General features: G+C 37.5%; 7 protein-coding genes and 1 long non-coding RNA gene across 26 annotated transcripts; 4 read left to right on the forward strand and 4 right to left on the reverse strand.

Annotated features, from left to right (window-relative positions):
- Nucleotides 1-21,288: 21,288 nt before the first annotated feature.
- On the forward strand, nt 21,289-22,797 carry rho (rhodopsin). Its single transcript, XM_028030735.1, has one exon. It carries the CDS (start codon nt 21,388-21,390, stop codon nt 22,450-22,452), a length of 1,065 nt encoding a protein of 354 aa, XP_027886536.1. The 5' UTR covers nt 21,289-21,387; the 3' UTR covers nt 22,453-22,797.
- A 1,087-nt stretch (nt 22,798-23,884) lies between these two features.
- On the reverse strand, nt 23,885-134,687 carry LOC114138381 (membrane-associated guanylate kinase, WW and PDZ domain-containing protein 1-like). 16 transcript variants are annotated; one of them, XM_028008733.1, is made up of 25 exons: nt 133,699-134,687; nt 104,554-104,670; nt 67,680-67,799; nt 65,283-65,471; nt 63,674-63,941; nt 63,333-63,380; nt 62,982-63,064; nt 62,388-62,426; nt 59,496-59,553; nt 59,187-59,299; nt 57,162-57,284; nt 56,452-56,637; nt 55,655-56,266; nt 46,042-46,076; nt 42,950-43,205; nt 39,336-39,427; nt 37,693-37,888; nt 37,250-37,552; nt 34,443-34,646; nt 31,870-31,954; nt 31,700-31,757; nt 30,137-30,280; nt 29,867-30,005; nt 28,668-28,759; nt 27,678-27,872 (listed from the first exon to the last, which is right to left on the reverse strand). In XM_028008733.1, the coding sequence occupies exons 1-25, from the start codon at nt 133,994-133,996 to the stop codon at nt 27,816-27,818; spliced, it is 3,915 nt and encodes a 1,304-aa protein (XP_027864534.1). In that variant the 5' UTR covers nt 133,997-134,687; the 3' UTR covers nt 27,678-27,815. The 16 variants fall into 16 exon arrangements, with proteins under 16 accessions (XP_027863765.1, XP_027863519.1, XP_027863686.1 ...); XM_028007964.1 differs by lacking the exon at nt 28,668-28,759 and having other exon boundaries at nt 23,885-27,872; nt 34,443-34,610; nt 133,699-134,681; XM_028007718.1 differs by lacking the exon at nt 28,668-28,759 and having other exon boundaries at nt 23,885-27,872; nt 62,388-62,423; nt 133,699-134,680.
- A 14,682-nt stretch (nt 134,688-149,369) lies between these two features.
- Nucleotides 149,370-158,060, forward strand: ren (renin). The gene is made up of 9 exons (XM_028017905.1): nt 149,370-149,549; nt 149,976-150,123; nt 150,543-150,666; nt 150,953-151,071; nt 151,169-151,365; nt 153,845-153,967; nt 154,068-154,209; nt 154,307-154,405; nt 155,228-158,060. The coding sequence occupies exons 1-9, from the start codon at nt 149,473-149,475 to the stop codon at nt 155,387-155,389; spliced, it is 1,191 nt and encodes a 396-aa protein (XP_027873706.1). The 5' UTR covers nt 149,370-149,472; the 3' UTR covers nt 155,390-158,060.
- Nucleotides 158,061-165,752: 7,692 nt separating this feature from the next.
- Nucleotides 165,753-177,917, forward strand: csf1b (colony stimulating factor 1b (macrophage)). Of its 2 annotated transcripts, none has more exons than XM_028021867.1 (9): nt 165,753-166,001; nt 167,337-167,450; nt 167,526-167,588; nt 167,703-167,873; nt 168,006-168,207; nt 168,297-168,433; nt 176,983-177,026; nt 177,114-177,151; nt 177,264-177,917. In XM_028021867.1, the coding sequence occupies exons 1-8, from the start codon at nt 165,960-165,962 to the stop codon at nt 177,148-177,150; spliced, it is 810 nt and encodes a 269-aa protein (XP_027877668.1). In that variant the 5' UTR covers nt 165,753-165,959; the 3' UTR covers nt 177,151; nt 177,264-177,917. The 2 variants fall into 2 exon arrangements, with proteins under 2 accessions (XP_027877668.1, XP_027877667.1); XM_028021866.1 differs by having other exon boundaries at nt 165,754-166,001; nt 167,331-167,450.
- A 10,172-nt stretch (nt 177,918-188,089) lies between these two features.
- On the reverse strand, nt 188,090-194,644 carry LOC114148127 (fibromodulin). The gene is given in 3 exon segments (XM_075410494.1): nt 188,090-188,970; nt 190,456-191,346; nt 191,420-194,644. Coding segments are annotated over 3 exon segments (1,185 nt in total). The 5' UTR covers nt 191,562-194,644; the 3' UTR covers nt 188,090-188,818.
- A 472-nt stretch (nt 194,645-195,116) lies between these two features.
- Nucleotides 195,117-201,328, reverse strand: eif2d (eukaryotic translation initiation factor 2D). 2 transcript variants are annotated; one of them, XM_028023112.1, is made up of 15 exons: nt 201,087-201,328; nt 200,581-200,771; nt 200,411-200,494; nt 200,241-200,331; nt 200,045-200,152; nt 199,525-199,808; nt 199,255-199,372; nt 199,126-199,171; nt 198,937-199,043; nt 198,672-198,824; nt 197,433-197,522; nt 196,890-196,985; nt 196,422-196,542; nt 195,878-196,052; nt 195,117-195,795 (listed from the first exon to the last, which is right to left on the reverse strand). In XM_028023112.1, exons 1-15 carry the CDS (start codon nt 201,140-201,142, stop codon nt 195,725-195,727), a joined length of 1,791 nt encoding a protein of 596 aa, XP_027878913.1. In that variant the 5' UTR covers nt 201,143-201,328; the 3' UTR covers nt 195,117-195,724. The 2 variants fall into 2 exon arrangements, with proteins under 2 accessions (XP_027878913.1, XP_027878902.1); XM_028023101.1 differs by having other exon boundaries at nt 199,522-199,808.
- Nucleotides 201,329-216,011: 14,683 nt separating this feature from the next.
- slc12a5b (solute carrier family 12 member 5b) lies at nt 216,012-252,246 on the forward strand. 2 transcript variants are annotated; one of them, XM_028021703.1, is made up of 26 exons: nt 216,012-216,344; nt 233,720-233,823; nt 233,904-234,044; nt 235,449-235,595; nt 236,086-236,140; nt 236,429-236,559; nt 237,377-237,624; nt 237,708-237,919; nt 237,998-238,165; nt 238,845-238,943; nt 239,064-239,121; nt 239,245-239,419; nt 239,545-239,663; nt 239,760-239,858; nt 240,796-240,915; nt 241,059-241,163; nt 241,296-241,464; nt 241,556-241,751; nt 241,954-242,123; nt 242,270-242,401; nt 242,551-242,658; nt 242,967-243,083; nt 243,317-243,516; nt 244,655-244,669; nt 244,775-244,908; nt 245,668-246,622. In XM_028021703.1, the coding sequence occupies exons 1-26, from the start codon at nt 216,290-216,292 to the stop codon at nt 245,757-245,759; spliced, it is 3,369 nt and encodes a 1,122-aa protein (XP_027877504.1). In that variant the 5' UTR covers nt 216,012-216,289; the 3' UTR covers nt 245,760-246,622. The 2 variants fall into 2 exon arrangements, with proteins under 2 accessions (XP_027877504.1, XP_027877511.1); XM_028021710.1 differs by lacking the exon at nt 245,668-246,622 and adding an exon at nt 250,666-252,246 and having other exon boundaries at nt 216,048-216,344; nt 244,775-244,892.
- Nucleotides 245,033-245,403, reverse strand: LOC114147235 (uncharacterized). The gene is made up of 2 exons (XR_003596045.1): nt 245,344-245,403; nt 245,033-245,137 (listed from the first exon to the last, which is right to left on the reverse strand). It is a non-coding gene; the product is annotated as an uncharacterized LOC114147235 (long non-coding RNA).
- Nucleotides 252,247-252,588: the final 342 nt, after the last annotated feature.

Below are 252,588 nucleotides of genomic sequence, written 5' to 3' on the forward strand. Positions count from 1 at the left end.
GCAGAAAGACAACTTGGTGACTGGCACATTTCCCAGTTGCATCCACTTGAATGCACAAATGTAGATGTTCTGCACATGATGTTAAAAAATAAGAATAATTGTTAACATCACTGGTTAGAATATCATGACTGAGACACATTTATTTTGAGTCAAATTTTTAGGGACTTTGGTATGCCTGTGAAGTCTACAGTAAATAACACAGTAACTGTAAGCTTATAACCATAATCCCCAAAAATAACTCTTCAACAATTGTAAACCCTATAAGCTGTGGTGGAATATTGTCAGGGACACATGTCTTCTGTCCAGCAGGAGAAACAATTTCAGCCTAAAGTGAGAGGGTGGGAACAAATATTAACAAGATCAATAACTGTGAACAGAACAGCAGGAAATGGAAAACATCAGAGGAGAAAAAACAGAGGCTGTTTGTCTCTCAGGAGAAAGCTACACTGTATCATTTTAAATAATTTCTCTGGTCACAGACTCAGAACGGCCTTGCAATCTTATGCAAATCATGATGTACATCAATTGTTGTTCAGCAAACCTATACACATGGTTGGAAAATGTATTTCCCCCCCCTCAGTTGATGCAGGCGGCAGAATGTTCTATTTGTCATAGTTGTTAGAGAGTCATTGCATGTTTATATTAACTTTGCAAAGATCCACGTCTGCTCCGTGCAATGGTTTGCAGAAACCAGGAGAAAATGGTAATGTCAGCTTTAAGGTAAAACTGAACACAGAAATCAAAACAAAATGTTTTTATTTATAATTATTCCATATTGCTTGATTCAAATTTAATCCGTTGTACAACCGCATCACTGCAGTCTGCAAGTGAACAAAAGTTTTGTGGTTCTGATTAGTTCCTTTCTAGATGCATTTATTTTCATCAGTGCAGAGACAATGTTTGCATTGTGTTGCATGAAATTAGCTATTGTTCCTATCAAGTCATTTCAGTAGAATACAGTGTAGAGTATGTGAATTTTGTCTAGTGTCTCAGAGATTTGGCATTATAATGCTTAAACATTTTTCATTATTTGAAAAAGGTTTGCGGCAGAATAGGAAATAATGTCAAACACATGATAAGGGAATGGTGGAATACTATTTATTTGAAACTCCATAGTCTAAAACACCTTTGCAATACTAGATATATGCACAAAAAGTAAGATGGTGCATACTGTTACATCTGAATGGTAGGGAACCAGAGTACTGTCATAAAATCTTTGTATGCAATGGGCAGTACAAGAGCAAAATACCGCATGTTGTCAGCCTGGTTTCTGTACAGCAGAGTGAATTCTTTAAACAAAACTCTACAAAGCATTGAAAATCGAAAAAAAAACATTTGCTGTTTAATCCTCATTTGCAAAATATAAATTATTTGAGTGTACATTAGAAAATATTTAGGAAGATCATTTCAATGAAAGTTAAAGAATGAGCAATACTGAACTAATGTAGAATTTATAAGGCTTAAGGTTAAAAAATATGCAGTGCAAGATATTAGCCTTGAAGTCTGCAAGAGGGCCCTGCTTATTCCACCACAACACAGGACCTTGTAAGTGCAGCTCTATCCAACAGATAGAGAAAGATGGCATGACAACCACATAATAAGTGTGCTTGACATTTACATCGGAGACTTGAAAATATCAGCCGAGATGTGAAGACATTAGTCATCCTTCCGGATTGCCTAATATTAATGGAGTATTGTTTCTCACATCTATGACATACAAAAACTTTTGTCAAGTAAATGTCTCAGAAAAATGTCAGGCAGCCTTAGATGTTCCAGATTTTTTTTTTAATTTGTAAGCAGAAAAAAAAAAGCATTACATAAGACAGAAATGTGTTTTAAAGCAGATCCTTGCGCCACTCTACATTAAAGCTAGAGGCACTCTTCTTCAAAAACGCTCTTATTCACAATGATGTCTCAATTAGTGGCAACTGAAAGCCCAAATTAGAACACTTGTGTCAATTACTTTGGCAGATTTATTAAATTATTAGCAGATTTGTTACTTAAAATTTTACTCTACAGGAACCTGACTTTAAAAAAAGAAAAAAAAACATACAAATGTGTGTGTGTGTGTGTGTTTCGAGGTTTTCAGTCCTCATGTGGGACTCCTGTCTCTTTGTCTCAGTTTTTCAACCAAAGAGGATATTTTTCTGTTTTTGCTCCCCTGAGGAACACCAAGGCTGATACCATCTTAAAAGGGGAAAAGCTCTGTCCTACATTACTGCTTTTTGCTTGTGAGGAATGACGGGGTGGCTCTGGAGGAGTGTGACACAAGGTTTTATCCCTTGTATCAGTGTGTGGTGACAGGAATGACATAGATGAAAGGAACAGACCCCCAGAAGGCTTTCCGTTTAAAGTGTGGGTGGGTTTGTAGGTGCCGGTGCCGGTGCCTGTCCCAGCAACATGTATGTGTGTACACCGTGTATGTTTCAGCTGCATTTGGAGTGAAATATTTGCATTTTAATGATCCATGTTGCTGGGTGAACATTGAGGTCATGAGGTCAATAGAGGAAGAATATAATGAGAATGATGGTGAAATGTTGCTACAGTGCATGTTATCCTGCTTCCTGTTTGATTTGCGCACACAGGTTTCTCAGTCTGATAAGTATGGTTCTCTAGACTCGGTGTCAGCATGGAAACAAGGTACGAAAACAAAACGTTCTCTAAATGAGAAGCAATACAGATGACAGACTAAATATTATCAAAAATTTTTAAAAATATGCAAGTGTACTGGAAATAAAACAAAAGTTTAGGAAAAAATGACAATGAACTTCCATTTTCTGGATAAGAAATACCTTTGCAGTAGTAAACTGCAACTTTATTTTTGTTTAAGTGATGGAGATGAAAACTATCTGAAGTACAGAGGAATACCGTAGCACAGAATGGGAAAGAATCCTGCCAGAGCAACACTTTAAAAGTAATTGGTGACATTGCAATCCGTGAACAGATCCTCTGTAACAGCAGCTTTTTAAACTATGTGGTTCTTAAATGTGAAAGAATGAAGTTTGTCTGTATTTGTCTGTAAGAGAATACCTTAGATAATAGAGGTGGCTGCTAGCCAGAGGAGAACAGCTGCAGATCCTGTCCTTTTCTGACCTTTGCTTTTAAAATGTTTTAATGTTGCATATTAGCAGGTAAGGTAGTAGCAACATCTTTCTAGCCATAATGTATTGCATTTTTGTTGATGATAGAAATCACTGTAGACATTAAAAACTGATTGCTTAAACACTATTTTTGGACATAATAAAATGACTGCCGGCAGGTAACATCATCCACATGCTTAGCTTCTCCTGAATGCACTTAAAAACTGGTTAGTTGTGACTCATAATTTTCACAACTTGCCTCATTGTTCATAGGTTAGACAACAAGATGAGTGATTAAACAAGTGAAGACTTTCTTTCTTATGAAGAGACACGAACAGACCCGAAAGAACCAGAAAACTGCCTTAAGTTTGAAAATGAAAGGAGACCCTTGATTATCCCAGCGGCTCATCACTGTTTCATGAACAAATACGGAGCAACATCTGTGCTCAAGCTCCTAGAACAACAAACACATGGTTTGGTATTAAGAATAATCACAATGTAAACAGCTGTTCGGTGTAAAAGTAGAAATGTGTAAAGATAAATGATACAGGGTTTGCCCAAAATGAAAATAAAAAACACAATTTAAATCTGACTTATTTTTCTTTCATATAGTTGCTAGAGTCAGCAGCCACTTTATGTTGTAACTACTTATGGATTTCATCAACCCTCACTGTAAAGGAAAAAATATATATACTTTCAAACCCTGTAAAAAATGCTTACTGCTGTACTTTTTAAATGAGGTAATCTAAACCCCTAGAATTTAAATAGTGTAGATCTTTTTCATCTACACTATAAAAAAGAATGTTTCTTTTTCTAAGGCAAGTTTACTTAGATGACAATCATGTAAGAAACATTTTCATTTGTTATATTACCTATGACAAAACCTGGTTTTATTACTAACTGGAAAAAAAAGATGAACAGTTTGTTGAAACTGTTATAATCATTCCTGGGTACCAAAATGAGGGCAAAAATAAACTAGCAAATAAATAAATAACATCCTTCCTCTATTCAGCTGAGACCAGCTGTAATTCACACTATGTTCAAAGGGTGAAAGGCCTGCCATCGCTATAGCAGAAAAATAAAACGAAAACACAGTACACATACAAAAATACTGGAAAAATACACATCTCCTTTGCTTAAAGCAGACACACTGTGCTCATCATGCGTTTGTTTGACTCTTCTTTTAATAGATGACCCTCAACATCACATAGTATGTTCCTGCCTGCTCTATTTTGCGGTGAGAAAGTGTGAAAATTTACAAACTAAAATGGACCTGTGTAAGTGGTGAAGTCCCAGTGTCCCTTTTCCAATTACCGAGCCAGTTTTCTATCCCATGATAATTTCTAGGTGTGTGGCCTGGTGTTTTCTTCATGCTAATAGCCAGAGGTGCATTTCTTCCCCAACAACTGCACAACTGTCAAACCACAGACAGATAAAGCAGTCTTTACATTTCCAATGCAGGATTTCACAAAAACACAATGTTTTTTAAAAAATGTAATGTGATCAAATCGTTTTTATAAATAGCCTTTAGGTATAAACACATGTCATGTGATGGACTGGGGCCCTGTCCAGGATGTACCTTGACTCTCAACCAATGACTGATGGAGATACAGTAGGTACCAGCTCTCCCACAACCCTGAATGGACAAGTGGGTACAGACAATGGACAGATGTTCATCCACAAATATTTTACATTGAGTGAACATGTTTTACTTTGTTCTCATAGTTTAGATTGTACTTTTTATAAAGCTCGGGCAACTTGTTAGAAATTGTTATCAGGTCACTGTGCTTGCAGAGATACCCCTTCGAGATTCATGCATTGCACAGTGTTAGAATTTTGCTTTCCTTTTACAAAGACCTAGCATAAGTGAAGGAGCTTGCGGGGTTAATTCTCTGTGATATCTATTGATGCTGAAGACCATTAGGACATGAACCATCAATCCCTGCAGGTTAAATGCACAACTGCAAAGCAACAATAAAAGACGAGACGAGTCACTAAGGCCAGATAATCTACTTTTATGGGCCCAAAAGAAACACAGAATGAAAACTTAAGGTGAATCAGATTTCTTTTTGCAGTAAAACAAAGAATGCATTTCCAATAATCAAAATAGTTATTACACAAATTTCTTTTTGCTCTATGAATATCATCAAGCAATCAACCAACTAAATTTTTATATGTATAGCACATTTCAGGAACAAGGATGTTCAAAGTGCTTTACATCATAAAAACACAATGTTGAGAATATCAACAATTGAAATATTATATCTTTCCAAGTGCCATCATTACACATCAAAATCTTGTTAGCAACTCTAAACAGGTGAGTGTTTAGATTTAAATCAACTCAGTGTTTCGACTGTTTTACAATTTTCTGGAAGTTTGTTCCATATTTGTGGTGCACAGAAGCTGAATGCTTCTTCTCCATGTTTGGTTCTGGTTCTGGAAATGTAGAGGATACTAGTAGCTTCTTCTTACTTATTGATGTCTGTCCATTGTTTTCATTCATTCCCATGTTCACATTCCCTTGAAAGCTCCTGACTACTGATACATGCTTTGTGCTACTCCAGGATATTTAGCTATCTAGTCTATATATGTCACACCAGTCTATATATGAGCACACTCTGAAAAATAGCGATTCGCTAACTTGAAATAAAAAGTGTGTAATAAAGCATATTCAGGATATTAAACAGGTTGTTTTCCACAGCTTGAAATTTTAAGAGTTATAGCTGTCTTCAGCAGAAAAAACATCAGGTAGAGATATATACTGTAATTCTGGGAAGCTACACTTGAAACAAATAGTGGTGTATAAACCTCCATGGTCTTTGTTTCTCTCAAAAGCTCTGGTTGTCTAATCTACCGCTATTTCATTCTGTAATTTAGACGTTTCAGTCTAACTATAACGGCAGATGAATGATATTTCCCATAACTACTGATTTTAAAAAAAAGAAACAGAAAAACACAATAGCTGAATTCTCAACATCGAACAGCCACACGTCATATGTTGTGTGTCCATAGACACCTTTAGAAAAACATTTGTGTGAGCACTCAGGAGACCCTCTGCATCTTTATTTTACTTTACTATGATTAAAAACAATGGCTTAAGACAATTGAAAACAGCATGGATTTCACAGATGAGAACCACATCTGACTTTACGCTAAAATATACTTGTATTTTAAAAAAGTGAACATTTTCAAAGGTTTTTTATGCCATAAATTGCCACAAGTGCTGGATTATTATATATCTAACAAAGACACAGGCAAAAGAAATATTCTGTACTTAAGCTGTAAATGTTTGAATTATTCTATAAGCTGTACAGCTCTATAAACATAATTTATATTTCTGTACAGTGCTGAATAACATCTTGCTGCAGCAGAGTGCTGTAATAGAAGGAGCCACATCTAAGAATTAGATTGCTTATTTTAAAATACAGCAATTTGGTTGTTAGCGAGGGCAATAAATCTTCTCTGATTGGTTCGCACATACAGAATGAGCTCCTAGACTGCAACTCAAAACCCTCCAATCCACTCGAGGCATGAATCTAAGTAGAAAGGCCAACAAAATATCTATAAACATTTGTGCATTGTGGAACTGAACCTGTCTGTAGTTATGTTTACAGACTTTTCTATGCTCATGTAATTGATAAATTGGCATAGTTTTAAGGATATTTTATAAGGAACAAATGAAGAAACCTTAACTAATTTACCTGTCCTTAATCATTAAAGGACTGGAACATTTTTAATTTATATGAAATTAATATTTTGTAAATGGCCAGTTAAGCTATGATATTACAAATTATATACTACTTATTAAATTTTACTACAAAGTAACTTTTTTCTATAGAAGAAAATTTAGGACCTATGTAATTAATAAATAATCATTTTATCATTAATTAAAATAGAATATTGTGTTTCTTATAGAGTATTGTATGTTCAGATATCAATATAATTAAAAACACCTCTGTTATGTACGATTTAAAAATACTAATAATCAGTCATAAGAAAAGGCACTGAACTCTGCCTCACATGTTTTAGATTTCATTAGATTTAACATTACTTTATCATTATCACTTTCAAAACATTTACTCAAGAGAGTGATAAGGTTAAGTGGATTATCGGTTTGTTCCCCAATTCATTTCTTTCTTTCTTTTTACATTTAATGTACCATAAATATTCATGAGCTACTTTTCATTAGAATTAGAATTTATTCAAGGATTAATTGAATAAATTAATTCAGTTAATAGGTAATTGTAAATTCTTTTTAGTCCCCGATTTGTCCACTTAATAAGTTTCTTATTTGTTCCCATATAACAAACCAAATTCTGTGGCTCTGTTGTAGTGATTCACACTCTTCTTTACAGTAGGAGGAAGAAAACTGTAATACCTGTATGCTATTTATCACATGTCTATGGCTGTCACAGATTAAAGCGCCAAGTTACTTTACAAGCAGACAGATCAGGTTACCCTAACCTTGTTAGAGCCATGATTCAGGGGTCATTTTATATGGAATATACAAGCCCATTTTCTTTTCAGTTGGGTTGTTTCATGGTCCCCATCTTGTTACCACCTCCTTTCCCCACAAAGAACAGAACATAGCTCATATCTGTCAAACCAAACACGTCCCATTTTGAGAATGACTTGAAAAAGAGCCTGAAATTACATATAGCATCATACAATCTGTCAGAGAGTATATCATTTCTTTTATCTTACAAGAACACTTCATATTTTTATATTTTTGTTTTTGACAAATACTGTTTAAATGTTTCTAAATGTCAGTACTCATGACGAGATGAGACGATCTAAAGCTGAAGACTTTGCCAAAAATTGAAGCGCAGATGTTGTATCAAGTTGCTGTTTGAGTTTAAAACTCCCTTTCTCATTTTATTTATTAAAGGGTCCATTATTATAATGTATTGTATAAAATAAATCTAACTCAGACTTCCAGTTCAGGCATTTAGAGATCCAAGTTGGCCGGTCAGGGTGGAACCAAGTTCAAACCTAAGAGAGTTTTACAATATTTAAAATCTAAAAATGTTGCATAAATTCTTGTAAGATTTATTTTAAATGTTTAAACCACTATCATGTTTATATAAAACAATTATGCAGAAGTCTGCAGTCTAACTGGAGGTACAATACTATCTTCTGATAATAAATTAACCGCACTACAGTTAATAAAAAAAATTGTGCCATCCCTTTGTCACTCCATTAAAGTTTATATTTTAATAACTGTATAATTACTTATACAATTCTCTTAGATAAGGCTGAACAGCTTATGTTGAAGAGAAAACAAAAATAGACCAGCTTTCATTTTTCTCTCTACCCCTTCTTTTCTTTTTTTTAATATTAACACAAGGAAAATATCATAATCATGTCAGTGTGTTTGAGATTTTTTACTAATGTGAACAAAGTCATAACCAAAGCAATAGCGAGCTGTTTTATATTATTTTCTTATATTATTATATTTTAGTGTTGAGCCGAACACATTTCAATTGCACACACAAACTCATCACAGATTGAACATAATGAATGAGCCCAGCGTTTGTAGTTGAAGGCCCATTGAAAGCCAGGATAAGGCACGAGTTGAGTCTGTGCTGCTGCCAAGAGCTTAGATGCTGGATTTTTGGAGTGTTTAACTGGGCAGAATGGCACATTGTAGGACCAAGAGATCAGCAGACATTAACGCACTACTTGCCCAAAAATCTGTGACACACACACAAACACACCCCCACCCCCACACACACCCACAGCAGACAGTGACTAGCTCCTTCTCCTAAATGATCAAAAGAACTTTGTGGAGATGTTGTGTCAGCTGGTTGTGAAAGAAGTGAGAAAAAGAAAAAAAAAAAACATTTAAGTACATTTAATGATTAATAGTGTGGTTGACCACTATGTTGGGAATCCCAATTTGAAGTTATGTATTTATTAATCATTATAATTAACAATTTATTATTAATGAAATTATTATTACAGTTCAAGTTTCTTTTGTTGAATCCAGGCACAATCCAGTATCTTTGGAGTCACAAGTCAAACTTGTCAGTCTCCCATGAGGAATGAACTAAGAATCATAGACAGAAGAAACTTTTGATATGACAAGCCAAAATCACTGACACACTTATTTCTAATTAAGTTTTTATGAACAAAAACTTAATTATGAACAAAATAGCCCAACTTTGCAGCTCATTTACTGTAAAAATAACCCATTTTCTCTCTAACTATTGACATGCAGCCAACTACTGATGGAAAAGACAAAAGGGATGCATAAAAATTTAATGATAAAATGGACTTCAACTCATTTTAACACACAAACTATGACAAAACAAAATGGTATACTGAAAAATAACTTCAAAACTCACTAATCAAAACCCAAAAACAAGGGAAAAATCGGATTACAAATCAACAAATGACTTAATTATTCAAAGACAAGCATGTTTGGTCAATTGGTTTTAACGATGTGCTATGCAATGGCTGCTGGAAAAGACAAATGTTTTGTCGTCGGCTGCAATAAATAACGTGCCCATGCACATTCACCCTCTCACGTAGAACAGAATTACTTGGCTCTCTTCTACTTTTCAAAAGCAATGTTCCAGTCACATAGACAAATAAATTGACCAATTTATTATCAATAAATTTCCTAAACCACAAAAAATTTGACAGCGCTAACCCCTTCCTCCTGGCTCTGATTGGTTGTTTCACACCAAGCTGTGTTTTTCTGCAGACAGCAGTAGGACCACATTGAGATCTAGATAAAATTTTAAACAACTTAATAGATCAAAACTGAACTAGGTCATGTCAAAGATTAAGTTCATGACATCTTCAATTTATTTGTGAAAATACAAAAAAAAAAAAAGTTAAAAATATTCACATTACAGCCACATTAAAATAGGACAATCAATGAATAAAATAAGGCAATTTATGAACTAGTCAAACATGAACAACAGCAGTAAACATTTATTAGATTTAACTTTAATCAGTTGTCACCCTCACAGAGGAGGCACTCTGCAAAGCAGCCTTGGCTTTCAAACCCATGTAAAGAGAACCTGGAAATGAAAGCTGCATGATATCCCAAAAAGCATCATCGGCTTTGTGGCGATGTGCTTCTGTATGTCACTAGTTTGTTTCACTAAAAATCTTCTGCTTCACTAATGCAGGTTTATGACCTCTGTTTTTATTGATAAATTTTAACCTTAACACATAGATAGGTTCACAGGATATTTGTGCTTTCCTACTCTGTCCTCTGTCAACACACTGTAGAAATGAATAATTTAGAAAGTCTTGCGTCAACACTGGACCATTTATAGCCATGAGTGTCTTTATGTTTGGACCTGGTGTCAGAGAGAAGCAAAGGTAACATAACAGCAGTCTCATGCTATTGACACATGGCAAGTACACAATGTACAAACTGAGAAATATTATTAGATGAGTGAGTTATCAGAAACTGAAATGGAGGAAAAGAGGTCAGAGAGGTGAAAGTGTGGTAAGTGTGGTAGAAAAACAGAGCTAGACGCAGGAGTTCTTATGACCAGCAAAGTGAGTTCTTCAGATTTTATACCTTTTAACTAAATCAGAATAAAGATAAGAAAATTAATGCTAATGATCAGAAGTGAAGATCAGGGTCTCATCTTTGCTTTTTGCAAGTGGAGGAAGAATAGGGTTTCAACCCTGAAGCCCAACTGGATTTAGTTATTGAAACTTTTGGCTATAAAATTAGTTAAAAAATGTGTAATCAGTGAATGCTTCTGCCATGTTTTCCATGATAACTTCTGAGCTTAGAGTCTAGTATGTAAATGAGAGCAGCTGTTTTAGGTAATTAGCCGTTATAAAATATTTTGGATGTCCAAAGATCATAGACAGACAGACAGAGAGAAAAATAAACTGTTAGAGTTAAATTTAATTAATTGGCACAGAGAACTGACACCTAATTTCCACAGATCTACATAAAAATGTTGGAAGAGATTTGATCTATAAATCAAGGTCATGTGAAGAGTTTTCTATAATATTCAAGGCTCCCAAGCAGATGGGGTGCAAAGCCCTCCTTGTCTATTCCTAGTTTCATCCCTCAGGAGCCTAATCCATCATCTTCTGCTCTGTCCTGGCCCCGCCTTCTCATTAGGAGGGACGTGTTTGAAACTCTACCCCCTCTTCACTTCTTGAAACTAGAAACAACACTTGACAAATGTAGAGAGTCAACTCCTCTGATGTGCTTTCTCGTTAAATGTTTGTATTTTCTCTTCCTCTCTGCTAATCATGTTGAATTATATCGACTTGATAATTAATGGCTTCAAAATGTACAAGTATGCCAGCTCATGAAAAAACAATTTTTGGTGTAAAATTGGACAGAATGGTGGCAAGCTGCTGAACAGAGCTGCATAAGTAATATTTTGCTGCATGTTTAAGGTTGTTGTGTTCATGAGTGTCAGCTTATGATCCTGTGTTCGGTTATGTTCAGACTTGCTTTGGTTCGTTTTACTTTCTTTCTTCTGCTTAGACCTGGTGTTAATTTAGTTGGAAGTTTCCAGTTTTTCTTTGTCACATCCTTGTTATTGTCGTCAGTTCTGCTCCTTCTGTTGTTATGTGTCGTTGTTTGAGGCTGGCATTGGATTTGTTTTATCAGTTTTTCCTGCCAAACTTCAAGTGGCCCAGTTATTTGCGTAGGTTCTGTTATAGCATCATTTCCATCACGACTAAGAAACATTTCGTCACGGAGGTCAGAAAAAATTGATGAGATTAATGGTTATCGGAAAAGCACCTGAGCGGATAGTCCAACTACGTAATAAACTATTTAAAAAAAAATAATTGGTTCAAGATTTTGAAAATAAGCACTTGAATAACTACAATAAAACTTAGAGGCTGTATGTTCTATGTGACTGTTGTATGTGCTTTATAACCAGAATGAAATTAAATAAATGTTTCATATAAAGGTTGTTATAGCTGTATTTTTATTATTTTATATCAGAAAGAAATGCTGTTTGACTTTTGTTTTTAAAAAATTGTCTTAGCAGCATGATACAGTAAAACTATAGTATTTTACTCAAGCGAATCATTCTTTTGAATTACATACTGGCTCCTCACTTTGGATAAATTAATATATGAATCTTAGTTTGGGTTTTGACCACCATTTCCATGACATCTACAGTACAGATCCCTGTTTGCTTTGGAGACACATTTGTTAAGAAATGTCACTTGGCTGAGATTGAATGGCAAAATAAAAACAAAAACAAAAAAAAGAGAGAAAATGTCTATGGCCGCTTAAGATCATGGAGTCAGGGCAAAATTAGAGTAAAGTCTAAACAAAATGACTATCTAACAAGTCTCAGTTTGCCTCAAAATCCATAGTTTAGCCTATGAAAGATGAGAAATCATAAAAGGAGTTTAGACAGGCCCAATGAATATGTGTGGCTTTGAAGTGGTTGTTGTGTGAACGTGTGCAGATGAGAACGTGGGAGGTGTCTTGTGTGTGGATCTGCGTGTGTGTATCTGAAAGTGTATGCTGATGAGGGGGACATTTGTGTGCTCAGTTTGAGGTTCATCCACCAGAATCTGGGATGGCTTTCTTGAAAAACCCTCCAACACTACCTGCCAGGATCAGCCTGGCAGTGTAGTTACATTCTCTCCACATGTGTAAAAATCGGTGTACGTGTGTGTGTGCATGTCAAACCGAAGCCATTACTCTTCACACTCTGCAGGATTTCAGTGCTCCGCACATGCACCCCGGATTCATCGCCTTAGCAACCAGTCGATTGAAAGATGATGAATCATGCCAAAGAGTGCTAATTTCTTTCCAGTTGTCAAACATGAACAATAGGTGGTATGAAGTAGCCACAGAAACGCCACTGTGTATCTGTGTGTGTGTGTGTTTCAGCTTTGTGGGTAACCACGAAGAAACAAAGGAGGAAAAAAGTCAAGGCAGGGTAAATCAAGGCTAATCAAGGAACATGGCAACAGAAAGGAGCGGGAGCAACCCAGTGAATGTGGTTTATGCAGCTGTTATACATGTGATTACACACAAAGGGTTCAGCTAGGATGTAAAAATAGGTCCAAGTGCCAAGAATAGTTTGACCATGGAGGTTTCATGTGAGATCAGATGCTGCTGATGCAGAATGATGTGATTTCCTGCACTAAAGGAAACATTAACAACACCTCTGACCTCATCTCATTTGTACTTAAGAAGACTAAAAGGTCCAACATGTCTTTTCTGGAGAAAGATCAGCCTTTTTTGATGAGGGGGAGTGCCCAAGGGATTCATTTAATACACGGTGTCACCATACAGTAATAGCAGTGGTGTGAAGGATACTGATTTAGAAACATAGACATGCATCAGATACAGCACATCCATGCTCAGCAGAGGCTCGGCATCCTTGACCATGTGAATAATGCATTAAAAAAGAGCCAGCTGGACAGCCACACGTAGCCTAGATGGGCTAGTACTAATTCAGCAACAAGATGCAAACATTGCCTCAGTTGATTCCTGTGGAATCGATAATGAAGCAGAATGTGAACAGAGAGTTGTAATGGGGAGTGCTGAAGGCAAACAGCGTCCACTGCTGGTATGTATTCAGAAGGTTGTGCAACAATGGATATGTTGATTTTCAAGACTTTATTTTTCAGATCTGAAGCAGAACAGGGACAGGCGCAACAATTTTCCAAACAGAGTTGGTTAGACTTAGAAATATATTCTGAAAAACAATAGATCATCAGTTTATACAGAATGTGGCTGTTCTTATTTTTCTTTTTTTGCCAGTTGTTTGTTGATTCTTGCGTTGTGTGTGAATTGTGAGACAGTTATTTTTTGTTTTTGGGCATGTGCACCGACTGATGGCACCCTTTGAATTTCGTTGTTCTTGTGACAATGACAATAAAGATTTACCTTATCTTATCTTATCATTAGTGAAGAGGAACCCTCTTAAACTCAGTTTGGTTCACCGATTTTGTGCCTCATCTACTATTTTTCCCTATTGGTTTTTTATAACCAGCCATAGCTTTGAAGTAGTCTTTTTTCTGGAAAATATGTTAATACGCACTTCAAAGTGTTTTATAACTGTAGTTTGTGACATATAAAACAAAATTCTAAGATATTTTTTATTAGTTTTTCTGTGTTATTTTAATACTAAAAATAAAATCCATCTTTTTTCGATACACAGGATCAGATATGCATGCCTCTTTTGAAGTAGCACTGTCACTCTGGTGTGTTTGTGAACACCAAATGCAGAGGAGGATGCAAAAATATGGAAAAAAAAAACAACAAAATAACTAAAACAAAACCCTAAATTCAAGGTCTAAAATTCTAAGCAAGTCCAGAAAAACAGAGGCAGATCCAAAGAACCATGGGCAGAATGATGGAAAACTGAATTAACCAGCAGGTTAGAGGATTTTTTCTGGTCACCATTACACACATTGTGTTTAATAAAGTCAGCTTATTACGTTCACTTTTGCAGCCCAGTGTGATGTCCTCCACCCAAATACACACCATGTCAAATTAGGCTTTTGGATTTTTTGCACAATTTTCAGAAAGTGTTGAACCTTTTCAAGATCCTTGAATGGAAATGCATACCTTATTATCTAGCTCTCTTTTTAGTATGACAATACAGATCCTTTTGTCTTGTAAAAGACAGCGCTCCTATGCCATTGATAAGTGTATAAAAATGTTGTTTATTCACTAGAACTTTTAAGGTACTTCTAATCAATTTAATTTAGCCTAAGCTCTGTGCTGTCCTTCAAGTTTTCCAAAACTCCTTCCTGATTCTGAGAAACTACTCCTAAGCTAAATAGAAGTTCAGCTCATTTCATTTCTCTACAGGCCGAAAGAAAATCTGATCTGAAAATTTGATCAATACTTCCTCAGGAGCAAGTGAAAAATCTTGTGGACGATTTGTTTATTTAAAAATTTACTGCATATAGCAGCTTTCATCAGTATTTTTTTCATCCCCCACAAATCAGGGGTCTCAAACTCCAGGCCTCGAGGGCCGCAGTCCTGCAGTTTTTAGATGTGCCACAGGTACAAAACACTGGAATGAAATGACTTAATTACCTCCTCCTTGTGTAGATCAGTTTTCCAGAGCCTTAATGACCTAATTATTCTGTTCAGGTGTGGTGCAGCAGAGGCACATCTAAAAGTTGCAGGACTGCGGCCCTCGAGGACTGGAGTTTGAGACCCCTGCGTCTAAATGAAGGCCCCGATCTCAACATGGCTGCCTTGCGCTTCAAACTAAGCAGCAGTAAAATCTGTCCATTGACACCTCTGATAAGTTATATTTCATGAAACCAATTAACTAAATGTTTGAAATTAAAAAACATTTGTAAAATCACAGGTGTGAGACTGTGATTTTACCACAGTTTGGAAACAATGGAATCAAATCATTTAGTCACTGATTAAAATACTTAATATAAATATTTAATAAAGTAGATCTGATTATTTTTGGGTCGCTGTGTAAATATTGTCTTTTTGTCTTTGCTTAAAAGAGTATTTAAACAAAGTTAGAATAAATTATTTAAATCATGACCAGTGCTGATGAAATCATATTTTCCTTCAGACATAAAACTGATCTCAAGATGCTGGACATCGTCTGATGTTACTTTTGCTCTTACGGGCCTGATGATGTCTAACTCCGCGGTGTGAACTGTATGTGGGGGCTGGAGGTGCAGAATGTGCCATGTCCTGGTCACAGTGTTCCCTCCTCTCTACCGGTCACTCAGCAAGAGAGTTCCTGTGGGCAGAGTGAGAGAGCTTCACACTCTGCCCACTCGTTTGTCCTCTAAAAACCACAGTCATCTTTAACAGCCAGCCAGCCTGCACCAACGTTTGTCAAAGTTTCTCTAGCAAAATATGGGTAAGATAAATTGTAGGTCTGAGTGAAGGGCAACCCTGAATTTTCTCCCAAATATGAAAAGAATGTGACACTGACATATCTGAGAACCTTATGATTTCTGCCAGCTACATTGTTGTCAGTATTTACACATCTTTCTTCTAGATCTTGTAATGTTTTCAATTGATCAGACTCAACTTTTGCAGTCTTCTCTCAATTTACAGGTAATAAAATTGCATGTTAAAGGATTTTTAGAGGGATCATAATCATCAATTAAAATTCTATTAATTGAAAACTTCACAATGTCAAAGAACAGATTAGTCCGCGGGAGATTAATCAATGCTCAAAAAAAAAAGAAAGACCATAATTAAAACGGGACAGAACAGGTTTTTAATATGACGTGATGTTAAAAAAATATATAATAATTCCCCTTACAGATTCTTTTCTGGTCATATATCACACTTCAAATGTTTCAAATTATTAAAAGAAATTCAAAACCTAACAAAAGTATCCAGAATAAATATTGAATTATACTAGCTTTTTATGGGGAAAAAAGTTTGTATTTGCTTGTTATCTCGAACTAACTGTAAATAACAATATACTTAAAAAACTAAGGTACATTTCCTTAATTACAACAGGCCTGATTATTTCTTGACCTGCCAAAACTAGAAATCACTTCAGACAACCGAACCTGTATCACAACATAAGGTGGGCTAAAATATTCCACAAAGCAACAAACCTTACCCTGATCAAAAGATATTCAAGAACATAATAAAACATTTTTTATATCTAATATGATCTCCAAAGCTTCAGGACTTTAGGATACCCTTGGGTATTCCATATTATTAACAAATGGAGAAAGCAGAAAAATGGTGAATGAAATAGATGTTCCATCAAAACTACTCTAAAAGCCTCATGACGCTTCATCCAGGAGGTCATAAAAGATAAACTATGGCATCCATTACAGAGTTCCGAGGTGAAAACTAAATAGCCCACAAAAGCCAGTCTTAACATTTGCCAGAAAGCATCTCAATGATCCCTGAAAGCCTTGAAAATATTCTGTGGACTGGCTAAAGATGAATTTTGGAAGGTGTGAGACACAAGAAAAAAGTAAATTAAGTTTTGTTCTTGTCAAAGTCCAGATAAACATCTAATTGAGAGGCAGTGCATGACCTTAACCAAGCTGTTCAAGCTGCAAACTTCTCTACTGTTGCTAAATGAAAACTATTTTGCAAAAACAGAAAATGTGTCAAAATTCCTCCACAAATTGAAAATACTTGTTTCCTGTCATCATACTAGCACAATTAGATTTAGACTAATATGTCCGTCGACATATGTTGACAGAGATAATGCCTGGTAATGAATTCTAAATCCTTGCAATTACTTTAACTTCCAGAGGGGGGCAGCAGAGCACCTCCTTCTCTGCATAACGTCTACGTTAATCTTCAAGGCTTTGTGGCTCTAAAACAATGACAAATGCCAACTGCAGCTCCCATTAACATTAATATTAACATATTAACATTTGTTTTATTTTCCTAACTAATTTCTATCACACTATAAAAGGGTTGTTTAAGTTCATATTAAGATATCAGTAATCCTCAACTCCAACCTTATTTTCATTTTGATAAAAACAGCATTATGTGGCATTTAGTCATTAAAAATGATTAATAGTTTGTTATTCCGAAGTGGAACAAAAGATTCTCAAGAGGAAAATATTCAAGTTGGCAAGTTTACCTTGGGATCTGACTATTCCCAAGGTAACTTTTCTTCAGTTCTGAGAAACGTTACACCTGAGAATCTTCCAGCCGCTTTCACAGTTTAAATAGATTGAACACTGATACTTAAGTTGTCCGACATGCATCTGGACCAACAATGTAAAGGCTTCCAGACCAAAGACATGATGAAAGTGGAGATGTTTGCTCACATTGTTACATATTTTGAATTTACATTTTGGCAGTAATGTTAAACAAAAAAACAGGATTTTAATTGTGAAAACAAGTTGTTTGTGTGTGACTTTAGTGTGTGAACACAATCCAAAGCCCTTGTTCGTAACATGCTTAGTGAAATATTTGTATTTGTGAAAGAGAAATCAGATTGACTAATATTTACCTTATGTCATATGTCCGTGTTGCTTTGACTGTGCATAATATTCAACAGCAGTTTTATTCTCCAAATTTCTTACAGAGTACTTTGGTCAAAGTGAATTGTTTTAGAAGTGCATCGTGAATTAATTTGAATTGAGTTATATGAAGACATGAGTTAAATTTGACTTGCTGTAGTCAAGCAAATAATGTTTTTGTAGAACTTGACAATAAAAAATAAGTTTCACTTAATATTCACCACAGAAGACATTTTTCATTTGGTCTCTTGTTTTGGTGCTCTTGTTCTTTTGGTGTTTTATTTTTAAAGACCAGCAGAGACATTAAACAATGTTCAACCTTGAGGGTAAAACAGCAAATTAAAAAAGGTAAATGCTTTATTTATGGTTTATCCTTTTATAAAAATAAGTTCACAAGCAGTTTTTATAACCTATTAACTTTCCCTTAAAGAAAGGAAACATTAAACAACCCAAGAAGAAAAACATGATAACAGGTGGTTTTCTGCCATTCTTCACATTTGCAAAAGCAATTGGAATACCTTTAGGGACAGAGACTGTTCAATGTCGCATATTTAATATAGCAATCATTGCATCTGAGTATAAAACATTAGAGTTTTTTCTACAATGACAGTTACAGCTGTCATTGATATCAAGTATCAAATGCTCATTACACTGTTTTAATATATTACCTGTTGTTGGTATTCAACGTCCTAGGACAGTCCTCAGTACATTTTCTTCACATTACCAATGAACAAGAGATATTAACGTTTCTTGACAATTAATTATCATAAACAATCACTTTCAAAATAAAAAAAATGGTTAACCCAGTGTGTAATCCAAGAATTACATTTTACAGTCAAAAGATCTTTTTAGAGACATTGAACAAATATTTTATTTTGTTTCTGAAAAACTAACACATAAAGAAGAACAAAGCAAATAAGGTATAACGTCTTGAGAAGCTTGCATCCTACAAAGCGAGAGTGACCCTTTGCACCATTAAATCCATTACAGGCTTGTGAAAGGAATACAGTCATAAGCTCCAAATCCCTTTAATACAACACCCATTAGGAAAGTGCTGAGCTCTTTACCAACAGCTAAGATGCTCCAGCACTCAGCAACACTCTGGCCTATGCTCTACATTCAGTGCAATACAGGAAACCTCTGATAAAAGTCAGTTTAGTTTAGCTGAGTTCAATAACAACATGAATATATTTTTAAATGGTACAGAAAACAAAATATAACTATTGTCTAAAGATGATGCTTAATGTTTTTAGATGGTCACAACAGAAGAAGCTGAAATATCTCCCATAATATGATGTTATATTGTTATGTTATTATTATGGTATAATAATATGATATAGGACAACATTGGGTTGGACACTGGTGCAGTTAGTAGCACTGCCTGCTTGCAGCAAGAAGGTCCTGGGTTCAAATCCCACCTTGGGTTATTTTTGCATGTTGTCCCTGTACATGCATGGGTTCTAAAATGTTCTTAGGTATGAGTGTGTATCTCACAGAGTGTTTTTTATAGTCTCTATTGATTAAGGTTGTTCCCTGATGCTGAAGACAGGCACAGCAACCTCCATATTTTTGTTAATCACCAACTACAATGCCCTCAGTTTATCCAAAATGTTAAAAAATCTCAAACATGATTGTTTAAGAAAGTGAAAGTGGGGCTCTGACTTCCTTAGGAGTATATAAGTACATAATTATTGGGCAACAGTTATACTTCAGAATTATTACACAACTAAATAAAAAAATACACATTTTCCCATCTTACTTTTATTATTTGTATATGTTTAAGGGAGAATTATGAACACACAACTTAAAACTTTCCTATAAACATGACAGACTTAAAAAATCAGTGACTAATGTAGCCATGGTTCTTTTCTTCCATTCATGGACTCTATGAGTTTATTGATCAGTTGATGATCAACTTTTTGTGCAGCAGCAATCACAGCCTCCCAGACACTGTTTAGAGAGGAGGACTGTTTGTTCACTAAAAGTCTCCCATTTGAAAACTACCCATTGCCATGTTTTTCATTTTTAACTCCTTTATTGGCTAGTCATGCACTTGAGTACTTCAATGCATGTATGGAACAAGTGCATGTATGGAACAAGTCTTTTTTAGAAAGATGCAGACTTGTTCCTGCATCTTGAAGAGTTGATTTTGAGCCCATATTCAACCTGAAAAGGTCCAAGCACCTCATATTTAGTAACACCAGCCCATACCAGGACCCCACCTCCACCTTGCTGGTGTCTGACTCAAAGTGGAGCTCTGTGCCTGTTACAGATCCAGCCACACAATCGTTAAGTCACTCTGTTTTCATCCATAAAACCTTTGAAGAATCTGTCTTCAGATATTTCTTGGCCCAGTCTAAACACTTCAACTGATGTGTCTTGTTCAAAAGTGGTCTTGCTTACCTTGGTCACGTCTTTGAACTCTGAACACCTTGTACTTCTGAGTACTCCAAGTAGGTTGCCATTCTGAAATATAACAGAACTGGAAGATAATGATTCCAGGTAGCTTCACACTTGATTTCAAATCCTTGGCAGGAAATGTGCATCTTTTTTGTCAACATGTTACAATCCCATGGACTATTTGTTACAAAATCACACCCAAATATCTTAGCAATTTCAAGTATATATATTATATTGGGTGTTGACCTTCTTAGCCCAGACACTCCCTCATTACACAGATACATATCACCTTAATACATTAAGTATTCAAATTTATCCAGCTAGTAGTTAGAAAATAGAGCTAAAAAGGATGATATGGTCAAAATTCTCACATATGCCACAATTCCCCACTCAAATCAAGACTCACTTCTGGGTCATTTCTTTGAAGCAAGTGCAGCATGAAAACAACCATTTGCAAATATTTGTATGTTTAAACTGTGTTTTTTTTTTTTGTTTGTTCATTTTTTTTCTTTACAAATCAACAAATCAGCAAATTATTTTACCAAACACATTAAAGATTTTTAGGAAATCTTCCAGTTGGTGCTTAGGATGTATAATTTACTTTCCAGGGACAGGATATCCAAAGTGACAATTTAAATCATCATGTCAACTCAAACTGGTTGTTTACCATTTATTTCTGAGGACAATATAACTGGTTGCAATCAAGGTTTGTAGTAGATATCTATTGAACAGCTCCAAGACAGGCATGAGCAGGTGTAATCTTAATATCTTGATGAGTGGTCAGTTATGTTTGCAGTGACGGCTGGATTAGATATTAACTGTGGCCTAAATCAATTTGTGCTGACAGATTTGGAAACTGATAATCCACGATGTGCCTTTTAAAAGCCCAGCTGAGGCCACCAGATCCATTTGTAGCAAGGTCCATCTCCATCGTAATCTCAAACAGCCAGAAGAAACACCACCGCGGGGCTGAGAGCAACCACAAACCGCAACCATGAACGGCACAGAGGGACCCTATTTTTATGTCCCTATGGTTAATACCACTGGTATTGTCCGGAGTCCTTATGAATATCCTCAGTACTACCTTGTCAGCCCAGCAGCCTACGCTTGTCTGGGTGCCTACATGTTTTTCCTCATTCTCGTCGGCTTCCCCGTCAACTTTCTCACCCTCTATGTCACCATGGAACACAAGAAGCTGCGAACCCCTCTAAACTACATCCTGCTCAACCTTGCTGTGGCTGACCTTTTCATGGTGTTTGGAGGATTCACCACAACGATGTACACCTCTATGCATGGCTACTTTGTCCTCGGGCGCCTTGGCTGCAATCTGGAAGGATACTTTGCTACCCTGGGTGGTGAAATCGGTCTCTGGTCACTGGTTGTTCTGGCTGTTGAAAGGTGGCTAGTTGTCTGCAAGCCCATCAGCAACTTCCGCTTCGGTGAGAATCATGCTATTATGGGTCTGGTCTTCACCTGGATCATGGCCAATGGCTGTGCTGCCCCCCCTCTTGTCGGCTGGTCTCGTTACATCCCAGAGGGCATGCAGTGCTCATGCGGAGTCGACTACTATACCCGTGCTGAGGGTTTCAACAATGAGTCTTTTGTTATCTACATGTTCATCTGCCACTTCTGCATTCCTCTTGCCGTTGTGTTCTTCTGCTATGGCCGTCTGCTCTGTGCCGTCAAGGAGGCTGCTGCCGCCCAGCAGGAGTCTGAGACCACCCAGAGAGCTGAGAGGGAAGTCACCCGCATGGTCGTTATCATGGTCATCGGCTTTCTGATTTGCTGGGTTCCTTACGCCAGTGTGGCCTGGTACATCTTCACACATCAAGGTTCTGAGTTTGGACCTCTCTTAATGACCATCCCAGCTTTCTTTGCCAAGTCATCCTCCGTCTACAACCCAATGATCTACATCTGCATGAACAAGCAGTTCCGCCACTGCATGATCACCACATTGTGCTGCGGAAAGAATCCCTTCGAAGAGGAGGAGGGAGCATCCACCACTGCCTCCAAAACCGAGGCCTCCTCTGTGTCCTCCAGCTCCGTGTCTCCTGCATAAATGGAGCAACAGGCACAGGCTTCATAATCCACTATCCAAGAAGAAGACTTCCACTCCCCCAGGGAAACGACTGAAGGCTAACGTCTACAGAAATAACTTCCTCTTTTTTATTTGTACAAACGACTTGGTTCAACCTAAAGACAGTTGCAGGGAAGGTCAGCCTATTACAGAGTTGTTCCTGTGTGTACAGAATATCCGACTTATCAGTCTATGAGTATTTATTTCCTCAGAATAAAGGGGAAAATCTTATTCTCTATCAGTTGGATCCTATATGATACTGGCTTATTTTTGAATGTAGAGGCATGTAATCAAGGCAACGTAAAATAAATCGCACTTTGCAAATGACTCATCCTGTTTATGTTTTAATTTTAACTTGGGTGGAAAAGTTCATATGACTGTAGTATATTTATTCAGATAAATAAATAAATGTCAATGACCTATTCAAAATGCATTTATGTCTGGAGTCAATTTCTACTTCTTCTGTTTTTAGCCTGCTTTGGTGATGTCTACCTCAGAAATATATCATATACAATTTTTATATAACATTTAAACTATTCTTTATGTGGTACCTGCAAAGCTAATATAATCTAATTTCAGTCTCAGGTCACCTCGGATTCAGATCTTAGCATTATAAAGGGATTAAGATATTAATCTTAACAAGGATACATATAAATATAAATGGACATGACACAACATGGTTTATCTGATTACAAACACTGCCTTAGAAATAAAAGGTTAATAAAGATTAAGGATTAATACTTATATTACCAAAAGAGACCTTCAAACAAAGGTTATGAATATGGAGAAGTATAATTGGTGCGCAGAAGAATATACTGATGTTATAACTAAAATAATTTACCAGAAAACTAAAGAGTAAAGAATGGATCTTAATTAACAGAGTTTTAGACGAGAATAAAACTGAAATCATTATTAAAACATGAGGTCATTGCTCTGGGATTACACATGCATAAATGATTTATTTATAGATTAATATTCTTTTTATTCCCTGCATGAATTTTGAACGAGAGGACTCAAAGTAAAACAGAACCTTCAAATCCAAAGAGTTATTGTGAGAATGACTCATTACTTATCATTTTACAGTACAATTCAAATGTGGGAACTGCATAGTTTCTCTTTAACAAAAAATTCTCTAACAGTTGGATTCTATATATGATAACTGTTGGATATGATACATCCATTTGAAAGTAATTGTGATGCTTTCAGCACCAAAAAAACAAACAAAAAAAAACTACAGAGATAGACGAAAAGGGTTTTCAATGTCGAAGTAATTTCTACTCAATGGGTTAGCTGCTCCAATAAGTCGAATGGCACATTTCATGTTGAAATTTAAAGTGTTTTTTTTTACTGAAAGAGACAAAGAAATTCAAAATGCTTCTCCTGGGACAACCAGCTGTGTAGAGAAGTGAAATCCTTTTGAATTTGTATGCAAAACTTTATTTGATAATAAAAATAGCATCCACAGACTTCTTTTGATAGCTACATATACATTGTAATCCATCTGAAGGAAAAGAAGCTGGATAAGTCCACATCTACTTTTACTTTGACTAATGTTATGTATAGCTTCATGGGTCAAATAAAGCTATGGACAATGTAGTATTTATATATGCATAGTTATATAAAAAAAAATTGGCCCATATACATGTACTGCTTTTATCAACATAGAGACAGCATTATGTCTGGAGCACACTGCAAGAAATAATGCTTGAAGAACACAGACTGCATACAAGTGCTTTATAATACAAAGGCAGGCTAACCATAGAGAGATTCAAACCATTTATCAGCTGTTGATTGACCAAATACAGTCTTTCATTTTTAAAATGTCTTTATATACCTGACCCAGAGTAAATCAACATATTTACCATAAATTGTCAGGTCCATTTCAGAGATATAAACACAATATCACATTCCTCACTGCAGAGGTTCTTCATAAATTTCTGTTTTGTGCAAGAAAAAGGCAACATTTTATTCCTTGACAAGTTCCTAGTAGTTACATTGGGAGAGAAAATCTCTTTACAGGTGATGACCAACCTCCTAACTGTGACTCTATCTCTCCCTCTCTCATTTTTTGTTTGGTTTTGTATTTTTATTGAATACAGTACCATAGTGACACCGGTGATGAAACAATGCATTTGTTGTGGTTCATCCAATATATAGTTCTAGTTTTCAAACAAAACATAAAACAGAGAATAATCACACAAAAACAAAAACATGAAAAAGCAGCAGTCAGACTTCAGTGGCGTGACAGTGTGGCTCAGAGTGGCAGAAATAGTTGTCTCATCTACCAGGACTCACTGTACGTTACCGTGCCAACAAACCTCATCAGCTCAACGTGTCAGGGCCCAGAGGATGGACAATGGGTGTAATAAATATGAGAGCTGGGCTAGAAATAAGTGTTGGGGATTACAGTGTTTCTTTAGGCCTAACAAGGTTGTTACACTACATTTTAACTTACACATGCATCTTGCACAGGGATAATTAATGATTTTTTTTTTTGGCATATCTGAATAAACGTACTTTATGGCAGCTTCAGCTGGCAGTATGGCAAAAATGCTGACTTTTCTAAATTACTACACAGGCTTCTTGAGAAATTTGGGAAACTCACTCTGTCATGAACAGATTCGGATGTAGTAGAAAGAGGCTGCTTCAGTGTAGAGAAGGGCAAAACTAGTCATTTGGTTTAAACAAAAAGTCTCAGGTCCCAGCTATACTACTCTAGATATTTTCAATGTTTTCGTCCTTTGTTAAAAATCTATCTGCACTCAGTAGCACAACTTTTAAATGTTGTAATAACTGTGCTTCGCCAGCAGGTGGTGATAATGCTAGCATTAATGACAATTTTAAAATAATATTAATCCTGGTTAAAGCGGTGCTAGGGTAAAGATTCTTTCAAAACAACTGGATCGTATTTCCTTTCACTGAGTTTATCCTTTGTCCTCAGATCTTCTTCAGCTTACTGGGAGGAGAGTCCGGACAAATCAAGAGCGATGTGGGAAAGAATAATTACCCCACTGTTGTTACAGTTTTTAGCATAGAAAGGAAGAGCAGACAATTACAAAGTCAGATTCTAAGTCACAATTTTGGTTAATCACCACATATCCAGAGTAAACACATTTATAGCACACAATGACTTTTTTTAAAATATTCTTCACTTTCTCTTACCAAAAACTCACCTTCTACTTACCAAAAACTCAAATCCAAGCTAAACCACTCTAGAAATATTAAAGACTGAATGGAAATGAATAAATCTACTGTGAGATATAAGGCTGAGCACATTTGAAAAGGAAAAGCTGTAAAAATTAGGAAATATGTTCTTTAACTTCCGCCTTCTTTTGAAGAAAAGATCAATTAAATTGGCTCTATTGATGCCGTGGTTTCTAGAAAAGAAATGTGTATCAAGTCTAAGAAAAGTGTTTCTCTAGGTCATTGTTTCCTATATAATCTCTGGACATTCAGTGGAGAGAACGTTTTTACAAATCTTTGCCTTATAGTGCTTTTTTTATATGTAGTTTTTAATTGGAAACTCTATGGATGGTAGGTGGAAGCACAGCAGAAAACATCTGTGTTATTGTAGAAAGGGCCTCAGAGTCACTGAAAATAATTTCTAATAGGAATAATATGGGCTGTCAAACAATGATGCAACATAAGTTGAAGTACAGCATGCTTACACTTCTACCTCAGCCCTTAAGGATTTAATTAAGCTCACTCAAGATGCGAGTGAAATTCTAAATAAATAGAGCAAAATTAGAAATTTCATATATTATTACTATTTATAATTTAATGCTCTAGTTTCACCATCCAATTTAAATGTAGAGCTTTGCTTTACTTCCACAGTTCTTGTGAACCATCAGTAGTTATAGTGTCAGTAATTCAGGAGCGAAAAGGACACCTAAAATAATTTCAAAAACAAGCTCAGGATTTAGGATTTACCACAAATGGAAGCATTATTCAGACCTTTGAAGGGAACAAATATTTAAAGTCAACAATGCCTACAAAAAGCAATATCACTGATTTCATATGCAGGCACATACAATACCTTTACTACAGTACAACAACCTCTGTTATGCTCAAAATAACAAGAACAATGACAACACAACCAGTATAAACTGATAGAGGGATTGTACTCCTGCTGTTTTTATAAATCTCTAGATGGGACCACAAGTAGTTTAGTCAATCAAATCAATTCATAAACAATTCAACCAAATAAAGAGTAAGAGTTAGTATTGTTACAAGTCCAATTCCAGTGTATGTTACGTAGTTTGTACGGACAGAGGAGAGAGCAGTGAGGGTACTCTCCTCCCTCTAGATACTGAGGTCTTTAGAATTTTCTTTGTACAGCCTTCTCTTGGGCTCAGGGATCTGGTTTGAGCTGCGGCCTCCGGCGTTATTGATGGGTCCTGTCTTGTTGTAGGTAGCATTGTTGTGTGCAGCGTTGTTCTTCATCATGCTGTAATAGTCCTTCAGTCTGGGCGCTGCTGCATAGTTCAGCTCATCCCGGCTATAGATGCTGTCAGGGGAAGAGTCCTGCTCCGATCTGTATCGCCTCTCCATTGTCCCGTTCATCCGGTGTCTCTCCTCCTTCCTCTCTGAGGAAGAGTCTCTCAGAAGATTGCCATTCTTAGTAGCTTTCTCATACGAACGGCCTCTGGGGAGAGAATCCCCTCTGTTGTTGACGCGGTCCGGGGTGGACGACTCGCTCACTCGTCCAGCTACCTGGGACTCCTTGAGGTGCTTCCGTTCGAAGAGTTTCCGCTCAGGGGTGACCGAGAGGAACCCTCCATCATCGTACTCCTTCTCAGGTGTGTGGTCCCGGTGCGCACGCTCTGCCCTGCGGTCCATGGATTTCGCCCGCCGACGATCTGGAGATGAGCTGCGCTTCCTGGTTGGTGAGCGATCGAGGGAGCCACGACGGTGCAACTGAAACCTTCTGTCCAGGGTAGAACTGCTGCTCGAGAGCTCTCGACCCCGCAGTTTTTCAGCAGCAGCAGCCTTCTTTCCCGAGTTGTCCTTCCTCAGAGTTTTCAGGAGCTTGGAGATACCACTCTCTGATTCAGACTTCTTGACTTTGCGGCCTCGGCTCTTCTTGTTGCCAGCACTGCTGTCATTGCTGTTGTCAGGAGACTGCTGTCGGAGGGTACTTTGACTGTGACTGTTATTCCAGGTGTGATGATGATGGGGATTAAACTGCCGGCCGTGGAAGTCCATCAGATCCGAGCCAGCCCAGTCCCTGTTTTTGTCCATACCTCGGCCACGTGCAGCCTCCTCCAGGCGTGATGGTTTGTGAAAGTCTGGTGGATAACTGGACTCCAATGAGGTGTGATATCGGCTTTTTGGTGGCAACGTTCTCACTTCCGGAGTGTTTTGTGCCCTGGGTGCGGGAGGGTGCCCGTCACTGCTGCCGTCTGCAGGAAAGGCAAAAGGGAGAGGGATTTGAAGAATGCAAATAGATTTGAGTTACATTTACCGTATGTTGCACAGATGACTTTTCTGTTGCATTATGTGATTGCTTGCACTGGCACAACACAAATCAATGCAGCTATGAATATCATGCAAAGATGTGTTCTTTTAATATGCTGCATGTTTTCCAAATAAACAAGCAGCCTTTTCTAAATTGATATGTCAGATTCAAATTTAAATCTTTGCAAAAATAATAATAAAAAAACCCCGTAAATATTCTCTGGGAGTTGAGTTTACGTTTTTAAACAGGTTACATCAGCAAAAGCAGGAGCAACACATCAGCAAGTGAAGGGCAGCGGTTATCAATGACACAGCAGGCACCTAGGAGGTCATTCCAAACAGTATGATAAAGGCACACCAAAACAAACCAAAACCAAATTTAAAATGTGCATTTGGCTGAATGTCTGCCAAATAACACAGGTTGCTATGGCAGCCGCATGTGATGAGAGGTGGCGTTAAGTTAGTTCCATTAAAAAAAAAAGAAGTTTTTTTTAAGTGGCAGAAGGGTACGGTTTATATGGACTGACAGAAGCCACATAAGTACAGTTTAATTCAAGCGTGATGAGACATAAAGTATGTCTACAGTGTAAACACATCCGCACACAAACACAAACAAAGTAGGATGCAGGTCAGGATGAGCTGGAAGGCTGTATAAAAACTCAAAGTGAGGAGAGGGGAGATGACAGGGAGAGTGAACTGGGACAGAGTTGTTGTTGTTTTTATTTTTTTTTACTACAAACCGTTGTCTGATTTTGGCCCATTAGGTAGAAACAGGGCTCTCCCATCTTGTCATTCCTCAATGTACCAACAGCGAGATGAGGAGCCATCATCGCTGGAGAGAGGAGGAAGAGCCCAGCAACAAGAGACGATCAGAGAGAAGGAAGGAGGAGGCGAGAGAAGAAGACAAATAGAACAGACAAGCTGTTTTACAGTACATCCGTTGAGAGAAGAAGGGGTTTGGCGTGAAAGACAAAAATATTCTTCACTTCAATTTTTAAAAATGATCCCCAACATAAATCTCTGGATTACTATGAGAAATAATACAACAGTAGAGAACAGAGCTCCGAAGAGCAAAGGCATTGTTAAACCTATGGAGTATCTTTACTGTACAGTTTCCTGTATAAATCCCACTATATAAGTTTCAGTCATTCTTTTGTCAATACAGATCTCCTCAGTTATTGGCATTAACTTAACGGTAAAAAGGTAGTGTATTAATCTTTCTGAAAATTCCAATCTTATCTTGAATACATTTATTCAGTAATAAGAAAAATGAGAATTCTAAAGAAATATGTATATGATTAGAAGGTACTTTGGTAAGATACAAAAAGTCTTCAACAGTTCAGGTGTGTCTACATTAATTAATTTGTGAAAAAGTACTAATGCCCTTTATTAAGCAAGGTGGAGAATCTGTGGTGCTGTGATTATATTTCATCTACGAAGGCTCAATGAGTGCATGGCAAAATAAACTCCTTGAAATACAAGAAGATCTTGATTTTAACATAAAATTACAATAGTCTCAGATCAACATTGTTTTTTGGGGTTTTTTTTAAATGTAATGATCTAGAAAACATACCAAATCAACACATAAAAACCTTGACAGAGACAAAATCCACCATCTTTCATGGTCATCTAAGTCCTCAAACCAAAAACTGAAGCTGAAGAGAAGAGTGCATAAATTGTAAATTGTATTTTTTTTTATTAGTAGCTTTGTCCCACTGAATAACTGTACTCATGTAAAAAGCTGGATTTTTCAAGTTTTCTGCATGGGGCCCTATAGAATAAAATATGCATTTATTATTCTAAAATATTGTTAAATATACAATAAAGATGTATCTGTTCAAGGAAATAAATTTTCTATTCTACTGAGTTTACTACATGAAAAAAAGATCCGACTTCTTTACTTGAAGGGAAGTAAAGCATCTGCTGCATGTTAACCTACCATATTCAGGTACTGATCCATCGCCTCTCTTCAGGACAAGCCGCGCCCTCCGACCTCCGTTCTTGATCAGTTCAATGGCTCGTGAATGCTTCATGTTCTTTGTGCTCTCACCGTTAATCTCCAGAATCTCATCTCCCACCTGCAATGGAGAAGGTAAGTAACTGGGACAGCCAAGTGATAAAGTGGCCTCATAAATAATGCGAAAAGAGGAAATTTAGCCTGACAAAATGTTCTTAGTAGAGAATCAGAGGGAACTTGTGAGTTTCATACCCTCATCTTGCCATTTCTGACAGCAGCCCCATCCTCGGCTAGTCTCAGCACGTAAAGGTCCATGTTGTATTCCCGTCCTCCTCTTAGGCTGAAGCCAAATCCTTTGCTGTCCCTCTCCAGGTCCACAGAATAGTACTCGGCGTCCTGTGGTGTAAGAAAAAGTATATATCTATACACAAGAAACACTAGGAAACAGTGACTTATTCATTGTGCTGAGGACAGCGACTGATAAGTCCAAACTTCAGAACTAATCAAGTCGTGTTCCACAAAAAACCCCTCAAAATGTCAATGGCAGTACAATACAGTGGAATACATGAATAATTAATGCAGAAGTACATGTGAGCAGGGTGCAGATCACCAAGCAAGGGCAGCACAAGGGCTGCACCCCAAAGTTTCCTCATCCAAAGTTTGCTTCAAACACAAGATTTCTATGTGAGAACATAATTAGACTAGTCAACAAAATGTTAGATAAAAGTTCATACCAATGTAGGTATATAAAAGGTCTGTCACACATCATACCCTAATCTCTAAACATAAGAAAACAGCTTTTTGTCTAAATATTGTATTAATTTGATATCACTATATTCCTTTCCACCATTTCTTTGATACATGCAAAACTCCTTCAGTACATTAATAAGGGAACCAAAAGAATGACTGAGTTGACTTCGAAATGCCATCACTGTGCAATGCAGTAACAAAGTCACACATATTTAATGTTTTTCTGCGACATCAGTTGTATTGGTGTGCAAAACAATGCACACCATGCAAACCGCTCTCACTTATCAGGCATTTTAACACATGTCAAATGTAAAAACTACAATCTATATTTTGTTTGCGAGTCCAAACAAATGAAAAAATTGTAGTTTAATTTATGTTGCTGCTAAATAATAAATAAATTGTGCCAGTTTCCCGTACAACTCACTACAAGTCATTGTGTGCACATTATGACTTTTTTTATAATGCTGCTAAAAATGAAATGAAGTGAAAGTTCAACTCATCCCGCGGTTTAATTTGCATTCTTAGTCTTCAACTTATCCCTTCTACGTCCGTCTCTTGGTGTGTTACTGCCCCCTACTGATTAGTAAAATATACTGCGGTTGAAAAGGTTTAAGAACATTTCTGTCTTCTTTTATCCAGTCCCTTTTTTTAATTACAGATGAAGTACACAAAAGTTATGCTCTTCTCAAGAGACTCGCTGTTGTTGTCATAAATCAGTTTGTGTTTCTTTAGAGAGGTGACAATTCACAAATTTCCTCACCACAAGAAATATAAACATTATTTGAGTGCTAGATTGGCAAAATATTGCAAAACAAAACAAATTTACACAAAAGCAATATAAAAATAGCACCCTTACAAACCAAATTAGACAGTTTATAACCAAAAATAGGTTATTTGGACTTAGATACACTTTAGTTTTGAATGTATTTTCCGAGAGCGCTTAAATGATTCAACACATTTGTTATAGTTTTAGGCAGAACGTAAACCATGACTTCATGTCTTAACATATACATGGCAATTGCAAGTAGAAAATCAGTTAACTGCATTGAAAATACTGACACTTACCTGCATTTGAGTTTGTGAAGGAGGTGGAGGAGGAGCACCTTTTGACTTTGAATGATTCCTTTCAAAAAGAAAACAAAGATTTCATGCTGGCAATATATTTTATGCCACATTAAGCTTTACTATTATTATTACATATGAAATTTGAAACTTAAAAATGTATCAGGACCTACCTTAACTCTGTGGTCTGAGGTGTGTGTGTGGTGGTTATGGTAGCTATTTTCTCTGCATTAGTCAGCAGAGAAGCATTGGAAGATTCTGAAAATAGAGGGACAAGAAGTTAAATAAAGTGGGTGTTTTTATTAAATGCCTCAGCCCAGAGCGAGGTCTCTAAAAGGCACTGTGGTGAACAAAATACCACTGTCCAAAAGAGTTTCTTAAATCACCCTTAGGCAGCTGTATTGATCTGATGCTAACTGTGTGTGATGCTGTCATCTGCTATTTTGCTCACTGACAACACTGGACCCTTTTGCATGGATCGGAAACAACACAAATGTAATGTGGAGCGAGAAAAATTAACAAAGTCCAAACCTTGTTAAAGAGAAAGAACAAAACACAGCTTTATTTCACATCTGCACAGATGGAGAGCTCAGAAGAGATCTAACTAGACAAAGGAATCACCTCTCTATATATACTGTATAACGTCCTTCTCCCACAGACAGAGTGTCATCACCAACATTCCCAAGGAGCTAATCAGATTAATACACACACAGAGAAAAATGCAACTTTCAGTTAAAAATGGGTTTCAGACAGAATCGCTGCGCCGTTGGTCTGGTCTTGTCACTCCGCAAGGTATGAAAACTATTTACTAATCGCCTGTTGCTAAGCTTCTGACACACTGAGGCAAACTGTGAAGGCTAAAAAGAGAAACAATGACTCTGTAAGACTGAGTGAGACATAATAAACTGATTAAACATTGTAAGATTAATATTAAATAAACTTCTAATAAAAGTAAACACACTGTAAATAATTATTTTATTCCACAGTAACAAAAGACTCTCTCTTATTGTTTTGATTAGTTTAAGATCAAAAACTTAAAAAAGGCTACTTTCAATTGGAAGGAGCAATTGGAAAGCTCTAGAATATCAGCCCGTTTCATTCTTCTTAGGCACCTTAGTCACTTTTCACTAATCTCCAAAAAAATATGACTTCCTCGCTGTCCTACAGAGATCAATCCAAGTCCCTCTTGGATTGTGTTTCTAGTATATGTATAGGTTTCACACCGATGGTGACTCTTGTCACCACTTTTGGCCCTAATCTTTGGAAAATTCATTTTTAAAATGTTCTGTGTCCGTTGAACCAGTATTTTTCTATCTGAAGATGATATACGGTGATTTGCAAAACTATTCAAACCCCACTAACCTTTTATATATTATGTCATGATGAAAATCCAAACTTCAGTCCATTTTGTTGGATTTTTGTCTGATAGACCAATACAATGTGATACATAATTTTGAAGTGAAAGGAAAAGAAAAAAAATAGTGACATAATTATATATTCAGGCCCTCTCTCCTTTATACACTTGCATAAAATCCAGTACAAGTTGGCTCTAGCTGTAATGTGCACTCAGTTTATGATCAGCTGTTTTACATTGGTTTGTTATAAACAATAGTGCACAAACAACATCCTGAAGACCAAGAACAACTTCAGATAATTCAGGGATGATGATTAAAGTAAGAGTTAGATTATAAACTTTAAAAAGTCAATGAAGGAGCCAGGACACCAATAGAGCTGCTCTAAACTAGTTACAGATATCAACTTCTCACGTAGGATAATATAGATAAAAGTATATTCCTGTGTTTCAATGGTCTAGTTAAAGTCCAGACCAAAATCCAATTAGAATATGAAACCAGACTACAGAATAACCCAGGGGTGGGCAATCCTGGTTCTCGAGGGCCGGTGTCCTGCAACTCTTAGATGTCTCCCTGGTCCAACACACTTGAATCCAGTAGCTGAATCACCTCCTAAGTGCAGTCAAGTTCTCCAGAGTCCTGCTAATGACCTCATTATTTGACTCAGGTGTGTTGAAGTAGAGATACATCTAAAAGTTATAGGAGACCGGCCCCTCGAGGCCTGGAGTTGCCCACCCCTGGAAAAACAGTTCTTACACTGGCCCTCCATCCAGTCTGACTGTATTTGAACTGTTTTTCAAAGAATAGTGGACAAAGTCATCAGTCGTCTCTCTATGTGTGAATCTGGTAGATACACACCTCAAAAGATCTGCAGCTGTAATTGCAGTGACCAGTGGTTCTAAAAGAATCGACTCAGGTGGTCATAATACAAATACAAAGCACATTTATCAAAAATATTCCTCCTACTCCATAATTTTGTGCCACTTTGTGATGATGTATCATATATTAAGTTTGTAGTTGTGCATTGACAAAATGTTATGTTTAACATCAAAACACCTGCAGGAAACATGCAGCTTTGGAAAGTAGACTGCCTGTGCTGAGATATTTATTATATTTAATAGTAAAAGTTAGTGAAATTAGCACCAGAAGAAAAAGTGTTTAATTTGTTCAATCCAGAAACTAAATGGACAAAAATCAAAGAAAACGGAGAATTTACTTTGCCTTACTCCTACCTAGTGATTTTGCTTCTTACAAAAGGCTCCACGCCCTGATAAAAAAATTTCTCATGTCTCTGAAAAGCATCGGTGCCCTTTGCCTCCCACTACAACTATGAATAAGTCACATCATGATGCATTATGAAACATCCGTGTGATGTCGAAAGATGAGAGCCTTACCATCGCCTGGAATGATCCTGAGTGAGACGGTGTTGCCAGCCTCCTTGATCAGGTTGACAATGTCCGAGTGCGACTTGTTCGTGATGGAGCAACCGTTAACGGCCAGAATCCGGTCCCCGACCTTCAGCTTCCCGCAGCGGTCCGCCGGGCTGCCCTCTATGATGCGGCCTATTTTGTGGGGCATCGCCACACAAGCATTTCCAGCTTTTTATGTTAGATGTGTTTGTGTTTATGTTGTTTTGTTTTTTTCATGTTAAAAACAATGTGCGGTATAGATTTGTTTGATTGAGATGATTATTTGTGTTAATTTGCATTTAATGTAAGTGGGAAACAAGGAGAAAACATAATAGAAGAAAGAAAAAGGAGGGCAGATTAATTATTCAAATCACCAAGTCCCAAAATCACCAAATGAAGGTGAAAAACTATTGGAGTTTGCACACAAATTACACATTTTATTGTAAAAAAAACAGAAAAGAGAAGTCAAGCTAAAATTGATGTACTCCTTAATAAAAATGCAAAGGATGTCCTTTTGTCCCCCAACTTGACATGTTAATTAAAGATCTGAGAATCTGATATATAATTGGATCAATGGGTATTTATACAATCAGGTACCTGAACTATGGTACCTTGGCTGAGATAATGATAAGAATTCAAAGAGAAAGTTCAGAAGTTTTTTAGGTGAGCTTGTGTTAAAATGTCATAAGCAATTCATATTTAACCCACCGTAACATCATAAGAAGTTAATTTCTAACACTGTAGTCTGAAGGACTTCTACTGTTTAAAAACAACTCTGATCTCATACATTTGCTTGGATAAGTCTGAACGTGACTATTTGTTGCTGCGGCTTTAATCAAGACGAAACTACACTTATGGTTTAAACAGGTGTTTGTTTTGCAAGTACCCAAAGTGAAAAAATGATTATTTCTGTGATCAAATGATTATTTTCCATCTGTTACCAACAGACAAGGAATCAAGAGAAATGTGACTAAGGAGTCTAAATTTAAAGCAACCACTGAAATCCCAACAGGTGTATTCTTTTGTCTTTGTAAACAAAAGGTCAGAGAGGAAAATCAGAGCTAATGTACTATCAGAGAAGAAATGTCCATCTAAAAAATACTATCCCTACTGCTGAAAACAGATAGATCAGATATAATTTCAGGTTTAAGAAATAGCAGGTTGTTGTGATTTGCGATCTTTCCATTGTTAACAACATTGATAAACCAAAGCAAGAACAATATACCACTTAAAAATTGCCAGTTCACAATAACATTAAATTTAAAAACAGCAAGTTAATAGTATCGTAAACCATATTCAATTTTCTCTCTGTTCTTCATCCTTATAAGTGGAGTTGATGAGTCAGTTAAATATTGGTATGTTAAATAACAATTTTATTATATTATCCAATTTTAGTTTTAAGTGCAAAAGTTGATATCCCCACATGTTTTAATCTGTATTTTGTACAAGACACATTATTTTTTTTTTAGGTATGATGGTCTGGACGTTGTAAACAACAATTTGGGTTATAGATAGATTGTAGATTTCTTGTGAGAAAGTTATATACTGCACATATGATACAAACTGCTTATAACCTTTTCACAGAACCTCACCATATTCTGAACTATCCCTTTAAGACTTTATGCGAGTCTAGGCAGGTGGTGACTGAAAACATGACAGGACATCGTTGAATCAAAATGAGTTTAGGATTCCTGATGGCAACTTAGGGAAAATCCCTGCTCTCGCCAGTTGTCCTTCTTCTCCTGTTTCACTTTTTTTTATCTCTCCTACAGCTTTCATTCAGAAATCTGTGCAGCATCCATATTAATTACATAACCTTTCTTCACATTCACCTCTGCTCTGCCTTGATTGAAAATGCACTTGTATGCTGTCACTTTATTTAAATAATGAGTTATGGGACATTACAGGGCTTGACAAGGATTTAACACCCAATCTGCTAAGCACAACACCAGCTCTGGGTCATGGAACGAGGGGATCAGCTGGGGGATGGGTTTTGATAGACTTAGGAAAAATGGTTTTTGTCCGACACTTATAGGGAACTCAATCAGACGAAACTGCTTTTATTTTTCGCAGAACTGACAGGCATTAAGAAATCTTGAAGGAACGCTCAGAGTAATGTCACTTGTTAAAAATGAATTCTTGATTTCAGCCTGTGTCCCACATGGTTACAACCCATTAGAGGAGTGAATACAGGGCACTATAGCAGACGTCTTAGTCATGCTTAGGAATAAAGGAGGAGCAAAAACACTAAAACACAAAGGGGAAGAAGGAAAAACAGAAACCTTTTAAGGCCTGAAGATCAGACAAGGTCATTTTCCAACACTGTCATTGTTAATAACACATTAATTCTAAAATTGCATTCTGGAAAGCAACACCATTAGCTCCTGGTATTAGTGGAACCTCCTCAGGACACTTAGTGTGACTAGAGTATCGTCCAGTCTCGTCTTTCACCTATGACACATCACATTACATTATCGTAACAGCTAAATACACAAGGGTCCTTGATATGACATCTGTGTTCATCACTTAGAGCTTCATACTGAATTTGTTCAAGGACAGCTTGTGCAATTTCTCCTCAAAGTCTGACCGACTTTACTGAATGCATGTCTGGTGTGTTGCTGCGATGCATAAAAGTTTAATATTGATATCAGTGGGATTGAGAATGTGATGGAAATATTGGTGAGGGCCAGGATGAGAAATACATCTTTTCATATGGGTGAGAGAGCAGCAGATTTTACAAAATTCTGGCTTCTCTACACAGTAAACAAATTTCACAGTCCTGCATCACCTACCGAATGTGGTGCCAGCATCAGGCCGGGAGACGGACGACACAATCACAAAACCGAATCCTTCGTTTTCTCCCCGCTGGATCTCCACGTCGTAAGGCTGCAGAGAGGCCGGAATCACAGCGCTCCCGCTGCCACCTCCACCACCACTGCCTATGCCGCTGGTAGATCCACTGCCAGAACTGACTGTGTTCAGTGAGTTCTGACTCCCCTGAGGGGTCCGCTTGCCTTCTGTTAGGCTGGGAGCCTGCGTGCTGCTGTGGTGTGAGGAGGCCGGCGATGGGGGAACGTCACCTTCTCCCTTTGACACTGGGGATAAAGAGGGTGAGAGCACAGTGGTCAAATAAATGAACTAAGAAGCAACTGGCAACAATATGTTTACATAACACAAATGTGACCGTGCATGACACATAGATAGATGTACATGTTTAACGAGAAACTTTCATCACCTCCGTATCCGGGGGTCTTGCGTCTGACCGTGAGGTTGACATGACCCTGTTTGGCAGCCTGCTGCATCAGCTGAACCACCAACTGGTGTGACTTTCCCACTACCGCTGTGCCATCCACACAGATGAGCTCATCACCAGACCGCAAACGGCCATCTTCATCTGCAGCCCCGTACTTCACTATGTGCCCAATGTAGATCTGGAAAAAGACAGAAATGTTTCACTCAAGATACCTTTAACAAATAAATAAGAAATTAAGAATTTGAATGTTCAGAAAGCCAAAAAACGGAGTTTAGATGAATTATTTCAGTGTGTTTATGAATGACAGGAGAATTTAAGGAGCAGTATAATGTATATTCTAGGAACATAATGACATAATAATGGCCGGCAGTACAATCAAGTAGCTATGCTACCTTCAATTGTTATATACATGTTAAGTTATGAAGTATAACTTAAGAGAAATATGACTTTATAATTTATAATTGGGTCTTTGTCTCTAAACTCCTGCTCTTTCTGAAACTCCACCTTCAGGATGTCATCACAACATCGTTCTTCTATTAACCATGTAAGGTTTTTACTAGCGTTGCACTGAGAAGTAGCTCATATAACGAGTTCAGAAGATGTACAGTTCCAACAGATGTTTACTAATTGCTGCTGGCTAGTCTGAAGGAGCTAAATGAGTTACTGCTCCCCTAAGGGTTGCACAGCTGAATGGCTGTCATGGGAAATGAAAGGATTTCTCAAACATGCATGACAGAATCAAGGCAACACTTCATGTATGTTTTTGATTAATAACATTATAGCATGATGTAAAGCACATAAAAAGTGACTTTTACATAATGCTGGCCCTTTCATCATGTTTGTTGGATAAACATTTGATGCTTTGGAGATTAGAAGAAGGTATACCAAAAACATCCAAAAAATGTAATCCCACAGGCCGACATTCAGATTTTGAAACAATTAAACTACAGTGGCTGTCAAAGAAATGTCTGCAATCTTTATTACCTTTTATAACTCTACAGTTAGAAACTTCAGCAGATTTTCTTTGGATTCACTATTCCAGAGCTTCCACTTATGCCCTCCCTGCAAAGTACTGTTTAACTCAACATGCTAACCTCCTCGGCCTACGATATACCAATCTAGCTGACTGAGCCCAGACTGCTCTGGTCTGGCCCATCATATCAAAGCAGACTTTCTGCTTGTGAATGCTTTTGGACCAATCAACAAACCAACTTCCTGTGAGGCAGGCTTGAAACTTTCTACCACTTTACTTTATCCAATTGCAAGCTTTCTGTCATTCTTCAACTTGCTTTCCCTTTCAAGACAAATATATGATGCACAACAGCACAAGGATCGGAGGATACGGCCTTTGCTTCTCCTAACAAGCTGTCTGTAAGGTTCTCTAGAGAGCAACAGCTCCAGATAGGGAGTGGGAGTAATTTGTTAAGACTTTGTGCTATTCTGGTATAAAGGCAGACAGAACTGAAAAGACAGGGGGGAGAAAAACTAATGAAGCAAGCAGCCTCAAACTGAGGAGCATTCAGAAAAGTATTGTTACTGTATGTAAGCATTTATATACACACTTATCTATTATTTTGTAAGCATTTACAGTAAATAATGAGATTTAAAGGTGACGAGACACTTACAGGTTCTCCAGCCTCATTTCCTCCCAAAATGCGGAAGCCAAAACCAGTATCCTTTCGCCACAGGAAAATGTCTTGCTCCTGGCAATCTGGCACTGAAACATACATGAAAAAAAAAATAAATCAGTGAGATGTCTCCTTATTGATCCATTACAAACCTAGAAGTTACTATTTTTATCAACTGCAAGCAGTGCTTTCTAATCACTAAACCAGTGCATCATTGTTCAGCGTGTCTTGTCATTTTTGCAAAGGCATTGTCACAAAAATATCCAAGATACATTTATGTTTTTTCCTTGTCTTACTTTTTTATAGAGAGTACACCAGGCCCAGTACTTTTGTGTTTAGTCCGTTGCTTCCTGGAGGAAGCCATTGAAAGAGTCTCAACTAACTCCCTTTAACCTTTTTTTTCTTTTTGCATAGAAAGTACATCTAGTTAAGAGCTTCTATATGTTTGTGTTGTGTCTACTTCTCAACATTTTCTCAACCAAAGAAGTGGTATCGTCAATTTCTTCAATTTTTTTTAATCATTACTAATATGAACATTATTTAAGTTTTAGGTTTTCTTTATGACTTTTATTTTATCTCTTCTATTCTCACTTGTAATTTAGAAAGTTTTTTGCAAATGAACCGCTGTTGGCCTTGTATTTTACACCAAACAAAATTTTTTTTGAAAGTCAAAACATACCTAAACCCATCTATTTAAGAACTCATTGGTCAGTTTAGTAACATTATGTTTTGTGGTTGGTTGCTTCTATCGTCTTGTGCATGTTCTGTTTAAGATGACCTCAATGAAAACCTAAAAACTCACCTAAAGGAGATATATTATTAATTTGTATTTACAACACAAATCTGAATTGCGCAGATTGATTTTTTTCTTCATTTTTCTGTCGGTTCTCTGCTTTACATCTTACTCAAACATGTGCAGTGTCCCACACATTCGCATCTTGCCACAGAGTAAGCAGACTGTGGAGGAGGACGCAGGCAGTTCAGTGTCAGTCTGTTCAACCCACAGGGCCAGCATGCACAGGAGGCACAAGGCCTCTTTTAATGCACCGCCTGCTGTCAGTACGGCTGCCTCTCGAGGCCGGCAGTGAACCCAAGTCCCTCGCCTTCATCTAATGTGTGGTTAGTTTGAAATAAAGTCACTACTAGGGTTCTAATTAACCCTCAGTTCACCTGGGGGGAGAAGTGATCAAAGCTCTGTGTATATATTTTAAGGAGAGAAGCAGCTGGACTTTCTCTTGCTTTCTTTAAGAGAAGCCATCTCTTTTCCATTTCCATGGGTCAGAACTAAGGCAGCTTCTTGGTTCAGAAGTGAAACATCTTCCAGAGTCAGAGGTTAAAACAAGAAATATGTCTTCCATCTATTTTACTTCTGCCCTCCACCAGAGCATTTCTGGAGAATTTGGTGGGAATGCTAGGACTCACCTGGATAAAGAGGACATGACGTAAAACCAGAGTGCAGAAATGACTCTGTTATTTTTAATATTATGTTGAGAAAGAGATAAGCCTCAATGATGCTTTGAAGTCAGTATCACTAGCACATTTATTTTAAATGTGTCCATATTATGTTTCCTTCCAAAACTGGTGGGATGCATACAAATTAGCAGACAAGAATAACACAGTCATTACTATCTGCTCACACTAGACAGGTTACTGTTATCAAGGGTACAGACATCTGTAAAAGTTGCTGCTTCAAAAGTGCACCACAAGCTCTTCCTATGGCTTAAAGTTCTTTCAATGGAGAGCCATCACTCCATCCCTTCACCCATCTCACAAACTTGACCTTACAAAGTCATGTGGGAGCTGATGCCAATCTCTCATTGGGCAAGAGATGGGGTATGCCTTGGACAGGTCACCAATCCATCACAGGACAGACAAAATACACAAAACAGGACAAACACTCAACAAAGGGCCACTAAGCGAGACCAATTAGCCTGGCAGCCAGGTCTTCGGATTAGAGGAGAAGGCTGGAGCGCCAGGAGGGAAAGCACTCTTACACAGGGAGAACAAGCAAACTCCATGAAGAAAGATCCCAGACTGAAGTTGACTGTGCAACCTTACGGAGAAAATAATTAATTAATCTTTTAGTATAGGAGCAGAAACAGATGTAAAATCCTGAGAGTTTGCTCTATTTGCTCTTGCAACTTTCCTCAGTTTTTGCTATTTTTGACACACATTAGTGTCTAAGATGCAACAGGACACTGATGGAAATCATAATAGCAGGTCCACCTCTATTTTCATCCAAAAAATAAACCTTGAAATGGTCTAGTCAAAGTTCATACTGTGATTGAAATGCTGTGACATAACCTTAAATTGGTTTTGACGCAAACAAACTGCACACTATGGCAGAATTAAAGCAATTCTGTAAAGAAGGGCCAACACATGTATCTGTTTATCCCTACTGACCGTGTCAATCATTTTCTTTTCATGAGAAACGTCAAAAAGAAGCCAACTGGCTTTCTTTTTCTGCTCTTAGGATTCACCCTTCCATCACACTCTCCTTCACTGCAACAGTGCTTTTCAAGCACATACGTTGGATGCACAAATGCATCTGCTGACGAACTCAAGCAGTGTTTGCAGGGATGGGGTGGTATGAACAGCATGAAAATGGAGGCAGGAAATCTAGGGCTGTTAGTAATTCTGTTTTCCCTCTTTCTTGTTTCATTGTGTCTCCTCTTGCTCCCCCGCTGAATCAAAAAAGGGGCTGTAGCTTCTTCAGAGGTTATCAAACATATACACCAATCATCTGCAGCTTAAAGCAACCCTCTCAGGACCCAGTTAATATTTAATTAGCAGCAGTCCTAGTTTCTTCTTGCTGACATTCTTATTAAGCAACTCTGCAACATGCGGCTGGTGCACAACTAGCGCATCTGGCCAAGAACAGTAATTCGACAAGCCAACAACAAACTTGCCGTGCACATCATCCCACTCTGATTACATAATGGCTTTTTGTTGCCACATGAAGCAGGATTTGAGAGTTTATAGCACTGCATACTTCTGCAGGTCTGAATGATTTAGATCACACAGACTCTCCTTCTCATCACATTTTCAGTGTTTCTCCATGAATATTGCAGGAACAAGCCATGGACTAGACGGGATATAAAAGAGCTTTATAGCTGCAATCTGAGGTATCAATTGTGGGTTTTTTTAAGTTTGCCATCTGAGTAAACTTTTCAATGCATGAGACGTTCTCTTTTGCTTCGTCTGATGAGATAATGTTTTATCTTTCAACATGAGGTGCATCCACTTTTGAATTTGTGACCTTTCATTTAAAAGATTTGTACGTCAGATTTTAAAGAGGAAGGTATTGTCAGCGTGTATACGTGGCAAATTAAAACACATTATAAGCCTTTTGATTAGCTTGTTCCCAAGGACACTTCTCCCTTGAGGCTGCTTTTGTCACAGAATCGGATGTGACGATGTGTAAAATCTTGAAGCAAGCACAAAAAAGCCTTAATATGCCACACACATGTGCCTCAAATCTTTCAGATAAGTTTTCTTGTAGATTTTTGACTCAAATTCTAACGAGGTGAAGCAATGTGTGGTTGCTTTTAAGAAGAAACCTTCCTGGAAGATTTATCATGCTTCCAACAGGACCAAAGAAATATACTCACGTCGACTTTCATACATGCTCCTGGACTGCGCCCAAATCTTGAAAGGGTCTGGCTTCTTCTGGAGGGTGAGAGTGCCATCTGCAGGGTCCTGCAGGGGCAAGACCGGCAGAGGCTGTGTGGGAGCTGCTGGAGTTGGGACCACTGCCTCACTGGGCATGGCAGAGGGTGGGTGGCTAGGAGAGTCGGTGTGGGCGCTGCGATGGCTGCACACACTGTGCTGGGAGCTGCTCTGACTGTCCTTTCTCTCCAACTGGTGCTGGATGGATGGGAAAAAAAGGGAGACGTCTTTGAGTGTAATGGAACCAGGGGGGCGGGTGTGAACTTATAGTCATAAGATGAAGAAATAGGGGAGAAAGAGGAGAAAAAAGTAACAAACAAATCGAAGACAGGAGTGAAAACAGAGAACAGAGAGAGAGAGAAAGACCGTTCAAGGTCGTCTTTTTTAGATATTGTTGTAGAACATTTCTCACTAAAAGTGTCTACTGAGGTAAAAGAAGGGATGACATGGTTTCCATGGATGCAGGACAAAGACAGGTTGAAATAAAGTGAAGGAGATGTTGATTTTTTTCTGAATTTCATTTCTCTTTATAGCCGAAGATTAAAATTTTCTTCCATCTCCAGTACATAAATGCAACCAAGATGCAGAATTCACTCAATTTCACTACTATGCTTCAAAGGTTTTTTTTTTGTTGTTGTTTTTTTTTACAAGCTCCCCCTTTTTTCATGTGTTTATCCTCCACAGAAACTGGAGTATGTACAGATTACTATGTTAATATTTGTTGACTCGGCCTAAAAAACACTTTCCAGACATAACAATAAGTCCTACTCAGAAAATGTGATTATGACAGTGAAATGGGGGCAGCTCTGACAACTGAATCACTCTTTATTTATTGTAACTAATAAGATGGGGCTTGAAATAGTGGAGAAGTTATTTCACTCATCACACTTTATGAGATGAAGGGTCATATTCCCATAATGCTTCATAATGAGGAGAACAGCCACACAAAATTGACTTTTCATTCAATCACAGGAGACTTGATAATGAGGTGGCGTAGCAGAGAGTCTCTCCTGCATATGGGAGTTTACTGCAAGCGTCTATGCAGATTCTAGACTGAAGGCAAAGAGGATGTTCTTGGCAAATGGAAAGTCACGTGCAGCGTGACATTTCACTGACATAACACAGGGGAGAAATCTGGCTTTTCCTTAGACGAACACTAATCTGGAGTGACACTCAGCCATGGCCACTGTTGGCACTCGACCCCCAAACAGAGTCTAACCCCCTTCTCAGAATGCAACACCATGTGACCTGAAAAGGTAACTTCCATATCCCTGATGGATACCAAACTAATCCTAATCCTAATATCCAGTCAAGTCAGATGGATGCTTTGAATGTCAGTTACAGGAGAGTGTTTCTTCTGCCTCCGTTGGAGAGAAATTAACTTGTCCCTGACATCTACTGCAGACACGGACAAAATCTGACACACACAAAAAATAAAGAATCAAACTTTCAGTCATTGTTTCTACCATTGCCATTGGTGACACAGTCATTGACACACTTGCTTTGCCTTGATCTATAATATTTCAGAAGGTTGGCACATAGACAAAGAGGCCTCTTTAAGCATTCCCATTTGCACAGTATCTTGTCTAGAGTTCTCCTCAGTTCAGCTTAGGACTGGGACAGACATGTAAGAAGGCTGGTTTTGAGTCAGAGCCACACTGACATTTATTTGACTAAATCTTTGGTCCATTCCATTGCTGACAGATCCATTAAACAAAACCACGTATGTTTCTGTTTAATGGTAATATGCACCAAACGTATTTCATTAATGCCCTGGTATTTTAAAGAGTTCATACCGTTCTGCACTTCAAAAAGCTTCCCATGATCTTAGGGAGAAAAACAGGCCCACAGTTTCATAGATTATCCACCATACCTGGGAATCAGATGGTCTTCAACATATTTATTGTTTGTGTGACAGAAACCACCTTACAGAGCTTTGTCTCGTGTCACCAAAGAAAATGATTTATTTTAAAGTCCCTCAGAGTTGAGGAAACGCCGCATGTTGACGTTTGTTATAGTAGAAAAGAAAAGATTTTTTGTGGCATCACTCCTATAACTTCACTTTTGGCTAATGCATATCACCAGAGAGTTGAAAAGAAGTCTTGGTTACTCCACTATACTTTCACTACATTCAGTTCTCCAACCTATTATATATTTTTAATCTCTTTTACCATCCTGGTCACTGTGTAGTTTCAAAATAACTACAGTTTCAAAGTAAATAAGACCCCTCGTGCGGTCTACTGGCCATGTGGCTTTATTCCATGTCTTATTTGTACTCCAGGAAAACAGAAATTTATAGATTGACAATTAGCTCCTAAAAACTCTGATCAACTTCAACATAATTCATTGCACAAATTCTTAAATTGTCACTATCACTTTACTTGTATCGTCACTGATTTTGTTTAAAATAAGTGTTTTTTGGTGGTCACATGGTAATGAAAGAAATGTTCTTAAATTAAAGGTGAAATTTACAATTGCCCTTGAAGAATTGCCTTGCTGATTCTTTCTCAGATTTTCTCTGCCGCCTTTTTTACAATCCACAATTTTTGAGCATGACATTGTTTCTCCTCTTTCTGTCAGTGTTCCCTCTGTAACTGTGGGTGATCTGGGTGACTCACAGCTGTGTTTCCCTTCCTTCCTCTCTTCCCTTTTTATCCCAATCTTCTCTTGTTTCCTCTTTCTCTGTGCTGTGGCTGTCTGCCCTCCTCAACAGCTGGTCACAGTTACACTACTCTGCCCAGGCTACGCTACGCTCAATCAGTCACAGAGTGGCAGCATTTCAGGAAGGGTGGGATGCTAAGACAAAGTAAAGAGGATATAAAACAAAGAAAAGTGACAGAAACAAGATCAGAGATTAAAAAATAAGGATCACACAAAGCTTGGCTGGTAATGAAGAAGAGGCGAAGATTTCTGAAGCTTAAGATCTCAGTCACATCTCACAAGTCTGTGCCTTCTGTTCTTAAAATAGCACTTGTTTCAGTGAGGAGTGTGCAGTGATATGCACACAAAGAGGAGAGTTGAAGACAGTACTCACCACCAGCTTTGGGCTTCTCTTGGCTGGCACCACGCCTGCAAAACACCGACACAAAGACAGGGAGAGCATTAATGACCTGCGGTGCTCTTCCTCAGTCCCCTCTGGTCAGATCCTCCTCAGGACGAATGGATGAACCTTCAGGTTCGTGCTGCAGACTAGAAGGCGACTGGCCTGCTCCTCCTCCTCGTTCTGCCTCCTCTCCTCTCTCTAACTGAGCAACACACTGCGCCGGGCTGATCGCTGATCTAAGTGTTCTCCGCCTCCTTTTTCTGTATCCCGCTCCACTCCGCGCTCTCAGCCGTGCTAACAGAGGAGCGTCATCAATCTGATTGCGTTACATAGACTGGCCGATGAGGCAGGAGCAGCTACAGGTCTCTTTCACACCACTTCTCCAGGTGGAGTCTCAACTCTTACTTGCACTGAACAAACAACATAAAAGGGAAACCTGTCTGTGTGCATCTTCTGAGTGACTCCAGAGCTGCTTCCTCCACTCCCAACTCCACTGCTTTGCTCAGGGCTGACATTGAGAAGCTGATCTTCTCGCTGCTCCCTCCCCCCTTCTCTTCTACTGTGCACCGTGCCTCGCTGTGCCCTTATCTCTCTCTCTCCATCTCGCTCCTACAACATACTGTAAAGAGTAACCAAGAAGATCAATCTCATTTGTGCCTATAAAATATTAATGCTCACAGCCAGATGTCAGGGGAGATGTCAAACAGCATATCATTGTAGGGAATAACACACATGCCATTTAACCTTTCCAAATATCTCTCATAATTTAAGGTAAAGCATCTTCTACCTCAAATATTAGGTCTACTGAAATACAACCTGGCTATTTATCCCACACAGGACTCTTTCATCTTTTCCCAAGGCGACCCTACATCAAGCTTTTTTTCTTGGCACAAAACATGGAGACAAAAATAGACAAATGAATGCATGAACGACATGAGACGGGATAGGGAAGAGGGCTTGACGTTTCCATGGTGATCAGGTAGTTTTGTTTTGTTGAGTGGGGGAAGGAGGTACAAAATAGAACATCATTTTAATATTAACTGTAGACCTTTCATATATTGCATCCTGCTTTGTCTTCATGTTTGCTATAAAGAAGTAGTTGCAGATTTTCTTTCCTCCGGGGAAAGAAAATCGAGTGTAGAGGGAATCTACCATTGACATCACGCAAACATCCATCCCAAGCTCCTTCTGCTGCATTGGCAAAAAAATCATTAAATGTTAAAACTCTCTGTTGCTGCAAAGCCCCTCTCCACTCAATTCATAATTTATTGCCATCTTTTTTTTCTGTTGCACGTTCTCTCCATCTCTCAGATTATGGTCTGCCTCTTACTGGACCAAATGGATCATCTCGCCCACTGAGCAGAGGCTTAAAGCTTTGCTTTATTTTTTTTTTTTCACAGGCCTAAATGATTGCAGATGTGCTTGTGGGTGCGGCTGACATAGGAAGGACGTCCATCACTGGGTCAAATGTCATGTCAATGTAATTGTTTCCTATAACACCGACTGGTTATGTGACCCATGCAATCTACACTTGGCAAAGTGGAAGGTCAAAGTAAAAGACACTCCTACAAGGCAAATATATTTTATAGGAAGAAAACCTAACGATCACAACTGTCAAGTCAAAAGAATAAGAAATAGCTCAAGCAGGAAGTCAACAGCCAGACCAGCAACGTGTTGTTTGTGAACATAAAGTTGAGAAAAAAGCTTTCTTTAGCAGCAGTTAGTTCTTCTGTATTTCCACAGATCACCTTATTAAATAAATCAATAACAACTGTAAACAAAAGTTCTTCCAGCATGTTTATCCACAATAATCAGCTGTAGCAGCATTAGTTTTTCTCTGTGATTGAGCTAAATAAGCCATGATATTGGTTTATAGAATCAGCTGACTAAATCATTCGTCAGCTGCTGAAGCTCAGAAAGATAAATCTAAGAACTGCATCATGCTGCTTCATTCAGCTCTGAAGAAGCTGCCATAAACTGATTTATGCAATAGATCTGTGACATCAGCAAGTCTTTTTTATGCATGAACAAATAACAGTGCAACAGTTCAATAAAAGTACAGTATTTGACAACGTTGCAGCTGCTCACATTAAGGGTGGAAAAAAAAAATCTTGTCAAAGATCTGGTTTTGTCAGAGACCAGGTAAGCAATCATGAAGCATTGATCAGTGGTGGAGCATAAAAAATTCCCACAGGAGAAATGGTTGGAGTCTTCTCCACACAAAAGTAGGATATTTGATAAACATCTTTTTTTTTATTTGATGAATTTCCACCAGTCAAATTTGGAGCCAGCAGCTCCAGGGAGGATCAGAATGAGTCAAAAATATTGTATATTGCATTAGCATATCAGCATTCCTCAATATAAGATTCACACATGATAATTTAAAGTAAAAATAATAGTTTTACTACATCATATGTACACCAAAAATATTAAACAAAAACATATATAATGTCTTTTAACTGCTTTTATTTAAAATATAGCAACAAATGATCTAACTCCTGTTAAAAATGATACTGTGTAAAAAAGATATTTTTGTTCAACATACAGCAAAGACCAGATATTGTCAGGTCTGGAGTTGGTTTGGGATGAATTCTAGTTTTGATCACTGTACTTTGATTTCCTTAGTCTCATTCTTTGATTAGATAAGCCTTATTTCCGTTTTACTCTCTTAACCACTCTAGTTTAATTATATTCCTTATACAGTATCTGCTCATTATATCTTAATATTAGATTCATTTTCCTAGTTCCCCTGTTTATTTTCCCTTGTCCCCTGTGTCATTTTATTTCTTTCTCTACTCAGCCTGCCTTCTGCTCTCTTCCCTCACACCTACAACCCGTTATCTATCAGCCTCAGTCTTTTGATCCAGCCTTCATCCCTCACTGTATTTAAAAAGTTTGTAATTTTGAAACTGTAAGGTTTTTAAACTTTGGTATGCCTTGACACTGGTGTGTACAGGAGCATTTACTGCAGATATGCCTTTTAAATGTGGTGTTTGTTTTTGTAGAGATAACTGTAGGGCTGTTTTAAACAACGCAATTGTCAAAATGATTGTTGCTACGTTATTCAACACAGCCTTTACTGACTACGGAGTACATTGTGGTGAAGTAAATATCAGTTTTATTGCCCATCTGTTTCCCAAAGAATTAAGATGATGTTCCACATTTTAACTTCCTGGGTTTCTAAAATTCAATATTGCAGAAGAGGTGCTGGGATTCTTAGACATGATCTAAATCTAACAGTGGTGAAGAAGCAGAGCAGGTTCGTGCGTTAGGGGCTGAATTTAATGTCAATCAAGCTGTAAATATAAGTATTGAATGTAGGTTCAGCTGTCACCCTCTTTGTTGCCTAGCTACAGAAACCTTGACATTTGATGTAGTTGTTATGGAAACTTAGTAGTAATCATAAGATGTCACAATTTAGAAAATTTGACTTGCTTTATGTTGCATATCTAGGTGTTTAAAGTCTTTTAATTATAGCTATGAAGTATTTTAGATAGTAGGTATAGATACCTGTCTGACTTACTAGAATAAAATGTGCCATTTTGAAGAGAGACCAAGTATATCATATTCTAATTCATCTTCCTTTGTCAATGCATATATTGATTATTATGGATAACTGATACAAAAATTTCTGGACACTGATAAACTGAAAAGTGAAAAACAAAAAAATCATTGCAAGACTACAACACTGAAATAAAATATTGCAGGTTTTTGCAGGTTTGCAAGGGGAGTTGAATAGTGTGGAGTGAACTGCACTTTGGAAATGCAGTTATAAACAAACACACCTTGCAATGTAAATATTTTTTGAGGAATATTGTGGATAATAACTGGAATTTAAACTATTGTGCAACTCATTCTGGTTCTACAAGAATGAGAAACGTAATGCCAAGCAGTTCTGCAGGCTAAGAAACTAAACAAAATACCAACAAAAAACGGAAAGCAGGACACTACATAAAGGCTTTTTACCCAAAGTAGTCAAAAACCTGACAAGGCAAATACGTGAAACGAAGATTGTTTAGAGACCAATGCTGTGCGGATCCATTTGTTGTAAAGGTGGGGAGAAAAATTACCAAAATATCTGCATTCATGCTGACGACAGAGGAGGATCCTCTTTATTTCACAGTATGAAAATTTTATTTTTCTAATGGTTAAAAAAGGTTTATTTTTATAATGTTTTTTCAGGAATTTATTACCATCTTTCAATTAATGTCAGAAAAAGATGAGATATAAGAGAGTGTACCAGTCTTGCACGCAAACAAGTTTTTTATTTTTATTCATAAGAAGCAGAAACATCAAATATTCAGGCCAAACAACACATAGATGTTGTTGAGTGGGCACAAACGATGTACGCAGGTTTATCATTCTTTCATCATTTTCAAAGTGAATCTGCAGCAGCTTGAATGGACCTTACTTCTCTGAGCTGCTGAGGATGTGGCCTTGGTGACTCCAAGCTGAGCCCACACGGATTGAGTGAATAGTCCTTCCTCCAGGTTTTCTATCAATTTTGTTAGAGAAAACAAAAAAAAACTGAGTAATGCTTTGGTTTATTAAATAAAGCCCGTCAACCTTTGTCCTTGCTCTCCATACAAGATTGTCCCAGTATCCTGCTGTCCTTTCCATTCATCTGCTCTCAATTATTTTGGTAATAGTTCATTCCTCCACATTCATTTCCTCTTGATTTTATTCCCCTTCCTTTTGTTTTTCATTTTCTCTCCTCTTTCTCCTTTTCTCTGGGGACAGAAGTACTCTGCAAGATTGTCATAGCAACAACGATGGAAAGAGAAGATGGAGGAGTCATAGCTGGCCTGCCCTCCTTTACAGGGAAGCGCCTAAGTGGGTGAGTACACTTGATGCAATCTTTAATGTTGTAGGTGATGAAACAATTATTTAATAAAAAGAAGTCACTTATATTTTATCATTCTATTTTTAATGGAGAAAATATAATTGGAATAAAAATTTATCCACTGGTGCATATTTGCATTTTCTATAATTAAATAATTTCTAAAGACATATTCAATAATATGATTTTTTTTTTTTAAATAGATCAGCATTTTGAAAACTGTTTATCTTTCAAAAGAAGACAGCTAAGCTATGCAAATTAGCCTAATTAGATGTCATTGATTTAATTAGGTGAAGTTAGAGTTTCTTTAAGAAATTTACAGGTAATACAGGAAAGTGCACATAACTCCTGGTGTCTAAAACTACTGTGTGAAAGATGTGAGAAAGAATTTATACACTGTGATTAATGCACAAAACAGAAACAAATAGTAGATTATCTATTTTTCTTGTAAGATAGGTGCCTTATTTTTTTTACAAATATCACCCTTGCATTATATAAAATGTATCCGTTCTCCTTTTGTGTTATGTTTTTCCTTTTTCTTTAAACCTAAACTCAGAGATAAAATGCTTTTTAGAATAACAACATATTCCCTATTGTAGCTATTCATTAAGAACTAGAAGTTGTCTTTTCAAAAGGATGTAGGATGTAGTTCTTGTGAGGAAGCCCCATCAGCAGCCAGCTGAAACTGTTCTACACACTATAAAATAAGATCGGTCGGCATTTCATTTCTATTTTTGATTTATATGGCTGAGTTCTTAGTACTTAACTTTTTAACTCACTGGCTGTTTTTTTTTTTTAAACACAGCTACCCAGCTGATGATTGCAAAACATTCAGGCATCCCTGTTCCATGCTCTATTTGTATAAAGTTAGGAAGTTCAGTTTAGAGTAATTCCGTCAAAGTGACAAGGACAGACAGAAATGTATGACAGAGGATGTTTTTAATCTGCTGTGCCGATCTATCAAGACAGAACACTTGATTTGAACCTTTGAATAAAATTCTTTAAATTAGGTGAAGTTCAGGTTTTAAGCATCTCCTCACCAAGTAGAGCTATAGTAGCATGTGTACCTCATATTTATTATAGAAGACTGTCACCAAAAAAAAACAACTTGCATTTTGTAGTCTTTACTCCTCTTAAAAGCTGAGTCTGCTCACTCTGAGTCAGACAGCAGAGATTGATGAATCGCTGATAAACAGATTAGGGCTTTTCCTTCTCTCGATGAAGCCTACCTTATTTCTCCTCCTCCTCCTCCTCCTGCTATCTGTCCTGTACATCTCCGAAACCAATCCTCTCATACACGCTTCCCTTTGGTGAACTTCCCGCTCTGCTCAGCAAATCTCACCCTCTCTCTTCTCTAATTCTCCACCTCCACTCTTTCGAAGCACGATCCCTGCTCCTCTTATTCCCATACACTCCTCTTACAACTCTTTTTTTAGCTATAGTTGACCAACACACTAGCTCTGGAGTGAGGATAAAGTCACAGATGCATCCTCAACCATAAAGTCAAACAGAAATCTCATTGGAAGGAGCTTTCAGTCAGTTTCAATAAATGCAGTAGCAGTTTCTTCAGTGATACATCTATTATTTACAATTTAATTTTCTGCTCATGCAGTTTACTGATACTACATATCTAAAGCTACTGTCTCATCATGTATGTTAGAGTATCTGAAAACACATTTTATGTACGTCTAAACATGAAGAAATAAAGTTTATTTTGTAATGCATTAAATTGGTTTCCTAAAGTTGTCAAGTTATTGTGAAGGGAATTAATATGAAAACATATCTGAGAGCCCCATCATGTACTTCCGGTATTCAGCATGACGAGGTGAGTGAATCTACAGACAAAGCATCTACATTACACAACGAGAGATCATTACTGTGACTGCTGAGTAACTTTTGCATTTGTTGTGCAAATGTTTCATGACATCTCTTAGATGCAACACTTGTGCCACATTACAAAAAAAAGAAAAGGCAGCCTGCTTTGGCTTCAGATCTATTCATAATAGAATAGAATAGAAGTACTTTATTCTTCCCAGCAGGGAAATTACTTAATCAGATATGGCACTAAGCGTTGCAGGAGTGTGAATTACTTTAAACTGAATAGTTCAGCACATTACTGAAATACAAAAGCATAAGCAAGGACACAATAGTGTAACAGGAATTATTCAGACTTACTATATTTGTAAAGTATTAAGCTAAGTGGAAAATGACATGTTTGAAAAAAAAGGATCCCAATGAAACTGAAAACTCTCCACTGTATTTTTTATTTAGTTCTTTATTATTGTGGACATTAGCTGAATTTTCGGCTGATAATTACAGCACCTTACCAACTGATAATCAACTGCTTTCATAATCTGTTTTGGTCTTTATGACTCTGCAGTCTTTCTGTCATTATTATTACACAGCACAGAATTGATGGAATTAGCATTAGCAATCCCATCAATTCAATCCTTCAATCCAATAACTTTGTCTACAAGTTAAAGTTTGATCTATAATTTATAGACAAAGTACACATGGATAGGTTGGAAATTAAACATTTCTGAAAAACTTACAAAAAATGTCACTGAAAATTTGTACAAAATGCCCTGCCAGATTAGTTGCTTATTTGTTGTACTTGAAATTGAAAGCATCCAAACAAACACTTGAAAATAGCAGCCCCGCTCCCACCTCCCGCTTACCCCCGGAAGGGTACTGTGTGTCCCTCATCACCTCGCCACTCACCTGAACACCCCGTTATTACAGGTTGGTGTTAAAGCCAGCAAACATGATCTACAAACCTGCCAGTCACCCTGCCAGCTCCTGTGACTTCTGAAGCCTCCTACCCATTTATCCTCTCATTTATTCCCTCTCTGTGCTTTGCCCTCGGAGCTTGCTTCTGTACTATTCATCTCCTCACACCTTCACACAAACCCACACACAGAGGTTCGTAATGATGCTGACATTTAACACAATACAGCAGTTATTCCAGCAGCAGTGCACAAGGTCAACTCATTAGATCTCATAATTGATGTGTGGTGCATATCCCAAGCTGCCGTCAATATAGCAATCACGTGGTTAGAAATTTTACGTAGAAGAATCTGAGGAACCTTGAATGCGTGGGTCTGTTTGAATACTAGCTCATGTTTTTTTCTTATTTGACATCTTGTATAGAAGAACAAGCGTACTGATTGAACAGGCAAGAAGTCCAGTTTATAGCAACTCTGAGTCTATTTATAAGCCTAAAAATGAAGGCCTTTCCGAAATCTCCATACGTTAAAGTACCTTACCTTTCACATTCTCACGTTAGGGGCACAACTTTAACACATTTTACTAGGATTCTATGGAACGCATGAACAAAAAATAATGCAGAATTGTTAAGTAAAAGAAAAAAATAGGAAGGCTTTTTTTGTTTGTTTTACAAATAAAAGTCTGAAAAGTCTGAAAAGTGGAGCATGCATCTTGTATTGATCCCTTGAGTCAATACTTTTTGCAGAACCACCTTTTGCTGTTATTGAAGCTGAAAATCTTTTGAGATATGGCTCAAAGCCTGAAGATTTTCTCTCATTTTTTGCAGAATATTTCAAACTGCGTTAGATTGGAAGGAGAGAATCTGTGGACATAAACTGATAAATCTTGCCACTCATTTTCAATTTGTTTGGACTTTGCTTAGGTCATTCTACCACATGAATACAGAATGCTTTTTTTGAAAATCATCCATGTTTGTTGAGTTCTCTTTGAGTTCACCTTAACTGCTGCCAGTTAAAGTGGATTGCCATGCACTCCAGTTTTGGAGGATGGACTAAGCAGTGCTCTGTGAAATGCTCTAAATGTGCAATATTGTTTTATAACAAAAACCTGCTTTGAATTTCTCTACAACTTTCTTCACAAAATGTTTACTGTATTCCTTCATTTTCGGACCTCTAAGGTCTCCACAGAATGACTTTATTAAATCTGTAGTAAGGGTTAGACACAGGTTGACTCTATTTACTTAAAAGGAGCTTTGTGAAAGCTTGTGTTTGGGTTTTATTTAAGATTATCAGATTAAAATGTACTAAGCACAAATGCACACCCCATTTTTAAGATTTTAAGAAAATGAAAACAATGTTTTGTTCTTTGGCTTCACAATTACAAAATGTGGTACTTTGTGTTGGCCTATCACATATAATGTCAGCAAGATGAATTGCAGTTTGTGGCTGTAACATGGGAAAATGGAAAAAAGCTCAAGTGGTGAGAATACTTTTGTAAGACACTATTATATGTGATTTCAATAGTGAATATAACATGAGCCATTATGTGGAAAGGACAACAATGAAGACAAAGCTTGATCGACTCTACTTCATTTCAGATGGTGATTAGGTGTGAAAACATGTGAAACACATCCAACTACTGCAGAGGCAGTTTAAGGTGACAAACATTTACCAGTGATCTACGAGCCTCTGACCTAATGTGCAGCAATTTTCTCCCCCTCATTCATCTATCTTGACTCTCTACCCATCCTCCCACTCTCTCACACTCCTGTACCCCCACCCTCATCTCATCCTGCTTTCTCTGTACCTTTCCTCCTTCCATCCTATCCAGTCTGAGCATTTTCATCCTGCAGCCCACTCTCTTTCTCTCTCTTCTCCATTTCATTGTGTCACTCTCTACTTGCCAACTATTCAGACAGTTGTCTATTCAGCAGATTAAACTATGTTCTCTTGTGCACTTCATCTCGCAGCATGTCATGTCAAAACTTCATTTCCTGCAGACATTCATCATCTTCATACTCTGAGATGTCACACATACCTCTTTGCACTAACATGGTGACTTCACTGCCTCTCGGACATTTGCTGAGCAGATCCACCACTTGGTTGTGGCTCATATTCTGGACATTTCTCTTGTTGACCTCCATTAGGATGTCCCCCTCTTTCAGGCCACGGCACCGTGGATAGTCCACTATCTGCTTGACCCTCTGTCCGCCTCCCGTCAGACTGTCAGCGATGGTGAACCCAAACCCTTTGTCTCCCTTCTCCATGTGGATGGTGATCAGCTCTGGCTGGGTGGCAATGGCTGAAGCCAGGGTGACCACATCACTGGAGTAGCCGTGTGAACCGTTGGAGGCTACCTCGGCCAGGGGGCTGTGCGGCCGTGGCTCTCGCATTCCATTGATGGGTCCGGCCTGATTGGTGGGTGCGTCAAAAGTCTCTTGTCCATTGACAATGATCGGCTCTTTATCCAAGATCGCCACAGATGTCACTAGGCTGGTGTTGGGGTCATCGGGGTCAAATGGCAGCGGATAGCCACGGCATAAGGATAGGTCCACCATTGAGCCGATAGGGATGGACTGGAAAATCTTCACCACCTGTGCATGAGTGTAGCCCAGCACGATGGTGTCATTCACACTGACGATTACGTCGCCTGCAAAAAGGAAGACGGTATCTTCAGCAATGTTTCTATTACCCAGTAAAAACTCTTGTAACTGTTTGTTACACCTCCTATTAGTTTCACAGTAGTGAGATTTTAAAGGTAAGTTGTTCAAAAACACCTTTGTGGGTTTCTGAATGAAAGCAGTGCCCTCTTTTGATGAAGGCTGTGTACTACACCTGTCTCCATTTTGCCATCCACAGCTGCAGGTCCGTCCAGCACCAGACTTTTGATCTGCAGGAACTCATCGGGCTCGTCACCTCCAACTACTGTGAAGCCGAATCCACGGCGGCTTTTCTTCAGCTTGGTATTGATGAAGGTTCCTTTCAGCTCTGCAGGATTTCTGGTGAAGAAAGGTTTCCCTCCTAGAGAAAGCAAACAACAACTCAAACTCGGGTCCAGAGAGCACAATGCTGCATATAGTCAACAACCCATTGTTTACTTTTAATAAATGACATGGGGAACACAAAGTATTTATGAAAGAAAATAGGAATTTACTACAATATGGAAGAAGAAGGAAGTTAAGATTAAATATGCGAGGAAAAACATAAATGTCTGGAAATGTGTAATAGTGATGTTGGTTTAAAGGACTGAAGAAAAGCTCAAGGTAGCCATAATATACACAGATCCTGATAAGAATGGTGAAATTAAGATAAATTAAGAAAAAAAGTGTAAATATAAATAAATATAATAAAACAGCAATAAAAGAAATAAGCATATACAATGATTTAAAATCAGATTAAAGAAAAAAATATATGTAAAATATTCTACTGCCAGGATATATAATTTCATTTGCTGGACAAAACTAAGTAGCACTACAAAAAGATAACCTCGGGCACACATGCCATGTTAGTTAAATGAAGTAGAAATATCTACAAGTGAGACTTACTCTTAACTCCAACCGGGCCAGGAGGAAGAGCAGGTGGGACTTGTGGGTCCCTGTAGGTCTCCAGGTGGTTTGGAGCATAGCTTGCCAGTGGAGCTGCTGCTGATGAGTGTTCCTCTATCCACTCTGCACACACATCGATCATTCCCACTTTAATCCCATACTTACCATACACGTGCTGAATTTATTTATATGTAACATGAACACACATAAAGAACACACAATAAACACAGAGCTTAAAGCAAACTCTGCATGTATCCATTTATTCAAGTAACTATTTAAAAAAGTGAAACTTGTATAGATTCATTACACATAGAAATATTTCAAGGGCTTAACTGATTCATTTTGATGATTATGGCTTAAAGCTCACATTTTTCTGCAAAATTTAAATATCACTCAAGACGATTAAGAAGAGATTTCTAATACAAGATGGTTTGGCCTACACAATCATGGGGAAGAACTGCTTGACATTCCCCCAAAAGTAGAGAAAGCCCCAAAAAAAGGTACTGCTGAAGAACCTTACGGTTCTCAGAATACATCATCGAAGCAAATGATTAGAAAGGCTAAAAAGAAAAGGTAGACAAAGGTGCACAAGCAACTGGGATAACTTCAGGCTTTTTAAGACTGTGAGGCAAAGACACTTTAAGAGTTTGTGGGAGTTTCAGAAGCCTAAGTCAGAGTGTCAGACAGCATCACACACTGACAGATCCAGGAGACAGGCTACAATCATTTTAGTCCTTTTGATAAGGTGCTGCTGCTGAATAAAGTCAATACAAGGACTATGTTACCTGGGAAAGGGACGAGGGAAAAGGTTTGACTTGTTGCTCAGGGTTCCAAAGTCCTCTTTTTAGATGAATGTAAATGTTGCATTTCATTACAAAATCAAGATCTCACAGTAACAGGGAATGTTTCAACAGCCAGCAATGCTTTGGGAATCATGGTACATGGTATTGTTGGGCCAACGTGTTTTAATAAAGCCGAAGTCAGCACAGCTGTTAACAGGAAATGTTAAACAACTTCATGCTGATTAATTTTCGCAGCAGGACGTGGAACCTGCTGAATCTTGACAAAAGTAAAAACTAAGTAGAGAGAAACTAAGTAGTATAATCCAGCAGCAGATGAAAGTCACCAGAATCCACAGTGCAGATGAGCTGAGTGCTGCTGTTAAAGCAACCTGAGCTTCTTCTACACCTCAGCAGAACCACAGGCTAATCGCCTCCATCCCACATCTCAATGATGCAGGAATTCATACACTAGGAGACCTGACAGAGTAATGAATGTACATCCTGTAGAGTAAATGGATATACTTTTCAGTAGGTGGCCACTTTTGAATTAAATGATTTTTTGTTCATATTTATTTTTTTAAAACGTCTTTGTGGCACTAGTGGCTTTATTGGCATTTACCAGACAGAACAAGTTCAAAGATCTCAGGTTGGGAATTGAACAAAGGGCGGCCACGTCCGCTACAACATCCAGTGCCCCGTTTTTGTTTATCCACATTTTTCACATTTCTTTCTATAAGCCATTATCATCAAAATAAGCAAAAACAAAAATCACAAATGTCTCTTTTTGAATCCAATTATTGAAATTAGTGACATTCTTGATAATATACAAGTTGCACATTCACTAAAATTATAAGTACAAGTAGTATTCAGTTCAAACATCACAGTTTTACAACAACAGAGATAAAGTGAACATCCCCCCTTTGTTTATAATGATGTGATACTGCAATGATCAAATACAAAATGGTAGTTATGGCTAAAAAACACATAAATTAAAACCTGAACTTTAAAGACAACACCAGGACTTGGGCCAGCTTAATTTTGGTAAAACCACAAGTAGAAAATTTGGAAAACCTTATTTTTTTTAACTGCAACATTATTTGGAGAGAACATGTTAAAAACAACAACAAAAACAGGATAATGAGGAATAATAAATTCTGGCCAAACTCCTGGCAAACACCAGACGAACAAGAAAGACATGACGCTGACAGACATGAAGAAAGAAAGAAATGGGCAGGAAACGAACCTCGGATATACCGCTCACCTTCTGGAGGCTGCGGCGGTTGCTGCTGTTCCAGGATTTTTTGACGCCGCGCCTCCAACACTGGGTTCTCATACTGGGTCTTCCTGTTTATATGGCTTTGAAAGACAAACATAGGGTAAAGAAAGAAATCACAGTGATATAAAACATAATTTTGCCTGTAATGTCAGAAAAAAAACCTTCACCAGTATGTTTTTATGGAAAAGAATGACCAGATTTGCAAGAAGACTTTAAAAGTGGCAGAACCCACGTTTGTCTTTGTGAAGTGATGCATCAATGAGGTGATTAACTTACTCAACATAATACACTCCATACACCGGGTCATCTATTCTCTCCCATCCTGGAGGCAGCTCTGGAATACAGAGAGCACACAGCATTAAACATAAACACTCTTATCTCAGTCATTAGCACAGATGAGATAAGACCAGTGGTGGGGGTACAGTGATCTTTATTTGTCTTTCTGCTTCCAGCGAATTTGTCAGAACATGTTATTTTATTTTATTTATTCCATTTTTTTCTCTGAAGAGTTTTTGCGGCGCTAGTGGCTCATATTTTTTCTACGGTAGGCAGACAGGAAGGAGGGTGAGGAGAGGGGGGAAGACATGCGGCAAAGGTTGTCGGGACCAGGAGTCGAACCCGCGACGTCCGCGTCGAGGACTAAGGCCTCCAAACGTGGGGCGTGCTAACCCCCTGCGCCACCACAGCACGCCCCCAGAGAATGCTATTTTATCAAAGTTGAACTAGTAAAAAATATGTCCTCAAAATTACAACCAACAACAACTTAGTTTACAACCATTTTACTACTGTATTTTATGAGATTATGGCAAGAACAGATTGGACGTCAAGAACAATTACAACTTTTAATGGATCCATGTTTCATTTTTATTAGTTTAGTGAAAGTACACTCCATTTGTTTAAGAACCATTATGCTCTTTATGGCTACAATAATTACTTTTGTTATAACTAAAATTTTACAAAAAATGGAGAGATAAAAAAGGTGGTTTTTTTACACAGTCATAAACATTGCAGAACAAATAAAGAGCTGGACTAATTATAGAAGATTTGCTTTCTTTTCAGTGTGAGCATCCTTCATTTTTGATGTGACATCTTAAACTATGCTTAGAAGTTGTGTGAAATGTTCAGCTGGAATTGTGCCAGTAGCTACACAGTAGGTTTAAAAATTGAGGTGCATCTTTCCAAGGAACATAAAACCAAAAATTAGGTAGGATGTAGGAAAATATTTGAGACCACTTGTACAATTTTTGAGATTCTGTGGTTTTGATCAAAACCAGAATGAGTTAAACATGTTTAAAACTAATTATATTTTTTTAACAACTTCAGTGTTGTGTTGTTTTAAGATTCTGCTGAAAGAATGTTTGTTCAAATCAGTCATCAAAAGTCTAAAGTCAATGTAACATTAATTCAAATTATAAACATAGGTAAACCCATTTTTTCCCTTAGTCTTTCTCGTTGGGGCACATTGTCCCGACTAGCTGTTCAAGTTTACCCCTGGTATAGACCATACTTATATCTATTGTATATGTGGCCACACCAGGTGATTCAAAATAATACATAAACTTAGGACACGAAGTAAGGAAATCTGTATTTGGTTGACTTTTTCTTGGTAGTAAATATGCTTCTTGATGTCAAATTATATACTGTTACAAGACATGTTTAATTGCTTCAAATGATGCCACAATAGAGAGAAATATCCCTTTGCACTTTAAGTAGCAGGTTTGAGAATGTGTGTTGCGTCCTTAAAAAAAAAAAATATATATATATATATATATATATATATATATATAAAAATTGTGAAATACTTTCTGTCAAAGCCACACAGCTTTTGGTTGAAGCAGTGTGATGTGTGGGGTGGAATCTCTTCCCCTTACAATAAGACAAGTTGTCAACGTTGAAAATTTAAATGCAGATAAATATCAAGATGAGATTCTGTAATCAGCGGCAATCACTGGCTTTATTATCAGTGACTGAACTAAATCTTTTAAGATCCCAATGGCTGTCCCTATAGATCAGTATTTATCGGAACGATCCTCCAGAATTTGGGAGTGGGGAGGATGGAACGATCTGCCTGCAGTCCTGATGAACTGCAGGACTGCAGGCACTCCTGCAGGAGCTGAACACTCCTGGGATCAGATTGAGCACGCTGTTTGTGCAAGACTAACCAACACAACCACATTGGATGACTTGTAACTTTCTACAGCTGGTATGATGTTCTCTTTAGCTGTAACACCATCCTGGAGGGAGCCATTGACTGAGACAATACTGCCAACAGCTAAATGTTCTCCCTCTCCTGCTAGTAACTTTTTACTTTTCATTAACATAAGTAGTCCTGTGGTAGTTTTTCTGTTTCTTTTTTGCACATTCTGCTTTGTCTTCTCAAACCACCAGTTGGTTGTAGCAGATGGCTGATCGTACTGAGCCAGGTTCTACTGGAAGTTTCTTTCTTTTAAAGTGGAATTTCTCCTCTCCACTGTCACTATATGCACGCACAGTATGAAGGATTACTTTAAAGTCCACGACAGTGCAAGCGATTGTATACTGTCATTACGTGGTTGTCCAGGAGGAGTGAATACTTCGCGTCAATGACTCGATGCAACCAGTTGGGTTCCCCTGAACTGGAAAATGTTTAGTTTTTTTTGACAAATTAAATTATAAACTAAACTTGAATGTGCAATGAGGACACTGTACATAACTGTTGTCTTCTAGTGATGCTAATACTTGTTAAATGCATAATCTAGTAATTTGTCAATGAGCTTTGTTTCTTCAAACACCCATATCCTAATCCAATAAACACCACCAAATAACAATCAGTAGCAGAATACGCAAAAATTTGCAATTTTTCCATAAGTGCAACTTCTAAACAGATGTTCAACATACAACTAATACATTTCCTTACAATTGTGGCACTATTCAAGGTGACTTAAGTAGTTTTTTCATTTATATGAAAAGGATTTATTACAACACACATTAATACAACAAAGAAATATTCAATTAAACACAAATGTACTTTTTGTGTGAAGTTTATATGTCAAAACAATGTCTCAAAGCAGATTACAAAAAAGACAAGAGTTTTGATGACTGCCTTTTTCTCTATTTTGTCTACCTGAATAAGAAAAAAAAATCCTGTGTAATATGTTACAGTTTAAACACAGAATCATAAAACCGTACCTATATCACTCTCCAGGTCTTCTGTATGTATCCCTTCTTCTCCAATATTGAAAGCAGGATGAAACACAGATGAAAAAAAATGAGGAATAGAAAAAAGTATGTATGACAGAAAAAAAGTTGGTTAGGAATGGAGGAATCGAGAGCAAATAAGAAATGAAGTGACAATCCAGAGAAAGAAAAGCAGGGGAATAGGAGACCCTTAGAAATGGGTTAATCTAAAATATTACAGCAGCCTTTTAGGAACCTGAAGTAGTGCAGTGTTTCCTTTTTATTTCACCACTTGATGGTGCAATTTCACAACACTGCACATAACTCAAGTGTCATTTGGATTTCATAAAGCACTACTTTATTACTATTAAGGAATATGTCAGTTCCAATGACAGTAGCCTCATGAGAAATCTATGACACATTCCCAACACATGAAATGTTGCAAAAGAAACCAAATCAAAGCTTGAAAACATTAGTGGAAATCAACAAAGGCATCACTCAAAACACAAGAGGAGACCTACGACTGAGAGCCCATAATGTCTTTAAACCACTACACAGAACTGTGCATATACAATGTAATGCTCTATATAATATTTGGAGACTTACCATCATCATCACACTCCTCCAGAGGCCGGGGGGCTTTGTCTCTACATCGAGGATCCAGCCAGGATGTGGTCTTTGTGTTGTGGCTGAGGAAATAAACAACACAACACAATAATTCAGCAGCAAGCAGACAATCTGTCATATCAAAGCACAGCAGGGGCACCTGAACACATCAATAAAAATTAGACAAAAAAGAAAATATGTCAGCAAGTTTGCAGAGGACAGACGCCGCCTGCTGCAAACACAGAAGAACATTGGGGACACAGGCAAGGAAACCATAAACAACCTGATTTTTTTGTCTCTACTGCTAGGTGAAAACAAATTGTAATTTGGTGATAGCAGAAATTAACATACAAGCTCTGAAAACACACAGCCATGTCCTGGTGGAGAGTCTTTGCCGTGCTGCAGAGGACAGAGAGGTGGAGGTAGTCAGGTAATCAGGATGTGATCTCCTTTTGAGCTTGGGACATGCAGGGATTAACAGGAAAGCGGTTGCGCCCAGGGGGCTGGGCAGGCCGACAAACCAAATCATTGTGAAAGACAGGCCAATTGGCCAACAAAAGCAGCAAAAGTGGAAATAAAACAGAGTGCAAACACATACAGCAGAGGCTAAAAAGAGAAAGACTTACTCAGGCACTGCCAAGGCTGTGTTCAATAGACACAACTTTTAAACAGTTCAAAATGTGGATACATACTCTATGAAGTACAGTTCCCCGTTCTCGGTGTAGGCCATCTCCCAGTTTTCGGGCAGCGGTCCCAGAGGGTCCTCTGGAGAGACTTGGGGCTCTGCAAGTGTCTGCTGCCCGCTCTCTGCAGTGGAAGTGGCTGCATTGTTCAGACCACAGGGTAGAGCATTATCACGCACGGGGTACGGCCGGAGGATGCCGCTGCGGCTCTCGTCCTGGTCGTTAGGGTTACCTGTGCACAACAAAGGAGAGGGGAACAGACTACGCACTAAGGATCCTGGGTGGCACAATGAGCATGACATGGAACAAGAGAAACAGGAGAAAAAAAAATCATAGTTTGTTTTGTGCATGCAAGATGGAAGAAACAGACATGCTCACTAATTTCATGCAACTTCAGTCACATCAAGCTCCCAGAAATTCCCTTCCCCCAGTTTACCTCTAGCTTATTGCTAGTGGAAGTAAAGGAGTAACAGGATATGTTAATTCCTACAGCAAAGGTCCCTAACTCAATTTGACCCCCACCCATTTTACCTCTCTAGCAGTAAGTGTTTTTCAATTTAGGCTAGACCAACCCCTATTCCCACTTGCTTCCCCCATTTTGGCTAGATAAACTCCAACACTTCTCCAGGCCTTTCACTGGCTGCTCAAATGCAAATGTGACGCAGGCAGCCCGGCAGGGGGATAAACTGAGTGAAAAGATTTAAAGCATCAAAGAAGAAAGAAAATAAAAGCAGATGTCCCTCACACTAAAACAGGTCGAAGACAAGCAAGGGAAATACAGTTGTTTGCAAGAGTGTTTATACCCCTTGGTCTTTTTTATATTTTCTCCACATTATAGGGACAAGTTTAATACTGGGATTGTATGTAATGTACGGTACTATCAAACTAAGTAGAGCATGATTATGTAGTGAACAAATAATATTTTCTACATGTAAATACCTAATAAATTTGTATTTCATTTGCACAGCATTTGCTGAATACATTCATATAAATTGCATCGACAGACAAACTTTGTGTTGCCTGTCACATAAAATCCCAATAAATACAAAAATTTTGTGGTTGTGATGTCATAAAATGCAAAAAAAAGTTGACAAATGAGATTTTTAGCAGTTATCTTTGGAATTGTTTGCAAGTATCAGTCTGTAAAACATTAGACATTAAAAACTCTTCTGTTGCCAGATGCAGAAATGCAACACATTTAGTCGACTTATTGAGTAGGATTTAGAAGAACATAAAGGTTGAGGCAGAATAGAATCAGAATAAATAAGGATGTGAGTGATGTGGTGTGGAATTCATCTCCGCCACAACCTCCTCACAGGCAGATGGCAGTGTTGGGAGGAAAAGATTCTTCATCACAAAAACATGATGTAACTGCCAGACACCCATAATCCTACAACAGAGGAGCAAACCACAAACATACAAACACCAACACTCTCCTTCTGCAGTCCTCATCATGTTCTTGCATGTATGCACTTAAAGGGCATCCCAAAAGAAGCACGAGTTGTTTAGGAAACTCAGCAGGGATGGAGAACACTACGGATGCAGAGACCAAGAGAGCCAAACAATCATGCACTTTGACAAACACAAAGAGACAGGAGGGGTGCAGCAATGCCCTCACCTGTAAAACTGTTGTTCATTTCCGTGGCCTGGTCGTCATCGTCATCGTCAGCAGGCACTACATGGACTTTTTGCATGTCATGGTAGGACTTGGTGCGCTTCGGGGTAGACGGATGGGAACCCGCATCACTGAGAGTCACTGTCCCAATGATGGGCTGCCTTGGAGGCTTTGGGGTCCCATAATAGTTACCTAGGCAACAAGGAGGACATTAGCATGCTTGAGAGACGGAGAGGGAGAGAGAAGGGGATGAAGAAAAGAAGCCAGGGATAAAAACAGGCAGTGCAGGGGGACAAAGAAAAAGCAGCCAGGGGATCTGCACATAATCTTGTGTGGAGAGTAAGAGACACGAAGTCGGACTACAGTGTGTCTACAATCCCGAGAAATAAGCAGCTGGTGAGAAACCCAGAGTGTTCCCGTTTGTGTTATGTCTGTACTATAAAAACCCTGAAGGCATTGTGGCTCAACTTACAATATTTGGTTTGATCAAGCTGAAACTTAGGTTATTATTATTATCCAACCATCCATTAATCCATTTTCTTACACCCTTGTCCCTAGTGGGGTCGGGAGGTGCTGGTGCCTATCTCTAGCTAACGTTCCGGGTGAGAGGCGGGGTACACCCTGGACAGGTCACCAGTCTGTCGCAAAATTATTATTATTATTATTATTACATTACCAATTTTATGAACGATCAGACTGCCTCAACCATGCATGTGCATGCATGTTTGTCCTTTCATGCAAGCAGCCATGTGGGAGCTGATTGTGCAAAATTCAAACAGGAAATTCTGCAAATTTATAATTTACTCAGTGGAAAGTAGTCGACATGTTTCAGCCACTTTGATCTTTCACACATCTCTGATGGATGACATGATGGTTGCGTAGGCCAGAGATATTTACAAGTAATTTATCCAAATACCAAGCCATGTCTCTAATGACTGAAATAAATATTTTTCTAATCCAACTTAATATTTGGCCACTTTGTTGGAGTGTCACTGCACTTATTACCCACAACTACTTTAGATTTTCATGACTAAGATCCTCAAGGGCAGCAATTTTCAGTATTAGTATTAATGTTTGCCAGTACATGAATAGGGTTTTAAACTCTGGCTGTCGTTTCAATATTAAGTAGTGACCCTTCGTTGACTCTGAGGTAGAATCATATTTGCTTACAGTGAACACTGTTTATTACTGTCTTTCCGAGTTTAGTTAAAGCCAAATTAGTTGTTACGATGACTTGCACACAGAACCTGCGTGATGTTTGTAAATTTGGTCTCGGTTTACCACCATTCACTTCTCTCTGTGTTGCTACTTCACTGAATGAGACCACTCACTATTCAGTAGGATTAATCTCTCCCCCCCTAAAAAACACCTGATAAAGTACAATATGCATGCTAATTTTAGGGTAGTTATCTCAGCAATGCTTTATTGCAAAGCTACACAGACCAATTATTTGCCCACGCCTAAGAAGCTTTGGCGTATCTGTTCCAAACAATTTATGAATAAAGTCATATAAAAGGTAAAGGTAATTTTATTTATATAGTGCATTTTCAGCAACAAGGCAACACAAAGTGCTTTACAGGAATTAAAAGGAAATACAAACAAAATAACAAACCAAAGGAAAGAGCAAAAGAAGAAAAATAATCTAATGTTGATCTTAAGTATGTAAACTAGGTGCTCCTATTCAGGGTTGCTCGATAGTATCCTCTGGTATACACTAAAGTGGAGTCCAGACTGGTTTGCTAATGCAGATACTATGAGATTTATACAGTATATATACTGTATACATATATATATATATATATATATACTATCTCTGAAAGTCTTGGACAGTCATCCAACTATCAAAGATCTGTTGTACTGTGCCCGCCTGCTGATGTGTGGAGTGCCACGGACTCCTGTGGACAGGTATTTGACATTGTCTGTGTGAAAGAGAGTAACGTGCCAACACACAGCAGAGCCAGTGCCAAGCAGATTAATGTCGTAACATTTTCTCTCTCTCTCTCTCTTTCTCTCTCTCACTCTCTCACCCACACCCGCACAAACACACAAATCTGACTTAGCAGTGCATAACGCAAAGCCCAACAAACAATCAGCCACCCACATGTTTTACACACACAGGTTTGTGTCAGTCTGAGACTTAGCCTTGCACAACGATGTCCTAATCAGAGTGAGAGGGGCAGATGTGGAGAGACCTGCTGTCTCCTGGATGAATCTCCCCCTCCCATCATGCACGGTCTAATCAGAATCAACTGAGTACACTGTCTTACAGCCTGCCTACATGCAGGAAAAAACTAAATATGATGGCTGCTATGCTCGCCCGATCTGTAGAGAATGAGGACACCTGCTCTATCGTGAGTCACATGAAGTGCCACTTTTGATTTTTGTCATCGTTCTCCTCACCTTCATATGTTCCTACTTCCAGTAGTGTGCCACTCTCCTCCAGTTGTAGGAAGTCCTCCACAGACAGGAAGTTATAATCCAACCCTGGGACCTCTTCGTCTCGAGGGGGACGGGTCGTACCTGAACAGGAGGAGAAAATGCAAATTTCTATCAATATGATTCACAAATGACAATGAAAACAGAATTATTGTTTGAAGAACAACAAAACGTTTTCTTAGCACCTACAGTCGTGATAGTCTGTCGCTACATCCCAAGATTCCTTCAGCTGTCTGAGATGAGTGTGAGCCACCAAGAGGGGCTCTGAAATGAAGACGGTGTGATTGTAATTCAGCACCATCATTGGAAGCACACTGCCTGCGAATATTATGTCAAGAAATTAAATCAAGGATTGCATCTTGAGCAATCGCTTTGTCTCATGGGAACCTGCAGTCTGCCAAGTCCAGGTCCAAGAAAAAGGTCACCTTAAACAGCGCACTCATGTTCATTCTGTAAATTTGCTCTTGGTGTAAATGTATGGATTTACTATGAAAATTGTGGTTTTGTTCAAATCTGCTGATCTGCGGCTATTGGATTAGCTGCAGTATGTAATAATTTCCTTGGTGTTTTACTAATTTCACAGTTGGACCATAAACTAAATATAGACATAGATAGTAAATAGTAAATCCTTTCAAAATTTTGATGAGACTCTCAGTCAACTTCATAGTTTCAAATTCCCTGTAAGGTCGTACTGGTTGAACAAGTAGTGATTAATAATTAGTGCTCTGTGGTAATTTGCAGTGCAGTCAGATCAATTTGTAGGTGAAAGCTGACACCAAACAGTGGAGACAGGGGATATTATGTCTCTGACATTGAAAAAACCCAAACAATGACAAGGCAGATGGTTCACATAAGTTGAATCTCATCTGTAGTCACGGCAGAAGTGCTTAAAGGAACATAGAATACACTCAGTCATGTATATATTTCAAATAAATATCAGCTTTAACTCAGACATACCACTGTTTGACAGCTTGAAGAAAAAACAGACATGCTGGGTTGATGGCATTGTTAATTTAGAATTTAAAAAAAACAGTCTCTCCAAAAAAGAAGAAAAAAAAAAAGACTTCCACTTCTGATATTTTTTGGTCCAAATGATTACAAAAACAACATATTCACCCAAACATTGCATTACTATTAAAGTTATTTCACCACCTTCAGCTTCCCTTGTGGCTTCCTTGATGCTGAAAATATATCTGATGAAATATACATCATTATATTTAACACAGGAGGTCTGATAATATGTTTATATATGGATGTGATCTACTAAATCTCAGATAAGTACAGTGGTGTGAAAAAGTGTTTGCCCCCTTCCTCATTTCCTGTTTTTCTGCATGTTTGTCACACTTAAGTGTTTCGGAACATCAAACCAATTTAAAAAATAGTCAAGGACAACACAAGTAAACACAAAATGCAGTTTGTAAATGAAGGTGTTTAGTATTAAAGGAGAAAAAAAATCCAAACCATCATGGCCCTGTGTGAAAAAGTGATTGCACACTACACCTAATAACTGGCTGGGCCACCTTTAGCAGCAACAAATGCAACCAAGCGTTTGCGATAACTTGCAATGAGTCTTTTATAGCGTTCTGGAGGAATTTTGACCCACTCATCTTTGCAAAATTGTTCTAATTCAGTTACATTACAGGGTTTTCGAGCATGAACAGCCTTTTTAAGGTCATACCACAACATCTCAATAGGATTCAGGTCAGGACTTTGGCTAGGCCACTCCAAAGTCTTCATTTTGTTTTTCTTCAGCCATTCAGTGGTGGACTTGCTGGTATGTTTAGGATCATTGTCCTGCTGCAGAACCCAAGTTCGTTTCAGCTTGAGTTCACGAACAGATGGTCGGACATTCTCCTTCAGGATCCTTTGGTAGACAGCAGAATTCATAGTTCCATTTATCACAGCAAGTCTTCCAGGTCCTGACGCAGCAAAACAGCCCCAGACCATCACACTACCACCACCATATTTTACTGTTGGTATAATGTTCTTTTTCTGAAATGCAGTGTTCCTTTTACGCCAGACGTAATGGGACACACACCTTCCAAAGAGTTCCACTTTTGTCTCATCGGTCCACAGAATATTTTCCCAAAAGTCTTGGGAATCATCAAGATGTGTTTTGTAAAAATTGAGACAAGCTCTAATGTTTTTTTGCTCAGCAGTGGTTTTCTTCTTGGAACTCTGCCATGCAGGCCATTTTTGCCCAGTTTTTTCTGATGGTGGAGGCATGGACGTTGACCTTAACTGAGGCAAGTGAGGCCTGCAGTTCTTTGGACGTTGTTGTGGGGTCTTTTGTGACCTCTTGGATGAGTCGTCGCTGCGCTCTTGGGGTGATTTTGGGCGGCCGGCCACTCCTGGGAAGGTTCACCACTGTTCCATGTCTTCGCCATTTGTGTATAATGGCTCTCACTGTGGTTCGCTGGATTCCCAAAGCTTTGGAAATGGCTTTATAACCCTTTCCAGACTGATAGATCTTAATTACTGTCTTTCTCAATTGTTCCTGAATTTCTTTGAATCTCGGCATGATGTGTAGCTTTTAAGGATCTTTTGGTGGACTTTACTGTGTCAGGCAGCTCTTATTTAAGTCATGTCTTGATTGAAAACAGGTGTGGCAATAATCAGGCCTGGGTGTGGCTAGAGAAATTGAACTCGGGTGTTAAAAACCACAGTTATAATCTATTTTAACAAGGGTACAAATCACTTTTTCACACAGGGCCATGATGGTTTGGATTTTTTTTTCTCCTTTAATACTAAACACCTTCATTTACAAATTGCATTTTGTGTTTACTTGTGTTGTCCTTGACTATTTTTTAAATTGGTTTGATGTTCCGAAACACTTAAGTGTGACAAACATGCAAAAAAACAGGAAATGAGGAAGGGGGCAAACACTTTTTCACACCACTGTATTTTTCACTGAGATGCTGTATTGGTCCCATCAATAAAAATTTTTAAATGACTGATGGGTAGATTATTTTAACACCTAATGTCACAAAATCCTTGCTATCCCGTATTAGTGAAACATTTATGTAGTATTTTCAACAAAATTGATCGACACAAGCAATTGAATATTTTGTGATTGAACTGTTGAAACTTTATATATGCAAATATATAAGCAATATGATTTGCTTATATATTCACTTAGTAATATTCACTTAGTAGGGGAACATGTCTATAACGTAAAATGTTTAAGAAAAATAGAGACAGACAAAAACAGGATTTGGCAAAAAATATTTACCTTTTTAAAGTAGAACAAATACAGTGGTGCAAACTCAAACTAAGATTGTATTATTGTCCAAAATTAATTTGGATTTTTTTTTTTCTCTAGTTGAGCAGCCTTAAGTTATACTAAATGATCCTATTCATCCTCAGAGTAGAAACAAAGTACACAAAAATGAGTCTTTCACACAGTGATGAATTTTTCTATCCACACAGCGTGGGAAATTATTGAATGGCTTATTGGGCACAAAAATATTGTGAATTATGCATCCAGAGGATTTTGAACTCATCAGTTCTCCGCTAAACAGAAACACCAATGGGGGACAACAGACAAATGTTTTAACAACAAAGTCGAAATAACAACTGAAGAATTGTATTTGTGAATGTGGTTTCTCGACCAGCAGATAAATGCCAATAGATGTCCAACCCACAGAGAACTATTAACACAATTCTCACATTTCATGATCAGGCTCAATGAGTCTGTAACATATTTAACAAAATTGTATTGACTAGTATTTTTGTTTTTTTAGGTTTTGTGGATTCATAATGAAAACTGTTGTCAAAATATTTCTCAAAAGTATACAAATAGGTTATTTTACATAAAAGTGTGTAAACTTAGTCTAAATGGAAAAAAAAACACTCAAAGTTTTTTGAAACATCAAGTTCTCCAACCTTGAACATTTTGCATTGAGTGTGTGTAGATGAAGGGTGTATTGCTGTTGTCCCAGGGCCAAGGGAGTTACTTTTGCCTTAATGTCTCCACAACTAATGACTACCTCTCCATCTGGGGATGAAAGTTTAATGCTCTGTACACAGTCTACAAATGGCTGTAAATGGCCAAATAACTGTAAGCAAAAACATCCAAAAAATAGGCCAGGCTCCCATGCATTTGTAGTCACCTCAAGCTTTTCTGACATGTCACTGAGTGAATCTTAATTAGTGCAGACAAAGCAACTGCATAGTACAATATGAAATTAAGTGATTCATTATTGGGTCATTGCTGCAATATTCACGTACCAATCCCATTGCAGCGACATATATGTGCAGTTTGCATCTCTAAGTTTATTGTCCATATCACAGTTTTTTTTACACGTGCAAAATATTTGCCGCAGATCCCATAGGCTTCAGTATTTGATGTGTAAAAAGAGTATGTTGCAGCACAATAGTGTAACAAAGATATAAAAATGTTAACCTGATGATGGTCTTGGAAGAGAAGTCAAAGAATCAGCGAAGCAATAAGGCTCTTTTTTGGGTTCAACCACTCTCACTGTACAATTAAATAATATATTCTCCTCACTGTTGATAAACCACAGATACATACAGACCATAATCTAGCACTTTTTCTTATTTTTGTAAGAATAAGCTCACTAAGCCTTCTCATGTCTGAATGTTTACTTTGGTCTTTCCAGTATGCCAGCTCATACTGCATCCCTGAAGGTACATCCAGTCCACAAAGCACTATATAATGAGCTAGCTTTTACTAAGCCCTGCTCCATCCCACACCTGCAGTGTTAAGAAAACACAGATATTCTATTTCTGTTTCTATATTTGGAAAATTATACAAAAGATAAACTGGCAATACATAATAGATAAACTGAGACAGTGCTCAGACTGTGAACATACACAAATCCCTCACACGAAGAAAACAACATGATAAATCATCTAACAGTCAGTTTACAGCAGCAGCACACAAGCCAAGCACTGCTTTGTATTCACCTCAGCAGAGAGAGATGAGATGAAAGTGAAGGTGTCTGGGAGTTTGAATCATTGGAATGGGAGGTCCCCTGATAAAAGGCAATGTTTTTGAAGCTCAGCGTGCTTTAAAAAGAATGTCTTCTGTTATCGCAGCCATTTTCACCACAAACAGTGTCTCGGAGAGGCAGACTGATTCAAGTGTGCCAATATGAGAAGCTACTGGATAGTTATTTACATCATTGTCACATCAAGCCATCCATTATGGACTCTCAGCCATTCATACATATCAAATAAATTGATGCAGCAATAAATCATCCAAGACCTTTCTGTCTTAAGGTAAAAGGTTAGAGAGAAGAAGTCAGAATAATTTTGGTTTCAGATTGTCTTAAACATAGCATTGATGCCACGTCTATTTGACATAATCGGTGACCACAATAATCTGCAAACATCACTATTTTTGGTCAGCATATAATTTCAATGAATTTATCTTTCATTTACCTAAAAATAAACAATGAATTTAACAAGGGTCACAAAATTGTCCCTCCAAGTTGCAAAGCATGAGGAGAATCCCCGAGGTACAGTCAGCAGTGGTACATTTGAATGGGTCTAAATATCTGAGTGCTGTATGGGAGTATTTAGAGTTTGTCAATGACAGTTAGAAGTTTGGATGGCGATAAAAATGCCATGCATGATGAGCAGCAGAAAAGAAAACACCCTGGGACAACCGAAGAGCCATAAGAAAAAAAAACACACACACACTTTTGTGAGCTGTTGAATGTAGTTTAAAGATAAAGTTGTCTAACTTTCTTTCTGCAGCGTTTTGCTTTGAATAACTGTTTAACATTTCTATGCACCCTTGATAAGTTAATGAGGCGTCAGCATGAATTAATGTGCAGACTTTGTGCATCCGAATACATTTACATCATACCGTTTTAATCGCATCTAATTGTGTAGATAATGTTAATATCTAAATGAATCAGATTTAAACAAGGCAAACTAATAAATAATACATACAGTTAATAAATGCAGGTCATTTGTAATTTACATGGATTCTGAAATCTCAATTATTACAATTTGAATAGGTTTGATAATAACAGACTATTTTCCCTTTGTAGATGCACCATTTTCATGTCATTCACATTATATTTGACACCGTGAAACCTCATGTTCCTTGGATTCTTATTATTTTCTAAAATTAAATAATGAAATTATCAATTACATATGTTCTATTCAACTGTTAAAAGGTTTATTCCCCATAGCTGTAGTTTTGCGAATTGAAAAACCTCAAGACCTCAACTTTTACATACTTCTTTTGCACACAAGCAAGAAGACCCACAGCTGACCAGTTTGCACTGTAATATGTGTAAATAAATATTACATCATCTAATGCTATTCTGCATAAGAAAAACCCACAACTTTGTTAAGATATTGTGAAAAACTTCCCTTAAAACCACAAGATTATGTTTGCTAGAATCAAACAATTCAAGTTGGGTAGAGACTGTAATCCCAGCTGAATGTCAGACAGTCAAAAACCAGAGAGATCATCACTTGTTTCAGAGAACAACAGTAACAGTGGGGTCAGGCTCATCTCATCACTATCATTGTGGTGAGTCAATAAGAAACAATGACAGGCCACAGTCAGGCCTCGCTCTGATGTACCAACTTACTGTGACAGTCATCAATCTGTGTATTGTTCACTCACAGTTTGAGAAGTGTCTGTTTCTGGATGAATTGAAAATATAACACAAATGCACTTGATCTGTGGCGGTGTTGGAGTGCATGTCCTTTTGTGAGCAAGTTCTGCCATCAGCATGAGAAGTGCTGCATTTTATACTGCTGCCACAGATGAACAACATGCTGCAGTTCCTATTTTTAATAGTGGGTGCTGCAGTAGAAAAGCTTTGTCTCAAATCAACAAGTGGTAGCTGGTTAAGAATCTAAAGGAAGAACATTTCTACTGTTAACTCCACAGTATGATCTTTCACACTTAGCGTTTGAAGTTTACAGAAGATTTCAAATCAAGTACCCCTTTTGTGGTTATGATCAGCTGTGCATTTTCCCCCTAAAAACAACACGCCCTCAGATTCTACCCTGCTGCATTCCAGTTTGGCAAGCGCCACATTCACTGCCTGCAGAAATTTACAAAACCGGATTGTACACAACAAGATGAAACAACAGAATCCCAAAAATGAGAGAGAATTTTTATTTTCATTAGAAGTTTACATCCATAGTATTTGGGAAACTTTCAGTGAAACTAGATGACTAAGGTAAAATATTTTGGTGTCCTTCTTCCTATGCGTTTCTCATAATATTCTCCATTTGTGGATCTTTCCTCCTGACAGTACTGCTGTGCCTGACTCAGATTTGTAGGCCACTTTGTTCACACACGTTTTTAGCTCTGCACACTGATTTTCCATGGGACTGAAATTCAAATAATAGACTTTATTATCCATGAACCACTTTGAACCAATTTGGCACTTCACTTAGTATCCTTGTTCAATATGGAATAAGTGCCTCAATCTGTACTTCATGATGCCATCTATTCAGTAATATAAATCAGTCCCTCCTACAAGTAAATATTTATTTTTCTTTGATCTTCCCTGAATATTTGATAACCAAACCACTGCAGGGAAATCAGACCAGCCCACCCATCTCCATACCTCAAATAAGTTTTTGAAAAGGGGATTTTACATACTGCAAGTCAAGTGTAAGGAAGTCAGCAGATGTGACTGTTAAAAAAATATATATATATATTTTTGTTTGGCTGGGGTTAGTAATGCAGTGTTAGTTGTGATGCTCATGTAGATATTGCTACTAAAACAGAAGGATGCTAAACAACTTTAGAAGCTCTCTAGGAACACATCACCTTACAGTACAGATATTAAGTTCAAGAGGCTGCATGTCTTGTGCTTTCAGACTATAGCTTCATAGCATACTAATCTCACTTAAGCCATCACAGAGAGTCTCTGTAGAGTGATGATCTAATCATTGGTCAAAAATCCTGCAAATGTCTAAGGCTACACAAATGATCAGAAAAAGCACTCTCCCAGGGTATTTAATCTATTTACTTTTGTCCATTATTTTGTTAAGGTTGTTCAAGCTGTTGCTAGAGCTCACAAGCTTGCAAAAAAGCTGTCCATGATGGAATAAAAACGTCTCACTGAAATGGCATTATACAGTATATAGAAATAAAGTTGGGAACAATGAAAAAATATTTATTCAAACAGAAATATTTTTAATGAACACATTAATTTATATTGTAAGACGATGACAAGGGATACCCAGGCTCACTATTAATCATGATGGAGAAAAAAAATGGTCTGAATTAAATTTTACTGAAAACAATCTACAAGGATTTCCTGCTGAGCTGTTCCATTAAGGACCACAAACCACAATTTATACAGAGGTCAATGTAAAGTGCTTTTGCTGCTACAGCTCTGAAGTCCAGCATGTTTTGTGAAATAAACATTGAATCTTGTATCTGGGCAAAAGACTACAGGGTTGTGTCTGTTAGGAAACAATCAAGTACATATTAACTAACAGGTATCATTTGTGAAAGCTGTCTGTGATACAGTCAGGAAAAGGTACAGCAATGATGGCATCATGGTAATTTTGTTTAACAACTTTTCAAAGCAAAGAAACAGTTCTCTGCACCATCTGTCTCTGGCAATACAGCTGGATCTCAGCACTCCAGTAAACCTTGTTGCAAGACAACTGAGACAGTCAGACACATGGGAATTTTCAGGTATAATATACAAAACCAGAGGCAGTAAGAAGCAAACGTAGCTGTGTGAAGTAAATGTAGCTATGTGCATCAGTGACCAGGTACATTTGGTGAATATTTTAAAATAAGATAAAGCAACATTTTATGTCCTGGTGACATTATCAGAGCAGTATGTCCTGGAAGCACCAACCAGTCATAGTTACATGTGAACTGCTGCAAAATATAACATTTCTGGCTAAGATCAGTTACTGGCCACATGTTGTGCATGACAACAATTTTCAACCTATTTTCTTTTTTGCTGTTGTTCCTTTGCAGTGTTTTATTATTATTATTATTATTATTATTAATGCTGTTCATGTAATCATTATTTTTTAATAAATCAGCCAAAAAAACAACTGGCAAGTGCAAAGAAATCTCAATATAAATATGCGCTTTCAAGAATATCAGAGTTCAGTGTTCTGTATGTGGATTGCTTTTACCTAAAGAATGATTTTATATTACCCTGAGAATTTATGAAATATAAATAGGCCAGCCAAGGAAAAATAATCAATTTACTTCAGTGTGTTATTGCAATGTTTGATGTTACCAATTCCAAGTCAAGCTGTATCATTAAAAAACACAATACTTTTGCAAGTAAGAATGACCATTTCTGACTTTTGTAAACTGGGAATCATGCACTTAGCAATGACAGTAGTGAACATCAGGTTAGAAATCTGAAGGCTAAAACACAACATAAATATTTTTACTGTAGGATCTCAAGCTCAGGAGGTTTTGTGTTGAACAGGATGCACACTTAACATGCGTATAAGTGTGATAAAGATAGATAAAGAAATATCTTTATTGCAATTTTAACACCAAAAATATTCAAAATATTATCTTGATTGGGTTCAGGGGTCTAAAAGAAATATAAGAGGTAAATATAAAGCCAAGCAATTTGCCAATCAATCAAACATCCCAACATCAAATTAAAACCTAAATTTGTTTATATTTGATTGACTCCAATGTTAGTAAAGGCAGATTTTCTGTTTGATCTTGTGTCTGTTAAAAAAATCTTACAACTTATTAGGAAATTACAGGCTCATTTTCTGTGTAGAAAATGCTTGGGCCTTTGTGTGTTGTTCCCCCAAACTGAAAGATTAGAGCCAGGAAAGATGAAGCTTCTGTCTCAACATCCCAGCAAGGTTCAGTTCAGCTGAAGTATTCAACAAACAAAGGGCTCTTTCATAGAAAGCAGCTAGTGTTTAAACCAAAAAGGACCCACAGCAGAAACTCAGATGAAAGTCAAAAGATTATTTTAATCAGTCAAATAAAAAAGGTAAAAAGCACAAAATCTCTACACATTTTTCAAGTCAAAACTGTAACTCAAGCTAGATTTAAAAATATAAACACAAAACTTCACTTTGAATTGTATGAAAGATGCTTTTACATTGCTTATGGTTTAAGTACAGAACATGTTTTGGATGGATGGATGGACACAGGTGTAGATTGTGATTAGTGTGATAGACTAGTAGCCTATTCAGGGTGTAGTCTGTCTTTTTCTCACTGTAAATGAATTTACAATTTTTCATTTTGCAGTAACTTTTTTTAAAAATTATAATACATACCTAAAAGCAGTAAAACCAGTATTTTTACTCTAGGCTACGAAAGAATATCAGAAAAAGCTTACGCATAATTTCTAATAGTTTACAAGGTTCGTAACATAGTACTGCTTAGACTTCTATGGCCTAACTCTGTCCATTATGTGACAATTCTGATAATAAAGTGGAAAAGGACTGTGGGAGGAAATAAGATTTTTCAGTTCAGTTTATAATGAAAATATACTCCTAATTTCTGGATCTATTAAGTTGTTTAAGAAAATGTATTGATATCCTCCTATGCCCTGTATAATATGAGAAAATAACCTTCCTCTTTGGTGGACTTTGCTTTTCAGTGAAATGCAGAAACATTGTTTGACCACTGTTGTTGTGCCACCTTTTCCCACATAGAAAGGAAGTAATTTAATATAGCTGACTTATTCAAGGACTTATAGCAGGCAAATGCAGGAGACAGTTTTGAGGTGTGACGAGGTTTACACTACAAAACAGATGTTTTCCACACATGATTGGGTTTGAAGCCTAAACATCAACATGAATCCATTCCCAGAGGGATGGAAGGAGATGTGACAGGGAGCATCTGCCAAATGGTGGAATAGCATAAAAAAGGAGATGGAAAGGAAGAAAGAGGGTGATGGCAGGACAGACACATGCCAGAAAAAAAACCCAATCACCTAATGGGCATGTGAAATCTGCGACTAGCTCACACTTTCTACCTCACTGTCTCCTCTTAATAAAAAAAACAGACAAACTGAGGAATAAAACATGCAAACAACCCCATTGGCTGCTTATGTGGCACTTACTCTGCTTTTTATGTTATCAGGTTATTGTGGGAATCAAATCCCACAATTTGATTGTGACACAAAACAAATAAATCAGGACATGTTTACATATGTTTGCGTGAGTGCAGTATTGATCTGAGCACTGCTAAAAGGATAAAGGGTTTCAGGCGAGCCTGGCTTTGTCTCCGTCACGTCACCAACATTGTCTTTACAGTATGCCCATGTGTCTTTACAGCTACCCTGTTTAAAGCTTTGCAGAAATAGTAACGCTAAAGCAAAGAGCCTTTGCTGGGGTCAGCAGACAGCCTGACTAATTTGCAGCACTTTGAGAGAAAAACTGCTGAATTTAGTAAACTCAAATGTTTTTGTAGCTGCTTTTCTGTGTAACATCATTAAAGCAGATTAATATTATTTGCAATACTAATACACTAATGACAGCTTAACAATGGTATGGTTGTATTTCAATTCACCTATTGTCAAGAGAAGTGGAGTTTTGATGACTACACTGAGCCCTCTGTGACAACTGAGGATGAAGAATCTGCATCTTCACATCCCAGACGAACTTCTTCTCTTTCCAGGGGATGAGGACGGCGAACTGCAGGAGGGTGATGGACTCCCAGCATGTGAAAGGTCTGACCTCGTGGAGGGGGTGTCAAGAAAATCTGAGCTCATCCCACTTCCCCATGCTGGAGATTTAAGTTTAACAGTAATAATAAATAAAGTTATCTTTAAAATGAATCACTCAAGTGATATCAAGGCCCAACAGTAGACTTAAGTGTCAATAAAATAAATCTAGTTGTGTGTGTTGTTTTTGTCTCATGCAAACTTTGCTTTAATTCTACTTTTTTCTATCTAATCATAAGAAATCATAGTCAGTCAGAGAGAGTCATTAAACAAGAAAAGCAGGTTTCCTGGAAAAAGAGGAAGTAAGTTTCCAGCCTGCAGATTTATAAAAATAGCTGAGACTATTCCTTAGTTTAAAGCATGAAAGTTTTAAAGAATGAAATCTAAACATTTTGAGTAATTTGATAAGATTCAAAGTAAAATACTTATATTAATATTGATTTACTTGTAATAATACTTACACTTATATTTGTGGGAACACTTACAAGAAAAACAAGTAACTAACTTTGGTATCAAATAATTAGAATCATGGATTATTCTTGGTTTCTTTTCAGAAAACATTTGTAATAACTCACATTAAGATTATAATAAGAATAATTAAGTTATGGTTATAAAATTATAATCCATCCATCCATCCATCTTCTTCCGCTTATCCGAGGTCGGGTCGCGGGGGTAGCAGCTTCAGAAGGGAGGCCCAGACTTCCCTCTCCCCAGCCACTTCTTCCAGCTCCTCCGGGGGAATCCCGAGGCGTTCCCAGGCCAGCCGAGAGACATAGTCCCTCCAGCGTGTCCTGGGTCTTCCCCGGGGCCTCCTCCCGGTGGGACGTGCCCGGAACACCTCACCAGGGAGGCGTCCAGGAGGCATCCTGACCAGATGCCCAAGCCACCTCAACTGGCTCCTCTCGATGTGAAGGAGCAGCGGCTCTACTCTGAGTCCCTCCCGGATGACTGAGCTTCTCACCCTATCTCTAAGGGAGAGCCCAGCCACCCTACGGAGAAAACCCATTTCGGCCGCTTGTATCCGCAATCTCGTTCTTTCGGTCATGACCCAAAGCTCATGACCATAGATGAGGGTGGGAACGTAGATCGACCGGTAAATCGAGAGCTTCGCTTTTTGGCTCAGCTCTCTCTTCACCACGACGGACCGGTACAGCGCCCGCTTGACAGCAGACGCTGCGCCAATCCGCCTGTCAATCTCCCGCTCCCTTCTTCCCCCATTCGTGAACAAGATCCCGAGATACTTAAACTCCTCCACTTGGGGCAGGACACCCCCCCTGACCCGGAGAAGGCACTCTACCCTTTTCCGGCTCAAGACCATGGCCTCGGATTTGGAGGCACTGATCCCCATCCCGGCCGCGTCACACTCGGCTGCGAACCGATCCAGCGAGAGCTGCAGATCACGATCTGATGAAGCCAAAAGGACCACATCGTCTGCGAAAAGCAGAGATGAGATCCTGAGGCCACCAAATCGGATCCCCTCAACACCTTGGCTGCGCCTAGAAATTCTGTCCATGAAAGTGATGAACAGAATCGGTGACAAAGGGCAGCCCTGGCGGAGTCCAACTCTCACCGGAAACGAGCCCGACTTACTGCCGGCAATGCGGACCAGACTCTGACACCGGTCATACAGGGACCTGACAGCCCGTATCAAAGGGCCCGGTACCCCATACTCCCGGAGAACCCCCCACAGGGCTCCCCGAGGGACACGGTCGAACGCCTTCTCCAAGTCCACAAAACACATGTAGACTGGTTGGGCGAACTCCCATGCACCCTCCAGGACCCTGCTGAGGGTGTAGAGCTGGTCCAGTGTTCCACGACCAGGACGAAAACCACACTGCTCTTCCTGAATCCGAGGTTCGACTATCCGACGGACCCTCCTCTCCAGGACCCCTGAATAGACCTTGCCAGGGAGGCTTAAGAGTGTGACCCCTCTATAATTGGAGCACACCCTCCGGTCCCCCTTTTTGAACAGGGGAACCACCACCCCAGTCTGCCAATCCAGGGGAACTGCCCCCGATGTCCATGCGATATTGCAGAGTCGCGTCAACCAACACAACCCTACAACATCCAGAGCCTTAAGGAACTCCGGGCGGATCTCATCCACCCCCGGGGCCTTGCCACCGAGGAGCTTTTTAACCACCTCGGCGACCTCGCCCCCAGAGATTGGAGAGCCCAACCCAGAGTCCCCAGGCTCCGCTTCCTCAGTGGAAGGCATGTTGGTGGGATTGAGGAGGTCTTCGAAGTACTCTGCCCACCGGCCCACAACGTCCCGAGTAGAGGTCAGCAGCACACCATCCCCACTATAAACAGTGTTGGTGCTGCACCGCTTCCCCCCCCTGAGACGCCGGATGGTGGACCAGAATCGCCTCGAAGCCGTGCGGAAGTCTTTCTCCATGGCCTCTCCAAACTCCTCCCACACCCGAGTTTTTGCCTCAGCAACCGCCCGAGCCGCATGCCGCTTCGCCCGCCGGTACCCATCAGCTGCTTCCGGAGTCCCACAGGCCAAAAAGGCTCGATAGGACTCCTTCTTCAGCCTGACGGCATCCCTCACCGAAGGTGTCCACCAACGGGTTCGAGGGTTGCCGCCGCGACAGGCACCGACAACCTTGCGGCCACAGCTCCGATCGGCCGCCTCGACAATGGAGGCACGGAACACGGTCCACTCAGACTCCATGTCCCCCACCTCCCCCGGGACGTGTTCGAAGTTTTGCCGGAGATGGGAGTTAAAGCTCCGTCTCACAGGGGATTCCGCCAGACGTTCCCAGCAGACCCTCACAACACGTTTGGGCCTGCCAGGTCTGACCGGCTTTCGCCCCCGCCACCGGAGCCAACTCACCACCAGGTAGTGGTCAGTGGACAGCTCCGCACCGCTCTTCACCCGAGTGTCCAAGACATACGGCCGCAGATCCGATGAAACGATGACAAAGTCGATCATCGAACTGCGGCCTAGGGTGTCCTGGTGCCAAGTGCACATATGGACACCCTTATGCTTGAACATGGTGTTCGTTATGGACAATCCATGGCGAGCACAGAAGTCCAGCAACAGAACACCGCTCGAGTTCAGGTCGGGTGGGCCGTTCCTCCCAACCACGCCCCTCCAGGTCTCACTGTCGTTGCCCACGTGAGCGTTGAAGTCCCCCAGCAGAACAAGGGAGTCCCCAGGAGGAGCACTCTCCAGTACCCCCTCTAAGGACTCCAAAAAGGGTGGGTAATCTGAACTGTCGTTCGGCCCGTAAGCACAAACGACAGTCAGAACCCGTCCCCCCACCCGTAGGCGGAGGGATCCTACCCTCTCGTTCACCGGGGTAAACCCCAACGTACAGGCGCCGAGATGGGGAGCAACAAGTATGCCCACTCCTGCCCGACGTCTCTCTCCCTGGGCAACTCCAGAGTGGAAGTATGTCCAGCCCCTCTCAAGGAGACTGGTTCCAGAACCAGAGCCATGCGTCGAGGTGAGACCGACTATTTCTAGCCGGAACCTCTCGACCTCACGCACTAGCTCCGGCTCCTTCCCCACCAGAGAGGTGACATTCCACGTCCCAAGAGCCAGTTTCTGCAACCGAGGATCGGACCGCCAGGGTCCCCTCCCTTGGCCGCCACCCATCACACAGTGCACCCGACCCCTTTGGCCCCTCCCACGGGTGGTGGGCCCATGGGAGGGGGGGCCCATGTTTCCTCTTCGGGCTGAGCCCGGCCGGGCTCCATGGGTAAAAGCCCGGCCACCAGACGCTCGCCATCGTGCCCCCCCTCCAGGCCTGGCTCCAGAGTGGGGCCCCGGTGACCCGCGTCCGGGCGAGGGAACACCAAGTCCAAGGTTTTCCTTCATCATTGGGGTCTTCGGGCTGCACTTTGTCTGGTCCCTCACCTAGGACCTATCTGCCTTGGGTGACCCTACCAGGGGCATGAAGCCCCAGACAGCATAGCTCCTAGGATCATTGGGGCACTCAAACCCCTCCACCACGATAAGGTGGCAGCCCATGGAGGAGTATAAAGCATTCATTTATAGGAGTATAGCATTCATTTATAAAATTATAAATGAATGCTAAATCAGAGAAGCTAAAGAAAATAAATGTGATATAAATGTTATTTTGACATTGAACTTAAAATGGTGTAAAAGGTGTAACTGTAATTAAACATCACTGATATGTTGGAGGTAGATGGTAGGTGAAAGGTGAAAGGAAGGGAAAAAGGGGAACTAACAGGAGAGCAGAGATGATCAGCACCTTATATGGAAACAGGAGGTTGAGCAACCCTGAGACATTAGCACAGACATCATGACATGATGTCTCTTAAGACAGTGATGGATATGAGATCATCTGTCTAAGCAGACAGCCAATGCAAACGCACCAAAAGGGTGGATAAACCCTATATAAGGTGGGTGCAAAAGAGGAACCTTTTGTTGGATCCTCCGGGCAGCTTCGAGCCAGGATCGAGATGGACAAAGAACTCTGCAGCTGAAGAAGAGCCGGAGCCACGGAGCCGATGACTGTCCTGGTCATGAGGACCAATCCGTCAGCCCCACAACCTGTGGCTTCAAATCGCACTTCTCTCATCGGCTGGGTTCAGACCCCAAAGACAAAGATGAAGACAAAGACAAGGAAGAAGAACTGGTGCCTTTTTTCCTGCCAGCACCAAGTCCTGTGTGACCTCACCATCCATGCGGAGATGAAGCTCATCGGACCTACAGAGATCCCTGCCTTCGTCGATCAACTTCCTCCTCCTGCTGCAGCACCTTCTTCATCATCAAGCCAGGTCTGGGGTTCGAAACACCAAACTCCGTCCGTCTCTCTCAAAGGTTCCCTTTTTTAGTTCTCAGTGTCAGCAGTAGGGAAAGATAGACTAGATGATTGATTTTACTTATTTGATTATTTCTGCTACTGAATTAAGCTGTACTGACCCTTGCAAAAATGCCTTACTAATAAAATATTTAGCATAAAGAAAATCTAAAACATGTTGTGGACATTCAGTTAATGAGTCACCTTAAAGTTCTTTGATGGTTGTAAAATAGCTATGATGTTTGATTCTGGAGAGGAAAAAGTGGAAAATGTTTTTAGGTTGCTGGTAGTCCAAATGTAAAACATCATCCTTGGGACTCGCCCGAGTCACTAAAACCTACCTGGTTCAATAACAAATGCAAGTTGTAAAATAGAGAACGAGCGACCGTTAACAGGTGTGCTCTGTGAAACTAGTTGGCTGTAGGCTGCTCAGTCTGGCTAATTCACAGGGGGAAGCAGGATGGGACACCTGGATGTAGGCCGTCAAAAATCAGGTGAATCGTTTCTCGAAACCAGCTTAAACAGAGTTTACTTCAGTTCTGGACAGGGTAAATCCCAGCAGATTTAGGAAACTCAACGGACCCGTTAGACGGAGAGCTGGTAGCACATCTCCCCTCTCAGAAGAGGAAGTACGAGAGTGAGAGAGTAGAGAGAGAAAGGAGGGGGGGGGGGTGGCGCAACAACACTATGTTGAAATACAACCATGTTCCAATCGACACAGATCAGCTTCCCAGTCTCTCCTGAAGGAAAGCACATTTCCACAACATGATACCACCACTACCATGTTTCATGTGGGGAGTGTTATACTCAACATGACATGCAGTGTTAGTTTTCCCACTCTAGCTAATCTAGGCTCAACTGCTGGAGCAACAACAATGGTTGTTCAAATACCACCATATCATAACAGGAAGGTACAACTGAGGCCAACTTCATAAGCCTTCATACTAGTTTAGCCAACTTATATAGCATTTACAGTAAACACACACGGTTTCAGGGATGCACAGCCCAAAATCAACAGTCATGAAGATAAAGACACAAAAGAGCAGAAGTGTAAACACACATACAGCATACTGTAGTCTGTTTAGTCTGTTAGGAGTTTGAACTAAAAATATAAGGTTGGTAAGGATAGGATCTGTCCTCACTGGCAGTTCATAAAAAGCTTCAGAGGCAGGGGACCTGTGTCCCTCAAGTAGCCTGTTTTGAGTGCCTGCTATGACCCACATCCTACCTCCTAATACTGGGCCACTTACATACTGTGACTGAACATGTATCATAAGCTGCAGGAACATCAGAACAGCCCTAAGATATTAATTACATACCTTGAGGTTGCACACAGAATGAAATAGGATCCCTATGGAGTAACTCAGGATGTGAATCTTGATAGCCATTTAAGAGCTTCAGTTCAGAAACACAACAAATATTCAAATAGAAAATAAATAAAATTGAATTTAATAAAACTAGAAGGACTGTATGAGACTAAAACTCCCAGCTCAAAACTAAATGATGTTTGAATAAAATATACACATTAGATTGCTTTAGTTTTTATCTGGCCATTCTTCATACAATATATCAATAAGAGGAAACACAAAAAATAAATTCTGACATCCACATGTTTAATCAAATGCTTTAAAAGTTACCTTTGAAATTGAATACACAAAGAAAAATCTATTTCTTTTTGTGTTAATTTTTTTTAATTATTATTTTATCATCAGAAAACAGATGTTTATTAAAGATAAACATGATTTTACAAGCGTTGAACATATGCTTTTAGTACATATAGCAGAAAGATAATTCACATTTCTTAAGCTTCTTAAGCTACAAATTCACACAAGCTCAGCAGATTTAAACTGAGAAGTGAGCTATTATCTGGGTAGCCTGACAAAATATTTTATTACTGATGAATGTCGTTAATTAGCCAAACCAGGTGAGTCAAATATATCCATAGGTATCATGAGATCATTTAAGATGTTCTGATGCATCAGTCATTCTAGCCAAGCCAACAAGCATTTTTAAATTAAATATCTGCATTCATTTTTTGCAAGAATAATTAAATTAGTTCATGGAATTTCTGAAAATGAACACAATGTTTTGCTACTACTTTACTAGATCATTTTATGTAAAATCTCTTCCTACTCGTGCACCCTAAAAATCATTTTCTAATTTTCTTTCATCATGTTTCTCAGGATAAAAGCAGAGAAAGAAAAGAATATACAGTATGTAGAAGCCATTAAACAGGATAAAACATCCTAACCTCACAGATGACACATTGAACCACTGCAAATTAAATTTTATCCATACAAATTAGCTCGACCAAAACATCCAACCAAGTTGAATTTAATTTTATTTCTAATAGTACAATAAAAAAATCTACAGCACAAACAAACAAAAATAGCACCATATCTCAGTCCATCACCTCATGGGACATGCCAAATAGTAAAAGGCTGAAATAGTATGACTCTTCTGAAAAGGTTTATCTTTTAAAAATCAACATCGCAGCAATGTTTAGCTGTGGACAAGGTATTATGAGAGAGATGAAAGCAAAGTGGAAATAACATTCATTCAAAATCATAACCTCTAGCAAACCTTCATGCATGATGGTGACAGGCTCATTTTTGGGTTTGTTTCACTGTGACATGACTTTGGCACAGTGAAGTAATGAAGTAAACCATGAACTCTATTGTGTTTAAAAGCATTCCTAAATGAAATGTAAGACCACCTGCCACCAGATGAAGCTTGTTTGATTAAAAGTATCAAAGAATAAAACAACAGAGTCACTTAACAGTAACAAACTTACTGTTAAGAGTTATTACTGATGAATGCCAAACCAGGCCAGTCAAACCTATCCACAGGCATCATGGATACAATTTAACCCCTACGTTAGAAGCAATCGTGGAATTAAAGCTGCAGTGTGTAACTATTACAAAGAATATGCTTTTTACATATTTGTTAAAAATGTCACCACATTTCAACAAATATGTAAAAAGCATATAAAATGTTTTATAAAGGTTACACAGTGCAGCTTTGAGTTTTAAAACACTCCCTGCATCTAGAGGTAGAGCCTAATAAACTAGAATGTCATCAAAAATATTTCAGCAAAATTAATTAAAAAGGTGAAACATACATTATTTGCATCTACACAAAATTGTAAAGGAAAGATAAAAAAGGCTTTTTAATGAAGAAATGCTATGGGTTGTTTCTATCATGGACAACATCCAAAAACAGAGTAAGACACAAAACAATCTTTACAGAAGGTGGTTTTAATGAATGCTGTATCTAAAAATTCTAATGGAAAGTTGAGAGGAAGGAAAAAGTGTGGACCCGGAATAGAGACAACCACAGTCTTTATCTGCTTGTGAAGCAAAGCCCTTTAAGGGATTGAACAGAAATTTCTAATGTTTGGGCTAAGGTTAAATATATCATTTCAAGAGTACACTTCAGCACAAGAAGAGTCTGACATGGAGATCTTACTTGTTATTCAACAGAAGAAATACAATTTTGAAATGCAGTTTAAATTGAGGTCCCAGATTCTAGAGAAGGAGTGAAAGGATACAGAATCCAACTTGCCCTTGGATGAGGTTTCCACAGTCAGTGATGATTTTGGATGCAATGTCATGTGTGAGTGCTACAACCATCTAGCATAAAATTTTAGAGCAGCTCATGCTTCCTTCTGCTGACAAGCTTTAATGAGATACTGATTTTATTCTCTAGTAAGACTTGGAATCTGCACACGCTGCTAAAGGGACCAAATACCTGCTTTATTGACCCTACTATATGTGCTAAAATGGCCAGAAAACTTAACTGACCTAGATGCTTCGCTATAGAAAATTATTTGAGTATTGTCAAAAGGAAAATGACAGACACCAGATCCAACAATTCAGATGGCCTAAAAGCCACTATTAAAGCAACCTGAGATTCCCAGACACCTCAGCAGAGGCTGATCACCAGTGCTGTCACCTCTGCACGCTGGTGAGACCCGAGGAGCCTCTGGGGATTTATCTTATGAATATGTAAATATTTTTTATGTCCCACCAACTACAGAGATACAGTAAAGTGCTCTCAATTTTGTTCTGCTTTTCTCCCGGTAACTAAAAGAGAATATGTTGCAACATTTCAAATGTTTCACATGCAGATCCTTTGTCTTTTCCCCTCCATGACTTTTAGACTTATATTATGCAATGATGGGTCAAGTTTTATTTTGAAAGCAGGAAAATAATTTTTACTCTTGAATGACAATGGATACAATTAGAATTAAACTATTATTTCTATTTATGCGTTATATAAGTAAAATGAACATGTAAAAGACTACAAATTATGAAATGGTGCATTTTAATGTTCACACATTTTTAAGTCAAAAATAATAACTTAAATAGGTGAGATCAATTTCTCCATTGGCTCCCTTTTATTAAGATCCAATGGTGACAATGAAAGCTAATATTATATCTACTTTAACAGAGTTAGAAACCTGTCCCTAATTTAAATACCAACAACAATCACATCCTTATATCCAGGTGAAAACTGCCCTCCAGAGTATTAACAATAGACATTGCGATGACAGCACTATGTTGCCATCTGATACCCTTCATCGCCTTCCTGCTGTTGATGGTCTGGGGAGCTTCCACTTATTGTCTAACACTGACACACACACTTGCAGTCACACACAAACACATGCAACATCTGCTGTTTTTAACCCCTGCTGCTTTTATGTGTGAGCATGGCAGGGAGTGCATACAAGAACAAGAACTGACCTGAGAGTGAGATTAACCTTAGATGAAGGGATTCTAACTAATGTAAAAAAAAAAAACTGGTGTTTTCCTTATGAGAAAAAACCCCCAAACAGTTCTATTTAAATAACAGAAACAGCAAGAGGTTTGCATTGGACAAACATTTTAGTGAGTAACTACAAAGGAGTAACATGCTGTGTATTTAAAATAGGGCATTAAAATCATAGGTCCAGCACGGACTAGAATTTGTTTCCAGAATAAACAGAAGCTTTGCGTTGATGCGGAACTTGTGTTGTGAAAACAGAAAAAAAAAACGAAAATATGCGAACATCTTTTTGCAAGACAGCTGAACAGGAGCAGAGACGGCAAACAGCCGCAGAGGGAGTTAGGAGGGAACTCTCCTGGGCCTTTAAGCCAATTATCAGAGCTACATTGATTGAAGCAGCACTTTAAGGCCTCGTCTACACAAGCAGTCCCTTAATACACTGGTCAAGAGAAGAGAGTGTCTCAACCACAAATTATGCAAAGATAGCCATTTCCACCCATTATGGTGTCACAGGGACAAATCCTTTCAAACATGGTCATGTAAATATTATGTCTTTCAAATTGAAAGTTTTCAAATGTTATAATATAAGGGCACTGACCAAGAAAGGGGCTGGTTTATTGATTCCAGAGTGAAAACATGACATATTTGGAACAGATCAAGCACATTTTATGAAATAGTCACTAAAAAGATAATTAGCAGATGTAAAAAAGAGAAATGCATCTTAAGCCTGAAGTAGGCATTGGAGTTACAAATGTGAGTAATGAAGAAGAACCTGATTCAGTAGCTTTTCAACCTGGTGTTTGCACTTACCAAACTTCATTTTTACCCTCCAAATTCAGGTGTAGGACACAGATGGGGACCTAAAGGGATAGTTTTGATTTTGTGTTGTTTTTGTGATCACTAACAGTTTTTAGAGAAGTCAATAAATCATCACAGCAATAAAAAGTTAACAACTAGTTAGACAAAAGCCCATGTTTTAACTGATTTTGCCAATTTAAAACAATTCAAATAATTCCTATGAATGGGTCAGCCGGGCTAACTGTTAGCTTTTCATCGTTGATATGATTTTTTGTTTTCTAGAATCTCAATTAGTCAATTAAAGGCAAAGGAGCCACTAGTAATAATAAACTTAGAGAAAAATCAGACATCTCTTTAAGGCTCAGATGTTGACAGAAGTTGCATGTACGTGACAAACACAAAGATCTGTGACCTGATTTGAACTCAAGACTCAAGACTTCACTTGAAGTTGTGCTCTTAAGACTTGACACTTGACTCATGTAATGGTGAAGGAAGGAAAATCCTAGGTTTATACATTGTTCTATTTTTGAGGTTGTACAAATAAAAGTAATATGTGACATTATAACATTATATTTGAAATAAATACACAGATAAATAAAAAAAAATAATTTAAAATTCTCTAACAGGTATGCATATCATATATTCTCCTGTGAAAATGTCAATTTAATAAGACAAAGGAGTACATGATTGGATGTCAAAACCCGTAGTAATATAGTGTTAATGCTGGACTACACAACATACAGTACATTAAATGAGAGTTATTAAAGACTTACAAGACAAACTGGAAAAGATGACTTGTGAAAATCTTTTGTTTTGCTAACAAAGCTTCATATAACAAAAATAATTTTCCCAGCAAAAAGGCAATGGTTTTCTCTTTAAAACCTGCAGCTTATGTCAAAAAATAAATAAAAAATTAATTTAAATCCACTTTGTACGAACTTTTGATTTACATGAAACCTTGACGGACCTTGGGATGTTACGAAGTATTACACTTTGACAGCTTGGCTTCAATTGGTACTTTCATACAACTTTAAAGGGGATGCTGGCTTATAATGATTTATGAAGAGAACAGGGAGTAAATCAATGTAGTAGAGGCCCTTAGATAATGATTAAGCAAATAGCCACTCCGCTCCAGATCCTGCCTATGGTTAAAGGTGCAGTTAGAAGCACACCATGCTGAATTAGTGTGAATTAACTAAAATGGGGTTAAGGGAAGCTTCAACACCAATCTGTAATCCCTTATTGTGTTTCATGATGATACAAGACTAATTGAATGTTGGCAGATCTTTCAAAACCTCTCTTTTACGACAATTTCTGGTGGCACAAAAACTTCTCTATGAACAGTACATACAACTTTCAGTTTAATACATTTTCATGAATAAAAATCTGGAGTAAAATGAGGCTTAACTCATTTTACTGTAATGAATAAAATCTAAGCAGGGCTATTGAGGACATATTACTCAATTTTTATAAGTGTAAAAAAATCAAATAACAATACTTATTATCTTGGAATAAATACTTTAAATGAAAACATTGCATGCTTCCCTTACCCATCTGCCCATTACACCCCAGCGCACCTTTTGTGTTATTTGTGGTCACTATTCTTGAAGGGAAAAAAGGGATATTCAGTTTTGTAGTTTGCCATTTGAGCTGGAGCATCCTACAAGCTGAACCAAGCTAAATTTCTAACAATATAATTCTTTTTGTCTGTCTGATAAACTCTTGTATACATTATTTTCTCTATGAGAGAATATTGTATCTATATTTACGTTTAAACAACAATACAAATACAAGTGTGTTGCATTTGAAATATATCAGATAGTTAATTCTTCTACTCACTCTAGTAATTTTCCACAGGTCCTTAAAACCTTAGTAATTAAGCTAGGGATGCAGCCACTGATTATGTTAATAATCGCTAGCTATAAATAAAACTGAAACATTCTGCAGATTTTTTACTTACCACTTAAGTTTATATTACACAATATTAGAAATCCAAATAAACAAATAATTCAATGTATAAATAAATATTTTCTTCCTAAAATGTAATAACATAGTATTTCTTCAGTGAATATTTGAACATTTGTAGCAAAGGATGTCTCTGCAGCTAAAAATACTGTAACAAAAATTTGTGAAAAGCTCAACTCTTTCTGCTTGACTTGGAATCAACTTAGTGTAGTGGGGATCAGTTGATTATATTTTTTAATTCACCGATTGTTAACTGCATAGCAAAATGTGCTTAATAGGATTTTTTTTTATATAGAATTTGAAACAGGTGAAACTGAAACTATGCCACTTGAGGAGTTCTGGGTAAAACATATTTACACTATTTCTTGACATCAGTCCTGCATTGAACACCGATAAGTTGAAAAATTAGACAGAATTGTCTGGTACTGTGTGGAATTGGTTGAAATCTTAATTAGCAGACCAGGGCGACTTTGTTTCATTTGGCAATTATTAATCTAATCAAACAAAGGTCTGGCATTCCTCAAGGCTCCATTTTCTGGCCATTTTTTGTACATCCATTTGTTCCCTCTAACTATGTTTTCTTTCAGTGAAACCACATGGATGAACAGTTATGAGGCCCATATCAAGAAGTTAACAAGTCATCATTTCCACCAGCCTAATGCATAAAAGTCAGAAGCTATTTTTTACAGTCACAAAATTATAAGATTAGATATCAGAACTCAACTAGACTAAAACAGCTAAAAAACAAATGAAGAAACCTGCCATTATGGAATCAAATACAATTTTATCATGTAACTAAATCGGCTTACTACTCACTTAAATCATTGTCAGAGTAAACGGTTGTCCACATAAGCTACACAAACACACACACACAAAGTGCATGCTTTTATTTTCTATATTAATTTTTAAATAATGATGATAATAATAATAATCAGGTGCCTGCAGCTCCCCCAAAGTTCTGGATCATATTACACTAGTCACCAGTCTTACACCAGTCTTAGTCTTTGTAATATTATACATTTTAAATACATGTCATATTTATTGAGCAGGTACAACACTTAGACTACTGAGGTTATAGGATAACTGTTCCCTCTTGTGTTCTCAGGTTTGGAACTAATCAAAGCGAGGCATCATTTAGTATCTATGCTCTTAAATTATGGAACAAACTCCCTGAAAGTCTAAGAGGTGCAGAAACCTCTGCCTATAGTTTTAATCAAGACTTAAACGTATTATTTACTTTACCAGATTAACGTGTAGACATATTCTTGTTAATGTTTTTCTTGCTTTGAATAAAATTTTCTTTACATGTATTTTTTTATTTTTTTAGGAAACGCACTGAATTGCCTTGTGTATGACTGTACACACTGGCCTAGACTAAAAGAAAAAAAAATATTTGTGAAATTGAGAAAAATGTTTCTCAACTTAAGTTGTTCAGCTGAATGTAATATGTTAGGTTTTATTTCTGAGGTATTTTATTGGCACAATAATTTAAATATAACAAACATTACCCAAGTCTCTGATTACGGAAAGTGTGGCATTCTTTCTCATGTAACCTGTTTTATATGTTTTGTTTTGTTTTTTACAAAATGGACCTCTAGCAGGTTCCTTGTTGTGATTCATTGAATTAAAAGATGATGGAGTTGCCATTAAAGAGGAGGTTAGAAAGGGGGAGAAAACCCAGATACAAAATGCTGCTACTGCCCAACACAACAGGCTATTCTTTCAGCTCGCGCCACAACACTCCTTACAGCTGAGCCCAGCCGCTATTCTCCTGCTGTTCTCACTGCTCCCTCCTTTCAATATGGGGGAAAAAATGAGGGGGAAAGAGAGGGGTGAAAATGAATAGTGGGCAAGCACATGCAATCTGAAGCATCGTTAGCTAGGAATCTTTGAATTTAACATCTTCAATAGAAAAGACTATTTGTTGGGGAAATCTAAGGCTGAGAAGGAGGAAGAAGAGGGTTACTCAAAGAGATACAAATGTAGGGTAGATGGGGAGGAAAAATAAAGAAAAAGATGCTGCTGCAGGCGTTAACGACAGGGAAAAATGTCCTCCAACAGCAGGCGAGTGTGTCAACACATCAGTGTTTAAATTCAGCCCATCTAACCATCTCTGATGATGAGATCCCTCATCATCACAGAAGCACACAGCAACACATCAAAACATATGAAATCAAAATGCACAATCTGCGTAAGCACTAATTCCAGCCGTCTCTACACCTGAATGTATTTCTGCATCTCTGTATCTGTATATTCTCCCCACCCACATCGCTACCAATCTAATCCCGGAAGCCAGGGCATCACTCCCATGAGAAGAAGCAAAATGTCAGAATTACCTCTAAAACGCCACTGCTTCTGCTCTCTTCCTCTCTGCACGCTAATCCACGGAATATTTCAAAATGACAAATCCGAGCAGGCTGACTCTGGCTTTTCCTTCCCCATCCAAAACCATCCATGGATCATGCAGCTGTCTTTCCACCCGTACAGGCTTCCAGTTTACAGGCTCATTCAGGCTGGTGGTGAGTCGGCAGCTGCCGTTTTTCTTCAAAGCTCCACAAGCAGAGCATATTAGAGGTCCAGCCCAGCTTAGAGGCTAAGCCAATGTGTGCTATTCACACTTCGGTTCCTGTCTGAGGCCAATGGCTGCAGCCTCACAACCCCCTGCATACTCCCGCCCACTGCCTCCCTCCCTTCTACTCTTGTTCTCTTTCCTTCCTCTCCTCTGTCTTTTCCTTCATCTCCTACTTTCTTAGTCATAAATATAGACTCTTGACATTACCTAACACATGGTCTGTTTAGATAAACAATGAGCAGTGTGCAGGTCTTTGCAGTAAAACAAATAAATAAACAAATAAAAACCTCGAGGGGTGAGAGCAGGGTTAAAGAGGGGAGCAAAGGGCATAAAAAAGGGTTTCACACAATAGACATGGGCTGTGCAACAGATGGTAAGAAAAGGACAGTGCAAGACAACACAAGATAGAAATTCCTAGTATTAAGCACAGAAAACTGGTGGTCAATGTCTGGCATTCACCAGAATTTGTTGAAACCAGAGATTCAGAACCCGCTGGATAGTCGAAGGAAGCTTGTAATCAGAAAGTACAGGCCGGTAACTGCAAGGGCATATGATGGTACCCAGACAGTCTCCTTATAAAACCCAAGATTTGTTGCTAGAGAAGCAAGTCACACAATGAAATTTAATTTATTTGTCCTAATTTTCATATTCATCAAACTACCGTAAACAAAGTAAACTACAAGGACATTGCTGAAATTAATCAATACATATGAGTTAGGTGAAACTAAGAATGCTGGACGGTGATTTTTTAAGGCAGATGCAATAAAATCTATACTATAACCGGTTGCTTATACAGGCAAACTATGTAATGACAAGATAGATACCCTAATGATTACTTGGACTATTTGGGGGAAATAGTTCAATTACAAAAAATTGTCAATACTATATTTAACACAGGTCATAATAAATGTAAATATATTTGTATACTATTGAAAAACTAAGTCATACTCCTTGGAGATTTAGATGTAAACTGTTTCATCCAACCTAGTTTGTTTTATTAGAAAAATGAGATAGACATCTCAGGAGCAACTTTGAGATTTGAGATTTTTTTTTAAACTTTTTATTTAATTGAAAAATTGCATTTTGAAAATTACTTGCATCCAGCTCAACAATTAATGCGAAAGGCCTCATTAGCAGTATACCCATTCAACCCTTTTTATAATCACTGACCAGATTTCTGTAAGTTTCTTCTGGTACTATTTAGTATTAGTGATGAGCTCCAACTCATCACTTATATAGGAATTAAATCTTATGGCTTTTCTATTATAGATTTAATTCATTACTGGCTAGGCAGCTCAACTGTGTTTGAGTAATAAAACTTTTGATAAAAATGTTCCTTCAAATTGCAAACTATTCATTTACAATCTGCAATAATGAAAGTATCAATTTAAATTTAAGTTTCACAATATATGACAATTCTGCTCACAATCAAAATTTTAATAAGTACAACACTGACATCTCAAAGACTGCAAAGATGCAATGTTTGGTTATGTCAAAGGCCATGCAAGCAGATTCTGAATGTGAAAAATATATTTGGCCTGTTGGATGGACTTTCACTGCTATCGATTATTACACTTGATGCATATATTAATGACTTTGGTGCTAAAGCTAATAAATAGAACTAAAATGATCATTTTAATCAATATTGTTATTGTAATATTCAATAATAGCATCATAATTATAGATGCTCCTGATATTGTGCAGCCCTATATATCACAGCTTGTCAAAGTGAGAATAGTAGCTCCATTTTGTCCTCACTGTGGGTAATACTATTAACCTTTAAGTCACTAGAAAAATCCCATTGAGATTAAAAATGTCTTTAGCACCAGAATCCTGACCAAAACTGGCAGCAGCACAGAGTTTATAGAATTCTGCCTACAAAACAACCAAAACTACACAGGTAAACTTCTACTCAGATAAACCTGAAAGTACAGATTGACCGATTCTGAAGGCAGGAATTTGGAGACATACTGTACTATAATCTTTCCTTACACTAGACAATGATTATCTTAAATCATCAGTTTTCCAAAACATCCCCAAAATAAGTGTGAAATGGTGCACAGTGAGTCTAAAATAAGACATTTTTATATCTGGAAAAGTTGACTACAACATGATTAAAACTTTTAAATGCAGATTCTCATTGGAACCAACTATAGGTTAGAAATCATCAACATAATCAGGAAGTGCTGTTTTCTTTCTTGGAAAAAAAACAACTGTAAAGTTAATCATAAAGCTGGTTTGCAGATTACCTAAGGTTAGCTTACAAATCTGGAGCATGGGGCGCAACACTTTTAATGTTTCCTTGATATTTTGTTAGCTCTATATGAGTAGATTATGGTTCTCTACTCAAAGCAAAAAATCAAACCGTTCTCCTAAATCAAGCAGAAGTGCCACTGTTACAGTACATTTTATTAGCTCTGGCTTTAGTTTCAGCTTTTAGAGGTCAATGTGGAGCAAAAAAGGCCCCACGAGACAAAGAAAAAAAAAACTATTAATCAACAGGAGTGGGAGTGATTTAAACTCAGACACAGCAGCAACACGAACACAAATGTCTGCAAAGAAAGCTAAAGCATATCTAATGAAGCAGCATCACTTCTAGCTTGGAGGCACTCAGGCTAGCTAAAATACAAGTTAGCTGCTCATCCCTGGCACAGCATAAGCACATCCAAATCATCACAAGACCCTCACACTCAATACTGGACCATAACAGAGGATCTTTGTGCACTCCATGAATGAAAGCACTTAATTTCTTCAACCTCCCAAGGAGGGCCATCATCAGCATCATCATTAACAGGCTAAAATAAAATTAGCTAAAAAAGCTAACAGTAAGAAAATGAACAGGGAGCGGAATTTAGCCCTATTTTAACTGTTTAATCAGTTAAATAGACTCCCTTGCTGTATCTTGAACTCGCATTAGCTCAGGTCTGCTGTGAATATGCAGAAGCTGCAGTCTGATGGTTTTAAGTCGACCTGAGTAACTGGGGAGAGCCTGTCAACCATCTACACATCCTCACTTGAGCATTAACAAGATCAAAGGATGATTATCCCAGAAACGTTTGACGAAGCACAGTGAATAAGGTTGATCTATTACATCAACATTATTGTGAGCCACATTTTGTACGCATAATCACGGTGGGTCGGCATCAAGATTAATTAAGTTGATTTCCAGAAACTGGGGCGAGGGTGCAGTTTTGTCCTAATCTCCAGGTGCACAAGCATAGGAAGAGGTAATGGAGGATTTACCTCCAAATTCCTTTTAAGTGGGATTGGAAGAAGATTGGCAATATCAAAACAACATCAAAGACCACTGCCTCCATGTCTGCCAATTGACAAGCCAACCTCACAGATGATGAAACAAAAAGGACAATTTCTGGTTATAATGGCCTACATATATTCTGTGAATAATTTTAATGGTGGCAGATGATGTTCCTTTGTGTATATATCCACAGACAATTATAGATATTGCTCGACAATCACCCTATTCATAAAACATGAACCTCTCACACACACACACGTAAACACATACAGAGAAAGTCTGCACTTGTCTTCATACACCACTGCTATGTAAAACACTGCTTGAAAGAAACAGAAGCTAAAATGCTTCTGTTTCTTTCACTGTTGACAGAGCAAACTGTGTGTTATTTGGTCACATGAGCAAAAATATGAACTGTGCATGTTTGAAAAGCAGGGGAACAGAAGCTGGGGCCCACTCATCCGTTACTAGAATGAATGGCCATCATTAGCATGAGGCTCCTCAGCAGCACCCTGCAATGCAGCGACACACAATGGCGAGTGCCACGCTTCCCCCTCAGAGAAGCCCTTTTGTTTGGGCAGCATCTGGACCTGACCTCCATGCATTCAAAGCTGATGACCCCCCTCTCATGTCTTCCCTTCTTCTCTCCAATCTTAAAACCTTCCCTGCCTCTGCTTGCTAGCACCTTCTTCCAGCTAAGGAGAGCGGCCATGTCTTGCTTCTTGAAAAGAATGTCTGTGTATTAGTGAAGCTTATACAAAGCCTGCAGGGTGAATCAGAAAAGCAAAAAGGAAAAAGCACCAGGGCTATTGGCCATCTGTCCCTCTGGGTTGGACGTGCCTGCTCCGAGCGTACATGCCCCCCTCACATAATTCCCCCCTCACATAATTCCCATCTCTACTCCCACCATCCCTGATTCCCTAGCCTATATACACAGCGTCAACCACACACACACACACACAAACACTCTTTGCCAATGCATACACCACAGCCTGATGGTGGATGATGGCGAGAGCATCAGAAAGAAGAAAGAGAGAGAGAGAGAAGAATACAATAAGGAGCTGCCACTTGCCTGGATGCTGAAAAGAGCCTGGAGCCGGAAAAAAAAAATCAACCAGTAATCCCTTACTTTGTGTGAGCGGCAAACAGAAATTTGTCTCCCACAATGATTTCCCCGAGATCGGCAATGGAGTGGAAAACAAGGAAGCGAGGGAGTGAAAGACAGCAAGAAAGGGAGGGGAGGATGAGAGAAAGAGAGAGAGAGAGAGAGGGGTGGTGATGAAGAGTAAGAACAGCAGAGGCAGGGAGACAGTGGGAGCAGCTAGAGTGTGACAGAGAGAGACGGAGAAAGGCAGCCGCCACCGCCAAGCCACAGGGATGCTGACACTCGCTTGGAGGATTTGAAGTGAAGAAGAGAGGAGAGCGACAGAGGGAGGGATCAGATGGGGGGAGGGAGGACTGGTTCACTCTGTGGTTCAAACCCTGGGATAACGCAGAGATAACCCTCATCTACAAGCAGCAGCTGTAGACGTGAGAAGGAAATGAATCCCAAGAGAAAAAGAGAGAGAGACTTCCCTATCATTTGTGACATTTGCTGCACATGATAACAATGGCCATCGGTAGCAACAAGCTAAAGAAAAGGAGAGGAGGGTGAGTGCTCTACTAGGATGTCCTTCATATAAACATTACCTTCATGGACGTTCTTAGGCGAAATGACAAAAAAAGTATCTATATCAGCTGATGGTGCAGGGAAAAGCACCTGTTTGAGTCAAGCACTGCAAGAGAGAACAACAGATCCACTCAGGAGAGGGGGAGGAGACACAAAGAGACGGAGACAAAGAAAACACAGGCCAGAGACGTGTGGCTTTTATTTGACTACTTTTATCATTCTGCCTTGTCATGCTAAGAACAAATTTGCATGGGTCTGTGTGTTTGAAGAAAAGAAAGAAAGACACAACAACAGCGATTGTAGGTCACCAAGAAAGGAAATAAGGTGGAATGTAAAACGGGTTTTGCAAAAAAAAAAAAAGATTGAGGTCAAGTTAAAGCAAAAGAATAAAGATAAACTCCATATAAGCCAATACAAGTTAAGATAACTCAGTATACTTTATATAGAAAAATATAGGATCAGTCCTTTTTTAAATCAAGAGAGATTTTCACAATTTTACTTGAATGTAATGTTATGTGTCTCAATAACTTAGAATGTCAATAAAAAGTTTATTTTAGCAATTCAATTCAAACTCTTTATATAGAGTATGCCCTGATTCGGATGTGGACAAGTAAGCTTCTAATGAACTGTCCTGGAAGAAGAAACTTTATACAATACCTTTCACACCTTCTGGTATTCATACTGTTTGTCCACTATTTGTTGCAGTTCTCCCTTAGTGAAGTTTGGAGACGTTTTTGACCCCACCTCCCATTCTCTTCATTGAAAGTACTCCTCCAGCTTTGACTCAACTTGTTTTAAGCTTTTAATTACTATTTGTGAATCAGATATGTTTGTTTTGAAAAGTTTGAGAAGGCCATTCACTGTGAATTTGTGCTATGAACATCAACTGAACTGAAAACTAAAATCATAACTGATTATGGGCCAGTTTCTTGTCTTGTAGCAACATCCTAGCTTATGAAGATCAACACTCATCTGCTTGACTTAAGTAGGATGTTCTTTTGTATTTCCCATTTTAAAGATGGTAAAAGAAATGAAATTCAATAATATATTTTATATACATTAGGTAAATGCGACATCAATTACAAATACACTCAGATGTTCTAAATAAAAAATAAAGATTCTTCTGTCGTATTTATCTAATATCAATTTTAAGAGGATCAAAAATTGTGTTTCCAAATATTTAGCTGAAAAAGCGTTTATTTCTAAAAGTTCTACAAGTTGTTGTTATTTTTTAACAAACTGTAGCAGGAGGGTCAATAAATGTGGCAGACAATGTACAAATATGGCAGAGTAAAAATCTGCCTGATAAAATTAAATACTTTGTTAGCAGTATCATTAAAAAGACACAAATTTGCTGTTTTCAGCTGACCCAACATCTTAAACCTCAAGAAACAGTCAGAAAAAAATATTTGTGTTTTTATTTAACCACAATCAAAGGTTTTTGGTCATGAACTACAATTTGTAGGCAACACCACAACATTTCAGTGAGTTTTACTTGAGGCTCTAACTCAGTCAAAATCTTTTTTGGTTTGATTTTTATTTTTAATCATCAAAATATAAACTTGCTGGTGCTTTTATAACCAAAGTGACAAAGCTGTACCAAGCCGTACTGCTGCAACCAAGAGAAAAATTCAACTGCTTAAGAAACGTTTGACAGAAGACCCAATAGTGAGTTGTTTTTAATGCAAAATAATACCGAACTAATAGAATTGAACAAAAACGTCAAAATTTGCACAGAAACATAAAGATAAAACCTTAAATGACTTTCTTAGACAGCTTATCAGTGCAAGTTTCATTTAAAAAAACTCTCTGATTTTTAGTGCCATATTTGAAGGAAAAAGGAACATTATTGTGCCATCCCTACAATTTCGCAGTTTTGGGATGACACAAATACAATGTGTGTGCATTTTTTATTTTTCAGTTTGGTTTTCTTTTGTATGGTGAAGTTAGATATTAACTATTTCTTTCTGAAAGGCCAATTAACATTCTTTATAATAATCTAGTTGTTGTCCAGGCTAGGGATAACAAAAATACTGAGAGGTAGAGTAAAACATTAACCTCTTTCATGGGAACACTACATACTGAAGTCCTGTCTAACAATTTACAGTATGTTTACAAGTACAGAGTCCGCTCAGATGTCCAACAATTCATTCAGAAACAAAGAAGCTTTAAACATAGATATTTAATAAGTAACAACCATCAAGTTGATTATTAAATGTTTCTTCTGTTAGATTTCTACAACCTTAATGAGCAACAGGGACTGCTAATGTCCGCCAATTGTTTTCTTTTTAATTCTTCAAAAGGAATTACTTTCAAGCCTATGTGCTGTTGACTCCATAGTTTGTCCTCAGCATGTAGAAAACTATGTGTCAAATTGTAACCCTTGGAAGAATTGGAGTTGTTTATCACATAATCAGGCAGGAATCTATTTTCAATATATCAGAACATTATAATCCGAGGCAGGGCACCGAGGGAGGCTCACAGAGAGGCGGATTTAACAGTCACATGGCTCAGTGCAAAAGAAGCACAGAGACTGAGAGTGAAAAAGCCTCGATCAAGAGCAAAACAGAGAGTAAAACTGCATCCATTTGCAAACTATATTTTCCTAAGGTGCAGTCCTAACCAGATACATGCAAAACAGTAAACAAATCCTATTTTAAATAGAAAAGAGAACTGAGTTGATCACTTCATTTGCTTGGTTAGATTATAACAACTTGATTGGTTAGAACATTAAAACATTTGATTACTATGTTTACTAATTAATACAACAATGGCAACATCAAAGGTCCAAAGAAATTAAGATGATCCTAAACCCTCCTAGCATGTTCATTTCTGAGGGGGAGCAGCAAAGATCCTGGGTCAATTTGACCTAGAACATTTTTTAATATGCAGTAGGGTCAGAGTCCAAACATTTCTTCCAAAACATTTTTGTATATTATCATTAACTCCATGACTAACAATTTCAATCAATATTTAGTGCAATGATGTTCTCTACCTCTAAGAAATAAATGATGAATGGGAATAATTCAACTTGTTTTTCACAAAAATAAAACCATTTTGATTTTTTAATGTCTACAAGAAAAATCTCGACTGAAAAATAAATGGTTATGCATGAAAATTATGTTGTACCCCAATTCTTCTCCACAGCTCCTAAAGCTATTTAGCTGTTTGGAAGACATATATTGCCAGAATGAGGATCCCCCCCCTCAAATGTGAATGAAAATTTATTTTATCCAACCTCTATCTACTTCTCCCCTAAAACAAACCTTCTTTCTAGGTTTGTCATTTCAAGTAAGATTCTTTATTGAATTGGGCAAGAGTAGCTCAAAAACTGACTTGATGTCTTTGACACGAGTTACTACCATACTAGTAGGCCCTGGCACTGTCATTTTCAGCTCACAGTCTTCTTGGTGTGTACTTTACGTCATTTATTTCATAATCAGAATCATCAGACTTAGAACTGATCTCAATAATGATGGCTGATCACACTTCAAACATTCTGTATTTCACTGTCATGATCAAAGACAAGTCCCAGCTCCTCCAGGACTGTCACCTTTTTATTTCTGCTGGTCATTTAATGGAAATCTGAAAATTACTACATAATGCAATATGTAATGTTTTTGGACTTCTCTGTAGAGAATATGTATATGTTCTCCCTCTCCTCTGCTGAGTGTCCACTGAACATGGATCTATCAATCAATCAATCAAATTTTATTTGTATAGTACATTTCAGCAGCAAGGCACTTAAACATAATATCATAATATCAAACACAGAAACACAATGCAACATAGAATCAACAATCAAAACACGACTTTAAGTCAGGTTCCATCAATAAATTTGTAATTGATTACGTGTCAAGTTTTCTTCTTCTCACAGTTTACGAGTGAGGTAAAGAGAAAAGGGAAAGGGTGTTCCCTTGTGTGTCTGAGCACGAATCCAGTTAAAACATTAACATGACAAGTTTTGTTTGCCTAAAAATGTATGCTAATTAACAAGGGGTGTGCTGACAAAAATCAACGTGGTCTAAAATAGCCCAAAAATTAGCTTATATTAATAGTCACTCACCTCACACCCCAGCATATAGAATCCAGGCTACATGTTGTATCACATTAGTAATCCCGACTGCTAACTCGTAAGGGTTAAAAAGCATCATATGGCTTTATAAGAGTTTGATGTTAAATCATAGCAGTCACAGTGTTGTTGGCATGCCAGTGGTTTTATTAAATTCACTATGCTGGGCCATAAATTCTTCCTAAGCTGGAGGATATTAATCTTTTAATGTTGTTTTCTGGGAGTGCTTTTTTTCCCAATGTTGGTGCTCTTAATAGTACTGAAATCTTTATTTTTCAGTGCAAGTGCTTTTACAAAGATGCCTATGTTTCATTCGGTTTTTATTTTCATTTGTAAACTATCAGCATCAATGTTAGTTCATTCAGAGTTAAACTGCATTTTAAGGTGCGTGAAGATTTAGCTTCGACTTAGCAAGCAAAACACTTAGAAGTACTCTAGAAAAACACTGAGAATTGTTGGACTTTTCACTCAGATCCAAGTATTAGGCAGCTGGGGAGTCTGGCTGGTTTCTAAATATTTGGTTTAAAGCAACTCTCTATATATTTAATCATTATGATCCTTTGTGTCAGAATTTTTTTTCCATTTTTAAAATCTTTTTTCTAAAGGCATAAAAAAGGTAGGAAATGTTTCTTGTAAAAATAATTTTTTTATTATTTTTTATTTTTATGTGATCAATTGTAATTTTGTCCAAATACAAAGTTGTTATTTGAAAAATACATCAGTAGTATTTTTCCTTAGGGGTTATCTGATGTCACAATATTTTTTTTACTTGCAAGAGTCGTCTACAGTAGACAGAGGGACCGGGTCGGTTCTCATGGTTTTTTGTCTGTCGGCCATATTGTATTTAACAAAAATAATTTCTTGCATTTGCAGCTGATGGCCAGTAGTTGATGGTATATTTTATGATGCATTAGTGTCCACTTCAGTGGTCTGTGTGCATTTATAACATAAAAATCCACAGGAAGCACAAGAAAATGGCTTTTAGATAGCTGTCCACTGTAGTGACCACTATGCATGAAAGGGTTAAGGAACTGCTTCAGTTCTGTCAACAGGACAATGTTTTTATGGGCTGTATTAACAAAATTTTTAGACAGTGCTTAGAATTTTTTGTTTTAAAATACTAAAGATTATTTTTTGTGATGGAAGCAAAATGAATCAGAACAAGATTATTTTTTACTACAAAATTAAAGAATTATATTTGAAAGACGGAGATGAAACAAATAGGAAAGAAGAATAGAAGCATAACAATGTGGAAATTATGATCGTGTAATGCTAAATGATTTTCCTTCTCCACTTAGATGTTCTTGTTTAAGCATGATGTTAGGTATTTTACTCACAAGGCACAGCATGGCGATATAAATTGGCGCGGATAGTCTTCTGCAACTCATGGTCAGGTGACGTTTTCTGAAACCTCAAGCTCAAGAAGTGCTTCAGATCCTTGTTGAGCTTGTGACCTGGAAAAAGGAATCAGAAAAAAAACAACTGAAGTTAAAAATAAAACAACTTTAATTAAGAAGGTAATTTTATTTTGCTGAAAGGTTACAGCAATGGACTGTAATAATACAGTCAGATTTTTAGTGTCAAAGAGCAATTCCCTGTTCTTTGAACATTTTGCACAAGTGCAAATAATTAAACTTTTTTAAAGTTTGTATGATGTATGCTGTAATTCTTACAATATTAAACATTATGATTTTTGTGCACTCATAAAGATTCATGACTTTAGGAAAACATCAGAGCAGAACAAACAAAAAGACTGAAAATGTGCCACTGCTAAGATCCCAGATAAAAATAAATTAAAAAAATCAAAAGAAACAAAAACAATGTTCAGTGTTTGAGCCTCACATCAATAAGACACACAGTATGCAACAGGATTTTTCACTCACTGGAACAGGCTGCAGCGACTCACTAAAAGTTACTCTGATTGGATAAAATTGCACAGCACACCCAGAATTTACCCAATCGTATGTGTGTTTGCTGCTGACTGAGTTTGAACAGAGCTCTGATGCTCACAATGGGGCCAGATGGCCAGAGCTCGCTCTCACGCCAGGGTCTCATTTAGGACCATTTAATGATCTCCAAATATATCACCATGTCTGCCAGAGCTGGCAGACAGTTCTTGGGGGAGGTGCCATGTCCCCTTGTCAGCCTTGGATCCCAACAGAAGAGTTTCCTCTGGTTTCTGTGCTTCAGGATAACAGAGTCTGCTCAGCTTCCTCATTGGAAGATTAGTGATGGCTTACATTTTCTAAAGTTCTCTTATCAAAGAAAAATTTGCATAACAGAAGAATCTGTGCTTCTTTTTATAATTTTTTCTGCATTACAACCTTGAATCTATTTCAGTGGTATTTTGTATAACAGACAAAGTAGCACAAAATTATGGAGAAGAACAAGGACATTTCCATTCAAATAAGTCTGAAAATTGTGCTATGTATTTATAATATATCTCCCCAAGTTTATTTTTTGATTTTACTTACTTTCTTGCTTCCTTCACTGAGATGAACACATTAAATTTTTGTAAAACACTAAGAAAAAATGTGCGTCCATACAGCAGGATGCAGCAATGCACTGTAGAAAGCACTTAGCCTGGTATGGGATGGCAACAGAAGTGAACCAGTAATGAAGAGGAAAGTCATTCAGTTTACTGGTGATAAATGTAAGAAACACTAAATAGCTAGCCAGTTTACCAGCTTGTTACCAGTATCCTCAACCACCTTAAGTCACAGAACACATTGAAGAAGTCTCAAACTTTTACATGACAGAAACATCCAGGAAGAAAAAAAAACCTATATAGAATATACAAGATTAAATAGTGCTGGCCACCACGGTGTAAACAACAACAACAACATTTTGAATGAGATTCAGCCTAAGAATATTATTGTCAAACTCAAATCTCCTCCTGCTTTGAAATATTTCTGCCCAGATGTTGAGACACTGCTTGGTATTCTACATTGCTCCATTTTTCTATTCCTAAACACACTAACACACACGCACGCACACAGCCCACTGTGTGTAATTCAGCGCAAGCAAAGCACAGTCAGGTAATTGTTACCTAGCAACCAGCCAGTGCTGACGACCATGATTATGGTCCCTGCTAGGCAAGCAGAAGTCAAATTGTTAAAGGAAAAACAGATACAACAGCATTCTCTCTCGTTCCCTTTCGCTCTTTACTGGAGCAACACACAGTGTCACACTTAACATAAATAAACATTTCTATTATGTTTCTATAAATGTATTCTCTGTTGCTTCCTTTTGATTTATACAACCCACACACAAGTAAGGATAAAATATGCAACTCATATGTTAGCATTTGTACTCATCTTCTTGTCAGATTTCCTGTCTCAGACATTTTCCCAGAGATAAAGACCCTTGTCAGGAACAACCTCCTCCTGCAGGCACGTAAAGTGAGCATTGACTGGGCCTCCCCAGGTGTCATGCTCCATCAGTGAGAAAGTCATCAAATATTCAATATTTATGTGGATTAGGACTGTGGGGATCAAGTAATACAATCACCCCACTGTGTTGCGACTTTGCTTTCTTTTGGTTGTGAAGATAAAGGCTTATCTGATCCATTTTCATTGCTCTTAGATATGCCTAAAGATTAGTTTTAATATGTATTTATTATAAAACTAAACTTTACAAAAGCTCCCCTGGTATCTTATATGACACAGTCATATAAGAAATTCAATCATCTGTTTTCCATGTCCATCTGTGAAGATCCTGTTCCTTATATGATGATTTCTATTGATCTTCCCACAAGGAATACTTGGGAATACATAAGGAATACTTGGGTGACACAGGTATGCCGTTAATTAGCTTAAAAGTTGCATATAAAAAGCCTTAGGAAGCTCATAAAGCAATTGCATCATTGGTGCATTCTCAAATAGATAAAGAGCAAAAATCTGGTTTATCATTGGGTTCAATTTCCAGATGGCTAAAAGTGCCAGTTCAGCTGTTCAAAGAATTATGTGCCATTGTATGAACCTTGTGAATCTCCAGCTTTTATACTGCTTAGGGAGACGGTGGATTCTGTGTCCTGGGGATTAACGTATTTTGGTGTGAAATGTGTGAATTAGAAGCAGAATGAACACAACACTTTGTGAAGATACTGCTGGCAAGAGAGTACCATTACTCACAGCACAATAAGCACAGTACCAATATGAAATGAGAGCCAACCCAGAGAGGAAGAAAACATTGCTTCAAAACCAAGTAAAACCAATTATGATCAGACCTAAAAAGGTATGTGTGAAAGTGGCTTATTTGACAACAATCCTACCAGGAATGATGGACGAAAATTGCATTTATTAATAAAACTGTTAACTACCAAAGGCTTGTGAAATGTTGACCACAACATTTGACTAAAGTCAAAATATATAGTTTAAAATACAATTCTACCTATTACTTTGGCTAAAACACAATATAATGTAAAGTTTGAGGAAAGCAATAAAAAAAGAAACATGTATAATATCAGTAATGTTTTGCAGATTCAAATAATCCTGACTGAGCTGAAACAGAAAAAAGTTTATTCTGACAGTGAACAAAAAGAGTGTGTGTCTTTTTATACACTGTATGTAAACTTGTAGCTTAGTCCTGACACAGAACCCTGAGGGACTTCAGTTGACAGGCTGATTGAATCTGACATGATCGGGTTGACATGAACACTGAAGGCTTTGTTTGAAAGGTAAGACATACACCATTGAAAATGTGACCCAGATATCTTAATTAGATTTTGCAGCCTATTTATTAAAGCATTTTGATTGACGGTGTCAGAACTGAGGTACAATCTTACAAAAGACTGCAGCCCTCAATATCACTTGATATTCTATGTGGAGGAGTTTAGGATATTCTTATCTGAAAATTATGAACAAATAGGTAAGTTGTAGTATCAGATGTGAAGGAAAGTGATGGTGAAGCGCTTTTGACATATTTTCCCATGTTTCTGAAAAGCAAGGCAGATACACAACCATGTAATAACAATGTAAATAAGAGACTGGTGGGTAATTTCAATATGCTATGTTGAATGAAAAAAAAAAACACTTGTTCAATAGTCATGTTTAACATTTTTGGTACTGGCAAGTAGAACAATAGAACTGCAAGAGAAAAGACAAAAATACAGCAACCTTCAATTTTTCTAGGTTTGATCTTTTAGTCAGTCAATGCATGTTTTTTTTAAGTTTATCTTAAAACATAATAGTCCTACAGAAGACTGTTCACGTAGAAAAGATGTGAAAGCTGATAGAGATTCATCTGTGTCCTCATAACACAATACTTTATAATGGAGGCTGACAATGAACCAAAAACTCTAAAATTCCTCCATCAGAAGGCTATAATGCACCAGAGATATTAATGCATTGTGAGATGGTTCCTAAGAACTATTTGCAGAAAGCTGGTGAAATACTGCATGTGGCAGGGATTGGTGCTTTTCAGGCTTGATGATGCAGAATGGAGCTGTGTGAGGATGTGAGGCCTCTGTCCTCTTACAGATATACATGATGAGAGAGAGAGAGAGAGGCATGGATTTAACCCAAATAGGAGTGGATTATACACATCCTCCATGCTTCCAGTCGGCATTACATAACCTTAAATCTAGTTATGCATCCCTGTCTCATTTTAGAAGAGTGGTTGGAGGGAGCTGAGTGCAATCAAACATCTGAACACAAACAGTTACACATTTCCTCCCACATAAACATGCACAAAACGCATCCATGTGATGAAGCTGTGGTTTTAATTGGATGGGATTTCATAATGGTGGACAAAATTAACATTTTGACAGGATTTAAACAACAAAAAAGATGATTAGAAAGAGCTCAAACATATGTGAGTAGCTGCCTCAAACATCAGCAGCTGCAGTCTGTAGTGCCACACAGCAGCTGTTCTCAAGTCATCGCTGCTGCCTGTCCATCATGACTCGAGGAATAAACCTGCACGTGGCTGTATGTAAAAGAAACAGCTTAAACAGAAGTGGCTTTCATTTTGGGAAACGTCCACATCTACGTGTGCTTCCTGTGTGTGTGGGGGTGGGTGTGTGTGTGTAAAACTCTTTTCAGCTGCTAATTGGGATTCTTCTGCCGTCCTCAAGCTCAACACTGCCCTCTGTGTCTTTAAGCCTCATGACTGAGAGGTCTGCTTCATGTAGACGAGTATCTATGGCAACACAGAGTCAGCCAATGACTGTCTCAAGCTGTGTGGTCATAATTGTGTGCTGCCCCCTAGTGGCTGAGTTCACTGTTAATTCAAAACCTAAACTTTCTGAGGTTTTTTGAATGGACAAGGAAGATGGATTCACTTGGAGTACATATGAAAATAAAACATTGCTTTAAGAGGTTCATGAAAATGTTTCTTTTTATTTTTTTTATTGGATTTACTTTTTAATATTTTGGATTAAAAAAAATCTGCATCTCAATAAATATGAATATTTATTTTATTTCAGTAATTTAATTCATAAAGTAAAAATCATAGAATATATTGATTCATTGCGCACAGAGTAATATATTTCAAAAATGTTTTTGTTAATTTTAATGGCTTAAAGCTAAAGAAAACATAAAATTAGGTTTCTTCAAAAATCCCATTGCATATACATTAAGATCAATAAAGGACAATTTTAAACCCAGAAATATTTAATTTTTCATGGCCTGCCGACGTGACAGTTGTCCAGCAGACAGTCTTTGAGAGTTGGAGGGTAAGACACAGAAGGTTACTGCTGAAGCTGCTGGTTTTTCACAGAATGCTGAATCCAAGCACAGTATGGACAGCCAAGTGGAAGAAAAAAAGTGTGGTAGAAAAAGTTGCACAAGTAACTGCACCAGTGAAAGGGGTCATGAAGCAAATCCTTTGTAAGAGGCAGATGGAGCTCCACAAGGCGTGGACTGCAGGTGGAGTCAGTGCTTCAATAGCTGCCACACAGACATATTAAGAACACACTCTGTTAACGCCTTTTTGTTTAGCAATGTTCTCTAACAAACCTCCAAGGCCTTTACAGAACAGATGAATTCATAATGATTAAATATATATTGACGTAATTTATTTCTTAGGTGACTTTTGAAATGTATTGGTTTTACTGGATTTTATTTAGGGCCATGATTGTTAAGGTTTGCTAAGAGAACTTTGAAATCTTGTTTCTTATGGCTGGAAGAAAGAAGAGTTGTATTCCTTTTCTTGTTTGTGAGTTCTTACAATCTGTTCTTGACACATTATCTTAGCATACCATGGACTCTACAGATGGATCAAATCTCTATTCAACACCTCCCAGGAGGTGAACTACAAATGCATACTACACATTTCAGATTTTCCATTTAAAATGTGTTATAATGCATGTATTCCTTGCATATATTTTGTTTTGTGTTGGCAAATTTGGTGTCACATTCACTTTCCTGTCTTTGACCTTCCAGACTGCCAGGTCTGGGTCAGGCTAGACCCTGGTTCAAATATTAGTAAAAGCAAAATTCATCCAGAATGTAAAGGCCCAGATATTTCACAAGCCTGTCTGTTATCACTTTCTGATTAGATGGGCTCCTCTGTGTCTGCATCCTTCAGTCTGTTGAGGGGCTTTGGCACAGTAGGGCTGTTTCAAATTAAAATCAAATCTTTTCTGTCACAGTTCACATGTACTAAACCTTTTATAAAGCAAAACTTATCAAACCTCGTGTTTAAAGTTCCAAATGAGTTAGGCAAAAGTTTCTGATATCCGGAGACTGCTAGAATGCACAGCAAACAAGTGCTAAGTCTGTGTTTAATACTTGAAATTTTAATAAATCAGTACAAAATAAGTCAACATTTCTTTATTTAAATTAATATTTTTGATGTACAGTCTGCTATCTATCTTTTTAATTAACAAATTAGCATATTTTGACAATTGAAAAAGTTTTCGCAAATAAAGACTCTTGATGTACAAAATGATCACTCATACCACATTTCCTCACTATTACATCTATTTTAGCATTGTTATTGTGCTCTCCCTAATTCACTCCATGAAAATCACATGTAGGAAACTTTTCATTTTGCTTGGGTTTCTGGACATTCTGGAAAAAGGTCCAAGTGTTTCAGGTGAATTTCTCCAGCACAGTTAACATTGTGCTGGAGAAATTCACCTGAAACACTTTGAACTTTTTCATTTTACTTCTCCAGAACTATCTGACTCAATACATTTGGCTATAGGTACTCAGTAAACATTGCTGAGAAAATATTTGCTGAACACATGAAGTTACTTTTGATTTTACTTATCAAAGATTTGGCTTGTAACTTGGTTTATTTGCAGTTCCACTTGTGTGAACAAAACATACAAAGAGATTTTCACCTTCTGTTTTATAAACTAAGCTTTACTTGGAACACTGGATATTATTAACTGGTGTTGCAGTAAAGTAATGCTACACTTTCTTTGGTTCTTTTTCACAAAGATCTTGGTTGTGCTTAGACTGAGCGTGCCGTGAAAATAACATGAGGTTGAGTCTCGAAAATAGTTGCAACTTTGAGAACCACATTGAAATTTGTTTCTGTAATTTCATTAAGCCACCTTAGGTTTTTAATTTACTTCAACTCTTCATGCTTTTGTCTTTAAAGACAACAGTTTAATCATTTTGATGGATATGCAGTGGTCAGACTTTCACAAATGTTCAGTTTTGATATAGTTCTTGATTTTAATTTGGGTTGATTCGGATTCTCTAAGGACGCCAACGCACACAAACTCATCTGTGTAAAGTCTGTTCTAATCAGCAGTTTTAGCAGTTAGAATTAAACAAAATATGCATCAAAGAAATATTGGTAATCTGAATTTCCTTTCACTGTTTGTCAATTAATTTTCAAATTAGTGGACATTTTCAATTTTTATGCATTTAATGAAAAATAAATTAATAATTTCAGATTTATTTAGAATTTAATTGAATAAAATTATGACAAAACATAATGATAATAAAAATGTACATAGATTTATTTAACCTAGTTATCAATCAGAGCTCATGAAAGAATCAATCATGTAAGTTTAGATCAATCTTTAAATAATACTAATAGTCAATTTAGTCTCGCATCATTATGCAGTTTGTTCTAATTCTGGTCATCTATGCAGAGTATTTTAGTTATTTTTTGTAGCTATCCTTTCAAATATGAACATTTATTTTTTACTATTAATTTGATTGTCTATCAGTTTTTTTTTCTTTTTACATCATGCTCATTTTATATGACCACAAGCTTAACCCTCACTACTGTTCGAGGACAAATGTGTATATATGTGATCTCAAACCGAGAACAAAGAAAAGGAATTTCCTTCAGGGGACAAATAATATTGTATTTCCTTGGGCTGATTTCAAATAATAGGAACCAAGAAGGAACTGGAAATGCTGGTTCTTAAAACAGTAAATCCCATTGTTTCTGCAGCTTCCTTTGGTTCTCAGGACATCCTGTCAGTCTACACGGAACACTACAGTTACAGATGAGAGCATTTAACTCTGCATTATCTAGTAATGTAAGGAGGGGCCGGCTGAGAGAGGTGAAGATCAAGATGGAGGCAGGAGGTGATTTAATCAAAAGCTGCTGTTCTCCCTGAAAGGCTTCACTCTGCACTCTCAGACTGATAAAGTACCTACAATCTCCTGCTATTACACAGTCATTACTCAAACGGAGAGATTTTGTGACAGCTGATGCAGAAGATATAACGGTAATGATATTAAGCATGGTGCTTACTTATGTCAATTATAAATTAAATCTCTGTGTTTCTGTTAAACACATAGACCTGCTTGTACATACAAATTGTAGATAGAGGAGTGGTGTGCTTAGCATCACCTGCACACGCTCACCTCTAGCAGGCGCTGTCTTTGCTACTGTTTTAGAGCCCTGCAATCAGAGTTGAAATAATCACAGAGTGCCTCAGTATAACGCTCTGGACCACATCTCTCCTGCCTCTTGCTATAATTACCTCTACGCAGCCACACCCAGAACGCCTTTCATGATGTTTTCACTGAGATCCCTCTTTTACGTGAGGCTGGGGTGCATATAGAAAACAGGCACGTTATCATCTGACATGCTCGTGCTCAGCAGAACTAAAAATGTCCTCTGCTCAAAATTGAAAATTAGCATGCATTTGATGTTACTTCAAACAAAAATGAACATGAAATTGAAGTTTTATTATCACAGAAAGGTTTGGACTTTTAAAGGCCAATTATCATCATGCTTCAAAGCCAATTAAGTATGAAACCCAATTGGTGTTTTTGTTCTTCAAAGTGAACAAGCAGTTTCCAAATACATTTTTTGACACAAAAGGAACCTTCTGAGTAGCACTCAAATTCTGAAATGTATTTCCACAGATGGATGAACACATTGCATCTGTAACAGCACCATCTTGAATCCCGTCACTGTCTATGATTGTAAACACAGAATGGATGACACACACCTTTTTAATTGAATGGATGTGCAGCCACTTTTGGGTGACACAGAAAAGATTAAATGAGCACTTTTACTAGGAAGAACATCTGTGCAGTGAGAGTGGAGAGCCACTGTGGGTGTAAACAAGCTAAAAATGGATATATTTCCTTCAGATTTCATAGACGCTGTGAAGTAAGACTTCTAAGAGTCGGCACAAGACTGAAAACATTTTCTATGTATAATAGTCATTAATAATTTGGGAGGGAAAGTATTTCTAAACTGATCAAGTTAGTACAAAAGAAGTAGTAGTGAAAACGTCAGAATACATACAGAAAAATATATATAAAGCCAGAAGTTAAATTGAATATAAAATAAAACAAGTAGTAACCCTTAAAGCTTTAAAGTGTATTGATAGTATCTAAAGTTCATATCTCTTGAAGACAAGAAAGAAAATTTAGCAAAGACCTGATACGGCACCTGAGGGATGAATCTTTGTCAAACTGATCCATTTATTGCTCAGTGATATTTCATTTGAAATTACCTCAACATAAGGGACAATCTACAAGCAATTCTGAAGGTAGAAAACTGTGCATGACAAATCCTGAATACCTGGGCTAAAACTTACATCTGTACTTTGAGGACATGATACTTTACAATTGAAGATTAAAAAGAATCTGCTGTTTTTGACACAACCTATTTTATTTTGAACAGATTATTAACGGTTCTGGCTGCAGTGGCATGTTCAGGACAGTACTGACCCGGTTCTGCTGTGCTGCTGAGTCAGTGTCAGCAAAGCATGATGGGAAAGCATGCTTGATGGAAGAGTCACAGACAAAAGCATCATCAGACAGACAGAAGCATACACAAAGGCAAGCGGAGGAAGTATGTTTCGCTCCAGTGCGCTGCATCTGTTCATTGCTAAATATATCCAAAGGAACCCAGGCTGCACAATCTCTTTTCTCCATGTTGCAAGCTGACTAGGCCAAATGTTAAGGGAAGAAAAAAGAAGGCAAGAACAAAGAAGGCTAGTGCAGTTTTTAAAGACTTGAAGAAGCAACGCAAGCCTCTAGGTTGAATCATTTGGAAATCATCCTAAACAAACAGACAGAAATTAAACCAGACAAAAAAAGGAAACGTATTCGTGTCAAAAACAGAAATGCCAAACTCAACATCTTCCAAATACTGTAACAGGATCTCAATTTATAGCCACTGGTATCGCTTTAAAAAGTGTGGAAAAACAGTTCTTGTGTCATGTTTCTAAAGAAAATGGAAACAAAGACCTATTTTTACAGTGTCCATTGTACTAATTTTTCTCCCAGGGTCAACACGTGCAGGAACACTGAAGCTTCCAGCAAGCTGAATCCTTCCTGTCACTAATGGAAAACATAGAGCTACAGCTGATGCATAAGAGTGCCATCATTTTTAACTGGCTGCCTCTGTTAAATGTCACTGTCTGTCTGGCTGTCACACAGAAAAGGCCCTTCTGTCATTAAAGCACTCCTTTCAGAGGTTCCAACACCCACAAGCAATGAGAAGGAGAAGAGATTCACCTCCCCCTTCTCAAGCAATTCTTCTCTATGGAAAAACTTTTACCTTAGGCTTTAAAGTGTCATCACCAGCTAGCTCATATGATGAAACACAATAAAGACACAAGACATGATTATTATCCCATTACATTTGAGCTGTGGTTTATGTACATTTGGATGAAGGATGGAAAAGGAAGCATAGGTCCGCAGAGGACGCTAATTGTGGGTTGTGATCGAAGAAGATCTGAATGATGTTAATGCAGTTCGCAAACAAACCAGCGAAGTTAAAAGACCAGTTTAGTGGTAGTGCATCTCTGAGGCCTGTATGTTGTTAAAACTATAATAACAGGATATGGAACACCACGGTTAGGTAGCCGTTTGAAACATGAAGCCATCCATCAGATATAAAGAGCCGTGAGCAAGGAGAGAGCTAACAAACAAGAGGGGAATTTATTAAATCAATCTGTCATGTGAAGAGTCTTAGCATGCTGCTTTATAGAAGTTGAAGTTGAATTTTATCTCAAGAAAAAGCATTATTTTAGAATGCCAAATTAGCATTATTGTTATAAATAAATAGCCAAAAAACTTTTGGGCTGAAAGAGACTGTAATAATTTCTATATATTTCCATACAGTTTAAAAGAAATGGAGCACAGACAGATGGAACTAAAATGCAGATGTGATCCATTTACAGTGAAGCCCACATCTCAGTTTTCATCAAAACTGACTGCGGATAGAGTCAGTTTTGTCATATGCTGACATCTGGAAAGCAACATAGAGAAGATTGGAGAGAGAATCATAAAAAGCCAGAGTTCTACTGAGTACAAATGCACTGATCAGACTCAGGGTGTATCCTGCATCTTGACCAATGACTGTCAAACAAATGGTAAACAATCTTATATTTAATGTAGTTAAAATACATCTTGGACAGGTGACATGTTGTCTCATCTACCCAAGCACTGTTGAGAAACCACTTTCAAATATTTACTAAGTCCCTAACAGGAGCCATTTCAACTTCACATGGATCCTCAGTTTCAGACTTAAGATTAAAACACAAGGATGTAATGTCTATTCACATTCCTGTGATGAACCCATGAAAAAGCAATCATCAGCTTAAAATATCTGTTCTTTAAAATGTAGAAACCACAGATTTCCCTTTGTAGCTTGGAAGACATCCGATATGTCATTAAATGAGGAACACAGGCAGAGACCATAAGAGGAGAAAGAACATTTAAAAAGAGAAGGGGTCATTATGCTGCTGGAGCAGCAATCTGTATTGGGGAGTAGTTGTTACAATACCATGAAAAATAAGATGAGTTTCTGTCTTTGTTTTCTACTTTCTACTTCATCTTTTCTCTAAGAATTACCAAGAACCTTAACAGAAACCTCATCACACTGTAGTTTTCTTGTCTGAGGATTTAATTTTTGTATGAAAAAAACTCTAGAATCTGGTGCAGTAAGAAAACATTGCTTTAGCATAATCATTTTTATTATTCATTTCAGTTTTAGTTATACACATTAGCCCTGTTGAGATCCACAATATAATCCTCATGAGGGAGTTGCTCAAACAAATGTGGCAAACTAAAGTTGCTAAGTATATGGGACATCAGTATTTACATAGTTTATATAACTGATGTACAGCAGTCGAAACAGTGACCCAATAGCTATATTACTTAATGTAAAACTACACCATGCTTACACTATGTATGCGCAAATAAGAACTCACTAATTTCAATGTGTCAAATTATGTGTGTTTTCTGAAGTATTCAGCCAACAACATACAAAATTACATATAAAGGGCTTTATATTCCACAGACACAACTTCATGTTTTTCACAAAAAAACAGGTTTAGATATACTAAGATAAGAAATGCAACAGCAGCTTTAACAATATTTTTTTTGTAGGATTTAGTATCATCAAGCTTTTGTTATATTCACTGATACTCCTATAGCTATGGCTACATGAATGTTAAAACAGATTAATGATCCCCTTCCTTACATCCTACAAAGCAGTAGCAAGAAATCCACCCAATCTGCCAGTAGACATCAAAATGAATGGATCATTTCCAATGCTTACTGAGGCATATTCAAATCAGCAACCAGGTCAAGATCCAACATAGAAAAAGTGTATTTATTGAAACCAGAAACATTTACCTTGTGCTATTTTTAAATTGTTTCTGTTGAAACTATTATAAACAAGCCACAAGGAAACTGCAAGATGGGAAGCAGACTTTTTCACCACACATTCAACACAAAATTAAACCCCAAAGTAAACCAGAACACCACATAAGACCTACATAATCATTGGGAAAATGCTGACAGACTGACACTTTCCACAAGGGAAATAAGCCACAAAAGACAGAAGATGGTCAGTCACAGAGTCCTCTATCCAAGCATGTTAAAGGAAAATTTTGGGAAAGGAAAATGACTGCGGTTCCTTCTTTATTGTTTATAAGTAACTCTATAAAGAAACTAAACCCTGAACCACAGAACCAACAGCAAACCACAGGCATCACAACACTAAAATACATCCCTATGTGTGCAAGAAGTTTGAGACAAGTTTCTCTTTTTCAGTTGAATTACTGAAATTAATTCATTTTTCAACAATTTTACATTTTATTTAGATTAACCTGCATACGTGTACAACTAGCGTACAGTACAGACCAAAAGTTTGGACACACCTTCTCATTGAATTCAATGAGAAAGTGTGTCCAAACTTTTGGTCTGTACTGTATATGTCAACAAGGCATCTGGCAATTTGAACCGCCCTTAAAGATGGTTACCAGGTTTAGGGGGGATATGAGCAGTCACAAATTTCACTATAATGTGAAATTTGACCACACTTGTTCAGAGGTGCATGTTTGTGTTGCTTTTTTTGTGTCGCTGTTATTTTCGCTCTCTTTTTATATGTTTTAATTCTTTTTTCCCCATTGGCAACAATTGTTGCCTTGTATTAAAAACATTTTCACTGACATAAATAACTTATCTTGCAAGATAAAATCCTTGGGATAAAACAAATCAACATCACAGTTAGTAATTCATTAGATGGTGTAACACAGATTACTGTTATCAAAATTAAAGAAAGCATTAAATCCACTCTGCTAAACCAAATGTGTTTATGTCAATGAAACCATCTGACGCAAAAGATGCACTATATTATACAAAAATAAAAAAGAATGCTTTATGCAAATGCTGTTTAGTCTTTACACAAGATTTTTTTTTCTATTAAATAATCCCTCTTTCAAGTTTTTCCCTTGTCCTCTGTGTCGTCCCTACTTCCCCAAGACCCCCTACTTCCTTCAAAAAAGCCAGATGCTGCAAACTTCAGATAAACAGCTGCAGCTCGAGGTCAGTCCCTCCCCCAAAGAGCCAGAGGCATGCAAACAGTCCCATCCCATGTGGTTATGTATTGTATATCAGTTGTAACTCTGACAAACAGCAGAAACAGAGATGTGCCTTTCAACATCTTCTAACACTGCCTAAAAATACTTATTTGCGCCTGCCCTTCTTTTTAAAAATCAGTCATCTGGAGATATTTTGGTCAGAATGCTCCATTTGCAGTGACAGAGTAGTGATTAAACACACTGATGTACTATCTACAACCTCAGACTGAATCTCTATATTAGGAACAGGGCTAAATATAAAATACTAGAATTCCTTTTTTCTCTCTATTTCAGAGAGCTTGATGTGCTTAAGTTGGTTTAGTTTGAGTATGTAAAGGCACAACACAGATATGAGCCAGCTGAACAAGGTGTGTTTGAAAAGTCAAAACGAACAGCTGCTACAGGAAAGCAATTTTAATTATCGTAACTTTATGAATCACAACAGGTGAGAAATGGAAAATGACTACTATTAATTACAGTAATTAACTAAAAAAAATAGACTTTTAGCTTGTATGAAGGCCTAACTAGAGCTAGATACTGGTCATCACCTGAACAGCACTTTAGTCTGATATGATTATTTTTATGAGATGTGTTCTCATCCCTTGGAGCATTTTAGGACACCTTTACAAATAGTGAATCAATTAAATAAAACATTTTACTACATGAAGTAAGCTATGAAAAAAAAAAATCTAAAAAACTACCATGTTGTTTTCAATGAGAACCATTATTCACAGGCAAAGACAACATGGGACAGTGGTTAGCTTTCCTAAGAGTGGTCGGCTTACTAAAATACACAAAAGAACCAAGAACATCATTTAAAGCACTACAGGCCCCACTTGCCTCAATTAGGGTCAGTGTTTATGGTTTAAGGAAGGGTTGGGGAGAAATGGAAGAAACCATTAGGGTAGCCTTGTCTGTCATTCAAAACATTTCTGCAGTTAAGTCTGGTCTTTGACAAAGAATGTTTTTGTGATGGGGATTGAAACAAGAAAAATGTACTACTAACAGAAATAACTGTGGGGAAAATGTTTTTATTCTATCATGAACACAAATAAAATTAATAATTAAGGCTGCACAACAGAGTTGGACAGAATCTGATGGCAGTAGATACTCAAACTGGAGACAAAAAGAACTTGCCAAAATGCTAAAAGTCACAGAGAGCAATGATGAGAAACAGAAGAAGAAAATTCACATATAATGACTGATATTGCAATACCAACATTATCATCATCACAACATTTTGTAATATTGTGCAGCCCTAGTATTAATAAAAGATTACATTCTCTTTGAAGCTGTATAAAATTCTTACATTTACCAGATTAAACCTAGACTTGGACTAGGTTATTACCTCAAAGCTGCAATGTGGGTCTGTGTTCAAACAGAACAAAAATATGCAATAGTGTCAAAAAAAAACAAAACAGTAAAACGTCAGTTAACAAGTAACTATCCTCTGAGTGATTCTTGCTAAGATACCAAACACATGGGAATTTGCTGAGATGCATTCTTTATATTTCCTCTGTATTTGAAAATACATAGATGTATGTTTGACTGAAACAGCTGCAAAACGCTGCTGGTCTTTAAACCTCTTTACACCACGTCAGTCATTCAGTGCTGGGATCTTCTTTCCTTACACACTGTGGCTAATTGAGAACACCAGAAATGGAGCAGACTTCAAATATCTTAACAGTGATGAGAATAACAAATGGGGAAAGGTGGTTCCTGCAAAGCTGCTTTGATTTAGATAAGGCTTTCTTCCATCTGACAGAACCTGCAAATTTATGACCGAGAATAGAGGAGCCAGTGTGGGCACTGGGACAAATCCCAAATGCATTGTTACACAAAGTTAATAAGGGTGTTTGACTGTTTGTCTTCACCTGTTCAGTCATCAGTCCTGTGGTGGGATTTCACTTTTCCCACCATGTTTAAGGTGAAAAGGGGGGAAAAGATTCTGCTGATCCAAACTTGGCTCCTATCTATATATATAGTATATCTATATATATATATTGATATATATTGATATATATAAATATATAGAGAGATAGGATCCAAGTATATATGTATATATGTATATATAAAAGGTGGTTCCTGCACCACCTTTATAGATAGGGTTAGGTCAAACACTATTTCTACCATGGGAGAAATAGTGTTTGCAGCAACAAGCTGCAGATTTTCTATAATTCTGTTGTGGAGAGGACAATCTCTTTTCCCATCATTTATTGGAGCAGCAGCATCAGAGCCAGGGACTTATAAAGGCTAAGCAACCTGATAAAGAAGGCTGGTTCTGTTCTGCGGACTATTCTTTAAAATCTGGAGATTATTGTCCAAAAAACTGATTCTTCATGAAATCAAGAGAATCCGGCACAACCCTGTGCATCATTTTCACGACACTGTTATACAACAAGACAACGTCTTCAATCAGAGGCTTCTACAGAGTCACCGTAATACAGGCTGCTATAGGAAATCCTTCCTGTCCATAAACTTCAGAATCTACAGTTTTTTGGAGCAAATTACATAATATGAGTTAGAGCAATATTTCATTTGAATTTGTGGCACACTGGTTTAATTCCACCATTTAAATCAAGTGTGTTCTAATCTGTAATCATGTATCTTTTCATAATTAGAAACCAAACAAAACAAACCTGACAAACAAAACAGACCTGAAGTGATTAAACAATTCATAATATTTAAAACTTATGGAGTTGGATTTATTTGAGATGCACCACATGTGTGAATAGAAGAGAATGAAAAAGGAGGTAAATTGAATGAGAAAAGATACATGTCCTAAAAGGTTATAATACAACAGTGAGGGTAACTTAGCCTGGCCATTAACCCTGAGGAAGGAAGAGCTGACCAAGCTAAATTACTGAAAATGAAGGTTGTGGGTTGTGGGTTTAATAATGGCCTCGCTCTGGTGGGAAAACATCCTAATGAGAAGCATTAGTGCAGACAAACATAAAGTTAAACATTATTCTTCACTTGAACAGACAGGTCACCATAACAACAATTTGATCAACTATCCACCAAACTAAATACACTTGGTTAGCAACCTATCAATGCTAACATAATGGTTAATTTGAAAAACACGATTGATTTTTTTTCTCTCGGGTCTCCAACTGATTTTATGGTCTTCAATCAGCAGCATTATCTGGCCTGGACTCTGTAGCACAATCGCTGTTTCACTATGCTATTTTAAACAAGTGGAAGCCCATGTAAGTTATCTGTGAGGTATACATAAAGTTGAATCCACCATTTATTTTTAGATGATGTAAAAAAGAATGTAGTGTTTGTTTGAAGGTAGAGTCAATCAACAGATCATTCACTTTTCCATCTAAATTTTGCTAAAAACGTTTTGTACCACAGTTCACTTAACTGTTTTCTCACTTCTCAACAAAGTAGTCTATTTTATGTTCCTTTAAACCTGTTCTAGTCATTAACTCAATACTTCTTTCTCTCGGATCACAATTATTATATCCATTGAAAGCAAAACTCAATAAAGCCCTCAATTAAATTCCAAATGTATTTTACTGATAGCATTCCTTTTATTATCCAAAAGGTACACCAATCGGGCATAACATTATGACAACTGAACTAATTAGCACATATCATCTTAATCTTGGTAATTGTTATGGAGGTGTACTGTAGATTAGGCAGCAAGAGCATAGTTTTCAGAGTTGGTGTTCAGAAGCAGGAAAAATGGGCCAGCGTTTAATAGAACCAAATGAATAGAATAGAAATCCTTTAATATGCTTCACTAAATAACAGCAGGAATGTTATTTGAAATAAACAAGAAAGATGTTTGGAAAAGGGATGAGAATAATGTTTCATGGCTGCTGAGAAGAAGGATCACCTAAAATGCTTCTTTTTGCAAATTAGATGCAGCAGCCTGTCACTGAAGGAGCTCTGCAGTTCAGCAACAGCTTAATTTTGTGTAGGTGACATTGTCCAGCAGTGAAGTTATTTTAGCCACAGTTCTGTCTCCCGCCACCTGCTTTGAGGAATGGCTTTACTGATAAGCTTATCTAGCCACTTCCTCTCACCTGTAGACAAGGTGCTGTTCCAACAACTACACCATAGATGGCTTATGCCAGAGTAAAAAAAAATGTCTTTAGCAGCACTCAAAATGATCTGCCTTTTGGAGCGCTTGGGCTGGCTTACAATGGTTAAATGGGAGGAGGGAAGGCTTATCCGTGTGGTCCAGCTCTGAATGGTTCAACAAACTGGGAAGAATCTGATCTGGACCAACTGAACACATTTTCTTTTAAACCATGTAGATGGCCGAGTGTATTTGCACATATTACCAGGATGTAATATATCGATGTAACATGTGTACCAGATAAATAAACATTGCTGCAGATAATGTACACCCTATCAAGGAAATACTGTTTGTTGACATGTGGCCTTTTTAGCAGAATGATACACTCTGGAACAAAGAAATAGTGAGGAGCACAGCAACAACTTTGAACCACCACAAACTGAACATATGTGGGACATGCTGGACAGGCAAGTCAGATCCATAGAGGACACACCTCATTTTACAGAATTTAAAAGGTTTTGTGGCAAACATCTTGGCACCAAATACCACAGCATGTCTTCTGGAAATTAGTGGGGGTCCAAATCTTGACAGGTCTGGGTGGTTTCAGCAACAAAACAGAGACCGCCTACTGGAATAGTGGAGCTTATCAAGTTTTGCCTGATCAGTCTATTTGGATAAAATAAATTATTTTCACCAGTATGAATAACATCACAATTCACAAAAATACAACCTGAAACAGAACGTTGACCTCCATAGTTCACAAGGACAACATGCTTAAACGTAACAGAAGAAAATAACAGAGGAAACTGTGGAATATCACAATGACCTAAGTAACCAAAATAATTAAACATATTAACCTTAATTTTGTCTTGCAACATCAACAAACTACTTAATACACTATTTTACAACACAGCATGAATTACAAATATCTACCTATGTTATATAAAAGCAGTCAAAATGGAGGGAGGCTTTCATGGCCATATTTAAGGTCAGTAGTTAATTTATCTGCACTAGAAATGCTTTAATGTCTCCCTGCGCAGTTCTAACCTGACCAGTGTTTACAAAACCAAATCACAAATCACAGCCTAGGCTTTGTGTACTGGAGCAAATATGACTAACAGTTCTCCGAGGATGTTCCAGAAAAAAGTGCCTTATGTCAGCTTGCATCATGCCCCTAAATTTCATCTCCAACTTTATGTGTATTTATTACAGAATTTCCTACTCATGCTAGACTTTCTCTTCATCCTCTGCTTCCCTGCTATTTTTTTCCCCATAAAGTAAGCCGTGATCCTGCCAGAGAAATGTAGACATTAGAGGCTTTTACAGTCTGCGCAAATTAATCTCTTGCAGCACTGTAGCAACAGCCTGGCAACTCATTAAATATTAACAAGCCATGTCCTGCCAATAGAAAGTCTTCACAGCCTCATGCACTTTTAACAGCATGAGTGGTGTGCTGCGTAAGAACAACAAGGGATAAGTTAAAATAAAGTGGCTTTTCTGTAGCACTTACTGCACCGTTGTGTGACATTAGCTTTAACACACTGGCTGAAGCTGGGTTATAACAGCCAAATGTTTCACATACAGTAAGCATGCTTACAGATTAAACAGAAGGCGGTGTAAACATTAGTCTCAGAATATCAGCTGGTGATGGTGCATAAAATGTTTTACAAACTGTTAGATCCTGCCAGGTCGGGTCAGCCTTAAGAGCTTATGAGTAACCTATAAATGTTAAGATTTAGAAGCTAAGAGTAAGAGGTATAGTGAGAGATGAGAAATCCTAATGTGAACATTTTATGCTCACATAATGAGCGTAGTCTGATGAAGATTAATCAGTCAAAATTGCTTTAAAAAATGTTTGAAGTTTGTGAGAACACTTTTTTATTCACGATAAGGTGCCTGAAAACCACTACAAAAAACCCAAACTAAAACTAGAATTGTGATTAATGTATATAAGAGGAAGTCTGTAATGATCTGAAATGTTCTCCAGATGTGAGACATTAGGAAGTTTGAGAGTTGCATGACTATTTATAGCTAGTGACTTGTGAGTATTCTTAATATTCTTTCACCAAAATATTGCACATGAAGAAGTTTAAAAGCCTCTGAAAGCTGTACTTCCAAGGCCTCACTAGTTCAGATTGTTTCACATGAATAAGTTTGTTGAATATTAGTCTTAAATCAGAGAGCTGCAGTTGATCCAGAATGCTGCAGCTCACATTCTCAATAAAACTAGGAAAATAGAGGGCTTGATTCCAGTTCTAAAGCCCTTCCACTTATTCCCTGTAGCTCAGAGAATAGACTTTAAAGTGTAACTGATCTCCAAATCATTTTTTTTTTTTACTTATAAACCATCTATTTAGGTTTCTATCTATATGTATACCACAGATGTATGTTCTGTACGAATTTTGAAATTTTTTATGTAAAGTTTTTTAGTTAGCAGTTGAATTCTCCTATTGCTTAAAATGGCATGGCTTTATCTCATGCAGTACAGTTTTTTGTCACACAGTTTGAGTATAAAAGCCATTCAGAAACAACAAAACCCAGTGGAGTTGGAATATGAGCATGACCAAGGCGAGCATTGATTGATAGAATTGCTCAGCTTCACAAATGTGTGAACTATTTGCAATGTGAACAGGGGTCTTCTCTGACTATCAGCGACAATATACTGTCAGATTGGTGCTTGGGAAGAAGGAGATCACAGTAGCACTCACACCCTTGCTCAGGACTGAGCAGGGCTGCAGTCGAACTGCACAGAGTTGACACCGTACAAGTCTTTGAAAACAGAAAGAAAAAAAAAAATGCTGGATTTGTCAGTTGCTGACTTTACATCAGAAAGTCAACAACTGACAAATCCAGCGATACCTCCTCTTACACCTCCGCTCATCACCACACTTGGTTGTGCCGTTCCGTGTCTCTTGGCTCCACCCACTTTGCTGTAAGTTTTCAAAATTTGTCAGGGACCGGGGTAGTGCTTTCATACGGGAGTTAATTACATTTTTAAATACTTTTGTTAGTTTATAAATCAACAAACGGTGATATTTACAGGAACACAAATAGATTAACATTTTAAAATAAAAAATATTTGACCAGTGCTTTTCATAAGGAATTGACTCGCATAGCAGTTGCACAACTAAAATAATCCAGCTTCAGGCAAACAAATGCATGTAAACTGTGGTTTAATATTAACCTAGACCATCAATTTGTTCCAGTTTCAGGTCTACTAAAGCAGTGTTTTCTCAACCGTGGTCCTCAGGGCACAGTACCCTGCCTGTTTTAGATGTTTATCTACTTCTCCACTCCTGACTCAGATGATTGCAACGCAGCAAAATCCTGTTAATCAGTTATGAGGGAAACATCTAAAACATGCAGGCATTGAAAAATGTACTTCAAAAACAAAGAAGACCAGTAAGTGACTTATTATAATTGTGTGCAATCAGGAATCTTTAGCTTGTTCTTTTTAAAAAAACAACTATTAATAGATAATTTAGCTATTCCATAAAACCAAGTTCATTCTTATGTTGTAAAACACAAATCTTACTTTTAGTGAAAAAAATAGATTTTTCATGTTCTTAAATATTATATTTATTTTGTTTTCAAAAGTATAAATTTCAGCAATGAGAATATTTTCTCCTCTGCTCTATGCAATTAAAAATGTATGCCCAATGTCGGTCTAATTTATTGGCTCAATATGTAATTTTATTTTATCTCCGTTTGTCCCAGTTGTTTTAAACTTTATAGTTATTGTTCTGAGAGTAGACATGGGCAAATTTATTTGATAAGCTATCTTTTTTAAACAAACATTTCTTTCCTAGAGAGTAACAGAGACCAAGATAAACTGATCTCTGAGGCTCTACTCTAACTCAACATCTTCTCAGTTTTCACGAGGAATCTTTAGCTTTCGTAATCAAGGATGAAGTAAGTCCATAAGTGTAAATCACTTAAGTAAATTATTAATTTCATCCCCTCTATGTCACAGTAAAACATTCAGTTTTCCATTGTTTTTCCAACATTGCAGAAATTCCTTTTTGTCTTATGCTCATAAACCAAATAACATTTATCATCTCATCTTGTGAGCTGGCTGTTTTGTCATATCTCATGACTTAAGCATGGAGAGAGAAAAACCTTGTAGTATTCTTATCAAGTATTTGACACAAGTCACAAGGCTGTTACTGCCTGCTTGCAGTTACAGTGCATCCAAAAAGTATTCACATCACTTCACATTTTGCTATGTTGCAGCCTTATTCCAGACAGCATTAAATTTGTAACATAAGTAAGTGTGCATAACATGAAGTACTGCAATACTTTCTTGATGCACTGCATTTTCATTAAGCACTTATTGAGAACCATTGTTTGAGAATGGTTCTCAATGCCAATGGTAACCTAACTAATATGCTTCCAGGAACAGGTCCACTACAGAAAAGATCTAAAAGGTTTTCATATAATCGAACTTATTTATCACAAAAACACCCCCAAAGCTACTGATCTACCATAAAAACACCTGGAAGAAATTGCATACATCACTCAAATTTATCTAGTCTGGAAACGCTAAAATAATTGAAACTATATCTATATAGCTTTATCTACAGATGATTACAACCAGTCAAAATAAAAATATACTTGTGTCACTTTTCAAAGTCCAAGTGGAATTATCTTGTCTCTGTTTTTATTTTATCCACTGAGAGCCACCCCAATTATTTTCTTGCATTAGATACAATGATGATACAGTGATGCAAGAGCTCCATGGAAAATATTCAGCTAATGATTCCACTGAGCAACCTGCATCCTTACATAAAACCCAGTCTCTATATAGGAACCTCATTGTTAAATATTAGGCTTGAGAGAAATGTTCGTAGGCAACTAAAAAATTTAGTTAAAACGGATAATTTCTCAATTCCTTACATCTTAACTTTAGACAAAAATTAACGTTAGCATTTGATCATTATTATTATTAACAGCAATAACAAATCTATTTTTCCCATATGTCAATAATCCTATTATTGATTAATCCCTTCCCTTCAGGGTCAGCTTTTCAGTGACCCCAAGGTTGGTGTGCACTTTGAGTCGCCCTTAGCAGGATAAATGCTTACACTCCTAAAATCTTGAATTATTAAAGGGATACTTCTCAAATCTCTCCACTAGTAGTAAGGATGATGACAAAACCAAGAAAATTGTGGCATGAGTAAGGGGAAAAGGCAGACACAACGGAGGATTGTTTGTGTAAATTCTACTATGTATCATCAGTGCCCCAACTCTCTGGAATCCATGGTATGCAGAGAGCTGGCCTGGTTTCCTTTATTCGAGTTTAGGTTCAAGACGGGACTCAGGATGTCAAATCGTCCATTTGTCATGAAGAAGGCAAAACCTACTGGATAAAAGCTTCCAAAGTAATTTAACGACTAAAGGAAAGTTCAACAGTGGATCTTTTCAAACTTACATATTTGTACATTTTTGTGGGACTTTTCAGTTTTAAAAGCACACACTATTTACGTCAATAAGTATATACCATGGAATGCTACTTGCTGCACAGCATTCACACGTCAATAAAAACCACAAAACGTCAAAGGCAATAATAAAAGTTTCAACTGAAACCGATTTAATCATGATAAAGAAAAGAAGTTAACATGGGAGTCCATAACACTCCCTCTTTGGACTTTAACCTGACTGTCATAAATTTGGCTTGTGTCTGAATACAATACAACTTATTTGATATAATGTGGCAGCAGCCTGGGAAAGAAAAGATATTCTATCACATTTTAAGTTCGCTATTATAAAAAATGATATATGTTGAGGAGTGACAGACCATGTTTTTACTCAAAAATTTATTTTCTAGAGAATCTCACAGCAGTCCATTCCTGGAGGAGTGTCCTAGTGACAGAAAAGAAAATATTGCATGTATCAGAAACTGCACTACAAAATCTTCAAAGATTTGAGTAATAATAGTAGTTTGGTCATTTATTTTTGTTAATGACACACCTCTAATATGAAGTCTGAATCCTGAAGAGAAGACTTCAAGATAAAATCCACAAACCAATCAGGTGGCAGAACTATCTTATTTTCTTTATATATAATCAAAGTCACAACTATGCAATCAATCTGAATATGTGGTCAAACTACAAACATGCAGCAAATCTCAAAATATTAAAGTCAGTACAACAAGGCCACACAATTGTATGTCGCTTTTCAGTCTGCATTTATCTTCCAAAGAAACACACCTGTGAGGCGTCACAGCGCTAAGCGGCCTACTTGCACACACTGATACCGTTTCCACCTACAGCAGTCAGGTGGTGCAGGCCAATGTAACATGAGCCACATCTGTTTGGAAAAGAAAGGATAGCGATCACATCAGTCTCGCCGATCTGTCATCTGGTCTGGGTCAGCTTGGATAGTTAAACCCTTCCTGGTTGTGCATGGGAGCCTCGCAGATTGCCAAGCACAAAGAGGTCTTGTGAGCCGCTCATACCGTCAAAACATATCCCCTCCTTTAATTAGAGAAGGAAAATCTGCTGACTCATGCAAGAAACTGATGACAGATGGACAAGGATATCCTTTATGTCACTGCTCAGAGCTTTGCAGCTTTCTTGGGAAGCTTTTCAATTGAAGGAAAAAATATTTAGACAACTGTAAGTAGATACTAAAATAAAATTATGCGACAAGTTTGGTCTGAATAAATGGTACAGTCACGCAACAGTGTTAGTTCGATGTTTTGGGAACAGGTGGTGAAACTTCAATTCCAGAGGTCAAAAATTATTTGTGGACATGACATACAAAGACAAAGATGCTGCACTGACTGTAAACAGCAGTTATATAACATGGTTAATGATTTTCCACCATAGGAGGTACTGCTTGCCTTATCAAATACAGCAAAGGTTCCTGTGAGAAACTCCATTTGAATAAGCACGACACACCAGAAGTGAAATATTGGAAACAGGAAACCTAAACTGCAAAGTAAAGCTGTTCAACAGACTTTTCAGCATATAATTAATCAAACTCCCTTGAAATAAACGTCATCATGGATAAAACAGATTACCTTTATCTGTTTTTCTGTTTGTCCTGGTAACTTGTTGTGAAATTCAGATTTAATCGAGATGAACTCTACAGTCATAAACAAGTTTCCACTCCCAGAAATCATATCATCCATAAGGAGACTAATCAAACTTGTTTTAAATACATTGTTCTTTTAGATTTGTATTTTTCTTGTTTTATTCCTGTATTTGGACATTTTTAATCAAATTTTGCATTCCTTATGGCGTGTTCTGCCTTAAAGCAGTTGAACTCTTGTTATCACAAATCTTAGAAAATATTTTTCCACCAAATTTGAATAAAAGCATATAGACATGTTAATGCTTTCAAGTAAGATACTTTTAAGCGACAACATTGTTTCCTGCAGAAGTGCAGCACCACACGCTTCTTCAGAAAAACATTAGGAAAATAACAGGGAGGGAGAGAGAGTTACAAGGCCATAGATATGAACAGAATTGAATAAGAATTAAAAATTAGAACTGGAGAAATAAACAGATACAGTTCTACTGTGTCACTGTGCATTTCTGCTACACTTGTCTTGATTTTTGTTTTGCTGGAAACCCAAGCATAAAATACAAACATCTGGAATGCACATAATTCACTGAATACTGAGGAGGAATGATTAAGTAACATAAGGCTGCACAAAATATCAATTCACAGCAATATACAGTAAATGACCTATGATAGGTGGGTATCCTGTATTCCAGGTGCTATGCAATAAAACTGCTGACAAAAAATATATCTGACTACCCTGTACGAGTTAGTTTCCATTTAAATTTCTATTGTATTTGTCACTGCCTTCTTAGTTCAAAAACAAACAATTTTAAAGAAAAGGGTGGCAACATGTGGTTTGATTCTTGCACATATGTCTGACTTGTTTGAAAAATATATTTAAAAATATACTTCATTTCTTAATCTAAGCATTTAAAATATGAAAATCGATTACAGATTTTGGTTCTAACATAAATACTGTATATTTAAACTGTCCTAAGAAAAAGTAATTTGATAGAACTTATAATTTACAAAACTTTGACATAAATGACCACAACATTATTATGAAATAACACTATTGGAATGTTAAACCTTCCTCAACTTCTTCAGCCTTTCTTATGAGTAAAAGGTGTGCGCTGCAGCTATGTGAGAAGCAAATTGAGGAGGTGAGGGAAATTTTGCCAAACTGATGCAGAACGGAAAAAGAAAGGATGCAAGGGGGCCAGAGAAAAAGAAGAGAAATATCAGTGCATAGCAAACAGTAATCCACTTTGCATACAGAACTAGCAAAACAACACAAGACAGTTTGACAGATCATGACATCTCCACACAGAGGAGAATCCATTTTGGTTCGTGGTTCACTGGAATCAACTCTGGTTCAAACACATAACGCTGAAGCCCTTGCAACTGAAAAACAACCTGAATGTATCAGATCTCTCAGAAATCTCTTGTCTGCTACAATATTTACCAAAAGCGGATTATTAACTCAATCTTTGACCCTTTTGTGGTGCAACTGACCCAAATACACACAAAGAACATTTAGAAATCTTTTTCTTCAGAGTGCTTCTTAACAACTACCGGTATATGCTTATAAAATTGTGCAGTGGAAACCCATACTTCCTTACCACGCTGTGTTTTACAATGAGTGCACATTTTACTAGTGAAAAAAGGCACACATAGCCCACAGGATAGTATCTTTAAGGCTGTGTTGCTCTCCTTCTGGGCATCTAACAGACAGATGCACATGCAGCAGGCTGGAAGCAATAGGTCAAGCTGCCTCAATACACAAGCAGTAACTGCACAACTACAACTACCCCCAGTTAGATGGACTTGCTGTGATGGGCAACAGTACCCTCACATCAGGCAGCAAAAACAAAACAAAAGTGAAAAGTTCCAAGCAAAATCAAGCTCTGAGCAGGCCATCAATTGAAGGCAACATTCATACATGTCACCAAAGCTGACTGATATTTCAAAACGCATGCAACATCAGAAAATAAGATTAAAGCTTTTGGTCCAAATGACACAAACGGCACAAAAACACATATTCTGTAACATGCTGTCAGCCACTGGCAGAGAAATTTCCAGATACCCATGGTATGTCTTAAATCACAAATCACTGCGGTGAATTGCTTCGACACAATTATTGCTTTAATAATGGAGTAAGTGGTCTAAGCTGTAACCCTTTAAGTACGACCCACTGTGGCTTTGGCAATGTCGAACAAATGAGGGCACAATGACTGTCAGAGCAGCTTCATGTCAAAGCTTATTTACTCCAGGCTGCCATGGAGGGAGGAGCAGCAGTAGTAGCACTTCTCTGCTTCACTCACAGCATAAACAGTTTGTAAATTATAATGCTGTGCTATTTGCAACAACGCAACCAAAAAACATATTCCTTAAGGATTTCACAGCTATTATGTGTGACTGCCTCTGGGCCAGGAAGAGCAATGAATGCATGAGATACAATTCATTTAGATGCAATGCTACAAATTAGGATGAAGCAAGAGAATGAGGATTTACAAGTGTACTAGAATAAATAAACTAAAAGCAACTAATACAAGATGTTACCACCATATATGTATGATGATGTTGGGTCAGTAACATCTGGAAATCTGTCATGGGACTCACAGAACAGATTGCTACAAAACTAATTTCAACAGGAATATGTCAAATGGTTATGCTTCTTGGCAGCACAACAGCAACTAAGTAAATGCTTCTACCTCACTCCTACCTGACACAGAAAACATCAATGAGCTCTGTGAATGTAATCGGGAGTAAGGAGGTTGGCTTCATACTTTTTCATTTGATACATTTTTGCCCCAAGAGTACTAAATAATACAGAAATCTTAAGCCTAAGGGCATGCTAATATCAGCAGTTTGCATTAAGACAGCAACCTTCCTTTGTAGCCATTCCCCAGGAATGTTTTGTGACAATAAGTAGTTTTAGCTACTATTTTTTCCTATGTGTCTGAGCCAAATAAAGATAAGTGATTGTTTTAGGTGGAATCCAAAAGTAAATCAGTATTTTCTTTCGTCTTACATGTCCAATGTCTTTGGCATTAGCTCAATGTGACTGATGATTGAAATTAACTGTAAGTGGACTGATAAAGTTTAAGTAACAGAACAGATGATGTCTGCAGAAAATTGTTCTGTTTGTGACATTACTGTAGTGCAGTGACCCAGGGGAGTCCAAACTTGGTCCTCGAGGGCCGGCATCCTGCAGGTTTTAGTTTTCTCCCTGGTGGTAGTAACAACCTTTTCAGCTTGTCAATGTTCTTCTTAGGCCTGCTAACGAGCCATCATTTGATGTTAAACCAGGGAGAGAACTAAAACATGCAGGATGCCGGCCCTCGAGGACCGACTTTGGGCACCCCTGAGTTAGACTCACCAGTGAAACAGATTGGTTATGTGGGGAAAAAAAGTGAGTCTTGCATAGCTACTCCATGGCTCTTAACATAAAGCAGCCTATTCTGATTAAAGAGTTATGCTTGTGCATGTCTCTGCACATTCTTGTAACAATGTTCAGCTGGAATAGAGAAGTAGTTGAATGCTGCAAAATCAAAGTGCAACAAATTATAGATTTTGTCACAATTTTGTTACTTGCAACTTTGTGATTAACAGGAATGATTGTCTTACCACAGAGCACTTTTAAATCCCTCCATATGGTGCCAATTTATTAGATCCCCAACAGAATTTCTCCAGATTTTCTCAAACCCATTGTATAAATCTCTTAAATTCTTTAACTTAAATTTGACTTTTAGACGTTGAGATCACTCATGTCCTCTTGGCTGGACAGTGTGCTCTGCAATTTTGCCAGAGATCAGCATTCCAGACATAACATCATCATTAATAGGGAACTTTAAGCCTCATTCTGGGAAGCTTTTAGTGCTGTATTTTAATACCATTTCTTGATTATGGCCATGAAAGGGAAAATTACCTTCCATGAGTGACCTCCTTGAAGACATTTGAAGAAGAGCTTTCAAAAGTTACATAAAAACAGCTGGATTAATTTATTTATGTTTTGTTTCTTTGTTGTTGTTTTAAATAGGACCTAAATAATACATGAAACATATGCTTCCTAAATTGTAGGTGGCTTTTGATTTACATGTGTCACCAAAAGATTTGGTCCCCATCAAAACTTTCTGGAGGCGCCCCTGGATTCATGCCGGTGATTTTTACGTCAGGACTTACCTTGACGAACAGTTTTTAACCTGACAGGTCCTTTGCAGCAGTTGATTACAGTGTAGATGTCATAAAGAGGTAATCCAGACACTGACAGCCCCTCAACTTCAAGCAGCAGTTCTCCCTCAGACAGTTTCCCGTCCTGATAAACCACAGCATCCTCTCTGATCTGTCCAATGTATGCAAACTCTCCATTCTCCGCTCCACCGTGCAGCTCCGCGTTCAGCTCCCCATTCTCGTCCCGGATGACCGCGCACTCGTTCACTTTTGTTATCCAGTGGTTCTTCTTCTGGATGACTTTTGACATGGTGGGTAGGCTCCAAAGAAAACCCGTAAATTCCGAGTAGTGGAAAGAGAATGAGTCGATTCATAGCACGGAGGACATCCCACGGAAAAAACCTTCATGTCCTTTGAGTGCAACTTCGAACATGTTTACTCTTAAACTTGGACATGCTGCTCCTCGCTCACGTATCCTACATGGATCAAGCTCCAGACTTCAACAGCTGCTGTTGTTTCCGCATCTTTAGCAGCAGCACACGCTCTTATTCCTCGTAATTGGATCTAATCCCTCCCCATAGAATGATTTCAAGATTTATCTCACAGTTCCGCCTCTTTCATTAGAATAACACAATGTTTGTTTTCCTTTTAAAACTTTCTGTTTTAGGGGAAAATGAGGAAAGAACCTCTATCACCAAGCTTCTGTGTATGACAGCCAGCGGCTCCTTTAAGCAGGTAACGCTTCAAGTTCCCTCTGTACAGTGGGGATGGAGAAATAGGGGAGAAGGCGCATGCGTCTCGCTAAGACTCCACGTGGAAAACTCCAAGCCAACCCCAAACCTGCCGGGTCTTGAAGCTCCTCCCGCCGACCAGCTCTCGTTTCAGGGCGGATTACTGCGATCCGTGCGTTTAATCCTACGGGAACTCCGGCAGGCTGTTGTCCTGACCCGCAAAATATGGAAACGCGGACACTAAGCGCCTTCCTCTGTGCGCGCGAGCTGCTGCTTTATGGATGTTGTTAAGGTGCAAACTCCAAACCCGCCCGTTTAGTCCAGCACCGTCATGAAGTGAGTCATAAACAACAATTACTTTTCATCCGGGAAAGATAAGCTTCAGAGAACATCCAGGGATCCTGGGGTGGAAATCTAAGTTATAAATATTTTTAAGAAAATTTATAAATTGGTTTAAAAAATTCTGAAAACTTATTTTGGTTCAGTCATTTAGTAATTTTCACAGATTTTTTTTTGTTGTTAAAATTGTTGTGAAAGAGCTGATCTTTAAAAATAATTATACTAACTGTAATATTTTTTAATTAAAACATAGTTTAGGTACAGATTGCTTCTCATCAGAACTCACTTAATGTAACTGACACCACTACTACTACTACTACTACTATTACTACTACTACTAATACTACTACTACTACTACTACTACTATTACTAATTATAATAATAATAATAAATTTTATCTGTCCATATTTTGATTAGTGCAGAATAAATGTGGCAACAGTGTGTGACTGTTTCAAATTATAATTTATAAAATGGGGCCCTATTATGGCTTTTTTATCTACAGAAATAAGATTCTAACATTCCCATTTTTAAATTAAAAACTGTCCTTGAGCAAGCCGCTTCTTTTATGCCTTACAATTTTTTGTGTCTGGTTTTTGATATTTTTCTTATGCATGTTTGTCACCAAGAGGTTCATGAAGCTCATGAGGACTGACTGTAGAAAGTAAATAAAAGGCTGATTATTTATCCTAAAGGTCAATTAGTTTTTTCTGCTTTTCTTTGTTTAATTAATAGGAATATTTTGTAAACTGATACAAATGTTGATAGAGTTCTGCCAAAAAAATCTGAAATTCCAATGTCAATCAAAGTAATTTACCATGATAGGAAACAGTATATAACTCATTTTTGGCGCTCGGATTTGTTTAAGCCTCACTACATTTACCTTAAACACATTAATTTTAGCTAAAATTAAAGTGCAAAACTGTATCAAATGGACATGTAAACACCTTGCAAATAACATAATAATTCTTTAAAAATATTAGATTTTACTGTTTTAAACATTTACATTTTACCCTTAGCAAGACATGGAATTATTGTACATCTTTGTTCACAAGAGGAACATCTTTTTGCAGTGTCTCTCATTTGGCTGTCCATTTAAATTGATCAAACCAGCTTTTATTCAAACAAACACATTCATTGTTGATATTCATTGATTAATATTCACTCCATTGCCTCCTTATAATTAATGATTACTATGATTAACTTGAGCTAAACATTTTGACTTCTGGTGGAGAAAAACAAACTTAAAATCCACCCAATGTACAATTTAGTTAATGCATGCAGCTGGCATTTCAGAACTTCACCATGACATTGTATCATACATTTAATTTAAATTGTAGCACAAAATGCATGAAAATTACATCTCAATGACTGGTCTTACAGCAGCAGTTTTTTCTCCATGTTTTCTGTAAGCAGGAAACATGGAGTCATGGCCTAATAAGGAATGAAGAGTCAGATCAGTCCAGTATGATGAAATTAAAGTATGAACAGTTGGTTCTAACAGCTGATAAGATAGCATGGGTGTATTTTGCAATAATATCCTTGAAAAGAGCTGCACAGAACAAAATACTTTTCCTATTTTTCTTGTTTATCGAAAAATGCCAATTTTTTTCACTTGACATATATAAAAGCTTAACTTTATAAATGTTCAAAAGATCATAAACAGAAGAGGGTTAATGCTTCTTTGTGTTTCTCCACCGTGAAAGAACAATATTAACCAAAGAGGGGAAATCATCCACAAACCAAGAGACAGGCATAGTACAGGCATGAATCACAGTTTTCTTTCCCAACAGGTTTGACAAAACACACAGAGCTCTCAAGATTATTTAACCATTACAAACAAATTTTTTTTTCATTTGAGTTTAAAATAGCTAATTTATTCCCCCTGAAGACACAATGCCTTGAAGTGGAGTTCACATTTTAAAGGTCAATTAGTTTTTTCTGTTTTTCTTTTTTTGACCAGTCCAATTTAATTGTGGACAAAAAAAATCCTTGCCATTGGCAAGCAATATATGCAATTGAATTATCCAGAGCAGTGCAAATGACAAGTCTGTGTTGTCTGGACAGACCCAGGAGGGATCAGGTGAGAAACACATGCCATTGCAAAGGAAAACAGGCTCTGTGTGTGCTTCCTGCCAGTTCAGATAAAGTACAGTAACTGGCACTCTACCACTGTGAGGGCGGTGACCTGGATAACAGAAAATAAAATGAACCTTTCCATCCCATTTCACAGAGAACATTTTTGTATAACTCCACTCTGATCATTTTACACCTCCTGGGTGTAAAATGATCCCTCTAAACTGCAAGTGTGGATAAGTGAGAGCCTCGATGACGAGGCAACATGAGTTAATTTGCAGTGTATGATGTGTTTTGGCCATCCAACCCCCACCGTTACATAAGAGATGCACGCTTGGCTGCCAGCGTAGAAAACAAGCCGTGTCCCCATGCATTGAGCTTTCCCCTTCACTGGTTCTTAACCATGCAGCACACAACAAGAGCAGACAGTGAGCAATATTGAATTATTCAAGCACAGAGAAGGTTTCAGCAGAAGTGGGCATTTTGTAAATAGTCTGAAAAATAGAGGAGAAAATCTGAATTATGTATTCAGGAAAATGTTAAATTGAGGTTTTTCACTGAAAGTTCCTTTTTAATTACATTTACGGATATTTTAATTCAATTACCTTCAATTCAGTTTATTTATCTACTGTCAATTCATGTCTCAAGGCTCTTTACCAAAATTTGTACTTCAGCAGCTGTAAAATTCCAATCAGCCTCCTTATATTGGTACAAAACTATCTTCTCTATCAATACAAAAATAGAGCAGTGTAATACAAGAAAATAAAAGAGAACATGTATCTTCCAATTGATAGATTTGTTTTTAAAAAGTTGCAATTCAATCTATGAAATTCATACTTTCTTATTTTAATTAGGCAATTACACATGTTTAATGGCATAAAGTATGCAACAAAAAAAGAAACTGCTTCTGCACAATAATCTTATCTTTTGATTTAAATTGCAAATAAAATTCAATTTCACCTCAAATTTCTTTTTTGAACAAGTTCTAAAACAAAAATAACTAACTAACTAACTAACTAACTAACTAACTAACTAACTAACTAACTAACTAACTAACTAACTAACTAACTAACTAACTAACTAACTAACTGTTTTGCCATGAGACACCCTAAGAACTAAAAGGATTTTAAATCTATTGATAACATATACCTGGCAGATAATCTCTCTCCAGGTTTGAGTTTATTTATTGTTGCTTTGAATCTTGTCTCAATTTCATGTAGTTCTAATGCTCAGTGAAAATCCTTTTTTGTATGTATTTTTAAGAGAGAATGAAGGATTGATAAAAAGAGACTTGTAATTGATTAAATCTTAGTACGGGGTTGAATATTCCAGTTGAGATCTCACCAGTCTAAACATTTTTAAACTACAGAGCACCCTTGTTAAGAAAAAAAAAACACTGAAAAGGCCTTTAGATTTAGCTTTTTATTCCCATTGGCAGGTAATACAAATTGACAATAGAAATGACATTTGTTGCACAAAAGACAGATAACTTTTTTTGTGTGCTGTTACCCAGACTCCAGCTTCCTCCCATAGTCCAACTCTGACTGTTAGGTTAACTGGCCTCAAATTACCCTTAGACGATTGTGTTTTCATGGTTGTTTGTCCTTTGTGTTTCTGTGTTGCCGTGTCATGGACTGGAGACCTGTCCAAGGTGTTCTCCACCTCTTCCATAATGACCACTGGATTATTGGGATAACAGGTAAAGATAATTAATGGATGGGAACAAAAAACTGTTTTCAGTGTAACGTTTTCTGAGTTTGTCTTGTAGATTTTGTGAGGCTGTTACTGTGAACAAAACACACAGGATATGTGGTGGATTTGAAGAATGTGGATGCTTGAAGTCCAGGAAGTCACAAAGCCACGCAATTAGGGGAGGATGTCTTTGCTTTTTTTAAAATGAGGATATCCTCCTCGCATAATCACCAAAATGTCACATGGTCCACTCTTCTTAATTGTATCACACCAGGTTTATTTTTAGGCTTAGTGCCTTGTTTGCTTTCACTCTTTATTCTTTTACAAGTTTTTTGAAACAGACCACTCAAGAATCAGAGCAAGGTGGTATTATGGCCTTAATTTTTCTGAAGTGTTCACAAACAAGTCTCAGTATTAACATGCCTGAATCTTTGTTATAAGAGAATTCATATACTGACTTAATGTTTGAAATACTCTTCTTCAGACTGTCATTGAGAACGTTCCTGTTGTGTTTGAGTATTTTTTGTGTTTTTTTGATTATCAGAATTTTGAGATTTATCCGGCCTTCAAATATAAACAGAGGATCTTCGCCAACACTTTCATGGAAAACTTGATTAGCCCACTCACAGATCAAATGTCACTAACATTCCTTCGACCTTATCCATGGCTAATCATGTTTTTGAATTCTGCATAAACACAATTTGTTTTACAATAAATACTCAAACAATCTGACAGGATACGTCAGGGAAATCAGGTTTATTTATTTTGAAATTCATTCTTTCTCATTAGTCAGTCCACTCCCTGTGTTCTGGCTTTCTCCAACAGAACAGAAAAACCTTCTAAATTAGTATGACCAAGAACAGCTCAGTTGTTTACTCTTTGTTGTCCTGTGATTAGTTAAAGACCCATCTAGGGTTACTCTTGCATTTTATCCATTTCCCACTGATGACAGATGGGTGGACACAAGTAGTACTGAATAAGAGAAGAAAGAAACTCCAAAAGGACCTAAAACCGTAAGAAACCATTTGAAATCTTAACTTAAAGAGTCCAGTTTTCCTATCAGTACCAATCAATTTCTAATCCGGATTGATGATGGTTTCATATTAGCTATTTGTCACACAAGAAGTATCTATTGATTTGCATAAGATAAGAGCAATTGCGACCTTATTGAGTCAGTGCTTCTTGCTTGATTTCAGTGAGAGTAACTAAAAATAATTAGAAGAGATATGCAAGAACTGCAGAGAGACCAGGAATAGCCAAGTGTTTCAAAGCGAAATGTTGCACATTACTCTCATTTGCTATGTCTACTATTATTGCACACTACCTTAAACTCTACTGCCAAAGAAAGCCATATTCTATCCCATTTAAAGTTTGCTGCAGAACATTTGGACAAACCAATGAAAGAGCAGACTTTTCAATAAACCATTGATCCCAAACACACAGGCATATAAACTCTCGCTGATTTCAGAGAAAGAAAAATTTCCAGAAGGGTGTAATATATATCCCAGCATGAATCCAACTGAAAATTAATGAAATAACTGAATATCAGAGTGTATAAAACAAAACCCTTAAACCACCATGACTTGTAGACAATTTGGAGTTTCTTTCTTTAAGAACAAAATGTTTAATACATTTTTATTTAGGATGTTCAAAACTTAATATTTGAGTGGTTTACATTATAGCAATGTTCATAAATTTACATACCCTAGAAAGATTCAAGATTTTGAGAATTTTTAAAAAAGTATACGTATGATAATGCAAAACATGTCATATCTGTTTGTGGTTAGGTAAAGCCATTTCTTGTCAAGCAGTTGTGTTTATTCTCTTTAAATCACAGTAACAAAAGAAACTACAAAAATTGACTTTATCAAGTGCACATACGTAACCCAGTTCTTAATATTGTGTTCAGTTGCTTTTAACATCGATGACAGCTTGAAGTGTTCTGCAGTATTTGTGGATGAATATAAAATCTGACGTCATCCTGACTGACAGTCTAGCTGTGTGGAGTGTTAAGGGCATACTTTTTTAAAGTTAGGAATTATAAATATGACACAAATAAACAGGCGTTTGAAAATCTGCAAGATTTCAACGCATTATTGAAAAACAGTAACATGTAGTTTTATAGCATATTTAAGCAATGCAGACAACAGATATGGAACCTCCATAGGAGTTGTCCATAGGTCCCAAGGGCTGGAAATTTATTAATTTATTAATTTATCGTTAAACACCTAGGCCCTACAATGACATGTTTTCTGAGCAATGAAATTACAGAATATCTTATGAAACTAAATAAATGCTGCTGAAATGCTGTACGCATTTTGCAGCTTGTTCCATATAATGCTCAGCTTAGCGGATCTTTCTCTTAGCGTTGATCTGACTATCAGCAGACTGGATAGCGTTGTTTTTGACGTTCAGCTTTGAAGTGCAGAAAAATCGACTTCACAAAGCTTTGCAACGCTTTACTCTGCCATTTATTGAATCGCTTTAGCTTTACTACTGCCACAGCTGGGTGTCCTTTTATGTCCGCTGACTGTAGTTGGCATCTTTGCCTCCAAATGCTGAGGAAAGAACTATGAAGTCATACATATATGCTGAATTCCAGTTCAGAACATACATATCCAAATCATTATTAAACAGTATTTTTATTGCTTTAATGCTAAGTGTCATTATTCCCATTCAGCTGTGTGGTTAATCGGGTCATATTTAATGTAACTATAAAATGAACCCACAGTGTTTGGCAGTTTCTCATCAACACGTATAAGGCGAATTATAATTTAAACCAATCCACAAAGATGAGGCTATCAACACATACATCTCTCTGTTATTTCTTCTCTGTTCTAATCAAATAGTTATCTAAACACACATTCTGCAGCAAACCAGAAGCTGTAGCACTTGATGTAATTTCCAAGTGTGTGCCAGATGTTTTCTATTTATCTAGAGCAAGAGTTTAGTGATGTCTCCTAATCATTTAGTGGAGAATGTAAATCACAATTTTTAAATATTTTGTATGAAATCACTCTGTTCCCTCCAGCTTAAAATGTATTTAATCGATTTTAACACAATTGAATTGTGTGCAATTATTCCTTTATTTTGAACCCAGCAGAAGAATACATTGACCATATTTACATTGATAACTTTTAAATAGATACCCCATTGTGGGACAATCAAAGACATTGTGTTAAAAAGCTTAACACCTTCAGAGCTACAACAAAAGTCAAATGAACTTATTTCTGTATGTTGTGCTGCTAAGATGCAGTTAATATGCCTCAATTTGCTTATTTCAAAACCTCTCCTTGTTCAGTTATTGTTAGTGATGTTAGCAAACATGTTGCTGCTTGTGCATCAATGTCATCACCATTTCATATGCATTTGAGGTCAGTGCCAACAATTTACCTTATCATTGTGGACCAGCTTTTCATGTATTTGAACTTCTTCAACATACACTCAATCAGATTTGCAGACACTGTTTTCACTCAGCAGTATGTGTGTTCTGGATTAGGGTTAGTCGATCAGTTTTAAATTAAAACGTAAGGATTTCTTTCAAGAAACCCTTTGTCTTACAGAAAGGCGGTCAGAAAGACGGACAATCTTTTTCATCACTGTTGAAGTATTTTTGTTGGCCACCTAAAGATAACAGACTCTTTTTATGTTTTCCCAGAAAGAATGAATAAGATCAAGCTTCCCAGTCCGTGAGACTGGATCTCCGACTGAGTCAGAGCAGGAGGAAGACACATGCTCTAATTTCTGGCAGATGCTGACCTCTGGTGGCCGTTTGTATTTACCCAAACAGGTCTCGAAACAAAATGAAAAATAGACTTTAAGTTGGATGCACTCTGGAACAGTATGAAACACTCACAGAGCTCTTTGGGATGAATATGACATGGATGTGCATAAAATATGTCTTTAATATGTCCTTTGGACTCAATTTCAAAATTTTTGACCCCCCATTGTGAAGACTGGCCCACACATTGTAATGCATATTGACTCCAGATGCAAATGTAGCCTAAATCAGAGTTCGTTGGATTTAAATTCAAAAACATGACTAAGAAGAAAATTACTGGGATCAAATTTTTTTATGTGCTGGATTTCACAAAATGAGTGCAAATAAATAAGTCAAAAACATGCAAACATTTTGTATTTTATACTTGGAGCAGCTGGTTAGAATTTGATGCTTAGTGTTTGTGACTTTGCAGTTTAGGCATGTTTGTTTGAGAGAGTACTTCCCTTGAATCTCATTCAGCTGCTCTGCTTTGTATCTGTCATATCGTATAAGAGTTTCTATAATTCTTCAAGATTAGTGCAGCTAAGGCTGCACAGTGGCGCAGTTGGTAGCACTGTTGCCTTGCAGCTAGAAGGTCCTGGGTTCGATTCCCGGCCGGGGTCTTTCTGCATGGAGTTTGCATGTTCTCCCTGTGCATGCGTGGGTTCTCTCCGGGTACTCCGGCTTCCTCCCACAGTCCAAAAACATGACTGTCAGGTCAATTGGTTTCTCTAAATTCTCCCTAGGTGTGAGTGTGTGTGTGCATGGTTGTTTGTCCTGTATGTCTCTGTGTTGCCCTGCGACAGACTGGCGACCTGTCCAGGGTGTACCCCGCCTCTCGCCCGGAACGTAGCTGGAGATGGGCACCAGCAACCCTCCCGACCCCATTAGGGACAAGGGTGAACAGAAAATGGATGGATGGATAGTGCAGCTAATGTGTTTTTGTCCCCATTGAGGTTTTGCTTGCTGTAACTATGGCAGCTTCTTTATTTTTCCTATTTTTTCACAAGCGTCTCTGTGTTTAATTTCGGATGAGAAACACAGACGAGATCAACATGGATCGCATGCAAAAATCAAAAAAGTTTGAAAATAAACAAATAAATCACCACAGAAGCTCCAGGAGTTTTACATTTCCCATGCCCACCAGTTGAGTGGGCTCACTGAAAAGGTGAGAGGCCATGCAGGAGTGACGTAAGGACAGTGTGGAATACAAACACAAGAGTACTGATCTACCTGACCCACTCAAAAGTCAAATGTGCGTGAGACTGAGCACGAGATATTTTGTTTAAAGCCTGTTTGTCAATAAACATTTCTAAGTCTGCATTTGGATGTGTGTAATCCTTTCCATATCAAACTGTTTCACTGGTTCACTTTAACTGCTCTCATCTTGTTTCCAGCTTGCAACATACTCAAAAAACGGCCACAAAGATGATAGCATTTTCATTACATTCCACACAACAGGTTTCTGGAATAATTGTTGCAATATACAACAGATTGTGGGCTATTAAGTTATAAGAGGAAACTTTTTCTTCTGAGCACAAGTAATGCTAGTAATCATCCTTTTATAACACCGGTATACGGAGGGTTGAGGAGCATTCTTTTTTTTTTAAACAGCTGCCTGCTGTTGTTGACAGCATCAATATGACAGCAGTCAGAGGAAAACAAAACAGATTATCTAACAAATTAGTTGAAATTCACTATAAATCTCAATCTCGCTTTGCAGACACAAACTATGATGAGTTATACTGAGATTATATGTGTTTCAGCAACACAACACAGTGCAAAATTGCATATTTGAAGGATAATTCTGTATTTTGATTTTGATTTTTTACAAATAAAAACATGATACGACTGGTGTGCTTTTGAATTTAGTTCGTTAAATCAATACAACCTCCTTTTTGCCGCACATAAAATGACAGTTCTTTTGTGTATATTTGTCCCAATTTTGAATAACAAAACAGTTTTCCACATTCTTAGCCTAGTCAGGTTTGATGGAAAGTGTTTGTTAAAAAGTTTGAAAGTTCTACAATTTGCTTTACTATCACTAGCATATTTCTACAAAGGAGTAAGTTTTGATCGAAACCTGTCTATTGCAGCTGTGATTGTTTAAAATCTGTAAGACATTTTCTTCCCTGCGCCTGCCTAAAAACCGTCCCTAAAAAAATGATGCGTTGGAAATATTTTTTTACAGGATGATGCCCATGATGAAGTTTCCCCACACAAATTGTTTTGCATGTACTCCAAAAAATTCAGTTTTGGACTCATCTGGCCAAAACTCCACACATCTTTAAACACTTCTACTTCTGGCTTTCTTTCAACATCTGTTTTCTTCTTGTGTGTAATAGCCACAATTCCTGCATTTATTTAATAAAGACCAGATTTATGGAGTCCAGAACCAGTAGTTTTTTTGGTTTTTCTGTCAATAGATTTCCCCACAACTGTCATGATCTGTGTTTTGCTGTGTGTTTATTTTGAGTTTCCTGTGCATCTGTGTCTCCGTGTTGTCCTGTTCTCCCCTTGATTAGTTCCCAGGTGTTTCTTGTTCCCTGATTACCCCCAGTGTATTTAGTGTCACCTGTGTGTCTGTTCTTTGTCGGGTCCTCGTCTAATGTGTGTTCAGTACTTCGTGTTGTCCAGTCGTTTTAACGGTTGCTACCGGCGTCGAGCCCTGGCTTCCGCTCGGCCATGCTGCCCGTTGCTGGACTGTATTTTCATCATTAAAAGATCCTTTATTCATCTTACATGGGTCTGCTGCGTCTGCCTCACCACCTACACTGCATCGTTCCTGACAACAACACTGACATGTTGAACAGTGGATCCTTGCCACTTCTGTATTCCAATTTTTCTAAGCATTCATTTCTTGGTGAGTTTGCAGTTGCACCATTTCCTTCCCATTTTCAATTACAGATATAACATTCAGTGAGATAAAAAATTTGGGATATTGTTTTATAACATGACTCTACCTTAAACTTTTTCACAGAGTTCTCCTGTATTCCTTTGTCTTCATGGTGTTTTCACTTTATGTTTTCTAATAAACCTCTGATGCCTTTAAAAAGTAGCTGGACTTATAAGGTGAAATCTGGCTGAATACAAATCGTTGTTTCTTTTCCTTCAACTTCAGACTTATTCACTTCCTTTTTGTTTTCTATCACAAACAATGTCACAATGTTGCAAAATGAGAAAAAATTAAGGAGTATGAAACTTCTTGAAAGACATTGTTGGCTGAATCTGTGTATGTATTTATTTCCATCTACTTTCCTCCATTATTTTGTGCAAGTACAAACATTAGCTACACTTCACAGATGATTTGGTGTAGTGTAGCTGAACTGCTGTTTTTCTCTTTTAGTTGAGTGTATGCTGAAAGAAATGTGGCTTTCTCTCACAGGTTAAATTAGGGACTGACCACAAGGCTCCCCAATGGTTGTCTGACCTGAACCCAGATGCTTCTTGAAGTGTATGGTCAGTCAAGTGTCAACACACTGACAGGACAGATATTGTGGGATTCTCGTAGTTCAGCTCAGGCACTGAATAGTAGAGTAAAAACCTCACTGAGCAAGACATGCGTATGAAAACACAGAAACCTGTCAATTCCCCTCCACTGGAAAATGCACTCAACATGGGCTCTGCCTCCTGCCAGCATTTTTTTTTATCAAAACAGCAATCCGAACTTCCACATGTGTATTGAACTTTACCCTTTGCATGCTTTTTGTGAAAATGTGTAGTCCGTCGGTGATCTGTCTACTGGGAACTTTCGTCATTTGGACATAGACATGTGAATTTTAAGGATAATTGAAGAGTGAGGGAAAAGAGACAAACTGAATGAAAACTCATGACATCTTCTTTATTCGTACCACTGATTCACTAACACAACTGTGTTAGAAACTGTTATGTTTTTAAATCAATGCTCCATGTTTGTAACATAAAAATACTCTTCAAGCCAGTCAGTGAAACTAGTCCTTGTTTAATGCAACAATAAAAGTAAATGGACTTTAACACATCATGTGCTCATTAGCTCTACTCCCTCTTCACCTATGACTGCAGACCTGTTTTCTTCACACACACATACAATCTGTAAATTTTATCTGCCATTATTTATCTTGTATTATATTATATACATATATAATCCATTTCCTAACATTCTTGTATTTTCTGTATAATCTGTGCATATAGCTCCTATATTTATATTTATATTTATACACAATATCTATATCTCTTTGCTATAACCCCTTATAGTCCATACATACATAGTCTTGTACATCTGTAAATAAATATTTATATTTCGTAGAGCACTTCTGGATAGATGCAAACTACATCTCGTTGCTTGTGCTTGTGACAGTGCAATGACAATAAAGTTTAATTCTATTCTATTCTATTCTACACCACAAAACACCTAGGAGGTTACTTTAGTTGTGCTGGTTTTAATTAGGATGTAGCTTAGTTTGTTTCTGGTTTTGGGTCTCAGCAATAAAACAGATTTTTTTCTTCCAAGGTGCTTTTCATCAGGGTAATTAAAGTCTCATATGGAAAAAAGGAATCAAACACAGGACTGAACAACAATGGCTGGTGACTGAATAAAAACAGAAACACCAAGGTTATCCAGATGCAGCAGACACATCCTAGGTGACCTCAGTGACCTGAGGGTGACCTCAGTGGCCTAGCTCACCGAGGTCACCCAGACCTCAGTGGGGAGTCAAACTGATCTTTCACTCTCAGGAAAAGATGAGCAGGCGACACATCATGCGTCAGAAAAGTGGTGTGGTGTGAACAGCCATTTAGCTCGAGCTTCTCTGGAGGTTGGGCTGAAGGTTGGTGAGATGGTATAAAACCAAATATCTCTTCAGATGTCGGCCAGAAAGCCTGGCTGCAGAGGAGTAAGCAATTTTGACCCAAGGTTTAAGTCAATTCAGCAGATTCTTTGGCAACCTCTGACGGCACAATGACAAATTCATTTTTTTTAATTAAAGATAGAAAATGTTTGATATAATTAAAAAATAAAAGCTCAGTGTTTTTTGTAAACATTTTACAAAAGCTTCAAGTTAACTATATTTGTTAATCTCTGCCTAGTAAACCTCAAATATATTAAAGTTTTCTGTGGCCACGTGAAATCACAACATAAACCTTTTCCTATTCTCTTTGACTCTTCTGATATTTCACCAAAGCCCCATCTATTTGATGTCACTTTACACCTAATGAAGTGGTCAGAGAAATTATTTTTTCCACATATTTACAGCAGTTATCTTTTAAAATTTATTATAACAACCATTTTTTTCTCTTTCAATGTTTCTGTTATGATGTCCTGACATATCTCAATTGATAACACTAAAACTAATTTAATTCAATACATATTATTCCAGCCATCCATAAAGGTCAGTGTGTATTATTGCCAAAGGTATTGCTTGGCAATTAGGTGGTTGTAACTTCAGTTCCAACTTCCTTCCCCATATACAATTGTGCCCTTGGGCAAGACCCGTAATCATAACTTTGTTCATTGTCACTGCATGACAACATAAAATACACTGCTGAGGAAAAGTTTTTTCCCCAGTTACAGAGTTTTATTATTTTTTTACTCTCTCTGTCTTATGTTTCAGATGATCAAGCACATTTTACCATCAAAGAAAGATAATCTGAGTAAATAAATAAAACACTATAAATGAATAACGTTTTAAGTATGTGTTTTACTCTCAAAAAGCAACACAACATTCCACGATCAAATCACTGACAGTCAGTCTGGAAAAGGTTACAAAACTATCCTTAAAACTTTCAGTCTAGCAAACCAAAGTAGTGAGAACCATTATCCACAGATACATCCAAACATGGAAAGATGGTGAACTTTCCCTGGAGTAGTCAGCCTAAAAAATTACTTCAAGAGTGCATCATCCAGGAATTCACTAAGAGCACCATAAACTCCGCTAGACTTACTTGCCTCAACAATCAACAGACTGTGACAATGGCTCCTGTGGGAGAGACTGAGGCCAAAAACATCAATGGCCAAATAGAAAAAAAAAAAAAAAAGCCATCTTGAAGATTTACAAGACTTTTGGGGAAATATCTGGTAGACTGATAAGACAGAAGTGGAATATTTATTACGTTACGTTTGGTGCAAAACGAACAGAGAATAAAAAATACTCAGAGTCTAAATACTGGTAGTAGAATAGAGCTGAGTGCATCTTTGTGGCTTAGTACCTGGAGAACTTGTAGTAATTTATGGAATCAAGTATTCTTCTTTTTACCAGAAAATTCTGTAGAGAACAGTATGCCCATCAGTTTGAAACCTGAAGCACAGACAATTATCCAAAGGACAGCAGCAAGTCCATTTCTGAATGGCTAAAGCAAATCAAAATGAAGATTTTGAGTTTCACTGTTAAAGTCTGAATTTAAACTTCAGCTCATTTCAGCTGCTTGTGGTCATTCTCCTAGTCATGATCCATATCAAATAACCAAACGTGACTGTCAGAGATGAAGAGGGACTGACAGGGTAGGGGCTCATCTGAAATAATGTGGCGTTGCACAGATCTGCTGTGGTGATAAACAAGCTGTAGCAACCAGCAAAGCTTTCCATCTTTGTTCTGACATGCATATGGTAAAAACACTGATGAAACATTAATTTTTATTAAGAAAAAGAAAGATTCAAGAAGAAAAAAAAACGCATTCTGCAGCAACAGCTGGTTCTGCAAATGACTTAGTTGGAAATGGGTCTTTCACCTAAGCTTTTAGTAGATTTTTGATTGGTAAATAACATCTGCTCTGTCTGTCTGGTCAGCTCACAACATCTTTCTTTCCTCTGGAGATTCTCACAACCCTACAGAGAAGGTGTGTCAGCCAGTGACGCCAGCTGTCTAGAAAGCTGTGTATCCAAAGAGCCTTTCGTCCTCAGGGCAGGATGCTGAGAGCTTCCTCTGGGTTATGTTTATTACAAGAAGGGTTGTGAACCAGTGCAGAGGGATTGGATGGGGGGTAAAGTTTGTTTTCAAGAGGTCACACTGAGGAAAGCTCCAAACTGAGTGGCTAAATGAAAACACAGTTTGAGAGGATAGGCTATAAAAAAGAGTCAAGGATCTGCACACAGCACAGAGACGCAGCTTTCACAACTTCGGATTACACAAACCAGGAACTTTAAAGTCAGAAAAAGCTAACATATAACGCCTACATAATTAGTCTGTTTTTGTCTGCCTGCTGTCAGAGAAGTCACCATGACTCCACTGCCAAATTGCTGGATGTATTTAGTTGCCCTATCTCTGGCAGTGAACTCCAGTCATGGCTTAAGAAGGTAGACATCTTGCTTTTTTACAAGTCTCTTGCTCTGCTTGCAGTAGTAGTACCAGCTGTACAGGTATACCAGGTGCAAAATATATTTGAGAAGGAAAACATGCCGCAGCAACAACAAAAAGAATGACAGCTAAGCAAATGAAGACAGGACAACAAATAGGTTTTAGTGTTTTGTTGCTAAAACCTATGCTCTGAGATGGGTTGACATGTGTTTTTTATTCATTTTTTCTGTCTTGGCGTTTAGAGGAAAATATGTCTGGGCTTTATTACACTATGGCTGTCATACTGAGTCCCTGACCAGACACATGTGTCAGAAATTGAAGAAATATTTCTCACAGAACTCAGAACCACCTTCAATAGCTCTATTTGCATTAAATTTGGTTCAGTTTTTCTTTCTCAAATTTTCCTCTTGCTTTTCTGTCTCTAGAATTGCTCTCAAGAAGATGCCAACCATCAGAGAGACGCTACAGGAGACGGGAGTTTCTGCAGAGCAGGTGTTGACTGAACTGGCCCAGATGAATGCAGCCGACCCCAACAATGGGACAGTTCCCACACCTTTAACAAACTACTTGGATGTAAGACATTTTAACAACCATTTCCATGTCTTTTTGTGTGCATAGTCATCAAAGAAATCTGAAACATATAATGTATATATTTTTGTGTAAATGATTCTGCAGGTGACAGGAAATGAAGACGTGTTAAATTGAAAACATATGGGTTTGCCCTTTGACAAAAACAGACCCACGGCTTCAGGGTTTAAGAGGCCCTCAAATGCAAGCACTTTCCTCACTGGTCTTTGGACCAATGCTAAAATTGTCTTCTTTAGTAAAACTGTTGATTAAATTACCTTTGGATTGGAGGTTCATTTAAGAGTTATTGCGTAATCTTTTATTCCCCCCAAACCTTGCTTATGGAAGAAAATACATGTGGAAAATATATTTTTAAAGAACTAATAGAAAGCCTCAGAAACACTGTCCTGTTTGTCTTTGAACAGACTCAGTACTTTGGAGAAATTAGTATTGGCTCCCCAGCCCAGATGTTCAATGTGGTGTTTGATACAGGTTCAGCCAACCTGTGGGTGCCCTCGCACAGCTGCTCACCTTTTTCAACAGCTTGCTGTAAGTATCAGTGTGTTAAACTATAACTGGAAAAATAAATTTCATGTATTGGGTTGAAATCTGGTAAAGTGTGGACCATTGTGGTGCAGTAAACTCTTATGTACAAAAATCCAGTTTGAGAGGATTTGAAATTTGTAATGTTATCCAGAAAGTAGCCATCAGAACACAAGTATACTATACTGGTTGACTGGTTTTTAAACTATGTTTTACTGGTTGAAATGGATTAAAGTAATGTATTTAGGTTTAAGCTTTATGTCTCTGACATGAATACATTTTGGACATTTAGTCACTCACAACAGGTATGATTCTTCCCAATCCCACACTCATGTTGAGAATGGGACCGGATTTTCAATCAACTACGCGTCTGGAACTATCAGGGGATTTCTGAGCGAGGATGTTGTTGTGGTGAGTAGGAGTCTGGCACCAATAAATCAGAGTTAAAGACATGCCCTTTCTATGCCATGTTACACCTTTCTGTCTTCTGTGTATTTGATCCCTGCAGGTCGGCGGCCTCCCGGTTGTTCAAGTATTTGCTGAAGCCACCTCTCTGTCTGCCATGCCATTTATTTTTGCCAAGTTTGATGGAGTTCTGGGGATGGGCTATCCTAACGTGGCCATTGATGGCATTACTCCAGTGTTTGATCAAATTATGTCTCAGCACATCCTCAAAGAAGAAGTTTTTTCAATCTACTACAGCAGGTGTGTTCACAGATTTCCTCTGCACTTTATCATACAAAGTAAAATCCTTATGACAGGGGAAACATGATTCCCAAGATGGACAAAACTGTTCAAAGCGCTTACCAGGGCAGTTTTTTAAATAAATTGACATTTCACAAACTTGATATGTTATGAGTTTACGAAAAAATTATAATCAACATGCAGCTAAAAATTATGATGTCATAACCCCATCTCCGATTAAAATCCTGCCCTCAACCATGTCTGATATAACAAAAAAATCAGACATGGTTGGTACCTAATGCTCAATCTATTTGTATGTGTGAAATAAACTTGAATGTGTAGAGCAATAAAAGTGACTCAAAACCAGGTTGACACTTCCTGCTAAATCTGATCCTCCACCCTCCACCCTTGGGAGGTGATCTGAGCAAAATGAAAGAAAATTACCTCATTTTATTAATTGTTAATATGAAATCACCAATAATAAGTAAATTTCATTAGCATTGCATTATTTATTGCCATCCCTGGTAAGGATGCTCCAAAAGCCTAAAAATAAGCTTTGAGCTGCCGAGTAATTTCTTGAGAAACAAATGCTGCTATTCTGTCACAGGGATTTTTGGGGATGTTTTTATCTTCCATGCCATCCTTCAAACCGTTTTTCATGGTAAGGCAAATAGGGGTCAATTTAATAATGGCCCTGACCATAGATACAAACAATTTTTAGGAAAGTAACAGTTTTTTCTAGCCTGATTTATGAGGATCAACAGACTTTCTCATAATGGATGTTCTTTTGAGAGTTGGGTTTTATTTGTAGCCCAGGAAGGCAGGGAGTCATGGAATAGTTCTTAGTTCTGATACCATTGCTATGCAGGAATCCAGGAATGGAAATCCCTTTTGATCTGTCAGCTCTGCCAGGGATAGAACTACAAAGAGTGACTTACTGGGCTGAACAGGACTATTTACTTTATTAGAACCAGTTTGTGTTTTTGTTCCACGGTCCTGTCACTTTTACCTCTCTCAGCCGGTTCTGTCAGCTGTTCTGTCTACCATAGATCACTAAGAGTAATTTCTGGCTTTTCGTGCTCGGAGGTTTGCCACTTTAGATTCAGAAATTAATTAAATAATCTGCTGTTGTTACTGGATTTAAAAGCCCTACCATGACATGTTAAAGCCTGACTTGGAAGAAGGGAGTTCATGTTGGTTTAAGGTGAATTTTAAGGACGTTCTTTGGACTCTATTACATTTACTTTATGTCATAATAAATTAAATAACGATAGTGGGACTTGTGGGTTTAAAAAAACAACTGATTTCCAAATATTCGATCATTTTTTGCCTGCCTCATTCTTCTAAATAAGATTAATTTATCATAATGATTACTAGACAATGCTTCAAAGATGCCAATAATTTACGTGTGTTGAATAAATGGTCTTAATTTAGTGTAAAGTTTTACATCCCGTTAATAAAAACATTCTCAGGCTTCTTCAACATCTGGCTCACTGCTGTCCAAAATAGGAAAACAGATAAATGGGAAATTTATGACTTTACTGCTTGTTCCATCAGAGCAACAGAATGCAATTCCAAAAGAAACAAAAAGAAACTGAATTTAAAACACAACTTTGAACCCTTTATCATTTTACTTATAAAATCTCATAAAAAACAGACATATCAACTTAAATCGCAGTCTTTTGCTTTTTAATGTCCTGTATGCAAAAGGCGTGACATAAAAAGTCACATAACCCTTATGACACTGTCTGACATACAACAACAACAATAATAATAATAATAATAATAATAATAATAATAATAATAATAATAATAATAATAATTTTAAAAAGCAGAAAAAACTATTATTTTTCATTCTTCTGGCATTTGCAACTAAAAATATCTTTGATAAGTTTCTGCAGTATTGTTGTTGCTGTTGGCTTATTATCATACTGGATAAATAGGCCATAAATTTAATCTTCTACTCAGAAACCTTTTTACTTTCCATTAATCATAAATCATCAAACCCACATTTTTAGAGGTGACAAGGAGAAAATGAATAGCAAACCATAAAGCCTTCAGACTGTGAATTTAAAACACTGACACATCACAAGGTATGGACCCCTGAGGCCTGGAGGAGTCAAAGCCCAATTATCAAACCAACAGCAGACCCTACATCTGTGTTCAGAGTTTTAAGTCATGGTTGTTTATCTGGGTTTCTTTGTGCCCATTTGCCTTCCCTTTGTAGTTACAAAATATCTATTTTGTGGTAATTTTATATCTTGTAATAACAATGGTCGAACTTTGTAGTCATATTGTCACTGTTTCTGATCATTTGTCTGTTAGGTGTCAGTTTATATTTTTTCTGCCAGTCTTGTGACATCTTGCATCTTTTTATGATAGTTTAATGTCAACATTGTCTTTGAAATGAGGGCCAAGGGGCCTATGAACATTTGAACACCGTGTCCTGTGCCCAACAGGCCCATTTGTAAATCTTTTTATATTTGTACATGTTTTTCAGGGACCCAAAACACTCCCCTGGCGGAGAACTACTCCTCGGGGGAACTGACCCAAACTACTACACTGGAAATTTTAATTATCTGGAAACAAGAGAGATGGGAAAATGGGAGGTCACCATGAAAGGGTGAGATATTTGCTGAGCATACATGCAGTATGGATGTGTTAGTATATTTTTTTGCATGCAACCATTCAGAAATGATACGTTGTGTGTCTTGTTTGTGTAGGGTTGCTGTGGGGGCGGAGATGATGTTTTGTGCAGAGGGCTGCACAGCTGTGATTGACACAGGCTCCTCATACATCACAGGTCCGGCCTCCTCCATCTCAATGCTGATGAAAACCATTGGAGCTCAGCTGGATGAAACTGGAGTAAGTCTCAAACTCATGGCAACAAAGTTTCCCACGAAAAATAATAGGCTGCAAAAAAAAAAAAAAAACTTTACCTGCCATTATTCTTCAAATACAGTATAAAGTCAACTGCGACATTGTGAAGATGTTGCCTAGTGTCACGTTTCACCTGGGAGGCCAGGACTACTCTCTGACGCATGAAGATTATATAATCTGGGTAAGATGGCAAATGATTGCTATTGTATTGTGCAAAATACTTCAAAGTAGAGCACAAAAATGTCTTAAATAAAACAAACAAAAAATACATTTTTTGAAAATGGAAATATTCATTCTTATCATGCATTGCAAATAAGAATGCAATGCATGACAATACCAGTTCTTCAAGTTGGTCTTGTTAAAATTATGAACCCCAATGTTTTTTACTGTGATTTTATAGCAAAATAATCGTGTAGTCAAATGTCATCTAATAAATAAATAATAAAGTTCATCTGAGTATAATTTAAAATCATTATAAACATAGTTGTTCTGTTAAGGCCTCAGATGTTTGTTAGAAAACATTAATGGAAAACAGTAACATTAAGACCAAGGAGCACAGCAGACAAGTCAGGGATAAAGTTAACATCTCAAGTTTAATGTCCTAGCTCAGACATTAATTTGATTGATCTGAAAATGACTAAATTTACAGCAATAACAAGAAAATCAACATTTAAAGGAGAAGCTAAGAGACCTGAAAAATTGTAGACTGCCAAGATTGCCATCTTACGCAAGAGTGGCAAGAAGAAAACAATTCTTTAAAAAAACCCTGTTAGAGGTTCTTTTTGCAGCTTTTATTGGGCTGGCTGCAGAAGATCTGAGTCAAGGTGGGGGAGGGGAAACAACCTGAAGCATTCCTGAGCCACAGGAATACCTCTGTCAGGATTTTCTGTATGAAAAAGCCGTCTAAATGATTCATTGATGTCCAGGATACATTTGTTAGACATTTTTAAACATTTAGCACTGGTTTAAGATATTTATTATTAGTCTAAACCTATTGTTACAGCAATCACAGTTCGAAGGAGACGTCTGCATCGTCTCCTTCAGGGGCTTGGATGTGCCACCGCCTACAGGTCCAATCTGGATCTTGGGAGCCAACTTCATTGCCCGATACTACACAGAGTTTGATCGTCGCAATAATCGGATAGGGTTTGCTACTGCAGTCTGACAATAACATCAAGTTCAGTTATGTTCATCTTTCTCCCCACTTTATTTTTTTACTGCTGTTTTCCATCTTTTTCTTGTCAACTCTAAGTGGGGGACTGACTTTCATCTGCTTACAAGATGAGTATTTTTTAAACAGCTTTTACTGATGTTTTTCTCTTTTATTTGACTCATGTTGCACTATAAATTATAAAAAAGTAATTTTTACTCTTGTTTATCAATAAATTAATGCTTTCTGTCTGTCACTCTGCTTGTTATTAAAACACATATATATATTTCATGAGAATAAAATTGCTGTGCAAGATATTGTTCTTATTTGTTTCCATCTCAGTGTAGTGTATGCATTTTGGGACCAAGCGTATGCTGTAGTTGGAAACAGACACTGCAACATATTTTATCTATAACATCAATGCTGGGTCAACATATTTATCATCATAAAATGTCATTAATGTCCTGAAGGTGACAACGATCTATTGTGAAAATTTCGGTGTGTTTAAGCAAGATACAAAACAAATTAGCCTTTCTTTCTGTCAGCTTGATTTCATAAGGTGCGAAAAAATCAAAGGATTTATATTACAATGTAGGCGTTTTGCTGTTTGGCCAGTTGGAGGTGTAAATTGAAGATGCGCTGCTCAAGTTTTTCTTTACCAACAACAATTTCCAGTTTTCCTTGAGATCTGACCTGCTGATATTTTTTTTTTCTAAGGAGTATAGCAAAAGAAAAAATCTGCAGTAGATATTTTGAAAGATGTAAAAGTGCTGAATTATACAGCTTGCCAATTTTATTTTAATTATTCCTTAAAGTGTCGGTATTATGCAAAATTTACTCTTTTTAGTATTATATCATGTTATAACGTTATTCCCTCACCAAAAACATGTTGCTTTGACTTGTCTTTGAATCTCCCATGCAGCCGTTGGTGGCTGCCTAAACATTTGCTCATACACTGCACAGCCTTGGCGCTGCAGTGACCAGCATAGCTCGCGCCCCACAAAGCACCTCTACTCTGTTCAGCACCACCAGACTTTCAGCAATAGCAATTAGCAGACACCTGGTAGAACTGAGTGTCTGCTGAGATGTCATGCGAACATCAACTCTCCTAAAAACGGTTGTAAATGACATCAGTGCATGGCATGAAGAAGCAATGTTGTGATGAAGGCAGAGTGTTGCAAAGGGTAGGAGGTTCTTAAAGAGATAGAGGCCAATTTCAAGGTTTCAGATCTATGATTGACAGTCAAAAACATTTTAAATCGTTTTGATATACATCATTGTTTACAACAACTGAAGGTAACAGAGTTAATCCCTTGAAAATACATGATATCCATCCTTTATCAAAAATGAAAAACTTATGTCCCTTTGCTCTAAATCCTGTACTTAGCTGTCAGTTTATAGAAAATGCTGGAAGTTCTTAGTTTTGATGCATTTTTCAAACATGACAAGTAATTTTTTGTTGTTTTATTATTCTACTGGTGAAACTCTACTGCAAACCATTTGTGATTTAAAAATAATTTAAAAAGACACTTCATGTTTTTTGTAGACGCCTCTCTGTGTCTGTGCAGTTTTTATCAGAAAATCAAACTGTTCTTGTTAAACTCTTGTCTTTTAAAAAAAGAGGCTCAACATTAAACAAGCTGAGTAATCAAAAACTTGCAAGCAAACATGGATCTTTAGGAAAATTATTTGAGAACGTCATTACAGTAATTGAACAATGGCAGAAATTCCCAGCCCAGATGACAGGGGACATGATAAAACAATACAAATTACAACAGCACTTTCATTTATCAGTTGCCTTTGTCAGATCTTTTTGTCCCATTTTCTCCAAACTCCACAGGAAGTCCACTCTGTAGTGACAATAGAGAAGTAATGTGTCGTTGCTCCCATATCCTTGAATTGTCATCCTGGGACTGTATCTGTTGAAAGTGCACTGTGAGGTGAGGGTGGACTCACCTCACGGTTAATCATTTAAGTGCACTTAATCGGTGCATTTAATCAAAAATCCAGCCAATGCATAAATAGCTCTCTTAGTATGAGTTAGCATAAGTACTCTGAGTGGAAAACTGTCCAAACAATCACTAACATCACTAACATCCACTCCTGTAATTGAGGTCTTTCAAACTGTTTGCTACATATAATTGTTGCTGAACTATACCAACAATAAGCATTTATTTAAAAAATCCAGATATGTTGAATGTTGTGTGACCATATGATTGCTGAGTGGGAGCTCGCTTCTTGTGTGTGGATGGATGGATGTTTGCCTTTCTTTTAAGGAGACAGATGTAAGGAAAAATAAATATTCACACTGTGTTTACTTTTATTAGAAGTTTATTTACTATTAATCTTACAAAGTTTGATCTGTTTTATTGTACGAAGATCCACCAGCTGAAGTTATTGGTGAGGCAAACAGAAAAGAGGATGTAACTGTTCTTAATTATAGATTCACCCTGTGAGCTGGTTCTGTCTGAGTCTGTTCCATTCCATCTTTGTACATGTGCTAATCTTGAAGGCTCTTTGGGTATGTGTTAACGCACTCTGATAAGTCCCTTTGATTTCTGAAGGGGTGTATAAAAATAGGGGATCACAATGTCTAGTTCGGAGTTTGTCTGACAGCCTAACTGAATGCAATCTCTCCGCCTCAGCTAAGGTGTTTTATGTTTCAATAAAGTTGTGTTTGTTCTTTTATTTGTATCCTGGTCTGAGGTTTTTCCCACTTATCACAGATTTGCAACAACTTGCAGATCCATTTTTGAACACTTTGTTCCCCTAAATACAACACTGCCTGTTTAGTTTAATTCTGAATAGCTAACGGCTATTGTGTGAACACCACTGACTTCAATAGTTCTTATCTCAAAGTATATTTTAGATAGTTTGCTTGATGACTCCTAAAGGGTGATTTTTTGAAGAAAGTCACAGGAAGATTCATTGCTTCTGGGAGTCTTGGTCACTCATGTTTTGCCACAGTTCCAAACACCAATGCATGACTCTTCGTGTTATTAATGACCTTCAATGCTTTCGGAAGAAATAAATTCATCCACTGGAAAAGATTTATTGCTCCATGGAGGGAACTAAATGGTTGCTTTGAGATATTCTTACTTATTTAAAGTGTTCTCCTTTTTTTCCTTGATTAGGGTTCATTCATGTAATTTTCCCTTCATTCTCAGTTCTGATGGAATTTAGTCATGTCTGAGCACTGATCCTGGGAGAGTGGGAAGTTTTTATTTCATTACTGCATCTGTTTACCTGTGTGAAAACATGCATTAATTCAAACATATTTTAATGCAGTGGTCATCACACTGTACTCAGGATGACCTGAGTGACTACACAGAGTTGTGATGAATAAGTGCTGGAGCATGTCTGAGAAAGCGTAAAAATAAACAAATCTTACACGTATACCTCACATACCATGTGCAATCTTGCATACAACCATCGGATAAATGAAGCCTAATATGGTGTAAGTTCTAAATCTTTATTTATTTTAATATCAGGGACAAACCTTCTGTACAAGCATATTTCAGTACACACCATATTTATCTGACACACAGCCAATGTTTTAGAAAGTCATCTCTCATTGCTTTTATTGTAACTTATCACAACATCTGGATCCAATACTATAATGTACTTCCACTGAGTATTAGAAAATAAAATCACTTTGAAAAAATTATGCATTTTTAAAGTGTGATCATTTGATTCAAGTGGTTTAAAAAGATCTAAAAAGGAGAAAAGAAAACAGCATTAGTGATGCCGATCATGCATCTGGTAAGTGTTAAAAGGTAATTTCCTAAAGCTTTGGACTCCATCATTCAACAGCAAGAAAGATCATTCACATATTTAGGGTTTTGGCATTTTGGGTGCTTAGCTAATTTTACCAAGGGTAGAAGTCTCCATAAGTTTTCAGCAAGGTCAAGCTGTAAAGTAGTTGGAAAAATTACAAAAATATATAAACTACATCATCTTAAATGTTGGTACCAGCAGAACACATAAAAGAGACTGAATAAGCTTGGCTTGTTTAAGTGGGTTGTCGAGAAAGTTAGTTGTTTCTTGGTTTAGTAAGTCCTGGTTTTGTTGATTTTGTTTGACATAGGTTCTCTTTTTAAAATGAGCATCAAAAGTTTGAAAGTTGCATCAGACTACTAGACCACAGGTCTTGGCATTAATAAAAAACCTATTCAATTCTCCCATTTATTTCAAGTCAAAGGGGAGCCCATTAATCTGAAGCATGAATATTGGCTGAAGTTGGATAGAGCAACAAGACACTGAGCCAAAGCACTGAAAAATCCACAATAGAATGCTACAAAAAGAAAAAGGTCTTGTTGCTGGAGTAGCCCGGTCTCTACAGATTTGATCTTGATTAAAATGTTTTGACAGGATCTTATGAGTAGTGCATAAACAAAATCCCATAAACCTCGATGAACTAAAGCAAAGTTTTGCAAAATTCATAGCTTTCATAGCCACATAAAAATGTTGCAGAAAATGTGCCACATTTTCTAAAGGGACATTTATCATTGTCATGTGGATCTCTTAGGAAAACATGAAAATTTGCTTCGTAACATTTTAAACACCTGATAAAAATGACTAGGAGTTACAAACTGCATCGGGTGGATCATATAATTTTATTCACAAACTGCATAGGGTGGATCATATAATTTTATTCAACAGTATTTTTTTGTGGTATTTATAAATAAGTGTAGCCATGTGTGTTTGTGTTCAGGGTTTGATCAATCATTTCCACTGCTGACCTTTTCACTTTGAGAGCTTATAGCTCATAATTGTTTTTGTTTTTTTGCATGAAAAACTTTTTGATTAATGAAATCAAACAGAGGAAAACAATTTTTTTCCTCTGTTTGATTTCATTAATAGGAAATTCAGTTGCAAATATTTCCGATTTGCAATTAGAGATGTCAAAATCATTTTCAGATGGCATTGAATCACAGAAGTATGCAAAATTATTGGCACTTTCTGTAAATACGTATAAAATCCCTTAAAATTGGGGCCGGGACTTGAATGAATTACTTTGGATTAATTACATAGATTTTAATACACTAAAATGTTAATGTAATTAATTGACTTTGCAGTGATTAAGTAATCTGGGACATGTTGCATAAAACAGATCTTGTTTCTGTATAAGAAACTCAATTTACCTTTTAGTTTAGATACAAGATTTTCATTGTGGTCCTTAAAAGAAAGTTTTTCATCTAGATCACATCCAGGTATGTGTAACAATTGACCATCTCAATCTCTGCCATGTTAGCAGTTGTAGTAGGAATCAACTTGGGTAATAATCTACCTTCTGAAAAGGAGCAGGTTTTATTGTTTTTTTTTTTGTATCGTTTGTTTTTGTCTTTTTTTACATTTAAGACCGATTAAAACAGGGGTGGGTAACTCCAGGCCTCGAGGGCTGGTTGTTGGATAAATTGTATTTTAGTAATTATTAAATATTCGTTCTATCATGTAGCCTTGTAGTTACATTTAGATAATGTTTAATTATATGCTTTTACTCTTTTCCTTCTATTTTAAGTGATGTTTCTGTGTGTTAAATAAGTTTGATTCCTTCCTAAGGCCTCCTTTGGGAGAGAGAGGTGACAGCTATTCTCAGGATTTGTTACTCTGCGGGGCTCCTTGGGAGATGGAGGTGTTGGTAGTTCCCAGCTGAGTTTTACAGTCCTGCAAAGAACTCTTCTTTGTTCTTCGTTACTTTGAAGCTATACAACGTGTCCCATTCGACGCCGTGCCTGGAAAAGAAGAATCTAGAGTGTAGATAACCTGTGTGTAGATAGTGAATGTCATTTAGCGCTGCAACTATGTGAAGAATTGTTTTCCCCCTCCCTTTGAGAGTTGCAGCGCCAATGTGATAGGGTTTCTAAAAGCAATAAAAGCAAGGAGCGGACAGATGTGTTTCAGAGCAGTCGGAGATTTGTAACTGAAAGCACCTCTCTGTCTGCTCTCCTCGCGAGAACAAAGAATCTAACTCTCTTGTTTTTCCTGTGTTTGTTTAATTTGTCTTTAATAGGTATTCTAGACCTGACACTGGTCTCCTGCAACTTTTAGATGCATCTCTATTTCAACACACGTGAATCAAATAATGAGGTCATTAGCAGGACTCTGGAGAACTTGACTGTACTTAGGTGGTGATTCAGCTACTGGATTCAAGTGCGTTGGACCAGGGAGACATCTAAGAGTTGCAGGACACCGGCCCTCGAGGACCAGGATTGCCCACCCCTGGGTTAAAACCAAGTAAGGTTTGACTGAATCTGATTAAAAGCAGATTAGCGAAATGGGATGTGCTGTGGTGGCACAGAGGTTAAGCCACCACATAAGGAGGTTAAGTCCTCCTTATGTGGAGGACTAAGGCCTCCACATAAGGAGAACTTAGTCCTCAACACGGTTGTTGCAGGTTTGATTCCCAGCCTGGCAAACTTTGCTGCATGTCTTCCCCTTTCCTTTCTCTCATTACCCATTTTCCTGTCAATTAACTATAAAATAAAGGCCACTAGAGCCAATAAAACCTTTTTTTTAAAAAAAAAAAAAGCAGATTAGAGAGATTTGAAAGTTTGGACAAGAGAATTGGAATAACAGTAAATTCTGGTGTCATCTGCATAAAAGTGCATATGATGCAGTGTATATTGGTTTATTACTATAAAGTTGTACTTATTGTGGTCAAGTGATAATTTTTTGCATCAAGTTGAAGATGTTACGCAGTGGACTTGAATCCTCGCATATAATTGCCACAAGTTTTTACAGACAAGAGGGAGCAAATCGGAGATTTGACAATTCACATTGTGTTTAGAGTGAAATAGTATGGTTCAGTGGTATTTCTCAGTGCCACAAAAATGAAGATCATTTAGGTTGTGTGTCAAAGTGAACAAGAATTAAAGCTAAAATTATTCTTAAGAAGCTCCAGCATAAATAAAATCAAGCACAGGTACATAGGAGAAACATTAAAATGGCCTGTATTAATTAGGATATTTTCAAAAAATGCAGATGTGGTTCAATGATTTATTTTGTATTGATGTATTTTATGTAGGACAAAAATATAAAAAGCAAATGTTAGAATTTTAAACATGTGTTGGATCCTCCAGCTTTATGTAACATCCAACTGATTTAAAAGCTCAGCAGAAGATTGCTCACTGGCTTTAGTTCAAAATAAAATGGTGCTGGTATTACACTAAAAAGAACAGTATTAAAACTGACTCATACTCACATTAGGTTACAGTATTTTTTCAAAATATTTATTGATGTTCAAAGCCTTCATCCCACCCTGGTAAAATGTGAGGGAAAATATTTAGGTCTCAATTATCCACCAAATCAGCTGGGGACTGAAACATTGTAAAGCAGCAATGGGACTCCAGTTGAATGAATAACTGGGAGTTAATGGTATCTCTACATGATGGAAAATCATTAGCAAGGGTTAGGGTAATTGTGGCACCCGAGTGGTGTCCCAAATAAATGACTGCAAGGATTGTGAACAGAGTTTCAAAACAGACCAATAAAATTTACAATAATTTATTTCAAAGGTGAATAATTAAAAAGGAGGGACAGGCAGTCCTTGAAGGCAAAGTCAATAAACAAATCCGTAACGGACTCTTAGCTGGCCCAAGGGGGGGGGGCGGTCCTCTGCTGCTCCCGGTCCCTGGCGAACCTCGGCAGCGATCCAGCCACTCCTGCTCCTACAGCCCGGCCGCCCGCTCCTTGATGGCGACCAGTCAGGCGACTCGCTGCCCTCAACAGCGATCAGACGGGTGGTACTCCTTGGTGACCAGTCCGCCCGTCTCTAGTCCTCCGGTCCGCCTGCGCTGTCCTCCAACACCAGCAACCAGTCCGGCTCCGTCTGCTTCTCCTCCTAGCTGTCTCACCGTCGACGGCTTATCATCCTTCCTGGTCTGCACGCTGCTTAAAAACCATCAAGATCTCTGTTTCACTTCCAGCAAAATCTGCTCTGAAATACAGACATTTGCCCACTCCTATATACCAGGGGTGCCCAAAGTCGGTCCTCAAGGGCCAGCATCCTGCATGTTTTAGTTCTCTCCCCAGTGGTAGTAACCTTTTCAGCATGTCAGTGTACTTCTTAGGTCACAGGTGTCAAACTCCGGTCCTCAAGGGCAGGTGTCCTGCAGTTTTTAGATGTGCCACAGGTACAAAACACTTGAATGAAATGGCTTAATTACCTCCTCCTTGTGTAGATAAGGTCTCCAGAACCTTGCTAATGACCTCATTATTCTATTCAGGCGTGGTGCAGCAGAGGCACATCTAAATGTTGCGGGAGACAGACCCTTGAGAACTGGAGTTTGACACCCCTGTCTTAGGCCTTCTAAAGAGCCATCATTGGATCCAGGTGCATTAAACCAGGGAGAGAACTAAATTTAGTGTTTCCCAACCCTGATCCTCAAGGCACACTGCCCTGCATGTTTTAGGTATTTTCTTGCTTCAGTCCAGCTGATTTCAATTGATGACTGATTAACAGGCGTTTGTTGAACTGCAATCAGTTGAATCAAGCACATTAAAGCAGGGAAACCTCTAAAACATGTAGGACAGTGTGCCTTGAGGACCAGGGTCGGGAAACACTTAACTAAACATGCAGGATGCCGGCCCTCGAGGACCGACTTTGGGCACCCCTGCCATATACCACCACGTTTTGGCACACTTTATAACTCTCCTCTCCACCTCAGGAACCCATTCCTCTGAAATACCCTCTTAAGGATTCATCACCACATTACCCTCCCCATTTCTAGCTATCCCTCTATTCATCAAAATGCCACCAACTTCTGAACCAAGACTTCCTTAATCATATGTGTCCAATTCATTTTAGTAAACACATTAGATTCTGAGTCATGCATGTGGGTCAGGAAATTATCCAGCAACATGTCACATTTACCATAATGGCTAAAGGGAAATAAAGTCAATGTTTGTGAGTCAGCCAGGAGCCCTCCAACAGTTAAAATGGGAAAAGGTATAAGAAACAAATCAAAGCAGTGTGTGGAAGGATGAATAAAGCTTTTGATCAGACTGGTACAGCGTGAAGCCAGTGCTACAAAATATAAAGAAATTGTATGCAATTTTTGGAATTTAAAGAAAGTAGAACAATATTCCCTAAAAAATAATTTTCTTATTACTTCACCATTTAGCAAACTGACCAAATTTCTGTATTCTGTATGGCCTAAAACAAGAAACGTCTGTCCTAATTTAATGCCAGCATGAACAAAAGTGTGATTTTTCTTTTTTACATATTATATGTCGATATTTGGTTTTAAATGTATGACAGCCAGCACTGAAATGCTGTAGTGTGGACACAACTACAACAAGATGAGGATAAATCACGGAAGGAACGTGATTTATCCTCCAGCTACTCAGGATGAATTTAGGACCCTTTTCGAACATGGACCACCGCTGACCTGCTCATGTGAAAACATTTCAACTCTTCAAAGCCAACCTAAAGCACAAACATTTGTAAGGGTTAGAGCATAAACTCGAGGTGTTTCCACCAAATGTAAATGTCAAACATACACTTTCCTATGCAGAATAATATTCTCTTAAATTACTGCCAATGCGAAGTTCTCAGTGAAGCGTGTTATATACATGTCATTGGTTATTTGTTTAATCAACCCTCATTGATTTCCCACTTTTTTCCCCTCAATTTACACCAGTTAAGTGCTCCTTGGGTAATCACACATTATGTTGAAAGAAAAGATGGTGAATTGGGCTTCCTTGTGCAAATAACGGACTCTTATGTTGTAAAAAAGTAGGATTGTTTTAATATCTGAAAGCCCAGTTCGAATCAGTAATATTTCAAATTATTTTGATTAACCTAGTTTTAATTTTGTTGTAAAAATATATGTTGAATGCTAACTTATCTATTCTTATGTCAACTGAATTTGCAGTGCAAAAAACTATTGTACATAAGAACCATGGGCAATGCTTCTTTAATTTCTAAATCCTGATTTTAGACTTTAATAAGACTCAAAAGAATAAAAGTTAAAAACATAATAAAGTAATGATGGATGCTTCATCTGAAATATTCCTTAGTTAAATGCATGGGATAAAAAACATTGCTCTTATCTCTAAACAACTCTGTTTTTGTTTTTGTTTTCAGTAGTACACACTGGTTTTAAAATCTACTTTTATTAATACCTAAACATATTTAATGAGAGTCATTAAAAAGCTCTTTTAAGTAGTAGATAACATCCACCTGAAAGTCACTAAATGAGGTTTTTTTTTTATTCTTTATGTATTAATTTCTTTCTAACAACAAATCCACACAATGATAATTGAATTGCGATTGTAAAAAGAAAAACATTTTAGTGTTATGTGTGCAAAGAGAGCAGAACAGTGCATCTTGAGAAAAGGTGGGAGGTCTTTAAGAAGGTTGTCTGTCAGCTGAAACAGTCAGTCTCAGTTTGAACTCACTCAAAGGGGAAGGAGCACATCAGGCAAAGCTTTGAAGACCAGCGCCACATGAAGAAGTGCCAGATTTACTTAAGAAGAAATTCCTTTCTGTGGAGTGGAAGTGGATATATGAGAAAGATCTGTCTGCTTCAATGTGTGTGACAGAGGAGTTTGGTGTTTTCCATTGCCAAACACGTACCAGATGACCATCCCTGTGTCAACAGTGAGTCAGAGCAAAGCTAAGGTAGGTGAGAACTTTTTACTAATCAGTTATATGGTTAAAAAAGAAAAAAAAAAGTCTGCTGCTTCGTAATCATCTGTCTAAAGTACTTGGCGCTTGATTGTGCAGTTAACCGACGTAAATGTATTTTAATACCACATAGAGACATGTGGTATTAACATCAACAAATCATGTGATAAGTTATATTTGCATCATGTGCCACCACATTTGCCACACACCAGTCACATTTATGGTTCTATTAGATTACATTAATTAGATTATGTATCATCATCAGTCATTAACTGGGCTTCAAATAATAGTGGGGCAAGACAGGATTTATGCTCACATTACCAGTTCTGTTACAAGGGAATTGTTCTTTTGACTTGTCTGCTTCAGATGTCAAGGTGAATTATTTTACTATTGTTTTAGAGCAAAAACTTTGTTCGCGTGAAGCTTTCCCTTTTCTTTTTGCCTTTTTGTATTATAGCATGAAATCAATGTAGAAGGCAGCTCTGCGTTGCATCAAGAACAGAAAAAACATTAAAGCAATTCCTCTCATTTCTGCAGCTTTCAAAGAAAGTCTTTTGTTTCCTGATTAATGTCAGAAGTTGCACATAAAGCAAACCCTGTCTCATTTCAGTGCTCTTTTCACATCTATATTGAGGTGTGGCATAATTATCCTGTTGAAAAACTATCTCAACAACTTACATTAATGGCCACTTTTAAAAACAACCGAGTATAACTGAGTATAGATTTTTCTTTTTTTTTTTTTATGAGGTGGAACGAATGACGCCAAAACTGTGTTTAGTCCATCCAGAGTTTAAGTCCATCTGGAGCCCATTTCACTGTTACGGATTCCAAAAAAATATGAACATTACTCAGATTTATCTCTAAGTTCTCTCAAGGTCAAACTCAAGCATCAGGTACTTCTGCCCAGATCTAATCTCAATGTGCACTCAGTTTAACGAGCAGTGGAGATGCTTTTTTATTTTGACTTTCTCTGAGCAGCTCCTCTCCTCTGTGCTGCTGTTGAAAGGCAAAAACTGGTCCCATTCCAGTTGTGAAAAGTGTTGCAGCAGTAGAAATTCCACTGAAGTTTGCTCTAATATTTTTTTCTTCATGTAAAATGATTTACAAGTCAAGTGAAAGTCATTGAGGGGGAGTGGGAAAATAAGTGAGGGAAAACAGCAGACCGCACAAGATTTTATTGAGCAATTTCACCATTTAAATTGTAGGTGTTTAATGCTCGTCTTTAGAATACAGAAGCTCAGAATGAGTGATTGAGTGAAACTAAACTCAGTTTTACAAGCTCTGGATTTGAACTGAATTGAGGATAATCTTCAGTTTTGTCAGCTGCAGGTAAAGTGCCTGTGTGTGCTTATGTTCCTGAGTTTCCCTCTGTCAATGGCAGAGGTACCCGGTCCATGCAGACACTCAATCACTAGAGAACACCTGCTGGTAGTCAGGCAACTGGTAGGTGTTAAAACAACATCAAACAGATCAGATCAAATATCTCCGGCTGAAATCCTCCCGCTGTTATTTCTACAGATGGACAACCAGTTGAGAAGTGGGTGTTCAATAACCTACACATTCATAGAACAGAGAACTCTGGTAAGACAACATTTGTCCAAAGGAGATGGTTTTGTACAAAAAGTGAACTTAAAAAACAATAATAAAATAAAAGAACACCTCTAAAACTGCTGATTTTCTTTTCCTTCCTTGCAGAGCAAATGTTGCTTTGTGAAAGCTGCTTTACCCTGGACACTGGAGCTGCTAACCGCCCATTTCAAGTACAGTCGGGGCTCAATAAATGATGGCTATGTTCAGTCCCTGAGGGCGCTTATCCTCAACATGTATTCGCAGAGATGCGTGCCTCAGATTAATGAAGAGGTGGAGGTGAATGTATGCTTCTGAATGAAGATAAATTTAAATAAATATTGTGAGAGCTGTCCAAGCTCTCTGAAAGATCATTCCTGCTCTGTCAGAAAGAAAGAAAAAAAAAGGTTTGTTTCTCGTAATGTGCCGCAGGATAAGCCAGAGAGCTTTGAGATGGTCTACCGAGGGTCTCCGTTGGAAGCTTTGCAGAGAGTTTCAGAGGTGTTGTCTGTTTACTGGGATCTGGTGACAACCAGTGACTCACCGGTTGACTGGAGATGCCAGCAGGAATACTCAGAAAGCTTTGGCTCCTCGACAGAGCTACCCACAGTGTCAACCGCTCAATATTTTACAGGTGTGAAACTCAAACTTCTGGAATGTTGTGATGAATAATGCAGATGTCTGGGAAGGCTGTGATCACAGATCCTGTGAACATTTCCACAGACAGTTATGATTGGAACTCAGCGAAGACTTCGCAGAAAAAAACAGTCAGGGATGTGTACAAGTTTGGCTTCATCATTGCATCCATCAGCGGGGGACTGGTGCTCATTCTTACGCTCTACTGTCTCATCGTCCACAAGGTATCAGTATGTTTCTTGTGAACTTCAGAATTCACATGTGCACTATTAAAGCTTGCCAGTGCATTTCATTGCTATTGTTAAAAAAAACAAAACAGCTATTGGCAGGTTGGTTACCCTTACTGTGGTTTTACTTTGTGCATAAAAGTGAGACCTACTTCATTTCTCATAGGAAAGCAGGGGAGAGGCTGACTGAACATTTTGAGCAAAAAATCACCAAAGGCAGATGTGTGTAATTATGCTCCTTCTCCCTAATAGTTTGTATGAGTTGAACAATTCTCATTAGTTTCCAATTTTGTTGCTTTCTCAGCTCTTGAAATCCTTTCAAAGATATATAAGGAAAGTAGGCTTATTATTGGAGTTTCAGGATCTAATAAAGTACAAGTTGTTAAAAAGAACAGGCTGCAGATTAACCCTTTGACATCCCAACTCAAGAAATAATCATCAGAAAAGTCTATGCTTTACAGATTGATCTCTATTCTTTTGACAAAATATGAATCTGAAAATTGAAATTGATGTATTCTTAAGTTTGTTCTTAATTCATTATGAGCATAAATGTGAAATTGAAATGATGCTACATTTTATATATATTATGTGAGGTTGTATCACAACTGATAAACATGGTTTTGCCACAATATATATATATATTTTTGTCAAAGGAACCCCGATTTCTGTTTTGATATTTGTGATTCACCTTCTAATTTTACTTCTTTACATCTCTAAAATTGATTAGAAACAATGTTGACCACTTAGTCATCTTGAACCTTTAAACAAACATGGATTTTGTCTCCTCCTTCTGTCCCTTTGTTCCCTTCTAAGGCTACAATTGTTTTTTCCTGGTTGTGAATGTTCAGGGTAGTTAGCATAGCCACCAATAACCTCAGATAGATGATTTTCCTGTAACGGTAAGTTGTTTCAACGCCATTTGCACATTTAGCAGTGAGTACATGAAATTGAGGCTTTGTCCACAGCCAGATAAACCAAATCGATTTTTATGCAATTTGGCCTTTCGTCCACATGTAACATTCATTTACAAAAAAAAAAAAAGATTGATAATAAAACCTCTGATCTGAGTGAAAATTTCCAAGTTCTCATTTTTTGCATATTACGTGTGGACATTGGAAACCGGAGATTTAACAGTCTGCAAAAAATAATGCTGCACTTGCGTCACATATGTGACCGTTGTTACTGTTTGGCCATGCAGTGGAGGAAAGATGACAGCATTCAGATAGGTGCTGATTTTTACATTTGTTCATGCACTTTATCTTGTTTTTTTGTAAGCCCAACTGCTCCATTATGTTAAGTTGCAATTGCAAAGAAGAAAAAGCACTACAATCCCAATAGGGGCACAATGCTGTTCAACCTCAAAACGCATTCACATACACGCTGTGACATGATTTCCAGTCGACTTTTTCTTGTGTTTTGTTAACTTTGTATTCTAGCTCAGTATTTAAAAGTAGTACAACCTCTCTGCCTGTCAGCACAAATGAATCTCCTGGAGCCATGTTTAATTCCTAACAGGAAGTTGTGGTTGTTTTGAAGGATTGTGATTGGCAGACAGGTTTTGGCTTTGACCTGCACCGTCCCTTATGGTTTTGGCATGTTTAAAACAATGCTCAGTCGTGTAATTCAGTGGGTTCTTGAGGATGAACACTTTTCTTAAATTGATCAGGTGTGGAAGAAATTATTTCATAGAAATTAATATCTCTGCTACTTTATTTTAAAACAACCCAGCTACGTGACAGTGTTAAGACTTTCCTCCTAGATTGGTTGTTTTTGGTCAGGAGCTATGCATTTCTTTGGAAGGCAATAGTAGCTCAGGGAGGAGGTTAATTATTTTCACACATTATCTATCCCATAACGAACTGCCACAGCATGGTGACAATTTTAGCAAACATGTAAAAAACATATTCTTTATAAAAGTTACATACTGAAGCTGAAATTCTGTTAACCTACGCAAACCTATACAGTCGCACATGATTTTGCTTCTTTGGAGCAACAACAACTTCACACAGGACAGAATATCCTTCCATAAAAAAGGAAAAATTCTAACCAAAACAAGAAAAAGTACAAGTTGATCATTTTGTATAGTTGCTGATGCTGCTTTTTTTGTTTATTAACTAAATAAAATGTCATTGATGATGTAGAGAAACCACTGAGCCATATAATTGTATATTGGAGAGCGCTAGCATAGTGGAGGAAAGTAATTGGCATTACTTGGTCCGATTCTGGGCCAGAGCTTTGATTAGTTCTAGAAAGTTCTTGAGAACAACAGGCATTTTGTTGCATGTTTTGGTTGGCATGGACTCAAAATGACTAAAGTATTTGCCCCCTCACAGATTAATCTTGTTTTTTGCTTTGTTTTACTTACATGTTACAAAAAATCAAACAAATATAAGTACCAGAGAAAGATAACCTGAGTTAAAAAAAGACTTTTTAGATAGTTGTTTAATTTACTAAGGGAAAACTGCTAATTAAACCAACTTTTTTTTTTTTTGCCTTTGTTAAATCATTAATTAACTGACATTAACCACTGTTTGGACTTCAGTATCACTAGTCACAACAAGCTCTGATTACAGTCGGACCTAAAATCAAGAAATTCAATTAATAGAAACCATGTGACACCATGAAGTAGGCTAAAATATCTCAAAATTCAACACATCATTCCTGATCTAAACAAATTTGAGAACCCATGACGAGCAAAGACATTTGTCAGTCTGGAAATTGTTAGAAAACATTTCTGAGGCTTTGAGACTGCAGTAAACCACAGTAAAGACTTTATGCAAAAAAATATATGCATATATAAAAAAACAAAATATGGAACAATGGTGAACTCTTTATGGTGTGGCTGGGCTAAAACCAATCCAAGATTGCTTGCAGAACTCATCCAGAAAGTCACAAAAGGAAAAAAAACCCAACATCCTCAGATTTCAGGGCTTCACTTGTCTCATGAATCATGAACATAAACCTTATGTTGACAATGAAATAGAAATAGCATTTAAGGGGTTAACAAATGACATCATCCTGCTAAAAGCGCTTTTTTATTACTCAGGTTATCTTCACTTGCAATTAAAAGTAGTTTGAGAATCTGAAACATTTAACCATGACAACAAGCATAAAACAAAGGAAGTTGTGGGTGAGAATAATGTTCTCACGTCTCTCTAATTTTTGAAAACAGCATGTCTGTGTAACCAACAATGATGCTTACATCAATCTCATTCTGTGATATCGACCTGTTCTTTATGAGCACACACATGGATTTGACTGCTGTACTTAACTCTGGAGAATTACCAAACATCGATTTCGGTTTTTCACCCTACAACTGCCATGCTCCTTTCAATAAAATCAGAGAACAATCTTCCTGAAGGTGATGATGAAAAACAGGATAAAAGTACACCCCAGAAATCCCATAAGGTGTTTTGAAAAACCAAAACCTGTCAACCTCTTGACCTATCAATCCTGTTTGATCTTTACACTAACCGTGCGCTTTGAGCTTTGCATGTACAAAAAAGGATGGTTTTAATCTTGTGTTCATATTACAGCATGCTGTGATCTAAAAAAGTATGCACCTGAGTCATAACTTTGTGGTTGTAACAATGCATTCTATCTATAGTATCTGCAGGTTACCTGGTTTTCCTCTGTGAGGTCAGCATCAACCCCTACAGAAAATTTTAAAATATTTCCTCCCTCTCACTTCTTGCTGTAATTTTGCTGTCTTGACCCAGACAATAATAATTGTTGACGTACTTTTAATTTTAACAGTGATATTTTCTGAGGATTTGTGGCTGTTTTTGAGTATCCTCACAAAAGGCCTATTGTTTTTATAGCAAAAGCCCCTTTATGCGATAAAATGATGTAAATATATCGATAGAAATACCTAAAAGCATTCCTGTGGTCCTTTACAAGCTGAAGGGAACAGAGCAAGACAGTGGATTGAGATAAAATAGAACCGCTCAAATGAAAATGCTTCCGTCCTCCTTTCAAGTTGTTAAAGGGGTTGACAAATAGATGTTGTATTTTAGAAGAAACATTTCCTTCTTTCCCTCATTTGTAGAGTTTATAACAGTCCAGCAGAGTTTGTGGGATGGTGAAAAAAACAGATAAATAGCTCTGCCATCATCATCTCAGACATTTATCAATACACTCTTGAGTGTTTTTGACTTGATTTCCTTCCCTCACTACTGCAATTAGATGGGTTCATGCTCTAACTGACACGGTTTGGCATGCTCTCTTTTTGAAACAGTTTCAATTATGCTTAATGGATTTGCTTTTGTTTTTCCTGTCTAAAAGGATTAGCAACATTAACCACTATTTGTGGAAAGGAATTTGCGCTATGCCGACAAATATGACTGAATACTAGCAGGATGATTCTCTAGTGAGGGAAGGGATGGGAACAGTCTCTTCAAGCCATGATTTGATTGACTCATTGACTGAGCCCTAAAGTGCCATGTACGCAGTGCAGACGGCATGAGAAAGCATGTGGGACTCATTTCTCTTCTGGGAAGTATCAATTGTTCAAATTCATTGCTTGAAGTGGCGTAGCATACCATAGAGGAGTGAGCAATATTAGACTTAGACTGACTTTATTGTCATTTTGCATGCACAGGGTGTATACAGAACGAAAGTTCGTTGCATACGGCTCAGGACAATGTGCACATAATAGTGGTGTTAAAATTATGATTATTATGAGGCTCTCAGGGACCTACTGTTTTTCTGCATGTACATTACACTAATTTACTCTAGTAAATGTGCAAAGTAAATATTTAAGGACTGAATGACTTGAAGGGGTTTTATTAATCTTACAGCTTGTACACCACAAATCAAATGTTAATTCTCAACATATGTAATAACAACTTTTTCAAATTTAGCATTTAATTATTTATTGGTTTATTAAATAATCAATTATGCTTGCACTTGGCAGTGAGAGAAGCAGAATTCACTGATCACAAGCTTTTAACTTAGGTTAGACAATGAGTATGTTGTAGTACTTAAAGCTAGAAAAATTTAGATGGGGTGAATTTAGGTAGTTAGAGACAATTGCAAAAGTTGTAAACATGCAAGACATTGTATTGAGTTCAGAAGGACAAGACTTGACCAAATTATATTTTTATTTTTCAGTCGATCTAATGACCTGTAATTAGTGTTCAAAAAATTTGAAAGCCAAAGGACAGATGCAATCCCTAACCAAGAGGTTTCAAGTTATAGTTAATGGTGGAAATTTGCTTTCAAATGCAATGCGCTATAGCCAACGGACAATTGTGAATGCTTGTTAAATCAATATTTGAAAGTCTGCTTGCATTGGTTGAATATTCAAAACCCTTCATGGTATTACAGAAACATAGATGTGTACATGCAGCCACAGTTGTCCCCTTAGCAACAGAGGGTGGTGTATTTTGGTAATTAAATTCTTCAGATTGAGCCACAGCCAGCAGAAAACATAATTTAATTGCAGCAATAATCATATAATGTGATCATTTTATATTGCTTTTTACTAGTTTAGGTACAAGAGACTATTCATTGTTTATTTGTTTTTTGAAAGAAATTTCCCAAGATTGACCCTGTTCTTATAAAGTGCGGTTTTTCTCTAGAAGACTTATTTTTGAACATCATAGATGGATAGTATGGATTGATTTAAGCTTGATTTAACTGTACATATATACCCCAGTCACAAAAATGACTGGGGTACCCTCAACTACTCCAGCACAAATGTACAAATCACATGCATACATACATACATAACAATGTGTTATTATTCAAATCAACCCTATATCATACCATAAAGAGTTCAACATCTGTCAAAAAATGGTGTGGTGTAATATTGCTCACCTTAAATCTATGACCTTGAAAGTTTTATCAGAGGTTTTCCAAATTATCTGTTCCTTTGGTCAAATGTTATTACAGTAAATGCACACAAAAAGTGGAACAACAAAGTTCCCTTTAAAGTGGATAATTCCTCTCATATGGAAGACTATTCTTAGGTTTGAAGTTGTGTGCTCTTAAAGTCTTTTGTTTGTCTTCAGGATCTCTCTTTAGTGTTTATTCCTGCCACATATGGCTAAGATACGTTGTCATACAAGTTGTGCCTAAGCATTGAGTGCTTGCACACTGATCAAAATCATCAGTGTTTGCAGTGAGAATGCTTGGCTATTGAACAGCAGAGTAAATAAAATGTGCAGGAAGTAGCCACAGTTGTAAACAACAGAGTTATTTTTCAAACAACTGCTGCCAGCTTGTCTTTGTGGGGACGTGTGGGTCAGTGAGTACAATTAACAGTCATTTTCCAGATGTCAAATTACATATTCAAGTAATCTTGGTCAAGTTAAGTAAATCAGCAAAATATCTGGTCTTGGCTAAATATAATAGCCTAACTTTTACTTGTGTTTAAACAAACTGAGCCTTGTGGGATTAAGGTTCCACATGATGTTGTTGTTAATTCTGTTTATCTTTTTGGCATCATTGTAATCTATGTAATGCCACCAGAAAATTTTCACACCCTTTAACTTTGTACAAATAATTGCTCTGTAATTGGCTCAACATATTCTGTATGCAACCTAGATGCCCAAAATACTAGATTCTAAATAACACTAAGTTTGGTTTATTTTGGCCAAAAATAAAAAGTTATTCATTTAAATTTCATCAGACCTGATAACATTGTTGCTCCTGGACTTTCTAAGGATTCACTTACAAGTGAATAAGAATACAAACAGAAGAACAGTTTTTCTCAGTCGCTTTGGTGCATTTCTCAAAACAGAATTGAAATTCTCAAAACTACTAGCTCAGTCTTCAATTTGTCACTTGTACACATCAAAAAAGCAATTTACTGTTTCTTTTAACAAGTTGCAAATGTTTTTGTGCATCATGCAAGTGATTATGTACGATCATCTGCTTATTCCTAGATTTTCAATTGCTTTTGTCATGTTGATCAAAATGTACTATAAGGGTCTCTGTTGAACAGTCTCGACCTTCACAACATTTAAGCATAATTTCATTGTATAAGTCTTAACATGCAAAATGCTTGAACAGATTGTCATAATATGTCTATCATATTTCTAGACATTTCCATTAAACCTTTTTCTAAATCTGTCCTGAACTGGTAAATTGCTCCCAGGTGATTCCTAAGTTTCTCCAGCGTAGGTAAATGTGCGGAGCATTAGATCAACCAATCATCAACCAGTTTTCTGAAATAGATTGAAGGTGCATTTCATGGACTATCAACTGGCAAACATATTGTGAATAAAGCCAGAGAACGACACAATGTTACATTTCTGACAATGGAAGGACAAGGATTTGGACAGAGTCAACAGCCAGAGAGAAGAAGAAAAGGAAGAGGAGTGAGGCTGTGGCGGAGGAGTTAAAGAGGCGAAACTGTGGAAAAGGCAGGAGAGGCTGAAGACATTGTGCCAGTTTCCATCGCTCCAATATCATCAGGAAGGCAATGGTGTGCGACTCACAACAAGGTTCTAATGGATTTCCTTTCACCATACTCTTCATTCCTTAATCCTACTGAGGAATTTTCTCAGCATGGAGATGAACGGTATAAAAAGACTGGACTGAATCTCTTTAAGGAGATTTTTTTTGTGTGCTCTCCTTTCTGTATCACAAATACATACAGTAGTTTGTCAACAAATTACATCATAAATGTGAATCTTGTCCAGTTTCTGGCCATGGATCTCCCACCATCATAATATACAGTTCTTGTCAGCAAAGCTTTAGCCATAGTTTACACCAAAGTATCCCTCCAGAGTACACCGCTATACTGACAACATGACTTAACAATTTGACAAATCAATTTGATTAGTCAAAACTCAATGAAACAAGGACCTGACATTGTGAAGCACTGACATGTTCATTGATAAATAAACAGTATTTAATTTGTGATAAACTAAGGATTTTGAGAAAGACACTGGATTTTGCAGGTAATCCAGGCTGTTTTGCTGTTTGTACAAATTGTTCTGAGAAATGTACTTACTGTTTCCAAATGCTCCAATGCGACTGAGAAAAACAGTAAAAGATTTTGATCCATCCTTACTAAAGTGTAGTTTTCCTGCTCTGACTTTGTCCAGCATATGTTTTACTACAAAAGACAGATTTATTTTGACTGTGATTCTCTTTAAAATAATTTGCTACCCAGCTCATGGCACCTACTACCTGCTACTTACACAACAGGGGCAAGAGAAAAAAAACATAAACACCTCATTCTCGGGGTCTTTCCACCACAAATTTGTCTGAATGAGACGTTCATCTGCTGTGAAATTGATATATCTGGACAAAAAACCTAGAAAAATTATTCACTTTGATGGAAGTGGTGGAATCTGTGGTGATTTTAAAACAGTGGAAACAATGGGTAAATAACCACAGTTATCTCGCTGCAACTATGTTCTGCTTTAGTAATATTCTGACTGCACAAAATTCACTGCTTTGCTTTATCACCCTTAGGATATTTAAAGAAATTGAAATTCAAAAAAATGATTTGTTTTTCTTGTTCTTGTTTTTAGTTTCCTTTAATTATGCATATTTGTCTCATAACATGAAATCTTTTCTTTCCAAAACAGAAAATTTACTGCCATCATGGATCAAGATTAGACACAAACTTAAAGTAAGGACATGCAAAAGTCAAAACATAAGACATACTGTTTTCTCACAAATGCAAAAGTGATACTAACGTAAACCTCTCTGATTAAAGCATTGACCAACAGGATATAGAGATGGAACCACAGTGATGTGAGTATTGGTCAAATATTGTATGTTTTTGCATACAGTCAAACATATAGAGGTACCACAGCTGAACACGTGTAATAATGGTACTGTTTTCATTCTTCTACTCTGTCTTCAGACATCGAGGAGCCCACCACTGCATCAGCAATCACAGTACCTGGGAAGCTGTACATTTTGTCCAATCCAAGTTTTCATGTCCCTATATGTGTGATGCATTCAGCTTACTAGTTCAATCAGAAGCTTAGATTTGACCAAAAACAAAAATGGATGTTTCTTGGAGCTGTGTATATTGAGCCTTATGTATTGCAGGTGTCTTCTTCAGGTTAACTAATTTCTTTTGGGGTTTTTTGTTTTGTTTTGTTTTTACTGTGGCATTTTTTCCCTCTCTATTTGTGTCCAATTAACCAAGTGTTTGTGATGTTGTCCCCATAAGTTATTTATTTCCATAAGTCTACTCAATCACTGTAATAAAAAAAATTATCATAAAAAAATCATAACTATCAGTAGTAGACTTAATTGATTCACCCCGTGCTGTGAGCTACCAGTTTATATCTAAGTTTTATTAAAGGATTTCTATAACTTCACAGACTGCATCTTCTCTGGAAAGCACCGAAGTTCTGATAAAAAATCATGTCATGTTCAGTGTAAATAAACCTTCTCATGTCTGTTTTGAACAATTTCTCACTAAATATTTGTATATCAAAATTTATTGCCATACTGGACTGCTGTGCAGATTCAACATAAACTCTGGTCAATAAACTGTTATTAATCACTTCCTCTAAGTTTTTCCAACCGGAAGAAAATGGCGGAATGAATGAAATGCACAAACTATTCACTGTGGCAGCTTTACAAGGGATGTATTCACATCATACCACATGTCATGTGGTAGAAATAACATCCTGCCACAGTTTATTCATAAGTGTATCATATTTATTCATTAATACGTAGTAATTGATAATAACATGACACTACTGCTGAAAAGTAGTACTGCTGTTCAGGTTGTTAATGACAACAGGCTGTCTGTCATGATTTAAACTCATGTTTACCAAGTAATGGTCACTCCTTATGTTTTATAATATAAAATAGCAAAACGTCTGACTTTGGGAAAAGATGCTTCTTATAAAGTGAAACCTTTAGTGACTCAGAGGAGCCCATCAGTAAAAACTGTGAAAATATTTCCATGTGTGATCAAGTGCATGTGTGTTGGCCTGGCTGTTGTATTTTAAGTATCTGTGTAGGAAGCAAATGCGTAGGATGAAAGGGAAAAAAAAAACACAGCCTTTGTAGACTGCAATATAACATGATTTCCAACAAACGTATTCTCTGGAGCTACAACGTTTCCTTTTGCAAATCATTCTGCAGTGGCAGTGATATTTTTTTCATCCAAAGATATTGCTCCATTACTGAACAGGGAAAGCATTTTTCTAATTTAATGTAGAGTCTCTTCTTTGGGGAATTACAAGCAGCTGTGGAGTGATAGACTGCAAGATGAAAAGACAAGTTCTCTTCAACAATAACTATGTGGGAACTGACTAAAAAGACTGTTAGAAGGGATCCCGTCCTGTGCGGTGTTTTTTAACTTTCCCAGCTTTTTCCTCCTTTTACCGTCTGAAAACACAAAGTCGCCATCTCAGAAATATTGTTCCAAAACATTTTCTGAGCTGTTACTTAGTAAAAATCACAGATAGGAAATCAACGCAACAACTGAGATTATGTCCACACAATGCAGGTCTTAATGCTTTCTTAGTGTTGTTGTTTACATTATAATGGTAATGCAACTTCAATCAGGTTCCAGCATGAAAAGTCTACAGTGGTGAAGTAATGCACATGTGCAGAAGAAGACATATCACACTCAGCCACTGAGCTTACAAAAGTAATAAGATGTAAATAATAGTGCATAATGATATGTTATTTGTTGTATGATAGTAAAAGAGGATGTCACCATGTGTGCATTGCCTCTGAAGCTGTGCAAGTGGAAGGTAACTTTTTTTTTTTTTTTAATTTTAAGATACCTCAATAATGTCTGCTCAAATGTTTGTTACTTTGAAGCACATGTTAGTAGGGCTGTCCGGTGTGTTGTGTGAATACATTCCTGCCTCTTAAATCTGTCACATCAAATCTGTCATGACATAAGTGCCAGAAGAAATGAGGTATGACCATTCAGAAACATATCCAGTTTAGGAGCACATGTGAAATTTCCCTATGTCTGATTTGAGAAAATCTGATTTGTGGCGTACATCCAGGTCATAAAAAGATCAAATAGAGGTAAAGTATGGGAAAATATTGTTGGACTTGTTCCAATTTTGGTGGTGTGACTATCGATTTAGATTTTCACTTATAAAGCTCAAGTCTGGAACGTAACTGAAGATTCCTTCAGCAAATAAATAATGTCTTGCCTGAGTTACTTTAGTGTATGCAAACACCTTGTTACCATGGTAATTTATTGAAAACCCATGGTTCCTCTGTAATCTTTCTGAAGACTACACATCATTCGAAGAAGTTAAGACAGAGTCCAGGCTAATAATGGAAATAATTAAAATCATTTATATTTTGTTTAGAATTTAAAATGCAATTATTTTAAATTATTATTTGTAAAATTTTCTAAAACAAGGCATTGCCCTAAGAGGTGGGTAGTGACTAGTTATATTTCCTCAGTTACATTTGCTTGAGTAACCTATCGGTTCTGCAGCGCAAACAGGAAGGTGGGTGTCAAGGATGATAGATGAAGAATATCCCCAAGACGTAGTGGATTAACCAGCAAAAATGGTTTTCCAGGATGTCCTCAAAGAACTCAAACACAGCAACTTTGCATCCTATTTGACCTCACAGAATGAGAAAATTCCAGAGATGAGCTTAATAGTAAAATATCTATTCTTGTATGTACTGTACAAGTGCTTGATAAAACACTTGTATAGTGTATAGTGCTTTATCAAGTCCAGAGGAAACCACATTAAGTCATTTACCCATTCATAGCATCATTCACACACTGATGATGCTAAATTACATTTCAGCCACAGCTGACCTGGGTCCTTTGAGCAGGCAAATTGTGCGCAAAAACTGAAACATATGAAGCAGGGATTTGAACTGACAACTCCTACCTAGTAAGCCACCGTCACAGTAGTCAAAGTACACTCACTTAACTGCACTGTTCGATTACTGGGATCATGCATGTGTGATTGGATTAAAATGATTTTATTTTTGGTATAGCACCTTGACACGGCGCCTTATGAATTGGTGCAATATAAATAAACTGAAGTGAATTGATTCTTCTCACAACACACAATGGAAACAGGAGGGGTTGTGTGTTTATAATCCAACACTCGAAAGTGTGAAATTATATCCAAAACGTCCTTCCAAAATTTTGGATCTCTGGATATGTTCATAAGAAGTGAATCAAAGAGCCTTTGTCCCCACATTTAGCACATATGTCTAGAATATTAGTATCAGATTTGTTCAATAATGCTTGAGTAACATATTGTCTCATTAGTCATATGTATGGGATTAGCTTAAATTGAGCATTAATAGATTGTGTCTGGGCTTTCAGACTCAGTCTTTCTGAGTCTGAAACACACATATATGTTATGCTTATACTAGTTTGAAAAGCTGCAGGTTGTGGAAAAAAAATAAATTTACAATATGATTCTTTGAGAAGTGATTATTCTGCCTGAATTTATTTAGCAGGGATCTGATGTAGTTTCCCTTATGTTTTATTTTAGCCTTTAAAATAAAATAACTTTATATTTTTATCTGTCTGATTACAACCTACATTTGTAATGTGGAAGCACCTGATTAATTGAGTAGCTACTGGTTGATGTGCAAAAACATTAAATGAATATAGAATCAAACAAAATGTGCAAAGTAGATTGTAAATAATAAATTAGTGTACTCATGTTAGACCTAATATTTCTGAAATGTAACTAATAATATAATAATATAAAACCAGCATAAAATTATAATAATTGTTTATTGTCCCTTCAATCAATCAATCAAATTTTATTTGTATAGCACATTTCAGCAGCAAGGCATTTCAAAGTGCTTTACATCATTACAAACACAGAAACACGATGCAAGGTAAAATCAACAATCAAAACACAGCATTAAGTCAGGTTCCATCAATAAATTTGTAATTGATTACATTTCAAATACAATTCTAAACAGGTGGATTTTTAGTCGAGATTTAAAGGAAGTCAGTGTTTCAGCTGTTTTACAGTTTTCTGGAAGTTTGTTCCAAATTTGTGGTGCATAGATGCTGAAAGCTGCTTCTCCTCGTTTGGTTCTGGTTCTGGGGTGCAGAGCAGACCAGAACTGGAAGACCTGAGAGGTCTGGAAGGTTCATACAATAAAAGCAGATCTTTAATGTATTGTGATGCTAAGCCGTTCAGTGATTTGTAAACTAACAACTGTATTTTAAAGTCTATTCTTTGAGCTACAGGGAGCCAGTGGAGGGACTTTAAAACTGGTGTTATGTGCTCTATCTTTCTGGTTTTAGTGAGAACGCGAGCAGCAGCATTCTGGATCAGCTGCAGCTGTTTGATTGATTTGTTGGACAGACTTGTGAAGACGCTGTTGCAATAATCAATACGACTGAAGATGAACGCATGGATGAGCTTCTCTAGATCTGGCTGAGACATCAGTCCTTTAATCCTGGAAATGTTCTTCAGGTGATAGAAGGCTGACTTTGTAACTGTCTTTATGTGGCTCTGGAGGTTCAGGTCAGAGTCCATCACTACTCCCAGGTTTTGGGCCTGATCGCTGGTTTTCAGTTGTAATAACTGAAGCTGTGCATTGACTCTAGATCGTTCCTCTTTAGGTCCAAAAATAATAACTTCAGTTTTGTTTCTGTTCAGCTGGAGAAAGTTTTGGCACATCCACACATTTATCTGTTCAGTGATTGGATGGGCTCTGAGTCACCTGGTGACGTCGTAATGTAGAGCTGTGTGTCATCTGCATAGTTATGGTAGCTAATATTATTTCCTGTTATAACCTGAGCTAGTGGGAGCATATAAATATTGAATAAGAGGGGTCCTAGGATTGAACCTAGGGGTACCCCACATGTGACTTTTGACCTCTTTGATGAGAAATTTCCAATTGAAACAAAGAAATCCCTGTTCTTTATGCAAGATTCAAACCAGTTAAGAATTGGACCGGAGAGTCTGACCCAACTCTCCAATCGATTCAGTAATATGTCATGGTCAACAGTGTCAAAAGCTGCACTGAGGTCCAACAGAACCAGCACTGTGGTTCTCCCACAGTCCGTATTTATATGGATGTCATTGAACACTTTTATGAGGGTGGTCTCTGTGCTGTGGTGAGCACAAAAACCAGACTGGAAGGAGTCAAAGCGGTTGGTTATTGTTAGGAAGCTATTTAATTGTTTACACACAGCTTTTTCAATAACTTTGCTGATGAATGGGAGGTTGGAGATCGGCCTGTAATTCTGCATTAGTGGTTTGTCCAGATTGTTCTTTTTTATCAGTGGTTTGATTACCACCCTTGTATACAATTAACTTTAAAAGTTTGAATTGAGAGTATTGATTAGTAGGGATTTATGTCAAACAAAAACTTATGTCAGACATAAATCCTTTCAGATTTACTTCCTGTCTTGTTGTAAGGTCAGCCAGTGGTGGCTTCATTCATTAGCTGGCTAGATGCAAAGGGACTGGATCTGGTCCAGCTGAGCAAGGACATCTGTGAAATCTGTGGGAAGAATGAGGGGGGCAGGGGGCGCTGCAGCACACACTGTTCATTGAGAAGAGTAAAAACATGTGTTTACTAGTCTCCAAAAATTTCCAGCAACATCAGAGACTCTTGCGAATCACTAGAAAACGTTGTCAGGGTAACGATGAATTCACCAAGTTGGCAGCAGTGGTTTAGCTTTTGATAGAATGCAAATGCATACAAATCAGGAGATATGAAAGTGAAGTGAAAAGTGAAATATGGTGAAGTAATACAAAAAGGAATTATTGTTTATTATGATTATTTTTTGTGATAATTTAGAGCCAGATGTTTTATTAATTGCCCTGATTCCAGATAAGTCACTTTTTATTTATTACTACACTCTAGCAAAAAAAATAACAATAAGTCACAGACCAGAGCTCTGACAGCTATTTATTTTGCCAGTAAAGTGTGTTTGATTTATTAGCCTAATCCATTCATACATTGCATGGATTTAAGGACCCACATGATTCTGTTCATGATTTTTGTAGCTTTATAATAACATGTCACACCAACTGATTTCTGTTAAAATACCACTTTTCATAATATCAAATATCTTGTTCCTAAAGCTTTAAATGTGTTTAAAAACCTACAATTAAATGAAACGTCATCCTGCTATTAACTATTCTTTAACATAGAAAGTACTCCTCAGTTCTTCTGTTCCTTTTTTTTGTGTATATGCTCTGAAACTGCTTTGAACAGCAACACTAAACTTAATGCATTCTTTGTTCAAAATAGAACTTAGGTGATTGAATTGAAACTCCTTTATTGTAAAGTGCTTTGAAAAGACATGTCGTGACTTAGCCTTATATATAAACTTAACTGAATTGAACTTTTCACTGTCCTAAACAGACTTCAGACGAACACGAAAGGTTTAAATGACAACTTAGCTTCTTGAAGTGGATTGTAAAATCAGAAAAAAAAAGACATCTTGTGCCTGTCACCCAGATGATAGCTTTGGCAACGTGTCCCACAAAGAACCATCTTCATCCAGATCTATTAATACAAACAAAGATGGTAGTTTCACAGCACCACAAGTTTACTTTTCCAGATGGAAAAGAGTAGTGGGACACACCAAATATGGATCAGAAAACTGAGTATCACACAGCTGACAAAGTCAGGGTGTTGTGGGAATACTTGTAGCATAAATTCTGCCTCTGCTTTTTGGTGAAGGCAGCAGAAATGTGTTTTATGAAAATGTAGTTAGAAAATGGGCCAAACATTCAATCAACAAGCTTAACAAAAACATCACACTGGAAGCATTCCTGGTTAAATGGTATTACTTTAGGATACGTTTGAAGTTTAGAAAGGCTTCAACAACCAGAAGCAGAGGTCTGGATGAAACATCACACACAAACTGAAATGAAGTTTGAAAAACAATAAATCGCTTAACTAGAACAATGTCCACACCACATGAAACAGATCAGAATCACTGTGTGCATCTTCAACATTCAGCATGATTTTGCTGCAAATTAAATCTGAATCCCTTTTACCTATTCTCTCCTCATGTTTAACCCTAGCTCTGTGTTTTGCACATGCATGGTGAGGGTTAAAGCATTGCAGTTGTTCCACTGATGGGGGGAGGGTAAAAGGACGCCCCTTTCTTGGCCTTAACAACTGAGACTTCTGTGTGGCACACTTCAAAACGTAGGACTGCATAGACTGATGGTTTTACACTAAACATTCCAAATACAGAAATATGAGCTCAATGAAAAGTATGTTTTATACCAGATTATAGGATGGATTTAAAGGGACCTAAATAAGCCGAGTAATTTATTAAATACAAGTATACATACAAATAACATGAAGGTCTAAAAGTGACATAAAAGTGAAAGGTCTGTTCAGTAAAATGTGCAGCATCTAATTTTTAAATCATGGAATTGTAGTTATTTTTTGACAGAATGCTTATTCTGGAGTGGGAAGGGAAACCTTCTGACACATCAGCCCCACCAGGAGCTACTTTCACCAGCTACCACTGTTATATACTCCTGACTAAAGGGGGAGATCGGAGTTAATGAGATCAAGACAAGAAAGCTCCCTACACTTACTATTAGTTCCACCCAGAGTGTGAGACTGTGGGCTAAGAGGAAAGAGGGAGGTGAAGGAATCTGTCAACGTTACTACCCAGGACAAAACAGCAAATATCCTGAAATTCAACGGGAACATAACCAAAAAGATGACAAACTGATAAATGCCCCAAGTAGCACAAACTTGGACTGCAGGAAGTAACCGGGCGGAAACAAGCCTTTGAATGGCAATTACTATGAGGACAGTACAGATGTACAAAATCATGGCACTACAGGAACAAATACTCAGCACAAGAGCAATAGAAGTCTGTTAGGGACAATGATGCTTCTGACACAGGCCAACACAAAATAAGCAACCAGACATAGTGGAAGAAAAAACAAGCAGCTCTGATAGACATAGTGGTCTCAGGGGACAATGTCAAGAAGAAGAAACATGAGAGTAATACCAAATGGCTGAAAGACGAATGAAGACGTTGTGGAGAGTCAAGGGCTCAGTGGTCAACAGTGTGTTTCAGGCTGTGACACTGAACCCTGGGGAGTGACTGAGGCAGATTCCTGAAGCAACCCCTGAAGCACACAGTCCTGGGAACAGCTGAGATACTGCGATAAGTAACATATTTAAATTTATTCACATTCTTAACAGGGTTCCATAAAAGAAATATGATTCCTTTGTGATGCAAAGTAAAAGGAAAATAAATGTGACGGTACCAGTGTGATTAAAATGGGCAACTTGAATTTACGACCATTAATTTAATAAATGTAAGGTTGCAATAATTCTACTTAAAAGGTTACCCATAAGGCACACAGGCCCGCTACAGACGAGGCTTGAGAGAATCTCACCCAATTCATTAATTTTATTTATTACACAATTGTTTAGTCAGAAATATACCAATTTAAAACCACTCACACATTAAAATAACAGTTATGGCTCAACTCAAAGATGGCAGTGCAAATCAGGAAGGTGACCTACAAAAGAAACACAGCAAAAAATAAAAACAAAAGAAAATCGTGCACCAAACCAGAAGGAGTACCACCACTCATTACCCAGAAAGTCCACCACCAACACCAAGAGCCGGCCGTTCCTGTCAAAATAAAGGAGATATGCAAATTACCTACATTTCATAATTATACAGTTCAGTCCACGACAAATCAAGCAGCAATAGTCCAAACTAAGACCCCGTCCTGGGTCAAACCGCCACGCCGCAGCAGACGCCGCCCAGAGCAGAACCAGAAGGATCAGTACCAGCTGGTCACAAACCAGCCCGAATCAGCCACACTGGACGAGAGACAGGAGCCATCTTATGCCGACCAGGACGGCGGGCATGAAGCCAACAACCAGGGCGACGGGTAGGCAGCCGACGATGGATAACCGAAGTATGAGGCGGACCGTCAGCCAGGAACAACAGGACACCCGGCAAGCAGCCGGCCAAGGACAAACAGCAGCGTCTATCAAACATACATGTCAAAATAGAATCTGGAAGCATACCAAAAAATTAGCTTTTCACTTACCACTGAGCTCTATGTAGTGCCTCTGGCAGGGAGGAGAATCAGGCAGCTTGTAAGGACCGCCTGGGTATACAGGTAAAGCTGAGCTAAGGCTAGGCTAACAGATATTAAGGGTGTGAGAAGCTTCTTACCACAAGAGGGATCGATCAGCGATTGAAGTGTCATTAAGCGCATCATTCAAGCACGCATTAGTATGCGGCTATCAAACAGCGAGGTCTGAACCAGAAGGAAAACATGTCTACCAGGTGAGGGAGGGCCCTTTATATACAGACAGCGCCACAACCAATGGGCTCTTTGCACCTGCCGCGCTGACGTCACAACCGCATGCGCAAATGCGGCTCTCTTTTTTCCTACCATGACAGCTAGAAAAGACAAAGTCTTATTTCAGACGCAAATAAAACAATACTATGAACATTGCTGTCTTCCTAATATAACGGGCTTTAAGTTTTCATGGATTTCCAAACGGTCCTGAATTAAGATGAAGATGGTGGCTTGTAAGTATTCGTCGCTACCAGTTAAAGCTAACGCCACACAGCAAAGTTTACAGCCTTCACTTCACTCCGGGTCAACTTCTTCAGCCTAAAGAAGAAGGTAAAGGAGCCTCCTGTGTTATTTCCATGGAATCACTTCTGTATTCAGCCTGAAAGAGAGTTTATGGGAACGAGAGAGCAGACCAGAGCCAGACAGCCGAGCAACTGATCCGCCTGTACACACTGCTGTAAACACCGACCTGCTTCACTAGAAACATGCAAAACTAATAAAGCAAAGTAACACAGAGACCTTAAGGAACACGGTTATATTTTTCTAAAAGCAACAACTTTAAACCTGAACAGTCAGCTGAACTAGAACTCCGACACAAGAGCTGCTCTACTGTTAAGCTATGGGCTTGTTGTTCCTCAGGCTTCAGAAGCAAAAGGCCTGAACGGTAAAATCCCCAGTTACTTGGTCTCTGACACTAAAGACAATAAACACACGTAATATACTTGAAAACAATGTAAAAACATTGTCCGTTAGAATGGATGAAAAATGTTTAGATACTTAAATAGTACATTTTAACAAGAAAAATGTCTAGCATAAGCTAAAGCTATTGTTAGCCACAAAGTTTAAAGAAAGTAAAACTCACCTTCGTATCTGTGTATAACGAGGCGAACATCTTAAAACCTTTCCCCAGCTTACTGTCGGGGCTTCGGATCGATGTACATCATTAATTGTTACCTTGGACAAGCCCTGCAAATACCCAGTGTAAAGAGCCTTTTTCAATAGATCGGAAACAATTGAGCCGCTTTTCCCCGAACACGGAAGCTGAGGTGCAAAGAGCCCATTAAATTCAGGCACTTGTGTGGTGCGTTCAAAGCCCACAGGGCGTACTGCCACATAAATATCTGCAGCACACTGTCACACCTAAATAGAAAAACAAACAATGTTTTTCTATCCTCTGTTTCTGTGGTCTGTTTTCTCTCAGCTGTTTTTACTTTTTAAACTTGTCTGATCTGTTTCTGACATAGACTGGCCTCCCCAGGTCAGGTATTGTCAAAATAGTTTGGACACCGTGGGAGCAGGTGTGGAAAAACAAAACAGTTCTTGGTGGAATTTGTTGCTGCTAAAAAGCTGGATATAACACCAGATCTGGTCTAGTACTAGAAGAACGTTAATTTCCACATGCACAACACAAAATTAATGACTCAACTGAGGTAAATCTGCTTGGAACATTTGTGATTTAATCGCAAATTTAAAAAGACATAAAATCAAAAAAGAAAAAAAATCAAAATAATTTATTGTTATCACGTGTAACATTTGCTTTCAACTTCTCATGCATATACACCATTCCTTAGTTTTAACTTTATAAAACGATGTTAAAACCAGATCACGTGGGCTTCAAAGTAAATATTTAGACGCATATTAACTCAGTTCAGAATAATATAGCGACCCAGTGCATACATTTTGGAATAAAATGTTTTATGAACTGTACAACCAGCAAAGTGATTAAGTGACAAAAACAAAAGTCTGTAAGAAGAAAAACAAAGCATTACTTGATGTGAAGTTTTATGGCATCCCATGCAATAAGCAAAGATAAAAACTAAATCTTCTACAAATGATTGACAGTTTGATGCTATATTTAATATTTTCTTCATCAGCTATTGTGTAATTATGTGTAACAGTGTTGGATTGGCATAATCCAGTAATTTAGATTGTGATGTTTCTAAAGAAAGTCCATCAGCTCTCTTATGACTGTCTGACTGCCATCTGGATATTAGATTATACAACACCTACTATTTCCTGTTGACTAACACTGGAATTATGATATCACTGGAATGATAATAACATAACTGTTTAATAAAACATTTCTTGACCAATAAAGCAGACATTGCAACAATAAGAGAGTATGAGTTAGAGATGAACTCAACTCATAAAAGAACAGGAAGTTCTAAACATTAATAGAAGAAACTAGTCGTAAACAGTAGGCAGCTTCAACAGGAATGTCTCTGATGCTGATTTTGTTGGCATCCAAACGCAGCACTTTCAGCTTAGAGAAGTTTTTTCCATCAATCGTGTCACAGAAACTGCTCAGGGAAAACTCTGAAAGGGGAGAAAAATGTGGAAACCGGTTATAAACATGAACACATCAAAAGAACTGCCAAACCAACTGCAAGGAAATTGGAATCAGAATCAGAAATACTTAAAAAAAACACAACAACAAAAAACATGTTGCCTGAACCTCGTGGATTATGCCTGGCCTCCCGAACTGTGTTTGGGTTGCATTCCTGTATTCATGGCAAATTACGCAGGCGCATTAATAAAATTATCTCCATAATTCAGAATAGGTTAGTTTGACCCAGTCAGGTCCATACTGGTTTGGTTTAATTGCCGCTCATCATTATTCAGTGTGCTTGTTGAATGTAGCTTGTTTTGTGGATGTTGTCAGATCAAAAATGATAAAATACAGAAATGCAAGAAATGACCCTGTTGTTTATCAGCATGTAGAATCACTTTTTGATACCACTGCAATACATACTGCATATTCCAAAATACTACCATAATGACAGACACGTTTTAAAAGTAGTACAGTATATACAGTATATACATATATACTGTATATATATAACTCTTACATACTGCTGCTTTAAGCCTGTGATACATTCATGTTTATAGTTTTGTGGTTGTCAGCTATTGTTTCTCATTGTAAATCTGTCACTTCTATTTCTGGTGTTCTTTGATATCATTTGTCTTCATCTTTTGAGTCCTTCACATGTTATTCTTTGTTTTTGTTTGAGCACTATTTAGGCTTCTCTCCAGTCATTTTCTCTCTTTTGATTCCCTGTTTCTGTGGTCTGTTTTCTCTCAGCTGTTTTTACTTTTTAAACTTGTCTGATCTGTTTCTGATTCCAGTAACCACTTTCCTCCATATTAATCTTGATCTACTTCTGTGACTCTAAAATTTCTGACTTTGAGTTTTGTTATTGATCTCATATTTTTGCATTTATGCTGCTATGTTTGCATTTTGGTCTCTATACACACAGCTACTGACAACGCCCCTTTAGCTCTAGATCTGGTTTGGCGGAAAAACTCCCACAACCTTTGCTGACTCATTTCCAGCTCCGCAGCACGATGCATTATTAGATCTGAGTTTCAAGGAGAAACATTTTGACTGCAGCTCTGCTGCTCCTCCCCATTCCACCCCTTGCCCTGCGCCGTTTGTATTTAAGCCAAAGTTTCTAATGAATAGGCTGTCCCTGTTATATTTGAGGAGGAGGGTAGGGCTAGTGGGAATGGGCTAACTATCCTTGAAAAATAATATGTTGTGTTGTGTTTTTGTTGAATGGGTCCAAATGCAGCAGGCGGTAGTGTCAAATTTAATGAAAAAAAGTAAACAAATTTGCAAAAAAAATCACAGGGAGTAGGAACTGTTTGAGGAAGCATAATAGGTCACCTTTAAAGAATTGTCGCTGGTTAAAAAGTGACTACACATATTAATATAAATAAAATTAACACTCGTGTCATTAAAATTGTCAATAAAACTTTTGTTTCACTTTATTACTTTAAGATTTAAAGAAGTGTGCATACCTTTGATCTTATTTGCGTGCAGATACAGGTTTTCCAGGTTCCTACTAACAAGAGGGATCTTCTCCAGTTTGTTGAAGGACAGGTCAAGCTCAACGAGTGTGCTGGTATTGAAGACACTGGTGGGAAGTCCTTCATCAGTCAAACTGTTGTGACTCAAGCGGATAAATTGCAGATTAGGATACATGGTAAGAAAACCAGCTGGGACGCGCTTTATGTTGTTATGCTCCAGGTAGAGCTGTTGTAGTTCTTTGGGAAAGCTGTCAGGAATTTTCCTTAGCTTGTTTTTGCTCATGTCCAGTATCATAAGAGATTCTAGTCCCATTAACCCACCTTTTACCTCTTCTATGACATTTCCCTGAAGTTGAAGGATGGTGAGGTTGGGCATGGACTCAAATAATTTGGAGATGTTTGTGATTTTGTTGTAGGAAAGTCGCAGGTCGGTGAGGGATCTTGGTAAATTATGAGGCACATGGGTCAGTTCATTGTTATCCAGGTAGAGTCGATCCAGGCTTCCCAGCTTGACAAAGACACTGTCGCTGATTTTCTCCGAGCTGAGCTGGTTATGCGACAAAATCATCCACACCAGGTTGGTGGCGTTGTCGAACACTCCATCCTGAATGCCTGTGATTTGGTTACGCTGCAGGTAGACATACTTTATGTGTGATGGAACATAGGGAATGTGCTGCAGGTTGCGGCTGTGACAGTACATAGCTGTGGGGTAGGCTGTTGGACAATCACACTCCAGGGGGCAATCTACAGCCTCTGACTGCCAGCCTGCATTCTGCCTCCGGCCCCGCAATTGGGACAGCCACTGGAAGGGGCTGTACTGCTGGCTGATGTTCACATCCACCATTTCCATCAAGAGGATGAACACCAATGTCCGCATGATCACTTAAGGAAAGGTAAAGAATATTTTAAAGATAAATACACACAATTTATTCCAATGTTGCTGCAGTATACCTACCAGTTTCTTGCTGCCTCCTTGTTATCCACCTCTCTGGTATCCCAGTCTGAATGAGTGGAATATGTTGCCTGCCTAAAATAAATACCAGCAGCAACCCCCTCTGCAGCTGTGGCCCCAACCATTATGTTTCATTAGCACACATACCTTTTTTCCACTTTCATGTAACCTATATAACAACATATATCCTGCAGCAACGTAAATATTAGTGCCATCTGTGAGCTAGTTGCAACATCTGCTTTTTAACATCCTTGTTTTCCATCACAGTTTCACACCTTATCATTAGCCGAACCACTCAAAGTATGTCTTGCTATTTACTCTTGTGTCATAGAGGTTTTGAAGAGGTTGAGCCTCAGATATTGAATGTTTAATTAACCACAAAAGATGTGATAATCACAGTTATCATTTAAAATACAATCACTTTGTTTCTGCATGCTTTTGTATACTACAATTGGTATGTGTCAACAAAGTATGCTAAATTTTGCTGTTTGTCCAAGAACATCTCCATTACCTATTTCTTCAGAATGCTTCAAGGTCTGTTTTCAACAACTACAGTATTCAAGTCATAGAGAAGCTCAGCATATGCTTTTGCTGGCGCCTGGACATCAGAGAACCATTACAGTCCTGTAAACTGTAATTCAGAAAAATCCCCCCTACTTATATTCTCCTCTGGGGTAGGAAAATTGGTTGCAGAGTTCAAGTGATTATGTGAATTCTTTGTGTATTTCCTTTCCAGGCCACACTGAGGAAGCAAAGACGGCATGCTGATTTAAGAATCAGCTTTGTTATAAAGGTAATGGATCTTAATGAGCTCTAAATTACAACGAAAACAGAAAAATTCCCTCCATTAAAATTAAGCGATCAGAATACTATGTCGTGCCACTTTGTGTCATTATTTGTCCAACAACACTTGCCAATTGTATGCTTTGGCACATGCTAGCCTGTGGGCAGGAAATGTTCGAAGAAAAGCAATTGTTTTTCTCATTAATTTGGGAAATGTTATGAATCAAATTTCAAACACTTCAGGGCCCATCATTCTACACTAATGAAAACTTATTTACAAATAAACAAGAACATGTCAAACTACATATTCCAAAATATACACTTTTAAGATGTCTGTCATTATCTTGTGTATAGCTTTTAGTTAGCTTTTAGTTGGTAAGTTTTTGTCATTTGGTTTATTTATTTTCAATTATGTAAGTTTCGGTTAATATTCAGATAGTTTCCTTTTGTTTGTTGTTTTCGGCATTATAGTTCATTCTGAAGCCATATGCTCCACTTGTAACATGTTAATCAAAAATACATCGTTTTAAAATAAATAACCTAAAATGTTCAACTGTGTGTGTCGGCTGCTTGAGATCTGAAGAGAATGGATCCTTCATGTTATGGTCTGGCCACCCCTAGGCGGGTCGTAACACTTATTTTGAAAATTAATAAGGAAGCCTACAATATTTACCTACCTAAAATCATAAAAATGTGTATGTTCAAAGTGGGTTAACATTAGTTGACATCAAATTGCTTGGTACATTAAACTATGCATCAACAAACACGTTATTGCTATCCATTAGCTGCTGTTTTTAGTTACATAAATATAAATATAAATTGTCCTCTGGACCAATGAAACAAAACTAGAGCTTTTTTGGGAAAGCACATCATCTCTATGTTCACAGAAGCAAAAGTGAAGCATGCCAAGAATGGAACCCTGCTGTGAAATAGACGCTTGGTTTTGTTCTGAGTCAGCTTTGGCTGGCACAGGGTTTCTTGAATATGTGCATGATGAAAACTCAAGACTATCAAGGCATTCTGGAGAGGTGTTGGCTAGTGATTATGGGTCTTTTATCACCATAGTGATTAAAAAAGAACAGCTAAAAACACCCAAGAATTGTTAAGAGCAATAGCATTGGACTTTTTTGAACTGGATTCTAGCGACACTGATCTAAAACATATTGAGCATGTGGTAGGTGCTGAAACATGACATCTGGAGAAGGCACCGTTCAAACCTGAGACAACTGGAGCAGCTTACTCATGAAAAGTTGGTCAAAACATCCACTGACATGTGCAGGAGTCTCATTAATGTTTACAGAAATCATTTGCAGTGATTCCTTCAAAAGATTGCACAACAAAATATTAAGGGACCAGTATAATTTTCGTCCAGACCTGCCTGTTTCATTAGTTTTTTATTTGTTTGTTTGTTCATGATTCAGTTAAACCACAATTCAAAGGTAATGTCGGATTGTCATTGGCTAAATATCTGTAATGTTTTATTTATAAGATCCCCTTTTATCTTAAAATTAACAGATTCCATTTTAAAAGGTATTTTAAAAATTCCTTTAGTCTACATTAAACTCAATAGCATAGTTGCTGCATGTTTGTACATATATACGATCCCATAAAAGCCCAAAAGTCTTAGGCTGTTGAAACTCATTGGATCTGGCAATGTTTTCCCAATCTGCTGTTTTCCATCTTGGGGTCCGTATGTGATTTTGTTGCTCAGATTCCTGTTCTTAGCTGAGTGGCACGCATTATGGTTTTATGTGGCTTCAAGATCTTTGTCCTCACTAGTGCTGCTTAATAGATATTTTCTCCTTTCCAGACTTCTTTCTCTAAAAACATCCCAGTGTATAAAAATCCCCCCGCAACTTACAAAGTTATGCTCACGCTGTGTTAGCAAAGTAATTGTTTTCATCTTGCAACAATATTTTTCATAAATGGTCGGTACGAGAGTTTTCCCATCAGTCTTAACATCTTTGCACAAACTCATCAAATAGTTATGTGTTTGTGTTAGTTGTGTTTGCATGAAAAAATAAGGTGAGCAAAACACATTGGAACAGAAATCCTGGAATTAAACTCAAAATTAACATTAAGCGTAACTGGTCTAACTTGAACAAAAGTTATTTTAATGTCTCTGTCACTGAAAATTGATCACATAATTTGGAAATGGTAGTACTGGAGACAAGGCTTATTGCTGTCAGTCACAATTTCCTGTGGCATTGCTCGTTCTCTTTTATTGAGTAATATTCCAGTAATATTGAGTAATATTCCAGTTAGAACCCCCCACATATCTGTGCATAGTCTGAATGCTTCAACTAGACAACTACATCAAACATAGAACATGTCGATTACACCCATAAACATTGTGGCAAAGGAACTATGTCTGACTTGTACTTGGCAAGGCAGCCTTTGGCATCTGTTACTTCCTTTGCAACAGTGAATCCAAAGACCATGCCTATTAGGGTAACTGCACAACCTAGAAAAATACATGACACTAGGTTACCCACTACAGCTTTAAAGGCTATTCAGAACAAATCTTCTGAAACTGTTTTTGTTATTTGAGAAATATTTCCAGTTTGGTGGTCAAAACATGAATTAGGGATGATTACTTGAGATTTTTATTTTCTCTCCAGACTGCAGTACATTTTTCACATGTTTTAACAAAAAAGCCTCTACTCACCTTCACAAACTCTGCACAAGGCTCTTATAAATAACAAACAGAAATGCTCACATCACTCCTGTTTCAATGAAGAGGTTTCCTGGTCACGTTAAAATTTAGACTGTCTTTCAGGACCCTTTAGAATCAAGCTCCTTTCTTTGTTACTGAATTGTAAGAGCCACACACTAACTCAACTCCTTAAGGCATCAAACAAAAATTTACCCATCAGCCCAAAGACCAGGTGTAAAACTTGAGATTTTTTTTTTTTTAATTGTCTTGAGAATCTTGATTCATTCATTCAAAAAAAAAAAAAAGAAACAATGAGGACATCCTTATTTAATTGTGCTTTTCCTTAACATAAATATCATTTTTGTTTTGGCCATATTTAATTTATTATGCTTTAATGTGTATTCTCTCTTACTGAATTTATTTAAAAACCGGATTATGGACAAGTAAATTGTGATTTGACCAGTGACAAGTTCTACATAAATTTACTTTACCTACTTACTAAACGGTTTTACACTTACAAGCATAACTGAGCTTTGGGCCTCAGAAGTTCCAAAACACATAAAAAATTTTAAAAAAACTAAATACAAACAAGAATTTTGAAATAAGTTTTACACCAAATGTTTTTTGCCATCAGACGTTAATAATCTTGCTACAACAACAAAATCTGATTCGGTGTAACCAAACTCATCAATTAGTTCTAACTTGGATTCCTCAGTCCAGACTGCAGCTAAAACCTAACAGGAAAATAAGTTGAACCTAATGTCAGGAAGGGTTAGTGGATGCAATTTAATTAAAGTGGATGGCAGCATGACACGCAACATGATAACAGCTTTAAGTGCAATAAAAAGCTGGCACAGCAAAGTCCAATTTTATTTCTTTTTCCCACCCTTGGGAGCTTTGTCCAGTCCCTGGATATACTTGCGAGGAATCTGATAATGATCTGAAATTGAATTAACGAAAAGAAATCGTAACTCAGTTTGTTCCAATAAATATATTATTACCACAAAAAAAAAGGTTCTTACCAAGCAGCAGGTTTCCAACCTGATGAACCTGGTTACCTTGGATCTGGACCAGGACTCTGTCTTTAGCTCCAGGGAGGATCTGTAAGACAGAGCTGGCCTGGACTCTGTGCTGCAGAGCAGTGGCAACTACTGCAGGATCCAAACCATACACTTCCAAATTCTTTATTAGAGTCACCTACAGATGTAAATAAACAACAAATAAAAACAGAGAAACAGCCCAGATAATATTGAATTATTTGAAGGCATTTTGTTAATCATATAAAGGCTCTGAAAAGTTTGATGTTTTAACTAAAATGCTCCACAAAATAAAAATATCCACTAGTTTCGGATGGTTTTTCAGAGATACATGGGATGTCGGTTCAGGACACCAAACTGAGATGAAGTCATATTCAAAAATATACAGTAGCTATATTATTTGATATCTGTTATACCTTTAAAAAGTGTTTATGTATATATTCCGATATAACTCACACTCTAATCTGTGATTGAAATATTAAATATCTACATTGAGCTACAACTGTTCAGTTAGGAAAAGTTTTGTCACCTTCTTATTAGAACCTCGAGAAGCCACAGAGATGTCTATTGGCTCAATGTGGCCCTTCTTTACTGTTGCTGCTTGTCCAGGAAACACAACCTGATAACACTCTTGCATTCTTCCCAATGTCCTGTGAAGAAGAAGATGATTTTGAATAAAAACTACTGCGACAAGTATCATGTCCCTCTCCCACATTCTTGGTTTTCACATGAACAGAAAATCTAGTGGAAGGAATTTTTTTTTTTTTTTCTGAGCCATACACGGAGTCAGAAGCATCTTACCAACCCAAACAAGTATTTTAGTAGGAAAACACTTCTCTATTAAAAATCCTTTTTAAATTGGTGTTTCTGTACCAATCAACTAAACAACCACTGGAGTGTGCAGTTAAAAGCAGCTGGAAAAATTACAAAATGTAAATATGAAGCCACAAACAGGGTATGATGACATTCATTCATATTCTTTACTTCTTTTTTTTACCTGCTAAAAAGGTCATCCCATTTGAGACACTCTACCTCCTGGTATTCTGATTTCTCCAGTAAGCAGTCACACAGAGTCGGGTTTATAGTCACATAACTGGTGGGAAAAAAAGAGGAGCTCTGGTTAAACAACTGACTCGAAATAAGGAAAATGTGGCCTTGTTTCCTCTGGTGAATTGCTAATAGATTTAATTCAATTTCTTTTACTTGCAATTATAGACTTATTTTAGAACATCTTGAGAATCGCTTGCTTTCATAGCATGAAAAGAAGAACTTCTTTAGTGTGACTTTTTAGCCGTTTTACAGCATCACATGTTCTCAGTACTAAATTTACTTAGCAGTGAAGGTGGAAATTTTAACCACATTTCTAAAAAACAATAAAGGATGTCTTATTTTGAAACTTATTTTTGTTAAATCTGAAGATAGACCAAGATAAACAGATGTAAAACAATATTTACTCAAAATAAAACATTGCTACTAATGTTAATTTTTGTTTCCTAATTCTTGAGGCAATAATTGCTGTAGTTTGCAAATATCCACTTACTTTTTATTATTCTCATCCACCAGCTCATTCTTCTTCACATATTCAGTGATTATACTTCTGACATCAGCAGGAAACATTGTCATCCCTTTCCTAAACAAGCACACGTCAATCTTTTCATCAGAGTGAAAATGTCACAAATCTTCCAAAACATGATATAGTTTTTATTCTTGAAGCATGGTATCATGTTCCTGCTGGAACATCCCACTGTGTCCAGCCCCAACGCATGACGCTGCCACCACCATGCTCACAAATTAGTGCAATGCTTAAAGGTTTAAAAGCCTAATCTTGATTTCTTCAAACATTCCTTTTTGTCTTTAAGGCCAAATAGGTCCCTTCTGACCATAAAACACTTCTCCAGATGGCAATGAGTTCATGTGAACAGCAGTTGTGTTTAGGAGTCAATTTTGTGGCACTGACTATTTTCTCAATTCTACAATCTCTGAGACCATGCTGGTTTTAAACTTCCTTCAGGAAAGACAAATAGTGTTTCAGCAGCTTGGTGCTTCCCGGGTTGTTTGTGACTACTTGGGTCAGATGGGTGAAACATGGAGAATGACCTTAGACACATATCAACATGTGTTTGGTTAAAGTGGGCTAACATTAAGCTTCTTGGTCATGACTCCAACCATACTGAAGTCACAAATTAATTTGGCTTCTAGGTTCAAGTCCGTGGTGACAACATGCAAATATCTGACCAGACCTATTACACTTTGAGCTCAAATTATTTGCCTTAAATCTGGTTATTCCTAAAACATAAAATACTTTTTAAGAAAGTTAATATAAACGGGCAAAACTATTGGCATAAAGTATTTCAAAGGCCTTTGAAAACTCTGCTTCATCTGCTTTAGTGCATGTTCTAAGAATAACAAAAAAAGTACATTTGTCAAATGTCTTTGTATACAGCTTTATATTTTCTTGAAAATGTAAATAAAAAAATATATGGTGTCACACTAAAAGAAAAGCAAAATAAAATGGATGATCTTGGGGTGTGCAGAAGACTAATATTTATTTGACTCTCACCTAGGGAATATTAACTTATCCCTTCACAAGAGAGATGAGAGGGTAAGGTCAGTTTAAGCAAACCCCGGACACTTTCCTGCTGCGGTGCTGCAGTATCTCCTCAAAGTAAACACCGGCTCCAGCTCTTGCTGTGACGGCCACCTGCTGCCTGAACCATGCAAACATAAGCCTGCGTGAGGAGCCGTGGGCGAGAAAACTTCAAAGTGGACACACACACACCTCTTATTTGCATCCAAAAACAGTGGCTCCAACCGAGCAGACACAGAGTACAGAGTAGTGATCTCTGGAGGGTGATACGGGGCTTCTCCTTCTCCACTCAGCACCGCCGTTTCTTCAACACCTGCCTCCTCTGGAACGCTAAAGGACCGCAGTCTGAAAAATGTTTTAGTAATTCAAAGAGAGACGAGCAGAGGTAAATGTGTGAAGCTTGCAGAAATGAAATTAAACCAAAAACAAAAAGGAGATTAAGCAGGGTTTAACTCACTGTTGATTTTTCCAGTCCACCTCCACAATGCTCTCCACACCCTTGGTGAGTTCTTTCACTTGAACAAGATTATGCTGCTGTTGCATGACTTGTAGAAACTTGGACAGCTGTTGAGAAGGTGCAAATTATGCATGACGATGAGAGTGTAATATAGCTATGGCTTGGTCCTATTCTGGGGATATTTTGTACCTTTTTATAACTGGATTTCTTGATATCCAGTTGCTTTCCGCTAGGGCTGGAAAAAAAAAGAGGATGCTCTCAGGAGTACTAACTTCAATTTGTTTTCAGCAGGTTTGAACAGATTGGTGAAGACCTTACCAGCAGGTGAACATGTGGTTCCGGAGAAATGTGCTAGTCAGCAGAGGGAGCTCTGACTTCTTAACCTTGCTCTTCAGAGCATGCAGGAAGCACTGCAGCAGCAGGGCGTCCATTTCCTCTGTAAAATCAGGCTATAAAACTTTTTCTGTCTCATGTTATTTTTCTAACATCAAAAATAAAATCTTCATCTACAGGTGAAGCTTTTAACATATCAAAAATGGGACATTTTTAACCATTCGTAGACAAAATGTATTTATTTATACTTGCTACCATGAGGAGTTTTCTGCTTGTCCTGGTTCTCCTCGCCTTTTTCATTGCTACTTTCCACCTTGTCTTCCTCCGTCTCAGTGAGGTTCAGCTCCTCAAAACCACAACAGGCTTGATCTGTAACGGTTTCACCAGAGCTCTGCTGCTCCTCTGCACACGTTCCAAAATCATCATCGTCATCTCTACCTTCTTCTTCCTCATTAATTTCACATTTCTCTCTGTTTGTATCTTCTATTTCCCCATCCTCATCTGGTAAAGAGGGAGGATTTGATTTATCTCCAAACGCCCTGTAAAATAAAATAAAAATTTTGAAATGTATCCATCTACGAGGATGTATTTGCATTTAGTGACACTAAATAAAGTCCCTACAAATGTGGGTATTAATAAATAAAAAAGAGCAACAATATCACTGTGACTTGCAAGGAAGTGAAATAAAGCTTACTGAAATAAAAAACAAAAATCAACACCAAATAGTAAACGCCTGAGTGGTGTATCTCTTATGCAAAAGTTTTAAGTCCCTCACCAGAGGTAATCCATGTACGTGTGAAGAACGTACACTCCTCTCCCTTTCATACCCGAGCTTTGCATCTCCGTGGTTGATGTTGCAGCTTTGCCAACAGCAACAGGAGCCCTGCCAAGAAGCACGTAGAGCACAGTTATCCTTATATCTTTGAGGGTGGTGAAAGAAAGCATCTGCAGTTTTTTAATCTGTGCCACACCTATTATTCACAATCAAAACAGCACAGCAGGACCCTTGTTTTACATCTGGAAGCCCGCATGAAGGCCTCACCACACCTGGCAGCATGAGATCTTTGGAGAAGCACATCATTTCATTACAACCGAGACAAGCAGAGACACAATATAAATCATGCTGAAAAGGGAAACTTACCGGCCCCTCCAATCAACTTCTGAAGCACAGGAGCCCATGTTCTGAATACTGGTAGGAGAGAAGGGTGTCGCCACAGAACATACACTGAAAGATAAGAAAAATCAACATTCTGAGCACATTTATCATGCTTCATTTTCTGTTTACATTATGCCTTATTTATTTTTTAGTACCTGTAGGATAAAGTCGTTTCTCCAGTTCAAAGAAGATAGGGGTTTTATGAAGAACATAAAGAGTCACAGCTTCTCCTTTGTGTGCATAAATCCTCACAACATTAATTTCTTCTTTGTTGGGGACGAGCTCAGACAGATCATCAGCAGAAAGGGATGGAAATGCAACTGAAAGGTCAGCTTTCAACTTTCTCCTACATGAAGTTAGGAGGAAGATTTTACTGACTTAATTTCATTTTCTTAATCGTATTACATTGCTTTTAATCAACTCTGCTAAAAACAAAAATAATTTCAACGATTGAAGACTGTACTAGAACCTAGAGAATAACACTTAAAAGTGTTAAAACTAATAACGGACAAAACGCAGACATAAAAAAAACTAGAAGTTTGGAAAAACACATTTCCTTAGTAGACACGTCAATTAATAATTTTAAAGAAATTGTGGGGTTTATTTTAAACACGTTGCTCTAAGAAATATCGCGTTTGTGGTGACAGCAGCACTTACTAACCTGTCTGATCCTTTGAGTACAGTGTTGGATTTGACACGAAACGGTTTGGCAAACATCGTTTTGCAAATGAAATCTTTACAGAGACTACTGTACCGCGTCCACCATGAAACCTCTGTGGTTTAATGCGTCAACAAACATTCATCACAGATGCATATTTCTCCCACAGCAACATGTTTCCACTGCTTCTAAATAGCTTTGCACCGATCAAGTGTTTCTCGGTCCGACGCTTATTTGTTTCCGTCTTGAACATCTACCGCGACTTTAGAGAGGAACATGAGTTCCGCGCAATCAGACGCTTCTTACTTTTTCTGTTACAGGGAGAGGTGAGTAAAGTACCCAAAAACTTGTATTCTTCTGCACTGCACTACTTCAACATATTTGTACCCAACAAAGTAAAAAATAGCAAAACAGCCATCCAAGAAATTACTCAATTAGAATAAAAAGGTGTTTGAGTGCCTGATCAAAACATCTGATTTAAATAAACCTGGTGTCATCAGATAGATAAAATATAAAAGTATGTACAAATTGTGCTATTTTAAATACCAAACTAATGATAAAAAATTCAAATAGCAACAGATTCACACAGAAAAAACATCTTCCAAATAATCCTTACAATTATATATTGTAATACATGATCACAGCATTTATTCATATTTATACAACTGTTCACTCTGAACACACCATTGTCATGCTCAAACGTAGTAATGGTGATATTATGTTGTGAGGATTATTTTCTTTTAAGTTGGTCCATCAGTGGTCATGAAATGACATTCATTTTTTACTCACAGAGCGTTTCTTTATTTTTACCTCACCCACTTCAGTTATTTGCACTCTGTGTAAACACATGATGACGGACAAAGTGTCTCGAAGCTCGATATACTTGCTGTAAACAGAAAGAACAACCATCCTGCTTTTAGCCCGCCTGCCTTTTGTCACATGTTCACAACAATTCGCAGAAAGTATCAAGCTGTGATTTTCAACGAAAGTGAACAAATGTCTCATATGTTTCCAACTACTGAGTTTACTGGTCTTACAGTTGGTGGAGAGACAGGAAGAAATTAGATTTAAATCTAAATCAGAGGTGCTGAAGTGGATTCGTCATTAATCTCAGACATAAATAATTGCTGAATTTTTCTTTCCGTTTTTGGTCGCATGTATTCCTATTATTTTCTGGCATTTAAGTGTTTAGACTCAACAGACAGATTTTTCAGTGTCTTATTTCTATGCAAGTATATTCATTATTTACAAATAGGACCCTGGCCATTCATGCTTAGCTGTTTGGAGAGGCAGTTTATTACGTGAACGATTTCAACTACACAGAAAAGGAGAGATGCCAGTTTCTGTGCAGAGTATCATGCATGTGGCCATTGGTGACTGAAAATACATAAAATGTAAACGGTACTTTTGTTTACATTTGTGGTGATACTTTCTATAGTAAGAGAAAAAATAGAAAAGAAATATAATTTGTCTGATTACATGACCTTTTTTGTTACCACAATTGGCTGGATTTAGATTTAGGAAGCAGAAAAACAACATATGGTTTTGATTTGCCTGTTTGTGAGGTACAGCACATTGTTTTTCACAAGCGATCTCAACAGGCTGAGTTTGACTTAAGGAGGACAGACATGTGAGCTGCTAAGCACTCATGTCAGAAATATCCAAAGATCTTCATATATAACATAACTTGCAGCACAAACAACTCATTTGGTCTCATGTGGGATTAGACAATTAAATGCTTCATTTGTCTAGCATTCCCTTTTTACAATGTCTGTAAAGTAACAATATAATATAATTTATCAGATGAACTTTTAGTAGGAGAGACAAATAAGCTAAATATGTACATTTGTTTTATGGCTCTAGATTTAGGCTCACAACCGTCTCCCCTGAGGCACTTTGTGCAGTAGTAGGCAGCACTGCCCCTAGTCACTGGTCCTGTTTGGGGTGTCCTTGGTCAGGATATCAAGGGAATATATGAGGATAAATCTCATTTCATCACTCAGAGATGTGATTCTGTTCACATCGTTGGACCATGGCCATTGATGTGCATGGGAGTAGTTCACAGACAAGGGTTAAGCAGATGGGATGCAATTGAACTCCTCTGACCCCATAGTTCTTAGTCAAAATAAAGGCTGGACTGCTCCCTTTAGCTTAGAGGGCAGTTTTTGCCTAAAGTGAAAGAGATTAAGTAGAGGTAGACAATGTGGCTGGAAAACGTTTCATATCAGTCAATATCAATTATTGATTAGTTTTCTGTTTTAAATATCTGAAATACTACTAAAATGATGGCGTGACCCTTCCTGTTTTATTGACAGTTTCACTCCGCAATGCTATTTATTTGTTAGCAGTTATGAGACATGGTGGCAAAGCCTTGAACTGCTGCTGTGCAAGTTACTCACCAGGTACAGTAAGTAACTGTTGAGCAACCACAAGTTACTCAGCAAATTGTTTCTAGGTAACCGAAGAGTGAGTGACCACCAGTCTTACTTAGCTGGCTGTAAGGGGCTGAGTGACTGAAGTATTTTCTCTGCACATCCCCCAGAATGCTGTGCGGTTCTGGCTTGATTCCAGGGAAATTATTGAATATGTTACCAGACACATTATCTATTGATATTGATGATGTATTTATTGCGATAGGTATTGTTTTATTGTTGAGCCCTAAATTAAAATATTTGGGTGTTTTTCTTGATGCCCGAGTCCATCTAGATTCTGACTCTTGACTATTGTGACAATACAGATCAGTATTCACAGACCCCAAGATGGATTTTTCTGTCGAACATAGCTCCAAAATATACATGGAAAATCAGCTGCCCATTGTGCATATTACGGTATAGTGTTTGAACAAAGATGGGGCCACATGTATTTCCAGGACTTAGCTATCTGTTGTTCCCTAAACTTTGTCAGTGCAATGTTTATGGGTGTAATCAACATGTTCTATGTTTGATGTAGGTGTCTAGTTGAAGCATTCAGACTGTGCACAAATATGTGGGGGGTTCAACTGGAATATTTGTCATGTTCTGTGTTTTTCTGTGTATTTATTTAGAGTTTTCTGTGTCCCTGAGTCTTCATGTTGTCCTGTCCTCCCTTTGATTACTCCCAGGTGTTTCTCATTCCCTGATTATCCCCCTGTGTATTTAGTGTCCCCTGTGTGTCTGTGTCTTTGTCGGGTCCTTGTCTAATGTGCGCTCAGTCCTTCGTGTGTCCCGTCATAATCAGTTGCTACCGGCGTTGAGCCCTGGTTTCCACTTAGTCGTGCTGCCTGTGTTATTGGACTTGTTTTGGACTGTTTTTGACGTTTCCTTTATCATTAAAACAACCATTATTCATCTCACCTGGGTCATCTGCGTCTGCCTCACCACCTCACACCACACCGTTACATGACAATATTACTCAATAAAAGCTTCACAAAATGAGCTCTATATTATTACTGCTATAAAGAAGAGATATACTTAAAACTGTTTGTTTCCTTCTGCTTGGCTTGACAGTGAGCAACTGTTACTGAATTATTTTAGTCATGGCAATGAGATAGGTGATGTGTTCTTGGGCTTTGACATTTAATATTTTTGAAGAAGAAAAATGAAAACACGTAATTAGTTTCTAAGGCTTTTACTAGCAAATATATAAAACTTATTGAAAGGGTTAATATTTCCAGTGTTGGATGTTCAGTTTTATAACCACTATTAACTCTGGCTTGTTAAATATCCTCCCGAGAGCAAAAGTTTGATGAGGATCCATTCTTGTCTTATTGGTGCCTGGAACTCATCACAAATAGTTGGTCGCCAGATTCCCCACCAGCTATTTGAGACATAACCACAGCCTCCTATTGGGGTTTTATTGACACAGATAAAAAACTCCTGTGTTCTGATCTTTAATGTGCCTCATCACTTATTTAGTGTGGCACAGTTAACTATGGATAAACACCAGACAGTTCCTCTTAGAGAACATTTTGATCTCACCTTTTATTAATTTCAACAGGGCTCTTGGGATAATTTATAAGAAAGTCCACTCCATTGGATGAAAAGCAAGACTACACATCATTTCAGGTTCCTCCAAGATCTCTTTCAGAAATTATGATTTCCAGTTGGAAGGATGATTAATCAGAGAAAATGACTTCATACATGTCCATCTATTAAAGCTGCAGTACGTAACTTTTATGAAGAATATGTTTTTTACATATTTGTTAAAACTGTTACCATGTTATGACAATATGTAACGAGACAGATAATCTGTAAAAAGATGGAGCTCCTGAGCAGCTATTGCTGTCTGAAGAAATGCACCTTTCCTGATGAAAAATAACAAATAGGAGCCAGGAGGATCCTGAGACTCAATGTGCTCATGGCGAATAAACAACTTACCACTACAGAAAAACTGTTTATTTGCAGTCATTGGTGGATATGCTGACTAGCCTGAGCATTCACAACAGGATCTGCTAACGGGGAAAAAGGGAATGAGCAATGCCACAGGAAATTGTGAAATAAGCCTTGTCTCCAGTACTACCATTTCCAAATTATGTGATCAATTTTCAGAGACAGAGACATTAAAATAACTCTCATACCAACCGTTTATGAAAAACATTGTTGCAAGGTGAAAACAATTACTTGGCTAACGCAGTGTGAGCAAAACTTTGTAAGTTGTTTTTTTTTTGTTTTGTTTTTTGTTAAATCTTTCACTATGGTATTTTGACAGTACTTAATAGAAAATTTTCCACATCACAATCTTTTATGCTCATCCTTGGGGAAAAATGTTTCATGAGTAAAGACAAAAACATAAAAACTTTTTTTTTGCCACCCAAGTTTTAAAGTTGAGAGAAAAAGAAAATTTGATCAGTCGTAGAAAATGGGTCTTCAAAAAAGTATTTTCCCCCTTGCCTTTCAGGGCTTTTGTTTCGTAGTTTCAAGAACAAAAAATATATTTATTATTTTTTTCTTCTCACTTCACTATTATTCACTGTGTTACAATAATAGCATCAATGCATGTTTAGTAAATATTTTCTTTAAACTGTTTTTCCCACTTAAAGTTCTGTGCTTCCTGTGTAGATAGATTGTCAAGAGCGATCACTTTATTAAGAAAAATATGGTGGTTGGTTCTGTTTAAAATGTAATTATTTGTAATACAAAAAAATCAAAGAAAAAAAACACATAATTTCAGTTTGGACCTAATGTTTGTCAAGTCCGGTCTTCATGTTTGTTTGCTCGGGTTCTGGAAACCAACTGCAGGAAATTAAATCAGCATGTTTAGAGTCCAAGACCAAACATTGTAGAAATGTGAAAGCATGGGTAGTATGCAGGTTTAGCCATTATCCGGTTTTTAAATAAAGGGGGAAAGTGAATTAAAGACTAATAAAATATTTTATGGCTTGATACAAGGCTTTGTGCCCATTGAGAAAAAAAAGCCATAATCAGAAAATGGTCTCTGTTATAGTTCATCTGTTCCGTGACGCCTACAAAGTGTGTCTATTAAGTCTCTTTCCAGATTAGCGTTGAACTGTTACATAAGGTAAAATTACAGTGAAACCTTTCAACTCTTGATAACTATTGCTTTACAGCAGTGCTTCTCAATTCCAGTCCCCTGCATGTTTTAGGTGTTTCCCTGCTGCCACACACCTGGATTGAATCTATGAGTGATTAACAGGCTTCTGCAGTACTCGATGGCTGTAGAACAGGTAATGCAATCATTTGGATCAGCTGTTCACAACATGGAGGCCTGAGGACTGGAATTGAGAAGCACTGCTTTACAGTAAAAATACACTTTCCTGATGCAATCTAAGAACTCCCTCATGAACTTGGACTGGGTGCACACGTACAGGTGCATGTTGATAGCAGCGTTGCTCAAGCACAGCATGGTGCCGATATCTGCCGTGATCTTTACCGATAGTTTGTAATCATCGCAATCCCACGTGTACATGTCAGTGGTGCAGAGGATGATTTGAGTTGTAGTGCGGGTGATGGACAGCATCACAAAACTCATGGATACAGTCACCAAAAGAAGCACAGATTTTCTCCTCCAGGATCGAAGAAGAGGTCTGACTTTCCTGGAAGTTTCATCTGCAGAGATGTGAACTCTGCTACTGAGAGAAATGAGATGCAGGGTCAGCCCATTCAGACTCAAGATTATGACAAAGGGGAGAATGTAAGCCTGCAGTGTTTTCAGCCAAACCAGGGTATGGATAAACTGAGTTGGGGCCTCTTGTTTGTAGACGCATGATGTGTGGTTGTTTTCCTGGATCGAATCGTTGGACCAAAAGTAAGGAACGGCAGAAAGCTGGTTGACGTCAAAAGTTGTGATGACACAGAACACCTCTGGGTGCAAATTTTAGTTTTTTATTTTCCAAGTGTGGATGCTGATGAAACGCACTGCTGTGGACAGAACCACCAGCCACGTCGAAGCGTTGTAGGCTCCATAAGTAAAAACATCCCTCAGGCTGCACCATGGCTCAAAACTCCAAAACGGTGGTACTTCAGACAAAGCTCAAGAACCACAATGAAGACCAGGACAAGGTTGTCCGCCACTGAGATTGCCATTAGATAGTATGAGCTGGACATGGAGAGCATGTAGCTTCTCTTCCAGATGACCAGGAAGGTGATGGTGTTGGCTGAGGAAAATAACTAGATTAGTGGAAACATAGCTGACATTTCCCTGACCGGATCGTATAAGTCAAATAGCAATTATGCATGTTGGAGTGAAATCAGTCAGCAGCTCTTGATATTTATTCACATGGGATCCCGACTGTTGCCAGAGCAGGATAAAAGAGCTCTTGCAGTGTCACCATCCAATGGTTGTGTGAGTTCATGTCTTCTCACCCCACAGAAGCTGCAGTATATGGAAGCTGGAGGATCAGTATTTATTTATGCCTCAGGCAGCAGACAGTCACTCCCACCTCACCTCATTATAAAAATCATAACAGTGAGTAAACAATCTGTACTTTTGTGAGGCTCTGATGACCAAACTGTCCTGCAACAGCAATAAGGAAATCCTCAAGTCATTTATTTAAAGAAATAAGTGACAAAGTTTTGCAACACAAATTATTGTTTACCAAATATTGTGTGGCTACATAATACAAAACTGTTTTAGATATAAAAGTTTAATATTCACTCAAATAGATTTGAGAAGATGCTAATTTTAAAGAGTTGCTGGATTATTAAACTCTTTACCTGACAGTTCCTTACAGATATATTTATAAACCATGAACAGTTTAACATATTGTTAGTTCAGTGACTGTGCTCGTGCATCAACAACATAGACTTCATTTCATCAATGGTCCAGCTCATTGAGTTTGCATCACCAGAAAGGCTCCAGGAGACAGAGGTACCTTGATTGGATTAGCCCGTACTTTCTCCAGACCTTAATCCCATAAAAACTCTCTAGGATCAGTTGAGTCGCCAACCAGCACCTCATAACTCTGTACCCCACAACCTCAATGACCTAAAGGCGGCTCTTCTGGAAAAGTGGGATGCCAAGCCTCAGTCTTCTTGTGAACAGCAGGAGACGTCAATCTGTAATTGATGCTCAAAGCAACATGACACGTTATTGAGACGCTGGCATTTTTAGTCATGGCATATCCTCCACTGTTGTTGGCTTTTGTTTTCGAGGACAGTCTGTGAAAACGTTCAATATCCAGAGTGCTGCCATAAATTATGTCTATCTGTTAACATGAAAGTCTAAGAGCATTTTCTGCCCTATGTTTAAAATAACACAAACCATATTATGTTCATCCATTAGTTGGTTTTAAACATCATAAGAATATAATTTAATTTACAATTTAAAGTAATACTCGCCAAAGATCCCTCCAAAATAAATTGAAAATAAAATAAATGAGCACTTCCCAGGTTCAATAATCAATCATCAGAAGATGCCTACATATCTGTCTGAGTTGGTAAAACAGAAAAATGGTGGAATGTAAGGAATAGGAAAACCTCTTCAAACGCACCAACCTTCATGTCCGAGAAGATGCTTCGCTGCTGTCAATACTTGTCTAAATGATCTACTCTCTGCTAAGAGAGAAGACTCATCTGGAAATAGATTTCATGTCTGGCTGAATCATCCTGGCCATCTAATAATTCACACCCTGTGTTATCTTTCGTGGCTGCTCACAGCAGTCTGGTTCAACTTAGTACAGCAAGAGTTCCTTCTCTCTGCAGCAGCTCAATAGAGAGACATCCCAGTTTACTGATGCTTTGCCAACAGCATCATGCACAAAAAACACTGGGTGGTCCAAAGATTGCATATGCTATCAAGAGAAAGATGATGATTATTTTTATTAAGGATGACCCTATGTGTAATGTCAGAGTGCATGGCGCAACCTTGTGGTAGCTTGTATCATCTCATCAGTCTTACCTCAAACACACCACCAGTCTTTCTTCAGCTTTTTAGATTAAGTTTTACAAAGACTTTAATTTCTATAAGTTATCTTGTATATTTACAATGAAATATGTCTAAATATATATAATAAATGTAGTGTCTAGTCACATTAAAATCACAAACTAATGTCTTCCTTTTATATGACAGACACAAGGAAGCACCTAATTGTACAGCAAAGTTCTTTCAAAATTTCTTACAGGTTAACATAGGAAAAGTGTGCCACGTATTTGTATTCATCCTCCCCTTAAACAGTACTTTGTATAATCACTTTTATCTGTAGGACCACAAGTATTTAGCTGTTCTTATCCAAATTTAAAATAAACTGAAGGTTAAATAAAAAGTCCTCTCATAGAGTCCTCCCTTAAGAGTGCTTCAGCCAGCTGCTAAGAATTACCCTGAGCGAGGAGATGACAGAAATTCCTTTCTGGAAACTGTGATTGGCTGATACACAAAACAAAATAACGTGCAAACAAAAACAAAAAAACACAACCCCCTAGATAATTGATAGAAATTTGATAATGTAGACTGGATTAAGAAAAGTATCATGATGGTGAAACATTGCAAAATCAGGTTAATTGGCACTGTTGAGAATAAATAATACTGTGTTTTCCTTTTATCTTTGTTAGCTAGTTGCTAAGCTAAACCTAAAGGAAATGACATGTTAGGAAATGCAAATAAGAGGTAGGGGTAAGGGAGGACACACTAGGGAACTTAGATGGAGGCTAACAAAGGAGATCACAAACCCATCTGGGGTGCCATTTTGTCTGTTAGCTCTTAAAGGTAGCAGGTCATAATGGACCAGCTGTATTTTGGTATTAATAAATGGAATTCATGAATTCAACTCATTGACTCTTCTTTAACCTCATACATCAAGAACTCAGCATGGAGAACAGATGATTCTCTACAGCACACATAATCAACTTGTTTGATCACACCTTAGTTACATCTTTATCTGCCTTTCTTTTCTTTTTCTTACATATACATTGTTATTATGATTTCTCATGGCTTCTTGTCAAATTTAATCCCGTTACGTTTTGTGTTTCCAGTGAAGCAAAATGTGAAGAAATTCTAGGCATGTGAATTCTTTTTTAAGGCAGTGTAACTGCATTTATAGTGCTTTCTCTTAACATAATACGATACTGTTTTATCTCCAAGAATGCTCATAACAAACTAACCAAAGAATTGGGGCAAATTAGAGGACAAGGAAATAAAGAACAGAAAGAAGGCATTATCACTCCATTGTACATAGTAACATCCTTATCTGTGAGTATTTATTTTTCCCACAATGTAATAAAATGGTTTCCTGCTGGCACACAGAAAGTATCTTTGAGACTTGTCATAACACAGCGGGACACAGAGATGAGAAGGTTTCTCTCTTGGTTTCTCACAGTTTTGGTGGTAACTCATGTTACAACTGCAGCCACGCCAGTTGCAGCCACGCCAGTTTTTCATTACCACCATGTCCCCCTGGATGAATGCTCAAATTTATATTCCAGCAGGCTGTCTTCATTACAAACCCATGAAAATCGCAAAACAGAAACTGCAGGGAGCAAGATTTTTAAAGAATTTTGTATTACAAAATGATATCTTGTAATACAAAATAACAATGGAAGTAGGGAATGTTATATACCACTACAACACTTTAGACTAAACCTCATAGAGTCGCATTTAATAATCACTGAAAAGAAATGGCTCAAATAAAAACACATATTATAAGCACTGTAAGTGTAACCAGACCAGTCTGTGTCGCCATCTGTTGGCTATTAGATAAATCAGCATGAGTGTTTCACTGTGTAACTGAATCCCAACCAGCAGGTTTGCAGTAAAAATGCCTATCCAAATCATAAAGGTCTGGGTGCATGTCAGAGGAATTACTCTAGCTTTTAAAACCATTATTTTTTAGGCAGGGGAAAGCATACTTAATCCAATTTAGAGATGTAACTTTTGGTACATTTTCTGTATTAAGATCCGTTTGTTGATGTAATGGACACATTTACTTTATTACTTGAATAGACAGCAACCAGGTGGGGGCAGGGCTACTCTTGGTCCTCTGCCGGGGATGGGTTGTACAGGGGCTCATAATTCACTCCGAGTGAAGCGCCCTCTGCTTGTGTTTTTGACAGGTGGTGGTAGCAGTGTTCTGGTGGGGTTGTGTCCCTTGGCTTTGTGGTGATTGTGGGGTGACGGTCATTGGCTGGAACTGGGATCTTCTTTTAGGCTGTGGTGAAGGGTGAGGTGTGACTTGTGCAACACCACCGAACCCCTTGGTGGTGGTGTCACCTTGACAAAAAGACAGGCAGGCAATAAGACCCACTACATTGTTTGCCTTTACTGTCAAGACTGGACTTGTCAAAAAAGAGAGTGAGGCTGAGGTCATGTGACACAAAAGATGGAATTTATTTCTGTTTTCGGTTAAGATTTCCAAACTTATTTCTGTGTGTTAAGTCCAAGAACAATGAGAGGTGTCATTTTTGGGGGAGACATTTCTCTTGATTTATCACTTTCTTGAAAGTTAGAAGTTTACATTTTTCCATGTAAAATGTAACCTTTAGGATCCCTGTTAACAATCTGGAAAGGGTTTGTAAACATCTGGTAATTCATAACATTGTAGTTAAACGTAGGATGTGTTTTAAGGTTACATTTATGAAAATTTTTTGGCACCCCCAGAAAATTTCTGAAAGGGTTGCCAGACCAGGGCAGTAAAAATTTCAGTGTCACAACTTGAATCTCATGAGAAATCTAAAGATTATGGTGATGGCATAAAGTTTGTCCAACTTCAGAGATTTGGAACTTATCTCCAAAAAGTCCATGTCAAAATACCCAAGATCTGACCAGCAATTAGCTATAATATTAATAAAGATTTTATTATTATTATTATTATTATTGTAATGTAATGCTGTGGCGCTGTGGGAGACGGCTGCCTCTACAGTAGCTCTACAGTTTTTAGTTTTTAGCTTTTTTTTTAAACTTCTTAAGTTGCTGTGTGTGCTCTTTATTTATCCCATGGATAATTTCAAACTAAATACGCAACCAGGAGACTTTTTTTTCACTTATTCAAGAGAGGAACTGCTGGACTGTAGAACAATGGGACAAGCCGGCTTAAAATTTGCCTGAAAACCACTTTCTTAAACCAAGAGGAATAAATTCATTGACAAACAAGGTTGAATTAATTTCATTCCTTTCATTAAAAACCTTCAACTTGTTGAGCGTCTTCATATTCTCTTATCCTTCTGTGCCGACAGTGTTTTCAGCTCCAGCCAGTCACTGATCCCACAGACAAGCTACAACATGTCATCATTCTGAGAGGATTTCACTGCTAAAAGGGATTACACCATTTGACTTTTTTCCCTGCTAAACTGCTTAGCCAATTTGATTGGGGAGAAAAAAGAAAAAAACTTAATGACGAAAGCAAATCAATCTGTAATATTTTTGGAGGAGCTGACATTGGTTTGATGATGTTCATTTGAGGACAGAGACATAAGCGATTAAAAGTGTACCACTGAGACTATTACTATCATAGTATTAGCAACTCAAATGGCATGTTGCCTCTCATTCATTCAGCTGCTGGTTCGGATCTTGATGGTCGAGCTTAGATGCTCTCTTCCTGTCTTCTGTCTGTTTGAACAAGTGATGCCTCCAACAGTATGACTACTAAAACAGAGTAGTCATACTGAATTTCCACAAATTTGGCAGTTTTTCCGTTTTCTATAAATCTATCCCGTAGAAGAAATCTTATCCTCAAACCACCTTTTTTATGACACAATTATCAGGATCCATAATTATTTGGTGAGACAATAGGTATAATTTTTTATGCGTAGCAACCACAGGAGTTCACTGAAAGCACTGAGAACTGAGCTCAATCAGGAAAAGGAAGACAGGGATTTTATCCCAGCACTCCATGGCCTTAATCCGTGGGATTAGGCAACCAGGAAGTTCACTCCAGGGTGTCTGTAGGTGTGCTCATGCGCATGCCGGTGTATGCTTTCCCCCCCACCCTTTTTCACTACCTCTAAAAGAAAAATATGAAAAGCAGCATGCACTTGCATGCTTTTGTAAAACCGGCAACCAGGATGATTGAGTTTGGGAGCTGTGGTAGTCAGAGCCACATGTGTAGCAGCAGCAGCAGCAGGCGAGGAGGGAGGAGCCTGCGGGTTAAGACCTAAAGCCGCTTGGCCCAGATGAAGATGGCTCTCAGGCTTCCTGCCAATCAAAGTGCAGCCAACAACCCACTCTCACTGACAGGGCAGGAGAACAGTGAGTTAGATTAACATGAACGTTTGATGTTTGTGGTGCTCACAGTGCCACATGCTCAGTCTAACGTTCAACTCACAGCTCAGTTTAAAAAGAAGATTCAGTCCTATATACCTTGGTACAGTAGCAACAATCCCTAATGAGCATAAACAAGTAAACAGGGAAATCATTTGGACTTATAAATAAAAGTTTTAGAAAAACTTTTAAAAAGTCTTCAGTATTTCATTGCTGATAACATTATAAAAACAATTACCACAACACCAACTGAATTGTAGTAATGAGGGAAAAAAATGCTGTCAGGTTTTCAAAATAACGTTGATTTAGACTAAAAGTCTCGGTTTTTATTACTGATTGACCTGCAGGAAGTGATTCTGTTAGCCTTTCAGAGTAAAGCCCTCAAAATCTTTTAAAGTGAAAGTGGTGTTTTACATGGTTTAAAGTTAAGATAAAAAATTAATTGTACCTCTATGGAGGTAGATAAAGACGAGGGTGATGGAAAGTAGCTCTTCCATCCTCAAATACTTTAAGTTCATTACCAAAGACAAATCATTAAAATACCAGAGAAAACAGACTAAAATATGGTCAATATAATAGTCAGGTTTTGACTGCATGTTTGCTGAGTGGCTTTAGGCAGAAGCTTGTTTCTGCCTAAAGCAGATTTTTTTGCTTTTTTTTTTATGGAAAAAAAAGGCCAGAATTTTGGAGCTTATGACTAATAGTTCATGAGAAAAGAAAAGATTCTCTCACCTGAGCTGTAGATATCCACAGCTCCTCCAAAGTTGCCCCCCCCCCCCCCTTGTCTAATTTGTTCCTTGATCTCAATGGTGCTGTTTCTTCAGTAATGATCTCAAACAAACCTCTCATTCCTTTGCAGAAAAACTGTATTTCTTGGATTAACTTATTCATAGGTGAACTGCTTACCAAAGAGGAAACCTCAGAAGGATTGGTGCCAAATAAAAAAACACCTTTTTAGATTTGTTCAGCAGGAAATTTAGAAAACTATGTATTCTTTTCCATTGTGTAGGTTATTTTGTTTTTAATTAATACAAGAAAACTAAATTGAAATTTGAGTTCTGTATTCTAAGTTATTTTAACTACTTTGCTAAACTTTTTTTTACCATCTACCTGCTTTTATAAACCATCAAACATGACAGAAAAATCCCCCCTCCTCCTTAAAAAAAAAAGTAAAAACTTGTGGTTGTAACAAAAAATGTGATAAAGTCTTAAGGGATGAAAAAATATTTGTAAGGTTTTGTTTCTCATATTGAGAAACCTCAGTCATGCCAATCAGGAGTCTACTCTAAGTTTAAGTCAGAGAAAGGTTACCGGTACATGCAGTATATCCCAACAGGGGATGAATGTAGCTGGTTTCTGTTAGTTAAATGAGCATCTGCCAAACTGAGATCATCAGACTAGAGATGCATGCAGTTAATGGTGATGTAACATCAAGCAAACAAATAATCACAGATTATAAAAGAAAAAAAATACATTTTCCCTCATTTCATCCATTAAATGCCAGTAGTGTTTTGGTCATTTTATCCATATTGTGAAGCAGGTGGTGTGGATCAGTTGAGCTCAGTAAACATAGGTCAGTGAGATAAATAAGGCTGGATAAATCACATATACTTATTCATTAATTCTGCTAGGCAATGTTAGATTGCATTTATCTAATAATGCATTTTCACTGGATAAAATAAAGTCCTCAAGTAAAAAGTAAATAAAAATAATCCTTATAAATCAAATAAATTAAGTTCAAGATTGTTCAGTTTCCCGGTGCTGCACTCTAAATGTACTTGTAATGCTATAAAGCAGTACTAAATATTAAATAAATAAGAAACTTTGGGGAAGTGGCTCCCACGCACTCCAGGGGTCAGCTTGCACTCCCAGACAATTCAGCCAGTGCAGGGGGTATCAGTGAGAGCTACGTTCACTGAGTTATAAAGTGTAGCCTCCAGGTAGTTCACAGATAATGGGCCAAGACCACAAAGATGAGTATAATAGAGAAATGTTGCAATACAGAAAAAGAGAGAGGGATGAACACACAGCGAGTGACAAAATGCAATACGGTCTTCTGTCTGAAAAGTACATCAAAAGAGATGCTTAATCGGAGGAGGCAGCGCTCCGAGAGCTGACGCATATCCTCTCTGTCTCTCAATCCCTCTCTGTCTATCTCTCATGATGAGATGATCATGACGGAGAGAAAGAGATGGGGGCGGGTGGGTTAAAAACCTCCTGAATACACGATGAATGTAGACACCAGGCTTAAACTGACTGGGAGGTGAGTGGCGCACAGAGGCTGAGCGTGCATGTGAGTGGCATCGTGCACCAGCATCCACTCTCCCCTGCAGCGGCTCTCAGTCTCTCTGGACTCCTCTTAATGAGAGACAGAGAAAATCAGGCACTTTATAAAAAAAACATTTAAAAAACACATGAACATTTTAAAGGCTGATTTTAAATTAGCCTTTAAAATTTGCACAGATTTCAATAAAAAGAAACAAATCTGTAAAGTAAGGAAAGAAATACGTGGAGGGAAGCAGAAGTCTCATCTTTGGTTCCATCCTGCTGAGAGTTTTTTCCTCGCCTGCTGAGGAGAGGAGATGGAGAACAACATGACTGACTGTGAAGAGGGAGAAGGGGGACCCACAAGCCAGGGTGAGTGACGAAATCGGTCATGGACTGATGTAAGACGAACATGTGTCACTGAGCCGTGTTGTGGGAGAATCAGTTTGAGCTTAAAGAGTTGCTTCTGTGTATCAGTTGTGGATTATTTGGACAAGATTCAGATATTGGACACGCAGGCAAGAGTTGGGCTTTTCTACTTCCTGTAGGTGTGTAAAACAATATAATAAAAGAGCAGCAAACATTTTTTTGGGATAAATTTCAGATCAGTGGAGACAAACACTGATTTAAATGTCACTTCAATGAAGACTAAGTCCACATTACAGTACATATATGTAGCTTTAAAGGCACCAGTCCTTTTCCTGCTGCAAACATATCATTGGTACTTTTTTGTGACACATAATAGTCAGATATGACCAACTATGAATGTTTAAATAGGTATAGAAAAAGATTTAAAGCATATCAAAGGAAGCCACTGATGGATGAAATTAGCCTTTTAGTCTCTGATTTAAGGTCTAAAGAGAATAGAAAAATGCTTTCATTTTGTTCTTGTAGCCTTGGTTTAGGAGTTTGTGTGTCTTGCTCCCCTTTTTACTTGTGGTGTTTTGTCAACCATTATATAGCCTACAATTGACTTCTCAAGACTTTTGTACTTGACTTATGAAGCTCTAGGCCAGAAACAACTTTGTTAAGCCATCTTGTGTAAAATAAAATAAAAATTCTGCCCTTGAGGAATATACGCCTTTAATTGCCATCCAAAGTTTTTGGAAATGTTGTATAATAGCGTGATAAAAAACAAATAGATCTCACAAAGTACTTTTCCAAATACTGTTTGGTGCAAAAGCCTTTAGCCATCTCACTATTTCTTTCATTTAAATTTAAATTGGATTCATGCAGTGGATTGATGTTCCAAGGAGTCACAATATATTGTGATTTTATTAAAGTGATCTAAAGAAAAAGCCATTTAGTCTTTCTTTAGGTTTGTCATACACTGTGGTTGAGCTGGTGAACCCAAAGGAACACAGAACACCAGAGAAATGCCACTACTGAGGAGATGTTGACAAGTACACTAAAGGAACTTGCAGAAATGGCATTTAAAACCAGTGTGAGTATATTGAAAGAATTCAGCAGTGGAGAATGAAAATCAGAGAGTTCAAATACTATGGAGGCGTGATCAGTGATCTTTAAACCAGGGGAGGCAAATCAGAGAAATGCAGGATATGGGGGAGAAGTTGAGCAGGGAAGTGAATGAAGGGGAAACGAAACAGAAATGGCAGACAGGGAACTGAACATGATTCAAAAATGAGATTGAAATCCAGTTTCTTCTTGTCCCATGACAATCTGCTCATGGGCGCTTAGCCCCAAGTTCCCTGCCAGTCATATCAGTGTATAAATGTGTTGGCGTGTGCAAATGGGTGAATATTTTCTAGTGTAAAGTTTTTTGAGTGGTCAGTATGACTAGAAATGTGCAATAATAAAATAGTCCATTGACTATTTTGCTGAAACTTCATTTAATGTTTCATATCAGAACTACAGAGTAAGTCACTGAAAGCAGTTTAATTCACAGGGATTCAGCTGTGACACTGAAGTGTTGTAAATAATTTTTTACTCCAGAAAACATATTTTTTCTATCTCTCTTTATGGATCTTTGGACTTATTTCATTTTTTAAAATAAAATTCTATATTTACCACTCTCTCTTAAAGCTGCAGGAACTTTACCGTAATCCTCCCAAGCCAATATATTAATGTTTAAACCCAGCTTCACTTCAAATTATGACAGGTGTCCTGGTATTGTGTAAATATAGGATGAAACCAAACCAGTGATGAGATGACACACTGATGATACACCCTTGTTTGCCCACTACAGGCAACCGGTAGAGGGTAAACAGTGAATCTTGTCTCACTGTTAGACTTAAAATCAAAATAAGGTGGTGATTGTAAATAAACTTTGGTGGAAAGGTGATCCTTAGCTCTATGAGGAAGCTTTTTTTTTTTTTACTGGGGAATTAAAGAATTAAAGGAAGTGTTAAAAATTAAATTAAACAGTGATCATCTTAGTTCATATTTCCATAACAGTGGCTATAACTCCTAACTTGATGCAGCAGGAGAAACAGCTGGAGATTACTGGATTATAAAATACTAAACATAATTACTATAGCAGTAATTAAAGTCAATTTTAGTAAACAAAACAAGCTATTTAATTTTTGTTTGTAAAAAATTAATAAATAAATATATCAGCTAAATATAAATATATTTTAAATCAGATGACAATTAAATAAATGTGATTAAATCAAATCAGTAAATATAACTAAATAAAAAAGTACAAGAAACCTAACACTATAAATAATGAATTAAATGAAAAGGTAATTTTATTAAGTTAAAAAAAAGAAAAGTAATTAAACTGATTTAGAAAACAAAACAAATAGGATAAATTAAAGTCAAATACAGAAAATTTAAATACAGAAAAATTATCAAATCTAATCTATTAAACTAAACAAATTTGTTGAAAAAGAAATAACTGCAGGGTACATCATGGACGGGTCAACTTCACAGGAAAATATGGAGACATACAAAAGATAAAAGGCCTAATACTTAAAACTAAAGGACTTTTTCAAATTTAGAAGGCATAATGTATACGATATAAATTCTAAAAAAATCTTTTGAACCTAATGCTTCTCCAGTAAATATAGGTTATGGATGAATTTTGCTTCATACAAAAAAGAAAATACAAACAAAAAAATCTATTACACATTAATAAATGAATTTCCTCATGTCCAGTTTTATCCATTAAACATGCAACATCTCATCTGTTTAATCCACATTAAAGGTCACAGTTAAACGTCAATGGAATTTATGAGCAGGATTAAACTTCAGTTTCTATACAGTGAGAAATAATCTGTTAATTGGTTAGCTTTAACAACACTGTTGGCCATATTTTTGTTAAATGTGTCAGGGCAAAGAAGCAAATGCTGGCCTGCTCTGCTGAACTTAGTCTGATACATCTGCCTTCACTGAGATGGATTTAATCGGCTTACCAGATGTTGTCAGATCATCCACTGGTGTTTGAATCTGAATCAATCTTTTTGATTGCCCATACATTAATGAAGATTGTCCACCTGACACATTTGTGCAGCCTGAGCATCATTCTTTGTTTCTGGGTTACAGTCAGGAATCAGTGTGTTTTGTCTGTGTTGCTATACTGAATGCAAAACTTCATTCAGCCTTAACTCAACTATCACTTTAACATTCATTTGATGCTGTCTATTAAATATATGTGTTAGTCAGACTCAATATTTGATCATATTTTTCAAAAATAACTGTTTCCACACTGGGTCAAAGTTTTAAGCAAAGGGTCAACCATTTAAAATTTAAATGAGTCCTGCCAAGAACAGAGGTCAAATATCCATCCAGAATTATTATAGATGCTTATTTATGAAAACACAAACGTGTGGTCGAAGTACAACTTGAAAAAGAAACAAATTTTAGTGGGGATGTGTGGATATATTTGAGCCTTTGTGTTAAAGAAACATGATTAAAATTTTTAACACACACTCAGGTCTTATATTTTAAAAATCATTGAAGTTTTCTGCTGTATCATCATCTGATCCTTGAAAAAGACTAGTGCAGTTGTATAATTTAAAGCCAAAATTACCCTGCCTATCCACAGGTCAGTATTCACACATTTACCTGTTTGCAGATTTTTGTTTTGTTAAGCATATCTAAAATATTCAAAGAAAATGCAGCTTACAAAGCTACTTGACACACTAATGGCTGTTTTCAAATTAACCAATCCAGGATATTCATTATTTTCCTTTGCTCTGATTGGCTGTAGCACTAAGAGCAGCGATAGAAAAGACTGAATGTTAGCTTGACATGGTGAGGTACTTTTGGTGTTTGAATGAATAAAATAAACAGTTGTAAGCATTGTCTCGGGTATTTGCAAACTTCAGCTGTTCACGGATAATAATATGTATATAAACAAAAACTGGAGCAGAAAATTATTTGTTCACTAAAAGTTTACAAGCAAATGGTGACATTCTCAAAATCACATAAAATATCTAAAACCAATTTTCAATACAATAATTTCTTTATCCAAAAAGACTCCACATATGCACCTAGACTCATGCATCAGTCTAGAAACATCAAGGCTTTGTTGATTGTCAGTTCCAGTCAGTTGGAAGTGTATTCCACTGATTTAGAGCCTTAAAAGTAGACAATGATTTCCCAAATTATGTTTTATGTCATGGGACACAGATTTCTTTCTAAAGCCGATTTAGTGACTAAGCTATAAATAATTTTACTCTTAAAAATCATTCATAGGTTAAAAGTTTACAGATTTGCATCATATTTGCTATAAATATGAGATTAATTGTGTCACTATATGGCAGGATGAGATTAAGTTCAGACCGAATTGAAATTTGACTTGGATTGGACATTTCGGTTTTAATGTGCAATTCTAAAAAGTGCTGTCATTGCGAAAAGAAAGTATGCCCTCTTAACAGATTTGGTGATTTAATATGTTAACGATTAGATTAATGATCCTAGTTCTAATATTATTTAAATTTTACCTACAAAAAGGTGGTATTATTTCTTTTAAGTGTGGCTAAAATGTTAGAATGTTGTACTATAAATTTAAAAACATGTGAAATATATTTATTTTTGTTTCAGTTAGTGCTAAACAAATTACTTTATATTTAACACAAAAAAAAATAGTTTAAGTACAGCATAACCCCAAAATCACGCCTTCTTCATTTATGTTTTGTTGCTGAAATGTTTTTGTTGGATTTTTCTGAACTTTTTTGTAAAATCAAAGTTTTTCTTTCATGTTTTAACTGATTTGCAAAAGTCATTCACTAATCCAGTGAAGTCTGTAAATTTCTTTCAGCAGCCACTTTAATTCTTCTTGATGTTTTTTGAAGATTCGGGAGATAGTAGCATGCTTTTATGGAGGCAGCCTTTAATTGAAACAAGTCCAGTATTGTATTTTCATTGATGAGCATCTATCAGCAGCTGTGATGAGTCATTTTATTGCGGTCTTTGTGGAAGCTATGATTTGTGTCTTGGTTTGACCTGTTTTTGTTCTGTAGATCACCTTAGTTAAACAAACTGTTTTTAAAATGTGCTTTATAAATAAAATGGATTTGGATTTGCTGAAAATCGTTTTTCTCACTTGGGAGTTCAGTCAGCTAGATCCTTTGTTTCACCAGTGAGGTTTGTGTGTAAGGGTGTAGACACAGTTAAGCCAAAAATTATGAATATATTTTAAAATGAATCATTTTAAGCAAGCATTTTTTAAACAAAACGTTATTAGAAAGAAGAAAATTGTTTCCTTTTTTAATGTTGTTTGAGAGATGCCTGTTAATTTCTGTTCAGAAACAAACTTCTTTAAGATTATAATTTTAATCTAAATTTGCCAGGCGTTTGGATAATTGCGGGCTCAATGTCATAATGTGCAAACGAAGACTCTTGTATTTATGAGACTTGCCTAATTGTGAAGAAAAAAGAGAGTGATACAACGTTTAAATGTTTTTTTAAATAACACCTGAATAGTGTGCTTTTTATTCGTATTCGGTCAGAACCACCTTTCATTCCAATTAGTCTTCTGGTTTATGTCTCACTCAGCTCGTCATGGAAAACCATTTTCCGGTGGGTCTGCTGTTGGCTGTTGTCATATCATCTTTCTGTTTTTTTATGACGACTTTAAATATTTTTGTGACTTTTTCCTGACCTGCTTGATCTGTTCCTCCGTCATTATGATGTTGTTTGTTCACAAATGTTCACAAATCTAACAAACCTCTGAGGCCCTCAGATGTTTTTTTAATACGATGGATTCATACTGAAATTACACTGCACACGAGTGGACTCGACTTACTAAATTTGTAACTTCTGATATAGATTGGTTGCACTTGGTTTTATTTAGGGATATCAAAGTTTGAAAACCATGTATTCTGACTTAACATTTATTCACTATTTGATTTTGAGCTATCACAATAAATACCAACAAAAATAAGATTGCATGTTTTTCTGTGTTCAAAACATACTCTTTTTTTCATGTCTACATTCTACAAGAAATAATAGAAGTGAATTTAACAGTACATTTATACAGTTAACTCTCAGTGATGGGACATAAAACTCTACTATTTCATTGTTGACCAAAGCGGTGTGATGAATACCTAAAATCATAATTCAGAACTTCATTTGTGGAAGTTGTAATTTTTCTGATTCTTTCTTTGAATTTTCTGTTCGTGGTTCTGTTTTTCTGAAATCCAACAAACAGCTTCGTGCCTGTTTTGCCCCCGAGAGGCTGACAAGCACAAACAGGCAGCAGAAGAGTGAGTGAGACGATGAAATTAAATTAAATTAATCACTTTATGGAATTAGCCTTAATTCCTGGTTACAGCGGGCGAGGTGAAAATGAATGTTGGTGTCGCTTTTGCGAAGCTGATTGGTGCTCCTTTCTCACGTGAAGAAGTTCATTTCAGCATTCCTCTACGGACTCCAGCAGCTGCTGGATAATCCCGCTGAGCCTGTGTCCTATTAAGCTTTAAAAAGCTGGTATGAACTGTCCATTTTTTAATAACCATGTCACATCAAGGGTACAAATCTCCACCCTGGACTGCCTTTCATTTGCATGATCCGGCCGAACAGCGGCCATGGCATCAGTACAAACATTTCATCTTCTGCAGCAAAATCCTCTTTATCATCTGATCTCTTCTTACCATTTTCATACATGAACAGCACACCTAAAGAAAGTACTAGACAGAGTTAATGGTAGCAGGGTTTTTGAATGCAAAATTATAAAATTGATGAATTTGACTATAAACACTCAAGATTGTGTTATGATATGTATCTCAGATGGGGATTTTTTTTCATTCAGTACAATATGGGACTGCTTAATACCAAAAACAGTACTTTTTTTGTCACTTGGAAAAGTATGAGCTGTTTGTCAAAAAAAAATGTTAAATTTTGCAAATACTTTTTACCTTGGCATTAGATGTAGTCATATGTGCAAACTTAGTGCTTGTATTTAGAAAACAGGTAAGGTTGATATTGAAAAGTTTATGCATTCCTGTTAATTTTTTTAGGAATGTAAAACAAGACACCGTATAAGATCACTGGACAATATAGCTCTGTCTTTTTAATTTGTGCTTAAAAAAGAATCACAATGAAAATGCTTTTGTCAATTTGTCAGACTGCGGGAAGCAATCAGATTTATTTATTTGGAAAGCAGAAACATTAGTTTGCTCAGTCACTTTTTAAATTGGGGGAGGTAAGGGTGAGACGGGGGAGGCTGAGGGAAATAGCCATCTTTTTTTCTGCACAATTGCTCAATTACCTGGTGGTCAAACTGTGCATTAACTTTCATTTTGTATATTAAAACATCTTTTGATTGAGATACAAAGGTTATTTTCCAAGTTGTTGTTTTTTTTTTATCTTGAAACATATTTTATTGGTTTATTTAGCTTCTACTGCAAGCTAACTATCCAAGAGGTCAAGAAAAGTTGTGTTTGCACCAGTTTGTTTTTGTGGCAAAAAATACAGCTTTGATTTCATCAGACCCTAACACATTGGGAAGTTTCAGCCAAGCTTGCATGTTTCATTATAAGAAAAGGTTTCTGTCTTCATCCTTCACATAAGGAGATTTTTAATGGCAGTTGAGAATATCCTGTTGTGGCGGTTGAAAGTTTCGGAGAGTTCTAACGGGTGACCAGGTGTTGAGTTTTGGGTGACTCGAACCTGAAGCAGTAGTCACAGTGACTGGTCTGTGGTGACTCAGCTTGATCAGGGCACAATACGTCTGGGTTGATGTTCACTGTTGATCTTTAGCACATTTTTGGCAGCCTGGGAGTGATCTGTGATCTGTGACACACAAGAGATTGTTGCAGAACACAACCAGAACCTTTTGGAAACTCTTTAGGTGCTGAGTAGTCTCGCTCACACATTTTTGTCTTGTCTTTTTATCATTTTTGGAGAAATTTGTGTTTTTTCTCTCCTCATATTTCTCCACATCTTAATGATTGATGCTTTTGTACATTGATATTTTAGTTATTCATTACTTCAGTGGAGATCTTGGCTGGAAATAAGAGGCATAAATGTGTAAATACTATGAAATTCATACTAGTACAACTGAATATTGTTTCAGGTTCATCAGGTGGAGAATAACTGCTGCGAGTTGAACACAAGTCACAGCTTAAAACCTTTGTAGTTCACGGATGTTTGACGTTTGACCAAAAAGTGATTGCACTTTTTGAAAATGTTGCATTTTTACATTAACAGAACTATATGTTTAATTCAACTGGATTTCACTGGATGAACACTACTTTAAATATGAAAAGGCTTTGAACTTTTTCACCCCCTTTCAACATTCCCATATTAACTTACAAGAATGACCTGTATTCACCTCCATCTATCTTCCCATCAACTCTGACCAGCTCGCCTGTTCCTGCTTTAGAAACGATTCCAACAGCCTGATGCTGCCACCACCATATTTAACTGTTGGGATTGTTTGTTCAGGGTTTCATGAAATGTGAGTTTTCAGTCACATAGTGTTCGGCATATAGGCTAGGGAGTTTTTTTAGGGGGGGGTTGTCTGACCAGAATACCTTTTTCCATCTGTTTGCTGTGTAAGAGAAATCTTCTACATAATGGAAGCTTATGTTTTTCATACCCGACATCTTGGCTGCTGTGCAGCTGCTTTCAATGTAGCTTTGGCAGAATGTCGCCAACTGCTTTTAAGAGATGTAGTTTCTTTTTTCATTATTATGAAGAGTCAAAATATGTTTCTGCTGGGCCTTTTTTTTAAATCAACTCTGCAGAGTTGTTGCTGCGGGTCAGACCATTCCCGACATTGAGACTGCAGAGGGGTGTCATTGAAAGACATTATGATGGAGTTGCAAGACTGAATGGGAGTACTGGGGGACTGAATACACAGCGTAGTGGAGACCAGTCTGTCAAGATGTGGGGCCCTCTCTAAGGAGATCAGACAACCAGATGCCAATACCGCTTTGAAAGTCATGGATCCAGAATGGATAACGGATGCTATACTCCTTATTGTCTTTTATTTAATCCTGTTTTACTTGGATGTTGTGAAATTCATCTTTCTTTCCATATTTGATCATATTTGAAATTCTTTTGAATTTGCTTGACAAGTTAGTCTTTAATAGCTTTTAACACCTTTGTTGATTTTGTTCTGTTGTTTAATTAAAGGTAAAAAATATTTTTTTTTATTTCAGTACATTATATTTTGAATGTGGAGATTTCTGTTTCTCCAGCATGCAACTGCTGAAAGAAAATAAACTACTTCCATGAGTGCTCAGCCAGCTTTAGGTTATTTTATGAGTCAGTTATGAACGCAAGATAAAATCATAGGACAGATGGAGATGATTTTGTATGTCCTCAGGTGATAGACTGAATGACTTCCTTTTAAAGCAAGGATCGACTTCTGCAGGGAGTCAAATCTTTCTGGCATTTCAGGGCAAAAGTGAGCGATAAACATTGCAATAAAATGAGACTACAGATAAGGTCTAAAGCTACATTTAATGAAAAAAAACAACATTTCACTGTAATTTTATTCTAATGGAGTTTATTTATGTCAGCTTAAGTGCTTCCATATTAGTTAATTTCTTAGTTTATTGCTGCATTATGTTCTTTGAATTTAGCTTTCCTGGAGTCTATTCTCTTTGGGTTTATTGTTAATGAGCGTCCTCTGCAGCTTCCTTCATGTTTATTAGTCTCCCTTCCTCAGCCTGTTATGCCTTCCCACACAAGTGCAGACCTGTTTCCAATCAGCCACCTGTCTCTTGTCAAGGCTGGCTTCACAGTTCCCTTCGTGCCACTTTGTACGTTTTATGTTTTAGTTGTAAAAGGACTTTCATTTCACCTTCTACCTCAGATTCTGTCTACTATTGTGTCCAACTTATTGCCAAACCATGACATTCTTTGCTTTTAACCTTTATTTTAATTTGCCATTATTGTAAATTGCACAAATTATCATTGTTTGCTTGAGTTTGGCCCCTCAGATATGTAGATATGTAGCTGGACTTTTGTGCCATGATGTAAAATACAATACAAAACTAACTTTTGTAATAGCGTCAAAATATTTGCTGTCATTTTAAAACTGTTTTACCCTCTGGACAAAACACCTTGCATGTGAGAGGGTGTTTATAAAGCAGACATGTTTGTCTGGGACAAAGCAAAGGCTCAGTTCATGTGCTTTTACTTTAATAAAGTGCATGTAAGCGTACTGCACAGAGGGATTCTGGGCTGTATTTCACATTATTGGGGTTCTTCACATGAGTCACTAAAGGGAAAACTGGTATTTTCTGCATTAGAGGATTTTTAAAGGTTGTGGCTTTCAGACAAACAACAAATGCAACAAATCCTTCATCCAAATATGAAGTCTGGGTATATTTTATAAACATCTTGTTTTTAAGAACATTTTGTCCTAAGGAGTAGTTAACACAGCATCCAGAGCTGTTATACAGAATGAGGTTCGATGGAGGAGGATGAAGGGAGTTGCTTTCCTCTCAAATAAGAGGTAATCTCAAAAATCGAGGAATCTCAGTTCAGTGGAGTTTTTACATGAATCTACACACAAAAACTTCTACTAAAGCAACGGTGGAGATAGTCAATGAAACTTCTACATATAAAAATAAATAAAAAGTTCCATATTTTCTTCAACTATTAGTGATTGCCTTCACTTTGCCATGATGACTTTTTTGTGCTTCTCTTCAGAATGATACCTTTGTTCACTTAGACCATCTTAATCATTTGCATCTGTAAACTCCAGCTTCAGACAATTGATGCAAATGTACAAATCACTATTGCAGCTGAACCTCGTTAACAGTTAATTTGATTCTTTGTAAGCGATGGTAATGGTGAACTTACCATAAGCCGGAGTCTATCAGGGGAGAACCCACCCACGCATGCTTGGAGAAAAAATCTAATCTCCATGAAGAAAGACTCCAGGCGTGGATTCAAAGTCAGGGCCTTCTTGCTGCAAGGCGGCAGTGCTACCTACTGAAGCACCGTGCAGCCCGGAGTATTCATTTATAATTATTCAATATTGAGTAATTACTCATAACTCCTATGTGTTATAGTTCAGATTTTGTTGTAACATCTGAACAAACACACTTAAAGTTTGTCACTTATTCATTTAGCTCATGAGTTCCTTTGATAAGTTTTTAACTTTTGGGAATTTCCTGTTTTTGAACAAGATTTTCACAGGAAATATTGAATTGACCCTTTTTAAACATTTTGAGACTTTTGGATGTGGTACAAATCACCCACAGTACTGGACAAAAATGATGATTTTGAAGAATAATGCTTGAAAGACAGTTATGGGATAAAAGAGGGATCTATAAAGCCCCATCAGATTTACTTTTCTCTCCCACTCTCATCCACACAGGCAGCCAACTTTTTAGGATTAGGATGCTGATGGGAATAGGTCTGTTTGATCATTTTAGTATCTTTATAGAAATAAAGTTGAAGCTTTACATTTTTCATCATGGAGTTTGAAGGACTTAATTTAACAATGTGTAGTGTGGTCTGTAATCGGAAGCATTTGCATTGTCAGAAAAATACAATAATAAAGATAATATAATGCAGTGAGTGACAAAAGCCATCACTTTATAAATATAAACATTTTGAGTAATGCATGACAAATAAATGTCTCTCATCTAAAATTGGTCACTCGTCATTTCATGATAATTAAATGAGGCAGATGAGCGAGATCTTGCTTTATACCTGATTTTCATTCAGTTCCTAAAATCTGAGACCTTCTTCTCACTTCCTGACATACAGAAAACAAGTCTTACGATGATGAGATCAGAGATTGGACGTTTTATGGGAAAACCAGAAAACTCCACAAATAGAAAGCAAATCCCACCCAGTCATTGTTGTTTCGGGTCAAACAAGCACGCAAGCATTTAATAAAGCATTGTTAAGATGCATTTTTTCGAAAGCAGATTTTATTCAAAGCTAAGAGCAGGAGTGAGGTTAAAATGCAGATTTAGAAAGCAGAGCAGTGTTCTGCGGGATTACAGCACACTTACTCAAAATAAAATCGATTTTGGATCTCGTTATAAAGGAAAAATCATCTATAGTCATATTTTTTTCTCACTTTCAAGAATTGTTCTTTTGTCGATCAAAATGCTAGAATTGCTACTAAAGTTAAAAATGTTTAACAAAACTAAAAAAAAAAAAAACATTTGATGGGCTGTGTGTTTTTTGTAGAACCATTTGTGGTTCACAGGATTACCAGCTGCGTCAGAGCAGTTTGGCTGGTATTTGTCTTTCCCCTTTACTTTAGAGATTAGCGTGTAATACTGCTACAGCTTTGGGAATTCAAGAGGTGACTTGGCTATGCTCTCTGTGAGCAGCCAGATGTTACTCAACTACAAAATGTCAAATGGCTTTTATGAATAAAATACCATTGCACTGAATAATGAGGTGGAATGTCTTATTTGTGTTTTTGTTTGTTTTTTTTATCACTGGCCATTTTATTAGGTACTCTTTGCTTGTCTCCCTCTTTTGCCTTTTGAACAGTATTTTCTATGATATAGATTCTGGCGGTCATACAGGCAAAAACTCAGGTTTGGGAGCAGTTCAATGAGGTCATGAAGATTTACTTCTGTATGGTTTCAAGGAGATTCTGGTCAACCACCTGACATCTCAGGAGGGGAAAGCAGTGCATCACCAACACTGTCTATGGTGGGGATGGAGTGCTACGGCATCCGGAGGCCCACCGCCTCCGGATGTCGTGAGCAGAACACTTCAAAGGCCTTCACAAATGAGCGAAAAATAGGGCGAGAGGTCAGTTGCATCCACTCACCTGTAATTAGATCTTCTGTTTCCTTTTGTCATTTCTACCTGTCCTACAGCATTCAATCTCTTCTCTCTTCTTCTTCCCTTACTGGATCCTTCCATTTGCTCCACCGTTCCTGGCTCCATTATTCTGCTGCTCTTGTTTAACCCTTTGTTCTGTTTCTCTCATGCCCTCGCTCCTGGTGTGTTTCACCCTCATTATTAGGACTAGTTTTCACTTCTGCCATAAAATTTCTTTCACTACGATCCTCTTGAGCTCCTGTCTGCATTTTGGCTCCACCTCATGAGATAACCTGAAAGTGAAAAGCCCATATTCAAAGAATTTGTTAATAGAGGTGATATTTTTAAGAATTTAAAGATTTCTATTTCTTGAAATTTAGTTTCCCCAAATTCACTTTCTTCGAATAGTCAGAGTTTTCCCACAGTGAATCAACTTCACCGACGGATTGATAATTTGTAGTAATCCATAGGAAATCCTCAGGGAGGAAGAACATCTGAAAACCATAATCAGGTTGCATTGCTCTGGGAAGAAGCAGGTAACAGCAGGATCAGGGAAGGAGCAACTGAAATGAAGGAGTGTAAACTGGAGAGAGTGATTACTGGATGGAAAGTGGATGCACTGACAGCAGATGGTCAACAGCTGTGAGGGTATCTGAGAGAAACTGATGGGAGAGAACGAGGACAGAACTGAGGAACACCAAAGAGCCAAAGACACACACATGAACTCACACGCATACACGCAAAGAGCAGACTCTTCACATTTTGTTAGTTTTATACATTTGAGTGTAGAGTTATGTAATGGTAAAACCTGGTAAAAAATCTGAATATGCATATGTGTTAAAACCATAGACCTGAAACAGAGTGTATTTTCATTTCCCAATAAGGTAATAGTATTATTAGCTTGGCCATTGCATTCCTGTGCAATCAGTTCAATTATGATCTCACTTTATAGTTCAGTCTGGGCTTTCTCTCATTATCTTGGAATTCTCTGATAGAATTTCTTTCCAGGCCAGTCAGTCCCAGAAGGAGAAGTTGGGAACATTGATTTTCTGCACTGTTCTAGAAGTGTAGGTCCTGTAGTTTTAGCAATGGCCGTGAAGGAAGTGAACAAAGAGGTTCCGTCCAGTTAGTATTCAATGAACATGAACAGCCATGATTTTTTGACTCTGCACTTCTCTGTTCGCAGTGGAGGATGGTTGTTTACAGTGCAGGCAATTTCCAGTAAGCTTCATAACATCAAATTGGCGCATTACATGTGTCACAGGCGAGTGTTGGTGATGGGGTAACATTTGAAACGTAAGTACAGTCCATGCCTACAGGAAGCTATCATTTCTCAACGAGAAGCGACGTGTACAGCAAGGAGCTGCTTTCACTAACTGTTCTAGTACTTGTGTTAAAATCCCTACTGCTCTTAAACCAACGGGCCTGAAATAGCAAGTTGACGCAAATTCTGTGCATGTTTATCAACTCTGTTGACTTACTTTTGGAGATTCACAATTATTTTTCATTAAGTCAGTTTTAACTTGGCTTAACAATGTGTTAAGTCAAAACTTTCTCAAAGCATTATGTTACATGTGTAACCACTACTTAATTTAATTAGCAATAAAATCAGTAGGAAAGTTACTTTTGTTCTAGGGCAGGCATGTCCAAAGTCCGGCCCGGGGGCCAATCACGGCCCGCGGTCAGATTTCATACGGCCCGCATCTTCGGTTTTATAATGTATTATTTATGGCCCGCCTGCACCGTGAAACAGAATAAATAAATCATAAAACTTGAAACTGTAATTCCTCCTTTCACCAAATGGTGGCAGCACCACTTTAATACTATCAGTCTGCCTCCGTGCAGCGAACCCCTCTCCACTCATTTCTGCCATGGCCACTGCAAAGAAAACAAGTTGACAGTGAGGGCCGCCGCTTTCAAGAGAGATGGGAATTATAACACTTCTTCACTGAAAATCAAGGCAATTGTGCTTGTCTAATTTGTGAGACGGTTGCCTTGTTTAAGGATTTCAACGTAAAAGGACACTACCAGACTAAACATGCTAACACATACAACAAGCTAACAGGAAGTGACTGTGCTGAAAAAGTGAAGCAGCTCCAAGCTGCACTGGCATCACAACAGCGATTCTTCACGCGGGCCTGTGAGTCAAAAGAAAATACCACCAAAGCAGCTACGAAGTGGCCATGTTAATAGCTAAACATGGCAAACCTTCTACTGAAGGTACATTTATCAAAGACTGTGTTATGAAAATGGTGGAGAACATTTTGCCCTGAGAAGAAGCAAGAATTTGAGAAAAATGTTTGCCTGGCAGTAACAGTGTGGCACTGAGAGTTGAGGACATGAAACTGAGTATTTTGAACGGCAACGTCTGTCACTATCAGCAGTGAAGAGCGAAACGGAACATTTATGCACTTGGATTTATGGCACTTATTTTTATTAAACTCTTGAGTAAGATTTGGTTATGAACCTGTAGATATAGTAAATGACGAGCAAAATTCACTTGTTTTAAGATTTAATAATAACAGACAATTTTGCATTACTTTAACTCCTGTTTAAAATGTTCTTGAGGCAAAGATATTTTTAAACTCATGCAAATTTAAGGTATTTCATACAGTTTGTTCAATGTTATCTGACTCTCCAGATATGAAAGGAAGGCAGAATTTGGGTTTTTAGAGTTGTTCTCATTTGCCTGAGTGGCTTATATTTGTTTTGTTTTTTTTGTCATTTGAAAAATAAAGATAATTGTGACAATGAAAATTGTTTTATAACAGTTTGTGAAACTTTTGTAGTTAAAAAATGTCCGAACAAACTATTGGCCCCCGGGCATCTTCACTTGATCAAATCTGGCCCTCTTTGCAAAAAGTTTGGACACCCCTGTTCTAGGGTCACACAGGAGGATGATAAGCATACAAGTTTTAACAACTCAAGTTTATTTTTCTTTCCCCACAAAAAAAATAATAATCCCAGTAACACTAATTACCTTAATAAAATTAAGGTATAAAACTTAAATTGTCCACCCTTACATAAAAATATCAAATTAATATATAGAAAATTGAGGGTAGTTTTTTTTTAAGTAGCTTTAAAGCTTATTTCAACAAAAGAAATTACATATTCCAGTTAGTCCTTCAATATAACAGTTCAGTCAGTCAGTTCAGTCAGTGTGCACATAAGTTGTCCGTTATGAAAATGTTCATGAACAAATAGTTTGTGGAATAAAAAAAAGATTTGGGGGCCCCCCTTTTTGTTCAATAAGCTTATCTGTTGTCCACACAAAATCTCCAGCTCCAGCAGCACCAGGCCGTCCGTCTTTCTAGGCTTCAGTCCGAGTCTCAAAGATGGCGGCGGAACCCTCCTGCTTCTGGAACTCCACTGGCTCGTTCAGATATCGGTCGTCCAAAAAAAACCACCGGAGAACTCTCAGAACAGAATGTACATTATTCAGTTCAAAATAAACAGATTTCTCTCATATCACAGCAGCACTTATGCGTAGTAACTTCTCTACTTCTGCTTAGTCTGCATTTCTTCTTCCCTCTTCTTTACTCTTCTTCTCGTACAGACACAGGAGAAATGTGGGTCTAGTGCCCTCTACAGGACATTCTAAGAACTAACAAACACATTAAACATACAGACAGATCAGCATAGTTTCACATGTTATCCCATAGTTTAATCTTGAATCACTTTGGAAGGGACAACTGACTGAAGTGCCATTTTCTAAAACATTAACAGCATTGTCTCATCGAAAAAGATCAACAACAGTTGGTGTAAAGCCACCAACTGCCATTGATGTGTTTAATATTATGTGGTGATGTGTTGTATGACCCTACTTTGGTACTCTTGAAGAATACTTTCTCCAAGGTTTGAAAGTTTGTCCACATGAAAATTGATTATTTTAACCGGGCACCCTGTGACAAATTATGCTATAGCTACATCCTGCATACTATATAGACTTTTAACAATTTTGTAGTGGCACTCTGCGTCCCAAAGGTTCGTTGTACCACCTTTGCAATTTGTCTAACAACCAATATTTGAATCACTCGACTGAAACCAAGTCTTCGTTTATGATGTTTACTTAAAGAACTCCAAAAGTACACTTACAAAAGAAATGAAAGGCTCGATACAGATCGGTCAAAAAATTGTGTTGCTTCCACCGTATCCAACTGCAATCTCACCTCAAACGTGCATACTGGCAATATTAATGTTATGCATTACATAGTGGAAGCCAAAATTACTTTTCACAATAAAAGTATCCCTTTATATTAACTAAGTTATACATTCTAGAAAATATACTCATCATGAATTTCTTAAAACTAAATTAAGCATATTTATAAATTTTTAATCTAAATTATTATTCTATATGAATTCCCCATTAACTGGCGCTTACAAAATTATTAAGTGCCTGATTGTATCGTAACTAATGCTTATAAATAATTGTTCTGACTGAATATTCTAGACAGGTGAAGAACATATAAAAATAATTTTAGTGGAACTTCTACAACAGTGGAAACGCCACTCACATGCTATACTTTGATATTTCTAAACTGAATGAAAAATCATCCCACATGCTAATGTTTTTCATGTTTCAGGTGATGGACACCCCAAAGAGAGTAGTCCTTTCATCAACAGCAGCGCAGCCTCTGATATGGAAAAGAGCCAGCAATATGACGGCAAGAGCATGGCCCTCTTTGAGGTGGGGGCTGCTCTTAGAAATGAGCACAGATTGTTCGTGTAAAGTGAATATTTTCACCCAGGTGTCACTTTGGGCTCTAGGAGGAGATTGATACCAGTCCAATGGTCTCCTCTCTGCTCAGCTCTCTGGCCAACTACTCCAACCTGCCAACTGGCAGCAAGGAGCACGAAGAGGCTGAGAATAACGAGGAGGGGGCTCGGCCGTCTAAAAAACCTGTAAAGGTAGAACACTGCAGCAATATTTGTGTGAATAAAAAAATTTACTTTATTTAGTTTTTCTTTTACATTTTTTGAAATGATTCATACCTGAGTATTGTTATGACATCCATTGTAAAGTTTAGATTATTGAACAGTTTCCTAATAGTAGCAGGAAAAATAACATAGTATCGGTGACACAAATTCTGTGCTTGTTCAAATTTCTAGCATTAGATAATTCAATTTCATTGGTACCTCCTCACTGATAGACAAGATAATTAAAAGTGCTTTGTAGAACAATAAATTTGCAGAAATACAGGAAGAAAGAGTGACTTAAAAACATCAAACTACTAGTTCTAGGCGGAGCATCGGAAAGTGCAGGAGATTCTTAAAGCGATAGAGGCAATTGCAATTTCTTTTAAGCTATGTTTGATACAGTATTTCCATAACTACTAAAGGTCACATAGTTACTTGATTGTGCTATAAAATTGCACTATGTGCCTGGAAAATACATAATATTGCCCCATTAAACACATTGAGCTGTAGTAACTTATGTGGAGGAATCATATTTGCCTATCTGCTTTGTCATGACCCCTAATACATTGCATACATATGATTTCCCTGCTATGTTTAGACTAAATAACATTTTAATCAATGCATAAGCTCAAACATTTCAGCTTAATTCAGTCCAGTTTACAGCAGCGTATTCGAAGGGATGACTCTATTAGTTCTAATAACAAATGTTGCTGACTAATATTCATGACAGAAAACACAGAATGAAGTTTAACTAAACCACATTCTGGGCCTGGGTCCGTCAATGGAAACGGTTTTTTTATGCACACACTAGAATGGAGTGTGAAGAACTTATAGAATATCTGTCAGTGTTTTCTTATACAAGGTTTTCATATGAAAAACTTGTGGTTGCTGAATATACTGTAGCTCATAGTGCACATCCAGACTTGAAAACGAGTAGTTGAAATAAGTACTTTCATGCAAACGGAAAGTCAGAATTCAACACATTCTCACTCCCGACTCATCATATATTGACGATTTGGGACTCAGTGTCACATGTTGACGCGTCGGTTACCCCCCTTTGTGTCAATAATTGACGAGAAGGGTTCTCTCATTGAATGCTGTACCACTCCCTAATCATCCAAAACCGACGATCTGGATAGGGTTAGGGTAAGGGTTACGGTTAGGCATAGGGTTCGGGTACTGCCCTCGCGTCAATTATTGACGCGAAGGGGGTACCCGACACATCAACATGTGATGCTGAGGGAACCTGCAAAAGCGTCAATATATGACGAGTCGGGAGTGAGAATGGGTTGTCATATTACATGAGGCCAAGACAACAAATGCATTGAGGTATGTAATGAGAAAGCACTTGGCCCTTTACATTTCCCATTTGTCATTGTGGTTTGTGCTTTCCAGGCCCCCCAGCTCGGCACTCTGATGGGAGTCTACTTGCCGTGCATCCAGAATATTTTTGGAGTGATCCTCTTCTTGCGGATGACATGGATGGTTGGGATTGGCGGAGTCTTCGGCTCATTCATAATTGTCTTCATGTGTTGCTCTACGGTGTGTTCAAATTAAAATGTTCATTCTATGGTTCATCTGTTGTTTGATGAAGATGTTCTTTAAAAAATAATAATAATTACACTTGGGGAAATACATTTCTGTCCATAAAAATGTATATGTTTTTTTCTGACACAGTGCATTAAACCTGCAGATGTCCTTGTCTGGCATATTCATTCTTAGTTTAATGTACAGATGTTGAACTTGAATCCTGACATCTGGTTTGATGGGCTTTAGTTGTCAAAATTACTCAAATAAAAAAAAAGAAGAAATCAAAGCAAAGCGTTCATTTGTGCTGCTTGGAGGTCATTATGTGAAGAGAGATTCAACAAAGTGCTAAACCTTCAATATGAAGAATAAAACAAAATTTTAAGATGTACGTGATAATCAAATGAGACAAATCAGAGATATTATTTGTCCACTGAACCGTTCAATAACCAAATAAGACAGTCTGCTGTTTGACTTGATGTTTGTTGTCTGTTGCTGTTTCCAGACCATGCTCACAGCCATCTCTATGAGTGCCATAGCAACAAATGGAGTCGTACCAGGTAAGGGTCTTCCTCCTGTGTGGGATGTTTTTGTGGGGATGTTTTTCTTCAGCAGGGACAAGGAAGCTTATCAGGAATATTCTTGAAGTCTATAGAAAATGTGCAGGTGAAAGGTATTTGTGTGGGTCTTGAAGATGAAATCCCAATAACATATTTTCAAGTTTGGGGTAGTACTACGACTAATGAGAAATACTTACTCAAACAAGAGTATGAATACCTCTGCAAAGGATTGTCTTAATGAGTATGACAGATCAGAACACTGAATCCAGTATATGTTTTGACCCACAGCTGGTGGGTCATATTACATGATCTCTCGCTCCCTGGGGCCAGAGTTCGGTGGTGCTGTGGGGATTTGTTTCTACCTGGGAACCACCTTTGCTGGGGCCATGTATATACTGGGTTGTATTGAAATTCTGCTGGTGAGTGGATCCAAATGAAAAAACACAGCTTTTGAATGTATTTGTCTTAATTGGCAGTTATTTCATTTGGTGTCTTCGGTCAGTGTGGTACAATGTTTAAGTTTAGAAAATGTCAAAAATCAAATCAAAATACAATATTTATTTAGAAGACAGTAGTGCATACATCCTAAGAAAGAAGAAGAATCAGTTACTTGATACATTGCTGGATTTACTTTTTTTTTTTATTGGTGCCAGACTCTGGTGAGCTGCATGTCATCCTATCACCCTGTGTTGAAGTCAAACAGACAATCTTACACACATGATTTATGTGTGGACAAACAACATAAAAGAGACGAGCAATAGAAAAGAAAAGAGTACATTGTTCAGTGTGACTGTTAGCAAAGTGATTGATAAAATTATAATGCAGCAGGCATATCCGTAAATTGAGAAACGCCAATCAAACATGTTGTCAAAAATATGTTTGAGGTCCCAGATGTTGTCAATCAAACATCTTTGCTTGAATTCTAGCTTTTTCAACTTTTGACAAATTACTTTTTAAAAATAATTAGTACAACAATGTACACAATACGTTAAAGGTTTATTTTTTTAATGTTCACTTTTTGTTATGCAGGCTATTTCATTTGAAACTTTGAAACTGTCTTGTCAAATGGTTTGATGTGGTACATTTATTTTAGTAAGAGAACATGTAAACATTTCATTTATTATATATATATATATATATATATATATATATATATATATATATATGTGCGTGGGGGGGGGCTGTATTTAGATATTGAAGTAATTTATTTTGTCTATACCTTCCTTTTTCCCTCAGATTTATATTGTTCCACAGGCAGCCATCTTTAAGATTGAGGGCCTGGAGGGTCCTGAGGCAGAGATTGCTCTCCTCAATAACATGCGGGTATATGGCACCATCGTGCTCAGTTTCATGGCCATAGTTGTGTTTGTTGGGGTCAAATATGTCAATAAGTTGGCGTTAGCCTTCCTGGCCTGTGTTATCCTATCTATTCTGGCCGTTTATGCTGGAATCATCAAGACTGCCCTTGAGCCTCCTGTCTTTCCGTAAGTGACACTCTTGTTTAGTTTCTTTACTAATCTCTGCTTAACTTAACAATACATTTTATTGTCTATTTTTGACTTGGCAGTGTTTGTCTCCTTGGAAATCGAACACTTCTCTCTAAATCATATGACGTTTGTGCAAAGGTCATTGAAATAGACAATGAGACGATCACCACAAAGTTGTGGAGGTCATTCTGTGATTCTGATTCCCTCAATGCTACATGTGATGAATATTTCATCAACAACAATGTTACAGAGATGCAGGGCATTCCTGGGGTCACTAGTGGGATCCTTGCAGGTTGGTTCTGTAACACAACAGTACCATAGTTTGACGATTACGCCACAGACACTTTATGCACACTCATTTTTCTCCCAGAGAACCTATTTGGAAACTATCTGGAGAAGGGTATGATCTTGGAGAAGCGTGGAATCTCATCCAATGTGGATCCTGAAATTCCGACCACCAACGCCAATCGCTACGTCCTAGCTGACATCACCAGCTTCTTCACCCTACTGGTGGGGATTTATTTCCCTTCTGTTACAGGTGACAAGTGCTTTTTTCTCACATTTAAAGGTATAAAAAGCAGATTTTATGGCAGTAATGCCCAACCATTGATAACAATCATATTCAAGTACATAGAACCCAAGAGTTCTTGGTCCCAGGCCATCATTGGCCAAAGGTCAAGATTAGTTTTGTAAATGTATTATTATCCCTGTGGAATTATGTCACTAGGCCACTAGAGTGAAGAGAGAGGCATAGCTGTCAATTGATCATCACTTTGTGGTGAGTTGGATATGGGGAAGAAAGGTCTGCCAGACAGACTTGGTAAAGTCAAAAAAGTGATGAGGGTGAACTAAGAATGTTCAAAGGATCTCCAGGAGATCTTGAATTTTGAGAAGAGTTTCTCGAGTCAGGGGACTTGGACTCATACTATATGTTTGGATTCAAGGTTCAGGAGCTGTAGTCTCAAGTCCACACATCCACACCTGTCATGGCAAACACAAATGGACTCAGTGGAATAAAATGTTACATTGACTATAAAATGAATAAACCAGTTATATTTGACAGGTTATTCTGAGCAAGAAAATCTATGAAAGATTAAGCCGAAAACTGTGAAAATATTTGAGTGATTCTGGTTATTAAAAAAAAGGGGGAGGGAAGGGAAGACAGAATTTTAAGAGTGAATCTCTAAATGGATTTTTTTTTTTTCTGGGACTCACAGGGATCATGGCAGGCTCAAATCGCTCTGGTGATCTGCGCGATGCCCAGAAGTCCATCCCGATTGGTACCATTGCAGCCATCACTACCACCTCCACTGTGTGTATCCTTAATTGGTCAAACATTGGCAGAAAGGAAAGAAAGATCAACATGTGCCAGAGGATTATGAATATATAAACAAATATTCTTAACCAAGTAGTGTTTCTTAACTTTTCCTCCCTAGATATGTCTTGTGTAATCCTGTTTGGTGCTTGCATTGAAGGAGTCGTACTGAGAGACAAGTAATTTTGCATGGTTTATTTACTTTTCACTTTTTTTTAATCATTTGCATCAGATGGTTTTAAATTCCCCTTGCACGCATTGATAAAGAGATAGAGAGCTGAGATTTTGCCTCCTCTCTTCAGGTTTGGGGAAGGGGTTAACGGTAACCTGGTGATTGGCACCCTGGCATGGCCTTCTCCCTGGGTCATCGTGTTTGGCTCTTTCTTCTCCACCTGTGGTGCAGGACTTCAGAGTCTGACTGGAGCTCCACGTCTACTGCAAGCCATCTCAAGAGACGGCATCATCCCATTTCTCAGAGTTAGTCCAGGAATTCCTACTAAAGCCCGATTTATTTACCTTCCCTTGTCATGCAGAAACAAACACATGAGGATTTAAAGTTTGATGTATGCTTTTTTTTTTTTTTTTGTGGTTATTGCTTTTAGGTTTTTGGACATGGTAAAGCTAACGGGGAGCCAACCTGGGCACTGTTACTAACAGCTAGCATCTGTGAGATCGGCATTATCATTGCCTCCCTGGATTCAGTTGCTCCCATCCTGTCTATGTAAGAACACCAGGATGAATTCACTGTTAGGCAAAATAATTGCAATTACTTATTTTCATCTTTTTGTTATTTCTAACATTTTGTTTTTGTTTTTAGGTTTTTCTTGATGTGCTATATGTTTGTCAATCTTGCCTGTGCCCTGCAGACCCTGCTGAGGACACCAAACTGGAGGCCACGATTTAAATTCTACCACTGGTAAGCCTTTAAGCCCATATATATCATATCAACATTTTTAAGAATTTTTCTTTTCAGTTGTGTTCAGGCTTGCAACTCACACTAGCTCTGTTCATTTCCATATGATATGTGGAAAATGTGTGAATGTAAAAGAAGACAACGCAGTCAAGATTGCACCTTAAAGTTCCAAATAAAAGACAAGGATACATTGGACAATACATTTAAAATTAGGGACTGCATCTTTTGAAGGTCGATTACATCACAGCAGTGCAACAAAGGCTGTCCAAATTCGACAGCTCCTTTAAATGTGTTCTCCTTTTCCCTGGATATGAAGGACTGATGTATCCTTCATTACCCACTGTATCCCAAAATTCATTCATCAATGGGAGATTTTTGTTGCTGTAACAATGGCAGGTGAAGTTAGGGAGGTGTACAGTTTTAAATATAAGTGCATTAAAATTTGCTGGTACAAACATTAAAAGCTTAATGCAGTTTTGTTGTTAGACTTTTGCCATGTGCATAGACATTTTTTATATATTTTTTGTAAAAAAGAAATTATTAAATAATTTCATTCATTAAAAATCACACATTCTGTGCTTGAACTATTTGTCACAGATATGGCATAATTTGGGTTGTATCCTTTTTTCTCATTTTAGTTTTATTCTTTATCTTAATTTCAGGATTTTATTGGTTACGTAATCATGAGGGGAAAAAACAACAGCCTCGCCTTTTTAGAGTGCATGACTTGAAAGACTATTTTTAAGTCCAAATATTGTGTTGTAAACATATCTGTTTTTGAAAAAAAGTAAGGCAAACTGTTTTATTTATGTTTCATTAAACATATTTAGGTTTTAGGTTTTAGGTGGCTCTAAAATATGACATTTGGCCTTTAAAAGCAATGGAGAGGACCAAATGTTCTGTAAATAGTCACATACTTTTGACATCCTGTCACCAACAGGGCTTTGTCTTTCCTGGGTATGAGTCTGTGTCTGTCGCTCATGTTCATCTGCTCCTGGTATTATGCCATAGTCGCCATGGGTATTGCCACCTGCATCTACAAATATATTGAGTTCTGTGGGTGAGTAATCATTACAGCAGCATGTAATTCATCATTGATGGATAAGGTTTTTAAAATTACAAGGTTTTCTTTGTTTAGGGTATATTACTTATCATCGTAGTTGCAATAAATCTGTGGTCAATTGTTGTTATGTTTTAAAACAGAGCTGAGAAGGAGTGGGGAGATGGCATTCGAGGAATTTCGCTCAGTGCTGCACGATTTGCTCTGATGAGGCTGGAGGAGGGGCCGCCACACACCAAAAACTGGAGGTCTGTTTAGTCATATGATTTGTATTTGAACATTTGGAAAAAAATGTGCTAACTTCAAACCAGTTTGCTTTTTCCTTTTGATTATCTTTCCACTAATTTGTTGTGGTGTTGTGGTTCTCTGCTTGCTACAAGGCCTCAGATCCTGGTGCTGGTGAGCATGGATGCTGAGCAGAATGTGGAGCAGCCCCGCCTGCTCTCTCTGACCAATCAGCTTAAAGCAGGCAAAGGCCTGACCATTGTAGGTACTGCTGTTCAAGGAACTTTCCTTGACAGCTATAGTGAAGCCCAGAGGGCAGATCAGGTATCTTGCTTCCCTTTGAAAGATACACAGCTTTTCTACCCACATTTTCAGTTCCAAAGTGGAATTTCCAGTTGTGCATCTTTGTCTGCAGTCTTTGCGTAAGCTGATGGAGACAGAGAGGGTGAAAGGTTTCTCTCAGGTGGTCTTCTCCTCCAACATGAGAGATGGGACATCACACCTGATCCAGGTTGGAGGACTTGGGGGTTTGAAGCACAATACTGTGATGGTGAGCTGGCCTCAGAACTGGAAGCAGCCCGAGTGCTACCAGCAGTTCAGGAACTTCATTGGTAAAGAAACTGTTTACAGCCTCGTCTTCATGTCCTTTTATTATGGCTATATTTGGAAAATAAATAAATAAATTCAAATTTAATCAATTACTATACAATATTAGAACATGAAGTTTAATTTTGACCCAAGACATTATTATTTTATTAGTTGGTCAGAGATTGTACAAATCTTTTATTGTCTTTTTCCTCTTTCTGTTTACAGAGACCGTTAGAGAGACAACCATAGCTAGTTTGGCCTTGCTGGTTCCTAAGAATATCTCCAGTTATCCGTCCAATGGAGAGCGCTTCACTGAAGGCCACATAGATGTGTGGTGGATCGTCCATGACGGAGGCATGCTGATGCTTCTGCCCTTCCTGCTCCGCCAACATAAGGTGAGAATCAGCACTTTGTGCTCTTTTTATTTCAGACATTTACTGTGTAGTGAGAAATAATCCATCTAGGTTAGTGATGTGAATTTAAAACAGTATGAAACATCAAGGATTTCAGTGCATGTTCAAGTTAATGTTTGTTGCCTCAGGTGTGGAGGAAGTGCAAAATGCGCATTTTCACTGTGGCACAAATGGATGACAACAGCATCCAGATGAAGAAAGACCTCATCACTTTCCTCTATCACCTGCGCATTGATGCTGCTGTGGAAGTAGTGGAGATGGTGAGAGATTTGTCTCAGACTTACATCCCCCATTATTTCCAGGAAGACTTTTTTTTTTCTAGGAAAGCTTGCTCATTGTTTCTAAATAAAACCTGTTCCTTGGATTATCAGAATGCTTATTAACATAAACATCTGCTTTCCTCTCAAAGCTTGACAGTGACATCTCAGCTTACACCTACGAGAAGACACTAGTAATGGAGCAAAGATCTCAGATCCTCAAACAGATGCATCTGACAAAGAATGAGATGGAGAGAGAGGTAAATTAGAAAACACTTCCACCAGAAGAAATTAACATAGGAAATTTTTCACGGGTTTTGTTATCCAGCAACATTTATCTAATGATCACAATTTTCTTAGTTTTAATTTTTAAATTTCTATTGATTTGCTTTGCACCACTTTATGTTGGTTTAACACATGAAATCCCAACAAAATACATTGATGTTTTTGGCTATTAAGAGCCAAACTGAAATAATGTCAAGGGGTATGAATACTTTCACAGCCATTTTCTACCAATTTGGAACAAACTAAAGGAATTAAAGGGGCGCTTCGTGTTTCATTTTTGTAGATTCAGAGTATTACTGATTTCTCCCGTGGATCCATCCGTCGTAAAAACCCGCCAACCTTGCAGCCCCAACACAGCACAGAGGAGGGAACCAGCCTTGCAGAAAAACCAGAAGATAAGGTAAACATTTAAAACATCCCCTGTCTGTCTCTCTCTCTCTCTCTCTCTCTCTCTCTCTCTCTCTCTCTCTTTCTCTCTGTGTTGTTCAGCTTCTGTGACCTCTGTTCTTTCTTGAAATGGGGTTGCTTGATCCCAGAAGCAGGAAGTGGCTTGGTGAATAATCACTTTCACTTTTACTGACAGGTGTCTCTTTTCATCCTTTCACCCTGTCATCACACGTGTTTGTCTCTCAGTCTGAGGCTGTCTCCAACCCAAAACAGGTCCGCCTCATCCAAAGTAAGAATGCAGCCACCAGCCCAACAAGTCCCACTTCACCTGCTGCCACGCTTGCAGGAGGCACTGTCACCTGGAGAGGCAGCAAGGGCCCAGATAAAGGGATGACGGACTCAGCAGCGACACCAGGGGCAGGCAAAGACCCCCTTAATATGAAACCGTAAGTCACCTAGTACCTAACTTCAACTCATGAGCCTGTCTGAGGTTTATATGAAAGACCCAAAATAACAAATGGGCCAGGTAGATAAAAACATTCCAGGAAGTTAGACTTCACAGAAAAGAGTTTATATATATATATATATATATATATATATATATATATAGCTGCACAGTGGCGCAGTTGGTAGCACTGTTGCCTTGCAGCAAGAAGGTCCTGGGTTCGATTCCCGGCCGGGGTCTTTCTGCATGGAGTTTGCATGTTCTCCCTGTGCATGCGTGGGTTCTCTCCGGGTACTCCGGCTTCCTCCCACAGTCCAAAAACATGACTGTCAGGTCAATTGGTTTCTCTAAATTCTCCCTAGGTGTGAGTGTGTGTGTGCATGGTTGTTTGTCCTGTATGTCTCTGTGTTGCCCTGCGACAGACTGGCGACCTGTCCAGGGTGTACCCCGCCTCTCGCCCGGAACGTAGCTGGAGATGGGCACCAGCAACCCTCCCGACCCCATTAGGGACAAGGGTGAACAGAAAATGGATGGATGGATGGATGGATATATATATATATATATATATATATATATATATATATATATATATATAACTCATCTGGGGAAAATGTCTAGATGTAAACTTTCAGTTATAATCTGGATCACTTAGGGAATAAAAGCAGAAATTAGTTATTTGTCTGTTTTTATGAAATTGTAACTTCAAATTAAACTGAACCTAAATTACTGTGTTCACATATGATTTTTATTTTTTTTTTTACATTGTTTCCATGAGCTACACGTTTTTTGCGTCAACTTACACTTTGTCTTTTCCCTTGTTGAAGGAATACAAATTTTCACAAAATGAATTTGTGAAATCTTGAAACATATTAGTAGTTTGCGTGTGTACTTTTTACATAAAGCCTACCTTTGAACATTTTAATCTCTCTAAGTAAAATACCTTTGGGTCATGTGTTAAAATATAATTTATATATATACATATATATATATATATATATATATATATATATATATATATATATATATATATATATATATATATATCATATATAAAAAGAAATCTATTGAACTTATAAATGCAGCTACATGTTAGCAGCTCTTTGAAAAAATATTGCTATTTTTTTTAACTCACGCTTCAGGGAATGGGAGAGCTTGTGAGTATTCACATTTTCTAATCAATTGTATTTCCTTTCTGATTGGAGCATCTAAAAAGCTGTTTTTCTTTTTTCCAGTTGTGAGTTGAATTTCTCTGGTTTCAGGAACCAGACAGATGTGAGGCGCATGCACACAGCAATGAGACTCAATGAGGTCATCACAAAGAAGTCCAAGGAGGCAAAATTAGTCCTGCTCAACATGCCAGGACCACCAAAGAACCGAGTGGGCGATGAAAACTGTATCCTTCTGTAACCGGTGTATACCATTAGTGTTCTTTACTGATCACTTGGTCTTATACAGTCGGTTAACCTTTATGAGTTCTGCGTTGTGTTCAGATGAAGAAGGGAGTCAGACCACAGGAGTTGCTGGTTGTTCTTTAATGCAGGTTGCTGGCAGAGGCCTGCACAAATAGAAATAAAAATGCCCTTTAACATGCAGCTCTTCCATTCACAGGAGTCGGAATTCCCCTAGCAGACAAACACATGGAGAAACCCTGTGACTAACTAACAACAATATCTGCTCTAACATTTAAGAAAAATGTTTTTAACTTGTTAAAAAGAATACTCCTCTGTATGGATTTAAGCAAATTAACATTCACAGCTGCATGTACTTATAAATATTTGATATATTTCATAAAACGTGAGCGTAACCTAAAGCAAAGAAAAGTTCCTACCTCTTCTCAGGCAGCCTAGCACCAACTGAAGGTAGTACAGTACTGATGTCATAAGACACTCTCTTAAAGTGACAGTACAGGTACTAGTGCTTATCAAAATAAGTAACATAATAAAATTCTTAAAATATGACAAAGAAATAGGATTCTTCAGTGTTACTCAAGATTTGGTGAAATTTCAAACATTATAATAATAAAAAATAAAGCACATTTTCTAAAGTTGTTACACTTCATATTATTCTGTGTGCTCAAAGTAAGCATTACAAAAAAACAGCATAGACTTCATATTATTTAATGTGATAATCCTTCACTTGGAGTGTCTCTCAGATATGGAGTTCCTTGAGGTTCTCACTGAAGGTCTCAACAGGGTTCTCCTAGTGCGAGGAGGCGGCCGAGAAGTCATCACCATCTACTCCTGAGAGGCTTAAATTAGCATCTAAAAGAACTTGTGAGTTCTTCTGCTTCTCTGTGATTCTAGGAAAATTCTCTCTTAAACCCATCACCTGTCCCCTCACCTGGCAACCAGACTGCAGAGCTTCCGGGAACGTCGACCCATGACCTAACTCCATCCAAACCATCTGAGCTCACTTCACCTGATAACGTTTTGGAAGAGCTTTCTGATTTATTCTGGATTTTTCCTGCTCATCTATAAGAAAAAAAATTCCTTTATGTCTTTGATCTGTCATTTGACATCTGTGCTATTTGAGAGTTTTTGTTCAACCTAAATCATCTTGGTTTTTGTCCAAGATTGTATGAATGACAACACCCAAGTAGTAATTTAAATTACTAAATTAATGGAGGCGACTATTCTGTGTTCATTTAGATAAAACTAGTGTGTAAAAGCAACTAAGGGTGGGTTCATTTTTACTTCAATACAAAGAAATGGCATTCATTCAAATTGCTTTTGTTCAATTTCATGTTTAGAAAATTTGATAGAGCTTTAGATCTAAGAACAAATATTTTATAGAAATCATGGCCATAAATCTGGTCATTTTTGCATTTTTTTGAATTGTTAACCACCTAGTAAATTGTAGAATTCATATTCAAGTATATATTTTATAAAATATTTTTAAATAATTGAAGAATTATCGGTGGAAAAAGTAAAAATTCTAGATGGTATCTCTTTTTGAAGAGCAATATCACAATACTGCAGATGACATTACAAAATAGAAAACAATGTGCTTCATCACGATGTATTTTCTTTCTGCTGTGTCAGAGCCATTTTTTATCTAAAATGTCCACATGCTAGCTTATTTTTAAAGATGAATTCTTTATATCAATGCTCTTATTCAGATGTTGTTTTTCTTTTTTCGAAAGGCAGGATTGTGCATGTCAGCTGAATCTGTTGCAGTTAATTTCGTAAATTGACCAAGCTTTGCAGCACTAAATAGAGAGAAAGTCTCGTTCCCTCACAAAAAGCTCTGTCAGTTTTTATTGGTCAACTTTGTGGTCTGATTATACCTTGCCCTCATTCTGCTGGCACGCTGTGTAACTGCTAAAAGTTAGAGGAACAACTTTGTATTAGATCCAAATTTTAAAACTATTTTTAAAAATACCCTCTTAATTGATAGGGACAGTAAAGTATGTGGTTTAGAAATAGGTTTACAGATGCAATTTAGTCCTAAATGAGATTACGATGGAGAAATGTTCTGGCACTTTTTTATTAGCTTATTTCACAAGCTGCGGTACTGAGAATTTCTGACATGTTGAATTGAATCATGCAGAAACATCTGTTTAAAGGTAACCCTGTTGACTAAAGGTCACTCACTAACTCACAGCTGCACAAAACCTGCAAAATACAAATACGCACAAATACAAACACAAATGTATTGAAAGTGAATTTCAGAGGGTGTCTGCTACAATTTTGAGATGACTTTGTTCATCAGAAACTACATTCATTAGGGTGTATATGTTTTAATGATTTATTTAATTCTCCAGCTTATTTTATGTTTTTATGTTTAGTTTACATTACATTAGCTTTTACAGAAAGGCTAAACCACAAAGCTTTGTCTATATTTGGCATAAAACTTCATCAGATAACTGTGGAGGACAGATAGGCCTAAAATATTCACGTCATAATATATTTTATTCATTTAGGTAAATGAAGAAGGAAAAAATTGGATCCTTAGATGTAATATTTAGTCTGACCCTCCCTGTGTAGCAACAACCTCAAATCAAAGTGTTTTAATTTTAGTTTATTCTGTATAAAATAACTTTGATTTTTAAGCTTTTGATTTGACTAAGTTGAGGACTTTCACTTGGCTTATCTAAAACTTTAGTATTTCTTTTTTCTTTTTTTTTTTGTTAATTGTTTTTCACATTTTGGTTAAATAGCTTTTGCATTCATGGATCTGATGTTATTGCTGGGGGATTGCTTTAACCATAGTTTTATTAACATTTACAGTGTTGTATAGTTCTGATGCAGCTAAACAGGCCCAGATCATTATATTACCAACATGTTTTCCAAATATGCTGCTCCTTTCCTGTTAGATTGTGTTATTTAGTGTTTTTGTTTATTTTTTACATTTGCAACTTAAATAAATATCTTAATGTTTTATTTGTCTATAGATTGTTTTTCTAACAATGTTGCCATTAGATTAAACTGTGAACAAGCAGTCAAATTCCCTTTGGAGAACTTCATCTGTATAACTTACACCACTGGAGGTCAGTGTTTATCAACATTTCTGACTCCTAATAAGAAAACTGTTCAGTTGCTTAGATTTTACGGAGAGCTTATTGGTCGTGTGTGTTTTCAAAGTCTTATTTTAGTTGAACAGTCGAAGGAAGAATATCATTGTATTGAAATTTCATTTATTTGTAAATGACAGCCAGCTCATCATCTTATGATCCACCATGAATGCTTCTGTGCTTGGGGGAAAAGTGAGGCAATGACCCAAATATGGCAGTATATCCATTAAAGAATGTTTAAGAATTAAGAAGAAGAAAGTCCTCAGCCTAGTTCAAACCCAGATCTTTTTATTATGAACATGTTGTGACCTGAAATAAAATTGTACATCAAGCATACCCCTCAAACATCTTAAAAGATGAAAGTGAGGAGACCGATATCAGAGGCTCAGGCAGATGACAGAGACTGGTAGACAGCTAAAAGAATCTCACTGATGGAGGCGACATCAGTTAGGTGGGTAGGGTGTCCTAACTTTTTCTTCAGAATACACATTTTTGCTTATCTCTCTTGTTCCTAGACTAAAACAAGTTTAATAATTGTTAAGTGCAGTTAGTTATTTTCTTTTCCAGACAAAGAAATAGATTAGTGATCAACATGTGGGAATTTCTTGATAAGAGACTGTAAATTAATGGGGCATATCAAGTTATTTACATTACTGTATGTTTTTGGTCAGCAGTTTCACCGCTTGGTGTCACATAACTCATAAATCAGAGCGTGTTTCCAGCATCCAGAACATGTATAGATTATCTTTATGGAGTTGGATGGACCTTTGTGATTAAAGTTTAGTGACGAAAGCCCACTTCCCTCTCTATCTACTATTACCCCATCCTTTCGTATAGGACTCACTTTGTGTTTTAATTTTCTCTCATTTGTATGATAGCATACAGTTTGCAAATCTTACCTCATCCTTAATACAATAATATATTGCTTTATTGAATAATGTTTGTACAGAGAAGTGTTTGCTTTATTTTACTGATAAAGGTGGTTGCAGCAACACCCCCTGTGCATGTACTGGATGTTATTTTACAAGTCATACATACTGGTTCCTAGTTTGCACTGTTTTAAACTCTTTCTTGCAGACTGTGCATGCTGGGTTTGTTTTACACTAAATGGAATATTAAAGACACAAAACATAATGATACATTTAGCATTGTTGACCGGTTTAAGTTAGGAATGTGTTTAAAACTATTACATATTTTTATGTCTGCACAAAGTGTAATAACTTTTAAAATTAATAAAAGTTGGAAATATGAGGACTCTTTTCTGTTGAGAGCTTATTTTACATTTTTCAGTAATAAGGAAGCTGCGTCTGCTGAAGACATCCAACACAGTGTCTGAAGTCAATTGTGCCCTTTGCACGAACTTGTGGTTCAAGCTACCTTTGACCTTGTGTAGGGGATATGAACATACAGGACAAAGATAAGAGACCAACCTGATCCGCTTTGCTCTGTTTTTTGTTCTTGGTCATATGCAGACATTAGCTCTAGCAGAAAGGTAACAATTGTGCTGTGAATCCAAATCAAGGAGCCGGAATCTTCATTGTCCAGTAAAAAAAAATATTTTATTTAAAAGTGAACTTTGAGGTTTCAAAAGTAGAGTTGAGAAGCTATAATACAAAAATAAAATGCAATTTCAAAACGGAATGTGAAACTGTTTCAATCAAATCCAATATTGATGACTTGTTGTCAACATTGTCAATCTTTTGGATTGAGCCACCTCGCTCTAACTACAACGTGACAAAAACCTGAACAAGTTTAAGATGTGTGAATACTTTTGCAGGGCAGTGTGCATTTAAAACTGAAAAATCTGTTTATACTTAGCCTTGACTTTTTGGTCAAGGCTAAGTATGATTTTTTTTATCATTGAGGCACATACTTGGCCTTGACTTCTTGGTCAAGGCTAAGTATGAACTGTTACACCCAGAGTCATTCTTTCTCTTAATATTTGTGGCACTCCAGTGTTTTTTTAGAAAGAAATATAAGAAGCAGGAGCCTGCAAACTGCAAACTCAGCTTCCCCTCACCCCCATTTCAGTGATAAGCTTCCTTGAATAGTTCCCACAGTTTTACACAGAAATAGGCAATGATTATTAAGTCTATTACTGGGGACAGAGAGTGCAAGTGTTGTGGCTGCTGCTGTAACACAGCTGTTAGGAGTTCCAGGATAATAAATTTTTTTATCATTGGGGCACATTTTTGATGAGCAGATTACGATTCAGCCAGATACAGGTTTGCTTATTGTGTTCCTCTTCACCACATTTACTTTGAAACAGGAATTCAAAGATAAATGTAATAAAATACTAAAAAAAGAGCTGAAGAAAAACTGCTGACCTTTCAGAACTGTTTATTACAACAGACAAAGTCCGCACCGCTCCATTTTTCATGCAGAGAAAACAGTACAGTAATTGTCTGACTGAGAGCAGGGTTGACCAATGTTTTTTTTTACCTATCTAGTGTAAACAGAGACAGTCCAAGCAGCAAAAACGAATACTATTAGCACCAGACAACTGTCAGGATGAAGAAGCGGTCGACTAACCTTCGAGTGAGATTACCCGTTTTCCTGTTTGTATCCCAGGTGATTTTTGTTGCAATCTACTTTGGCTTTGTGACCTACGACGAGCATGCTGATGCCCGTTTTCAGACCAATCAGACAAATCCAATGCACAATGACATGTACAAGGATTACCCATTCTTCACAGATATACAGGTCATGATTTTTCTCGGCTTTGGATGTTTGCTGGCATTTTTCCGACTCTACGGCTTCGGTGGGATGGTTTTTAATTTTCTGACTGCTACCTTTGCCATCCAGTGGGCCATCCTGGTGCAGGGCTACTTCCAGTTCTATCATAATGGGAAGATCCACTTTGGAGTTATGAACCTCATAAATGCAGAATTTGCTTGTGCGGTGGTCCTCATCTCTTTCGGAGCGGTGCTGGGGAAGACCAGCCCGCTGCAGCTTCTGGTCATGACTCTGTTGGAGGTGCCTGTGTTTGCGGTCACAGAGTGGATCGTTCTGAAGTATCTAAAGATTAATGATGCAGGAGGGTCTATTCTCATCCATCTCTTTGCCTGTTATTTTGGACTGGGTGTGACGTTTGTGCTATACAGGTCAGGTTTAACGGAGGGTCATGTTAAGGAGAACAGCAGCTACCACTCGGACATCCTGTCTGTGATGGGCACCTTGTTCCTCTGGGTGTTCTGGCCCTCATTCAACTCAGCACTGACCCTTAAAGGGGATGACCAGCACAGAGCCATCCTGCACACCTTTATTGGCCTCAGCGCCTCCACACTGACTGCATTTGCTCTGTCTGCAATGCTGAACAAAAAAGGAAAGCTCACAATGGCAGATATTCAGAATGTGACCCTGGCTGGGGGAGTAACAGTTGGGGCATCTGTGGATATGATGATATCACCTGCAGCTGCGTATGTGCTGGGTATGATGGGCTGCACTGCCTGCATGCTGGGCTACAAGTACCTGAGCCCATTCTTAGCACAACGCTGCAGGATCCAGGATCAGTGTGGGATACACAATCTGCACGGACTAACAGGACTTATATCATGCGCAGCAGGGATATGTGCTATTCTGATGGCTGATGAGGAAGTTTACGGCCCAAGTCTGTATGAGATCTTTACTCACAGAGCACCAGTGGAGGGGGACCCGAAACTGCAAGAACTGCAGATGCTGATTCCAGGTTTAAAACCGGGATTGGGAAGGACTGCAAGGGAGCAGGCTCTCTTCCAGGTTGCAGCTCTATTCTCCACGATAGGACTGTCGGCACTGGGGGGCATTCTGACAGGTTATGTGTTGAAGCTGCCTTACCTTGCAGCTCCTTCGGATGATCTCTGCTTTGATGATGTGGTGTTTTTTGAAGTTCCCCCAGATTATGATGCACCACTTAAACTCAGCTACAAAATGACTGCAGAGGAGTCTCCAGATGTGCAGCACCAAAGAGTTGTCATCCAATTAATGGACAATAACATGGAATATAAATGTGCCTGACTTGGTCTTTTGAACTGACTGGAGGTGTGTGTATCTCACTATTAAATACATGTTTATATTCATTACACTCTAGAATTCTTGTAGGCATTTATATTTTTGCAATACCTTTCAGTAACTTTGTTGATATAATTCATGCTCCACAAAAACAGAGCTGTCAGCTGCTACCTGCAAAAAGTAATTGTATTATCAAACACTAAAATTAATAAAGTACTGAATACTACATTGTTATGCAATTGCTTAGTTAATTTAACATTTAATCCTGTATTTTAGAGAAAGCAAAACCACGTCTTCATCTCTGAACCTTAGCCAGCTCAATCCCTTGCTGCTTTAGACACAGATTTAAGCAAATACAATTGCTTAACATTCTTGGATCAAAATTATTTTGAACTGAGATGTTGTTTTAGGTTAGTGGAGAGAAGTCTGATCTTATCCCTATGTATTTCATCCACTTTTCCTTTAGGGATGGCAAAAGAATATATCCTTTTATGTGCTGCTAATAAGCAGCCACTCTTCCTTTAAACATATTTGTCTGAGAAAGGTGTTCATTGTCAAGAAAACAATCCG

This window comes from Xiphophorus couchianus, chromosome 1 (genome assembly GCF_001444195.1).
Source record: "Xiphophorus couchianus chromosome 1, X_couchianus-1.0, whole genome shotgun sequence".
NCBI classification, from domain to species: Eukaryota; Metazoa; Chordata; class Actinopteri; order Cyprinodontiformes; family Poeciliidae; genus Xiphophorus; species Xiphophorus couchianus.

Bases quoted from the DNA above. Each gene is read 5' to 3' on its own strand.
- rho (XM_028030735.1), top strand. From the start codon at position 21,388: ATGAACGGCACAGAGGGACCCTATTTTTATGTCCCTATGGTTAATACC.
- LOC114138381 (XM_028007633.1), bottom strand. From the start codon at position 133,996: ATGTCAAAAGTCATCCAGAAGAAGAACCACTGGATAACAAAAGTGAAC. The intron at 67,800-104,553 runs GTGAGTAAAATA...CCTCCTGTTCAG, and splicing joins ATATCGCCATGCTGTGCCTT to GTACGACCCGTCCCCCTCGA. The intron at 30,006-30,136 runs GTATGAAACTCA...TCTCCATTGCAG, and splicing joins TCAGAAATGGCAAGATGAGG to GTGGGAGATGAGATTCTGGA.
- ren (XM_028017905.1), top strand. From the start codon at position 149,473: ATGACTCCACTGCCAAATTGCTGGATGTATTTAGTTGCCCTATCTCTG. The intron at 151,072-151,168 runs GTGAGTAGGAGT...TGATCCCTGCAG, and splicing joins TGAGCGAGGATGTTGTTGTG to GTCGGCGGCCTCCCGGTTGT. The intron at 153,968-154,067 runs GTGAGATATTTG...TTGTTTGTGTAG, and splicing joins TGGGAGGTCACCATGAAAGG to GGTTGCTGTGGGGGCGGAGA.
- csf1b (XM_028021866.1), top strand. From the start codon at position 165,960: ATGACCATCCCTGTGTCAACAGTGAGTCAGAGCAAAGCTAAG. The intron at 167,589-167,702 runs GTAAGACAACAT...CCTTCCTTGCAG, and splicing joins TCATAGAACAGAGAACTCTG to AGCAAATGTTGCTTTGTGAA. The intron at 168,434-176,982 runs GTATCAGTATGT...TTTCCAAAACAG, and splicing joins ACTGTCTCATCGTCCACAAG to AAAATTTACTGCCATCATGG.
- eif2d (XM_028023101.1), bottom strand. From the start codon at position 201,142: ATGTTTGCCAAACCGTTTCGTGTCAAATCCAACACTGTACTCAAAGGA. The intron at 196,986-197,432 runs GTAAGTGGATAT...TTTTCCCACCAG, and splicing joins GTGGATGAGAATAATAAAAA to TTATGTGACTATAAACCCGA. The intron at 195,796-195,877 runs GTAAGAACCTTT...ATTCAATTTCAG, and splicing joins GGTTGGAAACCTGCTGCTTG to ATCATTATCAGATTCCTCGC.
- slc12a5b (XM_028021710.1), top strand. From the start codon at position 216,290: ATGGAGAACAACATGACTGACTGTGAAGAGGGAGAAGGGGGACCCACA. The intron at 237,920-237,997 runs GTTGGTTCTGTA...TTTTTCTCCCAG, and splicing joins CACTAGTGGGATCCTTGCAG to AGAACCTATTTGGAAACTAT. The intron at 238,166-238,844 runs GTGACAAGTGCT...TGGGACTCACAG, and splicing joins TTATTTCCCTTCTGTTACAG to GGATCATGGCAGGCTCAAAT.